The sequence below is a fragment of the Cetorhinus maximus genome, chromosome 19, assembly GCF_964194155.1.
Source record: "Cetorhinus maximus chromosome 19, sCetMax3.hap1.1, whole genome shotgun sequence".
Taxonomy (NCBI): Eukaryota; Metazoa; Chordata; class Chondrichthyes; order Lamniformes; family Cetorhinidae; genus Cetorhinus; species Cetorhinus maximus.
Genome location: NC_135897.1, coordinates 95,521,035 through 95,809,392, shown reverse-complemented (window position 1 = coordinate 95,809,392; position 288,358 = coordinate 95,521,035). Strand labels below are relative to the sequence as shown.

Genomic DNA, 288,358 nt, shown 5'->3' with positions numbered 1-288,358 from the left:
TAAATTGGTAACATCTGTCAAAGATAACTGGTATGGAACATTGAAATTCCAGGGTGGTACAATGGGGACTGCTTTATTGAGGTTGAAACATTGTTGGTGCAGAGAATGTTGCACTTTATTCAGAGTGCTCTGTTCTGATGCTAACCTTGAGTACAGAATGCCTTCAATCACTGGCATCCTTCATCTTGATCACACTTTAATGAAATAAAATCACCAAAAGAGCTGCTGTATAGATGAATCACCTTTCCATGGTTGTTTCTTCCTGTAGGAGTTAACTCTACTTGTAATGTCTGCAAACATTCCCTAATCCAATATCATTACAATGATGGTGAAACCACATGGCTATTAAGTGGTTAGAAGATATGGTATCAACTGAGGGAACATTTGCTGGTTACTCAGCTGCACTCTGAAAGGGAGTTTCACAGTCATCAAAATAACAGAGTTAATCTCTTAAATACCTCCATAATACACACCATCCCTTCCTGACCTGCTCCTAGGTTTCTGAATCCCCCATCCCATTTAATGCTTGACACCCCAGTGATCTCAGCTTTTTTATTTATTTGTTCATGGGATGTGGGTGTCGCTGGCTTGGCCAGCATTTATTGCCCATCCCTAATTGCTCTTGAGCTGGGAGACTTGTTGGGCCATTCCAGAGGGCATTTAAGTGTCATACACGTTACTGTAGATCTGGAGACTTATAGAGGCCAGACCTGGTAAGAGTGGCAGATTTCCTTCATTAAAGGACATTAGTGAACTAGATGGGTTTTTACAACAATCAGCAATGGTTTTCTTTTAATGGTCATCATTAGACTTTTAATGTCCAGATTTTTTTTATTGAATTCGAGTCCCCAGAGCATTACCTGTGTCTCTGGATTACCAGTCCAGTGGCAATACCACGATGCCGCCGCCACCCCCTAAGGCTAGGGGTTTAGTGCGTGGGCCGTCACAAGTGCATTCCCTCAGCCCTGACCCTCCGACAGCATGGTGCTTCCTCAGCCCTGACCCTCCGACAGTGCGGCGCTCCCTCAGCCCTGACCCTCTCCTCCACCCTGAACTGCCCCCCAACAGCAGTGCTGTGCTCCCTTGGCCTTGGTGTGGACCCCCACCCCCAACATTATGGTGCTCTCTTGGTCCTAACCCTCCAGCAGTACTGGAGTGTTAGTCTGGATTACGGGGCTCAGGGCTTAAAAGGTTGATGTTCTGATCTACTGATTTGGAGGTGAGAGCTCTACAACTGAGCCACAGAGCTCATCTTATTGAGACACTGCTCACTGACTGCTCCACCCTGGGCTGCTCAGTGCTCTGGCTGCTATGTGTTGAAGTTGGAGTACATTTCACGATGTCCTGCTTCATGAAAAAAGTATGCAAGATATGACCGTTCATTCCTCTGGCTAAAAACAAAAAAACCGCGGATGCTGGAAATCCAAAACAAAAACAGAAATACCTGGAAAAACTCAGCAGGTCTGGCAGCATCGGCGGAGAAGAACACAGTTAACGTTTCGAGTCCATATGACTCTTCAGCAGAACTTTTTACTTAGTTCTGTTGAAGAGTCATACGGACTCAAAACTTTAACTGTGTTCCTCTCCGCCGATGCTGCCAGACCTGCTGAGTTTTTCCAAATATTTTTATTTTTGTTTTGGATTTCCAGCATCCGCAGTTTTTTGCTTTCCACTTAAGTAAATCTTGGCTCACAGAAGGAGGCCATTCAGCCCAGTGTGCCTGTACTAGCCCTTTGAAAGAGCTATCCAAATAGTTCCACTCTCTCCATTGCCCTGGAACTTTCTCCTATTCAAGTATTTATCCAGTTCTCTTCTTAAAGTTACTTTTGCATCTGCTTCTACCACAGTTGCTGACAGTGAATCCAGATCATCATAACTTGCTGCATAAAGCATTCTTCCTCCCCAACCCACCCATCCTTGACCTCTTGCCAATTACCTTATATCTGTGTCTCCTGGTTACTGACTCTTCTGCCAGTGAAAACCCTTTCAGCATTAATAGGTTTTGAGCAGTCTCCCCGAAACCTTTCCTGCCCTGTGGAAAGCAGAAAGTGAATTTTTTTTATGTAGCTGCTCGGTTTGTACTGGACCACAGATTGTTGTGAATAGGTAAATTTCAGCTTCCTCTCACAGCCCATGCACAATATTAAAAGGATAGGAGTACAGTGTGTCTCTCAGGCTACATTTTGACAGATTAATTACAGCAGTAAATCTGTCATTCATCTGTGCAGGGGAACACCTGTGAGTCACGTCTCTTGTTGGAAATGTTTCTGGATGTTTGCAGTGGAGTGCAGAACCTCCAATGGAAGACATCCTAAATAGGTGGCAGGATCTGACCGAGTGTTATGTTTTCAGTCACTCGGAGTCCAATGGATAAAATGCTGCCAGGTACATACAGGAGCAGCTCAGTGGGAAAAAAAACTGGACATTACTGAGAACTTTAAATCAAACTGTACTGTTGCATTTGTGACAATTTAAGTAAATATTGGCACCCCTGTTATTGCATTGGATAAAAGATCCCATCAGACATTCATTATGGTTTCTTAACTTTCAGCAAAAGAGCACTAATAATAGAATGTGCAAATGGTCAGCTCGGACCACTGGAAAGCTGGGAATAGTAGCATTTCATCCTGACTGAGAAAACTGGAGTCTGGTATACTGTCCCTCACTGGGTTAGGTGGGTGTGAGTCCAGGACACTGTCCCACACTGGGTTAGGTGGGTAAGTGTCCAGTACACTGTTCCTCACTGGGTTAGGTGGGTAAGAGCCCAGTACACTGTCCCACACTGGGTTAGGTGGGTATGAGTCCAGTACACTGTCTCACACTGGGCTAGGCGGGTAATGGTCTGGTGCACAGCTTCACACTGGATAAGCATCCAGTACGTTGTCCCTCACTGGTTTAGGTGACTGAGAGTCCCATGCACTGTCTCACACTGGGTTCAGTGGATAAGTTTCCCGTACACTGTCCCTTACTGGGTTAGGTGGGTAGAAATCTATTGCACTGTCCCTCACTGGATTAGGCAGATGAGGGTCCGGTACACTGTCACTCACTGGGTTAGGCAGCACTTTCTAAACCCACAACCGTGACCATCTAAAAGTACAAGGGCTGTAGGCACATGGGAACACCACCACCAAGTTCCCCTCCAAGTCACTCACCATCCTGACTTGGAAATATATCGCTGTTCCTTAACTGTCACTGGGTCAAAATCCTGGAACTCCCTCCCTAACAGCACTGTGGGTGTACCTACACCACATGGACTGCAGCGGTTCAAGAAGGCAGCTCACCACCACCTTCTCGAGGTCAACTAGGGATGGGCAGTAAATGCCGGCCCAGCCAGCGACGCCCACATCCTGTAATTGAATAAAAGAGAGTCCAGTTCACTGTCCCTCACTGGGTTAGGTAGGTAAAAATTTGATGTTCCTTACTGGATGGATGTGAGCCCTGGCCCCTGAATTAATGTACCTCATAGAGGGCTAGGTGAGGTAGAGAGGTGCTGGGTTTGATTTCTTGTCTCTGCTGAGTTGGCTGATCAGATGCAGAATACTAGTAGTGCTGACTTCACTACCCTTGAGCTAGGGTGGGGTGATTCACCATTCTATTACCTTCAATTAAACTCCTTTAATTGAAGGGAATCTTGCACAAGCTTTGCCAGTGGCTTAGTCCATCAGCGTTTGGCCCAGTATGATACTGAAGCTATACAGGTCAGAAGGATCCAGCTTCCATAGTGGGCTTCGCTAATATTGCATATCCTGATCTTTGTCTAGGCAACTGCTGGCAAATGCAGGGTACCTGAGCATTCAGTCTATCAGGAGAGAATGGTTATGTCACAATTGTTGCACACCTGGAACAATACACATTTTGCTTTCCATATCTAAGGTTTGACATACCTGCCTTGGAGGCGATAAAGTGAAGATTCAGTATATAGATGGCATGAGAGGCAGAGTAAATTGGGCCTGTATTGTCTGGAGTTTAGCAGAATATGAGGTGATCTCATTGAAACATGAGAGATTCTGAAGCAGTTTGACAGGGTAGACACTGAAAGGTTGTTACCCCTGGCTAGGGAATCTAGAACACGGGGACACAGTCTCAGGGTAGGAGGACATCATTTAGGACTGAGATGAGGAAAAAATTCTTCACTCAAAAGATAGTGAACCTTTGGTATTTTCTGTCCCAGAGGATTGTGGATGCTCCATCTTTGAGTATATTTAAGGCTGAGATTGACACGTTTTTGATCTCTCAGGGAATCGAGGGATATGGGGGAGTGGACAGGAAAATAGAGTTATGGCAGATGATCAGCCATGATTGTATTGAATGGGGCAGTGTCGTCTCAGCAGGTTATGTGACCTACTCCTGTTCCTATATCTTGTGTTCCTACGTAAACAAATGGGGCAAGAGGTTCCAGCACCAGCTTTAAGCTACAGGGCTGCATAAAGCAGCTCCTAGCAATTAACCCTCTTTATACTGTGTCTGCTGTTTGCTGCCCCCCTCCCAACTCCGTTTTGTTAAGACTACAGCTGAACTGGATTATTTCCAAGTGTATCAAATGGAATGTAGATTTCTATTTGTACCAGAGAGTAACTGATTCTGGGATCTTGCTGTGTGTAAAGTTAACTGCCAAGTTTGCCTGCCTTACAGTTACATCTTAATTAATTGTTTTAGAACCTCTTTGAGATGTTTCTGGGGCACAGAGTAGGATGTTATTAAAGACAGGCCTGTATTTATCTCAACCTTTTATCATTGGACTTTGCTGAGTAAGTTGGAAATTGTAACCCACTTGTCTTTACCCTTCACTCACATTTCCAGTAGGCTTTAACCAACCTTACAGATGGCTTCCTGTCTTCAGAAGCAGATTATTTAAATTCACACAGTGGTTGGGAACTCCCCATTTCAATGTTAATCTCTTAACATTTCCATCAAGTTAATACGTACATTATACTGATCCCGTTCAGTGCATTATCACCAAAGTTCTGTTGATGCTTCTCTCTTTTTGAATTGTCCAGACCCACCTCTGTCGACTCTTTATTTTGCACAGGCTTTTTGCTTATGTGTGCAATTTTCTGGTCTGTTTGGTGTCCTTGGGAGTTGCATTCCCCGTCAACAACCCCACCACTGCTGATTTCCCTCAGCACATGGCAACTGCTAGACAAAGCTTTGAATGACAGCGACCCTAGATGTTTGTTGAGCCACTTCCTGTGGATTGCATATTGTAATCGGCTGTGAAGCAGACAGTATGTATTTGTCAGTTAGTTAAACAATACCAAAATCACACCATTATTAGACTGATTTTATTTTTGGACAACGTGTTTATTTCTGACATTACAAAGGAATGCTTCAGTAAGAGAAAGCCGGCCATGAGTCCTTCCCACCAGTGTACTGAAACAGTTTTGATGAGGTTCTTCAGAAACCTGTATGAGATAGACACGATAATGGTTTTCTAAAGGGTGCAGCAGCACAATGTTTTCAAATGCCATTTTTATTGCTGTACTTCTGATTTTGCAACCATTGTGCAGTGACTCACTGCATGCAAAACACTCATCTTCAACTCATTGTGGTGTCAGCTTCCTGTCTGAGAGTCATCTTGAAAATCCAAGAGCCTGGAGTTTTTAAAACATTTATTTTGAGGAACTTATCTTATATTTTCCCTCTGTACCACTTGCCGAGCCCAAATCTCTGCTAATACCAACAGCTATTTGAGAACTATAGGTGTGCAGGGACTTGAATAACTTAGCCTTTACCCTGCTTCCCTTTTCCCTCTATTCCATTCTGTTTGCCTGTACCCCAATATCATAACTGAGTTGAAAGATTTACCAGTTGAGTGGGGGGGTGGGGGGGTGTGGGTGGCGAAGAGGGGTTCATCCTCCTTACTCCATCGTTCAGCCCTCCATTGACCTCTGCACCATATTATCTTCTGTCCTGTACAATCTAGCTCCTGTTTTCGATTTTGGAATCAGTGTTGCTGCCAGATCCACACATGAGTAGTGAATGAGTTTGAATTCGAGCTGGAAGAGGACCACAGTTAGGGTGTAATTATATAGGCTGCAGAGCTGGGGCCTGATTCTCAAACTCTGGAAATTTGCAGTGCCTGAAGATGAGAACCGTTTATCATGCTAATTGTGCGTAGGAAACCAGTGCAATTCAATAAAAATGAATTGACAGGGGGAATAGTGGTGAAATATAAAGAAATCCTTCCCAAGATATTAATATGTTAAACATTTTAGAAAAAAATGATGCAGGGAAGGGGTTAACCTATGCATATAGATAAGTTTCAGTTGAGGGGATTGTTGGTTTAAGTGACCTCACATTGTTGCAGGTCTTCTCCTTTTTTACCTGGCTGTGTGGCAATTGCTATACACATGTATATTGCTCCTTAATTGTGCCCCTGTCTACTTTGCAGCTCTAACAAGGTTTACAATAAGGATCTTGAGAGCAAGCTTTGGTAAATGTACGAAGTGTCTGGAGTAGGGTAGAGAGCAAAGGTCAGTGTGCTGTTATTGTTGTGTCAATTAGCTAGTCGATTGTACAGAGGCGGGAGGTGAGGCGGGAAGGCACACTGCTACAAACTGGGCAGCTGTGATTCTGCAAATTCACAACTTGCTCTGATCTTCTCTACTTATTTTCTAATCTCTCTTCTCCCATTGACGCCCCCCCCCCGCTGCCCCAGTTAAAGTAATAGAAAGGCAGTGTAATATCCTAAAACCAACTTGTCACTAAGTGAGAGGTAAGTTTCCAGGTATGTTCTGAGCTACAGATTGCTTCATATTCATGAAAAGAAAGAGAAAGTTTAGGAAAGGTAGGAAGTAAGAAATATAATTGTAGGGGAGAGGCTGACATGTAGATTAGCTGCTGGAGGATTCAATTGGTGTTGAGTTTAAAAGTTTCAGGTGGAACTTTGGGAAAGATTGGCTGGCAGCTGGTGTGGAGATCCCACCCCTTTGCACTTACCTGTTCAGCGAGGTCTGGATATAAGAGAATCTGCTTTTAAAAAAACAGACACACACACACTCAATCTGAGGTAAAACTCCCACCAAAAACATAGCATAAACCTGGAGCCAGGAGACGGGACAGCAGTGCTCATCAACATTGCTGCAAACATGCTGTACTTAGAGAATGCAGCACAGTCACAGTACAGTGAGGTAAGTGAATCAGAAACTCTGCGAAGCTCACACCCACTTCTACAGGTTCTGTTCAAATTGGATCCCAGTATGATTTGTTCAATCGTTAGTCAGGTGTATGTCAGGGGCAGCTGGATATACAGTTTCCAAATGTAATCATATTAATTAAATTTTCAAACCTTCAAACGATTATGTAGTAATATTTGTATAACTCAATTTGGTTAAGGGCTGCTTTTCTGTATTAAATCTCAGCTGGCACTGTCATTTGTGACATCTTAAATCACATCCAAGTTCAAAATGAGCTTTTGTTAAGGATGGCAACTTTACAAAATGTTATTAAAGCATTTATTGAATTATCTCTATCAAACTGCTGAGATAGCTGACAGAATTTGCTGAAGTTTTGAAGTGTTGTGATTGTAATGGGGGTTGACATTAAAAATCTTAAACTTTAGAGATTCTATCTAGCCTTTGGATATTGGGCAGTGAAAAACTTGACCTTTCTATTTATGTTGGAAACTATCAATTTCTGGGAGCTATTATTGTCTGAAGAGAGTTTTGTTTAAGTACCTTTTTATTTTGTGATGGCAAGTGATGAGGGACAGTGGATAAGAATCAGTGTGCTCTGCAATATGTCATAGTTTTCCAAACTGCACTGTCAATAACTCACTGACTTGTACAAACTGATATAGATAAAGTATGGATTGAGTCTTGCAAATTCTTTGAGGTTGATTGAAAGCATTCACTAAGTTTGGTCATAAGTGTGACAAGACAGACAAGCAAGAAGTCTCCTATTTAGAGGGTAAAGAAACTTTTTAAGAGTGTGGGTTAACCTTTTTTTAATGTAGGACTCACCTTAGGTAAAAATTCTGCTGTTTTGAAAGAGTGTCGCTCAGTAATAAACTCTGCTCTTTGACTGAAACAAAAAAATGCCAAACCCCAAATCTGTGTAATCAGCCTAGGATGTGAATTCAGCTGCCAACAGATCGGAGTCTCAGTATGACAAATTCAGGTCCTTGGAACGTGACTTAAAACTCAGACACTTCTTATTTTATCTAGTTTTTTTGGCAGGTTGGGAGCTGAGGGAAAGGAGTAGGCAAGGGCACAAACCTTCAGAACTGGAATTCTCTGATATAAATCTGCACCATCCACTTCTGCAAACTTCCAGTCCCCTAACCTGCTTTTGTCAAGCTCTGCCCGTCTTTCTCATTCTCTTCAAACGCTCAAACTTTGGATTTGGATTGTCAAATCTGTACAAGACTTTTTAAAGGAATGATCCAAATTTTTCTATGGCTGTTTACCAGAAACTATTTACCAGAACACTCAAATGTAGCTGTTTGCTCAATGGAAGATAACTGCCTGAAATGTATGATGTTTAAAGGTGACAGAATGAACACTTGTTGAGGTTAATAGTAACATCTCTACAATGCACACACATCACAAATTTTCAAAAACGAATGAAGAATCCTTGAGTTAAGCAGTGATTTGTGGATCCCTATATTTTCCTAATTTCCTAATCCCACCTTGTAACATACAAAGCTTGCGAATATAGTCTACTGACAATTCAATGTTGTTAACATGCTTACTGAATTATTAATTATCATTTAAATTAAGTAATGCAAATAACACAACAAAATGGGAATCTGATGCTAAAAAAATCATGGATTTTTTTAGATATGATAACTGTTTATGTAATAAAAATAATGCAGAACCCCTATATTACTAAAAGCGTTACTATGCAAGGAAAACTTTCTAACAGGATCTCATGTATCCCTATAACTAACCTTAACAGCGCATAAGATGTAAAGTAGTTTTTTCCAAATACCATAAATCGTCTGAAGCTTGGGAAAGATTTCTCAGCTAAACTTGAGCTAGCAATGTGATCTGACAAGAAAATGTCAAATCAGCAATTATTAATTTAACAAAATACTATCACAAGAATTTACAGGCAGCTGTTTGACGTAGGAGCACATTTTGAAAGGGTCCTCCAGTATTGCAGAGATTCAGCGTCTGAATGGCATTTTGCTGTGGCTGAGACCCAGATCTTATTTTTACTCCATTTTGCATAAAATCAGATTTATCATTTTCAGATTTTTATGAAAAGATAACCTAAATGTAAAAGAGTTAATGATTTACTCATCCTTGATGGGACGCAGATTGTTTAGTATTTTATGAATACATTGTTCCAGTCTGTGTGAACTGAGTGAGACAAGCAAGAAACCTCTACAAACTGGAACACTTTGGAGAAACCGCTTCAATCAGCTTAAATAGCAGTTGTGCTGCATCATTAGATGTAAAGCCTAGTTCTGAAACTTGCAGACAGCAGTAAATGCAACATATAATCACCCGCTGGTGGAATGTCAGCGAACACTACTTCACCAGTGATTCCCCCAAACTATTGTGCATTTTGCGGGGAGTCGTCTACTGCATGGATTGAGTCTTCCATCAAACCAGAACCTGGGTGCTCCGGAGTACCCTGAATTTCCACCACATCAGTAGCTACAAACTATTTTGATCACCAACTCAGCGAGGTTTTGAGTATTTTACCTAATTGCAGTGTTCAATCAGGCTAAAGAGAACAAAGTTAAAACCTTCACTGTTGTTGCATGTTGCTGTCCTTTAATGTTGATCAAAGAACTGTCATAGCCAAGAGAAGTAATTTATGGGGGTTAAAAATTCCTCATCTGTCCACTGTCTCTTGACAGTTCTCCCGGGAATGTAATGGAAAACTTGTCAGTCCTATTGACATTTCTGATTTCAGAACTGGGTAAAACTAGGTCCTTCTACATACTTCACTTGTCAATCTAGTCATAGTGAGTGAGCCTGCATTATTAATAAAAAAAACAGTAAATGCTGGAAATGCTCAGCAGATCTGGCAGCAAAAATGAAGAGAGGAACAAAGCTAAATGGTGGAGTTTAATGTTCTGCCCTGTGGCAAGTTCGGAGGCGGGGGGCATTTAATTGGATGGCAGGGTCGCAGGTAGGAACCCTGTTGCCTCCCTGCTGCGAACAGGTTAAGCTTGTGAGGGCAAGGCCTGTGAACGATCTTCCTGTCCTGTCAATTGAGGCTCTAGGTGGGCAATTAATGCCTGTTTAAAGGCTTCATTCTGCCACCATTGGTATTCAGTCAGCAGTGGTCGACGCAGTTACCATGCAGAGAACCCAAAAAACAAATATGTGGCAGTGATGCTTGCTGGCTTCCCAATGGGATGGGGGCTGTGGGGGAGGTCCCACATTCAAAGGCACTCTGCCTGATCGAGGAATCTGACATTGGAAAAGGGATCCCAGCTTGGGGCCACTTCCCTGTCCTTGCTACAAAACCCCATCTTGTGCCTTAGTTCACCTATGAACTGAGTCCCTCAGTAATCCTGGGCCTCTGGTGGGTGCATTGCCAGCAGCCATCACCAATCCCCAATGGCACTGCCTGCAATTTACAGCTGCCAGCCTCTGGTTGGCCAGCAGCTCTCGGTTGGTTGGGGGAGTGGGGGGAGAGAGTTCCGCCCCTGGGGTTCATGATCATGGGGAAAGCCCACCACTGGCTACTTAAGGGCCTGAGAGGCACTTAATTAAACAGACCTTCCCAAAAGGTGGAGCCTTCGGCCTCCCACCCCATGACCCATGTTGACTCAATTAAAAACCATCAAATGTTTCAGGTCAGTGACCTGTGTTATTGATGGCTGAGTTACATAAAGTTAGTCATTTTTAAATTTGCTTTTAATATTGATGGTATTAAGGGGAAATGATGGCACAGTGGTAATTTTTTTTATTCATTCACGGGGTGTGGTCTTCGCTGGCTGGCCCAGCATTTATTGCCCATCCCTAGTTGCCTTTGAGAAGGTGCTGGTGAGATACCCTCTTGAACCGCTGCATGTGCTGTAGGTACATCCACAGCACTGTTAGGAAGGGAGTTCCAGGATTTTGACCCAGTGACAGTGAAGGAACGGTGATATATTTCCAAGTCAGGATGGTGAGTGACTTGGAGGGGAAATTCCAGGTGGTGGTGTTCCCATCTATCTGCTGCCCTTGTCCTTCTAGATGGTAGTGGTCATGGGCATCACATGTTGGCCAGAACAGGTGGACAAGTAATCCAAAGGCCCAGGTGATTGCTCTAGGGACATGAATTCAATTTTTTTTTAGGAACTTCCTAACAGCACCATGGGTGTACCTACACCACGTGGACTGCAGCGGTTCAAGAAGGCAGCTCACCACCATCTTCTCAAGGGTGATTAGGGATGGGCAATAAATGCTGGCCTAGCCAGCAACACCCATATCTCATGAATGAATAAAAGAAAATCCCTCCATGGCAGCTGGTGGAATTTAAATTCAATTACTAAATCTGGAATCGAAAGCTGGTCTCAGTAATGGTGACCATGACAACTACTATCAATTGTTGCAAAAACCTATCTGGTTCACTAATGTCCTTTAGGGAAGGAAATCTGCTGATCTTACCTGGCCTGGCCTACATGTGACTCCACAGAAATGTGGTTGACTCTGAAATGGCCTGTAAACCACTCAGTTCAAGGGCAATTAGGGATGGGCAACGAATGCTGGTCTTGCCTGTACTGTCCCCATCCCATGAAAGAATGAAGAAATTGGGGGATAGTGGTGGCGGGGGTGGAGTATGTTATTTCGTGGCTGGATGAGCTGGGGAAAGAGGGCAGCTTGACTCACATTACTCCGGTGCATTTCCCAGTGGTCCATTTGGGGGGCTATTGGGTGAGGCTTAAAGCAGATGGCCTGTCTATGTTCTTTTTGATCAAGGGCTCAGAGCAGCTGGAGAGAGCTAACACTTTATAAATAAGGATAGCTTTTTAATCTTTTGTGAGATCGCTTGATTCTCAGGAGCACTTTGTTTGAGAGGTGTGGCTCCTAAACTCACTTGGATCTTGTAGAGTGTACGTAAAAACTATTAGAGGTGATTTTAATTAAGTTATTGGACAAGACTTTCTGTATGACCTTTTTAAATTGTAAAATAATTAAATATATGGTATAAATTGGAAATTATCGTTGCTGTGTTTTACATTCCAAAGCCCTGATCATAAAGAAGATCTGTTGCTTCGAAAGTTGCTTCGGCCATTGAGGTTTTAATGCTTCCGTCAGGCTAAAATTTTTAAAACGTTTTTCTGGCACTGATCTAACCCTGGGTCTATATCTGCTTCCTCTGGCTCCAAAGTTTGGATACCCCACTGCATGATGCACAAAATCTTTAGTACAAAACAAGACAAGATCTATTAACGTCAGAGCCTAGGACCCCTTGTCTAGATTTGAAATAATTTCTGCTGTTTTTAGTTGGCTTTCGCTGTACCCACCTGAATGGTTTTTTTTTTCAATCTTATAAAAACTTAGCTTTGACACTTTTCTTTGAAAAGTTGTTCTCTTGGTGAAGCAATGTTTCCATTTGTGGTGGTAGTTTTTCCTGTTTAGTGCTGTGACATCCCATTATCAGACTGTACGCTGAAGCATTCTGCCGATGGCGAGTGAAGTTGGCTAGTCAGTTAATGCTATCCTGTTGTGAATGTGAAACAACCAACAGGTTAACATTTCCAGTTGGCCTTGCACAATCTGCTTGGACCTGCGCTTTTTGACTGCACACCCCTGACTCAATATTCCGATTTTTAATGAACCATACAACCTAGAATCTTTCTGGAAAAAGACAGTGTTCATTCTGAGGTTATTGCAAAATGGTTCATCTCGAATGTTTCATTCGGGGATCTGCTCTCTGTTTGAGAGAGAGCTTCTGGCTGATGTTGATAATTGCCTTGATCTGCCTTGTTGCTAGAATTCATTTTTCTAAGTAATTAGTTGGTGTTCCGATCTCAATTTCCTCGCCGCCCTCCCCACCCCAGCCACCACCACCTGAAAAAAAAAACATGGATATTGATCAATTGATTTACAGAAATTATTTAATGGTCTGAAAGACTTGTGCCCCATTAATTCATTTGATCTGTAGTTTTAATTGGGCTGCACGTTTTGTGACTTTTGTTGGTGCTCAAAATATAATGTAACTCACTATGGTGTCGAATTTTCTGGAAAGTTTTGGCGTCCCTGTGACATAAGAACCAGGCTCTGTTTTATAACTAATTATGCTGATTTTATGCTGAAACATTGCAAGCACAAATTTCCTTGATTGTTCACTCTGCTGCTGACTTTTGGTCTGGAAGACTCCACTTAGCTTATTAAAGGAGTTTGGCCCCCAGAATATTAGAGAACACGTGCTACCTGCATTTACTCCAGTTCTAACTGGTTAAAAATTCTCATCCAGCATTTTGGGTACAGCAGGACCTGAAGCAACATTTACTGGTATTTTATATCAAATTTTAAAATGTTTTGAAAAAAAATCCTTACTAAGACCAGTGGTGTGTCTTCTCTCTCAGACTTTATTTCATGTCGCCAGAATTTCTTTACATTAAAATGGGAAAAGTTCCTACAGTTACATTTTCATCAGCATGCTGGTTTGATGGCTTCAAATTTTAAGATGAGGAACAAATGTTAGGAAGGTGGTATGTGCCCTCTCAGCTTTACCTGGGCCCCAACCTTAATGGACCACATAAAACACTATCAGGTCCTGTTCTTGGCTGCTCAAATTACTCCCCATCCCAGGATCATCTTGGAAAGCAAAGATGACCCCAGTTTCTTTTCTCAAACCTTCTTAAGCCCCTTTCCACTCTCACCTCCAAAAGCAAGTATGAAGAATTCATAGGCTTCATTGTCACAAAGATTGTATAGTTACATCTGCCATTAACCTACCTTCCTCTCACCTACTGGCCCAAACTTCCTTTAAGGTTCTCGCATATGCTAACACTGAATTTGTATAATTTAATTCTGAACCCACCCCCCCGCCTTGTGCACTCTTTGGACTCACGTTGTCTACGAGTTCCGCCTTCTGCTCCCTCGACCCTAGTCCCATTAAACTGCTGACCATGCACCCAACTTCCCTTCCTGCTCCCATGTTAACTGATGCATATTGTTAATAGTTCTCTCTCCTCAGAGTGACATTGTGTGACACATTCCAAATCAATGCATATCTTTCCTGGAACTCCACGTTTGAATCCCTCTAATCAGGTTTCTGTCCCCACCACAGTACTGAAACAAATGACATCCTATGTGAGTGTAACAATGGTAAACTATCCCTCCTAGTCCTTCTCAACCTGCCTGCAGCCACACCATCCTCCTCCATCATCGCTCCACTGTTTTTCAGCTAGGTGGGAATGCACTCTCCTGGTTTCATCCTTATCTAGCCAGTCATGGCTAGCGAACCAATACAGTGGCTTCTCCTCTTGCTCTTACATCTGGTGTCCTCCCTGGAGCTATTCTTGACCTCCCTCCTATTTCTTATCTACATGCTGTGCCATTGGGAACATTATCTGAAAATACAGTATCAGTTTCCACTGACATTCAATGATGACACCCAGGTCTACCTCACCACCACATTTTTTGACCCATTCACTGTCTCGAAGTTGTCAGACTGCTTGTCTGATGTTGAGTACTTAATGAGCAGAAATTCGCTCCAACTAAATGTTGGCCGGAATTTTCCAGCCCCTCACGCGGAATCTTCCGGTCCTGCCGATGTGAATGGAGGTTTCAGTGGCTCACCGGCCCCACCAGGGAAGTGATGGGAAATTCCAACCGTTGAACCATAGAATGGTTACAGCAGAGAAGGAGCTCCCATCATGTCCATGTTGGTTCTCTGCAAGAGCAGGTTAGCTAGTCCCATTCCCCCTTCCTTTCTCCTTAGCCCTGCAAATCTTTTCTTTTCAGATAATTATCCAATTCCCATTTGAAACCGATGATTGAATCTGCCTCCACCACACTCGCAGGCGGTGCATTCCAAATCCTAACCACTTGCTGCGTAAAAAAGTTTTTCCTCATGTTGCCTTTGGTTCTTTTGCTAATCGCCTCAAATCAGTGTCCTCTCATTTAAGACCACCAATGTCAACAGTTTCTCCCTATCTACTCTGCCCAGACCGCTCATGATTTTGAACACCTGTATCAAATCTCCTCCCAACCTTCTCTGCTCTAAGGAGAACAACCCAGTTTCTTGAATCTTTCCACATAACTGAAGCCCCTCATCCCTGGAACCATTTTCATGATTTTTTTCTGCACCCTCTCTAGCACCTTCACATTCTTCTTAAAATTTGGTGCCAAAAATTGGACACAATACTACAGTTGAGGCTGGATGAGTGTTTTTTATAGGTTTATCATAACTTCCTTATTTTTGTACTCTGCCTTTGTTTAAAAGCCCAAAATTCCATATGCTTTATTAACTGCTTTCTCAACTGACCCTGTCACCTTCAATGATTTGTGCACATGTACCCAGGTCCTTCTGCTCCTGCACCCACTTTAGAATTGTACCCTTATATTTTATATTGCCTCTATGTACCCTTCCTTTTAAAAAGAATCACGTTACATTTCTCTGTATTAAATTTAATCAGCCACATGCCTGCTCATTCCCTCAGACTTTCTATGTTGTCTTGAAGCTAATCAATATCTTCCTCACAGTTCGCACTACTTCCAAGCTGTGTATCGTTTGCAATTTTTTAAATGGTGCCCTGCAATGCCAAGTCCAGGTTATTAATATAGGTCAAGAAAAGCAATGATACTGCACTGCTGACCCCCAGTGTATACCTTCCTCCAGTCCGCAAAACAACAGTTCATGACTACTGTTTTCTGTCATTCAGCCAACTTTGTATCCATGCTGCCATTGCCCCTTTTATTCCATGGACTTTAATTTCATTAATAAGCCTGTTATATGGCACTTTATCAAATGCCTTTTGAAAGTCAACATACGCCAAATCAACCGCATTACCCTCATAGCCCTCTTTGTTACTTAATCAAAAAACTGAAGCAAGTTAGTTGAATGTGATTTGCCTTGAACAAATCTGTGCAGACTTTCCTTACTTCATCCAAATTGCTCCATGTAAGTGTTAGTTTTATTCCGGATTATCATTTTTAAAAGCTTCCCCACCACTGAGGTTAAACTGTAGTTGCTGGGCTTATCCTTACAACCTTTTTTGAACAAGGTGTTTAACATTTGCAATTCTCCAGTCCTCTGGCACCAATCGTGCACCTAAGGACGATTGGAAGATTATGGCCAATGCTTTCGCAGTTTCCACTCTTACTTCCCTCAGTATTTTCTGCTGCCCTGGTGATTTAACAGCTTTAAGTTCAGCCAACCTTTCTAATGCATTCTTTTTAGCAATTCTTAACCTACCCAATGCCTCAACTACCTCCGCTTTCTCTATGACTTTGGCAGCATTGCCTTCTTTGATAAAGGCAGATGCAAAGTACTTACTCCTCAGCAACGCCTTCTGCCTCCATGTAAATGCCTTTTTTGATCTCTAATTGGCCCCCCCTCTTTTTATAATTTATATGATTGTTGACTTTTAGATTCTCTTTAACTGTCAGTCTCTCCTCAGACTCTCTCTTTGCTTCTCTTATTTTCTTTCTCACTCCTGAACTCTCTACATTCAGCTAGTTCTCATTTGTATTATCAACTTGACATCTGTCTTTTTTGGCTTCACCTTACACTCCATCTCTTTTATCATCCTGGTAGCTCTGACTTATTTTGTCCTATCTTTCCATCTCGTGAGAATGAAGCATGACTGTACCCGAACCACCACCACCACCTTTTTAAAGGCATACTATTATTTCATTACACTTTTTGCCTGTTAATCCTTGATTCCATTTACCTGGGACATTAAATACTTATCCCACTGAAGATTGAAGTAAGGTATTTTTATTCTAGATTACTCCTTTTTCTTTTCCATAACTAACCTAAAACTTATACTATGATCACTGTCTCTTAAATGCCCCCCTACTGTCATTTGATCCACCTGACCCACCCCACTCCCAAGAGCCAGATCCAGCGATTCTACCTTCGTTGTTAGATTAGAGACATACTAATCGAGACAATTCTCCTGTACACAGTTCAAAAACTCTGTTCCCTCTCTGCCCTTTACACTATTACTATCCCTGTATTCCCATTTTCTACTCTCCATAACTTGAGGTCGCCCAAAATGCTACTGCCCACATCCTAACTAGCACCAAGTCCCATTCACCCATCATTCCTGTACCTGCGGGCCAACATTGGCTCCCAGTTATGTAACAACTCGATTTTAAAATTCTCATCTTTGTTTTCAAATCCCTCCATTCCTTCGTCCCTCTCCAGCTCCATAATCTCTTCCAACACTACAACCTGCTGAGATACCTACAGACCCCCAATGCTGGCCTCTTGAACAACCCCAATTTTAATTGCTTTATCGTTGATGGCCATGTTTTCAGCTATGAAAACCCTGAACTCTGCATTCCCACCCTAAATCTAACTGCCTCTGTGCCTCCTTTTAGACGCATCTTAAAACCTACCTCTTTGACCAAGCTTTTGGTCACCTGGCCTTACGTCTCCTAATGTCGTTCAGTGTCAAATTCTGTTTGATGATGCTCCAATGAAGCGCCTTGTCACATTGAAGTGATATAAAAATATAAGTTGTTCTATGTTGATTTCCACACACCATTTTTACTTTCTGGAAATTTCAGCATAAGTTGCCATCAGGCATATTCAGCATGAATATCAGTGTAATTTCAATGTAATTACAATCCAGGAAATTCTGAGCCAATCCATTACACTCTAGAGACTCATTCAGTTTGCTATTTATATCATGAGGCCTCTATAGACATGCTCTAATGAGACAATCACCGTGCTATGGATCACAGGATTTTTAATCATACCGAGTTCTAAATTGAGATTCCTCCAAAAATATAAATCTGCAGTTGTTATGATCCAGTCATTCTATGTAAATCCTCAAAGTGAATGCACAACTCCTAATAGCTTCTATGTAATTAAAAGTAAATTGTAGGAACAGAAAGACCCCCTGTTAAGTCTGCACTGTGTTATTGTGTAAATTCTGCATGCGTGTAGGCTATTGAGATGATAAACTTTTAACTCACTGCAAGGGTATGGAGCAATTCTGTTAACAGACAGCCCTCTCACCTTCACAATTTTGTGACTGGATTACTAATATCTGTCCTCTGGATATTACTCCTTGAATACCTGACAGCAGAATGTATGGTATGAGCACTGATCATTTTCTAACCATACACCTTAAGTGGTTCTGATCTGTCGGGGTTAATGGCTGCTGTTATTTGATGTTTGCTGTTAACTGGATCTAACAAATCTGGATCTTAAAAAAAAAAAGTAAAGCTGGATATGTTGGAAAGGTACACTGTGGGCCAACTGGAAACCCAGAAGCAAAGAGGGGTTCACGTTTGAGGTGGAACTCTTCATTGATAAGCTTTTGAAAATCAGAAATGTTTGATGATTACAAACCCCACATGTGATACCAGTTTATACAAGACATGATTTCAACACTGAAATATACTTTGTATATTACTGAGATGATATCATGACTGAGGAGGGACTGTGAATGGCAGGAGCCAAGAGCGGGAAATGTTGAAGGAACTTCACTAGTTTGTTCAGCAACCTGTGCATCAGATTAGTTTCCCTTAAATTTACATTCAGTATCATTATTTTAATTATCTAATGTGTGGTATGAATAAAAGACTTGATGAGGTGTGGGCTGTGTCCCACCTGTGACATTAACTATGACACTTGACATCTGAGTAACTAGTCTGTTGGTAGCCTCTTAAGTCATCACCCGCAGCTTTGCATCACATATCAATAGTCACTTTCTGATGCTATGACTGTAGCTGGGTGGTTTAGGTGACAGATTCTGTGGTAGAATATTTTTTGTAAACCATGCTTCTACACATGTAAGTGTATCCTCTATCTGATATGTCCTGGAGCAATGTACATCCCTCAACCAACATCACTTAAGAGAAAACATTGTTCATTTGTATCATTTCTGTTCATGAGACCTTGCTGTGTGAAAATTGGCTGTTACAGTTTCCTATATTATAGCAGTGACTACACTTCAAAAGTACTTCATTGGCTGTAAAGCGTTTTAGGCCATCTGAGTTTGAAAGTGGTGTTCTATAAATGCAGATTCTTTTTTCTAGACAATTGGTTTGCTTTTACTCTCGGCCACCTTCAATCTGCCTCTTTGTTCTTGAAAATTGTGTGTTAGGCAGTGTGAGCTGCAGGATTGAGTAAGAAAGTTCTTAGCACCATGAAATGTCCTAAGAACTTGAGCCTCCATTTTCTTTCAGTAAATATAATGGATCCCATATATATAAATAATTGTGCTTTTCTAACTTTTCAAATGTTCAGAAATGCTCTGTACAATCTCAGCTTGACCTTTAGGAGTTATTTTGTTTTTGTAATCCTGGGTGTAAAGGTGTAGAATGATTCATTGGGCAGGTGGTTCAGCAGAAAAATGATCATTATTCAGCCTGAGGCCACCTTGTTCGATACGTTGACTAAGTCTGTTTCATAGGTTGAAATGACTCTAGATGTTCCATTTTATTTCACGCTGTGTTAATACTTTTTTTTGACATTTTACCCAGGAGTGTGCATTTCATAGTACACCAGTGATTGGTGGGATTTGTGTTTCTGTTGACTGCTGCTGTTGTAGTTGTGATGGAAGTGGTACAGGATATGCCAGAGTGATAACTGTTTGTGAGCTGATAAAGCCCTAGAATTGTTTTTGGAAAATTCAAGACAGGCTATTTCAGCAGTGAACTTTAAACACAGCCCAGACAGTGGAACTTGGATTCTGAAAAGAAGAACAAGGGACATCCAAGTGATTAGTCACTGCCAGCCATCGAGAAAAAGTTGAAAATGATCTCTCACATCCCAGAGCTCAGGTTAGGAGAATTAATGGTGCAATGTCATGTTTATTATTGGGTTCACAATTCCAACTAAAGGACTCGAGTGCCCATAAAAACCCTCACTACCATGGATTGGAGACATTTCAGCCCAATTTGTAATGAATGTTGATCTTTTAGTCTCACCTACTTTGGCATTTCATGGGGTTAAAGGAACTCGTTACTTGTGTAAAAATAATTACAAGGAATCAAAGCCAATGAGCCACACACCATTTTCATTATGATGACATGCAACACATGTGAAAGATTCCCATACCATTTGTGTCAATGCACCTTTTGTTTTTGAGATTTGGCAACGTTTTTTGTTATATTGGGTCTCAAATCAAGGTAATTTTGCTCCCTGTCTGGTCTATGCTGTACCTGGAAGTTAATGAAGTAAGCATTAGATGCTCAAATCTGCGCATTCAAACCCTTAAAAAACACAAATCCTGTCGCCAAGATAATGACTATAATCAGTGTAAACCAAAAGTGCTTTTATATATAATTTTTAAAAATTCACCATAATACTAATTTGATTAAACTTGTTAGGCATTGTGATAATCTACTCAGATTACCTGAAATTCTGCTGAAGTATCTAATTGCAACCCACAAAGAGTTAAATTAATGAATATGTCCTTTTTCATTTATATTAAAGACAGTGTCCAGTTGGACTGTGAACCTTGCCTCTGATCAAAAAGCATATACTAGAATCATAGACTATTACACTTTGGTCATCAAATCCTTGCAGGTGTTATTCTCCATCTGAGCCATTTAGTCTAATCCCAGTCACCAGTTAGCTCTTCCTGGACCTCAATATACCACCTAGTGCATGTTGGACCTCCAGTAAAGTACTTCAGGTTGGATTCCCTGACAAGCTCACTTTTATTGCATGAGCTTTACCTGTTCCTCTAGCCATGAAATGGATTAGAATATAGGAACAGAATCTTGTTTCTTGTTGGGATGGTCAGATTAGCACTGAATTGAGAATTCTGATTTTATTTGAGTTAATATCCAGTTGAGTCCAATATTGACTGTGATTGTTCATGGTAAGAATGCACATTTAGAATATCACTTGTCTCACTACAACTACCACTCCAGATGGATTTGAGGGCACCTCGCATCCATCCACCTCATTCAAATGGTTAGTTCATGTGTGAATCCAGACAAATAGATGTTCATCCATTGGCAGTACCAAGGCCAAGTTTGCTCCTGTCCTCCTTCAATCTAAATAAATGTGCACTTAGCGGAGATAGCAATCAGGAGCAAGAGCCCCAGCTGCTGATTTCACACCCACCTCACCCAAACCCCCAAACATACAACTCCTGGGGCAGGATTTTGCCCTTGGCGGGGGTGCTCGGTGGGGACGGGCAGGGACTGTTGACTGCTATCAGCTCCACGCCGCGATTTCATGCGGGCAGGCCAATTATAGCCCACCCTGCATGGATCGCGAGCGCAGTGCTGAGCACTGCCTGTTCAGGCAGGGGAGGAGAGAGAGCCGGTCCTAGTACGCAGTTCCTGCACGCGTGCGAAAGAGCACTTCAGTCTCCCTGAAGCACGGAGCTGCCTCAGGGAGGTCAAAGCGCTTTTATTAAAAATTAATAAAGACAGTAAAAGAATTTAATAAAATGTCCTCTCATGTGACTGTGCCTCATGAGATGGGACATTTTTAATTCCAAAATAAAGTTTTTATTTAATGTTTATTTGCTTTAGGAAACCTCACCCCACTTGTGGATGAGGTTTCCTAAAAAATTTAAAGGCCGCTTGGTCTTTTCGCCTGCCCGCCAACCGTAAGGTTGGATGGGCAGTGTAGAATTGAATTTAATTAGTTTATTAATGGCCTTAATAGGCACGTGCCCACCGAATGAAATATTGCACTATGACGGCAGGACGTACGCCCAACATCATCATGCGTCATTTTACACTCGGGCATGTCGGGCACTCGCCCACATGCCAAGCATAAAATTCTGCCCCTGGTTTCAGAATACATACATTGGGCATGTTCTCACTGAAAAAGAGAGCTTAGAGATTACACAATTGTTTTTAGGACACAAAAAAGACTAGATAATGCTGACCTGTTTCACTCTTTCAACCTGTCCAGAGTAATAGAACCAGAGGGCAAAGTCTGTGTTTCAAGGGGGTAAATTCAAAATTAACCTTTCAGTGAGTGAGTGGTCAAACTATGGTACAAATTCCCCAGGAAAGAATGGGAATAAATAGCGTTGATTTACTCAAAGGCAATGTAGATAGATTTATTTCAGAAAATATTTTGAAATCAAGTGTATGAATAATTGAAGACATGGCACATGGTGAGTGTAGCATGTTTGGAGGAACAGGTATCTTTGGACCTCTGGTTCCTAAAGCTCTTCACTGCTGGACCAGTTGTAGACACATTGTTATGATTTGTCAAAAACTTCATGAATGCTATCATGCAATTATCAGGATGGGTAGAAGGTTTAGAGAAAATTAACATAGAGAGGAGGTACCAGCGGGTTTAGCAGCCTTAAAAGTGGATAAATCCGTAGGCCCAGATGAGATGTATCCCAGGCTGTTGAGGGAGGGAAGGGAAGAGAAGAGATATCAGGGGCCCTGGCAGTAATTTTCAAATCCTTTATGGCCACAGGTGAGGTGCCAGAGGACTGGAGGACTGCTAACGTTGTCCCATTATTAAAAAAGGGAGGAAGGGATAGACCAGGATATTACAGGCCAGCCAGTCTAACCTTGGTGGTGGGGAAGTTACTGGAAAGAATTCTGAAGCACAGAATATATCTACACTTGGAGAGACACTGATTAATCAGGGATAGTCAGCATGGATTTGTTAAGGGAAGGCCGTGTTTGACAAATATTTTGAGGTGGTAAACAGGAGTGTTGATAAGGGTAATGCATTTGATGTGGTCTACATGAACTTTAGCAAGGCTTTTGATAAGGTCCCTCATGGCAGACTGGTCAAGAAAGTAAGAGCCCATGGGATCCAAGGCAAAGTGGCATGTTGGATCCAAAATTGGCTGAGAGGTAGGAAGCAGAGGGTGATGGTAGAGGGATGTTTCTGTGACTGGGAGTCTGTTTCCAATGGGGTTCCGCAGGGCTCAGTGCTGGGGCCCTTGCTGTTTGTGGTGTACATAAATGATTTGGACTTAAATGTAGGAGGTATGATCAAGAAGTTCGCGGATGACACGAAAGTTGGTAGGGTGCCAAATAGGGAGGATAGCTGTAAACTGCAGGAGGATATCAATGGACTCGTCAGGTGGGCAGAGCAGTGGCAAGTGGAATTCAACCCTGAAAAGCGTGAGGTAATGCACTTGGGGAGGGCTAACAAGGCAAGGGATTGCGCTATGAATGGTAGGACCCTGGAAAGCACTGAAGATCAGAGGGACCTTGGTGTGCATACCCACAGATTCCTGAAGGTAGCAGGGCAGGTAGATAAGGTGGTAAAGAAGGCATATGGAATACTTGCCTTTATTAGCCAAGGCATAGAGCACAAGAGCAGGGAGGTTATGCTGGAACTGTATAAAATGCTGGTTAGGCCACAACTGGAGTACTGTGTGCAGTTCTGGTCACCACGTTATAGGAAGGATGTGATTGCACTGGAGAGGATGCAGAGGAGATTTAACTCAACTCCCCTTGATGCCTGGGCTGGAGGGTCTGAGCTATGAGGAAAGATTGGATAGGCTGGGGTTATTTTCCTTGGGCCAGCGAAGGTTGAGAGGGGATCTGATAGAGGTGTATAAGATTATGAGGGATATAGAAGGCACTTTTTCCATTAGTAGAGGGGTCAATAATCAGGGGCATAGATTTAAGGTAAGAAGTAGAAGGCTAAGAGGGGAGTTGAGGAGAAATTATTTCACCCAGAGGGTGGTGGGAGTCAGGAACTCTCTGCCTGAAAGGGTGGTTGAGTCAGAAACTCTCATAACATTTACGAATTATTTAGATATTCACTTGTGTTGCCATAATCTCCAGGGCTTATGGGCCAAGCGCTGGAAAATGGGATCTCCTTCTGTGCTGTAAATGTCTGAGTCTACAAGGTGAGCTTAATGGTCCCAGCCTTCTCTTATCCAGCAATCCCTACGTTCCTAAATTATTAACGCTAATTGTGTTCCCACTGTGATGAGTTAGCTTCTCACAGGGTATCAAGCTTGTGACCTTCCTACCCTGTATAGCTCAATGCCACACCATTTTGAGTTGCCCTTTCAGGTTTTGACAATGAATCTAGCATCAGTCAGTCCCTACACACTGACAGCTTCCTGACTTTTGTGCTGCTTTATAATTTGTTACAGGCAGTGCACATCTCCAGGTTGGTTTTAATCACTGCAGCTGCTACTGTCCCAAGGTAGGGCACTTCTCCCCATGGAACCTTTTGTCTACTAGCTGTAGACTGGCAGGAGTCACTTACTGGCTGCAGGCAGCTCCAAGTGACCACAGAGCCTTAGGGATTAGAGCTTTGACCCAGCCTTTGAATTCTCTTATAACCATGATGTTGAGATCACTTTCTTGTACCAAGTACAATATAATTTGGTTGATGGGTGTGAGAAATTTTAAGATTTGAATCTCTTCAGTAATGCATGACACAATGCACTTGCATTTAGTACATGAGAAGGAAGGTGTGTCACACTATTTAATCACTAAAGTAGTTTTAAAATTGCTGACATGCACATTACGCGTGCCTTTGGAGTTGATGCAAATCAAATCTTCTTTCAAAAAATAGGGCGTTAGTTCAGTGGTGGCTCTTTCTCTCTGGGACCACCAACTGATGGTTTAAAGCCCCACCTGTGGGTAACACTAGCATAGCAATACTGTTAGGCCTATAGACGATCTGGACATGGCTCAATCTCCCTTGTCATGGAACATTATGAAACTTTGCTTGAATTACTCAATAAAAATATTAGTCTGCTTCTGAAGAAAAGTTGTCATTTATTACTTCAGTTGTGGTCTTTATTTGCACTCAGGAAATCCTGACTTTGATTTCCATGTTTCAAGGAATTGCAACATAAAAGAATGAGTAAACCTCACTACGTAAAGGAGATCTGGCATGGAGATATCTGGAAAAGATGAGCCCTTGCCCTCTCCATGTTATTCAGCAAATGTCATGTCATTGTCCATGTCCATGTCATTCATTGCAAAAATTAGAAGAAGGATCTTACATTTACAGAGCATGAATGATTCAAGTCCTGAATGTCCCAAAGCACTTCACAGCCTTGTCTCAAAGATATTAAGGAAAACTCATAGAACTGATGGAGAGAAACTATCTATTTCCTTTTTGCTAGTTGGGGAGTCCAGGACATAGGGAACCAGACCTTTCAGGAGGAATCACTTCAACGCACAAAGGATGGCAAAAGTTTGGAACGCCCTTCTGTAAATGGCAGTTCATGAAGGTCAGTTGCTAATTTTAAAACTGAGATTGATAGACTTTTGATGGCCAAAGATGGCCAGGGATTTGGGCAAAGGTGAATGTTTGGAATTAGCCATGATCTCATTGAATGGCGGAAGAGGCTCAAGGGACCAAATGGCCTTTTCCTGTTGCTTTGTTCCTAAGTGGCAGTTAATTAATTTCATTCCACCTGAACGGATTGCTGATTAGAATTGAATGTGAACTGAGGGAATTTCTCTGGCTTGTGCCAAAGGGTGAATAGCGCTTGAGCACCAACCATAGAATAAATTCTAAGGGATATTTAGTGACAGGGATAATCTACAAAAACCATATATAAATGCTTCATTACAAAGCTGTTCTTACAAATGAACCCAGTCATTAACAGAACTTGCGGTTGCAATCATTGTGAGGTCTGTTCTTTGGACCTCAACCCTTAGCAAATGATTCAAAAAGTACTCTTGACTTTTGAGCATGAGGTTCAGGAGGCTTTTGGTTCACAGTTTTTAAGTGGTCATTTTTCTGTTTTAGCTTTGTATTTGTAATTCTTGTTTCTTTGCCTGGACTGATGCCTGCAGCCAAATGTTGGGGCACGTTGCTGGCTCCCATTTCACCACCAATACTCCATGGGCCAGTTGCCAGTATTCCCCATGTAAAGGATATTTTGGCATCAGCTCCGGTGAAGTAGCCACAAAGTAGTATTCAAACTGTCAGTCACTGTCTCAGAAAATGACGGTTTTCTGAATAAGAGATTTTTTTTTTCTCCAAATTTAGTAAGAGATTTGGTTTAGGATCATGCTAGAAGCCTGGGTACATCTTCCATTTATGTTTGAGAGATTTGATCCTCAAATACTGACTCCATGCCTCCTCCCTCCCCACTAAACAATTAATTGATTTTTAAATATTGTGTCCGTGGACAGCAAGGGGGAGTGTAATCTTATCCTTCTCAGCAGATTTAATAGAATTCCTTGTAGCGCCTGCAGTATATTCCATTAATTGTTTAGCTGTCAGATAACACGTGGCTCTGAAAGCAGTAGCTGTGTTTTAATTAAGGATATGTGCAGCGCCCCCTCCCCTTCTAAAACTGACCCTTAACTTTGAAGAGCCACAACCCATTTAGTACCTCACTGCTGACTCTTCTTGGTAGATGGTACTTTCAAGGCACATTATCATCTTTAGGGCTGTTACTGTTACCTGAAAGTTCACCACCTGCTGAGGTAATGCATAGGCGACAGCTGCACAGACACTTAAAGTTACGATGGCTGTAGACAGATTAATAGCTGTTTGGAGAGTGACTGGAGACAGCAGCCATCTGAGGAATGTGTGCATTGGAATGAACATGATGGTATTAAATGTTTACAGTATCTTGCTGAGATTTATTATGATTTTATTGGGGATTGGCCTAAGGAGTAACTTTATGGAAAACTGCATAATAACTGTGTCAAGTTCAGCTACAGATTCTAGGGATAAAGTAAGTGAGGGTGGTGGAGATGGTATTTGTAAAGAGTGCATCCATGAAGGAAATGGATTTGGTATTGTAGCTTTTTGAAATACATCTACTTCCTGTTCTGAGGCAGAAATCATCACCTTCATCCTGCTAGCTATTTAAAGTCCACATAAGAGATGCCCCTAACATCATTCTTTCTCCTTCCTTAAGCCACTCTATAAAACATTCCTGTTTGACCAAGCTTTTGGTCACCCATCCTATTAAACTCTTCATGGGTCTGTCACGGTGCCAAATATCTTTGATGTTTCTGTGAAGCACCCTTGAAAGTTTTACATTAAAGGCATTATTTAAATGCAAGTTATTGTTGTTTTATCTCATAAACGATGGAAATTTTAGGTAACATCGGCTTCTCTCTCTGTTTACCGTGTATCCTTACTGTGCAGCTGCAGTGTCAATAATAAGCCCATCACTCTTTTGTAGAAATGTGCACGTTTTACTGACGCTTCAGGATATGGTCATAATCTACCCCCACAGTATTGACCGCAGAGCTTGTCACAGTGAAAATGTTCTAGTGTCAGCGCACATTTATGGTTTGCAGGGTTGCATTAATCAGGCAACATTAACTGTGTTAGGACTGCAGTAACCACTGACAAGTTGTATTGGTATTGCTGTAAATGTTGCTAAATGATTGATACATTTTCCCTGCTCTGTTCTACATTCAGTGTCATGAACCTACAGCAGATTCATTCAGTTACTGCGTAAGAAGCGGTCTATGCATGAATTCTGTGCAGGGCATGCAGAACCTGTAGTTTAACAGGTGGAGCACAACCCTGTTCCTTTAAAAGTTTTGAATTGTAGTTGAAAATTGAGCTGGATTTATCTCTATCAGCTTTCAAACCTAAACTCAGAATTTTAGGTATTAATATTGTGTCTTAGTCATATTGAAGCACCTCAATGTTTTGCATTACATTTGGCAGCGCACTGACTGTTACAATGGCTGCAAAGTAGCTATCACTCAGTCTACACTGTTCATAGTAAAGAATCATGAGTGCGTCTCGCATAAATACAAAATGTGAACTAAAAATGATGCTGTTTCAGGAACTTCAGAACAAAGTCTATGTTGACACTTATAGTGCAGTATTGAGGGAGTGCTGCACTATCAGAGGATACTGCTTTTTGCCTGGAACATTAAACAGAGGTCCCTGCTCTCAGGTGGTCTTGAGAGGTCCCATGGCACTAATTTGAAGTAGAGCAGGGGAGTCGTTCCTAAAGTCCCGACCAATATTTATTCCTCAACCAACATCACTAAAACAGATTACCTGACTGTTATTGCATTGCTGTTTATGGGAGCTTGCTGTGTGTAATTTGACTGCAGTAATTTCTGCATTACAACAGTAACTATCCCTCAAAAATACTTCATTGGCTGTAATACACTTGGGAGTATCTGGAGGTTGTGAAAGGTGCTATATAAATGTAAGCCTTTCATTCAGTCATTAACCCTTTTAAATAAGTTAATCACTGTTCAAATAATAAAGGATAATTCCTCATCTTGTATATCTTTCTCACACCTTGTATATCTTTCTCACACCTTGGAGTACACTATCAGCCCCCACTATCAGCATCCTGGGGGTTACCAGTGACCAGAAACTGAACTGAACTGGCAATATAAATACTGTGGCTACAAGAGCAGGGCAGAGGCCAGGAATCCTGTGGTGAGTAACTCACTCCCTGGCTCCCCAAAGCCTGCCCACAAATCAGGAGTGTGATGGAATACTCCCCACTTGCCTGAATGAGTGCAGCTCCAACAACACTCAAGAAGCTTGACACCATCCAGGATAAAGCAGCCCACTTGATTGGCACCCCTTCCACAAACATTCACTCTCACTACCACTGGCACACATTGGCAGCAGTGTGTACCATCTACAAGATGCACTGCAGCAACTCACCAAGTCTCCTTGGGTAGCACCTTCCAAACCCACAACCATCCAGAAGGACAAGGGCAGCAGATAGATGGGAACACCACCACCTGCAAGAACCCATCCAAGCCACTCACCATCCTGACTTGGAAATATATCGCTGTTCCTTCACTGTCGCTGGGTCAAAATCCTGGAACTCCCTCCCTAACAGCACTGTGGGTGTACCCACACCACATGGACTGCAGCGGTTCAAGAAGGCAGCTCACCACCACCTTCACAAGGGCAATTAGGGATGGACAATAAATGCTGGCCTAGTCAGCGATGCCCACATCCCATAAATAAATTTTTTAAACTCATTCTATGACAGTGTATGTATGTAATTCAACTTAGAGTTGAGGTTATTTTTAACAAGAGCTAAGCACAAAGGCACTGACCATGTCCTTTACTTTATAGTGTCCATATTCTCCCTCGCCAACTCTCTCTTTTAGCAACTTCACAGCTGTCTGCAGAGTAATTATCCCAAGCATTGAGAGTTGATAAAGAAGTAGAACTAGAAACTAATGGAGTCCTGATTCTCACTCATTTCCGTGCAAGTAGGACCTTGTATAGAATATATTGTAGGCCAACTAGATCAGCCAACAAATCTTTTGTGACCATCTTGCAGGACAATGATACCAGCAGGAATTATTTTAACTTAGGTTATATAGTTCTAAAACTATAATAAATTTAAGAGTAATGCTAAAAATGAGACAAAAAAATAATTTTATAATCAAGTTTGCAAATTTCTAAAAGTAAAACGTGTATTTCTGGAGAGCCTTTCAGGACCTCCCAAAGGACTTCACAGCCAATGAACTGTTGTCACTGTTGTAATGTAGGAAACACTGGCCAATTTGCACACAGCAAGCTCCCACAGACAGTATTGTGATAATGAGCAGACGTTGGCTGAAGAAATAATATTGGTCAGGGCACTGGGGGAACCTTCCCTGCTGTGTTTCAAAAAAATCAATGGGATCTTCTACATCTACCTGAGACACTAATGGGGCCTCAGGTCATGGAACGTCTCATCTGAAAGTTCACACCTCTGGCAGTGAAGTACTCTCTCAGTATTGCACTGGAGTGTCTAAATAATGTTTCTGGAGTAGAATTTGTTCTACAACTGTGCCATGGACTTCAACCAATCCACTGCTCTAGATGCAGATTTTAAACTGAAAATCTTTTGCAATTTTTTGTGCATCCAATGTAGGCAAGTTAAATAATTATAAATTGGTTCAGATTTATGTGGTGAGCAATTAGTGAGTTGCTTCACACTAACTGCAATGTGCCACTGGCTTATTCTTCCAACTGCCAGTAAACTCCTGGATAGAATCAGCAATCTGCATGGATATACTTCTTTGTTTAGTCATTTCTTTAACACTTAGTGCATCAGTCAATGTTTCTTGTCTGCAGAACTTGCTTGACTACACCAATAGTGTGCTGAACCTATGACGCAAACAGAAAGTCATGGGACAGCACCTTCCAACAAACCCACAACCTCTACCACCTCGAAGCACAAGGGCAGCAGATAAATGGGAACACCACCACCTGCAAGTTTCCCTCCAAATCACGCGCCATCTTGACTTGGAAATATATCGCCGTTCCTTCACTGTCAGTGGGTCAAAATTTTGAAACTCCCTTTCTAACGGTTCTGTGGGTGTACCAACTACACATGGACTGCAGCGGTTCAAGGAGGCAGCTCATCACCCCCTTAAGGGCAGTTAGGGATGGGCAATAAATGCTGGCCTAGCCAGCGACACCCACATCTCGTGAGCGAAAAGTGTTTAACAGTTTCCATTTATATAGCACCTTTAATGTAGGAACACCTTCCAAGGTGCTTCACAAAGGGGCAATCAGACTCAATTGGACACTGAGCCAAAGAAAGAGACATGTGGAGGAATGACTAAAAGCATGGCCAAAGAGATGGGTTTTAAGGAGGGTCTTAAAGATAGATCGAGGGAGAGAAATTTATGGAGGGAATTCCAGAGTGTTGGGTCCAGATGGCTAAAGGTGCAGCCACCAATGGTGGGGCAAAGAGGTATGCAAGAAGCCAGAATTGGAGGAATGCAGAGTTCATTCGGATGTTGGAGGGCTTGGGGAGGTTACAGGGTTAGGGTGGAACAAGGCCATGGTGGAATTTAAACGTGAGATGAGCATTCTTATTTTGTGGGATCAAAAGCCAATGTAAGTCAGTAAGGGGAGGGTTGATGGATGAGTGGAAACTGGTAAGAAATAGGCTACAGACAGGAGAGTTTTGGATGAGCTAACGTTTACAGAGGAGATTGTTGGACTAGTCAGAAAGTCAAATCTGGGGGTGGCAACGGTATGAATGAAGGTTTCAGCAGCAAATAAGCTTAAGGTAGGATGGAGGTGGGCAACATGGATATGGAACTGGGCGATCTGTGTAACAGAGTGGATACAGTATAATAAACTCAGCTCAGGATTGTGAGAATGCTGGACAGCCTGACTCAGCCTGAGACAGGGGCAGAGAGGTAGATGGAATTGGTGCTAACCAAAATTTCAATCCTCTTTATGCTATAGTTATATTTTCACAAAAGAATTCAGTCTACACACTGCAAAAAAAAAATGATTGCATCAAGTTAGGAATTCTTTGTTTAGATTCTCTTATCTATAATTAATTTACACCAAAACTACTGATAGAGGGTGGAATTACAGTATGTGCTTAACTTGTACAAAATCTCTCAAAAGGCCGACTAGTCTTAAATATTATTGAGAAGCATTGTAAAAACCAGGATGTGTGCGCATTCCTGGGAATGCTATGGTTGCACTGAAATAAACCAGTTTATTGGACAGGAATGTGTTCAATGTATATCAATAGTTAGAAAATTTACAATATTGTAGTTCGATCGAGTTGTGAGCTGTGTTGCCAGACGGGTTTCAGCACTGTTGGAGCTTTCATTATCTGACTGACAAATTATCAGGGAAAATGAATTATATCACGGGCTACATAATGAAGTAGCCTATCTCTGTAATTTAATCCTGTAACACAGGATCATTGGGGTTAGTTAAACTGATTTACTGCAGCCCCTGAGATTGCTGTTAGGGGCAGTGCGGGTGCCATGGGGGCGACGCGGGGACGGGAGGGGGGGCGACGCGGGGACGGGAGGGGGGCGACACGGGGACGGGAGGGGGCGACGCAGGGACGGGAGGGATCGACACAGTGGGGGGTGGGTGAGCATTGTGGGAGCATGGGGGGGGGCGGGTGAGCGGGGGGGGCAGGTGGGTGGGGGGTAGGTTGTGGGTGGGGGGGGGGGCTTGTGAGTGTTGGGGTGGGTGGGGGGGGCGGGTGAGTGGGGGGTGGGTTGTGGGTGGGGGGGGTCGGGTGAGTGCTGGGGTGGGTTGTGGGTGGGGGGGGTCGGGTGAGTGCTGGGGTGGGTTGTGGGTGGGGGGGCGGGTGGGTGGGGGGTGGGTTGTGGGTGGGGGGCGGGTGAGTTGGGGGTGGGTTGTGGGTGGGGGGGGGGTCGGGTGAGTGGGGGGTGGGTTGTGGGGGGGGGTCGGGTGAGTGGGGGGTGGGTTGTGGGTGGGGGGGGTCGGGTGAGTGCTGGGGTGGGTTGTGGGTGGGGGGGCGGGTGGGTGGGGGGTGGGTTGTGGGTGGGGGGCGGGTGAGTTGGGGGTGGGTTGTGGGTGGGGGGGTCAGGTGAGTGTTGGGGTGGGTTGTGGGTGGGGGGTGTGGGTGAGCCATGTGCAGTGGGTGTTGGCCTTTGTAATAAGTTATGGTAATGAAACATATTAAGTATCAAATATAAGAATAATTGCAGAGTGTAAATCAAATGTTCAGCTGCAGTGGGATTAAGCTTCTGTCTCCCTGTTTACACTGGCTTGGTTTGCTGTTTGTCAAGCTCTCTGTGCTTTGGCTTTTGGGGTGAGCATGTTCTACATGCTTCAATATAAAGGCTTAACATTCTTTCTACCTGAAGTGTATGACCTGAGCGTGCTGTCCCTTTGCAGATTCTGTTGAGTGACTCTGCTGTTTGGCCCAGATGTGTTGTGTAGAAACCTGGCTGTCGAAAGTGCAAATATGGCAAGAGCTGCTCCTGTTATTATGCCTAACCCCATTGTAGATCATTGGTGTTGTGTAATGTTATTGGACCAGTTATCCAAAGCATGAAATCATAATCCAGAGGACAGAGCTCAAATCCTCACGGCAGAAGTGTAAGAATTTGAAGTTTAGGTAAAAAGTTACTATGAAGTTTTTGACTGTTAAAAACCCAACTGATGTTCCATTTAGGGAAGGAAACCTGCCACCCTTACCCACTCTGGGCCTATATGTGACTCCAATCGCACACTAAAGTGATTGAATCTTAACTTCCCTCTGAAGTGGTCTAGCAAAGCACTCAGCTGCATCAATCCGGCCAGTGAGACTGAGGATCAATAAAAGCACTCATTCTTTTGGAAGCAATACCATCAATAAGGAAACCAGGCATCTGTTGTTGAATGGCATTGTGTCTCCGGTGGTGTGGGGGCTGGGCGGGGGGGTAGTGCGGGGACTGGATGGGGGGGGTGGTGCAGTAGGGTGGTCGGGGATGGGGGTGCTGTCTCTCCTCCTTGGGGCTTGGGTGTGGTATGGTGTTGCAGGAGCAGTGCCCCTCCACTGGGGGAAGGAGGAGACAGCATCTCCCGCTAGGCTTGGGGCAGTGGGGAGAGGACAGGAAGCAGTGTGTCTCCTGCTAGTGGATGTTGGAGGGGAGGGTGGCCTTTGCGTTTACTGCTGTGGGTGAGAACATGAACTGTCTCCCCCTCTGGGCTGAGGAAGGTGGAGGAGTAAAAACAAGCTCTCTTGCTGGGAAGGGGAGGTAAAGGGGATTCAGGATGCAGTGTGTGTCAGGTTGGGGGGCAGCAGGAAGTAGATAGACTGAACCTTGTGTCTCCTGCTGGGGGGTGGGTGGAAGGGAATGGGGTAACAGCATGACTGCGTGAGGTGGGGAGAGCGAGGAAATGTAATGAACACATCCTAATTCAGCATCAGTAAGCTGAGTGTTTATGATCTGAGTAAATGTTGGATTCTGGGCAACATAGTGAATGGATTTGTTTCCTGTATGGTGAAGGGAATATCTTTGGTGGGTGGAATTTTTACTGAGCATTATAACGAGGAACATTAGCAGTAGGTATATATCATTTGATCCTTTAAGAGTGCTTAGCCCTTCAATTAGAACATGGCTGATCTGGACCAGTAGGGGTAATCCTTTCTCAGCAAGCACATAATTAAATATTTTTGGAATTGACACCTATAGGAGTGAAGTTATGATTAGTGCAATTCTTGGGACAGTTGTTTAACACAGTCATCTGTGCAATGCAACGATAAACAGTTCCGTGTAATTTCAAATAGAAATCGTCTCAGGTTGGTCAGTCAATTCCATAAGTAAAAATTGAAGTCCTTTTATTGCTCAGTGATTCAGCAGTGACACATTTAGGTGATTAATTATAAACATTGCAAAAATCTTTCAGCTTTAGTAAAATAGCATGTTGTATGTAACTTGGGCAGTCGTTCAGCCCAAGCAATGTTTGAATTTTGCTGTTGTCAATGTTGCTAATTTTATTTTCATTTCTCTCCCCCTCTCCCCTTCAGCCTCAGTACACTAACCTGGGGCTCCTTAACAGTATGGAGCAGCAGATACAGAATGGATCTTCCTCCACCAGCCCCTATAACAACGATCACACCCCCAACGTTACAGCACCCTCACCGTATGCTCAGCCCAGCTCCACCTTTGAAACCCTCTCTCCATCGCCGGCCATCCCCTCAAACACAGATTACCCGGGTCCACATGGCTTTGACGTTTCGTTCCAACAGTCCAGCACAGCAAAGTCTGCTACATGGACAGTAAGTTACCTCAACCAACATTGACCTTAAAATGCACACTGCTTTCAATGATTATTGAAGAATGTGTTACTGCTGTTGTAGAACGAGACCAGCTGTTCACTTAGTTCTAGTTAATGTGCTAGGCTTTGCCTAAAGAAAACTGTGCAATTCACTTAAAATATAAACAGAGAAGGAAGGGGCAGGGTGTGAGATGGGAAAGAGTGGCAAGGCAGAGAGGGCTGGGTTGGGGTGGAGAGTAGGGGGAGAGGGTGTGTGGGCAGAAAGCAAGGGAACTGGGAGGGCAGAGACTTAGTGAGGAGAAAGAGAACAGGGAGGTGGTGGTTTGGGATAGAGAGCAAGGGTGAGGAGGGTCAGGGAGCAAGGAGCGAGAGGGGCGGGGATGGAGAGCAAGGGAGAGAGGGACGGAGTAAGTGAAGGGGTTAGGCACAGTGGCAAGTGAGGGGTGGGTAAAAGGTGGAGATGGGGAGTTCTCCCTTTCCTTCCTTTGCTTTGAGAGTGGAGGTGTATCTATTCCATCTTGGAAGATTCATCAGCGTTCAAATTTACAAAGCAGTGAGATTTGGCATAATTAGCAGAATAGGCAAACAGAACAATTCAATTCAATATGGGAAAGTGTGAAATATTACATTTTTGCAGAATAGGGATAACGACTCAATAGGAAAAGGATTGTGGAGGAACAGAAAACTAGAGGTTCAAATACATATTCTCAAAGTGAGAGTGCAGGAAGGTAAAGCCATAAAGAAAACAAATTTTGAGCTTGTAATTAGCAGTCTAGAATTCACGATAAAGAAAGAATGATTAATTGTACAAAACTAAAGCAAAATTATGCTGATGCTGGAAATCTGAAATAAGAGCAGAAAATGCTGGCAATACTTAGCAGGTCTGGCAGCATCTATGGAGAGAGAAACAAGAGTTAATATTTCTGGTTGATGATGGATTCTGACCAATTTGTATAAAACTGGGTTAAGCCATAATTTGAGGACTGTGTACATTTATAAAAAGCATTAAAACCATAGAGGCCTGACAAGTGTAGATTCACCAGGGTGATGCCAGGAATGGGAAACTATAGTTATGAGGAGAGACTTGACATACTGGCACTATTCCCACTGGAGCTGAGATGGAAAAGGAGATTTAAGAGGTTTTTTGAAATAATGGAGTGTTTTGATGGTGAATAGGGGAAGATTTTCTCGTGGTTGGGAATCAGTGATGCGGGGGTCAGGGTTAAATATTTGAAAGTACAAAGCCTTAATATATATGTGAGTACTGAAACCTTGTTTTGGGAAAAACTGTTGAATTGAATCACCCTTTCTGCCTTTACTTTGCTTCTTCACTTTATCCATATGATTTCATCCATAGTTGACTCATGTCAAAGAGAATATTTTTCCTTTCAGTGCAGAATCAATGCTTTTTTAAAAATTCATTCATGGGTTGTGGGTGTCGCTGGCTAGGCCATCCCTAATTGCCCAGATTAGTTATGAAGAAAAACTGGAAAAATTGGGGCTTTTTTTCATTAGCACAAAGAAAGTTAAGGGGAATCTTAAATGTAATTTTGAAAGGGTAATCAGTGCTCCCACTGGATGGTGAATAGGTAACAAGGGTGCACAGACTGAGATTCTTACCAGAAGAATGAAGTTGGAAGGAATATTTTCACGGAACGTTGTTATAATATAGAATGCGTTATAACATGGAATGCGTTATCACAAGAGGTTATTGGGCAGATACTGTTAACATCATTTGAAAGGGAATTGGGTGAGGATTTGAAATGGACGACTATAAAAGGGTATAGGAAAAGGCAGGGAAATGAGATAGGGTCGATTGCTCCAGTTGAAGAGCTAGCACCAACACCTGAACAATGGGTTGAGTGATCTATATTTGTGCTGTGATTTTATAAAATACACAGATTGAATTATTCTGATTAATGGGACTGAATGGCACCTTTTATGTATTTTGATTGTTGTTCAGTGGAGAGATTTCCTTTCCTGTGGTTTTTCTGTGTCAGCAGATGATACCTGATAGCTCTTACATTTTCTTACAAGTACTAAAGTTAGAGGACTATGTGATAGATCTATTGATTGGAATGCCTGGTAACACAGCCAAAGATAATTGATTGTGTCAGGACCTGTATGTAGTGTAACAGTGAACAGGAATGCTCTAAAGGAATAGTGTACTCTTTGTATCACAAGTGCATTAGTGCAGGATTTCATTTATTATATGTGGTCAATGTGACTTTGTGGTTAGGGCAGATTAGATGTTATATTTTAACAGGGTAAGGAGGCGTTCTGCTCACTTTTGTTGCCAGTTTTATGGAATTGAAGTTGCTTATGGTGTGGAGTTGGATTACACAAGAGTCAACACCAATAAACTTGCTTCCCACAGGGACCTCTCTTCGAGAGCAGTAATTGAAAAGTCATGAACATAGATTTTGTTTCCTGGTCATTGCGCAGACCAGCATCTGCCTCTGGCAGCCTGTACTTAAACCACATGGCAGCAGGTGGCATAATGTTGACACCATTCGTCCTGCTTACTTGCTGCCACAGTAATCTGGAATCTTGCTGCCGACAGCACCAAGGCCGGGATTTTCCGGCCCCGTCACGGGCGGGACCTGCCATGGGCGAGGTGGCGCCCCAACCAGAAGCCCATTGACTCGCAGCAGGAACGGAAGATCCCGGCGGTGGGTGGGTGCGGAAAATCCCGCCGTATAAGTAAATGCAGCACAGGTTGGCTAAGTCTGATGAACCGATGCTTGTAATGTGCTTTGACCATTAGCAGAGAGATGGGGCGCAGAGAGATGGGGCACAGGGAGGGCAAAATTAAAATAGCTGATGACCTCCATTTTCCCCCTTTCATCTGCTGCTTCGTTCTGGTCTCCTTTGGACACCAATTAATTAAGCAAGATCGGTAAACACAATGCTATGCCAGAGTTGTGTCGAGGGACTAGCCTTTAGGGGGTTGGGTGCTGAGCCCATGCTCAGCGTGGATCCATGCGTCATTGATGGTAAACCAGCTTTCATGGCCCAGGCAGCTGACTGGTTTGTCTGATTTGAGTTTTGTTGCTGTTGCCTTGATGGTGGATTAAACAGAACATAGAGATCTGTTCATATCTGTGCCTCGAAAGATACCGGAATGTGATATTAAATTTCTTGCACGGGCCCTGAAGCTCACGGTTGCTCACCTTTGCAGCCTCAAAGGCAAATAGCTTGGACATGCATTGCACTACCTGACTTCAAGCAGCGACAGTGAGTTACCCCAAGAATGTTTTAAATCTGTGTTGTATTATTGTGCTATGCTGGGTATCATTGGCTCTCCCTCTCCCCTCAGGAAGCCACGAGATCCTAGACTTTACAGTTTTCATTCAAATATTTGATCAGGGAGCAAGATGTAGCATGCAGGAAACATCTGCTACCAGCCCATTCAACATGTGATGAGGCACAAACTTGTTTATGTCCAAAGACCTGTTGTGGCTTGTTTTCCAGATCAAATGGTTTTAAACATGAACCACAAAACCTGTGATTCTATGGATTGCTCAGTATACTGGAATGTGCTTGCATTTTTTTTAAAAAAGCTCTTAAATGGAAATCAGAGCTGGAAATAAATTAAATATATATGACATGAAAAATATAAGTATATTTGTAGATACAATGCAGGGTACATACAGCTGGCATGTGTGAACTTGGAAAAAGAAAATATATGAACGTTTTGAGTGGAGACCTTTGTCAGCATTTGCAGTTTTGGACCTGAACAAGGTTTGATTTAACTGGGTGAATTCTCATAATTCTTGCTTCTGTTTTCTCCAGTGTCCTTTTTAACACGCCATTTGGAAAAACGAACCCAGAAAATAATTAAACCTTAAATTGTTTTTCCAAATAATATCATTTGGGACTCGTAACAGAATCAGTTCAGTTGACCTTAGTTAATTGTACATGTGGAGGTGTGAAAGAAATCCCAGTTTGTGCTACTAACCAGAGACCAAACTGTACACAGTACTCCAGGTTACTCTCACCAAGGCCCTGCAGCTGCAGTAAAACTTGCAGTTCTGAAGAACAGTCTTAGTGGACTCAAAACACTAATTCCATTTCTCTCTCCACAGATCCTGCCAGACCTGCTGAGTATCTCCAGCACTTTGTTTTTATTTCAGATCTTCAGCATCTGTAGTATTTTGCTTTTATATTGATGTAGCAAAGCTTCCCTTTTGAATTCCGTTCCCCTTGCAATAAACGGCAACATTCCATTTGCCTTCAGAAACACTGGCTGTACCTCCTTACCCATGTACCTAACATCTAGAAACAGCAGTGCCTGTAACACTTTGTTGGTTCAAATGGAAATGGCCTTCTCACTGAGCCTTTTTCACACAAAAAGAAGCCTACTTGGGTGAGGAGGTACAGCCAGTGTTTCTGAAGATACTGCAGATGCTGGAAATCTGAAACAAAAACAAAAATCGCTGGAAAAACTCAGCAGGTCTGACGGCACCTGTGGAAAGGAAGACAGAGTTAACGTTTCAAGTCCAAATGACTCTTCATCAGACTCTTCATCTGAAAAAAGATATAATTGCTTTAGAAGCAGTTCAGAGAAGGCTCACTCGACTCATTCCTGAGATGAAGAGCTAACCCTATGCAAAAAGGTTGAACAGGTTAGGCCTGTACCCATTGGAGTTTAGAAGAATGAGAGGTGATCTTATTGAAATACCTGAGAGGACTTGATAGAGTGGAGGGAGACTAAAATGGGGGGGATGCTGTTTAAGAATAAGAGGCCTCCCTTTTAAAATGGCGATTAGGAGAAATTTCTTCTCTAAGGGTCGGTTGGCTGTGGAATTTCATTCCCCAGAAAGCATTGGAGGCTGGGTCATTGAATTTATTCGCAGAGTTAAACGGATTTTTGATGGTCAAGGGAGTCGAGGGTTATGGGGAGCAGTCAGGAAAGTGAAGCTAAGACCACAATCAAATCGGTCATGATCTTTTCAAATGGTAGGGCAAGCTCAAAGGGTTGAATGGCCTACTGCTGCTCCTAAGGCTGATGTCCTGATGTTCCTAAGAAAGTAATGAAGAGTTTGAGACTATTGGAGGTAGGTGGTGGCAGATTAATGTGATCTGCTTGGTTAAAAAAAACTGCAAAATCATTTGTACATTATAAAAGCGTTTCTGATTTTACTGCATCTAGCGCACAGGACAACGTCCATTGATGGAAAATCTGAATGCACAGGTGGGTCTCCTGCCTCTCATGTAAATATAGTCTGCATCATGCTGCAGCCTCGCTCACTTCGCATTCCACTAGCTGTCACAGACTGAGACATTTATGGCCTCCAGTTGCGCAGAAAATACTAAGATACTCGAGGGCCTGCTGGCTGTAGCAGGGTGTAGTCGGACTCGCTCTTTGAAAGCCTTACCTGGCATCAGTGACTGACTTCCTTATGGTGAAACAAGCTCATTACAGAAAATATTGTTTTAAAACTGGAAAATTGAACCTACACTTTGCTGTGTAGGCTGTGATTGAAGAACATGACGCATGTTCCAAAAAAAACTGCACAATGCAATGAAACAGAGTCATCCTCCTTGCTGATGTCTAGAACATTCGATTGTAGCCCTTAACCTTGCCGAAACGAGATGCGCTAGACCTTAGCCTAATATTGCTGAAGCCTGGTGCACCAGGTAAAAGGTAGTAATCTTTCATTTTAAGCTATATCGTTTTGAAGAATACTACAGAAGGAGTTTATTCATCTGTTTGAGCCTGAACCAGACCCAACTACTCCACTAGAACTAGTTATTCTCATCCCACCTTCCTGATCTTGCTCCGCACTCTTCTAATGTTTTCCTTTAAGGGCCCATCTAACAGTTTGGGTGGGGCTTGCAAGGAGTATATCTTGGGGAATTCGGACTATCTAGCCTATAGTTATCTAGCTATATAGTTTCACTGGGCATCAGTAACTGCATAAGGTTTCCCCTTTGACCACCACTCCCCTATCACAGTGCTGGTTCATGGACGGACCCCTCAAATTGCCTTTTTAACAGTAAAATGGTGCATTCCATACCCTGAAACCTCACTGCATTGGCAGAATTTTCTTAAAGTTTACAGTTTGTCACCTCCAATCTGGCATTGTACAGAGCGCACTGTCTTTCAGTGAAACTGGCCTTGATTCGAAGCGCTCAGAGGAAAATTTCCAGCTACAAGCCCTTCCATTTGAAAAGCAATCGGTGAAAAGTGTCTGTTATATCCAGCTTCAATTCCTTTAAAATATCTGAAGCAAATAGATGGCCTTTTCTTTTTGTTTTTGAAACATGTTCTCCTTGATATTTTTTTTTCTACAATCAGCGGAATGTTGTTGTTCTGCAAGGTTAAAAGATGTGTAAATACTGCTTCAGTCAAAGTGATAATTTTTACTTTTTCCCCTTACCTATGCAAAATGGTGCTGTTTTTTCAGACATCAGGCAGGTGTGTGTTTTTTATAGAATGAAAGAAAGGCTCTTTCTACCTGACAGATGAAACAGATTTCAGAATTTGCAGGGGCATGACACTACTTGTAAGCTATGCAAGAGAGGCAAGACCAGAGGCGCCGAAGAGCCTGTTAACGCGTCCATTTGTGTTGCAACTTGCCTGTGTCTATCGCCCACAGCGTGAGTCTGGGTGAGGGAAGCCACCCCTGTTCCAAAAATCTACTTGATCAGACCTGCCCTGGCTGAGAAACTTTGAAGTAAACAGGAAAATTACTCACCGCAGTCATGTGGTTTACTGGAAGATTGTAGCTTTGATAATCCCGTAAACTTTCCAAGAGAAAACATATCTTTGCCCCGAGTGACATTTTCCTATGATTATGAATTGTGCAGCCAAACTGGGATTGTCTTCCACAGGTGGGATTAAGTGGGTTTCTTCAGGTGTGTTTGTTGGTGAGAGGGTGTGGGATCTGATCACTGGACATTACTGCCTTTACAAGATTTCTGTAAACCGTGCCCTTCAAGTTTTGGGAAGCACTCCCATGTTTGGAAGTCCTGAAGAATAAAAATTTATACCTTTTCTTTTAAACCTAGAAGGCTCTCATATTTCTGGTTTGACCAAGGATTAATATCTGGCATTATGCGGCTCAGCTGCAGTGCGGCAATATTCAAATGAGGCTGAGGAACCAGAAATACTGGAGCTACCATTGGCTATTATATGGCTGTTTTCGCTTTAGTGCACCTAAGTTGTTATTTTAAGTATTTAATTAGCCTCTACTTTTCCCATGTCATGTTCTATTTGCCACCCAAGTGGGCAAATGAATCTGTTCCCACGACCTAGCTAAATTCTGCTTTTGTAGTCAATCAATGTGTTAGTCACTGAAGCAGCCTTTTTTAACCTTTGCTTTATCTCACAAGCCTGGAACTTAATTGGTGCCTCCCCAAATAAAATGTCACAGGACCAACAAGCCAGGTCACATGAACCTGGAAGTGTGTAATATTGTTCAGGTGTCAGCCGTGGCTCAGTGCAACACACTCACTTCTGAATCAGAGGGCTGTGGGTTCAAACCCCACCCCAGAGACGTGAGCCCATATTCCAAGGCATGGATTCACAATCCACACCCAGTGCAGTGTTGAGTGAGTGCTGCACCATTCTCTTAACCACCTCCAGCCCTACAATCTTCCCAAATATCTGTGCTCCTTCAATTCTGATTTCTTGCTCATCATCAGTTTTAAATTGTTGCACCATTGGTGGCTATACTTCCAGTCACTGAGGCCCCAGGATCTGGAATTCCCTCCCTAAACCTCTCCACTTCTCCCTCCACCATTTAGAAGTTCCTTAAAACCTATCTGAATAAACTTTGGTTACCTATCCTAATAACTCAATATCTCCTTGTGGAGCTCAGTGTCAATTTTTGTTCACTAATACATCTGTGAAGTGCCTTGGGATGTTAAAGGTACTGTATAAATGCAAGTTGTTGTCGTACTGAGGAAGTGCTGCATTGTTAAAGGTGCCTTTTCCAGATGAGATATCAAACAGAGACCTTTCTCGGGTGGATGTAAAAAAAATCCAATGTATTATTCAAAGAGCAGAGAAGTTCTCCCCAGTCTCCTGGCCAATATTTATCCCTCAATCAACGCCTAAAACAGAATATCTGGTCATTATCACATTGTTGTTTGTGGGAGCTGCCTGTGTGCTGTTTCCTACATTATAACACTTCAATTACACTTTATTGACTGTAAAGCACTTTGGGACATTTTGGGCTCTGGAAAGCCTTATTTGTCCCTGTATTGAAACCACTGATTTATTTCTGTTGGGGGTTTCTGTAACAAATACCAAATTGGCAATGGTAGCTTACAGGTGAGTGGCAAGTTGAAAATCTACCCCATGTCTCCAGAAAAGGTGTAAAGGAAATAATTCTTTCCTTTTATATGGCACCTCATCATACCATTCAAAAACCTCACATTTTAATGATGGTCTAAGTACAGTGATGTATATTGCATCAGAGAACCCAGCTGCTATTCTCCACCATTTGCATCCCACCGGTAGCAGTGAAATGAATAAATAAGCAGTTAATCTGTTTTACTGCTGCTGGTTGAGGGAGAAATGTTGGCCAGGACACTGGGAGAGCTTCCCTGAACTACAGATTGAGGATCTTCGATTAGCATCTTGACAGGAGGATGGCACCTCCCAACAGTGCAGCGCTCCCTCGGCCCTGCTTCTCCAACAGCGCAGTGTTGTCTCGGTACTACGCTGCTGACAATGTGTGTTCCCTCATTACTGCACAGAGTTGTCAGCCTGGATATTTACCTGGGCCTTGCATGGGGCTTGAACCCACAACTTCCTGACTTTGAAGTAAGAGTGCTACCAATGTACAAAGTTGACATTTTCTCAACCATCATCATCAGATGCAGATTATTTGGTCATTCATTGTTGAGGGTCATGTCATGTGCGCATTGCCTGTCACGTTAGCAGTGACTGCATCGTGGTGTGTCACTGTGTACCAGAGGTTAGTGCATTCTGCGTTTTTTCCTTTATTGATGTTAACTGCTGCAAATATCAGACAAATTTACAGCAAATATCAGACAAATTTACAGCAAATAACAGGACTGTGCAGATAGATCGAGTGTGTGGAACCATTCTATTTGTATACTATTGAGGCAGCGAGTTTGCAAGATCTAGCTGCTAGTCACCCAGTGAGTAATCTACTTCTAAAACAACATCTGCAACCATTTGTGCATGTCCAGGATCGGACTCAGTTCAGACTCATCCATCAGTGCAGCTGGAGACTCGGTGATCACTGTAGAGAATTGCAGTGGCAGTACTTGTGTTTTCTGTTGAGCCATGGAGCACGAGATAGTTTCAGCACTTCCATTAGGATGCTTTTTGACATTCAGAAACCAAAGTGTCAGGCCAAGGCCCACTGAAGTGTTAGTCTTGATTTTTGTGCTCAAGCCCTGGAAACAAAGGGTAATGGTCGATGGATGGCCTTGCGAATGGAAAGTTGTCTCAAGTGGTGTTCCACAGGGCTCGGTGTTGGGACCCTTGCTGTTTGAGTTATATATTAACGATTTGGACGTCAATGTGGGGGGGGGCAGGACGTGAACGTGGGGGGCACGATTGGGAAATTTGGAGATAACACAAAGATTGGCCGAGTAGTGGATAGTGTAGAGGATAGACATAATCTCCAAAATGATATGGATGGGTTGGTGGAGTGGGCGGTAAAGTGGCAGATGGATTTTAACATAGAGAATGTGAGGTCATACATTTAGGGAGGTCAAACAGTTACGGGGATTACACAATAAATGGGAATATACTAAGAGGGGTAGATGAAGTGAGAGATCTTGGCGTACAAGTACACAAGTCCCTGAAGGCAGCAGTTCAATTAGACAAGGTTGAAAAGAAGACATATGGAATGCTGTCCTTCATTGGCAGAGGTATAGAATATAAAAGTAAGAATATAATGTTGGAATTGTATAAAACACTGGTGAGGCCACAACTGGAGTATTGTGTGCAGCTCTGGTCACCACATTACAGGAAGGACATAATAGCACTGGAGAGAGCGCAGAGGAGGTTTACAAGAATGTTGCCAGGGTTAGAAAAGTGTAGCTACGAGGAGAGATTGGATAGGTTGGGGTTATTTTCCTTCGAACAAAGAAGGCTGAGAGGTGACTTGATTGAGGTGTACAAAATTATGAGGGGAATAGATAGAGTGGACGGGATAAAATTGCTTCCCTTGGTGGAGAATTCTAGAACCAGGGACATAGATTCAAGATAAGTGGCAGAAGGTGTAGGGGGGAACATGAGGAAGAGGTTTTTTACGCAGAGGGTAGTGGGTGTCTGGAATTTGCTGTCCAAGTTGGTGGTAGAGGCAGAAATTCTAAACTCTTTTGAAAGGTACCTGGATCTGCACCTTAAGTGCTGTAGACTGCAGAGCTATGGGCCGAGTGCAGGAAGGTGGGATTAGAAAGGGCACCTGGGTGTCCTCGGGCTGGCATGGACAAGATGGGCCGAATGGCCTCCTTCTGTGCTGTCACTTTTCTATGGTTCTATGGGAGAGCAACACTGGTATCAGGAAGGGGGAGATGAGAAAGTGAGCACAAAGTTTACAGGTAGCAACTTTAATGTGTTGAAAAAGATTAGGCAACTTCATTGATTTAAAAACTAGCTCCAAAAGCTGATTCTTAGCCAATGAAATGGGCCTCATTGTGAAGGATGATCTCATTGTGTCTGTGTTATGATTAATTCAGTGCTTGACATGTTTCTCTGTTGTCTGGCTGTCAACCATTAGGCATTCTCATCGACAGCTTCAGATAATTCACCTAGCCACGTTGCTGATTGAAAGAAAGAATTTGCATTTATATTCTGCTTTTTATGTCATCCGGGTACCCCAAGGGGATTTACAGCCAATTATTCAGTATAGCCGCTGTTATAGCAGCAGACATGGTGTCCAATTTGCACACAGCAAGACCCCACAAACAACGAGATAAAGAAATAAAAACAGAAATTTCACAAGACTCAGCAGTTTATGGTAGCAACTATAGAGAGAGAAACAGAGTTAAGATTTCAGGTCTGTGACCGTTCATAAATGAGCAATTGATTTGTTTTTAGTGATGTTGGCCAGGACACTGAGAGAACCACCCCATTCTTAGAATGTAGAGTGGGATCTTTCACATCATACAAACATGCAAATTTTGTTTAACATCTCTTTTGAAAGATGAAACAGCGAAATTGTTGTTCCTCAATGCCTTTGGTGATATTAGAGTCAAACAGATCTGCAAGTTTGATCCCTAGTTTGTGCTGAATTAACTCTTCTCAGCCATGTTGTAATAGTGATGCTACTAATGGCACTGTCTCAGGCTAGAGGGGGAAATGATCAGCTCGGATTCCTCTTCCAGCTCAGTATCTAGTGACAGCTACTGGGAAGTATGTTTGGGATTCAAGTGAGGACAGGAGTAGGCTCAACTGTGACTTGACCCACTGTCAAGTACCTTGAGGAAACAATACCAAGGTTCCCAAATGTATAATGGTTGCAGATGAGATACCAGGCATTGGAAATCAAACTCCAGGAAGAGCCAAGATGCTCCCAGAATGGGTACAGCACAGAATGAGTCTATTCGGCCCACCGAGTCTCTGTTGACACTTTGTAAAACCCATTTAGCTCGTCCCACTTCCCTGCCCTATTGCCATAGGCCTGCCAATTCTTTTCTCTTCCATTACTTATTCAATCCCCCATTTGAAGGCCTCAAGTAAATTTGCCTCCACCACACTCTCAGGCAGTGCTTTCCAGAACCTAACCATTAGCTGCGTAAAAAAGGTTTTCCTCATGCCGCCTTTTTGTCAATCAGCTTTAATCGGTGTTCTCTGCTTCTCAATCCTTCTGCCAATGGGAACAGTGGGCAGGATTTCCCAGCCTCACCTGCCGCAGGAATTGTCATGGGCGGGGCGGAAAATTTGATGTACCAGCAAAAGGTCCGTTGACTTGGGGCAGGAAATCCTGCACAGTTTCCCTCCATCTACTTTGTCCAGTTCCATGATTTTAAACACTTCTATCAAATCTCCTCTCAACCATCTCTCCTAGAAGCAGAACAACTCCAACTTCTCCAATCTAGCTACATAACTGAACTCCCTGGAATCATTCTCATAAATCTTTTCTGCACCGCCTTTAAAGTCTTTACATTCCTCCTGACGTGCACTATCCATTTGGGTTGAAGGCAAACTAGTGTTTTATAACTCAGGAGGAAATTGACAAAGCAAAGTCTAAGCAGCTGTTGCTGCTATTCAACTCCTACAATGGAGCTGGAGTCCATAAACAAACTAACTCTTTGAATCATGGCATTTCAATCGTCAGTTGCTGTTGGTAAATTGGTCCACAGTCAGCTGGTGAATTTTTCTTGTATTCCTGTTGGAGTTGGGAGAGAATTCATACTCATTCCCTGACACCACCTCATGGACAGTGTCTACACTACATTATTACAGACAGGTGTTTTCCTAGAGGATTGAAAACATTTATACATATACAATTTCTAAGTTAAATATTGATATAAAAGTGTGAACAAAATTATGACAACCAAAAGTGTGCCAGCAGCAGGCTTTTGATAGTACAAGCAAATGATGAATGATCTTTTGTGTGGTGAGCATAGGGACTGGTAGCCAATGTAGTCTTCAGATTTAATGAAGTTACAGGGTGAGCTATTGACCAAGGGATGTGCACATTATTAAGTTCCTATTTTAAAAGTCATATCTTTATTTTAATATATTTCTGTTATAAATTCTTCCGATCATGTTTATAATGAAAAATGCCAATGTAAATTTATCACACTGTAATTACACTCCCATTCCAGTAGAGGTGCCACAGGCCTTTACTTTCATAAGGCACCTTATGTACCATATCAGACTCAGAGCTGATTTATGCATTACTATTTTGCTGCTCCAATTGCCTATTTTCTTTGACACTTATGAACATGACCTTCTACTTAACCCAAATCATTTTTCTACTGCCCCATCTATACCTGTAACGTAGTTTACTGACTTATTGTGAAAACTTTTCAAAACTAACTTTTGTTTCCTTAACTTCCCCACTTAAGAAACTACACTGCTTCTTTCTATAGCGAGATTACTTTTTACTTTTTTCACTTCACATTTTAAAATCTAACTTTCATTGTTACATTAGACATTAATGTGTTTACCCAGGTAGTGAATTTTATTATCACCTATAGTTACCAGGCCTCCTCCTGTCTGGTCTTGCTTACAAAGTAAAGCATTGACATGCTTCATAATGAATCAAGGATTAACCTGAAACCAACGCTTTCAGATATCTAACTAAATGCTTAACTAGTCCTTTATGTGTAAACTTGTTGGTTTGAGACCCATTCTGTGACAGGAGTGGTCATCTCAAACATTTAAGAAACCTTTAATATTGGCAAATATAACTTTGCACCCTAACTACTATTAAGGATATTGTGCAGATTAAAGAAAAAAATTCACGTTAGAAGTTTTTTTTTTAGAAAAACGGAATTAAATTTTTCCACATGGAACATCCTGCAGATTACTTCCTCAGTTCAACTGATAGCCATTCATTTCTAGAATAACCAGGCAAGCCTGTGAATGAAAGCTTGGCAATTGTCAAATTCCAATCTGCTTTTCTCAGTCAGTCTGGTCCAGATTCTACAATTTCAGTATCAGTGAGAAGTGAAACCCTTTGTCACTAACTCTGCAGGAGCAATGCAAGTGCAGTCTTTCAGATTCCTACAGGATCTGACAAAACCATATGATGACTTTTCACAATGATTTTTCACGTTTGCGGTATTCAGAGATTCTGTATAAAGAGTAGTTAACCCAGGGTTGTTAGTAAATCCAAGAGTTCAATCTGGCTGTAATGCTCAGCATTGTCACCATCTGTTTAGGCTGGACTGAAATGTGTTCATTTTGAAAAATAGTATCAGGCTTTGTAATTATGAAATTCACTTATTGCTGGGAAAGTTCGCCTTCTCACAGTTTTGATTCCGAGCAGTGCCTGCATAAATGGGAATTTCCAGAGTTTTGATGAGCATTGAAAATTAAACTCCAGATAAAATCTGAAATCAAAGCGGGAGTGGCAATGTTATGGGTGGGTGGATCTGTTCATCAAATGCTGGCAGGCAGGCCAATTATTTCCAGAATTTAAAATCTTGGCAGGTAACCATGGTTATGTTGACTAAATTTGGTTAGTGATGAAGAAGGCAGCAGCCATTTGGTTCACAGACTTTACGGTTTCTATAAATTTCCACGTTTATAGCTGTAAATGGGAGCAGAAATTCTCCTCATTACTTAACCGGTGCAGCTGAAAACAGCTGCCTAGAAATTCCTATCAATTTTATTGCTATCATGCTTACCTGTTAAAAGGGCAGAGTTATAAGGACAGGTCGGAGAAACCCAGACATCTCAGCCTTAGTAGGTGCTGACTGACAGAACTGACTACAGGTATATAAAATAGTACATGGAATGGGAAAGGATAATCTGGACCACAACTTCAAAGTAAACCAAGTAGACACGGTCAAAGTGGGAATAGGAATTCAGGACAGATGTCTGCAAGTTCTTTGCACAGAGTGATTAACATGGGAGAATGGAGGGAAAACCCTGGAATCATTGAAGAAACAGCTGGATGTTGCAAAGCGGAGGGATTGTCAGACCTGTCTAGATAGATGAACTAGGGTTAGCCAGATTGTCTTCCTTATCTGTGTTTAACTTGTGATGGGGGGCTTTTTTTTTTAAACAGAACCCCTTTTCACCAACATAAAAAACATCAGTGTTCCAGCATTTCATCAGAATAAGCGCTTAAACTATTCTCAGGATAGAATGGTGATGGCTAATTCTTTGGAGGTACTGATACCTATCTTGCTTTGTGCCCCCACTATGTCAGCCAATTTATTTCACTTGGGAAGATGAGGTGCTGTTCCTCCAGTTTGCGTTGAGCTTCACCGAAGCATCGCAGCAGGCCAGGCTCAACGCAAACTGGAGGAACAGCACCTCATCTTCCGATTAGGCACTTTGCAGCCTTCTGGATTTAACATTGAGTTCAACAACTTCAGATCATGAACTCTCTCCTCCATCCCCACCCCTTTTCCGATCCCACTTTTTCCAATAATTTATATATTTTTTATATATTTTTTTTTATACATTTTTCTTTTCCCACCTATTTCTATTATTTTTAAATGTATTTCCATTCATTGTTTTAACTCCACCTTTTAGCCCATTTCGATCCCTTCCCCCTACCCCACCCCCACTAGGACTATCTGTCACTTGCTTGTCCTGTTTTCTACCCTTAATGTCACCGTTAGCACATTCCACAGCTAATATCAGCACCGTCAACACCCCTTTGTCCTTTTGTCTATGACATCTTTGGCAATCTCTTCTTTGCCTCCACCTATCACTGGCCCTCTATTCAGCTCTACCTGTCCCACCCCCTCAACCAGCTTATATTTCATCTCATTTCTATTTTTCCTTAGTTCTGTTGAAGAGTCATACGGACTCGAAACGTTAACTGTGTTCCTCTCCGCGGATGCTGTCAGACCTGCTGAGTTTTTCCAGCTTTTTTTTTTTGTTTCAGATTTCCAGCATCCACAGTATTTTGCTTTTATTTCACTTGGGATCTGGTTGTTCGTGTTTACATTCCCAAACTAATCCAAAGAATCTGAATTCTCCATGGCAGTTTGAGAATTTGAATTCTGCATACTGTAGATCGCAGTGTCTTTGAAGCCTCCAAAGGTTTTCCAAAAATGGGGGTCAACTTATACACCGGACATAAAATATGAACCATCAGTGTGGGTGGTCACCATTTTGAAATGTGAAAGAAAACATAACACTGGTCATTCGTATTAAATTAATGGAAATAGACATTTTGTAGTACAGAACTTGAGTATTGCTGGAAAAAAGATTTTTTTTGTCGAAGCTTTTCGTCTTGCTGAGCGCAGGGCAATTCACAAGAATACCAAATGTAAAGAGAACAACAATTTATACTGCATGAGAAGAAAGTGCTGATTGATTGGCAAATGAACTCTGATTAGTAAAGGCGTTGCCATGGAGAATGTACCAGTTGATGGTAACTGACGATTAACTGCCAAGCATTGTTAGGGCATTTAGGAATGGGCAATAAATGCTGGCCAAGCCAGCGATGCCCACGTCCCGTGAATGGATTTTAAAAAACCAGGCAGCTTAACTCTGGTCAAAACATTGCCCTGAGGAATGAGGCAGCAAATGGCTGTCACCTACTTCTGTTTAGCTGAAACAGGCACAATGTATGTCCATGTTCTTTCTGTCTGCAAAGAGCAGGGCCCTATGTATTAATATATGTAGCTTCCATTACACACACACGCACCACCTTGCAAGCCTGACTGACAAGTCTTAAATTGGTTGTCAGCGTAATTCTTAGCACATTGAGGATTGTTTAGCAAATGTTGTCCTATCATAGAATAACACATCTAATGTTGGACCATGCTTTTTGAGTTTTGCAAGCACAGACTGGTTGGGTACGGTCTGTACCTTGCCCATTGTGAACAGCGGAAGGGACGTGCCATTTGATACTATCCGCTGGCCTTTGTGATGTATGGCCTACATAATTAGCATCACACTGGCACTGAAATTCATCTGCCATTTGTGTGAAAGGCAGAACCTCTTTTTGGCTTGATGACAGAATCTTATTAGTGGCTATTGCTACTTCATAGTAGCAGCTTGCTTCACCTGTTGTTCAAATTTTTGAGATACCTTACCCTTCCAGAGTAATCTAAGGTAGACTGGCATTTTTCAGAGCCGAACAATGCTTGGCAGTTAACTGTCAGTCACCATCAACTAGTATATTCTCCATGGCAATGCCTCTACTAGTCTTGAGTCCACTTGCCAACCAATCAGCACTCTCTTCTAATACAGTATAAATTGTTGTTCCCTGAACATTTTGTATTCTTGTGAATTGTCCTGATGGGTGCAAGACGAAAAGCTTCGACAAAAGTAAGTCTCTCTTTTCAGCAATACTCAAATTAATGTAGCATGGTTTATTGAATGAACTAATTGTACAAAGATACCTTTAACCACAAAGTTTTTTAAAACCATCAAGTTCATTGTCTTTGGCATCTGCCACAAAGTTTATCAAATTCATTCTAAGTCACTTTGGCTGTGGCATCATTGTAAGGATCCTACTCTGGATCAGATTTGGCATTTTCACTTGAGTCATTCCTCCACAATAAATCATCTTCCTCTCCATCCACTGAATTGGATATTCCACATTTTTGAATGATCTGATGACACTTTGTGCACCAATAGCATCCCACAATTTAATAATGAAGGCGCACAAGCAGGTACATTTCCACTCTGAAGATTTTTCTCCATCAACTATCCACCTATTGCATTTGGCGCATGTATGATCCTTGAATGGCTTGTTGAGACACACATCCAAAGGGTGAACTACATACATGAGACCCCCTGGTATAACTGCAATGTGGGTTTCATTTCTTTGTTTGCACCTCTTGATCTCATCGGCTATATGGGATCTGAGCATGTCCCACACTAATCAGCTACATTCTTTACATAGGCCATCAGAGACACCCATTCCACACATTATCGATACATTGGTTCATTCCATCCTCATCCACCCAACTGTTGTAATGAATGCGCACAAAAACTCCAGCAAACTTGATGTTGGGCATGGTTTTGCATTTGAAAATTACCATCGGCTTTAATTTTGTTCCGTCGGCCATGCAGGCTATTACCACCGTGAGTCTTGTCTCCTCATGTCCTGTAGTTTCCACTAGAACTGTTTTTGAACCTTTTGATTACGCAGTTTGGCTGCTGGGCATATTGAAATTCTTGGGCTCTTCATCTGTGTTGCTGACGTGATATAATGGGTACTCATGCTTTTGCTGCTGTCTGATGATGAATCACTGGAACCTGCCAGTTCTCTTGGTAGTCTCTGAGCAATTCTGGTCTCCTGATGCAACACTACACTTATCATTCCATAAGGCAGCTTTTGATAAGGTCACACAGTAGGTTAGTAAACAAAATTGGAGCACATGGGATTGGCAGTAATATACTGGAATGGATTGAGAATTGGTCAACAGACAGAAAACAGAGAGTAGGAGTAAATGGGTCATTTTCAGGATAGCAGGCTGTGACTAGTGGAGTATTGTAAGGATCAGTGTTTGGGCCACAGCTGTTCACAATCTATATCAATGATTTGGATGTGGGGACCAAATGTAATATTTCCAAATTTGTGGATGACATAAAACTAGAAGGACGCAAGGCAGCTTCAAGGGACTGACAATCCCGTTGTTAGTGGGATTGTCTTATGAGGAGAGGTTGGATAGGCTAAGTGAGTGAGGTTGGATAGGCTAAGTGAGTGAGGTTGGATAGGCTAAGTGAGTGAGGTTGGATAGGCTAAGTGAGTGAGGTTGGATAGGCTAAGTGAGTGAGGTTGGATAAGTGAGATGGAATATAATGTGAATAAGTGTGAAGTTATCTAGTTTAATAGAAAAAAGCAGGAATGCAGAGTATTTCTTTCATGGTGAGAGGTTGGGAAATGTTGATGTCCAAAGGGACCTGGGTGTCCTTGTTCATAAGACATGAAAGCTAACATGCAGGTGCAGCAAGCAATTAGGAAGGTAGATGGTATGTTGGTCTTCATCGCAAGAGGATTTGAGTACAGGAGTAAAGACGTCTTGCTGCAGTCGTGTAGAAACTTGGTCAGACCGCATCTGGGCATTGTGTATAGTTTTGGTCTCCTTACCTAAGGAAGGATACACTTGCCAGAGTGCTAGGGAGGTTCACCAGACTTGTTCCAGGGATGGTGGGACTGTCTTTTGAAGAGAGATTCAGGAAACTAGGCCTGTATTCTCTAGAGTTTCGAAGAACGAGAGGTGATCTCATTGAAACCTACAACATACTTACAGGGCGTGACATATGACTTTGAGCTAGAAAGCAGCTTTGTACATCATTCTTTTTTGCTGGAGGACCCTTTTCTGTTCATCACTCACTAGGCCATGCATGGTCTTTGTGGGCATGTCTTAAACCTCTGCGTTTCATCTTCATAATACAGCTCTTATCGCCTGCTTGATGACGTATCGACTTACAGTATAATGTAAGTAAAACATGGATTTCTGGGATAGAAAAATTGAGACCAACTGCTAATGTGGGTATAGCATTTCATAGCTGAAAAGATGGGGGAGGTCAACTTACACATGGAGGATATGCAAAAGCATGATTTTTGGTGGTAGAAATATGGGGTCAACTTATACGCTGGATTACCACGATCCATGGTAAATAGATATGGAATTAAAAAGCTGGCATCAGTATAAGTGTCCGTGAAGCTGTTGGATTTTTCTAAAATCCCAGCTGGTGCAGTAATGTCCTTTAAGGAGGGAAACTTGCAGTCCTTACCTGCTCTGGCCTATAAGTAACTCCATTCCCACACCAATATATACTCTTAATTGACCCCTGAAGTGGCCACTCAAAACCACGAACAGAAGATTCAAGAAGGAAGCCCAGCACCACTTCCTCAGAGTGACTAGGGTGGGCAGTAATGTTTTTTTTTTAAACTGCTTGAAGTGGGTCGGATGAGATGTTAGTTGTGCATAAATTAAACCCCTTCAGGAAGGCTGTGTCTCTACAGTATGCACTCTGCAAAAGTACAAAGGTCACCGGCTCAATTATATCTGTCGATCTCTTTATCACCCCCTTGCCCTCTCAATGCCCCTATCTCTCACCAGACCCACCCTCTCTCCCTCTGACTGTAACTTTGCCACCACCCCCATCTAGCTGCCTCCTGTATCTCAGCCTGAATCTGTCTCTCTGCCCCCCTGTCTCTCTGCTTGCAGCTCTGTCTCTCTGCTCCTCTGCCCTACTCAGCTCTATGCATCCCACCACCCCACCATCACCGGCCTTTCTGGCCCCCCCATCTCTCTGCTGCAACCTGCCTCACTGTACCCCGCTGTCTTGCTGCCCCGCCTCACTGTTTCGCCGACACTCCCCCTCCCCCTCCTCGGCTGTCTTGCTGCCCCTCTCTGGATCCCCATCTCTCTCTTTCCCTCCGGATCTCCCTCTCTAGATCTTTTCTCTCTCTTTTTTCTCTCTTTTTTTCTCTCTTTCTTCTCTCTCTCTCTCTTTCTCTCCCTCTCTTTCTCTCTCTCTCTCTCTCTCTCTTTCTCCCTCTCTCTTTCTCTCTCACTCTCTCTCTCACTCTTTCTCTCTCACTCTTTCTCTCTCACTCTTTCTCTCTCACTCTCTCTCATTCTTTCTCTCTCATTCTTTCTCTCTCATTCGTTCTCTCTCTTTCTCTCTCACTTTCTTTCTCTCTCTCTCTCTTTCTCTTCTCTCTCTCTTTCCCTCTCCTTCTTTCTCTCTCTTCCTCTCTCTCTCTCTTCCTCTCTCTCTTATTCTCTCCCTCTTTCTTTCTCTCTTTCTTTCTCTCTCTCTTTCTCTCACTCTCTCTCACTCTTTCTCACTCTTTCTCACTTTCTCTCTCACTCTCTCTCTCTCTCTTTTCTTTCCTTCTCTCTCTCTTTCCTTTTCTCTCTCTTTCTTTCTCTCTCTCTCTTCCTCTCTCTCTCTCTTCCTCTCTCTCTTATTCTCTCCCTCTTTCTTTCTCTCTCTTTCTTTCTCTCTCTCTTTCTTTCTCTCTCTCTTTCCTTCTCTCTCTCTCTTCCTCTTTCTCTTCTCTCTCTCTTTCCCTCTCTCTCTTTCTTCCTCTCTCTCGCTTCCTCTCTCTCTCTTATTCTCTCCTTTCTCTCTCTCTCTCTCTCTCTTTGCCTCCCCCCCTCCCCCACCCCTATTCCTCTCCATCTAAACTAAATGACTTGTATTTTGCTGTAGGAAGCATTTGGGTGGCTTCAGCATTCTTCATTAAGTTTGGGAGCGTGGCTGGAACGTGGCCAAAACCTCAGGGTGAGGCATTGCCTGAAGCATGAGGTTTGTAGTGGCTGATGTGCAGTTCTGAACATCCCAGGCAGAGAGAAAAGTGTTAACCCTTTATTACACTGAGTTCCTTTGCTGCATGACAGTGCCTCACGCAAATAAAATTTTATTTGAAAGGATTGACGAGCCCCTTTAAAGTTTTGAAGTTTTTTAAATTTTCTGGAACTATAAGCTTCCCCCCGCCTTACTCAGACACCTCCCCTGCCATCGCCAGCGCACACCCCCTCCCCACCCCCGAGATTTAGCTCAAATAGCTCAGAGAGTGCAAGTCAGGAGGGGGAGAAGGAGTCAGCAGCTGCATTGGTGCTGTGAACCCTGTCATTGGGAGTATTTGAAACCCACCAGTTCTCTCTTCACTGTCTTCACGTGGTGACTTGATGATGTGAGGAGTTTTGTGGGATGGACCATGGATTGCGGTCCCACACCTGGCATAAATTCCCTCCACCCAATGACACAGTGCGATCCCGCATCCCTGCACCCAGTGGAACAGTGCGATCCCGCATCCCTGCACCCAGTGGAACAGTGCGATCCCACATCCCTGCACCCAATGACACGGTGCGATCCCGCATCCCTGCACCCAGTGGAACAGTGCGATCCTGCACCCAATGACACAGTGCGATCCCACATCCCTGCTCTCAATGACACAGTACAATCCCACATCCCTGCACCCAATGCAGCAGTGCAATCCTGCATCTCCCCATCCAACATACAAGCATACGAATTAGGAGCAGGAGTAGGCCACTCAGCCCCTCGAGCCAATAAGTTCATGGCTGATCTGGTTGTGACCTCAACTCCACATTCTTGTTTACTCCCGATAACCTTTCACCCCCTTGGTAATCAAGAATCTATCTAGCTCTGCCTTAAAAATATTCAAAGACTCTCCTTCCACCAGCTTTGAAGAAGAACTCCAAAGACTCATGGCCCTTCGAGAGAGAAAATTTTACCTCATCTCTGTCTTAAATGGGCAACCCCTTATTTTTAAACAGTGACCCCTAGTTCTAGATTCTCCCGCAAGAGGAAACATCCTCTCCACATCCACCCTGTCAAGACCCCTCAGGATCTTATGTTTCAATCAAGTTGCCTCTTACTCTTCTAAACTCCAGTAGATATAAGCCTAACCTGTCCAACCTTTCCTCACAAGACAACCCTCCCAGTCCTGCTATTCATCAGCAAACCTCTTAACTGCTTCCGACACATTTATATCCTTAAATAAGAAGACCAATACTGTACATGGTACTCCAGATGTGGTCTCACCAGTGCCCTGTATAACTGAAGCATAACCTCCCTACTTTTGTATTCAATTCTCCTCGCAATAAACGATAACATTCTATTAGCTTTCCTAATTACCTACTGTACTTGCATACTAACCTCTTGTGATTCATGCACTAGGACACCCAGATCCTTCTGCATCTCAGAGCTCTGCAATCCCCCAAAAGTTAGATAATATGCTTTTTTATTCTTCCTGCCAAAATGGATGATTTCACATTTGCTCACATTATACTCCATTTGCCAGGCCTTTGGCCACTCACTTAACCTATCCATGTCCCTTTGTAGCCTCCTTATGTCATCTTTGCAACTTACTTTCCTATCTATCTTTGTGCCATCAGCAAATTTAGCAACCACACCTTCAGTCCCTTCATCCAAGTCATTTATATACATTGTAAAAAGTTGAGGCCCCAGCTCTGATCCCTGTGGCACACCACTAGTTACATCTTGCCAACCAGAAAATGACCCATTTATGGCTGTGCACTGTTTCCTGCTGCCTAGCCAATCTTCTATCCATGCCAATGTGTTAACCCCTGCACCATGAGCTTTTATTTTACGCAATGATCTTTGATGTGGCACCTTATCAAATGCCTCTGGAAACCTAAGTACACTACATCTATTAGTTCCCCTTTATCCACAGCACATGTCACTTCCTCAAAGAAATTGGTTAAATATAATTTCCCTTTCACTAAACCATGTTGACTCTGCCTGATCACACTGAATTTTTCCAAGTACCCTAATATAACAAATTTAATAATAGCTTTTAGCATTTTCCCTATGGCAGATGTTAACCTAATTGGCCTGTAGTTTCCTGCTTTCTGTGTCCCTATTGAATAAGAGTTACATTTGCTATTTTCCAATCTAATGGAGTCTTCCCTGAATCTAGAGAATTTCGGAAAATTAAAACCAACTATCTCACTAGCCACTTCTTTTAAGACCCTAGGATGAGGTCCATCAGGACCTAGGGGCTTGTCAGCTCACAGCTCCAACAATTTACTCAGTACCACTTCTCTGGTGATTGTAATTGACCCAAGTTCTTCCTTCCCTTCCATTTCCTGATTTACGGCTATTTCTGGGATGTTACTTGTATCCTCTATAGTGAAGACCGATATAAAATACCTGTTCAATTTAGCTGCCATCTCCTTATTTTCCATTGTTAATTCCCCAGACTCACTTTCTATAGGACTAACGCTCACTTTGTTAACATTTTTCTTATTTAAATACCTATAGAAACTTTTGCTATTTGTCTTTACCTTGTACTCTAATTCTTCCCTCCTCATTAATCTTTTAGTCATTCTTTGCTGTTTTTTATATTTTGTCCAATCTTCTGACGCCACCCATCTTTGTAAAATTATACGCTTTTTCTTTAAGTTTGAAACTATCTTTAACTATTTTAGTTAACCACAGATGGTGGATCCTGCCTTTTAGAAGTTTTAGTTCTCATTGGAATGTATCTATTCTGTGTATTCTGAAATATTCCCTTAAATGCCTGCCACTGCATCTCTATTGACCTATCCATACGTCTAATTTGCCAGTTCACTTTAGCTAGGCCTGCTTTCATGCCCTCATAATTGCCCTTACTTAAGTTTAAAATACTAGTCTTGGACCCACTCTTCTCTCCCTCAGACTAAATGTAAAATTCAATCATATTGTGATCGCTGCTGCTTGGGGTTGCCTTCACTATGAGATCATTAATTAATCCCATCAGACCCAGTATAGCCTGAACACTCCTTGGTGCCAGAATGTTCTGTTCTAAGAAACTACACTGAAAACATTGAATGCCTCATCTAGGCTACCTTTGCCCAACTGCTTTTTTCAGCCTATATGTAGATTAAAATCCCCATGATTATAACCATACCTTTCTGACAAACTCCCATTATTTGTTCCTTTGTTCCCTTTTACACCCAGTGGCACAGTGCAATCCTGCATCCAACAGCGCAGTGCAATCCCACATTTCTGCAGCCAATGGAGCAGCGTGACTCTTGGCAACATGAGGAAAAAATGTTTTTATGCAGCGAAGAATTAGGACTGGAAATGTACTTCCTAAGAGTATGGTGGAGGCTAATTCAATCGAGGCATTCAAAAGGAAATTGGATCATCATCTGAAAAGGAAACGTGCAGGATTATGGTGGGGAGAAATGGCACTGGGTGAATTTCTTCTGCAGAGAACCAGCACATATTCAATGGCAGAATGGCCTCCTTCTGTGCTGCTCCCATTGTATTATTATTCTATTATCCTTGCACCCAATGGCACATTGCGATCCTACGTCCCTGCGCCCAATGGCACAGTATGATCCCACATTCCTGCACTCAATGGTACAGTGCAATGATGCCCCTGAACATTTCTTTCCTCAGTATTTCGAATCCATTCTGAGACTTGCTGACACTGTCGTAGCCATCAGTGCCAGGGTAAAGCACTGACGACATCAAACCCATCTGGTTCACTAATGGGAAGGAAATCTGCCGTCCTTGCCTGGTCTGGCCTACATGTGACTCCAGACCCACAGCAATGCGGTTGACTCTTACCTGCCCTCTGAAATGGCCTAGCAAGCCACTTGGTTCAAGGCAATTAGGGATGGGCAACAAATGCTGGCCTTGCCAGCGACGCCCACATCCCAGGAAAGAATACATAAAAACTTATGATAAAAGCAAAATACTGCGGATGCTGGAAATCTGAAACAAAAATAAAAATAGCTGGAAAAACTCAGCAGGTCTGACAGCATCTGCAGAGAGGAACACAGTTAACGTTTCGAGTCTGTATGACTCTTCATCAGAACTAAGGAAATAGAGAAATGAGGTGAAATATAAGCTGGTAGAGGGGGGTGGGACAGGTAGAGCTGGATAGAGGGCTAGTGATAGGTGGAGGCAAAGAAGAGATTGCCAAAGCTGTCATAGACAAAAGGGCAAAGGGATGTTGACGGTGCTGATATTATCTAAGGAATGTGCTAATGGGGACATTAAGGGTAGCAAGTGGCAGATGGCCCTAGTGGGATGGGGTGGGGGGAAGGGATCGAAAAGGTAGTGATAACACAATAGATCGAAATAAATTTAAAAATAGGTGGGAAAAGAAAATTTTTTTTTTAAATTATTGGAAAAAGGGGGATCGGAAAGAGGGTGGGGATGGAGGAGAGAGTTCATGATCTGAAGTTGTTGAGCTCAATATTCAGTCTGGAAGGCTGTAAAGTGCCTAGTCGGAAGATGAGGTGCTGTTCCTCCAGTTTGCGTTGAGCTTCACTGGAACATTGCAGCAAGCCAAGGAAACTTATGACTTGTGTTTAAAAATGGAAATGTAGTTTTGAAAATATTGAATTTGAGTAGCATATTGAAATGCACAGACGTTAATCCCCCCACCACACAACCACCACCCCCCCTCTAATGGTAGAAGATTTTACACCAGAGGGTCCAGCACCCCCCCCCACCCCCCCAATTAATAAATAATCTGAAAACCATTCATGCATCTGAGAGTATGAAGTCTAGTTGCGCTCCAGCTGAAAATTTGTAATGTTTTGCATTGCTGCAGCCACAGTAAAGGAAATGAGCACAAGCTGTTTATGTTTCAATGTGTTTCTGGCTCTTTAAGCAGGACAAAATCTTTTCACAGATTGATTTGCTCCTGAACCTGGATTCTAGCAAAAAGTAGACATCATTCAGACCCCTGCAGTCTGCTTTTGTCAGTGATCAAACCCATTTGAAAATTTCTGCTGTCTGACTTAATTATTATTTCCAATCAGGGATGATGGATTCTGAAAAATTGGGGTTGAAAGTATTAGCAGTTTGAGGTGATCCAGATAGATTCACAAGGATGAACCTGAAGTGAATCCTATTCTGACTGATTCTGTATATCATGGCACGACTAAACATTGGATCATTTACCTTTGGCAAATGTTTCAAAAACCTGAATCCTGGGTTAGCCCTATCCTGGGCTAGTAAAAGGGGTAAAGTGAGACTTTCTAATCTGATTAGCAGCCTCTGTAACTTTGTTTTCCTTGCTGCAGACTATGTGTAAGTGGGATCGTTTTGCTGTGTGCAGCTGTCTGGGAGTGCAGTATTACCAGTGTTTAACAATTCTTGCCCTGCGGGTTTAGAGAATTACTGTGGCATCTGCATTAATTCTTTTGTGGTTGGTTTAATGGACATATCCTGTCGCGTGGATACTGACAAGTTAGCCGTATCCAAGACCCACCTGTCTGATGTCAGCACCTGGGAGTGTCAGAGTGTTGCAGCTTTGAAGTAATTTATCGAGAGACTGACAGCTGGCAGCAGCTGGGAGTTCAGTGGAAAGGAGCTAAATGCTCCGAGGGCGTCAGATCCAACATCAGCACAATTGTCCAGGATTTTTTTTGAGAGAGACACACCTTGACTGGCGGCATATTGCGAAAGAAGGCAGGTGTTAGCTGACAGGAGTTGGCACACATACACATGCGCACAGGGAGAACTTGGAAGGAAATGCATTTTCCAAAGTCAAGAACGATTTTGGGGGAGAGGGCAGTGAAAGTGTGGAGGACTAAATTTGAAATGAATGTTTGAAAATTTAATGAGAAAAAAAAAGTTGTGGGCATAGAGAAATAAATGAATAGCTTTAGAGAAATGTGAATAAGGAAAGAAGAGACTTGAATTTTTTTATATAGTGCCTTTCACAACCTCAGCTTGTCCCAAACTGCATTACAGTCAATGAAGTAATTTGTGAATTATAATCACTGTTGTAATATAAGAAATGTTGCAACCACTTTGTGCACAGCGAGGTCAGAATGACCAGATAATCTGTTTTATGATATTTATTGCAGGATAAATATTGGTCAGGACACTGGGAATAAATCCTCAGTTCTTCTTTGAAATAGTGTGTTGTGATCTTTTATGTCCACCGTAGGAAGCAAAAGAGGGCATCGGTTTAACATCTCACCCAAAAGCCAGCACCTCTGACAGTGCAGCGCTCCCGCAGTACTGCACTGGAGAAGTGTCAGCCTAGATTTTGTGCACAAGTCTTTAGAGTTGGGCTTGAACACATTCATTCAGAAGCAAGAATGCTCACCATTGACCCACAGCTGACAGAGAATTCACCAAACTTGAATCTCCTGCTGGGGTGCAGGTCATTCTCGGGTCAGGAGGTTTCGCTGAGCCCTCAGGCTGGTTCAGTGCTGTACCATCCTGCTGTTCACAGAGGAGCCACATAGGGACAAGCAGAAGAATTTCCACTAATAACCAGTGTCCCAGCCCAGAGAGAGGCTCTGCGTTTCAGGGGCTTCATACCACTAATAAAAATCAGTGATTTTTTTTTTAAATTCAGTTAATGCCATTAATTTCTCCCCTAAAGCACTGGTGTACTTTAAAAAAAATGCTTAAACAAGACTAACCCTGGAGACTTCCCTTCATTTCCTACCTGTCTTGAAATAAAGAGATATGTAACAGTTTATTTTAAGCTTTGACTAAGCAGGATCATTTCCTGGTTATACTAAAGGAACCCCAAATTCCACATACTTTGGCCCGAAATGTCGGTGCTGGCTCACTGAAGGAGCAGTTCATCTAGTGCCACTCTCCTGCCATGTTCCCTTAGCTCTGCACATTCTTCCCTTTCAAATAATAATCCAATTCCCTCTTGTATGCCTCGATTGAACCTCCCTCCACTACACTCTCAGTGCATTCCAGATCCCAACCACTTCCTGTGTGAAAAAGTTTCTCCTTATGTCGCCATTGCTTCTTTTGCCAGTTACCGTAAATCTGTGCCCTTTGGTTCTCGATCCTTTACCACTGGGAACAGGTTCTCCCTATCTACCCTGTCCAGACCCCTCATTGCTTTGAATACTTCTATCAGATCTCATCTCAACCTTCTCTTCTCCAAGGAGAACAGCCCCAACCTCTCCAATCTGTCAAAGTTACTGAAATTCCTCATTCATGGAACGATTTTCGTGAATGTTTTCTGCACTCTATCTAATACCTGCACACTCTTCTCAAAGTGTGGCATCCAGAACTGGACCCAATACTCCAGCTGAGGCCAAACCAGTGTTTAATACAGGCTTTATATAACATCCTTGCTTTTGTACACTATGCCCCTATTTATAAAGCCTAGGATTCTGGTTGCTTTATTAACCACGCTCTCAACCTGAACTGCCACCCCAGTGATTTATGCACATATACACCCAGGTCCCTCTATTCCTGCAACCTCTTTAGAATTGTCCTTTTTATTTTATATTGTCTCTCTGCATTCTTTCTACCAATCCCTACCACTTTGTATTCAACCATGAGTTGGCAGTGACCAGGGCTGTGTGCTTTGTCCTGCCCTGCCCAGTGGGGCACATGGAGGGCTGCAAGTTCTGAATCCATAGCAAGCCATTCATGACACAACCTATGAGAATGTAACCCTGTTAAACCTTGGTGAAGCCTCACCTGTTTATTTCTGTAACCCGCTTAAAGTGTGAGCTTAGATTAAAAGACTGAAGTTGTGCAGACCCTGTGCGTGCGTAATGACACTGGAGGCTGTTCCACTTAATGCTACTTTGTAAGAACTTTTGTCAACTGAACACCACCTAAAGGCATGCACTGATTGCATGATATTGCTCACCTGTTTGTTGAGGTAAAGGCAGATTTACTGTGACAGGGGTCATGCTCTCTTCTGGGTTTATCACTGACTCTCATCTTGCCTTTTAATGCATATTGTATTCTTAACAGTGGGAGACATACTTCTTCCAACACTTTGTTTTAATAAATGTTCTCTACTTTCCTGAGGTGCTGACTTGTAGAATACTTCATCTCATCCTAAATGGCCATTGTTCTGGTACAAGTGTGTCATTGTGTCTGGGCCTATAGGCCAGAACTGAGAAGGTGAATTGTAGCTGCTCCAAATTTTGTTCTTGCCTAATCCCCAAACACACCAACAGTCTAGCAGGGCTCAGTGAGTAAGTAGCAATCAGGAATGCAAACCCGGGCCAGAGCACTTTTGGTACCTCAACAGCCTCAAATGGAACTTGGCATCGTCTTACTCAGTATGAAGCAGCAGCTGGTGTTTACAGCCTTCCAGCCATCAGCATTCACCAAAACCCTCGACTGTCACTAGAAATTCAACTCTTGGATGAAATATTTGTGACTATGACCTATTTTGACAGAGTTTATTAATTATTGTTCTCTTTTTAAATTTATTAAACTTCACCCTGGATATGCATTTTGTTAGAATTAGCCAATAATATAGTAATTTTCATTTTAATGTTTATTATTGTTCATGTTAGCCTAGAGCCTTGTAGATCCTTCCAGCTCAAGCTACAGAACCAATGACTGGCTTTATTTGTTAGGTGAAAGTTCCCTCTGCTGGCCCAGGTGGGTCCTGTGCACTACATCAGCATCTCACTGTACAAGTGAAACACTCCCAGTGAACAGGATTACACCCATATGCTCAGAGAAGGTGAAAGCTTAGAAACAAGCAAAACATAGAGGTAAAACTGAAGAATAGGAATGCAGGCACAGGTGGTGAATCAAGATACCTTAATGGGTTTCAAGGAGGAGCTAGGAAGGTTCTTGTCAACATGTGGCTTGTTAGAAATGCACCCTGAGACTCTGGATAGGAGTGCTTAATGGGCCCAAGGCTTCCTGCCTGAAATTTACTATGTTACCCAGAATCAATGTTATGTTGAGCTTAGTACAGTGAGGTGTTGCCTTGCAATATCTGTGTATTTATTAATAAATATTATAGGGGTGATTTGAGATGATTATATTTACAAATTCAGGATGATTTTGCCTAAAATTGAGTGCCTCCATGTTTCACGCCTCAAGAATGCAATCAGGATGAATGGCAGATGGCCGCCTTAATGAAAATGGTTCTGAATTAAAACCTTGTGTGTTGTCTTGAACTCTCAGGCCAGGATGTTCTACCTGTATACCTATCAGTCCTGCAAATTCCACCCCCCACCACTCTGGGCCCCCCGCTCCCCCCTCCACTTAATTTATTTCAGTGGACTTGAAAAATCGGGCCCAGTCAGTGCATAATTGGAAAACCATAACCGGGCTCGTTTGTGTTTCATAAAGAGTAGTACAGGTTCCAATGAGGCTGTTAGTCCATTTGATCTCAGGTCTTCATAATAATAATCCTACTATCCTTGCAACGTACCCTGGTACTGTACGATGTGAGCTTTCACCTAAATGCACCAGAAAAATGCAATGACCCAAATATGTCAGCACTGCATCATAAACTTCCATCCAAATCACAGCTGCAGGAATTGGTTGTTAGTTTCATGTGCATTTGTCAAGATTCAGTTCATGCGCATTTAAGTATTTACATAAACTTGTGATCTTTTTTAATGTGACTTGCTAATCCATACTAAGATTTTTCACACTTGGTGCCAAATTAAGACTATTTGCTCAAACAAACATAATGATGAGAGAATTGAGAGCTGCTGATATGTCACAGTCAAACTCAGTACTCTGTTTCTGTTGTCTCCACCAGTATTCTCCAGAGCTGAAGAAATTGTACTGTCAGATTGCCAAGACTTGCCCCATCCAGATCAAAGTAATGACACAACCGCCGCAGGGAGCTGTGATCCGGGCCATGCCTGTGTACAAGAAGGCAGAGCATGTCACTGAAGTGGTGAAACGATGCCCAAACCATGAGCTCAGTCGAGAGTTCAATGATGGTAAAGCTAACCTTCTTTAAATATCAGCTTCTTAAAGGGGCAGGGCATTTGGTGGGGGAGGGGTGAGAGTTGATGTTGAGTGGGCTAACATTTCACACTTACCTGGATGTTCTTGAGCTGCAACATTACATGACTTGAGTTGTGTGTTGACTGAATGATGCAAGGCTCTTCAATTCTGTGTCCAAAACACGCGATCACAAAGATCATGCCTTGTTAATGCTGAAATGATTTAGATTTACATATACCGTTTTAGACATATTTTAGAATAAGGTAGAATAAGGCATTCTCTTGTGTAAATACCTGTGTTGCCTGCTTTTAATCCGTAGATTCCCCTACCAAGTGATATACAGACATTGGTCTTGCCCAGAGAGCAACAGCTGGTTAATCACAAAAGTTTCCTACTCTAAGCCTTGTTCAATAGCACTATAAGGCTCAATAGCTCAACAGAATGCTGCCTCAAAATTGAGATAACCAAAAAATGCCTTATGATTTCTCATTAATTTTAACTAATCTTCAAAATGATACTTTTTAATGACACCAAAACTTATTAAACTGTAGTATTGCTGAAAAAAGCCAAACATTGTCAAAGCTTTTCATCTTGCACCCCTCAAGAAAATTCGCAAGAATGCCAAATGCAAAGGGAACAATGTTGTAACACTAGCCTAACACTAGCCTATTTATGTATGTGTAATATGTAAGTGCAAGATACACATAGGGTTGCAGGTCGGCACACTGCTCTGCCAGATGCTGTTACATGGCACGCTGCTTTAATAGAAAAAAAAGTTTAATTTGCAGCACATTCCTCTCTAATAAGTCTCTCACTATCATGTACATCATGCCTAATTTACTGACATAGCAGCTAAGGAATGGAGAAAATGTGATTGTCTTTGATGTTGTAAGTGGATATATCATTCCCTTTTAACTGGAATGTTGTTCCTGTAGGTCAGGTGGCCCCACCCAGCCATCTAATCCGAGTGGAGGGAAGCAGCCACGCACAGTATGTTGAGGACCCGATCACTGGGAGGCAGAGTGTCATGGTGCCCTATGAACCACCTCAGGTAAGATATACCTTTGATCCCTATGTTGCTGGTCAAATTTGAAATGAAGAAATATGCATGTGATCAAAAAATAGTCAGTTGCTGCTCAGAGGCTCCTTATTTCACTGTTGGATTGTGCTACTCACATGGTTACACAATGGGGGTGATTGTTAACATTTAAAGCTGGGCAAATCGAGGGTCTGTTTTAAACTCTGTCCAATAGATAATTCAGCCCCTTTTACTTTCTGCCCAGTGGTAACTCAGCCTGATTTACCCACTGCCCAGATGATCTTTAGTGGGGAAAGAAAATCAATGAGGTATGAATCGGCAGCTTATTCGCTATCACCCATTTCTGACTTGCTGATAAAAGTTAGAATTGTTGCAAACAAGTGTTCAGAGTCACCCTAACAAGTCACTTGTCCTAAATTATGTGGTACCCAGTGAAGCTGCAAAGTACATGAAGTGGCCTCAGTATCAGCAGATTCTTGATGTGATGCATCTTTGTCCATAGGAAGGTCAGTTTAACATCTCCTTCTATTCACCATTTTTTAAACCAGGTCGGCACCGAATTCACCACCATCCTGTACAACTTCATGTGTAACAGCAGCTGCGTTGGGGGAATGAACCGACGGCCCATCCTCATCATCGTTACTCTGGAAAACAGGGAGTAAGTCGCACAGGCTCCTTATGGATTGGAATTTGGATTTGTAGAAACAGACTTTACCAGCTGAGTTTCCTAACCCTGCTGTGACATCCATTGTTTGCTCTAAAGCAGGTGTTTCTCCCACTCAGCTGCATTCTCAGCCCTAGCGGCCGAACGCTGGTCTCTAGTTTGATATCAAACTACAGCTACAGACTGTTTGTTTGGAATGAGAGAACTGTGGGGAAAGAGGGCACCACCCTGTTGCTGCCAGCCAGTTTGAGTAACATTGGCAGACTTGCAGGAGTTGTTCACTTGTCCACCAGGTTACAGGGTGTGACTGGTACAGTTGGGGCCAACAGAGGGGAGGCCTGACTGGCTTCACTAAAATAAAGACAGTGAGAGAGATCGCACAAGTTGTTTATATAATTGTCCTCTGGTTCCGTTAACAGCAAAAGTGTGTATTTGTATAGCACCTTTCTCTCTCGCTATTTAGTGTCATGGGTGGATTGAACTCATGCTGTTGGCATTTTTCTGCACCACATGCCATGTAACCAACTGAGCTAACTGACCCCATAGCATCTTTAAGGTAGTAAAACATGCCATGCCACTTTGCAGGAGCATATCAGACACAAATAAGTCACCAGTATATATAATGAAGGTCGTTCCAACATCTTGGTTTATCTATGCAACAATTGAATCGTGCGTTACTAAGGGTGTTTTATTTTAATGGAATGTGTTAATGTCCCATTCTCTCATGTCCAGCGGGCAGGTTCTAGGACGTCGTTGCTTTGAAGCTCGTATTTGTGCTTGTCCTGGCCGTGATCGTAAGGCAGATGAAGACAGCATACGCAAACAGCAAGTGACTGAAGGGACAAAGGGTGTTGACACCAGCAAACGGCGTAAGTTGCCACTAGGCTCCTTGTAAAGTTGGGCTTTCCAATTTGATTTGTACTGGTAGTTTCCATCACTATTTGTAAGAGGTGGTTGGGCCAATGCAGCAGACGGGTTCCAGAGTCCTATCACCCATTGTTCTGAGGATGTTGCAGAATCCCCACATACTGTATAGACCCGGTATATCCAAGTCACATCAGCCCTCACCAGCTCCACAGAGACCTGTCCACCTTGGTTTATTCTGCGCGGCATAGCTTTGTGCTGCTTCTCTGCACGTTTCCCCTTCTGCACGTCAAGGAGCTGTGACCAGTTATCACACCAGGCAGGACAGGGAAACATGTGAAAGGGCTCTTCTTAGAACGATGGGGTTGGAATGTTATTGTAATTACATGATCTCCACTTAGCAGCTGCCCACGATAGCCAGGCGGCATTTATGGTACTCTGTCCCTCACACCATGTTACACGCTTTGCAGTTTTTCATATTACGCTCCTAAGGACAGTGCTGTCCAATGAAAAATTTGTGAAAAACACCACCAGCCACAGAAGAGGCGACCTCATACTGTGCACAATTCCTCCTTTGCTAGCACTGTTTCTCTGGGGTTCTACCACCCTGCCCCATGTGAAAACTATGACCAGGAATTTCGTTGGAGCTGCTTTGCTTGCCATCTTGTAACCTTGGAGGGCAACAAGATCCCATTTACATGATTGAACAGGGTTTCTGCTACGTCTCCGCCACAGTAATGGTAGGCAAACAGGAGAAGCTCAGAGGGTGATTTTACCACCAGTGCCATCCCAACTGGTGTAAGCAAATGATACTGATGCTGATATTCACGTGTTAGCTCTCAGGTTGTTAATGGAGTTCCTTTGAATGTTTTCCTGCAGTCCGTCATGTGAACCAGGGGATCCAGGTAGCATCGATCACTAGTAAAAAACGACGGCCGGGTGATGAGGAGCTGTTTTATTTACCAGTAGGTTTTCCAATTTTTAATCTAATTTCCCCTCTAGAATTTCTGTCCAAATGATCAATATTGTCTGTATTTCCAGCTTAAGGAAAAGTACTTTTCAGCCAAATGTTTTAAACAATTTCCTGTGAATCTGTATTTATTAATATTCTGAAGTGGGACTGAAGTGTTAATAGTTGCGTTGCAAAGTTTTTTTCCTGGGCCTGGTGTTGGGTTTCTGTGTCTACTATGTCCAACACATTGTGGTACTATTCATTTTTGGTGCTCACTGAAGTTTCAGTACCATGCAGCATGTTTTATTTCTCTCTCTCTCACGCACACATACACGCTCCAAGTATTTTTTTATTGTCCTTGTCTCTTTCTTACAAGGAGATCTGAAAAATATGGGCACATGTCATGAATTTCACCGGGTAGGGAATTTGAGGAAGAGGGAGAGATGAGAGGCCCACAATTTTACATCCATTATTTTCACTACCAAGTTCTCCTGTTGCGATCCTGGTGCATGAAAGTTTCCACAATATACCACCAGAATGCAGTCCATCATCCTTGACATTGAAAATCTGCCACTAACCTGTCCCTTGACACATCTGTTCAATGGTGTCAGTCCTTCCTACCACAGAATTGTTCTGAAACTCTGCTTTCCAACATGTATGACTCTTCCAAATCTTCCCACCCCACTCTTGCTAAATCACCTGTGGTAGAACCTTTACTCTCATACTCACATGTTGTAGAACATTCTCCCTAAACTTCTGCACCTTGTTGCTTCTATCCTCCTTCAATAACCTGCTTAAATCTGAATCAACTGATCAATCCATCAGTCACCGAACCGCACTCAATTTTCCCCCTGAGCCTTTGATATTTTCACAGTGATAAGTGCAACATAAACGCAACTACGTATTGTACCTCCCCTGTACCTGACTTTCACGTTTCTTGATTTTCAGATAAGAGGACGAGAGACTTATGAAGTGTTGCTGAAAATTAAAGAGTCACTGGAGCTGATGCAGTTATTGCCACAGCACACGATTGAGAGCTACAGGCAGCAGCAACAGCATCTGCTGCAGAAACAGTGAGTTAACACATCATCACAACCTCCTCACAGCTATGTAGAGGATAATATCTGACAGCAGGTTACATAGCAGTGAACCATTCGAGACATTCAGCTGCTGTCCAGCCAAAGCTGCAGTCGTATGCCAATCAGCTGAACCCCACAAATCATTAACTGCCTTGAACTCTCTGCCAGTTTTCAGTGTTTGTTTTTATTCTTTCATGGGATGTGGATGCCGTTGGCAAGGCCAGCAATTATTGCCCATCCCTAATTGCCCCTGAGCCGCCGCCTTGAACCGCTGCAGTCCATATGGTGTAGGTGCACTCACAATACTGTTAGGGAGGGAGTTCCAGGATTTGGACCCAGCGACAGTGAAGGAACGACGATATAGTTCCAAGTCAGGATGGCGAGTGACTTGGAAAGGAGCTTGCACAATGTGCTCACTCATTCTATTTCCCCCCCTCAGCAAGTATGATGCAAGACCCCCTGGAATGGGGAGTAACTAATTAGTCATGACCCCACATAGTGGAGAGTAACTAGTCAGGACCCGATAGAAAAGGGAGTAATGAATCAGTACAAATTTTTCCTTAATAACCCAGGTTAGGTCCCTGCATAACATCACTCTGATCTATGAGCTCTGATCTAAGCTTCAGCTTGATCAGACTATACCATGTCAACCTGAAATCCAGTTGATTCCATTCTTGATGTGTAGGAGCATTTCATAGTGGAACAACTGCCCACAGTGATCACACTTCACACTACTAGCTAATGGAGACTAGTTTGATGAAAGTGCCTGGAAGCCTCCTTAAGCCAAATCTAGCTGGAAATAGTTTACACTGCACACTTTTATTTGAACAAAAATGAACAGAGTGACCATTCCTCCTTATTCTTTTTAGAGGGAAGGGAATGTAATTATGAAATAGACTATAAAAGGGGGAAAGAATATGAAATGGAGATGTTGCCTTTCTTAATGCTCAGAAATGTACCCAGCAATAGCAGATTTTCAGCTCCCAAACACCAAGGGATCCTTCACTTTGTAATCGGTGCTGGTTTGGGGAACAACATACAAGGAGAGAGAAGTAATGTCCAATGTGTATGAAAATATTAGTTTGGCCAGTCAGAGCACAATAAGCATTTTGGGGTGCCTTATTATAAAAAGGATATTAAAGCCATTGAGCAGACAGTGCAGATTCACCTGGATGATTTAGAAATGCAGATACACAGAGCCAGTTGGAAAATCCAGCACTCATTCACTTACATTCGCCCTCTTTACCTTTCACCTTTTTCCCATCATATCTTTTGTCAAAAAGCTCTCGAGTTATGCTGTTTTCCTGCAGTTTGTTCCACAAGTTCAGCACCCTCTACATGAAGTAGTAAAATCTGAGCTGTTAGTTTACTCTTCTAAGCTTGAGCCTGTGCCTGGGTTACTGAGTTTGTGGTAGAATGAAGTAATTTAAAAAGATTGGGTTTAATTTTTTAGAATCTTGTAATTGCATTTGTCAAATTCGCATTTATAATATGAAGAAATCCTAAAATGCATTGATGTGCAGCACCATATCTGCAGCCTCAAATATCTATTTCCTTTCGTTTGCTGGTTTAAGTTGTTATTCTCGATGGGCGTTTCTTTGCTTCTTTTGTGCTTTTGTCACTTTTCTTTTGATCTCACCTTCATGATCATGACATTTGATTAGCCTGTCCTTATTCCTTTTAAGTTGCTGTCTGTGACTGGCTCATCTGCTTCCATTGCTTTAATTTGGAAACCTAGTAGAGCTGTTCTTCTCATTTCACTTTCTTTTTGTTGTGGTGGTTGGGTTGGGGGGTCTTTGGTGGTCTATTGCCCAGTATCCTGACCGAGAAGCAAGCTCAGCTATGTGAATGATAAGCAAGCAGAGTTTCACTTCCTGAGGATATATGTGTAACCAGGTTTGCACAGACCAGTCACTAAATGTGACAGTAAAGCAGAAAATGCTCCAAGTACAAGGCAGGTTGGCCAGCATCTGAAATACACGTTGCTACCTAAACTCATCAGTTAACTCACCAGCCTGCTATGTGTTTCCTATTTGCAGTTTATTCCTCCATAAGACTAACCTTGCTCTCAAAGTGAAAACAGTATCATTCTGTGAGGGAAAGATTGGGCACTGAGAGCAGAGCCTCCAGTGCACAGGGCTTCCTCTTGGTATTCACTGGACCAATGTGGCAGTACACAGGCTGGGATCTTTCACTGCTAGTTGCTGAAGAGAGCAGGATGGGGAGTGCCAGAAACGCTAGAGATCAAAAAAATAGGCTGTATTTTTAAAAACAACTTGTATTCACTATTGTTGTGACTTCAATTGAGTTGTTTAGTAGATGTTGAGTTGGTCCTATGTGGTTTAATGGCAGCCCATTCCTCCTTACCCTTCCAGAATACCAGCCATACTGTACCATTTTCCCATTATACCATCTAACTGAGTACAGTAAACTAGACTCAACCACCTTTCCTTTCATTTTAGTCAACATTGCATATCACATCGAACAATCCATCACTTAGAAACATAGAAAATAGGAGCAGGAGTCGGCTTTTCGAGCCTGCTCCACTATTCATTATGATCATGGCTGATCATCCAACTCAATAGCCTGCTCCCACTTTCTCCCCATATCCTTTGATCTCTTTCGCCCCAAGAGCTATATCTAACTCCTTGAAAACATACAATATTTTGGCCTCAACTACTTTCTGTGGTGGTGAATTCCACAGGCTCACCACTCTCTGGGTGAAGAAATTTCTCCTCATCTCAGTCTTAAATGGTCCACGCCGTATCCTCAGACTGTGACCCCTGGTTCTGGACTCTCCCACCATCGGGAACATCCTTCTTGCATCTACCCTGTCTAGTCCTTTTAGAATTTTATAGGTTTTTATGAGATCCCTCTCATTCTCCTGAACTCCAGCGAATATAATCCTAACCAACTCAATCTCTCCTCATATGTCAGTCCCACCATCCCAGGAATCAGTCTGGTAAACCTTCGCTGCACTCCCTCTGTAGCAAGAACATCCTTCCTCAGATAAGGAGACTAAAACTGCACACAATACTCCAGGTGTGGTCTCACCAAGGCCCTGTATAATTGCAGCAAGACATCCTTGCTCCTGTACTTGAATCCTTTCGCTGTGAAGGCCAACATACCATTTGCCTTCTTTACTGCCTGCTGCACCTGCATGCTTACCTTCAGTGACTGGTGTACGAGGACACCCAGGACTCGTTGCACATTCCCCTCTCTCAATTTATAGCCATTCAGATAATAATCTGCCTTCCTGTTTTTGCTACCAAAGTGGATAACCTCACATTTATCCACATTATATTGCATCTGGCATGCATTTGCCCACTCACTCAGCTTGTCCAAATCACACTGAAGCATCTCTGCATCCTCCTCACAGCTCACCCTCCCACCCAGCTTTGTGTCACTTGGTGCAGTGATCTGGTTTGTTAACACAGCAATAAATTCAATTTTACACATAGGTGCCACTATGTGCAGGCATTTAACAGGGATACATTTAATAGAAACTGTTCAACATTCTTTAAAAATTTGTTCTGGTGATGTGCCATGGCCATATCCACATACTTAGCTATTTGAGGTTCCCATCACTTCGGTCCATTTGAAATATTGTGTTATACGAACATATGAATTAGGAGCAGGAGTAGGCTACTCGGCCCCTCGAGCCTGCTTCACCATTCATTAAGATCATGGCTGATCTGATTGTAAACTCAACTCCACATTCCTGCCTACCCCCGATAACCTTTTTGCCCCCTTGTTAATCAAGAATCTATCTGCCTCTGCCTTACAGATATTCAAAGACTCTGCTTCCACCACCTTTTGAGTAAGAGAGTCCCAAAGACTCACAACCCTCTGAGAGAAAAAATTTCTCCTCATCTCTGACTTAAATGAGTGATCCCTTACTTTGAAATAGTGACCCCTGGTTCTAAATTCTCCCACAAGAGGAAACATCCTCTCCACATCCACCCTGTCAAGACCCCTCAGGATCTTAAAGCAGAACTTACTGATACTTGTCGGTATCCAGAGGTTTTGGCTGATGATGGGGCCAGTGTCCCATGATCAGTTTGGAGTGCAAATTAGTTGCCACATTGGCTGCTGAGAAACCTATTGCCAATGATGTGAGCTGTGCTGCACTGGCCAGGTGCTAGTACAATTTTCGGGACTCCGTCTTAACTGGTTTTTAAAACAAAATGTTTCCAAACTCTCAGATTTGTAGTAAGTGATAATGAGTGGCACATGGATATCTCTGGACATCTGAAGGCATAGCAAATAATGTGTGTGCGCGCCATGTTACCAAGATAACAGGTCCCTCTATTTCAGGGACTGTGTACAGGATTTAGGTAAACTGTCACAATCACATTCTTGGCATGCTTAGAATTTTTTGAGGATGTTTCTGTTCTTGGGAAATGGTAATGAGGAGGCCATTCAGCCCCTCGAGCCTGTTCTACCATTCAGCCAGATCATGGCTGATCTGTAGCTCAGCTCCACTTATGTGCCTTTGTTCCATGTTCTTTATTACCCTTACTCAACAGTGATGCACATATCAATACTAGTTTACAGTGGCAGCATTTTCAAAATCTTTATCTTCTATACATTTAAAAGTATTAAATAAAGGGACATTTCCTTATGGGTAATGCAATAGAATCTGCACCCAACAACAGCGACTAGGAATTTTATTGCCTTGTTTTAGTGCCATTGCCCTTAAAGTGTTCAGAACCTGAAATCGAATGGTGTGTCTTGTTTAAAAATCTGCATTCAAGCCCCTTGGTTGTCAGGCTTGCAGTTATAAGGCATACACAAATTAAACCAATACCTGGTGCCCCAATCCCAGAGCCTTTACAGGTAACCATAGTGTAATGATCTTGGCACTTGAGTATTGTCCAAGTGATTCAGTTAACTGCATTTTGTGAGCACAGGACAAGGTGAAACCAGGAATTTGCATGGAGTGATGTCAGTAGTTGAACCAGGTCTCTGAAGCTTAAATCCCCTTCAGGTCCTGCAGCAGTTTCATCTTCTGTTGTGGAGTAGTTTGACAACACCCTTAAAATATGAGCCCAGTGATGCTGAAGCGAGTCTATCCAAATTAATCTGTTCAAAACCACAATCTCTTCTACAGGAAATTGTCATGATCATGAAGATGGGCAAGTCTAAGACTTGGGGTTAAGTCTCTCAATCCTTATTGGTTGTTTTCTTTTCTCTTTCTCTCTCTTTCTCCGGTCCCCCCTCTCCAGTCTGCTCAAGGCCTGCTTTCAAAACGAACACTTGGAGTCAAACAGTGGCAAAAGGCTGTTGATGAAGGAGAAAACGTCCGAATGTGTACAGACTGAGAACACCTTACATAACCTGGGAAAAGGGGGGTGGAGCGAAGAGAGCACAGCTCAAACCTTCCATTATTTATAAAAGGGAATTACCTATGGACTGAGTTGAAGTGGTTTAAAAGGGAAACATATTCCACTTCAAGTGACACAAGAACCTAGTGTTCATTGGATGTGTGAAGAGGCCTACAGTTTCCAAATGCTGCAAGAGGAAATCTTCTGGCATTTACTGGTGTCCTTCAGTTAGCACTTGTTACCGATTTTAGTATTTCACATCTGTTTGTTGCAGGCAGTTTGTAAGCAGCTATTTCTGTTGCACTCCTTCTGATGTGGCATTAAGTTCCATTCCAGTGAGTGCACGGCACACAGTGACTGCTTCCCTAGTACAACATGTATGATAGCAAAGTGGTTATGGTTCTGGATTAGCAAGCCTGAGGTCAAACTCAGTCTGGTAATTTCTGGGCTGGCACTGTACCTGCCCACACCCCAACTCTCACTGTAATGCTCTTGTGGAACTAGGGCTGCACAATGAATGCTACTTTTCCCACATTCTAAAGGAAACCAGTCGTTCAGAAACACAAAACATGGTTACTTCATGTAAAATCTTGATGTGAAAATATTTCCCACTTTAACAAATTGAAATTGTCTGAAATGTGCTTATGACTTTGTGACCATCGCCCATCATGTTTCATTGTGAGGAGGACTATCCACTCGACAGGAGAGATGAACTATTTCAGAAGAACTAATTTAAAATATAACCCCATCACTATATTAACAATCTTACCTCTACATGTGCTTCCTGTGAACTTTTTCCAAAACTTCCTGACCTTGTTTCTGGTAGAGCTGCTGCACTGGTGAAAGGATGGGATTGCTGTTTGACATAGACTGTTTCATTATAAATGTGGACATGGGAATTAATGATATAAATATAAAAGTAGGGGCAGAATGTATAACTGGTCTGTTCCAGTTTTCCATGTACTCCAACCCTGTTTCACCTGAAGACACATCTAGGTCTTGAATCCCTGTGTGCAACTCCACAGCAGGCTGACTAGTTTTCCTTTACAACCCTATACCTATAACACTCATTTTTGAAATTAAATTGTTTCATAACCAATTCCCAAAAAGAACTTTTTCAAATTCTGAATATAATATAATAATGAAGTACAAAGAATATGCGGACTTTGCTTTGTGACATTTAATACTCATTGAAAATGGTAATTGTGTTATAATTGTGTAATCGGCTAACAGGGCACTTCCCCTTCTGTTCAAACATTGCCATTTAGGTGGCATAAGATTGAGAATGGAAAACTTTCAAATAGCTTTAGTAGTTCCCTGTCTGTAAACAAAAACCAAAAGTTGCCTTGTGCAGAAGCACCGACTCAGTAACAGGCCTCCCCCCACACTTTAATTCAGCATCCAGAACAGTTTTACAGGGACAATGGAAAGTGGATGTTTAAATCCCAAAGCCCGCAAGCCTAATTCTTGAGACTTTCTGAACTCGTTGAGAACCACCTCTGGAATTTAGAAGCAGTGAAACCAGTCCCTAAAGCTGCTCTTTCCCTGTGATCAGCGAGGTTTCCATATCTTGCTGCAAAATGTGCTGCAGAGTCCCAAGTGGAACTTATAGAAATCTTTGTGGAAGATTTGGCGATGGGCTGGGGTGGTTGAAATGGTTCCCAGTTGCCGATGTGCAGGTGTAATTTGCACCTGTTTAATTTGGGGTTAAGCTTTAGGAGTCACGTTCTGCATTCCAGAACTCTAAGAGCCGCAGGCCCTGAGCATCTGCAGAATATCATCATTGCAGCCATTCCAACGTTTGGGCTTTTAGTATTGTTCCCCGCCAGTTTTTTAAATCCTTAATTTATACTCACGTCCCATCACTGGGATTTATTCATGTATGAAAAGGGGGTTGTCCTGCTGTAAACACACAGCCTCATTTAAGACCCAAATCTTGCTCATGTAGCCAAAATGTGAAGTATTGATTTATTAACATCTCTCTGCTAATGCGACTGCAGAGATTAAGAGTAGCAAGAGTTTCCTGTTTGTAATCTAATATATAGTAGCATATTGAATGGTTTTATTGTACGGGACATGGTTTCATAGTGATACAAGGCAGGGGTAGACAATTTGCCCATAAACTCCTACTGTTTTACAAAAGAAGAGGATAACGGTAATTCTTGGTGTCACTCACCAGCTCTTAGTTCTTCATTTTAGTCATTGTGTTTCTGATCAAAATTCCTATTTTCTCTCACCCTAGTTATTTTACCTGTTCAGTGACGTGAAAGTTAAATAAAGCATATATTTCTGAAAAATGCAAGTTAGTTATCTAGTTTGGTCAGGAGGAGGGCTCTCCCCAGATTGGCTTACCGTAGCAGCCACTAAGTCAATGTTTCTCATGTATCCCAGCATTAAATTATATTAAGGGATAGGGAAGATGTCTAAGGCATGTTGTGTAAGGAAGATGTTGCAGGAAAACAAGATAACAATGTGTGCACAGTTGGATTTATGAGCAGCTGTGAGGAATCGGTTGGTGCCCATCTTCTGGACGGGAAGGTTTTAAAAGCAGAAGGGAAAACTGCATTCCCAGGTTATTCGTTCTTCCCCTGTGTAGCAGCCTAGTCTGGCAAAATGGTTCCCTGCACTAAATATTCCCAAGTGTGAGCTAGAGTGGGAATTTGAAATCAAGGAATATAAGCGGTAACAATTGATAGGTATAAAGTCCAGTGTGTATGAGGGAGTGCCATTTTGGCATGATCTTTGTTTCATCTCTACTGATTACAGCATCCCTGGTTTAGTATGATGGCCTATATTAATAATGTAACTCTACTCATAGAATCACACACTGGCTATAGTACAGAAGGAGGCTGTTCGGCCCATGTTTGTGCTGGCCCTCTGAAGGAGCAATTCACTTAGTCCCACTCCCCTACCTTCTTCCCATAGCTCTGCACAGTGTTCCTTTTCTGATAATTCAATTCCCTCTTGGATGCCTCAATTGACCCTTTCTCCACCATATACTCTGCATTCCAGATCCCAATCACTCAGTGTGAAAAAGTTTCTCTTCATGTCGCTATTGCTTCTTTTGCCAATTACCTTAAATCTGTCTCCGCTGATTCTCAATCCTTCCACCAATGGGAACAGTTTCTGCCTATCTGCTCTATCCAGACCCTTCATGATTTTGAATACCTCCATCAAATCTCCTCTCCTGTGGAAAGAAAAAGAATGTGTAATGTTTTGCTGTCTAAAGCTACCAGTCTTGTTTGGAATTGATTTCGTCAGGGGAGAATAATAAATGTGGCTTGAAAAGCCAAGCCTGGCATGCGGGAGTAGTGTAGGGCAGGCCAGGTAAGGATGGCAGGCGCTGCTCCCTGAAGGACATGAGTGATCCTGTTCAATTTCTCATAGTCATTGTTTTTTCCCCTCCTGTTGCCAATCCAGAAATGACCAAATTTGCTGGCTGAGGGTTGAACAATCAATCTCCTGATCACTAGTCCAGTACCATGACCACGACACATTGTACCTCGTCTGTAGTTCAAGCTGAGAGAGGAACTAAGTAAATAAACTAGGTCAAAAAAGAAGTGCTCCCTTTCATGAGAAGAGTCTGGAATGATGCCTGCAGAAGAACCTAGACAAATTATAGGGTTCTTGCTCTGTTTTCAGACCTGTTTAGTTATTTAAAATGCAGACCAGAGAAAAACCAAAACTTGAAGAATATAGTATTTTGACATGTATATTGGATTTTTGTCCGAGAATTAAAGAGCATATTAATATGAAGTGACACAGACAAAGAACACCCAAGTGAACCCCATCCACCTTGTGCTTTATAATTCTTCAACAATCTGCTTTTTCTTTGCACAAATTGGTGAGAAATGAATGCTTTTGAACCAAAAGTAGCTGATATTTGCACACTGTTTATAGACAACAGGAGAGAATCTTTCAGGAAATTATTTCATGAACTAAGCATGTATTTTAATGTTTTACCCAGTATTGAAGTATGGGTAGTGTACTGCAGCTATATAACTCAGTCAGATCAAGGACAGATGTATTGTGGTCTTGTTTCGGAGTCTTTCCGGGTAAATTCCTAAGTAATCCTCTATTGCAGTAAGCTTTGAAATCCTGACTATTGAAGTAACCTTCCAATTGTATTGCCATGTTTTAAGTTGGTAATCCCATTCTATTCATATCATGATGCTGAATTTCAGCAATCCTTCTAGAATTATCTAGAATAGAATCCATGATATCGAGTGGATTGCAGTTTGGACCCACAGCATTATTGAACCCATGATATCATCGAGGGGACCAGCTCTGTTTAAACAAAAGAGGGAAACAATAAATATAGGTTGATTCCTCTGAATTTGGGAAGAAACCAGATAATGGGTAAATGCACCGTATGATACTGAGTTATACTGACCCGCATAGACTCGGGTGTATAGTATGATACTGAGTTATACTGACCCGCATAGATTCGGGTGTATAGTATGGTACTGAGTTATACTGACCCGCACAGACATGGGTGTATAGTATGATACTGAGTTATACTGACCCGCACACACCCGGGTGTACACAATATGGTACTGAGTTATACTGACCCACACAGACTCGGGGATACACCGGGTCATACTCAGTATGAGCCATACTGAATCATACTCGCACCATCCAACCTCATGTGAAGAATGGTCACTTGGAATGGGCACCAGTGGAACTGTATCCTAATCTGAATCATTGGTCTCAGGAAAACGGGAGAGGGGTATAATTGGGGAGTTGGGTTTAGGGAAAGTTTGCAGTTAGATTCATGATTTATTTTAAATATGATAACAGTCTAAGAAATTACTGTGTTCTCTGATGATTTCTTAGCATTATCATTTTTCACTCAACCCAGCTAAAGGCACCAGTGGTGAGATCCAAATGTTGAGAACCCCAATGCTGGAATCTGGGACCATATGCAGTGAACTGAGCCACTTGGGCTCAGTCGTGGTTTTTGCCCAATACCTTAAGCAGAGTGGCCAAGTAGTGAGCTACAGAATAGGAAAGATTGTGGTTCCACTTCACGCCAGTTCCACACTGACAACAGATCCTGTCCTGTTATCTGAGACACATTGTGTGATGGGTGACTATATCTATGTCATCATGTGTGATGTGAGGAGACATGAGCTGGCCTTGTGTCAGAGATTCCAATTCTATTGTACATATTTTTTGATTTTATTGCACATTATGCATGAACTGAGACATATGTTACAAAATAATGTTAGTGATGACATCAAGCAGTTGGCTGCACTTTTTATTAGTTTTTAATTTCTCTTTATTTTCCCCTCCCTGATCTAGTCTAACATCTTCCTCTAAAATATACCATTCAGTAACATTTTCCTCATGTTATTGGGAAATCCGCCCATTTTTAATATAAATCATGAGTACTGATCTGTCCCTCTGGCTGTGACCCTGCATAGCTCCTTTGTTCAGCTAGTATTGAGCATTAAGGAATCTTCAGACTGGAACCTCTGTGCAGCATGGTTTTTCAAAGCTTTAGGGAAGACAGCGGGAGTCTGAGATATTTAGTTTGATGTCCGACTCAGACTGGGTCTAACAGGAGAGCAGTAATTCCATGATCCAGATCTTTTAGTTCCCCTCTACTTGTTGATTTATCACTAGGTACTTCTGCACACTCTACATTTTCTGCAGCTGTTATCCCCTGGCTAGTTAATGCTGCTTTTCTGAAGATGGAACAGTGTTCTCAGGAGTGTCTTGATATTTGCAAGGGGTCCCCCGCAGAGAGGTTTGACTCGCACCAATTTAGAGGTGAGCTCATGAAGACTGCATCAAAAGGTGTCTAGTTTTACCCCTTCAGCATTTCAAAAGCACCATGTACAGTGGCTCTTGAGCAGGTTCTGGCCCGATAGCCCTGTCCCAGCTGTCACACTCAGCTGTGTGTGCAGCTCCCCCTTTTGGAGTGAAGGCAAACGGAGCATTGTCCTGGGCAGGGATACACTCCTACTCCCATTGACTGGGCTATAGGATTGGAAGTAAAAATAAAGGGTGTTCACCCACAATTAAAAAAGAATGAACCTAATAAATCTTGCAGTCATCTGCTTGCCTTGTTTCTGAAGTTTCCCATCACCAAAGGTGTGGTACAATTATATGCAGTACTGTTTGCAGAATCTCAGTCATTGCACTGGAAGTCATGTTGTCCCAGAGACTATTTACCTGAACCTCTACATTTGTTATGTGCAATCTTTTTCCTTCCCTTGGCTGGCACAACTATAGAATCAAACCTCTGAAATGTTGTGTCGCCTGGTTGCTGCTGGCCAGATGAGTTCCTCTGTGAAGGTGTTCTGTGTTTTTTTTTAAGCTGGTCTTTTTGACTGTTTTTCAGTATGGGGTAATTGTGTACCTGCTGGATTGATGCTGAAACCTGTACTTGATCTTTTAAATAAATCCGGCAACTGGAGCTTGTGTGAAGTGTTTCTTGGTTGCATTGTTGTAGGGAAGCAGCTGCACAGTCCTCAGTAGCAAATCATTAAATCATTTTATGAGAAGTACAGGATGGGGAACAAGCATTTATCTGAAAAGGAAGCCACTGAACAGTGTCTAAAATGTTTATGTACAAATTTCAGCAGCACAGTTGTGAGGTTGGGCATACCAGAGAGGTTGTTAATCAATAAATTTAGTAAAAGCTGAAATGAAAAAAACACTTATCATGTGTTTATATGCATCTTTCAACCCTCCCGTTGCTGCTGAAGATGTTGACTCATTTCTAGAATGCAATTTCCCAGGCAGTTCATTAGCCACCTGACCATCTGTGACTGTGGCTTTGGGGGCAGGGATATTAGAGCAGAACCTCGTCCTCTCTTCACCAAGAGTCTGCAAGCAACAGGAGTTGCTGGATACCATTCAGGACTAGAAACCCCAGCAGAACTTCTGACTAAGTAAGAAATTTGTGGGTTTGCGCCCCTTTCCATGACTTGCATTCAGCATTTAGAGAGGAAGTGCTGCAATGCTGGAGGTGTCGTCTTTATTGAGAAGTTATATCGAGGTTCCTGTTCAGGTAGCAATCCCATGGCATGCCCATGCTCTTCCTCATTCTGCCCAATGTCCTGAGGCAATATTCATGCCCAACCAACATTATTACTAAAACCAATTAATTTGTCTTTCACCTCAATCCTGTGAGTTTGCAAAATGGTTGTGACATCTGTTGACATCTCAGTAATTTAATGGTATGTAACCGTGTCTGAAACTCTAATAAAATGCAAGACTTCTTTAAATATTTGCAAGCTCAACTTCAACTGTAGCAACTGTTATAAACAAGTAGAGCAGGTGTATTCCAATTCCCATTGGAAAGATGACCTTGGGCTTTGCATTGTCTACACAGCAGTGGGTCAGTCAGGAGCTGCATCGAGCAGTGAATCAGTAGACAGAGACACAACTCAGAATTAGCGCTGGAAGCCTGAAGGGAAGGTTGGAGGAATGGTTTCATTGCAAAGGGCTGTAGAGTGTGGAATCTGTTTTTAACAGGGCCTGTTGAAGTCAAGTCAGTCCTCATATTCAAGGGGGAACCGTACAAATGTGAGGATAAATTTTGAAGGATATGAGGCAGAGCAGTGAAATGGGATTATAGTGAATAGCTCTAAAGAGAGCCAGCACCCGCACAGACACAAAGGGCTGAGTGACACCTCACATTGCTGTGATTTCTCCAATAATGTAACTAGATTTACTGGTATGTTGGTGAATTTGTGTATTAATAACACTTTGGGGAAGTGGTGGGTGTTATTTTAAAATAAGGTCTGCATTTGAACTATTTTGCCATTTCTCTTTTTCAGGCCATCGATGCAATCACAGCAGTCCTTTGGGCCCTCTCCACCTCCAATGAATAAAATGGCCACCATGGGGAACAAATTGCCATCTGTCAGCCAGCTCATCAGCCCACAGCGGAATGCACTCACACAAGCCCCCATGCCAGGAAGTATGGGTAAGAACCTAGGAGACACTTAGAAAGCATGACTTCATCCAATACTTCACTACTCTCTTACCTGGAAAGACTATTCTACATTTTGGGCTCATGCTTATGTGATGGGTGATCCTTCATCTAATCTCTTGCAACCTTTCTTCTTTCTTTCCTCATTAGCAGTACTCCAATCATTGTTTCTTGCTAAGCTGAAAATCCTGCACATCCTCACAGCCCTGAAATCAAAACTTAATGTACCATTTCCTACTCTTAAAACAGTGGAACTTCTTCTCGTTCCTAGTCTTTGCTCCTCACCATAATCTACTCTAAACTAAAGCCCAGGCTTGGTGTAGCCTGAACATCTCCTTTACCCTCCAACCTTAATGCCATAGCCGGTGACCCAGGGATCTTGATAACAAAAGCTAGGGCCAGAGCAACCTGGTTGCTATTTGATTTTCCCCAGGACCAGTTTCTGTCACTGTCACTAATTGTACGAAGAGGAAGTGGAGCAGAGGAGAGATTGGGTAATTGTATCCAGAGGGCTTTATCTAAAAACTGCTTGTCTCGTGCACCTGTCTGGAAAAACTGGGAAATAATTGGATAAGATGGAGAATCAAAGTAACCCCAGCAAATAAATCAACACTCCATCTGTCAGCCATCTTCGTTTTCATATGGTGACTTAGCTAATGTATAATATAAAAAGTTGCAGGAGGTGTGCTGCGCCCCACTTTCTACAAACTCTGCAACATGTGTTAACATGGTAGCTCATGAGTACCAGCCAGGTATCACGAGTGCACTTCCCTCTCATAATGATCCTGCATTCAGTTATCTCCTGGTGGAAAGGAAACGAATTAAATTTGCCCATACCCAGTCCAGGTCACATTTGTTGTATGAGTGCACAGTGTGATGCAGAGGCTGTGGTGGGCTGGATGGGTGGATTATCTTGAACATAAAGCTGCTTGGAAGTGGGATGAAGGATGATTCTGATCAATTCTTTTGCTTCCTCAGTCCCTCAGATGATGAATGTCCCGATGCAGATGAACGGAGACATGAACGGGTTGAGTCCCACGCAGGGATTGCCTTCACCAATGGCATCGACTTCGCACTGCACGCCTCCTCCGCCTTATCCGTCTGACAACAGTATCTCCAGGTCAGAGGTGGTGATTAGATTACTTTCTTTTTAGAACTAGTTTACATAGAGTGGATCTTTGTAGTGCCACAAAGCAATCCTTGCTTGTGATATTCCAAACCATCAATTTGTTTCCCAATTGGATTAATCTCACAGTGAAATCTGAATATAGATTTACTTTTTAACGTGATGAGCTCTAGGTCATCTCCTGAACTGTGAACATCACAAAGACTATGTCTTGGGTTTTCACTGGCCTCAAGCAGCCTTGCATTTACTCTTACAAGAAGCCTATGTTCTGATCTTTCAGGGTATTCAAACCGGAGACCGTACACCAATGCGATCCCTGAGCCCTGATAAACCAGCCCTATTTACACTCACATTTCTTGCCAACTGCATAACCCTGGTTGAATTTTGTGGGACCTGATGTGTTGGAATTGCTGTTCTCAGAATTGTTGCTTTATTGGCGAATGAATCGCAAATCAGCACCCCAAGATATGTTTTCTAACTGGAAATATTTGCGAATTAGTGTATAAACAAAGTATTAAAGTACAAAAAAATCTCTTCCAACCGGAGTCTGCATAGCTCACATCCAACCCACAAAGGCACAAGTTTCACCCCCCGCCCCCACAACCACCACCCACTGCACCCCAGAAGTAAATCTAATCTATGTAATAATTTTTTGATTAATTGCTTTTTATCTGTTTTATTGTCACTTTGTTCCTGTGCCTTTTAAGTTGCAGCCTATTCATAAGAACATAAGAAATAGGAGCAGGAGTAGGCCATTCAGCCCCTCAAGCCTGCTCCACTATTCAATAAGATCATGGCTGATCTGCCCCAGGCCTCAACTCCTCTTTTCGTGCCAGCTCCTCATAGCCCTCATCTCCCTGATATTTCAAAAATCTGTCTACCTCCTCTTTAAATACTTTCAGTGATCTAGCGTTCACAACTCTCTGGAGTAGAGAATTCCAGACATTCAATACCCTCTGAGAGAAGAAATTCCTTCACATCTCAGTTTTAAATGAGTGCCCCCTTATTCTGTAACTATGTCCCCTAGTTCGAGATTCCCCCACTAGTGGAAGCATCTTCTCAACATCTACCCTGTCAAGCCCCCTCAGAATATTGTATGTTCTCATTCTTCTAAACTCTAATGAATAAAGGCCTAACCTGTTCAGCCATTCTTAATAAGCCAACCCCTTCATCCCAGGAATCAGCCTAGTGAATCTCTTTTGAACTGCCTCCAATGCCAGTATATCCTTCCTTAAACACAGGGACCAAAATTGAGAATAGGACTCCAGGTGTGGCCTCACCAACACCCTGTACAGTTGTAACAAGACTTCCCTATTTTTAAACTCCAACCCCCTAACAATACAGGCCAAAATTCCATTTGCCGCCTTAATTATTTGCAGTACCTGCATGCTAACTTTTTGTGTTTCATGCACAAGAACACCCAGATCCCTCTGCGCTGCACTTTTTTGGAGCCTATCTCTCTCCATTTAAATAATAGTCTGCCTTTTGAATTTTTCTACTAAAATACATGACCTCACACTTTCCTACATTAAACTCCATCTGCCAAGCTTTTGCCCACTCACTCAGCCTGTCTCTATATCCCCTTGCAGATTCCTTATGTCCACATCACACCATGCCCTCCCACTTATTTTTGTATTGTCAACGAATTTGGATACATTACACTCTGCTCCCTCCTCCAAGTCATTAATATAGATAGTAAATAATTGAGGCCCTAAGACTGATCCTTGTGGCACTCCACTAGTTACGTCTTTCCAACCTGAATAAGTCCCATTAATCCCGACTCTCTGTCTTCTGTGTGTTAACCAGTCCTCAATCCATGCTAATACATTACTCCCAATACCGTAAGCTCCTATCTTGTGCAATAATTTTTTATGTGGCACCTTATTGAATGCCTCCTGGAAATCCAAATACACTACATGTATTCGTGACTGTAACTCTTAAATATATGAATCTGGACTGAAGAGACCAGCTTCACTGTAAATTAATCCTCTTCAAATTATTCATGTTATGAAAAACTGCTGAGCACTTAAAGGGATGTTGTAAATTTCAACTGTACATGCTATTTCTTTGTGGCAAAGTTTCGAGGGAAGGGTGCAGAACTGATCTACACAGACCAGGAGGTTGCAGAATCCCTGGGCTATGCAGAGTTAACTGATCTTAGCTAAGGCAGTGGTAGGAGTGCTGTAACTGGCCCAATTACTCCTGGACTGTGAGAGGGAAGAATTAACCAGGGGTCCAGCTCCCCATTGCCAAACTGGAACCCCTGCTGAAAATGAGAGTCTGGATCAACTGAAATTCTCCCTGCGGTTGAATAGCCTGCTGCTCTCTCACCTTTGAGTCAGAAGGTCGTGGGTTCAAGCCCCACTCCAGATGCTTGAGCACATAATCCATGCTGGCATGCCCAGTGCAGTACCGAAGGAGTGCTGCATTGTCAGAGGGGTTGTCTTTCAGATGAGATGTTAAACCAGGGCCTTGTCTGCACCCTGATGTAAATGTGCCAAATGTCAGGGCACTATTTTGGAAATGAGTAGCGGATTTCTTCCTAGGGCCAATATTTATCCCTCAATCGACATCACAAAAACAGATTATCTGATCATTATCACAGAGCTGTTTGTGGGAGCTCACTGTACAGAAATTGGCTGCTGCATTCCCCACATTACAACAGTGACTACACCTCAAAAGCCATTGATATGTTGTACAGCTATTTGGGACGCACTGAGTTTGTAAAAGGCAATGTTTAAATGCCAGTCCTCTTAGACACGTGTATAAGAACTTTAAATCTTTTGTGTTTTCTTGCCTTGATAATTTATATAGTCAGTCTATATCTCTTAGTTGCCTGAAAGAGTTGTGATCCTGAGCAGAGTTCAGTGCTGACCATTGCCCCCACCTCTACTTGCAGCTTTCTGACGAGGGCCGGCTGTGCGTCGTGTTTGGAGTATTTCACCACCCAGGGGTTGATGAATATTTACCAGATCGAGCATTTTACCATGGATGTAAGTAGTTTCCCCTCCCAGTTCATTTTTCTGATCTCTCCAGCACTCATCATATCTTCATAGAAACCATCACACTGGTGGAAATACCAAACCGTGCCACATGTGGGTCTGTATGAAGTCCTCAATGCCATAGACTTTGAGTGGAAAAGATAATAACAAATATTTAAGTCAGCTTTAAAAAAAACTTAAGGCATTTATTTCCCTATTCCTGCAACTATTGGATCCCAGTGGGAGGTGAACATCAGGGTAGAAGCAGCATACGGTTTCTAGGGAGCTCCACCCATCTATCCTTTGTTTAAACGAATGGACAGTAACCAGGGGTTGCTGCCTCCCCTCCCTCCCTCCCCCACCCCTCCCTGAGCTGACCCAACAGTCTTTGGAGCAGGAAAATCTGCCCCTGGTAATTTTAGTTTCCTTGGACAAGGTAGAGAATGGTCCATGTTTTTCTTTTGATTTGTTTGATGGTTGAGAGAGTCTCAACCCACTAGCTGTGTGTTTGAGGGGATGTAAACAGAAAATGCTGGAACTACTCAGTATATATTAGAAGGATTAGATATGCAAAAAAGTGGTCAGTGAAATACTGCATACTGGGGCGGAGTTTCCTAACTCCTGGAGTTAAACTCTAGGTGTATGGCGGGTAATGCAGTGGTTATTGTAATGAAGGGGTCTGTATTCAAATCTTACCGTCAAAAATTGTGAAATTGAATTTAATACATTGGGCCAGTTGTGGTGTTAGTAAAGGTGAGATGAAGCTGTCAGATTGTCATGAAAGCTCAACTGATTCACTAATATCTCTTTAAGGAAGGGAGGATAGTCCCAGCCTGTGGTTGTGATCAGGGTGTCCAGGGCTGAGCCATAAATAGCAAAACTCACGATTAAATTCATTAAAAGAATTGGTCATAATTGTTTTTTTTTCCACTATTTCATAGTTGAAGCTTTGCAAAGTTTTCTAAGGGATAGCTAACCAAGTTTGTGCTCCTAATGGACAGTGAGTAATAGATGGAAAATCTCAGACGCACTTAGCTGAATTTCCAGCCTGCACTGTCACCACACAAAGTTCCATTTCAGGAGTGTGAACTGGTAAAATGATTGGTGATTCACTGTCTCTAGGTAACGAAAACCCTCCCTTTTTATATTGTCATTAGGATCTGATCAGCCTTAAGATCCCTGAGCAGTACCGACATGCCATCTGGAAAGGAATATTGGACCACAGGCAGACCCTTGACTTCACAAACCCCCCACAGCTTTTGCGGAACACAAGCAGTGCCTCCACCGCCAGCATGGGCTCCCAGAATGAGACGCGTGGTGAGCGGGTAATTGACGCCGTCCGTTTCACCCTGCGCCAGACCATCTCCTTCCCCCCCCGCGATGATTGGAACGATTTTGGGTTTGACGTGGACGGACGCCGCAGCAAACAGCGGATCAAGGAGGAGGGCGAGTGAAGTGGGCTGGAGGCATGACCACATCAAACCACAAAAGACAATGTTCCAAAAATATCTACTGATGACAACAATACGAGGGGACACTGTCAGAACAAAGCATCTATACTTTGAGTATTTCACTCGTGTTCAAATTGGTTGCACTTACTCAACTTTGTTTTGTGTCTTTATTTTACTATTTTTGTTGTCTTAAGCCCAACTGCCCATTTATGGTAGCTGTATCAAAGCTTATAGGGTGCTTGAGGGGCTATATGGGATTTGTAACTGCCATATTTATGCATCTCTTCCTGTTTAGAGAGGATCATTCTAATCCATGGTATATTTTTTTTGCATTGGATCTGCAATTGCAGAAGGATGTGTGAGAGCGTGAGGAAGTACAGAGCGAGTGAGGAAGGTGAATTGACATGCACCTTTTTGGTGGTGTTATACCTCCTTCCTCACTCTATCCCTAATTATCTTGCACTTCAGAAACAGCACTTGGTATTCCACAGCCTGGGCTGATGTCAGGAGTGGTGAGATGGCACTAGCAGTCACTATGACAGTAGCAACCAGCCTCTGTGAGGAGGACAGTAATTAGTGCCATTGTTTTCTGTTATTAATGGTGGTGACTATGCTAAGCATCAAGTTACCACCACCCAGCCTGGCATATAATTTCAGCTCATGGAAATGGGTCTTTGGACCCTTAATTAATTTAGATTCAGTAAATAGTTTGTCTTTTAAAACATTTGCTACCAAAACTGCCATTTTGTTCCTGGCCACTGGTCACTTATGAGTCCAGGTTGCCGAACTGTGCCTCTGTTCCAAAGAGTGACCCCAGCAAGCACTTGATTTTGACTGAACTTGTATAAGCTCAGTGATCAGGCCAGACAGGGCAATGTGAGTTGACAATGTGACGACCCAACGCCAACATACCCTGGATCACTGAAAACGCTCACCTCTGCTGAATGAATGCAGTTCTCGGTTAGTTCAAGTTGGGGTGTCAACCCTTTCGCTTACAAAGCTGTGATGTATAAGCTCACGAGTACAGCCCTGACTGACAATTGTGTTGTGAGGTTAGCTTCAAATTTAAAAGGGGGGAAAAATGCTTCATGTCAATCGCTGATAACAAATTTTATAATTTTTCAGAATTTTATATTGAGATCCATCTCAACTTTGTGCATTTCATTTGCAGGATGTTGCATGTGTGAAATTGTACTGATCCTGGTGGGGCTGGCCACACTCTGAAGGAACGCTAGATTGGTGTTAGGTTTCAACTACTTCACTGGGGAGCATAGACCACTCCTTCAATTGCATGTGACATTAGCTGGAATCTGGGCCTGAAGCCATTCAAAAGGTTTCTCCCTAATCATGTCCGCAATTGTAAAAGAATTCCATTCTCCTCGGACTTTCCTGTTTTCACTCATGACAATTTTATCCTTGTAAGGAAATTCAAAGCTTTACGTGACAAATTGTATACTGGCTTTGTGATTCAGGTGAGGTGTTTAGAATCTTCATGCTGTGCATCACTTTCACTGCCTCACTGATGATGCCTGTATAAACCATCAATGTATAGAGTTCATATCATGCACAATATGTAAATGGAGGGAAAAGTTCAACCTGGATGGTTAGAGGTTACACTGTTAAATTAAGTGGTCAATAGCTACCCAGTAAACCGCACTAGGAAGTGGCAGCATCATAATTGGGCTTTCTGAGGGCACTGGTAGCCAGACACCCAGTTGGAAGAGCTACAAGTGACTGCCAGTTTTGTACCATTGTCATCCAGTTAAAGCCTACTTTCATTTGGTGGAAGGGGTGGGGGTGGGAGAAGTTAGAGCCGACTGAAGCCACCACTTGTATCATGACTGTTTGCACACTGCAGCATTCTGTTTCTCCACTTGAACCTGGTTCTGGGGTAGCCTGTGCGTTACTGTATGTAAATCCGTTTCACGTATGAGTCCTAGATTTCAACATTTTATTTTATATTCATCTCTTGGTATTTTGCTACAGCGACTGAGGCTGTCCTGCAGGTGAACTCCAAACAGCTTGGTGCTATTGGCTGAGGAGGTTCAGGTTATTGAAATTCCTCTCAAACTGTGAATTAGGGTTTAGCAGCCACAATCAGACAAACAGAGACACTTTTGCTTTTTATCCCTCTTTTTGCTGCCTTCAATTTTATTGCACTTCAAAAGAGTTCTAAAATCTCATAAAATTTTGGCATAATCCGTGTAGAGCGGTTCCTGTTCAGAAACCAATATCTGGTGACTCCTTGAACAAAAACAAAATTACCTGGAAAAACTCAGCAGGTCTGACGGCATCTGTGGAGAGGGATACAGTTAACGTTTCGAGTCCGTATGACCCTTCAGCAGAACTAAGACATTTAGAAATGAGATGAAATATAAGCTGGTAGAAGGGGGTGGGACAGGAGAGTTCGATAGGGGGCCAGTGATAGGTGGAGGCCAGGAAGAGACTGCCAAAGATGTCATAGACAAAAGGACAAAGGGGTGTTGACGGTGGTGATGTTATCTAAGGAATGTGCTAATGGGGACATTAAGGGAAGCAAGCAGGACGAGCAAGGTACAGATGGCCCTCGTGCAGGTGGCCGTCTGCCACTAGCTTGCTTCCCATAATGTCCCCATTAGCACATCCTTTAGATAATATCATCACCGTCAACACCCCTTTGTCCTTTTGTCTATGACATCTTTGGCAGTCTCTTCCTGGCCTCCACCTATAACTGGACTCCTGGCGAGCTCTCCTGTCCCACCCCCTTCTAGCTTATATTTCATCTCATTTCTATATGTCTTAGTTCTGCTGAAGGGTCATACGGACTCGAAACGTCAACTGTATCCTTCTCCGCAGATGCCGTCAGACCTGCTGAACTTTTCCAGGTATTTTTGTTTTTGTTCTAGATTTCCAGCATCCGCAGTATTTTGCTTTTATCTGGTGACTCCTTGCTCAGTTCTGATATCCTCTGCTCCCCCCCCCACCCACTGTGGTCAAACAACCTGCCAGTACTCATACTCTGGGCTCACTCCTGCAGACTGGGCAAGATGTCACAGACCAGTCTGGCTGCTGGAACTGTATGAAATTTGAGAGGAAGTCAGAAAATTAACAAAAGGGAAGAATAGGAAATAATATTTCACACAGGGCAGGGTGTGCAAGTATCTTAGCGTCCCTCAACACTGCCCCACTATGGACTTCGCTGCTCCCTGTCCGATATGATTGCAGAAATAAAGCACTATCAGAAGCACCTGTAGGTTTTCCCATGAATGTATTTGAAATGTATTCTGTGCAATCAGAGAGAAAAAGAACAAAAGTCTCTTCTAAGAACATATTTTTGTGGCTTTGATAGAGTTCAACGTTGTGCAGATATTAAAATGGGTTGTATTAAAATTTTTAACTGGGAGTTTGTCTGTAATGGGATGAGAGAGTAATAAAATAGCCGGTCAGTCTTCATTTCACATTGCTGTATATAAATCATTGGAGCATTTTGTGAATCTTTTTTAGAAATAAATATACATAATGTTTAAGGTGGCATAAATCATTACTATAACTTAGTCAAACTATGTGTGCACCAACACTGGCAGAGCACTGTCACTCAATGATTACAATCTCTGGAGATTGGGCCAAGGCAGAATAAATGCAAGTTTTCATTGTTCAGTGACACATCAGCACTGCCTGGGACAGCAAAGTATGCTTGCAAACAGATAACCTCAAGGCCTGGTGTAAGATGGATATTGACTTTATTTGGAGTGTTTCACAAGATAAACTGTGTTCACAACAGCAGTAATCTGAGAGAAGGGGGCAGCAGACCAGGGCGCTGGCAGATTTGTACTATTTGGAATCAGCACCTATATTTCAATTCAGTGTAAATCTGCTGCCACTGTTGGATTTGATGCACTTTAGAGTTCCTTCTGTATAAAGTACCACCACAGCTCCTTCATTTTCTTGCAGTATTAAGCATCCAATTAAAAATTTCTCAAGAGTTCTGGTTCCCATGAGTGTCATTTGAATTTTCACCTCATTAAACCTTATGTCCTCCACCTGAAACTCACCCATCCTCAACCATAGATGTGGAAAACATTGCAAAATGACCTCCCCAATCGTTTTGGCAAGGTAGAGAGTTTAAAAGCTTTGCATTACCTGGCCTTGGGCTGCTTGGGTTTGACACTGGGTACAAACATGGTAGGGTCTCCTAGTTCACAGTTTAGAGAGAACTCCTCTGCCAATCAACATGAGTATATGTGAAATAGAGAGCTTAGTTTAGACTGGCAGAGGTGCCATTCTTCAGATGAGATTTTAACTCCACTGGGACAGACTGACTTGGTTTTAAAAAGTCCACCACAACATTTGCAAAAAGTGCCTTTCCCAACACGTCACGAGTCATGGTAATGATTATTTTTCAGACTGGTAGACAGTGACATTCCCCAGTGGTCAGTGTTGGGCCCACTGCGCTTTTTGCTATATATACACATGACTTGGATCTTAGAATACAGAGTGAAATTTCAAAATAATGTGTTGCTGCTGCAGCATGTGGGAGCTGCTGGACACCAAGGTGATCCAGAGCAAACACATCTGTAGTAATTGTTTGCAGCTCGAGGAACTTCGGACCCGAGTTAAGGAGCTGGAGCCTGAGCTGCAGACATTGCGTCACATCAGGGAGGGGGAAAGTTACCTGGATACATTGCTTCAGGTGACGGTCACACCCCTCAGATTAGGTCATTCCAATTTGTCCTGTGATCAGGGACAGGAGGGTGTGACTGCAGGTGAAGCAGGTATGGGGACCCAGTGGGTAGCGTTCAAGGAGCCTCTGCCCCTGCAACTGTACAACAGTTACGAGGTTCTTGCAAGCTGTGTGGACAAGAGCCGGGACTGCAGGGAGAATGAGCAAACTGACCGTGATACAGGGAGCCATTCAAGTGTGGGGAAGAAATAGGAACGTAGTAGCAGTGGGGGACAATATAGGGGGATAGATACTACTCTCTGCAGCCGTGAATGAGAATCCCAAAGGCTGTGCTGCCTGCCCAGTGCCAGGGTTAAGGACATCTCCTCAGGGCTGGAGAGGAACTTGGAGTGGGAGGGGAGGGATCCAGTCGTCCATGTTGGTACCAACAACATTGATAGGATTAGAAAGGAGATTCTGCTGAAAGAATTTGAACAGTTAGGAGCTACATTAAAAAGCAGAACCTCCAAGGTAATAATCTCGGAATTACTACCTGAGCCACGGGCAAACTGGCATAGGGTAAATAAAGTCAAGGAGTTAACTCCGTGGCTCAAAGATTGGTGTGGGAGGAACGGGTTTCAGTTCATGGGGCACTGGTACCAGTATTGGGGTAGAAGGGAGCTGTTCCGGTGGGATGAACTGTGCTAGGACCAGTGTCCTGGTGAATCGAATAACTAGGGCTTTGGGAGGGCTTGAAAATAAATAGGGTGGGGGGGAGCTTTCTGGAGGGGGCGGGGTGGGGGTAAGTAGGCTTACAAAGCAAGAAGATATAGCAGCCTTGCAGGGCAGCTATTTAGGTGATGATACCCAGAGTGTGACAGGAAGGGACAGAGTGTACAAACATAAAAAAAAGTATCAAATAGGGTCAAAAGGGGAAAAAATGGAAAAAGGCAAAATTAATGGCTCTTTACTTGAATGCATGTAGTATTCGGAATGAATTAATGGCACAAATAGAGGTTCAGGGGTATGTGACTTTTCGAAAGGACAGGCAGGAAGGAAAGGGTGGTGGGGTAGCTTTGTTAGTACGAGACGGAATCAGTACAATAGCAAAAAATGATCTTGGATCGGAAGATGTAGAATCCATGTGGGTGGAGGTAAGAAATAACAAGGGGAAGAAGACACCGGCGGGAGTAGTCTATAGGCCCCTAACAGTAGCTATACTGTAGGACAGAGAATAACTCAAGATATAATGAGGGCATGTAAAAAAAAGGCAGTAGATTAATCATGGGTTACTTTAATCTTCATGTAGATTGGAAATATCAAATTGGCAGAGGTAGCCACGAGCAAGAATTCATAGAGTGTATTCGTGACAGTTTCCTAGAATAATATGTTGTGGATCCAACCAGGGATCAGGCTATTTTGGATCTGGTAATGTGTAATGAGGCAGCTTTAATAAATGACCTCAGAATAAAAGATCCCCTAGGAAACAGTGACCATAACATGGTGGAATTTAGCATTCAGTTTGAGAATGAGAAACTCGGGTCGGAAACAACTGTGCTAAACTTAAATAAGGGTCATTACAAAGGAATGAGGGCAAGTTAGCCGGAGTGGACTGGGAAAGGAGTTTAGCAGAAAAGATGGTTGATGAGCAATGGCAGATGTTTAAGAAAATAGTTCAAGATTCAACAAAGATATATCCCAGTGAGGAAGGAGGATTCTAGGAAGGGGATATACCAACCATGGTTAACCAAGGAAGTTAAGGATAATATCAAATTGAATGAAAAAACATACAATGTGGCAAAGATTTGTGGTAAGCCAGAGGATTGGGAAAGTTTTAAAAACCAACAAAAGATGACCAAAAATATATTAAAGGGGGAGAAAATAAACTTTGAGAATGAACTAGCAAGTAATGTTAAAACGGACAGTAAGAGCTTCTTTAAATATATAAATAGGAAGAGAGACACCAAAGTGAATATAGGCCCCTTAGAGAATGAGGCTGGGGAAATAATAATGGGGAGCCAGGAAATGGCAGAGGAGTTGAATAAATACTTTGCATCAGTCTTCAGTAGAAGACACTAATAGCATTCCAAAAATATTAAATAATCAAGGGGCAAAAGGAGGGGGGAGGAAATAAATACAATAACTATCAGTAGAGAAAAAGTACTAGGGAAACTAATGGGGCTAAAGGCTAATAAGTCCCCTGGACCTGATGGGTTGCATCCTAGGATATTAACGGAAGTAGCTACACAAATAGTGGATGCACTGGTAGTAATTTTCCAAGAATCCTTAGATTCTGCAAAAGTCCCAAAGGATTGGAAAACTGCCAATGTAACAACACCCTTATTCAAAAAGAGAGGAAGACAAAAACAGGTAACTACAGGCCAGTTAGCTTAACATCCGTCATTGGGAAAATGTTGGAGCCCATTATAAAAGATGTAATAGCAGAGCATTTAGCAATGCATAATATAATCAAGCAGAGTTAGCATGGCTTCATGAAGGGGAAATCATGCCTGACAAATTTATTAGAATTCTTTGAGAAGGTAACAAGCAGGGTAGATAAAGGGGAACCAGTAGATGTAATATATTTGGATTTCCAAAAGGCGTTGGTTAAGGTACCGCACATAAGGCTACTTAAGATAAGAGCCCATGGTGTTGAGTTAGTATATTAGCATGGATAGAGGATTGGCTAACTAATAGAAGACAGAGTTAGAATAAGGGGGGCATTTTCAGGATGGCAGCCTGTTACTCGTGGAATGCCACAGTGATCAGTGCTGGGGCCACAATTATTTACCATATATATTCATTACTTGGATGAGGAAAGTGAATGTACTATCGCCAAGTTTGTGGATGACACAAAAATAGGTGGGAAGGCACGTGGTGAGGATGGCACAGTCTACAGAGCGATATAGACAAGTTAATTGAGTGGAGAAAAACTTGGCAGATGGAATATAATGTAGGAAAATGTGAGGCTATGCACTTTGGCAGGAAAAATAGAGAAGCTGAATATTATTTAAAAGGGAGAAAGACTGCAGAAAGCTACAGCACAGATGGATTTGGGAGTCCTCGTGCATGAATCCCAAAAAGCTAACATACGAGTTCAGCAGACAAGAGTGAAAGCAAATGGAATGGAGTATAAAGATGAGGAAGCCTTGCTAAAACAATACAAAGCACGAGTTAGACCACACCTAGAATATAGTGAACAGTTTTGATCCTCTTATCTAAGGAAAGATATACTGGCATTGGAAGCAGTCCAAAGAAGATTCACTCGTTTGATTCCGGGTATGGAGGGATTTTCTTACGAGAAGAGGTTGAGTAGGTTGTGCCTGTGCTCATTGCAGTTCAGAAGAATGAGAGGTGACTTTAATGAAACACACAAGATTCTTAGGGTGCTTGACAGGATAGATGCTGAGAGGTTGTTTCCCCTTGTGGGAGAGCCTAGGATCAGAGGGCATAATCTCAGAGTAAGAGGTCACCCATTTAAAACAGAGATGAGGAGGAATTTCTTCTCTGATTGTAGTGAATCTGTGAAATTCTTTACCACAGAGGGCTCTAGAGGCTGGGTTGTTAAGTATATTCAAGGCTGAGATAGACAGATTTTTAATCAGTAAGGGAATCAAGGTTTATGGGGAAAAGGCAGGAAAGTGGAGTTAAGGGTTATGAGATCAGTCATGATCTCATTGGCAGAGCAGACTCGATGGGCTGAATGGCCAACTTCTCTTGTGTCTTATGGTCTGAAATTCGCTGATGATACCAAACTTGGAGGAGTGGCAAACAGTATGAAGCGTGTGCAACATAACACAGATAGGCTAGGAGAATGGGCAGACAAGTAGAAAATGGAGAATGTAGAGAAGTGTGAGGTGATGTATTTTGGTAGAAGAGATGAGAGGCAATACAGACTTAATGACACAGTTCTAAAGAGAGTGCAGAGGCAGAGGGACTGGGGGTTTGGTGCATAGATCTTTAAAGGTGGTAGGACATATTTAGTGAATAGTTTGCAAAGCATATGGTGTGTGATTTTAGCTACAAGGTTATGTTGGAGAAGCTGGTGTTGCCCTTGGAGCAAAGGAGATTGAGAGAAAATTTGATAGAGTTGTGAAAGATTTTCACAGGTTTAGATAAGGTAGACAAAGAAAGCTGTCCCATTGGCTGATAGTAGAAGGACTAGTGGACACGGATTTACGGTTTTAGGCAAGAGCTGCAGGGGGAATGTGAGGAAGAACTTTTCACAGCAAATAATAATGACCTGGAACTTGTTGCCTATAAGGGTGGTGGAAGCAGAAATGATCAATAATTTTAAAAGGAAATTAGATGAGCACTTGAAGGAAATAAAGCTGCAGGTTACAGGACTGAGCAGGAGAATGGGACTGACTGGATTACTCCAAGGAAATCCAGCATGGACTCTAGGCTGAATGGTTGCCTGTGCTGAAAATGACTGTTTATTATTTTAATATATGTTGTATGTACATTTAAAATATATTTCACATAGTTGGCTGTTGGACCTTTACACAGATTAACTGTGAATTGAATTGGGGTGACAATGATAAAAGTGCAACATAAATGTGTAACTTTAATGTAGGAAAGTTGTCCAAAGCACTTGAAAGATGCCTAGTCAAAAGAACATGGAAGCTGTAATAAACTTGGAACGCAGGGCTAGTTTCTTGTAAGAAACAGTAAACTTTATTTATAGACTCCTGATGAGGCTACAAGCTTGTTCCAAGACCAAAGCTAAAAATCTCCGCCCCTAAGATTCCCCGCAATGAGGGCTGATTGGTCTGTACAGTCACATGATCCCCATAACAGTAAGAAATGGTTTGTTACAATTACTACATTCCTCCCCCTTTAATTTTGTTTTACCCTCTTATTTACAAACCATCTTAACCCATATTATATACAATTATATACAGTTCATGCCATTATAAATTTAGTCTTTGAGGAGGTTTTCGGATTTGGGTAGAGAGTCGCAACTCTACAAATGGAGGTTCTTCCATTGGATCGACTTGCACAGGAACTGCAGCTTCAGGGACATCCCTAGACACTGGCAGTTCAGAACTATTTACTTCAACAGAGACATCAGGTATGTCTATTCTTTGTCGATCTGGCACCTTGTGTCGAAGTTTTGACTTTGATCTCAGGTGGATTAACTGGTTGATGGAAGGTTTCCCGACTTCTGAGATGATCCATGTGTTTCCCTAACAATCCTGTTTTCCACTTTGATCTGATAAAGGTCCTGTTTCTGAGTCGATTGTACCAGGGACCCATCTCGATCCAGTTACAAAATTTCGTACAAAAACTCTCTCCCCCACCGTAAACTCTCAACCTTTACTGTGAACGTCAAGATTCACTTTCTGACTACTCTGCTTTCTCTCCACCATCTCCTCTAAATTAGGGAATACTTGACTCAATCCCGTACAAAGTCAGTGCTTCATTAACAATTCTGAAGGTGTTAAACCAGTGGCTGCATGAGGAGTTGTGCAATAGCTGAACAGGAATCTTGAAATTTGTGTTTCCAACATTCCCTCTGTCAGCTCATGCATGTTTTAAAGGTTTGTATGGCTCTTTCTGATAACCCATTGGACGGGGGATGATACGGTGCTGTTCAGATGTGTTTAATCCCATTTAGGTTCATGGATCTTTGGAATTCAGTGCTAGTGAAAGCCGGTTGTCTGACACAATAACTTCAGGTAAACCATGAACACTGAAACTCTGGCGCAGTTTTTCAGTGGTTGCAGACAATGTTGGTGACCTCACTTCAAACACGTCCATCCGTTTGGAAAGTGCATCGATAATGACCAGAAACATGGTACCTAGAAATGGACCTACATAGTCTATATGCAGTCCAACTCAGGGTCAACCAGGACACTCCCACAGATGCAGTGGAGCTGAAACGGGCAACTTCTGCTGTTGCTGGCACTGGAGACCGTGTTTCACCATTTTTTCCATATCTCTGTCTATACCTGGCCACCAGATATAACTTTGTGCGAGCATCTTCATTTTTGAAATGTGCACTATGAAATTCTTCCAATAATGGTTCTCTTCCTTGCAAAGGGATAATGACTCTTGCTCCCCATAGCAAGATGCCATCTTGACAACTCAGTTCAGATCTATGTGCAAAGAATTGTTTTAATTCTTCAGAGACTTGTGCATTTGCCCATCCTTGTAATACTTGTTCATGGACCCTTGCTGAAATTAGATACCAATTTGTCCACTTCTTTATCTGCCTCATGCAGACTGGTGAGGAGTCCAGGAAATTTAACACTAATACTACCTCTTGAGGTACTGGAACATGTGTACTACTGTTAGGAAATAGAGGTAGTTTAAGTAAGTTATATTGGTGTTTGTGAGTGCTGGGAAAGCGTTTTAGTTTTAATGTTTAAGTTTGATTTGCATTTCTGTATCTGTATGTTAAGAAAGGTCAAACTGAGGTTTAGTTTCACTTTAAAAGGTGCCTGCATTTCTCATGAGTTTTATGACTCCTAAAGAGAAATTAAACAAACACAACAGTAGAAAACTGGCTGTTGCCTAGCAACAGGGGTCCAGAGAGGCAGGTCCCTCGCACAGACACACACAAAAAAACTGAAGAAACAGTAATTTTAAGTTCAGTTTGAAGCCAAGACCCTAGAGAGACTGGACACAGGGACAGAGAGCTGCAAATTTCCCAAAAGAACCAAAAGGTCCCAAGACCAAAAGACTGAGGCAGAAACCGGGGTAAGACCCAAGCAGTAAGTCCCAAGCAGACCTTTTAATCAAAGGAAGGACAGGAACCTGGAAAAGGTCCTGTTAATGAAGTTAAGAGTGAAAGGCAGAGGGAAAGGCTCCAAGCTTCAGATTTAAGAGAAAAGTGCTGCAGAAAGCACATTTAAAATGAGAAAAGTTTGCAAGAGGCAAGAAGATCCAAAGAGACAACCGATGGTGTGTAATTCTTTGCAATGGGTATGTGAAGCAATGGTGTACTGTTGGCGGCTGAGCTGGTGAGAGACAGTGTGCAGAAGACAACTTGAATTCATGTGGTGACCCAGGGAAGAGGAACATCGGAAGGAGAGCTCAAAACCCTGGAGGTAAACATTTGCGGAAGGCGTCTGAGAGAAAGCATCGGATTGGGAGAAGATTCCAAAACAAGTTCTTCGAGAGTGAAGATTGGAAACCTTCGTGTGAAAGACAGAGTGCAATGAAACCAATTGGCTCACAGTGTGACAAGTGTCTGGGGGGAGTTGAGGAGAGATCCATAGCATCTGGTTCAGGTGACATCTGTCACTTGGTTTCAGAGTGTGGCATGTCTGACCACAGGTGCTTATTGGTACATGGACTGTGTACTTACCATGAACATTAGAGTATAAGATAGCTTTTGTAACTTGTGTTATCCTTACAAAATCTGTATATATCTGTAAAAGATATAGTTGTGGGTGAAGGAGAATTGTAACATAGTTCATTACTCTTTTGTCAGAAGTTCATCAGCTGACTCCTGTGACTCTGTTCAGTAGCTACTCTCCATGTATCTAGACAAACAAATAAAAGTTAGGACCTATCAGCTGGGTTCCACTCTCTGGGATCAAGTTTGTCCAGTGGTAACTTCAGCTGGAGATCATAACAATACCGCCTGGCAAAGGGGGTGCGACTGAGGGCATTTGCATTTGCTATATGCACACCCGGATGGTGGTAAAAGTATACTCATATGCCCATCTTTGTGTTCTAGCTGAGGCTGTCAGTGGGCTTGCCTCTTCTTCACTAAACAATCCTAACTGTGGTTTGTGATCTGACCCTATGGTGAAATGTCAACCGTGCAAATATTGATGGAACTTTTTAACCCAAATATGACAGATAATCCCTCTTTTTCAATTTGCTAGTGTCCTTTCTCAGCTGCAGAAAGGGTTCTGGATACATATCCTGTCAGTCTTTCAGATCCATCCCCCAACTTGTGTGTCAATACCGCTCCCACTCCGAAGGGAGATGCATCACAGTGAGTATCAATTCCTTCGACCGGTCATAGTGCACTAGCAGACACGACACACGGAAAAGCTTCTTGACTCTTGTGAAGGCTTCCTCTTGCTGTGCCTTCCAGGGCCATCTGTGGTTCTTCTTCAATTATAAATGTAAAGGGGCTAACGCTGTTGATAGATTTGGCAAGAAGCGACCATAATAATTTACCATGCCCAAAAAAGACTTGAGCTTGTTAGGAGAGGGCACTTCCTCGATTGCCCTGACTTTCTCCTCTAGTGGGTGGATGCAGCCCTTCGGCATCCACTTAATGACTCAGACATGTAACTTCCTTTGCTTGGAAAGAGCAGTTTTCTTTTTTTAAACAAACGCCAGCCTCCAAAATCTCCAGAACCTCTCCCAGGTTTGCAGCATGTTCTGCCTCTGTGGACCCTCTGATCCAGGTACACTATAACTCGGAGAAGTCCTCATAGTAAGCTTTCCATGGTTCTCCGGAAAATCCCACAGGCCGAGGACACATTGAAGGGTAGGCATGTATATTGATACAGGCCCTTGTGTGTGTTTACGGTGACATAACTTCTTGACGTGTCCAACTCGAGCTGTTGATACACCTGACTCTTGTCCAGTTAAGTGTAGGATCTTCCTCCTGCGAGTTTAGCCTACAGATCTTCAATCTTTGGTATTGGGCATTTGTCTAATTTTGCAGCCTTGTTTACTGTTAATTTATAATCCCCGCAGATGTGAATGGTTTGGTCTGGTTTTAGCCCAGGGACAATGGGTGCTGCCCATTCTGTAAATTGGACTGGCTGTATTGTTCCTAACTTCTCCAGACAACATAGTTCCACATCTACCTTTCCCTTGAGGGTGTAAGGCACAGGTCTTGCCTTAAAAAACCGGGATGTTGCCTCAGGGTCCATGTATATTTCAGCTTGTAGATCTTTGATTTTCCCCCACTCATCTTGGAATACTCTGTCATACTTTTCCAGCAACTCTGGAATTCCTCCAGTCCTGATCTGAAAAAATTCTGACCAGTTCAGTTTGATTTCTTTCAACCAATCACGGCCCAGAAGTCTAGGTCTTAATCCTGTTACAGCAACTACTGGCAGCTGAGCTGTCTGTTGTCTGTATGATACAGGGACAGAGGTGATGCCTTTTACCTGTACTGCTTCTCCAGTATATGTTTTTAACTGGGCAGCAGTTTTCTCCAGACTCAATGGCTGGGTACCTTCTCTAAGGTGTTTAAAGATGTGTTCTCCCAACACTGTGGTCAATGCTGCTGTATCCATCCCCATGACCAGAGGCTTTCCAATTACTTGAAGGGTAACAGTGATTGGTTCAGTTTTCCTGGCCTTCAGATTGTGTAGGGAATAAACATCAGCCTCAGTAACTTCTGGCTCATCTATATTGTGCACTTCATTTAACTTGACCTGATGTCTGAATGGCTGCCTTGATCAAGTTCTGCACTGTTTTGACAACATGCCCTTTTTTGTGGCTCTAGTGGCAATCTGCCTCTTTAAATCTGCCTCTTTAAATCTGCAGATTTTGGGTGCAGGGTTTCCCCCACAACGGGAACACTTTAACTTGTGGATTATTGCCGAGTTGCTTCCGGCATTTCTTTTTGTTTTTCTAGGGGTAGACACCATGTCCCGCTTCACGGTCGCCTCCCTGATCTTCGCGCCACACTCAGCGGCAGGTTCTCACACCCAGCAGCAGGTTCCCACACCCAGCAGCAGGTTCCCACACCCAGCAGCAGGTTCCCACACTCAGCGGCAGGTTCTCACTCCAGCGGCAGGTTCCCACACCCAGCGGCAGGTTCCCACACCCAGCGGCAGGTTCCCACACTCAGCGGCAGGTTCCCACACCCAGCGGCAGGTTCCCACACCCAGCGGCAGGTTCCCACACCCAGCGGCAGGTTCCCACACCCAGCGGCAATTCCCGCCCTAGCTGCACAACAGAGCCATGTTGCACACTCTGCAAAGCCTGCGAATCCCTCTCACACTCTCCATTGCTAACTCTATCTCCATGGTGGGCTTCAGGTCTCTCTCAACTTCTGCAAGCAAACGGCACTGAATGGCATCGTCGTTTATGCTGCAAACCAAATGATCTCGCAACATCTCGTTTAAAGCATCACCGAGATCACAGTGCTCCGTTAACTGATTTAACTTTGTGATGTATGTTGCAATTGACTCACTGGGGCCCTTACAGGAGAGTTAAACTTAAATCTTTGCATGGTCATTGAGGGTTTAGGCTGAAAATGTCCCTTCATGAGGACTAGCCCGGTGTAGGATCTGGAATTTGGCACATTCAGAGTTGTCGAGCTGTGGATTAGGTTATAGGTTTTGCTCCTACAGACACTCAGGAGAATTGCCTTCTGTTCCTCCTCCACTGTTATTTCATTAGCTACAAAGTAGAAACCTAATCGCTCAGTGTATTGTCTCCAGTACTCGGCAGATGAATTGTACAGGTCAATTCTGCCAAAGAGAGGCATTGTTGGTGAGTAGACTTCTTTTCTTTCCAACCTTAAAATATCAGAATACTCTCAGTTGCGAGGCAAGGCACTGCGTCGCTGCCTTTTATCCTCGTCGCCAATTGTAATAAACTTGGAGAGTGAAGGTTGGGTTTCTTGTAAGAAACAGTGAACTTTATTTACAGACTCCAGATGAAGCTACATGCGTGCTCCAAGACCAAGGCTAAAAATCTCTGCCCCTAAGATTCCCTGAGCTTAGGGCTGATTTGTCTATACAGTCACATGATCCCCATAACAGCAAGACATGGTTTAACTTACAATTCCTACAGAAGCTGACTGAAATTAGAAGTTTTTTTTAAGGGTTTTAAAAAAAAAAGAGGTAAAGAGTTAGAAACTATTCAAAATATGGGCCCAACCAGCTGAAAGTGCAACCATCACAGGGCGATAGAGGAGGGAGTGGCACCACAGGGCAGAATTCGCAGAGCTGTTGGCCTGGAAAAGGTTAACATAGTTAGGGGCAAGACCATGAAATGCTTTAAATACAAGGATGAGAAGTTTAAATTTGAGGCATGGATGCACAGGGACCCCGCAATGTGGCCAGTGAGCTCAGGGCACATTAGGTGAATGGAGCTGGTTGCAAGTTGGGAAATGGATTAGCAGAGGTTTGGATGATCTGAAGTTTATGGAGGGTCCTGAGTGGGAAGCAGGCATTGAGAACATTGGTACCTGTAGATTTGATTATTCCAAAAGCATGGATAAGCCTTTCAGTTGCAGATGGGCTGAGGTAAGTTAATTATGGGTGATAATTATGCAGGTAAATGTCGGCAGACTTGCTGATGGTAAGGATAGAAGCTTGGCAGCTCAGCTCAGGATCAAATAGGAGGCTAAGGTTATGAGCTGTCGGGGATTTAAGTGGAGATCCTTCTGGCTGCTCTCAGTTGTGATAAAGCTGACTTGCTGCGGAACAGACTTGTTTTTGAGAGTCCCATAAATCCATTCTTGAGTGTCCCCTCCCAGCTCAACAACCCATTTCTGCCCACGATGCTGTGACTCCTGTCCTGTCAGATGTTGATTGATTTAGTCTAGATAAAGGCAAAATACTGAGGATGCTGGAAATCTGAAACAAAAACAAAAAAATGCTGGAAAAACTCAGCAGCTCTGACAGCGTCTGTGGAGAGAAAGACAGAGTTAACGTTTCGAGTCCGTATGACTCTTTTTCAGAGCCTTGATTTAGCCTGTTTGTTTACATCATTCCCAGCTTCATTTAAACATATGTTGCAACCCCCCCTACCCCCCCAGGTGAAGTTCCCCAAAGTTGCTGACCCAGGTGAGACCCCTCAATGTGTCACCGTCTGGCTGAAACATCCCCAAATTGTTATGCCCCGGGTGAGGAGGGATAAACTGGCTCCCTGTCTTCATTCAGCAGCGCCGCCCATCCCACCCCACCTTACCCACTGTGCTGGCTGCAACAAGATTTAACCTTAAAAAAGATAAAATGATCCCTTTCTCTGATACCTTTTTCCCAGACCCAAAAATCCTGGTTTCAAAGGAGCCAATATGATCAGACTTTCTTGAGTTAAAGGTAAGAGTAAGTTTATTAACTACTAAAGGCAAGAAAGGATAAAACACACGCATATACGGTCATACAGGTTAAAAGTAAGAATATAGCTTGTAAATATATATATATATAAAAAGGTACATGGGACAGTCCTTGACTCGTGGGGAGTAGGGGATTGAGCTTTGCTGGTGCTGTGATTCGAGGTTCCAGTAGTGTTGACTTTGGTAGCGAGGGAGAGAGATCGGGAAACCTGCAAAAGGGTGATTTACAGGGGTACTGGGTGTGGCTGTTACTTTTGAGTCAAACTTCCAGCACTTTCTCAGAACACCCACCAACAGACAGACACCAGGGCAGCTTTTCAGTTCACTTTTAACCCCTTCTTAATATATTCCAAGTGCGAAGTGAATTCACAAACCTGCCTGGGCATTGCTCACAGGATCTCTTGATGAGATCTTTTTTTCATTCATGGGATGTGGGCTTCGCTGGCTGGGCCAGCATTTATTGCCCATCCCTAGTTGCCCTTGAGGTGGTGGTGGTGAGCTGCCTTCTTGAACCGCTGCAGGCCATGTGGTGTAGGTACACCCACAGTGCTGTTAGGGAGGGAGTTCCAGGATTTTGACCCAGTGACAGTGAAGGAACAGCGATATATTTCCAAGTCAGGATGGTGAGTGACTTGGAGGGGAACTTCCAGGTGGTGATGTTCCCATCTATCTGCTGCCTTTGTCCTTCTAGATGGTAGTGGTTGTGGGTTTGGGAGGTGCTGTCGAAGGAGACTTGGTGAATTCCTGCAGTGCATCTTGTAGATGGTACACACTGCTGCTACTGTGCGTCGGTGGTGGAGGGAGTGAACATTTGGGGATGGGGTGCCAATGAGATCATACTCATCTCATCTCCCATTATGTCCCATAGTCTCTACCGGAGGGAGCAATTAGTTCTGGATGTCTTTAGAAGCATCTTGCCTGGTAACAGGGTGGGGTTCCATTATCTCAGGGAGTCACCCGGCTGTGTTCCAGTCAGTGGCTTGTGTGCATTTTAAAAACTCAGGTCTTATTTTTAAAGTCCAGTGCTTCCGGGTGCAGTTTGATGTTTTTTCCTTCATTATCATGATGCATGCAGCCTACTAGATGTGTTAGTTTGCAGGGGTGAGTTACAAAGCTAGTCACCTACAGCTGTGTACAGGAACCATGCTCACTGCTGCTCCAGTGCTAATGTTGTTGAGAAGTTGTTTCCACTAGTGGGGGAATCTGGAACTAGGGCACATAGTTACAGAATAAGGGGACACTCATTTAAAACTGAGATGCGAAGGAATTTCTTCTCTCAGAGGGTAGTGAATGTCTGGAATTCTCTACCCCAGAGAGTTGTGAACGCTAGATCACTGAAAGTATTTAAAGAGGGGGTAGACAGATGTTTGAAATATCGGGGGGTTGAGGCTATGAGGAGCTGGCACGAAAAAGGAGTTGAGGCCTGGGGCAGATCAGCCATGATCTTGTTGAATGGGGGGTAGGCTTGAGGGGCTGAATGGCCTACTCCTGCTCCTATTTCTTACCTTAGGTTCTAAGTAGCAGTTTAATAACAGAAAGAAACTGAGCAAGGAGTCAGCTTTTTGTTCATGTTTAAGTAATCTGATGGTTTAAAATGTTCCCAGACAGTGCAGTAGTTTGGCTGGTGCTTTTATATAATCAGTCTTGCCCCAGTTAGGAACTCTATTGCCTTTGAGTTGGAAGTTTTCAATGTTCAAATCCCATCCTGAGATTTGAGCACAAAAATTGCAGCCTGACATTACAGCGCAGGACAGAGTACACTCCCCTCGCGTCCTGACATTACAGCACAGGCCTGAGTACACTCCCCTCGCATCCTGACATTACAGCACAGGACTGAGTACACTCCCCTCGCATCCTGACATTACAGCGCAGGACTGAGTACACTCCCCTCGTGTCCTGACATTACAGCGCAGGACTGAGTACACTCCCCTCGCATCCTGACATTATAGCGCAGGACTGAGTACACTCCCCTCGCATCCTGACATTACAGGCAGGACTGAGTACACTCCCCTCGCATCCTGACATTACAGCGCAGGACTGAGTACACTCCACTCACATCCTGACATTACAGCGCAGGACTGAGTACACTCCCCTCACATCCTGACATTACAGCGCAGGACTGAGTACACTCCCCTCGCGTCCTGACATTACAGCGCAGGACTGAGTACACTCCCCTCGCATCCTGACATTACAGCGCAGGACTGAGTACACTCCCCTCGCATCCTGATGTTACAGCGCAGGACTGAGTACACTCCCCTCGCGTCCTGACATTACAGCGCAGGACTGAGTACACTCCCCTCACATCCTGACATTACAGCGCAGGACTGAGTACACTCCCCTCACATCCTGACATTACAGTGCAGGACTGAGTACACTCCCCTCGCATCCTGACATTACAGCGCAGGACTGAGTACACTCCCCTCGCATCCTGACATTACAGCGCAGGACTGAGTACACTCCCCTCGCATCCTGACATTACAGCGCAGGACTGAGTACACTCCCCTCGCATCCTGACATTACAGCGCAGGACTGAGTACACTCCCCTCGCGTCCTGACATTACAGCGCAGGACTGAGTACACTCCCCTCGCGTCCTGACATTACAGCGCAGGACTGAGTACACTCCCCCCACATCCTGACATTACAGCGCAGGACTGAGTACACTCCCCTCACATCCTGACATTACAGCGCAGGACTGAGTACACTCCCCTCACATCCTGACATTACAGCGCAGGACTGAGTACACCCACCTCACATCCTGACATTACAGCGCAGGACTGAGTACACTCCCCTCGCATCCTGACATTACAGCGCAGGACTGAGTACACTCCCCTCGCATCCTGACATTACAGCGCAGGACTGAGTACACTCCCCTCGCATCCTGACATTACAGCGCAGGACTGAGTACACTCCCCTCGCATCCTGACATTACAGCGCAGGACTGAGTACACTCCCCTCGCATCCTGACATTACAGCGCAGGACTGAGTACACTCCCCTCGCATCCTGACATTATAGCGCAGGACTGAGTACACTCCCCTCGCGTCCTGACATTACAGCGCAGGACTGAGTACACTCCCCTCGCGTCCTGACATTACAGCGCAGGACTGAGTACACTCCCCTCACATCCTGACATTACAGCGCAGGACTGAGTCACTCCCCTCACATCCTGACATTACAGCGCAGGACTGAGTACACTCCCCTCACATCCTGACATTACAGCGCAGGACTGAGTACACCCCAATGCCCCCATCAATTGTTAGACCACAATGTCTGAAGCCGTGTTTGTTGTGCGGTTGAGTTGGACACAGAGTGCACTGAATTTTAAATTAATTTATTTGCAGGTTCAAGTTTTTTCACCTTTCACAAATTACAGTATTGATAAACTTTAATTCTGTAAAAATGTTTGCATCAAAATATTTAACACAATGAACATATCTCAGCCCCTCCCAGCTACTAAAGTATTTTTGAAAAAAGGCAAAAAGAATGATAATAAGTTGGAGACGGACAAGAAAGTGAATAGATCAAACAGCAGGAGGGAGATTGGTACAGAGGGAGGAAGAGTTGGAGTGATTCAGATGGATAGCAAGAGGAAATAGAGGAAGAGAGTCAATTATACAACATAAACTGCACAGAAGCAGGCCATTCAGCCCAACCAGCTCATGCTGGACTTTTGCTCCACTTGTGTTTCCTCCCATTCTTCCTCATCTAACTCGATTGGCATAACCTTTAACCTGCTATTCAATAACCACAGCCCAATATAACCTTCAACCTACTATTCCTTCCTCTCTCTCAACTTCTTACATGCATCTGTGCTATTTGCCTCAGCCAATCACTGTGGTCGTGAGTTCCAGTATAACTTGTCTACTTTTCAATTCTCTCCTCCCTGGAGACAAACCCCTGTGTTTGGTTTGATTTTTCCCTGGCCTTTATGAATCCTCAGTGCTACAGTCGGGATTTCTGTATTTGTACTCCAGGTCACTTTGACCTCTACCCTATTTAAATTGTTTGCAAATAGATCCTTGTTTTTCTTATCAAAATGTAATACTTCACACTTATATTGAAATCCCATTTGTCAATCATTTGCCAATTGTACAAGCCTATTAATCTCTTACTATTTATTGCAGTCCTCCTCTGTACTGACCATCCATTCACTTTAGTGTCACCACAAATTTGGAAATTGTATTTTTGATCCCAAAGTCTAAATCATTCATATAAATTGGGAATAAGAGTGGTTGGTCCCAGGACAGATCCTTGAGGGCCTCCATTTTTTGCCACTCTGAACAATACAAGGGGACAGAGAGTCACAGTTTCAATTTTCAAGCAAAGTTAGTAAACCGATTTCTGCAAAGTGAGGGTCATGACGTGCAAACATCCAACCATCTTAGGCTCTCTAGATCCGACAATGTCATAGCAGCGTTCTTTCCAAACATAGTTCCTAACTGCATGCTCCGAAGGGAGGTGATGGATAAATACAGCCCCCCACAGAGTACAGGCAACATCAACAAAACCCAGACTTGTGAACTTGCTACAGTGAAAACCCACAATATGGACGAGACTCTGAAGGGAACTCACCAAGCAAAATATGCACACAATTCACAGATTAAATGTACCATTTCTCAAAAATAATTTTCATTAGTATCTACAAAATAATTATTTTATAAATAACTTTTTCTTAACCACAGTATCTTGTATGCTTCCCACGCAGAGTCAACACACAAGTACCCTCAGGAAGTTAAACCACAATTTTTGTACATTATTTTTAAACAGTGAAATCTCTTTAAGATGAAGAGTATCAGTGCTGAAAAATAGAGTTTTTGACTTTAGGCACCCAAGGGCTAGTTTGGTGAACATGGGCTCAGATTGTGCAGAGTCTGTAAATCAGTCTTCCAGTCTCAGACTCAAACACTCCCAGGACGGGTACAGCACGGGGTTAGATACAGAGTAAAGCTCCCTCTACACTGTCCCCATCAAACACTCCCAGGACAGGGACAGCACGGGGTTAGATACAGAGTAAAGGTTCCTTTGCACTGTCCCCATCAAACACTCCCAGGACAGGTACAACACGGGGTTAGATACAGAGTAAAGCTCCCTCTACACTGTCCCCATCAAACCTTCCCAGGACAGGGACAGCACGGGGTTAGATACAGAGTAAAGCTCCCTCTACACTGTCCCCATCAAACACTCCCAGGACAGGTACAGCACGGGGTTAGATACAGAGTAAAGCTCCCTCTGCACTGTCCCCATCAAACACTCCCAGGACAGGTACAGCACAGGGTTAGATACAGAGCAAAGCTCCCTCTGCACTGTCCCCATTAAACACTCCCAGGATTGGTACAGCACGGGGTTAGATACAGAGTAAAGCTCCCTCTGCACTGTCCCCATCAAACACTCCTAGGACAGGTACAGTACAGGGTTAGATACAGAGCAAAGCTCCCTCAGGTTGGTCTGGAGGGACTGAGAGGGTCAGAGTTTGGGTCAGGGTGCTGGGAGGGTCAGCGTTAGAGTTAGGGTTAGGGTCAGGGTGCTGGGAGGGTTAGGGTTGGGGTGCTGGGAGGGTCAGCGTTAGGGTTAGGGTCAGGATGCTGGGAGGGTCAGTGTTAGGGTTAGAGTTAGGGTTAGGGTCAGGGTGCTGGGAGGGTTAGGGTTAGGGTTGGGGTGCTGGGAGGGTTAGGGTTAGGGTTGGGGTGCTGGGAGGGTTAGGGTTGGGTGCTGGGAGGGTCAGGGTTAGGGTTGGGGTGCTGGGAGGGTTAGGGTTGGGGTGCTGGGAGGGTTAGGTTCAGGGTTAGGGATGCTGGGAGGGTTAGGGTCAGGGTTAGGGGTGCTGGGAGGGTCAGCTTTAGGGTTAGAGTTAGGGTTAGGGTTGGGATGCTGGGAGGGTTGGGGTGCTGTGAGGGTCAGAGTTAGGGTTAGGATCGGGGTGCTGGGAGGGTTAGGGTCAGGGTTGGGGTTAGGGGTGCTGGAAGGGTTAGGGTTGGGGTGCTGGGAGGGTTAGGGTCAGGGTAAGGGTTAGGGGTGCTGGGAGGGTTAGGGTTGGGGTGCTGGGAGGGTTAGGGTTGGGGTGCTGGAAGGGTCAGAGTTAGGGTTAGGGTCGGGGTGCTGGGTTAGGGTTAGGGTTAGGGGTGCTGGGAGGGTCAGAGTTAAGGTTAGGGTTAGGGGTGCTGGGAGGGTCAGAGTTAGGGTTAGGGTCGGGGTGCTGGGTTAGGGTTAGGGTTGGGGTGCTGGGAGGGTCAGGGTCAGGGTTAGGGTTGGGGCGCTGGGAGGGTTAGGGTCAGGGTTAGGGTTGGGGTTAGGGTTGGGGCGCTGGGAGGGTTAGGGTCAGGGTTAGGGTTGGGGTTAGGGTTGGGGCGCTGGGAGGGTTAGGGTCAGGGTTAGGGTTAGGGTTAGGGTCGGGGTGCTGGGTTAGGGTTAGGGTTGGGGCGCTGGGAGGGTTAGGGTCAGGGTTGGGGTTAGGGTTGGGGCGCTGGGAGGGTTAGGGTCAGGGTCAGGGTTGGGGTTGGGGTGCTGGGAGGGTCAGAGTTAGGGTCAGGGTTAGGGGTGCTGGGAGGGTCAGGGTTAGGGTTAGGGCTGCGGTGCTGGGAGGGTTAGGATCAGGGTTAGGGTTGGGGTTAGGGTTGGGGCGCTGGGAGGGTTGGGGTTAGGGTTGGGGCACTGGGAGGGTCAGAGTTAGGGTTAGGGCTGCAGTGCTGGGAGGATTAGGGTTGGGGTTAGGGTTGAGGCGCTGGGAGGGTCAGGGTTAGGGTTAGGGGTGCTGGGAGGGTCAGGGTTAGGGTTAGGGTTGGGGTGCTGGGAGGGTTAAGGGTGCTGGGAGGGTTAGGGTTAGGGTTAGGGTCAGGGTCAGGGTCAGGGTTAGGGTTAGGGTTAGGGTTGCGGTGCTGGGAGGGGCACAAAGTCATCTGGAGGCCTGGGTGGATTTGTATTATTCTTTCTTGTTGCTGTTAAACAGGCTTTCTATTGCCCAATGCCTCAATGCTCAACGTCTCTCGAAGAACACCAGTGAAGCAGCTGGATTTTTACACAGATCTAACAGCTTCATACTCAATTTTACCAGCATCGCCTTTTCATTCCCAGATTCTCATGGTGGGATATGAACACTTGTTCTCTGGGTTACTTCTCTAGCAACAGAGCCATTCCACCGCCCTGTGGTAGTTACCAGGCCTGGCTGGGGGTGCACCCCATCAGCCCCAGGGTATTTGGGGGTACACTCTCTAAGTCTCAGGTTATTTGGAATACATCCAGTCAGTCCAAGGTATTTCAGTGCAACCTCTCAGTCGTAGTTGCTTAAATGAAGTGTCTGCTAGTTTTCCCTGAGGGTTACCGTGTGCTAAAATGTAAAGCTCACAGCTGACAATGGAGCCCAGTTCTATATAATTGTGATAAACCCAGAACTCAATCGCTAGCGCAAGGTAATTATCAGCTTCCAACAAAGTTCAAGTTGCAATAAAAAAACTGTTAGAAAGAATCTCTGAACATCTTAAAATTTACAGTTTGTACAGATAATTAGAACATTCTGTAAGGGTTGCTGAGAAGATTAAATAAATATGTTAATGAAGAAATTTTCACAATTCATCCCTTGGGTTGATGGTGAGCCTGTCGTCCAGTCTCTGATCGAGTGATATTAACTCAACAACCTCGTCCGCTTTGATCCTTTCCTGAGGAGGTAAAGAAAGGAAATGACTTTGGATTTACATCAACTCAAGTCAGCGTATTAATATGTTCAGGAAAATCCAGGGGACCCCCCTCAGCTTGTGAACCCGGAGCGGAGGGAAAGGTAAGCTCCTCTCTCAAACCTTCCCCCAGCCTTTGCTGGCTGGAGTGTCACAACTAGACATTCCTTTCACCATCCAACCCTCCCACCTCCCTCTGACTAGACATTCCTTTCACCATCCAACCCTCCCACCTCCCTCTGACTAGACATTCCTTTCACCATCCAACCCTCCCACCTCCCTCTGACTAGACATTCCTTTCACCATCCAACCCTCCCACCTCCCTCTGACTAGACATTCCTTTCACCATCCAACCCTCCCACCTCCCTCTGCCTCCACCACCACATCCTGGAGAGGCAAAAAAAAAAGACAGGAAAACCCAGAATCAATAAACAAAGAAAAATAATCTGGAGAATTTTTCTCTGACCCTATCAGCATCAGACCAACAAGCCTACAAATGCAGAACGGCACCAGAATGGGATCATTGTAATAATCTCTTTGGAAGCTAACTGGAATCGATCACCTGGGACAGAGTGGCTACGAATTTGGACCCGTATCAGCTATCAAAGCGTCAACAGGGGAGGTGGTGGTATTGTCACTGGACATTGGCCATTTGACAGTTGGGAACACAGGTCCTGGCAAGGAGGGGCTTTTCAGCCATCTGGACACAGTGTCCAGTCCATTAAAGTCAGGTCAAAGGCTGGGAATCCTGCAACGAGTAACTCACCTCCTGACTCCCCAAAGCCTGTCCACCATCTACAAGGCACAAGCCAGGAATGTGATGGAATACTCCCCACTTGTCTGGATGAGTGCAGCTCCCACAACACTCAAGAAGCTTGATACCATCCAGGACAAAGCAGCCCACTTGATTGGCACCACATCCACAAACATTCACTCCCTCCACCACCGAGACACGGCAGCAGTGTGTACCATCTACAAGATGCACTGCAGCAACTCACCAAGGCTCCTTCAACAGCATCTTCCAAACCCACGACCACAACCATCTAGAAGGACAAGGGTATCAGATAGATGGGAACACCACCACCTGGATGTTCCCCTCCAAACCACTCACCATCCTGGCTTGGAAATATATCGCTGTTCCTTCACTGTCGCTGGATCAAAATCCTGGAACTCCCTCCCTAACAGCACTGTGGGTGTACCTACACCACATGGACTGCAGCGGTTCAAGAAGGCAGCTCACCACCACCTTCTCAAGGGCAATTAGGGACGGGCAATAAATGCTGGCCCAGCCAGTGAAACCCACATCCCATGAATGAATAAAAAAAAAATGTTTCAGTTAATTTTTCAGGAGGTTTGTCTTTATGATTGTGGATCTGGCTTCAAGAAGAGCACCAGCGTTTGTTCCAGAGGATGTAGCGGAGTCATTACTGATGGAATTTCTCTCGTGTTCTTATGTGTTGCTGATATACAATCCAGGTCTCACTGCAGAACAGGAGTGTGGTGATGACAACTGCTCTGTACACTTGGACATTTGTTGACATTTTAAAAAATTTATTCATGGAATATGGGCTTCGCTGGCTGGGCCAGCATTTATTGCCCATCCCTAATTGCCCTTGAGAAGGTGGTGGTGAGCTGCCTTCTTGAACCGCTGCAGTCCATGTGGTGTAGGTACACCCACAGTGCTGTTAGGGAGGCAGTTCCAGGATTTTGACCCAGTGACAGTGAAGGAACGGTGATATATTTCCAAGTCAGGATGGTGAGTGACTTGGGGGTGAACTTCCAGGTGCTGGTGTTCCCATCTATCTGCTGCTCTTGTCCTTCTAGATGGTAGTGGTCGTGGGTTTGGAAGGTGCTGTCAAAGGAGCCTTGGTGAGTTGCTGCAGTGCATCTTGTAGATGGTACACACTGCTGCTACTGTGCATCGGTGGTGGAGGGAGTGAATGTTTATGGATGTGGTGCCAATCATGTGGGCTGCTTTGATCTGGATGGTGTCAAGCTTCTTGAGTCTTGTTGGAGCTGCACTCATCCAGACAAGTGTGGAGTATTCCATCACACTCCTGACTTGTGCCTTGTAGATGGTGGACAGGCTTTGGAGAGTCAGGAGGTGAGTTACTCGTTGTACGATTCCCAGCCTCTGACCTGCTCTTGTAGCCACAGTATTTATATGGCTAGTCCAGTTCAGTTTCTGGTCAATGGTAACACCCAGGATGTTGATAGTGGGGGATTCAGTGATGATAATGCCATTGAATGTCAAGGGGCGATGGTTGGATTCTCTCTTGTTGGAGATGGTCATTGCCTGACACTTGTGTGGCGCGAATGTTACTTGCTACTTGTCAGCCCAAGCCTGGATATTGTCCAGGTCTTGCTGCATTTGGACATGGGCTGCTTCAGTATCTGAGGAGTTGCGAATGGTGCTGAACATTGTGCAATCATCAACAAACATCCCCACTTCTGACCTTATGATGAAAGGAAGGTCATTGATGAAGCAGCTGAAGATGGTTGGGCTGAGGACACTACCCTGAGGAACTCCTGCAGTGATGTCCTGGAGCTGATATAACTGACCCCCAACAGCCACAACCATCTTCCTTTGTGCTAGGTATGACTCCAGCCAGTGGAGAGTTTTCTCCATGATTCCCATTGACCCCAGTTTTGCTAGGGCTCCTTGATGCCACACTCGGTCAAATGCTGCCTTGATGTCAAGGGCAGTCACTCTCGTCTCACCTTGGGAATTCAGCTCTTCTGCCCATGTTTGAACCAAGGCTGTAATGAGGTCAGGAGCTGAGTGGCCCTGGCGGAACCCAAACTGGGCGTCAGTGGGCAGGTTGTTGCTAAGCAAGTGCCACTTGATAGCACTGTTAATGACCCTTCCATTACTTTACTGATGATGGGGAGTAGACTGATGGGGCGGTAATTGGCCGGGTTGGATTTGTCCTGCTTTTTGTGTACAGGAAATGCCTGGACAATTTTCCACATAGCCGGGTAGATGTTGTGTCTGTACTGGAACAGCTTGGCTAGGGGCGCGGCAAGTTCTGGAGCACAAGTCTCCAGCACTATTGCCAGAATATTGTCAGGGCCCATAGCCTTTGCACTGTCCAGTGCCTTCAGCCGTTTCTTGATATCATGTGAAGTGAATCGAATTGGCTGAAGACTGGCATCTGTGATGCTGGGGACCTCCGGAGGAGGCTGAGATGGATCATCCACTTGGCACTTCTGGCTGAAGATTGTAGCAAATGCTTCAGCCTTATCTTTTGCACTGATGTGCTGGGCTCCTCCATCATTAAGGATGGGGATATTTGTGGAGCCTCTACCTCCGATGAGTTGTTTAATTGTCCACCACCATTCACAACTGGATGTGGCAGGACTGCAGAGCTTAGATCTGATCCGTTGGTTGTGAGATCGCTTAGCTCCGCCTATCACTTGCTGCTTATGCTATTTGCCATGCAAGTAGTCCTGTGTTATAGCTTCACCAGGTTGACACCTCATTTTTAGGTATGCCTGGTGCTGCTCCTGGCATGCCCTCCTACACTCTTCATTGAACCAGGGTTGATCCCCTGGCTTGATGGTAATGGTAGAGTGGGGGATATGCCGGGCCATGAGGTTACAGATTGTGTTCGAGTACAATTCTGCTGCTGCTGATGGCCAAAGAGCCTCATGGATGCCCAGTCTTGAGTTGCTAGATCTGTTGGAAATCTATCCCATTTAGCATGGTGGTAGTGCCACACAACACGATGGAAAGTATCCTCAATGTGAAGGCGGGACTTCATCTCCACAATGACTGTGCGGTGGTCACTCCTACCGATACTGTCATGGACAGATGCATCTGCAGCAGGCAGGTTAGTGAGGATGAGGTCAAGTATGTTTTTCCCTCTTGTTTGTTCCCTCACCACCTGCTGCAGACCCAGTCTAGTAGCTATGTCCTTTAGGACTCGGCCAGCTCGGTCAGTAGTGGTGCTACCGAGCAACTCTTGGTGATGGACATTGAAGTCCCCCACCCATAGTACATTCTGTGCGTTTGACATCCTCAGTGCTTCCTCCAAGTGGTGTTCAACATGGAGGAGCACTGATTCATCAGCTGAGAGGGAGGTGGGGTGCGGTAGGTGGTAATCAGCAGGAGGTTTCCTTGCCCATGTTTGACTTGATGCCGTGAGACTTCATGGGGTCTGGAGTCGATGTTGAGGACTCCCAGGGCAACTCCCTCCCAGCTGTATACCTCTGTGCCGCCACCTCTGCTGGGTCTGTCCGGTTTCATTCTTTGTTGTCAAACACTCACTGCAGGAGTTTGTAGAAGGCTGAGCTGAAGCAGCTGATCTGGTGTTGGATCTCCTCTTCCATCGGCCTTTTGAGAGAGGTGGCTGCCAAGGTGTGGGGAATGCTCAACATATTCCAGAGTCTCTCCTTCAACCTATATGGGAGGTGGAATATTTGGCTGACCAGGTATGGGTTGATCTACGAGTTTTGTTTTGGCAACATTCAGGGACAGATTGAGTCTCTTGTTTACAGAATTGAAGAGATCGAAAGTGACTTGCAAATCTAGTGCAGAGTGGGCAAAGACACTGCAGTAATCCGCAGACACAAAATCAGGTATGTCTATGGTGGTCAGGTTAGTTTTAGCAAAGAGGCAACTGAGGTTAAAGAGTTTTCCATCGAGGCAGTGAGTGATACTGATACTAGAGGGAAGTTGATCTTTGATGAGGTGAATAGCCACTGTCAGGTAGATTGTAAATAGCATGGGGGCTATCACACAGCCTTGCTTGACCCCATTCCGAATTTTGAAGGCGTCTGTTTCAGATCCCCCACTCAAGACAGTTGCAGTCATATCATCATGAAGCCATTGCAGGATTGTGATGAAGTTTCTTGGACATCCAAAATCCACAAAGCACAATCCACAGAGCCTCATGATCCACTGAGTCAAATGCTTTGGTCAGGTCGATGAATGCAATGAGGAGTTCATTGTGTTCTTCTCAACATTTTTCTTGGATTTGTCTGGCAACAAAGACCATGTTGGAGGTTTCTCTGGAAGATCTAAAGCCACAATGTGTCCCTGGGATGATTTCCTCAGCCACAGGAAGTAGGTGATTCGGGAGAATCCGTGTCAGGATTTTCCCTGCAGTGGACAGGAAGGAAATATCTCAATAATTTCCACAGCATAACCCACCTCCCTTCTTGAAGATAGTTACAATTGTCATGTTCTTGAAGTCGGGGGGCGGGGAAGAGGGAGTTATTTTTCCGCCCAAATCCATAGGATGAGTGCATGGAGTCTCGATGGCTGCACAGCCGAATATACCCAGTCCCAGCTCATTGAGAAGAATGAAAACTTTGGTGGGGTACAGGAGACTATTTACTGTCCTGGGTTTGTACCTCCCTCCCCCAATCCCTACATCACACACCAACACAATCAAATATGAAAATTATTTTAAATAAAACAGTCTCTCTCCTGTTGCAGAGACTCACCAACTCTCTGAAGAGCGGATCCAATGTAAACCACAAGGCTACAGCACATCTCTGGCCCTTGGTGACAGCTTTCACTCCATGTGGATTCTCTTCTCCGGATGAGAATCCAACCATTCGACCACACTGCGGCTTCACGGCTGCCTGGAGACGATTTAAAACAATCAGAATGTAAAACACATCAGATAATCATTAAAGAAACACTTCAATAAATATAGCTTTTCCCTTCAACCAGAAACCAGTCCCTTCTGAAAAAGAAAATGCGGGTTTTAACACTCCCAGATTGATTTTTTCCACATATTCTTCCACAGGATGTGGGCATCACTGGCTGGACCAACGTTTATTGCCCGTCCCTAATTTCCCTTGAGAAAGTGGTGGAGAGAGTGAATGTTGGGGGTGGTGGATGTGGTGCCAATCAAGTGGGCTGCTTTGTCCTGGATGGTATCAAGCTTCTTGAGTGTTGTTGGAGTTGCACTCATCCAGGCAAGTGGGGAGTATTCCATCACACTCCTGACTTGTGCCTTGTAGATGGTGGACAGGTTTTGGGGAGTCAGGAGGTGAGTCACTCATCACACGATTCCTAGCCTCTGACCTGCTCTTGTAGCCACAGTATTTATATGGTTAGTCCAGTTTAGTTTCTGGTCAATGGTAACCCCCAGGATGTTGACAGTGGGGAATTCAGTGATGGTGATGCCATTGAACGTCAAGGGGTGATGGATTCTCTCTTGTTGGAGATGGTCATTGCTTGGCACTTGTGTGGGACAAACATTTCATGCCACTTATCAGCCCAAACCCAAATATTGTCCAGGTTTTGGTGCTTATGGACACAAACCATTTCAGTATCTGAGGAATCGTGAGCGGTGCTGATGTCAAGAGGATATAGTAATTCTCAGAGTATTATTGGAATTTATTGTAAAATAGAGAAACAGGTGTGTGTGTGTGTGTTAATTGAATTAGTATGGGTGCTTTGATGTAAGAAGAGAGGTTAGGTTTGAAATGTTAACTAGGTAAACATGGGGAAGTTTTGAAACATAGGTGGCAAGGAAACATTTGTATTTTTAAATAAACCAGTTTGTTTTCAAAGGAGGGAGTGAAATGTGTCACCTAGCCAGGTGAAGTTTAGAACAGTGTGTTTATTTTTCCCAAAGATTACTGGTAAAACCTCGTGCTATGAGAGATTTTTATTATCAGGGAGATAAAGTCCAAAGACATAGTGAAATAATGGGTATTTGCATTCAAAGGGGAAATATGTATAAAGGAGCAAAGGCTGCTTGTAAGAGAAGGCATTTTTAAGATCTTACAAGTGTGTGAAAAAGCCTTCAGCATCTATGCCTCAAGCTGCTGTCTTCAAAGGACTGAAGTTAAGAAAACTCACTTTGAATTCGAGTTGTTCATGTTTTTTTGGCTGGGTGTTTTAAAAATCTATGTTTCTTACTGTTGCCTTAATGAAAGTGTAACTGGGTGTTAGATTGATTAAGGGGATTTAGAAGTTATCATAGTAGTAATTTGTAGATCTATGTATGTATTTAAAAACCATTTCTCTTATTAATAAATGTTTAATTTAGTTTTGTAAAAACCTATAAGACTTGGTGGTCTTATTATTACTGAATTCAATGCATACATTTCAAAATTTATACAAATTGAAAATTAGTTGTTTCAGCTCAGCATTTACCATCTGCTGTGTCATAACACTGAACATTGTGCAATCATCAGGGAACCACCCCACTTCTGACCATATGATGGAGGGAAGGTCATTGATGAAGCAGCTGAAGATGGTTGGGCCTAGGACACTACCCTGAGGAACTCCAGCAGTGATGTCCTGGAGCTGAGATGACTGACCTCCAACAACCACAACCATCTTCCTTTGTGCTAGGTATGACTCCAACCAGTTTCCCCCCAATTCCCATTGATTCAGTTTTATGACCTCAATACTTCCAGGTCAGGCCAAGGATACCTCCACTTATCCTTCAACACCAATGTCCTCAGCCCCAATCACAGAACCCTCTCCAATGGTACAACACAGATTGAGGTCATTCAGTCCATTATACCATGCCAGGAAATGTCATTCCAATCCAACCCAGGTGAGATTGCCAAAGCATTCCCAAACTGGTTTCACTGAAAATTAGGTTCAGGTTGATTCTAAACTTACTTCACTTAGAATCCCTTACCATCAGACAAGGGCAATGTTCATCTCTGTCTGAGTTGGGTATGAAGCAAGGTGCCCGGGTGATCTGCTAAGCATGTCAGGCATCCCTCACCAGTGGCTCAGGGAATGTCCACTTTTGGGTCCATGAGGCATATTTACAAAATCCGAATCCAACAGTGAAGAACTGAATGAAGAAGTGACCAGATGGGCTAAGATCATAATAGACCTTTCGATCCTTCAGAAGGGAGGGAAATTAACAATAAACACGACACATTCCAGATGGTCACATACATTGTACTCACTGTGATTGTCTTAGCATCAATTTCCGTAAAGATAAATTCTCCTCCTTCAAAATCTCCATTCAGATATAAAATGGCACTGGGGACAGAGAATAGAGACAGCATCACTGGGGGGACAGAGGAACAAAGACAAGGTCACTGGAGACAGAGGAACAGAGACAGCATCACTGGGGGAACAGAGAAACAGAGACAAGGACACTGGAGACAGAGGAACAGAGACAGCATCACTGGGGACAGAGAACAGAGACAGCATCACTGGGGGAACAGAGGAACAGAGACAAGGTCACTGGAGACAGAGGAACAGAGACAGCATCACTGGGGACAGAGAACAGAGACAGCATCACTGGGGGGACAGAGAACAGAGACAGCATCACTGGGGGAACAGAGAAACAGAGACAAGGTCACTGGAGACAGAGGAACAGAGACAGCATCACTGAGGACAGAGAACAGAGACAGCATCACTGGGGGGACAGAGGAACAGAGACAAGGTCACTGGAGACAGAGGAACAGAGACAGCATCACTGGGGGATCGAGGAACAGAGAGAATGTCACTGGGGACAAAGGAACAGCAAAGGCATCACTGGGGGACACAGACAGTGTCACTGGGGACACAGACAGTGTCACTGGGGACACAGACAGTGTCACTGGGGGACACAGACAGTGTCACTGGGGGACACAGACAGTGTCACTGGGGGACACAGACAGTGTCACTAGGGGACACAATGTCACTGAGGGATGGAGGAATGGATAGAGTATCACCGTTAATCTGAGTTGAAATCACACCACAGCAGCTGGGGAAATTACATTCATTAATAAATCTGGAATAAAAAGTTGCTCTCTCAGTGATACATTGACAGCTTCCATCTCATAAAATGATGATTTCACTGTGATGGTGACCATGAAACTATCATCAATTGTCGTAAAAACCCATCTGGTTCACTATTGTTAGGGGAGGTGGTGGCACGGTGGTATTGTCACTGGACTAGTTATCCAGGTTAATGCTTTGGGGCCATGGGTTCAAATCCCAGCACGGCAGATGATGAAATTTAAGTTCAATTATAAAAATTTGGAATTGAAAGCTAGTCTCAGGAAGGGTGACCATGGCAACTATCATCAATCATTGTAAAAACCCATCTGGTTCACTAACGCCCTTTAGGGAAGGAAATTTGCCGTCCTTACCTGGTCTGGTATGTGCGTGTGTGACTCCAGACCCACAACAATGTGGTTGACTTAAATGGCCAAGGAAGCCAGTCTCTTATATTCAAGAGGACAGCGTAAGGGCAATTAGGGATGGGTAATAAATGTTGGCCTTGCCAGCGATGCCCACATCCCAAGAACAAACAAAAAAGAATCAGTGCAGGGGATAGGATCAGAGACAATATGACTGGACAGGGTTTGCAGGGAGAATTGAGAATCTCATGTGCTGTACTCTCTCTCTCTCATTCTAGGGAAACTTTTCTCTGTTGAATCCATACCCCGGGGGTGTTTCGTAATGTTGGGTCAGGGTAAGGCGCAGTGAGAATTGCCTCAAATACCGAGTCCACTGTCCTTCATGCAATCTCTCAGTATAGTTCAGACTGGCCTTTGCCACAAAAACCACAAGTGAAGATAGTCAACTACAGGAGACCTCACCTTTATATGGTAAAGGCAGTAATATTTACACAGGTCACATAATCAAACTTCCAGGATTAGCTCCAACCACAGTTGTCAGTATTTCCTGTAATTCCAGTGTGCACACTGTCGACTGGACCTCCCATTACCTGTAATCCCTGTAGGTATAGGCTGGTGGCTCCTTCCAGCACTCATTGGCATCTGGGTCAAGCAGGCAGTTATCAGCATGAATTGGATGGCTCAGGTCATTGCGATTGTCTTGCTGACCTGGAGATAAATCAGAGACATCAGTCCCATCGCAGACACACACTGCAGATCCAAACCTGAATTCTGCTCACTAAACCTCTCTGAACTGTCTACAGCTTCAACCCAACTCCCAGTCTCTCCTGAACCCATTCCCTTCTCACAACTAACTTCCCCCAACCAGAATTAAAAACTCCAAATTCATTCCTAAAATTTGTAGTATTTTCCCAGCAGGTTTATTGATGGTGTAACAAACCCGCTGCCAATGCGGGAATATTGGCAATGCCAGAGAGGCAGGAACATGGTCAATGTGGCAATAATGCTCCTTCACCTGTTACCAGCCTGGTAACCATTTTAAACACCTGATTTAGTGAGGTAACGGTTTAACATTGGCTAGGACTCAGCTTGAATTGTTGTAAGATGCTGTGTGTAGTTCGGTAGGTCTCAGAAAGAGGTTCTGAGCCTTGTACAGTCTAACAATAAATGTTTATTAACTACTCATAACCATATACATATATACAGTATAAGGTCTAAGCTCGGAGCTGTCTCATAGAAACATAGAAAAATAGGAGCAGGAGTGGGCCATTCGGCCCTTCGAGCCTGCTCCGCCATTCAATATGATCATGGCTGATTCTCTATTTCAACACCATACTCCCACTCTCTCCCCATATCCCTAGGTGCCTTTCAAGTCTAGAAATCTATCTTAAATATATTCAGTGACTTGGCCTCCACAGCCTCTGTGGTAGAGAATTCTACAGGTTCACCACCCTCTGAGTGAAGATGCTTCTCCTCATCTCAGTCCTAAAAGGGGTCCTGAGACTGTGACCTCTTGTTCTAGACCCTCCCAGCCAGAGGAAACATCATCCCTGCATCCAGTCTGTCCAGCCCTGTCAGAATTTTGAACGTTTCAGTGAGATCTCCTCTCATTCTTCTAAACTCCAGTGAATACAGGGCCTAGTCAGCCCAATCTCTCCTCATACAACAATCCTGCCATCCCAGGAATCAGTCTGGTGAACATTCACTGCACTCCCTCTATGGCAAGTATATCCTTTCTTAGGTAAGGAGACCAAAACTGCACACAATACTCCAGGTGTGGTCTCACCAAGGGCCTGTACAGCTGCTGTAAGACATCCTTGTTCCTGTACTCAAGTCCTCTCGCAATGAAGGCCAACATACCATTTGCCGCCTTAACTGCTTGCTGTACCTGCATGCTTGCTTTCAGTGATTGGTGTACAAGGACACCCAGGACCCTTTGTACATCAACATTTCCCAATCTATCACCATTTAAATAATACTCTGCCATTCTGCTTTTAGTATTGAAGTGGATAACTTCACACTTATCCACATTATCTGGCATCTGCCATGTATTTGCCCACTCACTCAACCTGTCTAAAGCACCTTGAAGCCTCTTAACATCCTCCTCACCATTCACCGTCCACAAAGTTTTGTGTCATCAGCAAACTTGGAAATATTACATTTGGTTCCCTCATCCAAATCATTGATATATATTGTGAATAGCTGGGACCCAAGCACTGATCCCTGTGGGACCCCACCAGTCACCACCTGCCACTCCGAAAAAGACCCATTTATTCCTACTCTCTGTTTCCTGTCTGCTAACCAATTCTCAATCCATGCCAGTATATTACCCCCAATCCCATGTGCTTTAATTTTACACACTAACCTCTTATGTGGGACTTTATCAAAAGCTTTCTAAAAATCCAAATACACCACATCCACTGGTTCTCCCTTATCTATTCTACTAGTTACATCCTCAAGAAAACTCTAGTGGGTTTGTCAAACATGATTTCCCTTTCATTAATCCATGTTGACTTTGTCTAATCCTGTTGATATTTTCTAAGTGTCCTGTTATCACATCCTTTATAATAAACTCTAGCATTTTCCCTACCACTGATGTTAGGCTAACCGATCTGTGACCCCCTGTTTTTTCCCTCCCTCCTTTTTTAAATAGTGGGGTTACATTTGCCATCCTCCAATCTGCTGGGACTGTTCCAGAATCTACAGAATTTTGGAAGATGGCAAGCAACAGATCCACTATTTCCATGGCTTTTTGTACCCTGGGGTGTAGATTATCAGGCCCTGGGGATTTATCAGTTTCAGTCCCATTAATTTTTCCAGCACTGTTTTTTTAGTATTACTAATTTCCTTTAATTCCTCCTTCTTAGTAGTCCTTTGGTTCCCTAGTATTTCTGGGATGTTATTTGTGTCTTCCTCCGTGAAGACAGAACTAAAGTAGTTGTTTAATTGCTCTGCCATTTCCTTGTTCTCTGTTATAAATTCTGTTTTGGACTGTAAGGGACCTACATTTGTCTTGACTAACCTTTTTCTTCTTACATACTCATAGAAGCTTTTACAGTCCTTTTTTATGTTCCTTGCAAGTTTACTATCATACTCTATTTTTCCCCTCTTAATCAATCTCTTGGTCCTCCATTGCTGAATTCTAAACTGCTCCCAATCCTCAGGCTTGCTCTTTTTTCTAGCAACTTTACATGACTCCTCTTTGGATCTAATGCTATCTTTAATTTCTTTCATTAGCCATGGTTCAGCCACTTTTCCTGTTGTGTTTTTGTGCCAGAAAGGAATATATAATGCATACATGTGTTCCTTAAATATTAGCCATTCTATCATGTCTTCTAATGATAGCCAACTATCTTAGCCAACTCACACCTCATACCTTCGTAGTTTCCTTTGTTTAGATTTAGGACCCTAGTTTTGGATCGGACTACTTCACTTTCCAACCTAATGAAGAATTCTATCATGTTATGGTCACTGTTCCCTAAAGCACCCCATATAACACAATTATTAATTAACCCCTTCCCATTGCACAAAACCAAATCTAGGACAGCCTGTTCCCTAGTTGGTTCCTCGATGTACTGGTCTAAAAAACTATCTCGTACACATTCCAGGAATTAATCTGTCACAGTATTATTGCTAATTTGGTTTGCCCAGTCTATATGTAGATTAAAGTCACCCTGGTCACTGTAGCACTCTTGTTACATGCATCTCTAATTTCCTGTTATATGCTGTCCCCTACCTTATCACTACTGTTTGGAGGCCTATAGACAACTCCCACTAATGTTTTCTGCCCCTTGTTGCTTCTTAGCTCCACCCAGACTGAATCTACATTGAGATTTTCTGAGTAAATATCCTCTCTCACTATCACACTATCACTATCATCCTTAACTAACAGTGCCACTCCAGCTCCTTTTCCTTTTTGCCTGTCTGTCCTAAATATTGAGTACCTGTGGATATTCAGTTCCCAGCCTCGGTCACCCTGCAGCCATGTCTCCATAATCACAATTATATCGTACCCGTTTACATCTATTTGCGCTGTTAATTCATCTACTTTATTGTGAATGCTCCGTGCATTCAGATACAGTGCCTTTCAACTTGTCTTTTTAACATTTTTGCACATTTTGTTTGTACCTTGGCCCTATTTGCTGCTAGCCCTTGTTCCCTCTGCCTTCCACTTTTGCTTTCTACTTTCTCCATGCAATTCTGGGCACCACATTTAGGAAAGATGCCAAGGCTTTGGAGAGGATGCAGAGGAGATTTACTAGAATGGGGCCAGGGATGAGGGACTTCAGTTATATGAACATAGGAATTAGGAGCAGGAGGAGGCCACTCGGCCCCTCGAGCCTGCTCCACCATTTAATAAGATCATGGCTAATCTGATTGTAAACTCAACTCCACATTCCTGCCAACCCCGATAACCTTTCACCCCCTTGCGAATCAAGGATCTATCTAACTCTGTCTCAAAAGTATTCAAATACTCTGCTTCCACCGCCTTTTGAGGAAAAGAGTTCCAAAGACTCACTACATCCTTCCTTAAATAAGGAGACCAATACTATACACAGTACTCCAGATGTGGTCTCACTAGTGCTCTGTACAAACGAAGCATAACCTCCCTACTTTTGTAATCAATTCCCCTCACAATAAATGATAACATTCTATTAGCTTTCCTAATTACTTGCTGTACCTGCATACTAACCTTTTGTGATTCATGCACTAGACACCCAGATCCTTCTGAATCTCAGAGCTCTGCAATCTCTCACCATTTAGGTAATAAACTTCTTTTCTATTCTTCCTGCCCAAGTGGACAATTTCACATTTGCCCACATTATACTCCATTTGCCAGATCTTTGCCCACTCACTTAACCTATCTCTGTCACTTTGTAGCCTCCTTATGTCCTCTTCATAACTTACTCTCCTACCTATCTTTGTGTCATCAGCAAATTTAGCAACCATTCCTTGCTGAAGATTTGATACAGGTGTTCTACATTATGAATGGCTTTTGTAGGTTAAATAAGGTGAATGTGTTTCCAGCGGCAGGAGGATCAGTAACGAGAGGGGCACAGATTCAAGGTGATTGACAAAAGAGAAGACGTGAGGTAGCACAGTGAGTTCCTATGACCTGGAATGGACAGTCTGAAAGGGTGCTGGGAACAGACTGAAATAATAACTTGCAAAATAACAATCGGAAAAATATTTGAAAGGACAAAAGTGAACATAATATTTCCAAGTTCGCAGATGACATAAAGCTATATGGGAATGTGAGTTGTGAGGAAGGTGCAAGGTGACTTCAAGGGGATTTGGACAGGCTTAGTGAGTGGGCAAGAACATGGCAGATGGAATATAATGTGGAAAATGTGAGGTTATCCACTTTGGTAGGAGGAACAGATGCACAGGTATTTCTTAAATGGTAAGAGATTAGAAAGTGTAAATGCTCAAGTGGACCTGGGTGTCCTTGTCAATAAGTCACTGAAAGCTAACATGCAGATGCAGCAAGCGATTAGGAAGGCTAATGGTATGTTAGCCTTTATCACAAGAGGATTTGAGAACAGGAGTAACAAAGTCTTGCTCCAATTGTACAGAAACTTAGTTAGACCGCACCTGGAGTACTGTGTACAGTTTTGGTCCCCTTACCTCAGGAAGGATATTATTGCCATAGAGAGAGTGCAGTGAAGGTTCACCAGACTTGTTCCCGGGATGGCGGGACTGTCCTATGAAGAGAGATTGGGGAAACTGGGCCGGTATTCTCTAGAGTTTTGAAGAATGAGAGGTGATCTCATTGAAATCTACAAAATGCTTAAAGGGATAGACAGGGTAGATGCAGGTAAGATGTTTTCCATGCTTGGGGAGTCTAGAACCAGGGGACACAATTTCAAAATAAAGGGAGAAGCCACTTAGGACCAAGATGAGGAGAAATTTCTTCACTCAGACGGTTGTGAATCTTTGGAATTCTCTACCCCAGAGGCCTGTGGAAGCTCAGTTATTGAGTATGTGTAAAGCAGAGATTGACATATTTCGAAATAACAATGACATAAAGGGATATGGGGATAGTGTGGGGAAAAAAATTGAAGTGGATGATCAGTCATGATCATACTGAATGGTGGAGCAGGCTCGATGGGCTGAATGGCCTCTTCCTGCTCCTATGTTACTGTGGCTAAGGGGAAAAAGTAGTGGGAATGGGATAAATTGGATAACTCTACCAAAGAATTGACAAATCCATGCTGGGATGAATGGCCATCTTGTGTTGTATCAGGATCCAAGATTACCTGTTCATTTTCTAACCTCAAAGGAACACAAGCCTAATTTATGCAACCTGTCCTCACAATAAAAGCCTTTCAACCCAGGTGTAATTCTGTTGAGTCTATGTTGTACTCCCACCAAATCCAATACTTCCTTTATCAGGTGTGGTGTAATTCTTGCAAAATGCTAAGACTAATCCTGACACAGAGAAGTCATTCAGAGGCAATGGCATGCTGCTGAACACAATTCTATACTTCATTCAGAGATTTTTCTGGTGTCCCTCGCACACACAGAATCCTGGGATAGCTGGGCAATGAGGGCATGTAAAACAGACAGTACATGAATCATGGGTGACTTTAATCTTCATATACATTGGAAATATCAAATTGGCAGAGGTAGCCACGAGCAAGAATTCATAGAGTGTATTCAGGATAGTTTCCTAGAACAATATGTTGTGGATCCAACCAGGGATCAGGCTATTTTGGATCTGGTAATGTGTAATGAGGCAGGTTTAATAAATGATCTCAGGGTAAAGGATCCTCTAGGAAACAACGACCATAGTATCATAGAATTTAGCATTCAGTTTGAGAGTGAGAAACTTGGGTCGGAAACAACTGTGCTAAACTTAAATAAGGGAAATTACAAAGGAATGAAGGCAGAGTTGGCTGGAGTGGACTGGGAAAGGAGTTTAGCAGAAAAAATGGTTGATGAACAATGGCAGACGTTTAAAATGTAAAATATATTTATAACTTAAAATAGTTCATGACTCACAACAAAGAAATGTTCTAGTGAGGAAGAAGGGTTCAAGGAAGGGGATAAACTAACCATGGTTAACCAAGGAAGCTACGATCAGTATCAAATTAAAAGAAAAGACATACAATGTGGCAAAGATTATTGGTAAACCAGAGGATTGGGAAAGTTTTAAAAACCAACAAAAGATGACCAAAAAAAGAATAAAGAGAGAGAAAATAAACTTTGAGGGTAAACTAGCAAGAAATATAAAAACAGACAGTAAGAGCTTCTTTAACTATATAAAAAGGAAGAAAGAGACCAAAGTCAACAGAGGCCCCTTAGAGAATGAGGCTGGGGAAATAATAATGGGGAAACCAGGAAATTGCAGAGGAGTTGAATAAATACTTTGCTTCAGTCTTTATGGTAAAAAACACTAATAGCATTCCAATACTAAATAATCAAGGGGAAAAAGAGGGGGAGGAAATAAATGCAATAACAATCACTGGAGAAAAAGTACTAGGGAAACTAATGGGTCTAAAGGCCAATAGGTTCCCTGGACCTGATGGGTTGCATCCTAGGATATTAAAGGAAGTGGCTACAGAGATAGTGGATGCACTGGTAGTAACTTCCCAAGAATACTAAGGTTCCGGAAAAGTCCCAGAGGATTGGAAAACTGCCAATGTAACACCCTTATTCAAAAAAGGGAGGGAGACAAAAAAAACAGGTAACTATAGGCCAGTTAGCTTAACATCTGTCATTGGGAAAATGTTGGAATCTATTATAAAAAATGTAATAGCAGAGCATTTAGAAATACATAATCTAATCAAGCAGAGTCAGCATGGCTTCATGAAGGGGAAATCATGCCTGACAAATTTATTAGAATTCTTTGAGGAGGTAACAAGCAGGATAGATAAAGGCGAACCAGGAGATGTAATATATTGGGATTTCCAAAAGGCGTTCGATAAGGTACCGCACGTAAGGCTATTTAATAAGATCCCACAGTGTTAGGGGTAGTATATTAGCGTGGATAGAGGGCTGGCTAACTATTAGAAGACAGGCAGTTGGGATAAGGGAGGCATTTTCAGGATGGCAACCTGTAACAATTGGAATGCCACAGGGATCATAAGACCATAAGACATAGGAGCAGAAATTAGGCCATTCGGCCCATCGAGTCTGCTCCGCCATTCAATCATGGCTGATGGGTTTCTCAACCCCATTCTCCCGCCTTCTCCCCGTAACCTTTGATCCCCTTACCAATCAAGAACCTATCTATCTCGGTCTTAAATACACTCAATGACCTGGCCTCCACAGCCTTCTGTGGCAATGAGTTCCATAGATTCACCACTCTCTGGCTAAAGAAGTTTCTCCTCATCTCTGTTCTAAAAGGTCTTCCCTTTACTCTGAGGCTGTGCCCTCGGGTCCTAGTCTCTCCTACTAATGGAAACATCTTCCCCACGTCCACTCTATCCAGGCCTTTCAGTATTCTGTAAGTTTCAATCAGATCCCCCCTCATCCTTCTAAACTCCATCGAGTATAGACCCAAAGTCCTCAAACGTTCCTCATATGTTAAGCCTTTCATTCCTGGGATCATTCTCGTGAACCTCCTCTGGACCCTCTCCAGGGCCAGCACATCCTTCCTGAGGTATGAGGCCCAAAATTGCTCACAATACTCTAAATGTGGTCTGACCAGAGTCTTATAAAGCCTCAGCAGCACATCCCTGCTTTTATATTCTAGTCCTCTCAAAATAAATGCCAACATTGCATTTGCCTTCCTAACTACCAACTCAACCTGCAAGTTAACCTTAAGAGAATCCTGGACAAGGACACCCAAGTCCCTTTGCACTCCAGATTTCTGAATTCTCTCCCCATTTAGAAAATAGTCTATGCCTCTATTCTTCCTACCAAAGTGCATAACCTCACACTTCCCCACATTGTATTCCATCTGCCACTTCTTTGCCCATTCTCCTAACCTGTCTAAATCCTTCTGCAGACTCCCCGCCTCCTCAATACTATCTGTCCCTCCACCTATCTTTGTATCATCTGCAAACTTAGCCAGGATGCCCTCAGTTCCTTCATCTAGATCATTAATGTATAAAGTGAAAAGTTGTGGTCCCAACACTGACCCCTGCGGAATTCCACTAGTCACCGGCCGCCATCCTGAGAAGGACCCCCTTATCCCCACTCTCTGCCTCCTGCCAGACAGCCAATCTTCTATCCATGCTAGTACCTTGCCTCTAACACCATGGGCTCTTATCTTACTGAGCAGCCTCCTGTGCGGCACCTTGTCAAAGGCCTTCTGGAAGTCCAAGTAGATAACATCCATTGGCTCTCCTTTGTCTAACCTACTCGTTACCTCCTCAAAGAATTCTAACAGATTTGTCAGGCATGACCTCCCCTTGATGAAACCATGCTGACTTTGCCCTATTTTACCATGCACTTCCAAGTATTCTGAAATCTCATCCTTAATAATGGACTCTAAAATCTTACCAACGACCGAGGTCAGGCTAATCGGCCTGTAATTTCCCGTCTTTTGCCTCACTCCCTTCTTAAACAGGGGGGTTACATTAGCGATTTTCCAGTCCTCTGGGACCCTCACTGACTCCAGTGATTCCTGAAAGATCGCCACTAACGCCTCCACTATCTCTTCAGTAATCTCCTTCAGAACTCTGGGGTGTAATCCATCTGGTCCAGGTGATTTATTCACCTTCAGACCTTTCAGTTTTCCTAGCACCTTTTCCTTGGTAATGGCCACCATACTCACCTCTGCCCCACGACTCTCTTGAACTTTAGGGATGTTACTCCTGTCTTCCACCGTGAAGACTGACGCAAAGTACCTATTCAGTTCCTCCGCCATTTCTTTGTTCCCCACTACTACTTCTCCAGCGTCATTTTCCAGCAGCCCAATGTCCACTTTTGCCTCTCTCTTACCCTTTATATATCTAAAAAAACTCTTGCAATTTTCTTTTATATTACTGGCTAGTTTACCTTCATATTTAATCTTCTCCCTCCTTATTTCTTTTTTAGTTGTCCTCTGTTGGTCTTTGTAGGCTTCCCAATCCCCTGGTTTCCCACTGCTTTTCGCCGCATTGTATGTTTTCTCTTTAGCTTTTATGCTGTCCCTGACTTCCCTTGTCAGCCATGGTTGCCTCGTCCTCCCTTTAGTATGCTTCTTCTTCCTAGGGATGAATTTTTGCTGTATCTCCCAAATTAGTCCCAGAAACTCCTGCCATTGCTGTTCCACTGTCTTTCCTGCTAGGCTCATCTCCCAGTCAATTCTGGCCAGCTCCTCCCTCATGCCTCTGTAGTTGCCTTTATTCAACTGTAATACCGTTACATCTGATTCCAGCTTTTTCCTCTCAAATTGCAGGGTAAATTCTATCATATTATGGTCACTTCCTCCTAAGGGATCCTTCACCTTAAGCTCCCTTATCAAATCTGCCTCATTACACTTCACTAAATCTAGAATTGCCTGTTCACTAGTGGGCTCCACCACAAGCTGCTCCAAAAAGCCATCTCGTAGACATTCCACAAATTCCTTTTCTTGGGATCCAATACCAACCTAATTTTCCCAGTCTACCTACATATTGAAATCCCGATGATCACTGTAACCTTGCCTTTCTTACACACCTTTTCTATCTCCTGGTGTATCTTGTGCCCCACATCCTGACTACTGTTTGGAGGCCTGTACATAACTCCCATTATAGTTTTTTACCTTTGCGGTTCCTCGACTCTACCCACACAGATTCTACATCATCTGACCCTACGTCGTTTCTTGCTATTGATTTAATTTCATTTCTTACTAACAAAGCAACCCCACCCCCTCTGCCAACCTGCCTATCTTTTCGATAGGATGTATATCCTTGGATATTTAGCTCCCAGTCCTGATCCCCTTGCAGCCATGTCTCCGTGATGCCCACCACATCATACCTGCCAATTTCAATCTGTGCCACAAGCTCATTTACCTTATTTCGTATACTGCGTGCATTCAGATACAACACCTTCAGTCCTGTATTTCCCGTCCCCTTTCTCATTGTCGTCCCTTTATCTGATGTGCTTGAAGTTAGATTCCTAGCCCTTTCCAAACACTCTGTCCTATTTTGTGTTCTGGAGACTTTAATAGCCTCTCCTGGGCTCTCCTTTCTTTTCAGTTTTTTCATAATTTTCCATGAAGTTGAATCCACCCCCCCACACACTAACCTGCTGCTTTGTTTCCCATTAGTCATACTTCTTGGAGTTTTACCCTTCCCTTCCCTCCCACTTTCTAGTTTAAAGTCCTGTTGACCACCCTATTTACCCTTTTCACTAGAATATTGATCCCAGATCGGTTCAGGTGGAGACCGTCCCAACGGTACAGATCCCTCCTGTTCCAATACTGATGCCGGTGCCCCACGAAATGGAACACCTCTTTCCCGCACCACTCCTTTAGTTTGCTTCCCTTATTCTCGCGTCCCTATGCCAATTTGCACATGCCTCGGGTAGTAATCCGGAGATTATAACCCTTGAGGACCTGTTCTTTAATTTAGCTCCTAGTTCCTGATAATCCCCAAACAGGTCCTCTTTCCTAGTCTTACCTATGATATTTGTCCCGACATGGACCACAACAACTGGATCCTCCTCCTCCCTCTCCAATATCCTTTCAAGCCGGTCAGAGGTGTCTCTCGCCCTGGCACCGGGCAGGCAACATACCATGTGGGACTCTCGATCCTGCTTACAAAGGAAGCTATCAATTCCCCTAATTATAGAATCCCCTACAACTACCACTTGTCTTTTTGCTCCCCCCTCTTGAATGGCCTCCTGTGCCACGGTGCCGTGGTCAGCTGGCTCATCCTCCCTACAGCCCTGTTCCTCATCCACACAGGGAGCAAGTACCTCATACCTGTTGGACAAGGTCAAGAGCTGAGGCTCCTCTGTCCCTGAACACAGGATCCCTCTACCTGCCTCATTTGCAGTCACACCCTGCTGCTCCTGACCACTGACCGAACTTGAGGTACTTAATCTACTGGGTGTGACCACCTCCTGATACAAAGCGTCCAGGTAACTCTCCCCCTCCCAGATGTGCCGCAGCGTCCGGAGCTCGGACTCCAGCTCATCATTTCTGAGCCGGAGTTCCTCCAGCAACCAACACTTGCTGTAGATGTGGTCACTGCTGCTCGCAATGGGATCTGCCAGCTCCCACATCATACAGCTACAGCACATCACCTGCCCAGCCATCTCCACTTAGATAATTCATTTATTAATTAGCTTTGCAGAGTGTTTTTTTACAAATCAGTGCTAAGGCCTCAATTATTTATAGTAAATATTAATGACTTAGATGAGAGAAGTGAATGTACTATTGCCAAATTTGCAGATGATACAAAAATAGGTAGGAAGGCAAGTGGTGAGGATGACACAAAGAGTCTACAGAGGAATATACATTGCCACATCTTTGTCCTGGACAAAGCAGTTCGCTTGATTGGCACCACATCCACAAACATTCACCCCCTCCACCACCGTAGCACAGTAGCAGCAGTGTGTGTACCATCTACAAGATGCACCGCAGCAACTCCCCACGGCTCCTTAGACAGCACCTTCCAAATCCACAACCACTACCATCTAGAAGGACAAGGGCAGCAGATAGATGGGAACACCACCACCGTGAAGTTCCCTTCAAAGCCACTCACCATCCTGACTTGGAAATATATCACCGTTCCTTCACTGTCACTGGGTCAAAATCCTGGAACTCCCTCCCTAACAGCACTGTGGGTGTACCTACACCACATGGACTGCAGCGGTTCAAGAAGGCAGCTCACCACCACCTTCTCAAGGGCAATTAGGGATGGGCAATAAATGCTGGCCCAGCCAGTGAAGCCCACACCCCGTGAATGAATCAAAAAAATATATATAGGCAGGTTAAGTGAGTTGCCAAAAAGTGACAGATGGAATATAATGTGAGAAAATGCGAGGTTATGCACTTTGGTAGGAAGAATAGAGGAGCTGAATATTATTTAAATGGAGAAAGGCTGCAGAAAGCTGCAGCACAGAGGGATTTGGGGGTCCTTGTGCATGAATCCCAAAAAGCTAACAGACCAGTTCAGCAGGTAATAGGGAAGGCAAATGGAATGTTGGCCTTTATTTCAAAGGGAATGGAGTATAAAATAGTGAAGTCTTGCTAAAATTATACAAGGCACTAGTTAATCCACACCTAGAATACAGTGAACAGTGTTGGTCCCTTATCTAAGGAAAGATATACTGGCATTGGAGGCAGTCCAGAGAAGGTTCACTGGGTTGATCCCGGGTGTGGAGGGATTTTCTCATGAGGAGAGGTTGAGTAGGTTGGGCCTGTACTCATTGGAGTTTAGAAGAATGAGAGGTGACCTTATTGAAACATATAAGATTCTTAGGGGTCTTGACAGGGTAGATGCTGAGAGGTTGTTTCCCCTTGTGGGGGAGTCTAGGAGCAGAGGGCATAATCTCAGAGTAAGGGGTCACCCAGTTAAAACAGAGATGAGGAGGAATTTCTTCTCTCAGAGGGTAGTTAATCTGTGGAATTCTTTACCACAGAGGGCTGTAGAGGCTGGGTCATTAAGTATATTCAAGGCTGAGATGGACAGATTTTTAATCAGAGGGGGAATTGAGGGTTATGGGGAAAAGGCAGGAAAGTGGAGTTGAGGATTATTAGATCAGCCATGATCTCATTGTTTGGTGGAGCTTAGTTGATGGGCCGAATGGCCTATTTCTGCTCCTATGTCTTATGGTCCTATGGGTGCAGCAGTCAGTAAAGGATCGCTGATTGCCTCGAGTGCACGGGTGGTTCTTCCTGGGAGAGCACCAAGTGCTCTGACTACAGACAGCCACATGGAGGTGCTCTAGGTGCTCTGAGAGTGTGGGATAGGCTGCCCAGTTCTGCACCCAGCAATATGGAGAATGAAAACAAAATACTGCAGCTGCCGAAGATCTGAAATAAAAACAGAAAGTGCTAGAAAAAAAGTCATATGGACTCGAAACATTTGCTCCATTTCTCTCTCCACAGATGCTGCCAGACCTGCTGAGTTTTTCCAACACTTTCTGTTTTTATTTAATATAAAGAATGTTACTGCAAAGGAGGCCATTCTGTCCACTGAAACCGTGCTGGCTCTTTGAACGAGCTATCCGATTAGTCCCAATCCCTCATTCTTTTCCCCATAGACCTGTGAATTTTTCCCCTTCTAATATTTATCCAATTTCCTTTTGAAAATTCCTATTGAATCTGTTTCCACCACCCTCTCCGGCAGCATGTTCCAGATCACAACAACTCACCGTGTTAAAAACATTCTCCTCATCTCCCCCTCTGGTCTTCACCTTAAATCTGCATCCCTCTGGTTACCGACCCTCCTGCCATTGGAATCAGGTTATCCTCATTTACACAATGAAAAGCCCTCATGATTTTAAACCTCTTTATTCAACCTCCCGTTAACCGTCTCTGGTTTAGGGTGAATAATCCCAGTTTTTCACACTCCCATTCACTCAGACAATCAATCGATACGTTGACCCACATTGTACAATCACAATTCTACACCCCAGGTTCCCACTACACCCAAGCTTCATCTTAGACAATTACTTTGTCTCAATGTCCTTCACTCAATCTTTAAACACTTGTCTGTACTATTCAGCCTCTGCAGAAAGGGTCTCACCTTCGATAGCGGTTCTACACACCAGGTGAGTGTATGAGAAGTATAGCGTAGAGTTCAACATGAAATAGGACTGGATGATTTTCCGCGCCTTCTCACTGACATCGTAGAATAGCCTGGCTCTGTGCAATGGGATCCGCCCTTCGTAACCATACTGAAAAAGAGGAGTGGAATCGTTAGGGTTTGGAGAGGCAGGACTCACTGAGTAGATGATCATTGACTTGCAGGAGTAGACCATCGCTATCCAACAGCTTCTTCCCTTCCCTCAAAGGATAGTTGGATTACCATTGGTCTCGATTAGGGAGGCAGGGAAACAGCCAGACTCCCCCAGCTGCGAATTGAGACTCTGTGAGCTGGACTGGAAGTGGTGGCGTGCAGTGTGGACCGGAGGGTGAGATGTATTTGCCCCCATGGCTGACACTCACTGTCCATACTCACGCAGGTGAGGTAGCCAATGGCCGTAGAGTCAATGTCCTTGGGATGGGACAGAGGTAACAGGGGAAGGAGCTCAGCTGCCAATTGCCAGCCAAATATGCAGGCAAAGCAGAATAGTGCCCGTGTAAAAAGTGCATGAGGCTACTCCAGGGTTGTGGCTCTTTCAGATCTTCCTGTTCCTACTGTAGGAGCCTCCAACAATCGCCCTTTCCCAGAGGAGTGACTAAGATCAGGAATATAAAAGTAAACGTGGGTGTGAAGCACAGCATCTCTGTAATTTTTACTGAATTGATCTCTGTATGTGGGTATCACTGGTAATGTGGGCATCTATTCTCCAGCCCCAATTGCCCCATGAGAAGGTCCTGCTGGATCTTCTTGAGCTACACCCACAGTGCTGTTAGGGAGGGAGTTCCAGGGTTCTGACCCAGCGACAGTGAAGGAACAGCGATATATTTCCAAGTCAGGATGGTGAGTGACTTGGAGGGGAACTTCCAGGTGGTGGTGTTCCCCTCTTTATGCTGCCCTTGTCCTTCTAGGCGGTAGTGGTCGTGGGTTTGGAAGGTGCTGCTGAAGAAACCTAATTCTGGGCAGTCCATAATATTCGCTCACCATTAGGGCTTTATATACAGTCGCTCCTTCAAAACGTTCATTAGGCGTGTGTGGTGACATCTTCCCTCTGTAGCCGTCACCTGCCATGGCAATGGACTGAAAAACATGAGGCATTGGTCAGAAATAAAGGAAGACTCCAAGCGGTAAGGGCACATGGGAAAGGCCAACCAGCCAATGGAACACTTACACTGGCCAACTGGTAGAGCTCGCCACACTCCTGTGCCGTGATGACATCATCGAGGAGTACTCGCTGGCTCCCATTCAGCTGCTGCGAGTCATGGACAAGTTTCACCCGGTCATAGAGTAAGGGTCCACCTGGAGAGAGGGGCAGAGCTCAGAGTGAGACCAGGAAACGGGCTACATTCAGCATCTGAACAGCCTGTCAGCCACCCCCAGTGCAGCCAACCCTGCGGACACCAATGGGACTTACCTCACCTGGGGCTGAGAGATAGAAAGTCAGAAGGTGGGGTGGGTGGGATTGAGGGATGGGGTAAAAGGTGAATTTGTGGAATTGAGAGATAGGGGGAGGAAGGGGGTAGATGGGGATTGAGGAATGGGCAGGAGAGGGTGGGTGGGGTTGATCTATGACAAAGGGGCAAATCTGCTTAGTGTCTAAAACCTGCAAATGAAGCCAAGTCCAGTTTGTTGAAAGGGATTCCTCTGTCAGTTTCTTAAACATTCTCCCAAACCAATAGACACTCGTCACTGAAATCCCCCTTCTCCTACCTTCTTGTAGCTCTTGCTCACCTTTCTTCCCTGTCATTTGCTTCTGGCTCATCATCACCTCCAGTTGCTTCACAGCTTCCTCCTGACCTGGGAATCGCCTGTCAGTGGAAACAGACCCGGGTTAGGCTTCTAATCGCACCGTCCCCGCCCATCAACCTGAAGCAGCTCCTCAGTTACAATAAACTCAGCTCTACGCCTCACATGGTGGATAAATTACACTTGTCCTCAGGACCACAGCAATCCATTCAGATAGAGATTTGTTCTTCAGGAGACAGGGACTGCTTTAACTGTTGTTACATGGTTTATTTATGTTTTTATTTATGTTTTAATGTGGTAAGAATATCCCAAGGTTCTTCACCAGAGAGTAATCAGACAAAATGTGACACCCACAAGCATAAGGACACATTAGGACAGGTGACAAGGCAGATTTTAAGGAGTGTCTTAAAGGAAGAGAGGTAGAGAGGTTCAGGGAGGGAATTCCAGAGCTTAGGACCCATGCGGCTGGATGAACGACACCAATGGCAGAGCAAAGAAAATTGGGAATATGCAGAAGGCCAGAATTGGGGGACTGCAGAGATTCCAGAGGGTTGGAGGAGGTTACAGAGATAGGGAGAGATGACACCATGGAGGGGATTTGAAAACAAGAGTGAGAATTTTAAAACTGAGTTCCTGCTGGACTGGGATCCAATGTAGAGGCTGACAAGCAAACGGGATTGTGTTTGTCAGTAAGAAGAAAGCTATCTTTGTAATAAATAAAAACAACTTGCATTGAATCAACTGCTCATGGGATTTTGACGAATTCAGTGTATAAATCTATGCAGATAGTACAAGATGGAGAAAGCAAAGAAAAAGCACAAACAGAAAGCAGCAAGACATCAAAGAGGTTATAGACGTCACAGGCGTCACAGGCATCACCAGCCGAACTCTGGTGCCACATTCTAAAAAGCTGAAAAGATGCAACTTGGAATTGTGGGAGATGTCTGTGATGTCTGTAAGGCCTGTGACCTCTTTGATGTCTTGCTGCTTTCTGTTTGTGCTTTATCTTTGCTTTCTCAATCTTCTACAATCTGCATTTCCATCCATTAAACCATCTCCATAAAATGTAGCAGTTATGACGATATCTTTAAAAAACAATTTTCAGGCAACAGAGGTAATTCCCCACCTGACAGAATTACTTTCATCTTCTGCCTTTGCCGCAGAAACAGTCCAGTTAATCTGCAAACACAAGTCACAAATCTCCAGTTAATTCTTAATCACAAGAAACAGCGATTCACATTTAAATCAATATTCAATATGTCAGATATTAAACCTTAAAATCAACACCTTTCCACCAGTTTTGCACCTGCATAAAACAGCACCTTTCACAGATAAAGAGGTGAAAAACAACATGTGAATTCTATCCTTACGCTCGGCAAAGTGAGCTGAGAATGGAAAGATTACACTTTAGCAGTCTCACTCTCCCAGGACAGGTACAGCACGGGGTTAGATACAGAGTAAAGCTCCCCTCTACACTGTCCCCATCAAACACTCCCAGGACAGGTACAGCACGGGGTTAGATACAGAGTAAAGCTCCCTCTACACCGTCCCCATCAAACACTCCCAGGACAGGTACAGCACGGGGTTAGATACAGAGTAAAGCTCCCTCTACACTGTCCCCATTAAACACACCCAGGACAGGTACAGCACGGGGTTAGATACAGAGTAAAGCTCCCTCTACACTGTCCCCATCAAACACTCCCAGGACAGGTACAGCACGGGGTTAGATACAGAGTAAAGCTCCCTCTACACTGTCCCCATCAAACACTCCCAGGACAGGTACAGCACGGGGTTAGATACAGAGTAAAGCTCCCTCTACACCGTCCCCATCAAACACTCCCAGGACAGGTACAGCACGGGGTTAGATACAGAGTAAAGCTCCCTCTACACTGTCCCCATCAAACACTCCCAGGACAGGTACAGCACGGGGTTAGATACAGAGTAAAGCTCCCTCTACACCGTCCCCATCAAACACTCCCAGGACAGGTACAGCACGGGGTTAGATACAGAGTAAAGCTCCCTCTACACTGTCCCCATCAAACACTCCCAGGGCAGGTACAGCACGGGGTTAGATACAGAGTAAAGCTCCCTCTACACTGTCCCCATCAAACACTCCCAGGACAGGTACAGCACGGGGTTAGATACAGAGTAAAGCTCCCTCTACACTGTCCCCATCAAACACTCCCAGGACAGGTACAGCACGGGGTTAGATACAGAGTAAAGCTCCCTCTACACCGTCCCCATCAAACACTCCCAGGACAGGTACAGCACGGGGTTAGATACAGAGTAAAGCTCCCTCTACACTGTCCCCATCAAACACTCCCAGGACAGGTACAGCACGGGGTTAGATACAGAGTAAAGCTCCCTCTACACTGTCCCCATCAAACACTCCCAGGACAGGTACAGCACGGGGTTAGATACAGAGTAAAGCTCCCTCTACACTGTCCCCATCAAACACTCCCAGGACAGGTACAGCACGGGGTTAGATACAGAGTAAAGTTCCCTCTACACTGTCCCCATCAAACACTCCCAGGACAGGTACAGCACGGGGTTAGATACAGAGTAAAGTTCCCTCTACACTGTCCCCATCAAACACTCCCAGGACAGGTACAGCACGGGGTTAGATACAGAGTAAAGCTCCCTCTACACCGTCCCCATCAAACACTCCCAGGACAGGTACAGCACGGGGTTAGATACAGAGTAAAGCTCCCTCTACACCGTCCCCATCAAACACTCCCAGGACAGGTACAGCACGGGGTTAGATACAGAGTAAAGCTCCCTCTACACTGTCCCCATCAAACACTCCCAGGACAGGTACAGCACGGGGTTAGATACAGAGTAAAGCTCCCTCTACACCGTCCCCATCAAACACTCCCAGGACACCAACACAGGTCTCAAAGTATCTGACATGATAGTTACATGGACTGGGTTCTCTTACACACTGAGTGCAGTCAGGGAGATGCCCTGTAAATAAAGCCCTGTCAGATTTGTGAGGCTGGCAAAGAAGGAGGATTCTATCAGCACTGGGTGCTGTTCTCCGTGATCATGGCTGATACTCAGGTCCCCTTGTCCAGTTTGGAACAGATCATTTACTCCATCTGTACTGATCAACGACCAGCTTTCTCCAGAGTTAACCTGTACTGAGCTCTTCATACTGACCCCCTGCCCAAGTCACCAACAAACTCAGCCTATTCAGCAACATCCCTGTCCACAGCCACTTGCTGCTGTGGGATGGTTACTAAAGGGTTGGGGAATGGGTCAAGACAGGAGCAGGTGGCTGGGGGTCCAAGCGGAGGAGGGACCAGCAGCGAGTATCACATCACTCGAGGCATTGTATCAGCTCCTCACTCCCTCCTCCATCGATCAGGGTGCTCAGCCCATTGATCAGAGCAATGTCCCCCTCAAACATTTCTCCTTGCACAAGTCCAGATCGTCTCAATGCTCCACAGTTTTACATGTCTCCTGCAGCTGTGTTTGTATATCCCGATCGGGACAATGTGAGAGAGCAGAGGCCTGGGCACTGCTGCCTCAGTTACTACTCAGCTGGGCCCATTGCTGGGAGCTGGTCACTGGGAGGGAGAGATCTCTGATGTCAAATACTCATTGGATTGAACTCATAACATGTTTGAGTCTGTCAGACAGGGACTGATAGGAATGAAGGCATCAAGTGATTCTCATACCAGGAAAGGAAGCAGGAATTAGCTAGAACTTCAATCCTACTCAAGCTCAGAAGCCAGGCCTGCAGAGAATGGCCTCACATCGATATTGGCTCGATAGTCAGCAGTTTTGGCAAGGCTTGACCCCACCATGGCTTGACCCCACCATGGCTTGACCACAGCTGCTGCGGACTCCCATTGAACCAAATAATTCTCAATGTTCCTGAAGATTCTGAAACATTGCATTTCTAAACCAGCACCACAGGATGGCAGCAACATCCAGGGAATAGCAAAATATAAAAGGAGAGACAAGTGACAGAAAGAAAATCCTTTCTGTATTAGACACTCAGAACTAAAAACCCCCAGGACAGGTACAGCACGGGGTTAGATACAGAGTAAAGCTCCCTCTACACCGTCCCCATCAAACACTCCCAGGGCAGGTACAGCACGGGGTTAGATACAGAGTAAAGCTCCCTCTACACTGTCCCCATCAAACACTCCCAGGGCAGGTACAGCACGGGGTTAGATACAGAGTAAAGCTCCCTCTACACTGTCCCCATCAAACACTCCCAGGGCAGGTACAGCACGGGGTTAGATACAGAGTAAAGCTCCCTCTACACCGTCCCCATCAAACACTCCCAGGGCAGGTACAGCATGGGGTTAGATACAGAGTAAAGCTCCCTCTACACTGTCCCCATCAAACACTCCCAGGACAGGTACAGCACGGGGTTAGATACAGAGTAAATTTAACCTTCACATAGATCGGCTTAATCAAATTAGCAAAGTTAGCCTTGAGGACAAGCTGATGGAGTGTATTTGAACAATACATTCTGGAACCAACCAGGGAACAAGCTATTTTAGACCTGGTAATGTGCAATGAGACAGGATTAATTAATTACCTCTTAGTAAAGGATCCTCTAAGGAAGAGTGATCATAACATGAAGGAATTTCACATTCAGTTTGTGGGTGAGAAACCTGGGTCTGAAACTTCTGCCTTAAACTTAAATAAAGGCAATTATGAAAGTAGGAAGGAAGACAGAGTTGGCTCCAATGAAATACATTAAAAGGTTAGACAGTAGAGAAGCAGTGGCGGACATTTAAGGAGATATTTCTTCACTCTCAACAAAGATATATTCCATTGAGAAAGAAAGACTTTACAAGAAGGATGCACTAGCTGTGGCTAACAAAGGAAGGATGGTATCAAATTGAAAGAAGAGCCATACATTGCTGCAAAGTGGTAGGCCAGAGGGTTGGGAAAATATTAGAAACCAGCAAAGGATAACTTAAAAAAAATAGAGGGAGAAATTGGAGTATTGAAGAAAACTAGCAAGAAATATAAAAACAGAAGGAGTTCCTACAAATATTGTTGAAAAAAGAAACATGTTGTTTGAAACTCTTGGTCTTACACTCATCAGGACAGACAGGCGAATACCAAATACCAAATTTCAAAGGGAGCAACAATTTATACTGCACAAGAAAAGGGGCTGATTGCATTCTCCAGGCCAATGCCTAAGCTAACTAGAGCTGACTTACCAACCAATCAGCACCCTGTTCTCACGGTGTGTAATTTGTTGTTCCCTTTGAAATTTGGTATTCTTGCATCTGTCCTGATGAGTGGAAGAGAAAAAGCTTCGACAATATGACTCTTTTCACAGTCTGTGCTACCAACCAACTAGATCAGCAAATATATAAAAAGGGAACAAGCTGCTAAAGTAAGTGCTGGTCACTTAGAGGGTGAGACTGGGGGATTAATAATGGGAAACAACAGAGACTTTGAACAAGTATTGTGTATCTATCTTCACACTAGAAGACAGAAAAAGCATCCTGAGAATAGAAAACCAAGGGGCTAAAGGGAGGGAGGCTCTTTAAACAACAATGTTCAGTAGAGAAAAAGTACTGAGAAGATGAATAAGGCTAAAGACTGAAAAAGGCAATGAAAGTTTTTTGAGGATGGAACAAGCCTGGTGGATAAAGGGGAACCAGTTGACGTATTTGGACTTCCAAATGGCCTTCGATAAGGTGCCACATATAAAGTTACGACACAAGATGGGAGCTCCTGGCATTGGAGGTGATGTATTCGCAGGGAGAGAGGGTCAGCTAACTAACAGGAGACAGAGTTAGGGTAAATGGGTTATTTTCAGGATGGCAAACTGTAACTATGTACATTCGGCTGATTCCTGGGATAAAGGGGTTGTCTTATGAGGATAGGCTGGGTCTCTACTCACTGGAGTTTAGAAGAATGAGAGGCAATCTTACTGAAAGATGTGAAATTCTGAGGGGGCTTGAGGGTGGACCCTGAGATGATGTTTCCCTCGAGGTGGGCGGGTGGATATCTAGAACTAGGGGGCACAGTTTCAAAATAAGGGGTCGCCATTTTAAGGCGGAAATGAGGGAGAATTTCTTCTTTCAGAGGGTCGTTAATCTTTGAAGTTCTCTTCCTCAGAGAGCAGTGGAGGCTGGGTCATTGAATAGATTCAAGGCTGAGTTAGACAGGTTTTTAATTGACAAGGGAGTCAAGGGTTATGGGGGGGGGGCACAGGCAGGAAAGTGGAGTTAAAGCCATTATCAGATCAGCCATGATCTTATTGAATGGCAGAACAGGTTTGAGGGGCCGAATGGCCTACTCCTGCTCCTATTTTTATGTACTACATTCTAAAGTTCCCACTACATTGCTCCATCAAACACTCAGACATCCCTCATCTTTCTCTGACAGCGATGGTGAGGTGAGCTGGGCTTGGGGGGTAAGTTTATCGGGATTTTCTTTGGTGGCGATGAAATGTGAGGCTCTTCCATACAATGAATGTTTTCATTCCCCCCACCCCACCCCCAGCCTCATAGTCAATTACCTTCTCCCACTTAAACGGCCAACACTGAACCAGGATTACAGCAACGAGACACAGGAGGGTCTGTGCCTGTTAAAAGTGACATCAGGAAATCATAGGTCAGAGGTGAATACATTATTCACCTCCCACAACCAGCTGCCGGTCAGCTTCAGGGTAAAGCACTTACTGGATCCAAGTACAGGAATCCCAGCTCATCACTGACAAGTTGAAGAACCTCCTTCTCCAGCTCATAGCGCTTCATGAACCAAACAAGATCCTAAAAATAACAGACAGAGGAAGATTGTTAATCTACTTCCAAAATTACCCCAACCCAATACTCGGGACCAGTTGCTTCAGTCGTTAACATTCTATTTCCTCCTAGTCAGAAGGTCATGGGTTCAAGCCCCACTCCAGAGAATTAAGCACATAATCCAGGCTGACATTTCTGGTGCAGTGCTGCAGGAGTGCTGCACTGTCAGAGGGTCAGTACTGAGGGAGTGCAGCACTGTCAGAGGGTCAGTACTGAGGGAGTGCAGCACTGTCGGGGGGTCAGTACTGAGGGAGTGCTGCACTGTCAGAGGGTCAGTACTGAGGGAGTGCTGCACTGTCAGAGGGTCAGTACTGAGGGAGTGCAGCACTGTCGGAGGGTCAGTACTGAGGGAGCGCTGCACTGTCAGAGGGTCAGTACTGAGGGAGTGCTGCACTGTCAGAGGGTCAGTACTGAGGGAGTGCTGCACTGTCAGAGGGTCAGTACTGAGGGAGTGCTGCACTGTCAGAGGGTCAGTACTGAGGGAGTGCAGCACTGTCGGAGGGTCAGTACTGAGGGAGTGCTGCACTGTCAGAGGGTCAGTACTGAGGGAGTGCAGCACTGTCAGAGGGTCAGTACTGAGGGAGTGCTGCACTGTCAGAGGGTCAGTACTGAGGGAGTGCTGCACTGTCAGAGGATCAGTACTGAGGGAGTGCTGCACTGTCAGAGGGTCAGTACTGAGGGAGTGCTGCACTGTCAGAGGGTCAGTACTGAGGGAGTGCTGCACTGTCAGAGGGTCAGTACTGAGGGAGTGCTGCACTGTCAGAGGGTCAGTACTGAGGGAGTGCTGCACTGTCAGAGGGTCAGTACTGAGGGAGTGCTGCACTGTCAGAGGGTCAGTACTGAGGGAGCGCCACACTGTCAGTGGGTCAGTACTGAGGGAGTGCGGCACTGTCGGGGGGTCAGTACTGAGTGAGTGCTGCACTGTCGGAGGGTCAGTACTGAGGGAGTGCAGCACTGTCGGAGGGTCAGTACTGAGGGAGTGCCGCACTGTCGGGGGGTCAGTACTGAGTGAGTGCTGCACTGTCGGGGGGTCAGTACTGAGGGAGTGCGGCACTGTCAGAGGGTCAGTACTGAGGGAGTGCTGCACTGTCGGAGGGTCAGTACTGAGGGAGTGCTGCACTGTCGGAGGGTCAGTACTGAGGGAGTGCTGCACTGTCGGAGGGTCAGTACTGAGGTAGTGCTGCACTGTCAGAGGGTCAGTACTGAGGGAGTGCTGCACTGTCAGAGGGTCAGTACTGAGGGAGTGCTGCACTGTCAGAGGGTCAGTACTGAGGGAGTGCTGCACTGTCAGAGGGTCAGTACTGAGGGAGTGCGGCACTGTCGGGGGGTCAGTACTGAGGGAGTGCGGCACTGTCAGAGGGTCAGTACTGAGGGAGTGCTGCACTGTCAGAGGGTCAGTACTGAGGGAGTGCTGCACTGTTAGAGGGTCAGTACTGAGGGAGTGCTGCACTGTCGGAGGGTCAGTACTGAGGTAGTGCGGCACTGTCAGAGGGTCAGTACTGAGGGAGTGCTGCACTGTCAGAGGGTCAGTACTGAGGGAGTGCTGCACTGTCAGAGGGTCATTACTGAGGGAGTGCTGCACTGTCAGAGGGTCATTACTGAGGGAGTGCTGCACTGTCAGAGGGTCAGCACTGAGGGAGTGCTGCACTGTCAGAGGGTCAGTACTGAGGGAGTGCTGCACTGTCGGAGGGTCAGTACTGAGGGAGTGCTGTACTGTCAGAGGGTCATTACTGAGGGAGCGCTGCACTGTCGGAGGGTCAGTACTGAGGGAGTGCTGCACTGTCGGAGGGTCATTACTGAGGGAGTGCTGCACTGTCAGAGGGTCAGTACTGAGGGAGTGCTGCACTGTCAGAGGGTCATTACTAAGGGAGTGCGGCACTGCTGGAGGGTCAGTACTGAGGGAGTGCGGCATGGTCGGTGGGTCAGTACTGAGGGAGTGCAGCACTGTCAGAGGGTCAGTACTGAGGGAGTGCAGCACTGTCAGAGGGTCAGTACTGAGGGAGTGCGGCACTGCTGGAGGGTCAGTACTGAGGGAGTGCGGCACTGCCGGAGGGTCAGTACTGAGGGAGTGCTGCACTGTCAGAGGATCAGTACTGAGGGAGTGCTGCACTGTCAGAGGGTCAGTACTGAGGGAGTGATGCACTGTCAGAAGGTCAGTACTGAGGGAGTGCGGCACTGTCGGAGGGTCAGTACTGAGGGAGTGCTGCACTGTCAGGGGATCAGTACTGAGGGAGTGCTGCACTGTTGGAGTGTCAGTACTGAGAGTGCTGCACTGTCGGAGGGTCAGTACTGAGGGAGTGCTGCACTGTCAGAGGGTCATTACTGAGGGAGTGCTGCACTGTCAGAGGGTCAGTACTGAGGGAGTGCTGCACTGTCGGAGGGTCAGTACTGAGGGAGTGCTGCACTGTCAGAGGGTCAGTACTGAGGGAGTGCTGCACTGTCAGAGGGTCAGTACTGAGGGAGTGCTGCACTGTTGGAGGGTCAGTACTGAGGGAGTGCAGCACTGTCGGAGGGTCAGTACTGAGGGAGTGCTGCACTGTCAGAGGGTCAGTACTGAGGGAGTGCAGCACTGTCAGAGGGTCAGTACTGAGGGAGTGCTGCACTGTCAGAGGGTCAGTACTGAGGGAGTGCTGCACTGTCAGAGGATCAGTACTGAGGGAGTGCTGCACTGTCAGAGGGTCAGTACTGAGGGAGTGCTGCACTGTCAGAGGGTCAGTACTGAGGGAGTGCTGCACTGTCAGAGGGTCAGTACTGAGGGAGTGCTGCACTGTCAGAGGGTCAGTACTGAGGGAGTGCTGCACTGTCAGAGGGTCAGTACTGAGGGAGTGCTGCACTGTCAGAGGGTCAGTACTGAGGGAGCGCCACACTGTCAGTGGGTCAGTACTGAGGGAGTGCGGCACTGTCGGGGGGTCAGTACTGAGTGAGTGCTGCACCGTCGGAGGGTCAGTACTGAGGGAGTGCAGCACTGTCGGAGGGTCAGTACTGAGGGAGTGCCGCACTGTCGGGGGGTCAGTACTGAGTGAGTGCTGCACTGTCGGGGGGTCAGTACTGAGGGAGTGCAGCACTGTCAGAGGGTCAGTACTGAGGGAGTGCTGCACTGTCGGAGGGTCAGTACTGAGGGAGTGCTGCACTGTCGGAGGGTCAGTACTGAGGGAGTGCTGCACTGTCGGAGGGTCAGTACTGAGGTAGTGCTGCACTGTCAGAGGGTCAGTACTGAGGGAGTGCTGCACTGTCAGAGGGTCAGTACTGAGGGAGTGCTGCACTGTCAGAGGGTCAGTACTGAGGGAGTGCTGCACTGTCAGAGGGTCAGTACTGAGGGAGTGCGGCACTGTCGGGGGGTCAGTACTGAGGGAGTGCGGCACTGTCAGAGGGTCAGTACTGAGGGAGTGCTGCACTGTCAGAGGGTCAGTACTGAGGGAGTGCTGCACTGTTAGAGGGTCAGTACTGAGGGAGTGCTGCACTGTCGGAGGGTCAGTACTGAGGTAGTGCTGCACTGTCAGAGGGTCAGTACTGAGGGAGTGCTGCACTGTCAGAGGGTCAGTACTGAGGGAGTGCTGCACTGTCAGAAGGTCATTACTGAGGGAGTGCTGCACTGTCAGAGGGTCATTACTGAGGGAGTGCTGCACTGTCAGAGGGTCAGCACTGAGGGAGTGCGGCACTGTCAGAGGGTCAGTACTGAGGGAGTGCTGCACTGTCGGAGGGTCAGTACTGAGGGAGTGCTGTACTGTCAGAGGGTCATTACTGAGGGAGCGCTGCACTGTCGGAGGGTCAGTACTGAGGGAGTGCTGCACTGTCGGAGGGTCATTACTGAGGGAGTGCTGCACTGTCAGAGGGTCAGTACTGAGGGAGTGCTGCACTGTCAGAGGGTCATTACTGAGGGAGTGCGGCACTGCTGGAGGGTCAGTACTGAGGGAGTGCGGCATGGTCGGAGGGTCAGTACTGAGGGAGTGCAGCACTGTCAGAGGGTCAGTACTGAGGGAGTGCAGCACTGTCAGAGGGTCAGTACTGAGGGAGTGCGGCACTGCTGGAGGGTCAGTACTGACGGAGTGCGGCACTGCCGGAGGGTCAGTACTGAGGGAGTGCTGCACTGTCAGAGGATCAGTACTGAGGGAGTGCTGCACTGTCAGAGGGTCAGTACTGAGGGAGTGCTGCACTGTCAGAGGGTCAGTACTGAGGGAGTGATGCACTGTCAGAAGGTCAGTACTGAGGGAGTGCGGCACTGTCGGAGGGTCAGTACTGAGGGAGTGCTGCACTGTCAGGGGATCAGTACTGAGGGAGTGCTGCACTGTCGGAGTGTCAGTACTGAGAGTGCTGCACTGTCGGAGGGTCAGTACTGAGGGAGTGCTGCACTGTCAGAGGGTCATTACTGAGGGAGTGCTGCACTGTCAGAGGGTCAGTACTGAGGGAGTGCTGCACTGTCGGAGGGTCAGTACTGAGGGAGTGCTGCACTGTCAGAGGGTCAGTACTGAGGGAGTGCTGCACTGTCAGAGGGTCAGTACTGAGGGAGTGCTGCACTGTTGGAGGGTCAGTACTGAGGGAGTGCTGCACTGTCGGAGGGTCAGTACTGAGGGAGTGCTGCACTGTCAGCGGGTCAGTACTGAGGGAGTGCTGCACTGTCAGAGAGTCATTACTGAGGGAGTGCGGCACTGCTGGAGGGTCAGTACTGAGGGAGTGCAGCACTGCCGGAGGGTCAGTATTGAGGGAGTGCGGCACTGCTGGAGGGTCAGTACTGAGGGAGTGCAGCACTGCCGGATGGTCAGTACTGAGGGAGTGCTGCACTGTCAAAGGGTCAGTACTGAGGGAGTGCTGCACTGTCAGAGGGTCAGTACTGAGGGAGCGCTGCACTGTCAGGGGATCAGTACTGAGGGAGTGCTGCACTGATGGAGGGTCATTACTGAGAGTGCTGCACTGTCGGAGGGTCAGTACTGAGGGAGCGCTGCACTGTCAGAGAATCAGTACTGAGGGAGCACTGCACTGTCAGAGGGTCAGTACTGAGGGAGCGCTGCACTGTCAGGGGATCAGTACTGAGGGAGTGCTGCACTGATGGAGGGTCAGTACTGAGGGAATGTTGCACTGATGGAGGGTCAGTACTGAGAGTGCACTGCACTGTTAGAGGGTCTGTACTGAGGGAGCACTGATCTTTGAACAGATCCTGGTGTTGAAGCAGTTCTCTGAGAATAGAACAGAGACTTTGTTACTGTGTGTTATATAGTTGGAAAGGACAGAACACTGAAGAGTGTCGTCCTGGGGTGACAGCATGGCCCCTGGAGGGAGATACTCGGCCCCAGGGTAACAGTGCAAAAACGGACAACGCCTGGGGGCTGTAAATAATCAGAAAGCTGAGACAAGTCTCCCTTGAGCTGTCATCCCCCACACTGATAATAACTCACTTGGCGAGGGGTAATTTTGTTTGTATCCACTTGCCCCTCCAACACACTCTGGTAGTATTCCTGGTTCTCTAACATGTCTTCATCTGTTGGCCGGATCAGTAAATAGGATTTTGAGGCTTCCAACGCTTTCGCATAATTATCAACTGCGGAAACAAGACAGATGAAGTGAGGGAGAGAGAAAGAGAGGGGAAGGAAGGGAAAGAGAGGGAAAGGGAGAGAGAGAGAGAGCAGGGAGGGAAGGAGAGCAGTCCATTAAAACAATTCCCAGAGTTATGATCCCTGCAGGCACTGATAACTTTGTAAGAAATCCCTACGACGCTAACAGGAAGAAAACTGCTGGACAAGATTTCACCTCTTAAAACTTCAACTGTAACCAACCAACAGAAATCAACATAATTCTGCGTAGTGTACAGAACTGTGCACAGTTTTAGTCTCCTTATTTAAGAAATGATATAAATTCGTTAGAAGCAGTTCAGAGAAAGTTCACTCAACTGATTCCTGGGATTGTGTGATGGGGGAGAGGGGGTTATCTTATGAGGAAAGGATGGACAGACTGGGTTTGTATCCATTGGAGTTTAGAAGGATGAGAGATGATCTTATTGAAACATATAAGATCCTGAGGGGAATGGACAGGGTGGATGTTGAGAGGATGTTTCCCCTTGTGAGAGACTAGAAGTAGACAACACACTTTAAAAATAAGGGGTCTCCCATTTAAGAAGGAGATGAAGAGAAGTTTTTTTTCTCGCAGAGAGTGGTGAATCTTTGGAACCCTCTTCCCCAGAGAGCGGTGGATACAGGGCCATTGAATATTTTTAAGGCAGGGGTGGACTGACCTCCCATGTTAGTCAAGAATCTAAGGTTATCGGAGGCAGGTAGGAGGTTACGATCAGTTCAGCCTTGATCTTATTGAATGGCAGAGCAGGCTTGAGGGGCCGAGTGGCCTTCTCCAGTTCCTAATTCAGATGTTCGTATAATTTAAACATTAATCAACAGCTGAACAATATCACAAATAAAAAGGTAAATTTCACCCTAAATAGTCGATGAAACAAAGATGTGCTTCAGGTAGTTACAAGCATTCACATTACTCCCCACACAAGCTCAATGTGTTCCAGCTTTCATTTTGTTAGATCTCTCACTTCCCATCCAATTGTTTTGGCCCTTGAGTCACATTGACCAGCAGCCATATTCAGTCTGAAGTTCCTGGACACAGCTACCACCAACAAGGCACATGTCTACGAACCCTCTCTCACTCGGGTCATGGCAACCCTGATGGCACAGAATCTCCAGAGATTCTTTAGCATCATCTCTGATCCTTTAAACAGCCTGGTGGGTTCTGGTATCACTTCAACAGCAGCAATGGGCACTGTCTAAACCACAATCCCTCTCTCTTTCTCTCTTCAGTGTTCTGTCCTTTCCAGCTATATAACACACATACTAACACTGTCTCAATGTCTCTGCTCTATTCTTAGAGACCTGCTTCAACACCAGGATCTGTTTGAAGAGAACCAAACAGAAAACTCTTCCATTCAGAGAGAGCCTTGCTTGTTCCTTCTTTGCACAAATTCTCAGTGTGTTCTGAACTGCCTGCCACAAAATTAACCTCACTGCAGTTAGCATTCTATTTACCCTTTGCTTCTTAGCTGCTCATCTCCATGGCAACCTCAGATCACATGAGCATTTCTTGGAATCTAATGATGTCACAATCAGGAAACCAATTTACCCTCTTTCAGAACACTCCCCAGTTCACCCTGGTCCTAGAGGGAACTTGCCACAAAAAAGAAAATATAGGTATATCCCAAAGCACAGCTTTTCACAAAGCTCAGGGGTCAACACAACAGGAGCACTTTCAGTACTCTGGCCAGTTCCACACATCTGGAACCTCCTGTAGGAAGATAAGTTTATAAAGTGCAGGTGGGACCCCTGAACTCTAAATGATTAATAATTGCACATATTATTTTAAAACACTCATACCTGGGCTATGGGAGCCACTGACAAGCCCGGTATTCATTGTCCATTGCTGGCTTCCCCGAGATGATAGTGCTGGCATGTCCTTCTTGAACCTCGGGTAGTGTTTTGATACAAGTGAGTGGACACCCAGAGAGCAGATAAGATTAATCCACACGGGTGTGGGACTGGAGTTACATACTGGCACATACCAGGTAAGAACAACAGAGGGACCCTGCACCCCAAGGCAGGGCATCAGGGGAAGGGCCCAGTAAAAATCCCTAACGTAGATTAATAATTAGTTATTTGTCTAATTGCTGTCTGTGGCATTTCGCTGTGGGGAGAATACTAAACTAATTAATCGTAACGGAAACACATTGTGCCTACACAAGGTCCAAGGCTCTATAGAAATGTAAGTATCCGTTGAAAGGAGTTACTGGGCCTTCAGGGAGTTTAGCTTCTTGGAGATTATTGTCCAACTGCCTGGCTTTAGGATCTGCGGTAAATAGAATCTGTGCTATTAGCCAATCAACAAAGATCTGGATCCTAAATCTGGGACAGGCGACTGAAAGGTTTAATTGTAGCTAATACATAACCATCTTAATAAATACATTTTCAAAAGTTAAGCCACTTTGAGAAAAAAATACACTTGATCTCAAGCCCGAACCCAGTCCTTGTGTAGTTGCTTGATAACAGGTTAGCAGTGTAAATAAACATTCACTCCCTCCACCACTGATGCACAGTAGCAGCAGTGTGTACCATCCCCTTAGACAGCACCTTCCAAACCTGTGACATCTAGAAGGACAAGGGCAGCAGATAGATGGGAACACCACCACCTGGAAGCTCCCCTCCAACTCACTCACCATCCTGACTTGGAAATATATCACCGTTCCTTCACTGTCACTGGGTCAAAATCCTGGAACTCCCTCCCTAACAGCACTGTGGGTGTACCTACACTACATGGGCTGCAGCGGTTCAAGAAGGCAGCTCACCACCACCTTCTCAAGGGCAATTAGTGATGGGCAATAAATGCTGGCCTAGTCAGTGATGCCCACATCCCTTGAAAGAATAAATGTTAAAATGGAGCTCACCCTTGAAGTAGGAATACTGTAGGAAGTCATAATGCATGGGCAGGTAGTTCTCGATGGGAGAGAGTCTCCCAGCACGCGTTGCCAGCTCTCTCACACAGTCGTGTTCACACTGAAGGACCTGGATGTAGTGATCTGAGTGGGAAAGAGTCACATGACAAAATGATAAGGCACAGTTTGGAAACATCGTACTGCTCCCAGACCTGGAGAGAGCTTTTCAACTCCTCAAACCTGCTGCTCCATTAGATATAGGAAATAGTCTGAATTCTGATACACTGTCCCTCACTCACCTCCAATGTTTCTTCCTTATTTTGTCAATCCCACTCTAACCCTCTTCTTTACTTTCCACCCCTGTTTCCCCTAATTTCCGAATCTCTTTGTCTTCCTCTTTTTCTTCCTGCATCCCCTATGTGTTAAAGTTCAGACCCATCACACTCTATTCTACTCCAACTGATTCAGGTGTTAGCCATGGACCAGTGGGTCACACTCTCATCTCTGAGTCAGTAGGTTGTGAGTTCAAATCCCCATTCTGGAGACTTGAGCCTGTAATCTAGACCGACGCTAAGTAACTAAGGGGGTGCCAGAGGTACCACTTTTCAATAGAAATGAGGCTTCATCTCAGGGGGAATGTAAAAAATCCCAGAGCACTAGTCAGAGAGGACGAGGCTTTCATCTTTCCACCATCGGACTCCTCACCTCCCTCAGCTGTCCCTTCCTACACTCCAAGAATACCAACACTTGATAGCAACTCCCACACTCACCGTTCAGCTCTCCCCAGCCTGTTTGGTGACCTGTGCTGAAGGACAGTGAGAAAGTGGATGAAGGAAAGAGACTGGCAGAAAGAAAATTAAAAACATGACTCTGAACAGTTTAAATTGATCCTCTGTTTAATTTTGATTTTTGCGTAATGGTTGTTAAGATTCAAGTCAATTCTGATGTTAGATCCTCCCAACACTAGGGGGCTATCTCCAACATTCAGCTATCATTGCCAATATGCAAAAGACCCAGATAGAAACCTTATGTGAAGTGAAAATAGCATCGGGGAGATAGTAAACAGCTGTACTTAGAGGGATTGTTTTATGAATGAGCTGGAATAGTTGACTCAATAAATGGTCACTCATGCCAGATTCACACGCAGCACCATCACACAATGGTATTCCCTTGGGCTCAGGGCTTAGAAATAACAGAGCAAAGTATTTAGACATTTTTTTGTCTAAATAAGCAGTTGGCTAAACTTCATACATAAAACTAGCAAATCTCTGAACTCATTGCTGGCACAACCCAGTCCAGTTTGTTTGGGGCTTCAACTGTGTGGTTGAGGCATTTCCACATTCTTCAGTTATGAGAAACGTGATCTCTCTGCAGGCTGACCCAGACCCAGTTGGACGAGACACTATCAGGCACCTGCTCTTTAATCTTGCCCAGTGGTCAAGAAAAGCTCTGGTCCACCCAACATCTCCCGAGTCCATTGTAGGCCTGAAACAGCTGGTGCTGAAACTGGCAGAATAACACTCGGCTCATCCACACTGTAGAAATTCAGGCCACGTATAGATTATTGTTTTGTCACATTAGTCCTCCTAGAGTGTGTCACTTTGCACTTTTCTACAAAGAGCTCCATCTGTCATGCTTCTGCTCATTTCACCAACTCGTCTGTGCCAACCAGACGCCTAGAACTATCCTCATTCCAGAGAAAGGAAGAGAAGGAAGGGAGAACAGGGGGAAAGAAGATGATTCTCAGGAGAGATGGAGAATGATCGCTCAGAGCAGAGGGGAGAAATTAAAACGTGACGGTGACCTCAGAAGGAGGTGGGACATTGGGTGAGTATGGATGCCCCGAGTGGAAGGGAATTTCCTCTGCGCTAATCCTCTTCTGATCTACATGCAGAAGCAGGATGGATCCATTTTACAAAACAGCTGGCAGCAAACATGGGTTAAGACTTTTCAGGTGAGACAACATTAAGCTATAGTAAGTTTGGGGTAATGGAGCAGTGAGCTGAAACTAATTGGATCAGATAGTTTGAGGTATTGATAAGAGGACCATATGATCACATTAGTTGGGTTACTGACTATTTGATCACAGCATAAGGACTATTGATCAAAGGGAAATGGAGCAGATGAGTGAGATTATGATGTTCACACAATCCACAAACAAGTTCACTTATTAACTAAACAAAAACCAGAATTCTGTTGATGCTAGAAATCCAAAATAAAAACAGGAAATGTTGGAAATATTCATCAGGTCAGACAGTGTCTCTAGAGAGAGAAACAAGAGTTAACGTTTCAGGTCGATGATCTTTCACCAGAACTGGGAAAAGTTAGAGATGTAATAGGTTATTAATTAAGTCAGTTTTACATGTGAGTGAAGAGGGCAAGATGATGGTGGTAGTGAAGTTGCTGAATGTGGGCCACAGTCTAGCAGGAAGAGACAGGAAATATAAACTGGATGAAAAGAGATCACTTGTCCAGGAGGCAGAAGGAAGAACACCAGAGTGAGACAGGAGTTACATCCCGACCTGGAGCATGTCAGGGTGTTTTATTCATTCCATTGTACCACAGCTAAAGTACAGTATTTATTTTACAGATTCTATGTTAACAAAGTCACCACATAACTGATGAGGAGCCTCCTTTCAACGTCTACACTGACGCGTGAAGCCAGTGACAGGACCAAGCAAACCTGGGTCATAAGACCATAAGAAGAAGAAGCAGAAGTAGGCCATTCGGTCCATCGAGCCTGCTCCGCCGTTCAATGAGATCATGGCTGATCTGATAATCCACAATTTCACTTTCCTGCTTTTTCCCCATACCCCTTGATTCCCTTACTGATTAAAAATCTGTCTAACTCAGCCTTGAATATACTTTAATGACCCAACCTCTACAGCCCTCTGCGGTAAAGAATTCCACAGATTCACAGCCCTCAGAGACGAAATTCCTCCTCATCTCTCTTAAATGGGCGCCCCCTTACTCTGAGATTATGCCCCCTGATCCTAGCCTGCAGTCACTTGTGCCACAAGATGGACACTGTGCTCCCACTCAACATCACCTTTAGAATGAACCTCAAACCCAACCACAGAATCCCGTCCGCCCCCCACCATCTCCACCCCCATTCCCCCCTCTCACCTTGTGTCCTTATAGGCTGAGAGTGCACAGTTTAGCTGGAGTGGGGAGGGCGGATATTTCAGATATTCTCACACTATTGCAGTGTTTATGAGTCCGATGTTCAGTTGCCAGTAGAATCGGGAACAAAGACGGGGGCGATTTGAAAATCACGTTTCCCAGAGGGTGATGGAGCACTGAAAATGGTTGGGCCAAGGACACTACCCTGAGGAACTCCTGCAGTGATGTCCTGGAGCTGAGATGACTGACCTCCAACAACCACAACCATCTTCCTTTGTGCTAGGTATGACTCCAACCAGCGGAGAGTTTTCCCCCTGATCCGCATTGACTCCAGTTTTGCTAGGGCTCCTTGATGCCACACTCGGTCAAATGCTGCCTTGATGTCAAGGGCAGTCACTCTCACCTCACCTCGGGAGTTCAGCTCTTTTGTCCATGTTTGAACCAAGGTGTAATGAGGTCAGGAGCTGAGTGGCCCTGGCAGAACCCAAACTGGGCATCAGTGAGCGGGTTATTGCTAAGAAGGTGCTGCTTGATAGCACTGTTGGTGACCCCTTCCATTACTTTACTGATGATTGGGAGTAGAATTAATCACATTTTAATGGCACAGAAGGAGGCCATTCAGCCCATCATGTCTGCACCTGCTCTTCAAATGAGCATTATGACCTAGTGCCATTGCCCTGCCTTTTCCCCATACCCCTACACATTGTTTCTATTCAAATAATCATCTAATGCCCTCTTACATGCCTCGATTGAACCTGCCTCCACCACACTTCCAGGCAGTGCATTCCAGACCCAAACCACTTGTTGTGTGAAAAAGTTTCCCCTCACATCACACTTGCTTCTTTTGTAAATCACTTTAAATCTGTGCCCTCTTGTTCTTGACCCTTTTATGAGTGGGAACAGCTTCTCCCTATCTACTCTGTCCAGCCCCCTCATGATTTTGAACATCTCTATCAAATCTCCTTTTAGCCTTCTTCTCTCCAAGGAGAACAGTCCCAACCTCTCCAATCTATCCTCATAGCTGAAGTTTCTCATCCCTGGAACCATTCTTGTAAACCTCTCCTGCACTCTCTCCAATGTGTTCACATCTTTCCTACAATGTGGCACCCAGAACTGTACACAATACTCCAGCTGAGGTCTAATGAGTGTCTTATATAAATTCAGCATAACCTCCCTGCTCTTGTACTCTATCCTATTAATAAAGCCCAGGATACTATATGCTTTATTAACTGCTCTCTCCACCTGTCCTGCCACCTTCAATGATCAATGCACATATACACCCAGGTCTTTCTGCTCCTGCACCCCCTTCAACATTTCACCCCTTATTTTATATTGTCTGTCCATGTTCTTCCTACCAAAATGCATCATCTCACACTTCTCCACATTGAACTTCATCTGCTACCTATCTGCCCACCCCACCAACTTGTCTATGTCCTCTTGAAGTTCTATCCCTTCCTCCTCACAGTTTACAATTCTCCGTAGCTTCGTATCATCCACAGACTTTGAAATTGTCCCCTGCTCACCAAGATCTAGATCATTAATATATATCAGGAAAAGCAAGGGACCCAATACTGACCCCTGGGGAACTCCACTACAAACCTTCCTCCAGCCTGAAAAATATCCATTGACCATTACTCTCTGCTTTCTATTTTTCAGCCAAATTGGTATCCACGTTGCTACTGTCCCTTTTATTCCAGGAGCAATAACTTTTCTCACAAGTCTGTTGTGTGGCACTGTATCAAATGCCTTTTGAAAGTCCATGTAGACCACATCAACAGCGTTACCCTCATCGACCTTTTCTGTTACCTCTTCAAAAAGCTCCAGCAAGTTAGTTAAACACTATTTCCCCTTTAGAAACCCATGGCTCTTCCTTATCAACCCATATTTTTCCAAGTGACTGCAAATTCTATCCCAAATAATTGTTTCTAGAATCTTGCCCACCTCTGAAGCTAAACTGACTGGTCTGTAATTGCTGGGCTTATCCTTACAATCTTTTTTGAACAAGGGTGTAATGTTTGCAATTCTAGTCCTCTGGCACCACCCCTGAGTCTAGGGAAGACTGAAAGATTATGGCCAGTGCCCCTGTGATTTCTATTTTCACTTCCTTCAATATCCTTGGATGTATCTTGTCCAGTCCCAGTGCCTTGTCAACTTTAAGTACCAGCAGTCTATTCAACACTTCCTCCTTATCAATTTTGAACCCTTCTAGTGACAGAGTTTTCTCATCTGTCACCATGGCCTGGGTAGCATCTACTTCCTTGGTGAAGACGGATGCAAAGTATTCATTTAATACCTCAGCCATGGCCCCTTCATCCATGTGTAAATTCACTTTTAGGTCCCTAATCGGCCCTACTCCTCCTTTTACCACCCTTTTCCTATTTATATGCCTACAGCAGACTTTGAGATTCCCCTTTACGTTGGCTGTCAGTCTTTTCTCATAATCCCTCTTCGCTTCCCCAATATGCTTTATCATTTCCCCTCTGAACCTTCTGTATTCCTGATGAGTCGGTAATTGGCCAGGTTGGATTTGTCCTCCTTTTTGTGTACAGGACATACCTGGGCAATTTTCCACACAGCCGGGTAGATGCCAGTGTTGTTCTGTACTGGAACAGCTTGGCAAGTTCTGGAGCACAGGTCTTTAGTACTATTGCTGGAATATTGTCAGGGCCCATAGCCTTTGCAGTATCCAGTGCCTTCAGCTGTTTCTTGATATCACATGGGGTGAATCGAATTGGCTGAGGACTGGCATCTGTGATGCTGGGGACCTCAAGAGGAGGCTGAGATGGATCATCCACTCAGCACTTCTGGCTGAACATTGTTGCAAATGTAGCCTTATCTTTTGTACTGCTGTGCTGGGCTCCTCCATCATTGAGGATGGGGATATTTGTGGAGCCTCCTCCTCCAGTGAGTTGTTTAATTGTCCACCACCATTCACAACTGGATGTGGCAGGACTGCAGAGCTTAGATCTGATCCGTTTGTTGTGGGATTGCTTAGCTGTCTATCACTTGCTGCTTATGCTGTTTGGCACACAAGTAGCCCTGTGTTATAGCTTCACCAGGTTGACACCTCATTTTTCGATGTGCCTGGTGCTGCTCCTGGCATGCCCTCCTGCACTCTTCATTGAACCAGGGTTTGATCCCCTGGCTTGATGATAATGGTAGAGTGGGGGATATGCTGGGCCATGAGGTTACAGATTGTGTTCGAGTACAATTCTGCTGCTGCTGATGGCCCACAGCGCCTCATGGATGCCCAGTCTTGAGTTACTAGAAGAAAAACAGAAAATGCTGGAAAAGCTCAGCAGGTCTGACAGCATCTGTGGAGAGAGAAACAGAGTTAAGGTTCTGAGTCTGTATGACTCTTCTTCAGAGTTAAAGAGAAGTAAAAATCTGATGACATTTATACTGTTTAAGGAGGGTGGAGTGGGTGAAGCTGGATAAAAGGCCAGAGATAGGTGGAGGCAAAGGAGAGATTGACAAAGATGTCATGAACAAAAAGACAAAGGGGTGTTAATGATACTGATACTGACTAAAGGAGGTGCTGATGGTGGCATTAAGGTCAGAAAGCAGAATGTGATAATAGCAGGACAAGGGTAAGCACTCTGGAAAGAACAACATGAACAAGTGACAGATGGTCCTTGTGGGGGTGGGGTGGGGGGAGGGGATGGTGGTGGGGAAAAAAGATTGAAAATAGGATAAAACAATGAATAAAAATGAATTTAAATAAAAATAAGTGAATAAAAAATAAAAATTTAAAAATTAAGAAATTAAAATGAATATTGAAAAGGGGGATCGGAAAGGGGCTGAGGATGGAGGAGAGAGTTTATGGTCTGAAGTTGTTGAACTCAATATTCAGTCCGGAAGGCTGTAAAGTGCCTAGTCGGAAGATGAGGTGCTGTTCCTCCAGTTTGCGTTGGGTTTCACTGGAACATTGCAGCAGGCCAAGGACGGACATGTGGGCATGAGAGCAGGGTGGAGTGTTGAAATGGCAAGCGACAGGGAGGTCTGGGTCATTCTTGTGGACAGACCGAAGGTGTTCTGCAAAGCGGTCACCCAGTCTGCGTTTGGTCTCTCCAATGTAGAGGAAACCGCATTGGGAGCAGCGAATGTAGTAGACTAAATTGGAGGAGGTGTAAGTGAAATGCTGCTTCACCTGAAAGGAGTGTTTGGGCCCTTGGATGGTGAGGAGGTGAAGGGACAGGTGTTGCACCTTCTGCGATTGCAGTGAAGAGTCATATGGATTCGAAACGTTAACTCTATTTTTTTTCTCTCCACAGACGCTGTCAGAGCTGCTGAGTCTTTCCAGCATTTTCTGTTTTTGTTTCAGATTTCCAGCATCCGCAGTATTTTGCTTTTATTTGAGTTGCTAGATCTGTTTGAAATCTATCCCATTTAGCACAGTGGTAGACCCACACAACATGATGGAGGGTATCCTCAATGTGAAGATGGGACTTTGTCTCCACAATGACTGTGCGGTGGTCACTCCTACCGATACTGTCATGGACAGATGCATCTGCGGCAGGCAGGTTGGTGAGGATGAGGTCAAGTATATTTTTCCCTCTTGTTGGTTCCCTCACCACCTGCCGCAGACCCAGTCTAGCAGCTATGTCCTTTAGGACTCGGCCAGCTCGGTCAGTAGTGGTGTTACTGAGCCACTCTTAGTGATGCACATTGAAGTCCCCCACCCAGAGTACATTCTGCACCTTTGCCACCCTCAGTGCTTCTTCCATGTGGTGTTCAACATGGAGGGGCACTGATTCATCAGCTGAGGTGGGGTGCAGTATGTGGTAATCAGCAGGAGGTTTCCTTGCCCATGTTTGACCTGATGCTATGAGACTTCATTGGGTCCGGAGTCGATGTTGAGGACTCCCAGGGCAAACTCCCTCCCGACTGTATACCACTGTGCCTCCACCTCTGCTGGGTCTGTCCTGCTGATTTATTAATTGAATTTAAATTCCACCAGCTTCCATAGTGAGATTTGAACCCTAGTTCCCAGAGTAATAACCAGTGACATTACCACTAAGCCACAACCTAACCCAGTGTTATACAGTAACAGAACTGACCCACCAGTACTGTACCCCAGTGTTATACAGTGACAGACCCGTCCCCACCAGTACTGTACCCCAGTGTTATACAGTAACAGACCTGACCCCACCAGTACTGTACCCCAGTGTTATACAGTGACAGACCTGTCCCCACCAGTACTCTACCCCAGTGTTATACAGTGACAGACCTGACCCCACCAGTACTGTACCCCAGTGTTATACAGTGACAGACCTGTCCCCACCAGTACTGTACCCCAGTGTTATACAGTGACAGACCTGTCCCCACCAGTACTGTACCCCAGTGTTATACAGTGACAGACCTGTCCCCACCAGTACTGTACCCCAGTGTTATACAGTAACAGACCTGACCCCACCAGTACTGTACCCCAGTGTTATACAGTAACAGACCTGTCCCCACCAGTACTGTACCCCAGTGTTATACAGTGACAGACCTGTCCCCACCAGTACTGTACTCCAGTGTTATACAGTAACAGACCTGTCCCCACCAGTGCTGTACATTCAGTATCTCTTACCTGCTATGAGTTCATAAAGGTGAGAGCTCTTTGCTGGGTAAGTATTAGCTTCAAACTGTTGTGGTCCTTGACAAAAGGCACGACACTCTGTCTCGGCCAGCCAGTACTGACTTAGTGCCTCTTCAAATGAATCAATGGCAGAGGGATATTGTTCTTCATCATAATGTTTCAAGCCAGTGCTAAAGGCCTCCTGGGAATAAAAGAGGAATGAATGAGAGTTCAGACAGCGACATTATATTAAAAAATTCAAAACCTCCAAAAACAACAAAAAGCTGTTAAATGAAATGTTTTTTAATATATTTGTAGAATATCCCAAGTTGCTGTGAGAGGTGTGGATGAGACACTGTAGAGATTCCACAATCAATTGGCTTTTAGATTTCTGAAGGCTTGATCAAACTGGTATGGGACTGGAGACACATATAAATTCAGGCCACAAAAGGTGAGGAGATTTGCAGATGACACAAAGATTGGCCGGGTGGTTATCAGTGAGGTTGAGTGTCTTGGGCTACAGGAAGATATAGACAGGATGGTCAAATGGGCAGATAAATGGCAGATGGAATTTAATCCTGAAAAATGTGAGGTGATACACTTTGGAAGGAGTAATTTGACAAGGATGTATTCGATGAACGGCATGGCACTAGGAAGTTCTGAGGAACAAAGGGACCTTGGCGTGTGTGTCCATAGATCTCTGAAGGCAGAGGGGCATGTTAATGGGGTGGTGAAAAAGGCATATGGGACACTGGCCTTTATCAATCGAGGCATAGATTACAAAAGTAGGGAGATCATGTTGGAGTTGTATAGAACCTTGGTGAGGCCACAGTTGGAGTACTGTGTGCAGTTCTGGTCGCCACATTATAGGAAGGATGTGATTGCACTGGAGGGGGTGCAGAGGAGATTCACCAGGATATTGCCTGGGATGAAACATTTAAGTTGAGAAGAGAGGTTGGGTAGACTTGGGTTGTTTTCATTGGAGCAGAGAAGACTGAGGGGCGACCTGATCGAGGTATACAAGATTATGAGGGGCATGGACAGGGTGGATAGGGAGCAGCTGTTCCCCTTAGTTGAAGGGTCAGTCACGAGGGGACATAAGTTCAAGGTGAGGGGCAGGAGGTTTAGGGGGGATGTGAGGAAAAACTTTTTTACCCAGAGGGTGGTGACGGTCTGGAATGCGCTGCCTGGGAGGGTGGTGGAGGCGGGTTGCCTCACATCCTTTAAAAAGTACCTGGATGAGCACTTGGCACGTCATAACATTCAAGGCTTTGGGCCAAGTGCTGGTAAATGGGATTAGGTAGGTAGGTCAGGTGATTCTCACGTGTCGGTGCAGACTCGATGGGCCGAAGGGCCTCTTCTGCTCTGTGTGATTCTGTGATTCTTAAATCAGTAAGGTTTTTATCACAATCAGACAGCTTCATGTTCACTTTTACTGACGTACAATGTCAGTGTCTATCAGCGTTATACAGTGACAGACCTGTCCTCATCAGTACTATACCCCAGTGTTATACAGTGACAGACCTGTCCCCACCAGTACTGTACCCCAGTGTTATACAGTGACAGACCTGTCCCCACCAGTACTGTACCCCAGTGTTATACAGTGACAGACCTGTCCCCACCAGTACTGTACCCCAGTGTTATACAGTGACAGACCTGTCCCCACCAGTACTGTACCCCAGTGTTATACAGTGACAGACCTGTCCCCACCAGTACTGTACCCCAGTGTTATACAGTGACAGACCTGTCCCCACCTGTACTGTACCCCAGTGTTATACAGTGACAGACCTGTCCCCATCAGTACTGTACCCCAGTGCTATACAGTGACAGACCCGTCCCCATCAGTACTGTACCCCAGTGTTATACAGTGACAGACCTGTCCCCACCAGTACTGTACCCCAGTGTTATACAGTGACAGACCTGTCCCCATCAGTACTGTACCCCAGTGTTACACACTGTTAGACCTGTACTCCCCAGTACTGTAGCCCGTTACTATATTCTCCCCACAGCCCAGTTTGAAAAATATTATCAATAATTGACCGACTGGCTGTTTTTCAAATATTAACGGGAGAGTATATCCTGCCCGGCAATGCCTTTCCCCGAAATCCCAGTGCCATCGCTGGCAACTCCACCGCATCTTCTTACCATATATGGTCTCATCTCCCGATCAATGAAGTGAGATTCCTTCACCCCCTCCATCTGTTTGTAACGTTCCAGACTCTCTCTCATCTCCATATGCTCGGGATTGGCCAGGAAGAATGTGTGAGCAGCCTCAGCGGCTTTATCCAATTCATCCAGCTGCAAGCAAACAACACACACCAGCTGTGTTAGCAAAGGCTCCGTGTCAGTTTATTGATGAGATCACATTCATCTTGATATATTGTATTAAAATACCTTTCACCCACATATTTCTGAGCCCTTTTCTCAACGTATCTTCCTTGTCTCCGTTTGGAATTAAAGCCTGTTAAGTGATTCTGTAATTGAACCTCACCCCCCAACGCAGGGACAGCAGAGATAAGGACCCAGCCCCATTCACCCCACCCGCCTCCCCCCTGTTCACTGACCAGAATGGACTCCAGGTCCACCAATGGCACACGGAACATCAGAATTTGTAGCAGGAGTAAACTAATCGGCCCCTCGAGCATCCTCTGTCATTCAATTAGATCATGGTTAATTTTATTTAGTAGTTCACAGTCACTGCTTCACTGGAGTTCAGTACTGGTGGGGACAGGTCTGTCACTGTGTAACACTGGGGTACAGTACTGGTGTGGACAGGTCTGTCTCTGTATAACACTGGGGTACAGTACTGGTGGGGACAGGTCTGTCACGGTATAACACTGGGGTACAGTACTGGTGGGGACAGGTCTGTCTCTGTATAACACTGGGGTACAGTACTGGTGGGGACGGGTCTGTCACTGTATAACACTGGGGTACAGTACTGGTGGGGACAGGTCTGTCACTGTATAACACTGGGGTACAGTACTGGTGTGGACAGGTCTGTCTCTGTATAACACTGGGGTACAGTACTGGTGGGGACGGGTCTGTCACTGTATAACACTGGGGTACAGTACTGGTGGGGACAGGTCTGTCACTGTATAACACTGGGGCACAGTGCTGGTGGGGACGGGTCTGTCACTGTATAACACTGGGGTACAGTACTGGTGGGGACAGGTCTGTCTCTGTATAACACTGGGGTACAGTACTGGTGGGGACGGGTCTGTCACTGTATAACACTGGGGTACAGTACTGGTGGGGACAGGTCTGTCACTGTATAACACTGGGGCACAGTGCTGGTGGGGACGGGTCTGTCACTGTATAACACTGGGGTACAGTACTGGTGGGGACAGGTCTGTCTCTGTATAACACTGGGGTACAGTACTGGTGGGGACAGGTCTGTCACTGTATAACACTGGGGTATAGTACTGGTGGGGACAGGTCTGTGACTGTATAACACTGGGGTACAGTACTGGTGGGGACAGGTCTGTCACTGTATAACACTGGGGTACAGTACTGGTGGGGACGGGTCTGTCACTGTATAACACTGGGGTACAGTACTGGTGGGGACAGGTCTGTCACTGTATAACACTGGGGTACAGTACTGGTGGGGACAGGTCTGTGACTGTATAACACTGGGGTACAGTACTGGTGGGGACAGGTCTGTCTCTGTATAACACTGGGGTACAGTACTGGTGGGGACGGGTCTGTCACTGTATAACACTGGGGTACAGTACTGGTGGGGACAGGTCTGTCACTGTATAACACTGGGGTACAGTACTGGTGGGGACAGGTCTGTCACTGTATAACACTGGGGTACAGTACTGGTGGGGACAGGTCTGTCTCTGTATAACACTGGGGTACAGTACTGGTGGGGACGGGTCTGTCACTGTATAACACTGGGGTACAGTACTGGTGGGGACAGGTCTGTCACTGTATAACACTGGGGTACAGTACTGGGGGAAGTTAATGATCTGCCACTACCTCAACTCCGAATCAGAGTCGGGGCACGAGCTCAATGCAGAAAACGGAGAAATAAATTCCGACCAGGACCCTCTGTCACAGAGCGAGCGGGGTGGTGAGCAACAGCTGCTTGTTTTATTAAATAATTCACTTATTCACTGCTGAAATTCACTTGATGGTAGTTTCTATTCTAGATCTATTTATAATCCTACCATTGCCTTTGGTTAGCTTTTTATGCTCCATTTTTCACAGGTCTGTTTCTGAATAGTTTTCTAGGTCAGTGACTCATTCCCTCAGTGTTTTAGGATTTTGTGTGAAATGTCTTGGTGATCAGGTCCTCAGTGGCTTGGAGCTGAGTGACTGACTGACTGTCATGGGAGACCATTGGAGATGCATGAACAGTGCATCCTGTTCTCTGTGGGAACTCCAGGATGGATAGCCATGAGCACAGGAAGTGCTGGCCGTTGTTTGTGGTCATGCTCCAAATTTTCGAGCTGCTGCAGTAATTCCGGGAGTTTGAAGGTTTCCTTTAACGTTCGTCTTAGGAAGTCGTCACCCCGGAGGTGCAGAAGGTGTTTGGATGGGCGAAGACAAGGCAGAGTGGGAGGAAGTGCTGGAATCTGGTTGACCAGCGTTCAGTTTTATCCACCGAATAGGGGGAATGCAGTAAGTATTAGACCCCCCCAGTAAACAGCGGAAAAGGGAAGAGTAGAAACGTGGTCGACATTGGGAATCCAACAGCCAATTACATAGACAGACATTTCAAATTTCAGACCAGTGTGATTCAAAATGGATGAAAGTTATTGGCAAACCCGGTGCAGGACGTCCCATCCACGGGTGGACAGGCTGCACCTGGACCAAGCTGGGGGTGGTGCTCTTGTTTAAAGGTTAATTGATGCTGTCATGAAGGATTTCAACTAGTTTGGCCAGAGAGGGGAACTAGAAAATAGCAGAGAACAGTGGAAATTAGGCCAGAGGGCACAAAGATATAAACAGCAGTAAAATTAAAACTACTCCAAAAAACATTGCCCGGGCCAGATTGGAGTGAAGAGCAGCAACAAAAGCAGCATTAAATTCTCCGGAAGCAAATACACGTAGCGTAACTAATAAGGTTACTGAGCTGCAGGCACTCATTACCACATGGGATTATGATGTGGTTACATTTACAGAGCCATGGGTCAAACCAGCTCGGGAACGGTTCCTAATATTCAGGAATGATAGAGAAGGAAAGAGAAGAGATGGTCTGGCAGTATTGGTTAAGGATTATTTTACGGTTCTAAACAGTGACGATATAAGAGTTGGCTCTCAGACCCAATCTATTTGAGGAACAGGGGAGGCAGGGGAGCTGCACATTTTTGGGATTTTTTTTAATATAAAGTTCTAAATACTAAGAAGGAGATGGATCTGCAAATTTGTCAGCAGGTTTCAAAGGTGTATAACAAAAGCCCAGCAGTAACATGAAGAGACTGTAATTACTCGAAGAAGCCTGGGAGGGACATAGTCCTGACGAGAGGAGTTTCTGATATGTGTACGGGAGAACGTTCTCGATTAATATGTCTCGAGTCCAGTAGGAAGGAGTCAGTGTTGGATCTGGTTCTGGGAAATGAAGTAGAGCAAGTGGAATGTTACAGTAGGAGATCATCTAGCACTACTCATAAAATAAATCAGCTTCAAGCAGGTTTGGAAAAGGACCAGAAAATATCAAAGATAAAAATGCTCAACTGGGGAAGATCTAATTCGAATGATTTAAGTCAGGAGGTAACACAGGGAGATTAGAAAGGGTGATTTCGGGGTAAAGCAGGAACAGGGGCATATTTTGTCCGATTACGCGTCTCTGAGACACCGTGAGACTGCGCTAAAGATGCTATACAAAGGCAAGTTATTGTTGCTGTGTTTGAACACCAGGGCCAGGATATTCACGATAGCGAGAGAGGGCAGGCCCCACACGCTGAACGTAAGATGACGTGTGGTGAAGTCGGGCGTGCGTCCTGACATCACCGCGCGTTGTTCAGGTCTTTCATTCAGCAGGCCCCACGCCCGCCGATCTGTCAAAGGCCTGTTCAGGCCATTAAAAACCCAATTAACGTAATTATCCACATTGCCTGTCCAACCTTCGGGCTGTCGGGCAGGCGAAGAGCCCAAGAGGCCTTGGTGTTTTTCAGGAAACTTCATCACGGGGGCAGGGTGAAGATTCCTGAAGGTTTTATTAAATAAATAAATTATTTATTCACATTTTGTAAACATGTCCCAGTTCACATGGCACTGTCACACGAGAAGACGGGTCTAGATAATTTTTACTTTTCTTTATTAAAATATTTCAATATGAACTCAATCCCCCTGAAGCAGCTCCGTGCCACAGGGAGAATTCGGCATTCTTTCAGGTGAAAGAGTGCAGGACCCAACTCTCCATCCTCCCGCCCCCTCCCCAGACGCACAGCTAGGGCGCTACCGGCCGTGAGTCATGCTGGCTGGGCCTTAACCGGCTCACCCACGTAAAATGGCGGCACAGAGCCGATTGTGGGCGGCGATCAGCTCTGTGCCTGACCAGCCCAGCCGACAGGGAGAATATTCGCCCCCAAGACACATTCTTCAAAATATTAAAGTGCCTTTTAGTTGAAAATAAAAGAATAAACTCGACGCATGGAAGAATGAACTTGCATTCATATAGAGCCTTTAACATCAAGACATCCGAAAGTGTTGCGCAGTCAATGAGATACTTTGGAGTACCATCGCTAGTGAAACGTTAAACGCAGACACTGGCTTATGTACGGGAGGTCCCACAAACAACGCTGTGATAATGACTGGATAAGTAATATTGTTGCCTTTGGTTGAGGGGGTAAACCTCCTGTTGTTCTTTGAATTGTGCCATGGGGTCTTTTACATCCATGAGGGGGCAGGTGGAGCTTCAGTTTAACAATTCAACGGCCCCTCCAACAGTGTGTCACTCCCTCAGTAATGCACCCTAGTATCAGCCTAGATTGTGCACTTATATCTCTGAGTCGCATTTCAACCCATCACCTTCTGACTCAGGGGAGAGTGTCCTACTCCCTGAGCCAAGGCTGACACAAGGTTAAGCTTGGGTAGATGTGGCAAATTAAGGGGCAGATTCAAGGCAGGAGATCATAATAGTAATATGGGAAATGAGGGTCATAGAATATTGAGAAGGGACAGAGAGATAAAACCTAAGAATACATCAATAGTCAAGACTAGATATTACAAAGATAACAAAAAGACAAAACTAAAGGCTCTGTATTTGAATGTGTGAAGCATTCATAACAAAGCAAATGAACTGATAGCGCACATTGAAGTAAATAACTCTGATTTGATAGCCATTATGGAGATGTGGCTGCAGGATGACAAGGATTGGGTGGAGGGGTAGCACTGTTAATCAAAGATGGCCTTGGTGCAATAGAGATGATCTTGGTTCAGGAGATCAGGATGTAGAATTGGTTTGGGTGGAGAAGAGGGATAGGGAAAGAAGTCACTAGTGGGAGTGGTCTGCAGGCCCCCTAACAGTAACCACAGTGGAGGGCAATATATACAAGAAGAAATATTGGGTGTTTGTGATAAAGGGACGGCAATAATCAAAGTTGATTTTAATCTACATATAAACTGGAAAAATCAGATTGGCAGTAGTAGCCTGGATGAGGAGTTCATAGAATGTTTTCGAGATAGTTTTTTTACAGCAGCACGTTCTGGAACCAGCCAGAGAGCAGGTTATATTAGAATTTGTGTTGTGTAATGTGACAAGTATAGTTAATGACCTCAGAGTGAAGGCACCCTTAGGTAGCAGCCACCACAATATGATTGAATTTTACATCCAGTTTGAAAGGGAGAAGAGTGGGTCTAAGACTAATATTTTAACCTTAAATAAAAGCAGCAATGTGGGCATGAAAGCTGAAGTGAACTGGGATACTAGGCTAGAGGACAGATCAATGAAGAAGCAATGGTCGACATTCAAGGGGATATTTCAAAATACTCAGAATAAGTTATTCCCACTATAAAGAAAAAAATCACAGTAGAGGACGCACCGTCTGTGGTTAGCTAAAGAAGTTAAGGAAAGCATCAAACTTAATGAAAAAGCAGATAAACTGCTCAAAGGTGAGTGACAGGTCGGGTGATTGGTCAGAATACAAAGGATGGCAGAGAATGACTGAAAGGTTAATCAGCAGAACCTAAAGGTGCGGGCATCAGTTTTTTGTTTAAAACCAGTGATGAAAGTCAACCAAATACTCCAAGGATAAAGTGGGAAAAGAGGTAAAGAAGGTGAATTATCTGTAAAACTGAAAGTGTGATGAAAAAGTGATCAGGGAGTTGCTCACTGGGCAGAGGAATAAAAAGCTAAATGATGAGAACGAGTCCTTTTAAACTAGAGCGAGGGAATGGGAGTTAGAAAAGATCTCTGATGATGGAAGAGATCCTGCTTGTATTGAGTGAGATGATTGACAGGCCTGACAAAGTTCTTCAGTGATGTCCAGGGACTGACCGTGAGGACTGGTCTTCACCAGGACCGCTCCCATTTTTGGTTTAAGGAAGCTGGGGTCCACGGCTAATCCAGGTTGCCGTGCATGGGGACAGCCTTAGGCAGTGGCCACTGGAAAGTTATTCAACTGTGGAGGCATCAGAGCCAAGCCATGGTCTCTCCTCACCCAGACAAACCACAATTTTTAGCAAGAGTCTTTGGATAGGGTTAACCGGACAGGACCCCGGACAATTTCCCCTCCGTCTACTGCTCAGCCAAAGTGGTCGGACACTCAGGTGTGTTCCTGAGCAGAAAGCAGGGATCAACTCTCCCTGGTCAGCACCACACTGGGCTGTACCTTTTAATCCAACCGGGCATTGGGTAATGAGGAATTCTTAAAATAAATGCAATTATTCTCTTTGACTACAGAAAAACACTAAGAAAGTAAACATTTGCATTTGTAAAGTACCTATCATCACCTCAGAACATCCCAAAGTATTTACAGCCAATGACGTGCTTTGAAAGTGTCGCCACTGTTGTAATGTTACAAACGCAGTAGCCAATTTGTACACAGCAAGATCCCACACACAGCAATGAGATAAAGGACCAGGGAATTGCTTTTTTCAGTGATGTTGATTGAGTGATAAATATGGTCCCAGGAGACCAGAGAGAAGTCCCCTGCTCTTCTCCCAGCCACTGGATCATTTACATCCACCTGAGAAGGCAAATGAAGCCTCAGTTTAACTTCAAATCCTAAAGGGGCACCTCCAACAGGGCAGCTCCCTCTCGGTACTGACCCCCCGACAGGGCAGCTCCCTCTCGGTACTGACCCCCCGACAGGGCAGTGCCCTCTCGATACTGACCCTCCAACAGGGCAGCTCCCTCTCGGTACTGACCCCCCGACAGGGCAGTGCCCTCTTGGTACTGACCCCCTGACAGGGCAGCTCTCTCTCGCTATTGACCCTCTGACAGGGCAGCTCCCTCTCGGTACTGACCCCCCGACAGGGCAGCTCCCCCTCAGTACTGACCCCCAGTCAGGGCAGCTCCCCCTCAGTACTGACCCCCAGTCAGGGCAGCTCTCTCTCGGTACTGACCCCCCGACAGGGCAGCTCCCCCTCGGTACTGACCCTCTGACAGGGCAGCACCCCCTGGGCTCTAAACTGGGAGGGTCAGACCGAACTGTGCTCAAGTCCTTGAAGCCACTACTCTGTGTCTCCGAAGTGAGTGTGAGGCAGTGGGCCACAGCTGACATTCATTACCAGGGGAGAAATTCTGGGCACGCACTCGTACTATTTACTGCTGGAGAGGTGAGCTGGGATTTTCTAGCCTGTGGGTTTGGACAGTAAGACACAGATACTTCGCCAGCTGGCCCTACACCACAGGGAAAGATCAAAAATCCTTGGTAAACACATCAGCACCGTAAAACCCACCAAACCCTTCACAATTTAAAAAAAAACACACAGATCCTTTGCTTTAATTTAATCTGATTTCACTCGTTGATTTTTATTGAATTGATTTTTAAGACGTGGATATCACTTTGCAATTCCAGCATTTTATAACCCAGTTGCCCTGTGAAGATGATGGTGGGCCTCATGTTTGAGCCGCTGAGAGATTTATTGGCCCACTTCAGAGAGCAGTTAAAAGTTAACTGCGTGAGTGTGGGTCTGGAGTCACGTACAGACACAGGCTCAGTAGCAATGGCAGATTCTCTTCCCTCAAGGGCACCGGTGAATCAGTTGGGTTTTTACAACAATCAGGCAGCTTCATCGTCACTTTTACTGATCCCAGATTTTCCTCCAGATCTTTTATTTTGACGAAAATGAAGTCGAATTCTCAAATTGTCCTGGGGGAAAGTTCAGTTTACGATCTCGGGATTATTAGTCCAGCAACATAACTGCTACACTATCAAAATTAATGGAGAAAATACTGCAAAGTTTAAATTGCAGCGAGAAATTGAAGAACAAGATCCCGTGTTTTAAGTACAGCCCTTAACTACCTCGTAAGATTCTCCTCCGCTCCCGGCACAGAGCCCCGCGATCATTTCCAAGTTACTCTGTGTTGTCCAGCTGGGTGGGACCACTCTCATCTGGTTCAACTCTAAACGTCATCTTTGACTGCTTCCTATTTCTCATCCACAGGCTGCACATTGTCAGCATCATCCAAAAACACAGCATCAGTTTTCACAGGTAAGTCAACGACACACAACTCAAACCCCCACCGCCACCTCTCTCAGCCCCTTCACCATCTCGAAAGTGTAGAACTGGTCACCTAGTCGGTGATGACAAGAGATTTCCTCCAATGAAACACTGGGAAGACCAAAGTCGCTGGCCTGGTTTTCTGAGCCTGGCTCTTTGAAAGCGACTCCTGAAAAATAGCCCAGGAGGTTCTGAGTTTTGTTCCGGGGGTTGTGGGGTGTAATGGGGGAGTTAGGCCCACAGCACACGGAAACAGGAAGAGGCAGCACAGGGGCTGGTGTGTGTGTGAGGCCAGACTCAGTGACCTTGCACTTTAGAAACAGCCTCCTGGCCCTCACGTTCGACACAGGGTCCCTGGCTTATTGCCTCATTGCTGCCCGTGGGGTTTGCTGTGTATGGATTGCCTGTCCCGCCGCCTACATTACAGTGAATATACTTCAAAAGGATTTGGTCAATCCTGCTCTGGGACTTCCTGAGCAGAAAAAAGTCTCAGGTTCGTTCTTCTTTCCATCAATTCTAGAAGTACCTTTTCCAAATTTGACCCTTTGTCCAGTTTTCCGACTCCCGCAGTTTAATTAAAAATGATATTCAGGAGGAACTGGATCAGCTGTGAAGATTTTTAACAGTCATTTCTCAGAGGGGGCAAAGCAGGCAGGGTCAGTTCGAGATGGCGGGTGGAAGATAAAGCTCCCAATCCCAGAATAGCTGGTTCATTGCTGAGATGCGATGGAGCTGCCATTGTGTCTGGAGGGGCCATGTCTGTAATGAGCCGGCCTGAGTTATTTACTGCCCCCTGGGGGAGACGGAGGCAACTGTCATCCCTGCTCCACCATTCACTACGATCAGGGCTGATCCTCAGCTTCAACTCCACTTTCCCGCCCCACACCCCAAACCCCTTAATTCCCTGAGAGACCAAAAATCTGTGCATCCCAGCCTTAAATATATTCAACAATGCAGCATCTGCAGCCCTCTGGGGTGGAGAATTGCAAAGATTCACAACCCTTTGAATGAAAAAATTTCTCCACACCTCAGTCCTAAATGATCAGCCCCTTACCCTGAGATTGAGACCCCAGCGGGAACAGTCTCTCAGCATCCACCCTATACAGTTTCACACACTACAAGATTGGTCTTATTAGCAACTTTGTAAATAGGGCCCGAGGCATTTGCTCATCATGCAAACTTGATGCTGAAATAGGGGCATCAAAGGCACCCATAAGACCATAAGACATAGGAGCAGAAATTAGGCCATTCGGTCCATCGAGTCTGCTCCGCCATTCAATCATGGCTGATAAGTTTCTCAACCCCATTCTCCCGCCCTGCAGAGTAATGGATACACTGATCAGATGATTTCATGCTGTATATCACAAACTCAAGAACAGGCCCAAGGCCATCACTTTCAGCCCTGAAAAGTGCCCAGTCTACCTCAGGTTACCCTGGAAGGACAAAGTATCTCAAAACATTCAAGCAACAGGTGTGTGAAACTGTAAGAATCCCAGCGCGTATATTGACCAGTGAAGATAGGCTTGCGATAGACCGTGGTAGAGAACCCCCTGGCAGATTTCTCAACTAGTACGTCAAGGAAAGGGAGTTCATCTGACTGCCACATTTCAAAGGTGAATTTGAGCACAGGATGGAGTCCAGTAAGACATGCAAGGAAATTATTAACATGCAGCTGCAGATTTAAATATAGCAAATGTATCATCCACATATCGGAAATATGCGAGGAGTAGGAGGTTGGGTGTCATTCCATCGGGGACACGTTTCTCATGGAACACAACAAAGATGTTTGTGAGAGCTGAGCCTAGAGGGGATTCCATGGCAACACCATCAATGTGTGCATACAATGATGTCATTAAAACTAAACTCAACTGAGTTGCTGAGTTCATAAGTTCAATGAATAGTGATTCATGCAATGGTGGCAGGTCTAGATCACTGTGATATAGTGCTGCAACACAAATATCAATGGCTTCCTTAAGTGGAACATTGGTGAATAAGCTAGCAATGTCAAATGGGCACATGGACACAGCGTTGCTATCGATATGCAAGCTCTGTATGACCTTCAAGTATGAAGGAATCATTCACCATGTATGTGGAAAACTTGCTCAAAACTGGTTGTAACATGTGCAGACAGAAAGAACATCTACACACATTAAGCCTGTTTCAGCTAAACAAAATAAATGACAGCCATTCGCTGGTTCATTCCTCAGGGCAATGCCTTGCCCAATCAGAGTCAAGCTGCCTGGTTTAAATTTCAAACAATGTTTGGCCATTAACTGTCAGTTACACCAACTGGTGCATCCTCCATGGTAAAGTCCCTACCAATCAGAGTTCATTTTCCGACCAATCAGCACTCTCTTCTCATACAGTATAAAAATTGTTGTTCCCTTTACATTCGGTATTCTTGAGAATTGTCCTGTTGAGTGCAACACGAAAAGCTTCTACAAAAAATGTCTTTTTTTTTCAGTAACCTTAAAATAATTTAAAAAAGAAGCAAAAAAGTGACGAGGAGAAATTTTTTTACATGGTTAAGGTCTGGAATGCTCTGCCTGAGAGTGTGGCAGATGAAGGTTCAATTGAAGCATTCAGAAGAATTAGACCATTACCTGCAAAGGAAGAATGTGCAGAGTTCCTGGGAGAAAGCAGAGCCATGCTACTAGGTGAGTTGCTGGCTCAGTGAGCTGTTGCAGACATGATGGGCTGAATGGCCTCCTTCTGTGCTGTAATAATTCTGTGACTCTCTGAATTCGGGTTAAGTAGTGGGGCTCTAGTGCAGGTCAGTGACGAGTGAGCTGGGGAGGGTATAAGGCAGCTAAATCTTTACCAATCATTGAATCATGGAATGATACAGCACAGAATCTTCCAGCCCATTGAGCCCCTGCTGCTTCTTTTAAAGAGTTAACTCCTTTTCTCTATCTCCCTTCCAAGTATTTTCCCTTGACGTGTTTATTCAGTTCCCTTTGAAGGTCACTTGTCATGAAAATATAATAACTTTGATGATATTATTGTGATTTATTGTAAAGCTAGGTTAATAGTGGGGTTTGGATGTTTCTCTGTGTGTAGGTGTGTCTGGGTGTGTGGGATGTAACTGAGTTGCAGGCAGCTGGTCTGGAGCTTTTGAGTCATCAAAAGAAGCTAAGTTTGAAATGCTAAATACGTAAACATGGCTGAAGTTTTGGAGTGTGATGCCTGAGGACCATTTGCATTTTTAGATAAACCAGTGTCGTTTGAATTTCAAAGAGGCGATGGGATGTTACACCCAGCCATAAGAAGTTAAGTCAAATAATGGGCAGAATCTTCTGCCTGTCAGGTGGGCTGATCCGGGAGCGGGCATGGGCAGGTACGGAGTCGATCGCCACCCGTGATTGGCTGCGCGCCGCCATTTTACGTGGGCGGGCCAATTAAGACCCGCCCAGCGTGACAGGCGCCCGGTAGCCCTCGGCGCTCCCTGTGCGGGCGGGGGGGAGGAGGGAGAGTTGGGGGCCTGTGCTGTTTCACGCATGCGCGCGAAAGAGCGCAGAAACCTCCCTGAGGCACGGCGCTGTCTCAGAGAGATAAGGTACTTTTAAAGTTTGTAAAAAAGGAAAGGTAAAATTATTCAGACATGTCCCGTCATGTGACAATGTCACGAGCTGGGACATGTTTATGAAGTGTCAAAATTTTAAAAATTCATTTAATAAAACCCTCATGAAACCTCATCTCGCCCGTGGATGAGGTTTCATGCAAAATGCTTACGGTTGGACGGGCAGCCCCTGTCAATTTGGTTTAGTAGTTTATTAGTGGCCTTAACAAGCCTTTGACAGTTTGGCAGCCAGCTCCGGTGCGCGCCCGCCGAACGGAAGATCGGAATGATGCGCGAAGACGTTGGGACGCACGCCCGATTGTCACCGTGCGTCATTTTACACGTCAGCGAGTGGGGCCCATCCCCACATACCGACAAGGAAATTCTGCCCAGTGTGTTTATTTTTCCTAAAGATTACTGATAATATGAATAGTATGAAAGGTTAATTTTATGGAAAAAGTAAAGTTGCAAAGACATATTGGAACAATGGAGTTTACATTAAAAGGGGAGACACCTGTAGAAAGGAGATGAGGTTATGTGTAAGAAGAAGGAATTCTAAAATCTAACAAGTGTGAAAAGCCTCCAGTCTCTGGGCATCAAACTGCTGCCTCCAGGAACTGAAGCGAAGAGAATTCATTAGGAATCTCCCTGTCCAGGGTATTGTGTACTTTGCTTGGGTCTGGTGAAATGTATTTGTTTAACTGTTGCCTTAACGGAGGTGTAACTGAGAGTCAGATTAATTAGGGGATTTAGGAGTTATTATAGTCGTAATTTGTAGATCTACATATGTGCTTAAAATCTTTTCTATTAATATATGTTTAATTTAGTTTTGTAAAAAAACCTCTCAAGCTTGGCGGTCTTATTATAACTGAATTAAAGGCATCTCGAAATAAAATACAGATTACAAACAGTTGTGGCAGCTGTTTCAAGTTTCCCTCTGGGATTTGAGCAGCTCAGCATTTACCATCCACTGCGTCATAACACACTATTAGATCTGTTTCCACCACACTTTCAAGAAGCACAGTCCGAATCACAGCTCACTGCAGAAAAATAACTCTCCTCATCTACCGTCTGGTTCTTTTGCCAATTAATGCAAATCTGTGTTCCTCTGGTTATTGGCCCTCCTGCCCCTAGAAACAGTCTCTCCTTATTTACTCTAGTGAAGCTCTTCATGGTATCGAACTGCTCTATTGAATCTCCCATTAAACCAAAGAGCATTGCTCTCCCCATGAGGAATAGACAGAGAACCAGAGAAATGGTCACTGCAAGAGAAGACCTATCCTTCCTCCTGCCTGCATGCAGTAGCATATTCACTGTTTGCTTTTCATAGAAACCATTGAACCTACAGGAACACCATTAGGTAATTCCTGAGGAATTTAGTCAGCCCAGAGTCTAACAGCTCAATGGAAAATATTTCACAATCAACATTCCATTGCTGCCAGATTCCCTCCACCAAAAGGTGAGATTAACCCCTTCCAATCCATGCCATCCGCAGATGCCTAACTCATGCCCTTGTTTGTATCAACTCTTCCTGGAATGTTCAATCTGAACACAACCCATTCAAATCAAAGGTGAGGGAGGAGAGGACATGACTTAAAATGGGTCAGAATGAGCAGTCTGCAACACAATATCAATTTTAATGCTCTACATTCCTATTAATGCATTAATCTGCCCATGTTCTGAGCTGTATTAAGTCCCACCAATCACCTGCCCTCTCTTTCTCTCAACTCAATCAACTGAAAACACTTGTCCTTTGTTTCAGCTCCCACCATGAACTCCCCTTCCATCTCCTCCCTTACCCGACCATCATCTCACTCTCAGCTTCTGAGCTTTTACCACTCCCCGTGATGGTCAACCAAGACACTATGAAGGTCAGCGAGGACTGGAATAAGGGCTAAATGGAACAGTGTGTCATCCATGGTCACGTTTTCTCTCCTGAGTCAGACGGTTGTGGGTTCAAACCCCACTCTAGAGGTTTGAGTGCATATTCCAGACTGACACTCCAGGGCTGTACAGAGGGAGTGATGCAGTTGGAGGTGTCATCTCTGGGATGAGACATTAAAGCAAGACCCTGACTGCCATCTGGATGTGAAAAAGGAAATCCCGTGGCACTATTCAGATAGCAGAGTATTCTCTGCTTCAAAATCTTTCAGCAAGTGCAACTATTTACAGGTCCTGACCCCACTCGTATCAGAGGCACATCCTGCTTTGTGATCTTACACTGAATTGGACATTTAGAGGTAGCAGGTGGCAGGCAGCAGACAGACACAGAGGCACTGACCAGAGGGGCCCTCAGGAGCAATGGCCAGCAGCCCCACTGGGAACAGCTCAGGCAGGCGGAGAGTGAGAGGGCTGCACAAGCTGGAGATATTCATCCTTCCAATTGTGGCCAGAACCTTCCCAGGACCAGGTGCAGAGGGGGAAGAGCTGCAAAGCCTGGAGACATGCTCTTTACAGTCTATCAGAAAGACCCTGGGCCAGTGCTCTGACTTCCCTCCATGATGCTGCCTTGTCCCAGGCTCCTGGCACAGTGGGGGACCCAGGAAAAACTGCCAGAACATTGGAAAACATCAACTGACCACCTGCCGTCACCGGGGTGGGAGCCATTGCCACTTGGAGATTGCCTCCAAGAAACATTGGGAACAAGTCAGGGAGCTGGTGGGACACAGAATTCCAAACCTCCATGCCCCTGCCTCTGAACGCATCACAACAGGGGCTGGACCAATGCCCATAGCACAGGGAGCTCTCAGGAGCCAGTGCCCACAGCACCCAGAACTCTCAGGAGCCAGTGCCTACAGCACCCAGAACTCTCAGGAGCCAGTGCCCACAGCACCCAGAACTCTCAGGAGCCAGTGCCTACAGGGGCCAGTGGCTCCCCAGCTCCCAGGAAAGGTTATTAATCTGAAACGTTAACTCTGTTTCTCTCTCCACAGATGCTGCCAGACCTGCAGAGTATTTCCAATCTTTGTTGCTCATATTACCTCAGGAATCAGTGCCTAGAGACTAAAGCACATGGGTATAGAAAAGGTCAGAGATCAAGGTCAGTGTAACAATGATAAAGATAGGGTAAAGGTCAGTTCTTGTCCAAGTTCAGAGACAGGGCGAGAGAGTAAAGTCCAGACACCTCAGAATGAGGTTTCTCCCAAACTCACTTCTGTATTAAATTATTAAGATATTAAAGAGACAGTTGTAACTTGTGTACATAATTGGTGAAGGACGGGAAAAGACAGACGTGCATTTATGTAGGGCCCTTCTCAATCTCAGGCAGTCCCGACAGTGTCCAATTCTGGGCACCACACTTTAGGATAGTTGTCAAGGCCCTGGAGAGGGTGTCGAGGAGATTTCCCAGAATGAGGGAGCTCAGTTAATGTGGAGAGACTGGAGAAGCTGGGATTGAATCCTGAGAGCAGAGAAGGTTAAGGTGAGGTTTAATAGAGGTGTTCAAAATCATGACGGGTTTAGAAACAGCAGGAGAGGAGAAACTGTTTCTCCGCAAAGTGGGTCAGTAACAAAAGGTCACTGTTATAAAATAATTGGCAGAAGAACTTGAGGGGAAATGAGGAGAGAAAAAGAATTGCAATTGGACAGTATGACCTGAAACAGTGGTGGAATTAGATATTGCTTTTCCAAAAGCTATAGGATGGACGTGATGGACTGAAGTGGGCCATGCCCCATGTGCAGCAAGATGTGGACAACATTCAGGCTTGGGCAGACCAATGATAAATAATAATCATGCCACACAAGTGCCAGGCAATGACCATCTCCAACAAGAGAGAATCCAACCATCGCCCCTTGACATTCAATGGCATTACCATCACTGAATCCCCCACTATCAACACCCTGGGAATTACCATTGACCAGAAACTGAACTGGACTAGCCACATAAATACTGTGGCTACAAGAGCAGGTCAGAGGCTAGGAATCCTGCAATGAGTAACTCAGCTCCTGACTCCCCAAAGCCTGTCCACCAGTTGGCACAAGTTGGGAGAGGTGGGGGAGGCGATGGCAGAGTGGTATTGTCACTGATTAGTAATCCAGAACCCCAGGGTAACGCTCTGGGGACCAGGGTTTGAATCCCACTGGCAGATGGCGAACTACGATTTACATAAAAATCTGGAATTAAAAGTCTGATGATGACCATGAAACCATCGCCGATTGTCATAAAAACCCATCTGGTTCACTAATGTCCTTTAGGGAAGGAAATCTGCCATCCTTACCTGGTCTGGCCTAAATGTGACTCCAGACCCACAGCAATGTGGTTGACTCTTAAATGCCCTCTGAAGAAGGGCAATTAGGGATGAGCAATAAATGCTGACCCAGCCAGTGACTGACCCCACATCCCATGAACTAAAAAAAAGTCAGAGTGTGAAGGAACACTCTCCACATCTGCATCAGTGCAACAAGACTCAAGAAGCTCGACACCATCCAGGACAAAGCAGCCCACATGATTGGCACCACATCCACAAACATTCACTCCCTCCACCACTGACGCACAGTAGCAGCAGTGTGTGTACCAGATGCAATGTAGGAACTCATCAAGGCTCCTTCAACAGCACTTTTGAAACCAGTGACCACTACCATCTAGAAGGACAAGGGCAGCAGATAGATGGGAACACCACCACCTGGAAGTTCCCCTCCAAGTCACTCACCATCCTGACTTGGAAATATATCACCGTTCCTTCACTGTCACTGGGTCAAAATCCTGGAACTCCCTACTTATTTCAATATTTGTTCATGGGATGTGGGCGTTGCTGGCTGGGTCAGCATTTATTGTCCATCCCTAAATGCCCTTGAGAAGGTGGTGGTGAGCTGCCTTCTTGAACCGCTGCAGTCCATGTGGTGTAGGTACACCCACAGTGCTGTTAGGGAAGGAGTTCCATGATTTTGGCTCAGCGACAGTGAAGGAACGGTGATATATTTCCAAGTCAGGAAATATCCAGTGCCTTCAGCCATTTCTCTATATCACGTGGAGTGAATCGAATTGGCTGAAGACTGGTATCTGTGATGCTGGGGACCTCTGGAGGAGGCCAAGATGGATTATCCACTCAGCACTTCTGACTGAAGATTGTAGCAAATTCTTCAGCCTTATCTTTTGCACTGCGCTCCTCCATCATTGAGGATGGGGATATTTGTGGAGCCTCCTCCTCCAGTGATTTGTTTAATTGTCCACCACCATTCACGACTGGATATGGCAGGACTGCAGAGTTTAGATCTGATCCGTTGGTTGTGGGATTGCTTAGCTCTGTCTATCACTTGCTGCTTATGCTGTTTGGCACACAAGTAGTCCTGTGTTATAGCTTCACCAGGTTGACACCTCATTTTTAGGTATGCCTGGTGCTGCTCCTGGCATGCCCTCCTGCACTCTTCATTGAACCAGGGTTGATCCCCTGGCTTGATGATAATGGTAGAGTGGGGGATATGCTGGGTCATGAGGTTACAGATTGTGTTCGAGTACAATTCTGCTGCTGCTGATGGCCCCCAGCACTTCATGGATGCCCAGTCTTGAGTTGCTAGATCTGTTCAAAATCTATCCCATTAGCACGGTGGTAGTGCCACACAACACGATGGAGGGTATCCTCAATGTGAAGATGTGACTTTGTCTCCACAGGGACTGTGCGGTGGTCACTCCCACCGATACTGTCATGGACAGATACATCTGCGGCAGGCAGGTTGGTGAGGATGAGGTCAAGTATGATTTTCCCTCTTGTTGGTTCCCTCAACACATTGAAGTCCCCCACCCAGAGTGCATTTAGCGCCCTTGCCCCACCTCAGTGCTTCCTCCAAATGGCGTTCAACATGGAGGGGCACTGATTCATCAGCTGAGGGAGGGCGTTATGTGGTAATCAGCAGGAGGTTTCCTTGCCCATGTTTGACCTGATGCCATGAGACTTCATGGGATCTGGAGTCGATGTTGAGGACTCCCAGGGCAACTCCCCCCCGACTGTATACCACTGTGCCGCCACCTCTGCTGGGTCTGTCCTGCTGGTGGGACAGGACATAGTTAGGACTTCCTATCAGCACTGTGGGTGTACCTACACCACATGGACTGCAGCGGTTCAAGAAGGCGGCTCACCACCACCTTCTCAAGGGCAATTAGGGATGGGTAATAAATGCTGGCCCAGCCATCAGTGCCCACATCCCATAAAAGAATCAAAAAAATGTTGCTGAAGAGGACTAATTGGCAGGGTTATGGAGAAAAGGCTGGAATGAATATTACATTTTATGGGTCTTTCAAAGGTACACAGGCCTAATGGCCTTCTTGTGCCCTGTCCGATTCCAGGAATGAATGCCCACAGGAGTCAGTTCCCCTGGTGTAACCCCCCCCCAACAAACCAGTTCCCCTGGCACACCCCATCCCCATTGAACCAGTTCCCCTGGCACCCCCCCCAACAAACCAGTTCCCCTGGCACCCCCCCCCAACAAACCAGTTCCCCTGGCACCCCCCCCCAACAAACCAGTTCCCCTGGCACACCCCCCCCCAACAAACCAGTTCCCCTGGCACACCCCATCCCCAACAAACCAGTTCCCCTGGCACCCCCCCCCAACAAACCAGTTCCCCTGGCACACCCCATCCCCAACAAACCAGTTCCCCTGGCACCCCCCCCCAACAAACCAGTTCCCCTGGCACCCCCCCCCCAACAAACCAGTTCCCCTGGCACACCCCCCCCCAACAAACCAGTTCCCCTGGCACCCCCCCCCAACAAACCAGTTCCCCTGGCACACCCCCCCCCAACAAACCAGTTCCCCTGGCACCCCCCCCCAACAAACCAGTTCCCCTGGCACACCCCCCCCCAACAAACCAGTTCCCCTGGCACCCCCCCAACAAACCAGTTCCCCTGGCACACCCCCCCAACAAACCAGTTCCCCTGGCACACCCCCCCACCCACCTTGAACCAGGAATTAATGACAATTTTCTTTTAAAAATGAGCTGTTGTTGAGAAGTCTCTTTTTCCAACAACCACAATGATGGAGGGATTTTGCTGGAGGGATTTTGCTGGAGGGATTCTGTCGGAGGGATTCTGTCGGAGGGATTCTGTCGGAGGGATTCTGTCGGAGGGATTCTGTCGGAGGGATTCTGTCGGAGGGATTCTGTCGGAGGGATTCTGTCGGAGGGATTCTGTCGGAGGGATTCTGTCGGAGGGATTTTGTTGGGACACGGAATGCGGGGCAGATTTAACAGAGTTGCTATTTGTCAATGTTTAAATTCTGGGCTGCACAAGACAACTGGCAATTGGAAAGCTTTTATTTTATTCTAATTCTGGCCAATGCTCTTGAGGTTTGTGTGCCCTGTTCTATAGAAATATATCCGACTGTGGCCTCAGTGAGACTGTAGGAATGCACACAATGTAAGCACATTTCTACACATTGGCTGCTCACTGGACCAAAGGGTTCAGGAATGTTTTTGTAGGTAATTTTAGAAACTTTAGATGAAAGGGCAGAGAGCAGGTTAAGAGTTTCCAGGGCAGTTTTTCCAATAGGCCTCAAACGTATTCAAGTGATGCCAATTCTAGGTCAAAGCTGTGAATACAACACCTGGCAAACAATTGGGTTTAACTGTGAGTTGGGAAATGTGTAGCTTACCCAAGTATTACAGAAGCAGAGAGATAAGAACAGTCTGTTACTCATTTCACTTGGGGCTGGAGCTCCCATCTTCCACCCTCCATGTCTTCAGCTTATCTAAGATTCTGTCGGCAGAATCTTAACTCTCACCATGTCCTCTTCAGCTATCCCCCACCGCGATCACTGACTAACCTCAGCTTCTGATCTGGCAGTGCCTCGATTTTAAAATTCTGCTTATGGCCTTGTCCTGTCCTCATCACTCTAACCTCCTCCAGTCCTCTCCTCATCACTCTAACCTCCTCCAGTCCTCTCCTCATCACTCTAACCTCCTCCAGTCCTCTCCTCATCACTCTAACCTCCTCCAGTCCTCTCCTCATCGCTCTAACCTCCTCCAGTCCTCTCCTCATCACTCTAACCTCCTCCAGTCCTCTCATCACTCTAAACTCCTCCAGTCCTCTCCTCATCACTCTAACCTCTTCCAGTTCTCTCCTCATCACTCTAACCTCTTCCAGTTCTCTCCTCATCACTCTAACCTCCTCCAGTCCTCTCATCACTCTAACCTCCTCCAGTCCTCTCGTCATCACTCTATCCTCCTCCAATCCTCTCCTCATCACTCTAACCTACTCCAGTCCTCTCCTCATCACTCTAACCTCCTCCAGTCCTCTCCACATCACTCTAACCTCCTCCAGTCCTCTCATCACTCTAACCTCCTCCAGTCCTCTCCTCATCGCTCTAACCTTCTCCAGTCCTGTCCTCATCGCTCTAACCTCCTCCAGTCCTCTCCTCATCGCTCTAACCTCCTCCAGTCCTCTCCACATCACTCTAACCTCCTCCAGTCCTTTCATCACTCTCACCTCCTCCAGTCCTCTCCTCATCGCTCTATCCTCCTCCAGTTCTCACCTCATCACTCTAATCTCCTCCAGTCCTCTCATCGCTCTAACCTCCTCCAGTCCTCTCATCACTCTAAACTCCTCCAGTCCTATCATCACTCTAACCTCCTCCAGTCCTCTCCTCATCACTCTAACCTCCTCCAGTCCTCTCATCGCTCTAACCTCCTCCAGTCCTCTCCTCATCGCTCTATCCTCCTCCAGTTCTCACCTCATCACTCTAACCTCCTCCAGTCCTCTCCTCATCGCTCTATCCTCCTCCAGTTCTCGCCTCATCACTCTAACCTCCTCCAGTCCTCTCCTCATCGCTCTAACCTCCTCCAGTCCTCTCCACATCACTCTAACCTCCTCCAGTCCTCTCATCACTCTAACCTCCTCCAGTCCTCTCCTCATCGCTCTAACCTTCTCCAGTCCTGTCCTCATCGCTCTAACCTCCTCCAGTCCTCTCCTCATCGCTCTAACCTCCTCCAGTCCTCTCCACATCACTCTAACCTCCTCCAGTCCTTTCATCACTCTCACCTCCTCCAGTCCTCTCCTCATCGCTCTATCCTCCTCCAGTTCTCACCTCATCACTCTAATCTCCTCCAGTCCTCTCATCACTCTAAACTCCTCCAGTCCTATCATCACTCAAACCTCCTCCAGTCCTCTCCTCATCACTCTAACCTCCTCCAGTCCTCTCATCGCTCTAACCTCCTCCAGTCCTCTCCTCATCGCTCTATCCTCCTCCAGTTCTCACCTCATCACTCTAACCTCCTCCAGTCCTCTCCTCATCGCTCTATCCTCCTCCAGTTCTCGCCTCATCACTCTAACCTCCTCCAGTCCTCTCCTCATCGCTCTAACCTCCTCCAGTCCTCTCATCACTCTAAACTCCTCCAGTCCTATCATCACTCTAACCTCCTCCAGTCCTCTCCTCATCACTCTAACCTCCTCCAGTTCTCTCATCACTCTAACCTCCTCCAGTCCTCTCATCACTCTAACCTCCTCCAGTTCTCTCATCACTCTAACCTCCTCCAGTCCTGTCCTCATCACTCTAACCTCCTCCAGTCCTCTCCTCATCACTCTAACCTCCTCCAGTCCTCTCCTCATCACTCTAACCTCCTCCAGTCCTCTCCTCATTGCTCTAACCTCCTCCAGTCCTCTCCACATCACTCTAACCTCCTCCAGTCCTCTCATCACTCTAACCTCCTCCAGTCCTCTCATCACTCTAACCTCTTCCAGTCCTCTCCTCATCACTCTATCCTCCAGTCCTCTCATCACTCTAACCTCCTCCAGTCCTCTCCTCATCACTCTAACCTCCTCCAGTCCTCTCCTCATCGCTCTAACCTCCCCCAGTCCCACAACCAATGATCCCTCACAGCTGAACGATGGCTGTGCAGCAATCATAATGCCCAATGCAGGAAACAAATAGGCCACGCACAGCGAATAGAATTTAGAGGGAACATTAGCAACAACCCTCCGAAAATCTACACCCTCCAATTCTGGCCTCTTGCAAACTGGTTTTATTTGCTACATCATTGGCAGCCGTACCTTTAGCTGCCTAAATCCTACCTCGTTCTCTCTTGTACCACCCCCCTCCCCCCCTCCCCTGACTTTAAGATGGTCCTTAAGGCCGATTCCTTTGAACAAACTTTGGTTACCTAATATTTCATGTGGTCCGGTGTCAAGTATTATCAGGTAATGTTCCTGAGGAGCACTTTGGGACATGTTACTACCTTAAAGTTGCCTAATAAATGCTCGCTGCTTTAGGAAATGGAAGAAAAATTCTCTTCAATTTGGACAGGGCCAAACTTGGGTAATTTTGACACCATCTCCCAGTCCCATGATCTCTACCACTGAGAAGCACCAGAGCAGCAATATCATCGAAACTGCATCACAACAGTATTCCTCCAGGTCATAGCACATCCACATTTGGACATATATCACCGTTCCTTCACCATTGCTTGTGTGTTACAGATCACTCAAAGGCAGAGTTGCTATAGCAACATGCATGTTGCAGTCTGAGGCTATGAACAGTGATGTCCTTCACCATTACTAGGTCAACATCCTGGAAGTCTCTAACCAACACCATTGTGGATGTACCTTCACCACAGGGACTGCACTGATACAAGGAGAGGGTTCAGCAACAATTTCTCAGACCAATCAATCCTGCCTGGCCACAGTGTCTATATCTCCAGAGCACTACAAGCCTCGAATTAACATGATCTCCGGTTGCAGCAATTGGTCCATTTTTTTTTCTGTCGGATCCAGATCAGAAACCTCTGAGGGACAGGGATGAGGTCACAATCTCAATTCAGGTCTCAAGTTTGACAAGTGCAGAGAGAGAACTGTAACTTGGATCAAACCCTCCTCTTCTGACCGGGACCCTACTCACTGCCAAAGCAGCCAGCAATTCTCCCAAAACATGCTTCCTTCACCAGGATTATTGCAGGAATTCTCAAAAAGAAAATCAGACAGCACGATCCGGTCTGCGTACCTGCTCTGATTTTATAAACAGCTTCACCTCGTCCCCTAACAAAATAGTGATAATCATTCAAAGATAAGGACAGAGAGACGTGTCACTGCAATTGGTCACAGCAATCCTGGACTAGGAAAGTCCAGCTTTCCCACTCTGGGTCCTTGTCTAGGTATCGCAGTTGCTAGTGAACCTGGAGTAGAATTGGTGGTGACAGTTTCATTGGTGAAGAATGGCCTGGGGAGGAGAAGGTAAAGCTGGTGGTGCTCCTAGAATAGGGGGTGTGCAAGAAGCCAGGATTGGGGGTGCCAAGGTAGAATTTGGGACTGAAAGAGGTTACAGAGATAGGGAGGGAGCAAGGCCTCGGGGGGGGGCGGGGGATTCGAAAACAAGGATGAAAATTCTAAATCTGGGACATTCCAGGGCCCGGAACCATTGTCGGTCAGCGAGAACGGGGGTGATGGGCGAATGGGATTTGGTGCAAGTGTGGATAAGGGCAGCAAAGTTCTGGGTGAGCACAAGTTGATGGAGGATTGAAGACGGGAGGCTGAGCAGGGTAGCATTAGAATAGTCAAGTTACAGGGTGAGGGTTCCGGCAGCAGATGAGCTGAGGCAGAGGCAGAGATGGGCAATATTGCAGAGGTGGGAGCAGGCAGTTTTGGGGATCAGGGGATGACATGGGGGTCAGAAACTCAAGTTCAGGGTCAAATAACACCGAGGTTGCGAACAGTCTGGTTCAATCTTAGGCAGTGGCTAGAAGACAATGGCTTTGATTCGTATTTAAATGCTAGAAATGTTTACTCATTAAATACCAGATGTTGAACAAACAACCTAAATACTTGAGGAAAATCTCACATGATTTTAAGCCGGTTCTGAATCCGTTAACTGTGCTCCTTCCGCACATGCTGCCAGACCTGCTGAGTTTTTCCGGGTACTTTTGTTTTTGTTTTCTAAATCTTCCTTAGTGGAATCAGAAGTAACACTTCACCCTCCCCCACAGTCAGCCTGGGATAAACAGGCATGGAATTGTCATCAGCCACATCACTTCCCCCTCACTCCAGGGGTCCTGACCCAGCCCCAAGACCTGAAGCTCAATCTTTATCCACAGAAATCAATTAATTACATCCCCCAGGCTCAGGCTGTCAAAGCCATTTCTCATCCATTGTCGAGGTTCAGCTAAGGTCAGACACCAACATGTGTTACATCCATCGTAGATAATTCTCACCATGCAACACGCTGGGGGTTCTCTCTCCACCTCGTAACCCTGCCTGGCTTTCTCACTAATGTGTTCTACAGGTCTCGCTGAAACAGATACATTAGTTGACACTCCACTCCGGGCCTGAATTTGCTACTTCCAATTTTCCCTCCTTTCCCTTTCCTTATTGGGATACCAGGGTTACCAGGTGGACGCAGCCCACTCTTCACTACGAAGATGAAAGCAAAATACTGCAGCTGCTGGAAATTTGAATTAAAATCAGAAAGTGCTGGGAAAATAAACTCAGCAGGTCTGGCAGCATCTGTGGAGAGAGAAACAGAGTTAATGTTTCGAGGCTGCATGACTCTGAAGAAGGAGCATACTGATCGACCGTAGCAAACCAGCCACTGGCCAAGTGGCTGGTACTCAGCGCAAACTGGAAACTAAAGTCTTGGTCCTGGAGATATTCCTGGGCCCAGGATGATAATAAGTGGATGAGGAGGGGGTTCAGGTGGGTGCACATTTCTGGGCGATGCCCCAGGTATGGTTGCTTCAAGATCCCCCAAAATTAAAGTCCCTACAACACTCTAATCAAATAAAAAGGCCAATGATGTCAGTTTACTTCATTAAAATTGTATGGCGCACAGGAGCTGGATTAAGTGCTCGTGCACTTAGCTGCTGGAAGATGAACTGCAGGCTAATGTCTGCTCACCCCGACACCACCCCCACCCCCAGCAGTGTAAATGTGTGGCTCAGGCCTGCACTTGTTCTGTAAAACTGCAAACGCAGACCAGGATCAAAGAGCTTGGACCATCACTTGCACTGATTCAGAACATAAAGGGCACAAAAAAATGTCAATTTCTCAATATTTGCAGCACGAAGGGATTGTCATTGCATGAACATTGGGGCCTTGCCTGGTAATTCGGTGAAGTAATAGCAGACACAGCGTTAGGAGGACATTCAGCCCCACAATTAGATCATGACTGAGCTCCGCCCTGTTTATGCATCTTTCATCCATATCTATAGATACATTTAGCCAAATTAAAATCTTACCAATCTCAGTGTTGAAGGCTCCAACTGATCGCCAGTGTGTATGGGGGAGCAAGTTCCAGATTTCCACCACCCTTTGTGCGAAACGTTCTCCATGATTTCGCTCCTGAACAGTCCAGGTTTGATTTTAAAATTTCGCCCCCTTGTTCTCGATTCCCCTCCCACAGGAAATGGTTTCTCCCTCTCTACCCAATAGAATTCCTTTATCCTGTCCCACCAGCAGGACAGACCCAGCAGAGGTGGCGGCACAGTGGTATACAGTCGGGAGGGAGTTGCCCTGGGAGTCCTCAACATCGACTCCGGATCCCATGAAGTCTCATGGCATCAGGTCAAACATGGGCAAGGAAACCTCCTGCTGATTACCACGTACCGCCCTCCCTCAGCTGATGAATCAGCGCTCCTCCATGTTGAACATCACTTGGAGGAAGCACTGAGGGTGGCAAGGGCACAGAATGTACTCTGGGTGGGGGACTTCAATGTCCATCACCAAGAGTGGCTCGGTAGCACCACTACTGACCGAGCTGGCTGAGTCTTAAAGGACAAAGCTGCTAGACTGGGTCTGCGGCAGGTGGTGAGGGAACCAACAAGAGGAAAAAACATACTTGACCTCATCCTCACCAACCTGCCTGCCGCAGATGCATCTGTCCATGACAGTATCGGTGGGAGTGACCACCACACAGTCATTGTAGAAACAAAGACCCACCTTCACATTGAGGATACCCTCCATCGTGTTGTGTGGCAACACGATGTGCTGGGCTCCTCCATCATTGAGGATGGGGATATTTGTGGCGTCTCCTCCTCCAGTGAGTTGTTTAATTGCCCACCACCATTCACGACTGGATGTGGCAGGACTGCAGAGCTTAGATTTGATCCATTGGTTGTGGGATTGCTTAGCTCTACCACTGTGCTAAATGGGATAGATTTTGAACAGATCTACCAACTCAACACTGGGCATACATGAGGCTCTGTGGGCCATCAGCAGCAGCAGAATTGTACTCGAACACAATCTGTAACCTCATGGCCCGGCATATCCCCCACTCTACCATTACCATCAAGCCAGGGGATCAACCCTGGTTCAATGAAGAGTGCAGGAGGACATGCCAGGAGCAGCACCAGGCATAGCTAAAAATGAGGTGTCAACCTGGTGAAGCTATAACACAGGACTACTTGCAAAACAGCATAAGCAGCAAGTGATAGACAGAGCTAAGCGATCCCACAACCAACGGATCAAATCTAAGCTCTGCAGTCCTGCCACATCCAATCGTGAATGGTGCTGGACAATTAAACAACTCATTGGATGAGGAGGCTCCACAAATATCCCCATCCTCAATGATGGAGGAGCCCAGCACATCAGTGCAAAAGATAAGGCTGAAGCATTTGCAACAATCTTTAGCCAGAAGTGCCGAGTGGATGATCCATCTCAGCCTCCTCCAGAGGTCCCCAGCATCACAGATGCCAGTCTTCAGCCAATTTGATTCACTCCACATGATATCAAGAAACAGCTGAAGGCACTGGATACTGCAAAGGCTATGGGCCCTGACAATATTCCGGCAATAGTGCTGAAGACTTGTGCTCCAGAACTTGTCGCACTCCTAGCCAAGCTGTTCCAAGTCAGCTAAAACACTGGCATCTACCTGGCTATGTGGAAAATTGCCCAGGTATGTCCTGTACACAAAAAGTAGGACAAATACAACCCGGCCAATTACCGCCCCATCAGTCTACTCTCCATCATCAGTAAAGTAATGGAAGGGGTCATCAACAGTGCTATCAAGCGGCACTTGCTTAGCAATAACCTGCTCACTGATGCCCAGTTTGGGTTCCGCCAGGGCCACTCAGCTCCTGACTTCATTACAGCCTTGGTTCAAACATGGACAAAAGAGCTGAACTCCCGAGGTGAGGTGAGAGTGACTGCCCTTGACATCAAGGCAGCATTTGACCGAGTGTGGCATCAAGGAGCCCTAGCAAAACTGGGGTCAATGGGAATCGGGGGAAAACTCTCCACTGGTTGGAGTCATACCCAGCACAAAGGAAGATGGTTGTGGTTGTTGGAGGTCAGTCATCTCAGCTCCAGGACATCACTGCAGGAGTTCCTCAGGGTAGTGTCCTCAGCCCAACCATCTTCAGCTGCTTCATCAGTGACTTTCCTTCCATCATAAGTTCAGAAGTGGGGATGTTCGCTGATGATTGCACAATGTTCAGCACCATTCGCAACTCCTCAGATACTGAAGCAGCCCCTGTCCAAATGCAGCAAGACCTGGACAATATCCAGCTTGGGCTGACAAGTGGCAAGTAACATTCGCACCACACAAGTGTCAGGCAATGACTATCTCCAACAAGACAGAATCTTGACCTTGACATTCAATGGCATTACCATCACTGAATCCCCCACTATCAACATCCTGGGTGTTACCATTGACCAGAAACTGAACTGGACTAGCCATATAAATACTGTGGCTACAAGAGCAGGTCAAAGGCTGGGAATCGTGTGATGAGTAACTCACCTCCTGACTCTCCAAAGCCTGTCCACCATCTACAAGACACAAGTCAGGAATGTGATGGAATACTCCCCACTTGCCTGGATGAGTGCAGCTCCTACAACACTGAAGATGCTGGACACTGTCCAGGACAAAGCAGCCCACTTCATTGTCTCTACATCCACAAACATTCTCTCCCTCCGACGCACAGTAGCAGCAGTGTGTACCATCTACAAGATGCATTGCAGGAACTCACCAGGGCTCCTTAGACAGCACCTTCCAAACCCACAACCACTACCACCTAGAAGGACAAGGGCAGCAGATAGATGGGAACATCACCACCTGGAGGTTCCCCTCCAAGTCACGCACTGTCCTGACTTGGAAATATATCGCCGTTCCTTCCCTGTCACTGGGACAAAATCCTGGAACTCCCTCCCTAACAGCACTGTGGATGTACCTACACCACACGGACTGCAGCGGTTCAAGAAGGCAGCTCACCACCACCTTCTCAAGGGCAACTAGGGATGGGCAATAAATGCTGGCCCAGCCAGTGAATGAAAAAAAAAAGAATTCCTTTATCATTTTAAAACACCTTGATTGGATCACCTGTCAAATTTTTAAAACTCAAGAGAATTAAACCCTGGCATCATCTGGGGAATCTGTGCTGGAACCCCCTGAGCTAATAAAATCTTTTTTTATTCATTCATCAGATGTGGGTGTCAGTGACTCAGCCAGTATTTAGTGCCCATCCCAAATTGCCCTTGTTCAGAGGGCATTTCAGAGGCAACTATATTGCTGTGGGTCTGGAGTAAGGAGGGTAGATTTCCTTCCTTCTACAGACATTAGCGAACTAGATGGGTTTTTAATAACAATCAGCAATGGTTTCATGGTCATCATTGGACTTTTAATTCTAAATTTTTTATTAGACTCAAATTCCACCATCTACCATAGTGGGATTCGAACCCAGGACCCCAGAGCATTACCCCTGGGTTTCCAGATTACCAGGCCAGTGCCGATACCACTACACCACCGCCTCCCTGGAGCAGCGTCCAGACTGAACACAGTTACTCCAAATGGAATGTGACCAAGACTCTGGACATCACTTTTTCATTTCTGCACTCCAAACTCCTTCAGGTAAAAGTCAATGTTCCGCTCACCTTTCTGATTTTTTTTGGACCTGTGTATTAGGTTTTAATAATGTGTGTACACGAACACCTAAATCCCTTAGCTCCCTCACAGCTCCTGGTCTCTCACCATCAATAATAAATTTAGACGTGTCTTCAATGAGTCCAAAGGGGATGACCTCACATTTGCCCACATTGAATTCCACATTTAGCAAGAGATACATTAAACAGCAAAGTCAAGGTGGATCAGAGAGAGAGAGCAGCACATTGAGATGTCTTTGCCCACACTCTCCATTGTAGATGGGGGTAGACTTGGAGTTTGGTGAGAGATTGAGTTTTAAATGTTAATTTTGTTCTGAAATTTTGCTCTTAAAATCTAATCTAGTCTGTAATTAGCAGTAACTGGAGAGTAAGGAGGCTAAGTTCTTTCTTTCTTGCAGTTTAGACAGGGTAAACTCACTCTCAGCCATAGGAGCTGGGTAGTTAATTAACTAACTGGGTGAATCCAGTTACTGTAGCCCCAGTTCAGTTTATTATAAATTCAGGGTTCTTTAGTGCAGCCAAGGCAAACTGAGTGCAGCTGAGATAACAGGGTGAAGACTTGGACTTCAGTGAGAGGAGGAGTTCAGGGAAGGAGGTGTTTGTTTCCTTTTTCCATCTTTCTCACCGCATAGGAATTGGTTCTGGCTCCACTACAGGGCAAGGAGCCAACGGTTTGGTGAGCATCTGGTAAGTGGGTAAGTTCGATTCTATCCCTAAGGTTTAAAATAATACATAAATCTACAGAATAGATACATTCCAACGAGAAAGAAAAATTCCAAGGGGAGGACCCACCATCTTTGGTTAACTAAAAAAGTTAAAGACAGTATCAAACTTAAAGTAAAAGCATATAATTATGCAAAGATGGTCAGAAGATTGGACAGAATATAAAGAACAGCAAAGAATGACAAAGATTAATAAGGAGGGAAAAATTAGGGTATGAGAGAAAGCTAGCTAGTAATATAAAGATGGATAGTAAGAGTTTCTATAGATATTTAAATAAGAAAAGAGTTAACAAAGTGAGTGTCAGTCCTATAGAAATGTGTCTAGGGAATTGAGAATGGAAATTAGGGAGATGGTGGATGAATGAAACATATTTTGCTTTGGTCTTCACTATAGAGGACGCAAGTAACATCCCAGAAATAGCTGTAAATCAGGAAATGGAAGGGAGAGCAGAACGTGGGAAATTTACAATCACCAGGGAAGTGGTACTGAGCAAAGAGGAAAATCATGTTTAACCAGTTTATTGGAGTTCTTTCAAGGAGTCACATGTGCTGTGGACAAAGGGGAACCAGTGGATTTGAGCACAGGTTCAGTGAAGCCTTGCTTCAATTGTATAGAAGCTTGGTTAGAACGCACCTGGAGTACTGTGTGCAGTTTTGGTCCCCTACCTCAGAAAAGATATTATTGCCATAGAGAGAGTGCAGTGAAGGTTCACCAGACTTGTTCCAGAGATGGCGGGACTCTCTCATGAAGACAGATTGGGGAAACTGGGCCTGTATTCTCTAGAGTTTCAAAGAATGAGAGGTGATCCCATTGAAACCCACAAAATGCTTAAAGGAATAGACAGGGTAGATGCAGGTAAGATGTTTCCCCTGGTTGGGGAGTCTAGAACCAGGAGACACAATTTCAAAATAAGGGGGAAGTCACTTAGGACCGAGATGAGGAGAAATTTCTTCACTCAGAGGGTTGTGAATCTTTGGAATTCTCTACCCCAGAGGCTGTGGAAGCTCAGTCATTGAGTATGTTTAAGGTAGAGATTGACAGATTTCTGATTAACAATAACGTAAAGGGTTATGGGGATAGTGTGGGTAAAAGGCATTGAAGTGTTCAATCAGCCACAGTTGCATTGAATAGCAAAGCAGGCTTGATGGGCTGAATGGCCTTCTCCTGTTTCTATGCTCCTATGTACTGTACTTAAATTTCCAGAAGGCATTAGATAAAGTGCCACATCAAAGGTTATTGCAGAAAATAAAAGCCCATGGTGTAAGGGGTAACATACATACTGGCATGGATAGAAGATTGGCTAGCTAACAGGAAGCAGGGAATTGGCATAAATGGATCTTTTTCTGGTTGACAGCAGTGATAAATGGTGTGCCACAAGGATTAGCGCTAGGGCCTCAACTTATTACAATTTATAAAAATGACGCGGATGAGGAGACCAAAGCAATGGTGGCTCAATTTGCTGGTGACACAAAGATAGGCAGGAAAGTAAATAGTGAAGGGGACATAAGGAGGCTAGAAAGTTACAGAGATAGGTTAAGTGAGTGGGCAAAGATCTGGCAAATAGAGTATAATGTGGGCAAATGTGAAATTGTCCATTTTGGCAGGAAGAATAAAAAAGCTTATTACCTAAATGGTGAGAGATTGCAGAGCTCTGAGATTCAGAGGGATCTGGGTGTCCTAGTGCAAGAATCACAAAAGGTTAGTATGCAGGTACAGCAGGTAATTAGGAAAATTAGGAGACCACATCTGGAGTATTGTGTACAGTATTGGTCACCTTAGTTAAGGAAAGATGTAAATGCATTAGAAACAGTTCAGAGAAGGTTTAGTAGACTAATACCAGGAAATGGTGGGTTGTCTTATGAGGAAAGGCTGGACAGGCTAGGCTTGTATTCACTGGAGTTTAGAAGAGTAAGAGGCGATTTAATTGAAGCCTTTAAGATCCTGAGGGGTCTTGATAGGGTGGATGTGGAGAGGATGTTTCCTCTTGTGGGAGGATCTAGAATGAGGGGTCACTGTTTAAAAATAAGGGGTCACTCATTTAAGACAGAGATGAGGAGAAATATTTTCTCTCAGAGGGTTGAGAGTCTTTGGAACTCTCTTCCTCAAAAGGCAGTGGAAGCAGAGTCTGAATATTTTTACGGCCGAGCTAGATAGATTCTTGATTAACAAGGGGGTGAAAGGTTATCGGGGTTAGGCGGGAATGTGGGGTTGAGATTACATTCAAATCAGCCATGATCTTATTGAATGGCGGAGCAGGCTTGAGGAGGCCAAGTGACCTATTCCTGCCCCTGGTTCATACGTATGTTTGTACATACGTTTGTACGATAACACAGGTTCCACCAAAGAAGCTCGGCACATAAAAGCGTGTGTTATGTAGAGTTCTGATAGTTGGCACTCCCATCATGGCTACTCCAACATACTTCAGATTCTTAACATTCAGGCACTCCTGCACTGTGCCATCACTGGAAAAATGTCCTTGTGATATTTTTGGCCAACGTCACATCAGAAGAGAGTGAGTGTGAGACTTTAAAACGTACCGCAGAGCGGAGACCACAGCAGGTTCCAAGCGGAGGACGTACACCCCAAGTTCCTGATAAATAGGATCATTGAAAAAAATAACAGGCACAGGTCCCACTGCTGTTCAAATTGATATTTTATGTACTCAGTGTAATGTACTGAAACCAGTTTCCTCTACAGGAACTCGCAAATCAACAAACAGCATCTCAGTCATTCCATTCACTGTTCGAACATTTTCTCTTACATAGCCCAGAGTTTTTGTGCTAAATTAATAACTGCTGTTTGCCCACTTGCAAATGAGTAATGAATGACACTTCAGAGAATGGGATCAAAAACCCCCCTTGAACAAAGTGGGTCAGTGCCAGACAATGGTTGCAGTGGGTACCAGTGATACAGGGCTGGCAAAAGGTGAGTGTGATTCCAGCCAAAAACGATTACCTGTCTACGCCTGAGTAAAATAGTAAGAGACCTTTGATTAAATTTCCAAATCATTTGGCTGTTTTGTCTGCCTAACCTGCGCGATATTTGAAAGGAACCATTATTGACCGGAAGGTTCTGGAATTCTAATTCACTTCTCACAAGTGTGAAGATGGAAAGCTTTCAGACTGTGTGTAACAGCCGACTATAATGCCTGGGGAATTCGATCAGGATGCTGAAAGCAGAAAGATGAATTTATTTCCACTGTCTGCAGGAAATTAGATATTTGGTACCAACACCCTGTCTCCTGGCCTTCTGCTGATGTTCAAGCTCCAGGGGATGCAGGAATTCTCTGATGTCTCTTTCAACATACTTTACATCAGTCTTCACAGGAGAAGTCACTAATAGCATTCCAAAAATACTAAATAATCAAGAGGCAAAAGAGGGGGAGGAAATAAATACAATAACTATCACTGGAGAAAAAGTACTAGGGAAACTAATGGGGCTAAAGGCTGATAAGTCCCCTGGACCTGATGGGTTGCATCCTAGGATATTAAAGGAAATAGCTACAGAGATAGTGGATGCACTGGTAGTAATCTTCCAAGAATCCTTAGATTCTGGAAAAGTCCCAGAGGATTAGAAAACTGCTAATATATTCATTGATGTCCTTTAGGGAGGGAGACAAAAAACAGGTAACTATAGGCCAGTTAGCTTAATATCTGTCATGGGGAAAATGTTAGAGTTTATTATAAAGGAAGTCATAGCAGAGCATTTAGAATTACATAATCTAATCAAACAGAGTCAGCATGGCTTCATGAAGGGGAAATCATGCCTGACAAGTTTTTAGAATTCTTTGTAGATACAATACATTTGGATTTCCAAAAGGTGTTTGATAACAATTTTTTTATTCATGGGATGTAGACATCACTGGCTAGGCCAGCCTTTATTGCCCATTCCTAATTGCCCTTGTTCAGGGGGCATTTTTAAGAGTCAACCACATTGCTGTGGTCCTGGAGTCACATGTAGGCTAGGTAAGGCCAGCAGATTTCCTTCCTCTAAAGGGCATCAATGAACCAGATGGATTTTTTATGACAATCAACAATGGTTTCATGGTCACCATCAGACTTTTAATTCCAGATGTTTATTCAATTCAAATTCCACCATCTGCCGTGGTGGGATTCGAACCCAGATCCCCAGAGCATTACGTTGGATTACCAGGCCAGTCACAATACCACTACACCATTGCCTCCCGCTAAGGCAACTTAATAAGATAAGAACCCATGGTGTTGGGGGTAGTTTATTAGCATGGATAGAGGACTGGCTAACTAATAGAAGACAGAGTGTTGGAATATGGGGGGCGTTTTCGGGTTGGCAACCTGTAACTAGAGGAGTGCCACAGGGATCAGTGTTGGGGCCACAATTATTTACAATATATATTAATGACTTGGATGAGGGAAGTGAATATACTTTCACCAAGTTTGCGGATGACATAAAAATAGGTGGGAAGGCAAGTGGTGAGGATGACACAAGGAGTCTACAGAGGGATATAGACAGGTTAAGTGAGTGGGCAAAATTGTGACAGATGGAATATAATGTGGGAAAATGTGAGGTTATGCACTTTGGCAGGAAGAATAGAGGAGCTGAATATTATTTAAATGGAGAAAGACTGCAGAAGGCTGCAGCACAGAGGGATTTGGGGGTCCTCGTGCACGAATCCGAAAAAGCTAACACACAAGTTCAACAGGTAATAGGGAAGGCAGATGGAATGTTGGCCTTTATTTCAAAGGGAATGGAGTATAAAAATAGGGAAGTCTTGCTAAAACTATACAAGGCACGAGTTAGACCACACCTAGAATACTGTGAACAGTTTTGGTCCCCTTATCTAAGGACATTGGAAGCAGTCCAGAGAAGGTTCACTAGGTTGACTCCGGGTATGGAGGGATTTTCTTATGAGGAGAGGTTGAGTAGGTTGGGCCTGTACTCATTGGAGTTCAGAGGAATAAGGGGTGACCTTATTGAAACGTATAAGATTCTTAGAGGACTTGACAGGGTAGATGCTGAGAGGTTGTTTCCTCTTGTGGGAGAGTCTAGGACCAGAGGGCATAATCTCAGAGTAAGGAGTTGCCCATTTAAGACAGAGATGAGGAGGAATTTCTTCTCTCAGAGGGTTGTTAATGTGTGGAATTCTTTACTCGCAGAGGGCTGTAGAGGCTGGGTTGTTAAGTATATTCAAGACAGAGATAGACAGATTTTTAATTAGTAAGGGAATCAAGGGTTATGGGGAAAAGGCAGGAAAGTGGAATTGAGGATTATCAGATCAGCTATGATCTCACTGACTGGTGGAACTGATTCGATGGGCCGAATGGCCTACTTCTGCTCCTACATCTTATGGTTTTAAGGTCTAACTAATTCTGGGATTTTCAACCGTGAGCTCCATTCTTGAAGTAATCCAGGTGCAACCTGGATCAGGAAGTCATGCTGAAATATCTCTAGAGATCGAGCCAATAAGGGTGGGTACCTTAGATCAGCACCAAACCTGGGAAGGTGAGGATCTGTGAGAAGTCTAAAGGCTTTTTTTACAGGGAGTATTTATACTCTGGTCACCAGTGAGGAAACGTTTAAGCCGTGCAATTGAATGTTTTGGATTTTGGAATATGATCCTCGATGATGAAGTGTTCACACCTGATTAGGTTTATCACTGTTCACAGGTACAGCCACTGCACCCTTTCCTACACCCTCTGAACCTCAAGCATTTCAGCATAGAGTGGATGAAATGAAAAGGCATTGACTGGGGAAAAGGAGCACTACTGGAACATTAGAGGAGGGTTTTTTAGGCTATAGCCCTAGGTATCGGGTATATAAAGCACCTTTACTTTAAAAAAAATGTCCAATCATCTCCAGTTTGTTCAGACTAAATGGTTGGCTCTCAGGAGAGAGACAGGATGCGCTGTTTCCCATTCACCCAGCCTGTCATTCTGATAACTGCCCTGCACAGAGAGTCTCCACAACAGAGCATCTGTTCTCGGTGTAGTTATCTCACTGAGACAGACAGTGGCAGGTCAGGGGCCCAGGAAAGGATGTATACACAGAGTCTCTCCAGCTTCAATCTGTCATGTCCTTTTCTCACAGATCATCCTGGGGTCATCAGTAAAGATTCTGTGTAGACCCAGTCAGGCTCATCAACATTCCTCCAGTGTTTCACTAGTGCCCTGGTTTGGATGCCAATTTACAATGTCATGAAACTGACATCTTTTTCACAATATTTTTCTAGTTTATTGTAAAGTAGTTTTAAGGGGTGTAAACATAGCTGGTTCTGTCTGTGTGATTTAATTCCATTTGGAGTCAAGCAGACTGTAAGCTTGAAATCATCAATAGAAGCTCGGTGCTAATGAATAAACATGGGAGTATGTAAGGTGTGAAGTGAATTTGCATTTTTAGATAAATGATGGGATATTTTGATTTCAAAGGGATCTTAGTCTGTTTACAACTACCCAGATAAGCAAGGTTGAGGAATGTGTTTATTTTTCCCAAAGGTTACTGACAATACATAGTGGCAACATGAACATTTTTATATTATGAGGAAGGTACATTTTCAAAGATATATGGAACAATAGAATTTACATATTAAAGAGAGAGAAACATATGTAAAGGAGAATGAAAGACTGTGTGTTAGAAGGCCATCTAAGATCTAACAGGAGTGTGTGAAATAGCCTTAATGAAGCCTCCAGCATTTGTGCATAGGTCTGCTATCCAACGAAACTGAAGCTGGAGAAAAGCCATGTGAAATTCCACTGTCCAGGGTATTGTGTTAATTTGCTGAGTTTGCTTTAAATCTAAAATCTATTGTGGACCGTTGCCTTAAAGGGTGTGTATCTGGGGGTCAGGTTAATTAGGAATTTTATGAGTTATCATAGTAGTAATTGTATTCTTATGTATGTGCTCGACACCTTTTATTTTATTAGTAAATATTTTAATTTGATTTGTTAAAAATCTCTAAAGGTCTTGGTGGACTTATTACTTTTGAATTCAGTGCACACATCTTGTAATAAATACAAATTGGACCAAGTTTCCCTCGTGGATTTGGTCTGCCTGTGACACATCGTCTGCCACATCAGAACAACAAGCATCATGTTGGACTATTTCTGTATCATGCAGTTTGACTTTAAAACCCTATTCACGTTCTCCCAGTTCTACTGGTGTTTGCTGTTTTATTTTTAATTCATTCATGGCATGGGGGTGTCGCTGGCTGGGCCAGCATTTATTGCCCACCCCTAATTGCCCTTGAGGAGGTGGTGCAGCAACATGGTTAGTGAGAGTTTGGAGTTATCTCCATCAGTTGCAGAAAGGAACAAGAGAAGGTGAAGTCTGATCCCACTCCTGCCTCCATTCCACTCTGGGATTGGCCGAGCAGCATCTTTCCAAACACTGTTTTAAAAATCTGACTGAACCCTTTCCCCCGAGCGGAACTAGATAGTGAGGTTGTGAAATGCCTGGTAATAGTTAAAGCAGAGGCCATGGCAACACTTAAGAATAAGTTAGGTAGGGTGACTGAAGGGAATAAAAGGATCTGAGGGCAGGGCAGCACATGGGATTAGCGTACCCCTCCTGTGGGGCATGGAGTGGTGGGTCCAATGGCCCATTTCTGTGTTGTGATCTTTACATAATTTTAAAAATCTGGTATTTCATTTAACAAACTTGTTGACACAGACTATGTCTATCAAAATCCTATTTCTACAGCATCTTCCATGACTTCTGGGAATCCCAGTGCGCTGCACAGCTGATGGATACAATTACTGTTTAATGAAGCGATGCACAATTTCTAAAGGAACCACCAACATAGCACTCCGGTCCCTGGGACGGCTGCTTATAATGGTGTTTAGCTAGCAACAAGCTTCTGTCTCTAAAGCATTCCAGAAAGTTTACATGCACAGATAATCAGGGGTCACCAGCGATGGAAATATTGGCACTTTACTTGTGGAATTTACAGGAAAGGGTTTGGTGTGGGATGGTATGCATACACACTTTGTCATACAGACATGTCAGCTAACATCGCAGCTAACTGCAGAGTGTGACTGCGCCTCCATGTGAGAAACAAAAATCAAGTACTGGCTAGTCCGCTAATAAAGGTTCAGGGTGTGTTTGTTTTAATTCTTTCACAGGATGTGGGCGTTGCTGGCTGGGCCAGCATTTATAGCCCATTCCTGATCGCCCTGAGAAGGTGATTGGGAACTGCCTTCTTGAACCGCTACACTCCGTGGTGGTGTAGGTATGGAAGAGCAGACAGCTGTTCTATGTGGAAGTTACAACACAGAAACCAGCCATTCGGTTCAGCGAGTCTGTGTCACATTTACCATCAATGTGATCCCCAGTCCCTCTGTGTCGCTCTCCATCAGCTGTCACTAACTCCATGTTGTTTAACTGAAACCATTCGAGAATGGCCCCATCACCTTGTGATTGTTAGGCCCGATCTCGTTGAATGGTGGATTAGGCTCAAAGGGCCAAATAGCCTGCTCCACTCTTGTGGCTTATATTCGACACACCATTGACTCGAGAGAGAGGGGGCAAACATGCAAATCCTTTGCAATTATCACGATACTGTTATTGTAACTGCTTCAAGGATAAAAATAGAGCCCTATGGGTCAAAACACAAGCTCTAGTCTGTTTTTGTGTTGTCTGGGACTGGAATTCTACATGAACTGAGAACTCCTGCAAAGGATAGAACTGATTTATAATATTTTGCAAACCCACTGTGTGCGTGTGCTGAACAATCGGTCTAGTGTGGCTGTAAATTAACCCAAATTTTCCACCGCTATCCCTGCTCCATCCACTCTGAGCATTTCCTTCACAAAAACATCACCAGATTCAATGAAACGTGATTTTTTTAAAAAAGCAGTCAGACTCACACAGGTCACAATGAAAGGTCAGGTTATTGGAAGCAGCAATGGTACAAAGCATGTCTTGTTACTCTACAAAGCTTGTCGATTGAAAAGGAAGCCACTGCCCTCAGATCCAATCGAGGTGACTGGGGAGCTGGGTTAGTGAGTCTGCTTTACCTCACTCAGCACTTTGAACAGCACCTGGGCAATGGGCTCGGTGTGGGGATACTTAAAGCCAAAGATCAGTCTCCCCCTTTATGGTTCAATATGGTGAGCGCCGGGTATGGTGGTGAGCTGGAGTCAGGTCCGGCCTCTGCTCCAGGCTGAGTTAATGATCTCCGCCCAGTCAACTAGAGTCACTCTATTCAACCTCAGCACCCCAAACTCACCCCAGCTTTGTCAATGATTGCTATCCAGTGATATTATAAAAAATGAACCCGTGACAACTGTGAGGGAGAGTAATGTGTTGGAAGGTTGAATAACCCGAGCTGTCTAAAGAGTGACAACTCGTTCCTGGAAATTCTGGATGTAAAAGCAGTGTACCTCGGAGAGACTTGGTAATTTAAACACCTCCCCTTTCTCACAAGGCACCTGCATTATTCATCAAGCTGAGCTGAAACTGTAAATTAACAAACTACAAATCACAAAGCGCCCAGAACTATTAGAATAGAGAGAGATAAGCAAGAGATAAAAACAAAAAAACTAAAAAACAAAAAACTACTGCGGATGCTGGAAATCCAAAACAAAAACAGAATTACCTGGAAAAACTCAGCAGGTCTGGAGGGTCTGCCAGACCTGCTGAATTTTTCCAGGTAATTCTGAGATAAGCAAGAGATTGAGTTTGGACAAGTGAGTGGAACGAGCTCCCCGACTCAACAGCAAGCGCAACATCTGGGCCAAGATTTTTCCCTCGCGGGGGTGGGTGGGGGTGGGGGCAGGCGGGCGGGGGTGGTTGTGAAGCTGACCACTGCCCGCGATCGGGGCTGGACCGCGATTTCACACTGGCAGGCCCAGCATGAAAGGTGCACAGCAGCGCTCAGCGCCCAGCGCCCAGCGCCGCCCATGTGTGTGGGCGGTGGTGAGGAGGGCAAGAGGACAAGTTCGCACATGCACACGGGTGTGCACTGGAAAAGCTCCCTAAGGCACAGAGGAGCCTCGGGGAGATGACGAGTTTTGACAATTAAAAATAAAGATTTCTGAAATGTTCCCTCGTGTCCCCTCGTGTGACTCACATGGAGCAGGGACAACACGTCTAACACAGACATCAGGATGAAACTTTAAAGAACATTTTTCATGACGGATCGAAACCTCATCCCGCCCGTGGATGGAGCTTTCTCAAAGAATGCAAAGGCCGCTTGGCCTTTTCGCCTGCCCACCGACCGTGAGGCTGGACGGGCAGTGGAAAATTTAAATCAGTGACATTGTTAATGGCCTGAACAGGCCTTTCGACTGTCGGCGGGAGGGCCGCTGGTTCTGGTGTGCGCTCGCCGACCGAAATATGGCGCGAGTTTGTGATGACGTCAGGACACAGATCGATCTGAGCCATTGGAGCAAAAAATAAAACATCAGATTAGGACCAGCAAGTGAAGGTCACGAGTTCACATCACATCATGGCAGCTGTGGGCTGGTACTGGAAAAATAACCAGGACAGCTCCTGGATCATCAGAAAAACCCAACCGGTCCTTCAGGGAAAGCGAGGTGGGGGCATCCCTTCCCTATCGGGGCTACATGTGATTCCAGTCCCACACCCCCGTGGGTGACTCTGAACGCCCTCAGGGAAACTATCAATGGGCAATAACTGCAGCCTTGCCAATATCACCCATATCCCATGTGTGAATGTGAGCAACATCACATAATGTTGGAACTCACTCAAAGGGAAGATCCAGGTTCTATGGTTAATGATTTAACCCCTCCCCCACTTAAATCAATACTGTTGACTTTTCAGAATCCTCCGCAAAGCTCTGAAATCACCGTGAATAGAAAAATAAAAGCCAGAAAATGTTTTAATGGTCATTAAGAGGATCAACCCAGGCTGATCTTCTCCCCTCCTAAAGGTTGGCATTGCCATGTTCAAGCGCTTCAGTGCAGGATGGAGAGTTCACTGTACCACCAGAGGAGCAGGACTGAGGGAGTACTGCACTGTTGGAGGTGCCTGTCTGCCCTCAGGTTGATATAAAAAATCTCATGGTGCTACTTAAAGAAGAGTAAGGGATTTCTCCCCAGTATCTGGGCCAATACTTACCCTCAATCAATAATCACTAAAAACACAGATTATCTGGTTTTTACTGTGTTGTTGTTTGTGGGATCTTGCTGTGCATAATTTGGCTGCTGTGTTTTCCACAAGACAACAGCGGCAACACTTCAAAAATACTTCATTGGCTGGAAAGTGCTTTGGGCTCTGTTGAGGTCATGAAATGCACTAAATACCAATCCTTTCATAGTTATTTCTTTGTTAATAACTTTTGAATTAAAGTGTTTATTGTTCTAGAACTTTGCATCCCCGAGGGGCTAATTAATCTAAACCACTTCTCAGGAATTCAAACCGACCAATTACTTTTTGAGATTTTCAAACCGATTCTCTAATTTGAACAGGACGGCTCTTTCCCATCAGGAAACACACTTTCTGAATGTTAATTATTCAAATCATTCAAATTTATTGACAGATGGAACTAGTCACACAGAACCGGTGAAGGCTGAAGTATTCCCCTTTCTGAGCCTCGAACTGATGAAGTTTGGAACTTTATACTAGAATGGGAATGATACCCACTCTACTAGCTGAGGAGACAACATCAAACCAGAACAGAGCAGTAAGAGTTCACGCTGTCACAACAGCCAATTAGACAAAAATGGAAAGCATCTTTTCCACATCACTCCCATGGAAGGATCTGCTCAGTGACCTTTAGAATGAGATCCAGCAACACCGCAGAATGCTGTCTAATACTTAGAGCTATATAGACAGAAACTCTCGATATTCCATGGCCTTGGACTGCAGTCAGGCTTTTTCCTGTCGGACACTCTCCAGTTTAATCTCCTGCGCTGCTGGCTTCAGTTTGCCAGTGAATAAAAGCCCAGCTGTTTTGAATTCCGAGCTCTCCTCTTTTCCTCACTTGGCTGTTTCCTACACAGTCTGTAGATGAAGAGCCTTGACCAGATGCACACAGCAGTTGGCTCAGAGAGCCCAGGAAATACTAAACGTTAAACAACAACGAAACAATTCAGAACCATAAAGTAACCTTAAAGTGCTCTAAAGTCAAGAGAAGTGGGTGGCATACAGGACATTGAATCATTTACAGCAATCTGGGGAGACGCTGGCATAGTGGTAATGTCACTGGACTAGTAATCCAAAATCCTTATGCCCTGGGCACATAGGTTCAAATCCCACCCTGGTGACCATGAAACTATCACTGATTTCATAAAAACCCACCTTGTTCACTAATGCCCCTTAGGGAAGGAAATCTGCCGTCCTTACCTGGTCTGGCCCACATGTGACTCCGGACCCACAGAATTGTGGTTGACTCTTAACTGCTCTCTGAAATGATGTGGCAAGCCACTCAGTTCAAGGGCAATTAGGGATGGGCAACAAATGCTGGCCTTGCCAGTGACACCCACATCCCATGAATGAAGAAAGAGAGAAAACTTCCTCCCCATCACTCCTGAAGGTGCAAACTTTCTGCTGGGGACAGTTTCAGATCATTCGAGCGTCCCCAACATTTCACCAAAGTGACCATTCTTCTTGTGTGAACCAGGGTAGTGAGTGAGACATTGGCTATTTCATTACAGCTTGACCAAATAGTGTAACTCTACATGGTGATGCAGTCCAAAACATAAACACTAGTCCTTTTAGTTTTAAAACCTTGACTTGCATCCCATGATGTGAAAACATCTATAAAGCATTTTAGCTGGTGCTCTCGCCCTGCCAACATTAAAACTCGTTATAATTCAGTGGGTAACACTCTGATCCTGTTCATGGCTTCAATTCCCACGTCAGAGTCTTGGTGCCAGATTTAAAGCGGAATCGGGAAACCAGATGAATTCCGAGTCCCAACCTCACACCTCAACACCGTTGCTCTCCTGATGCTATTTGTAAATTCAAATGGCGTAATTGGCCAGGAGGTGAGCTCAACACCAATTAGAGACGCTGAGCTTCTTCAGGAGGCAGGAGCTGCCTGTCTGGTGCCAGCAGCAAAGACAGATGGGCAGCCATGTTGGAGCCTGTCTTTGACTCGCTGCTTAGAGCAGGGCAGGTCCTCAGAGGGCCAGCAGTATTAATGAGGCTAGAAAGAACCATGCAGGAGAAATGAAGGCCCATTGCTCACACTGATGCAGGCAGATCCCAGAAAAAAACAAGTAAAAAGAGGTAAAGTTTAACTGCCCTGTTATGACCATAGCCGGTGTTAATTGCTGCACAAACCAAATCCCAGAGGGAAACTTGGCTTACAGGCCATAAGCTTTTTTTTGTATTCTGAAAACAAGAAGACGATGTATTGATCGCAGCAGTAAAAAGTCCAGTAACACTTTTGGGTATTTAAAAATTAAAAGTGGTTACATTTGCTACTTTCCAGTCTGCAGGAACCTTTCCAGAATCTATAGAATTTTGAAAGATAAACCATCAATGCATCCACTATTTCGCTAGCCACCTCCTTCAACACAAAAACAAAAATAAAAATACCTGGAAAAACTCAGCAGGTCTGACAGCATCTGCGGAGAGGAACACAGTTAACGTTTCGAGTCCGTATGACTCTTCAACAGAACTAAGGAAAAATAGAAAAGAAGTGAAATATAAGCTGGTTTAAGGGGGGCGGGACAGGTAGAGCTGGATAAAGGGCCAGTGATAGGTGGAGATAACCAAAAGATGTCATAGACAAAAGGACAAAGAAGTGTTGATGGTGGTGATATTATCTAAGGAATGTGCTAATTAAGGGTAGAAAGCAGGACGAGCAAGGTACAGATAGCCCTAGTCGGGGTGGGGTGGGGGGAAGGGATCGAAATAGGCTAAAAGGTAGAGATAAAACAATGAATGGAAATACATTTTAAAATAATGGAAATAGGTGGGAAAAGAAAAATCTATATAAATTATTGGAAAAAAGGGGGATCGGAAAGGGGGTGGGAATGGAGGAGAGAGTTCATGATCTAAAATTGTTGAACTCAATATTCAGTCCGGAAGGCTGTAAAGTGCCTAGTCGGAAGATGAGGTGCTGTTCCTCCAGTTTGCGTTGAGCTTCACTGGAACAATGCAGCAGGCCAAGGACGGACATGTGGGTATGAGAGCAGGGTGGAGTGTTGAAATGGCAAGCGACAGGGAGGTCTGGGTCATGCTTGCGGACAGACCGAAGGCGTTCTGCAAAACGGTCACACAGCCTGCGTTTGGTCTCTCCAATGTAGAGGAAATCGCATTGGGAGCAGCGAATGCAGTCGACTAAATTGAGGGAAGTGCAAGTGAAATGCTGCTTCACTTGAAAGGAGTGTTTGGGCCCTTGGACGGTGAGGAGAGGGGAAGTAAAGGGGCAGGTGTTGCACCTTCTACGGTTGCATGGGAAGGTGCTGTGGGAGGGGGTTGAGGTGTAGGGGGTGATGAAGGAGTGGACCAGGGTGTTCCGGAGGGAACGATCCCTGCGGAATGCTGCCGGCGGGGGTGAAGGGAAGATGTGTTTGGTGGTGGCATCATGCTGGAGTTGGCGGAAATGGCGGAGGATGATCCTTTGAATGCAGAGGCTGGTGGGGTGATAAGTGAGGACAAGGGGGACCCTATCATGTTTCTGGGAGGGAGAGGAAGGTGTGAGGGCAGATGCGCGGGAGATGGGCCGGACACGGTTGAGGGCCCTGTCAACCATCGTGGGTGGAAAACCTCCTTCAACACTCTGGGATGTAGTTCATTTGGTCCAGGGGATTTATCAACCTTCAATCCAATTAATTTTCAAATTTATTAATGCTAATTTCTTTCAGTTCCTCAGTTTCACTAGTCCCTTGTTTCCTTAGTATTTCTGGGAGAGTTCCTGTATCTACCTCCTTGAAAAGTATTTGTTTAGTTTCTCTGACATTTCCCCATTCTCCATTATAAATTTTCCTGTCTCTACCTGTAATGGGTGCACATCTCTCCTGGCTAATCTTTTCCTTTTTACATTCCTAAAGGAGCTTTTATGTTTCCCGCTGGTTTGCATTCTTATTCTCTTTTCCCTTTGTCAGTTTCTTAATACATTAAGTTGCTGGGTGAACCATTTCAACCATTCCTCCTGGAATTAATCAGGGTTCTTCCTGATATCTTTGCTAAATGTATTTTTCACCAATATAAATGCACATGCACTGTCCGACACGTTCAGGTTGAGTAGGGGTCTGTGACCTGGTCGCAAGTGTCTCTCAACTCAAGGCATTGCTGAAAATGTACAGTGGCAGATTCTTCCCCAAGTAGGGGAAGACGTGACCCAGACTTGGCTAAGACTTGGTTCAGGAAAGCAATGGAAAATTTCTGAGCCAGAAGCTTAACTGTCCAGGGAGCTTGGATGTGTCCAACTACCCACTTTGCTACAGCAGTAATTTGAGTCAATTGGCTTATAAACTACAGCTCAAGTAAGTCAAGTACCAGAGTCAGTAGGAAGGGAGTAGAAAATGCAGAGGCTCAGCAGAAACCAGGAGCGAGACTGTGCAAACACAGGTATTTCATTAGGACTGACAGTTCAAGTAGGCACACCCATTGAGAAATACAATAACATTATAGAGACATTAACATACATACAAATTTACAAAATAGGAGCAGGAGTAGGCCATTCGGCCCCTCGAGCCTGCTCTGCCATTTAATAAGATCATGGCTGATCTGTTTGTGTTTCGAGATCCACATTCCCATCTGCCCCCGATCACCTTTGATTCCCTTGCCTGACAAGAATCTGCTTAAAAATAGTCAATAACTCCACTTCCACCATCTTCTGAGGCAGAGAGTTCCAAAATCGCACAACCCTCAGAGAGAAAAAATTTCTCCTCATCTCTGTCCTAAAAGGGTGACCCCTAATTTTAAAACAGTGCCCCCTAGTTCTGGACTCACCCACAAGATCCTTTCCACATCCACCATGTCAAGGCCGTTCAGGATCTTGTATACTTCAATCATATCACCCCTCACTCTTCTAAACTCCAGTGGAAACAAGCCCAGCTTGTACAACCTTTCCTCATAAGACAACCCACTCATTCCAGGTATCAATCTAGTAAACCTCCTCTGAACCGCCTCCAATGCATTTACATCCTTCCTTAAATGAGACCATCAAAACGGCACACAGTATTCGAGGTGTGGTCTCACCAATACCCTTGATAATTGAAGCATAACATCCTTACTTTTATATTCAATTCCTCTCATGATAAAGGTGGAAGGGTAGCATTGTTGACCAAGGATGGCATTTGTTGCAGTAGTTAGAGATGACCTTGGTTCAGGAGATCAGGATGTAGAATCGGTTTGGGTGAAGATGAGGAATAGCAGAGGAAAAAAGTCATTAGTGGGAGCTGTCTACAGGCCCCCTAACCACAGTGTAGGACAAAGTATTCAAGAGAAAATATTGTGTGCTTATGACAAAGGGACGGCAATAATCAGGGGTGATTTTAATCTACACATAAACTGGAAAAATCAGATAGGCAGTTGTAACCTGGATGAGGAGTTCTTAGAATGTTTTTGAGATAGTTTCTTTGAGCAGCACATTCTGGAACCAACCAGAGAGCAGGTTATATTAGACTTGATATTGTTTAATATGACAGGATTAATGACCTCAGAGTAAAGACACCCCTAGGTCTGAGCAACTACAATATGATTGAATTGTACATCCAATTTGAAAGGGAGAAGAGTGAGTCTAAGTCTAGTATCTTAAACTTAAATAAGGGCAACTATGGGGGGATGAAAGCTGAGCTAACTGAAGTGACCTGGGAAACTAGGCTAGAGGACAGGTCAATAGAGAAGCAGTGGTGTATATTTAAGGGGATATTTCACAGTATTCAGAATAAGTACATTCCTACTATAAAGAAAAATTTTGAGGGGAAGACCCATCATCCAAGGTTTACAAAGGAAGTTAAGGAAAGCATCAAACTTAAGGAAAAAGCATATAACTCTGCAAAGATGAGTGGCAGGACAGATGATTGGATAGAATATAAAGCTGCTCAAAGAAACTATCTCAAAAGCATTCTAAGAACTCCTCATCCAGGCTACAACTGCCTATCTGATTTTTCCAGTTTATGTGTAGATTAAAATCACCCCTGATTATTGTCGTCCCTTTGTCATAAGCACACAATATTTTCTCTTGAATACTTTGTCCTACACCATGGTTACTGTTAGGGGCCTGTAGACCGCTCACGCTAATGACTTTTTTCCTCTGCTATTCCTCATCGCCACCCAAACCGATTCTACATCCTGATCTCCTGAAGCAAGGTCATCTCTAACTACTGCACCAAATGCCATCCTTGGTCAACAATGACTAAAAGGTTAATCAGGAGAAAGAAATTAGAGTATGAGAGGAAGCTAGTTAGAAATGTAAAAATGGATAGCAGAAGTTCCTACAGGTATTTAAAAAGGAAAAGAGTAAGTAAAGTGAGTGTTGGTTCTCTAGAGAGTGTCAATGGGAAGTTAATAGTAGATAAAAAGGAAATGGCGGAAGAGATGAACAAATATTTTGCTTCTGTGTTCACTATAGAGGATACAAAAAATGTTCCAGTAATAGCTGCAAATCAGGAGGTGAACGGGAGAGAGGAACTTGGTGAAATTGAAATCACTAGGGGAATGGTGCTGAGCAAATTGATGGAGCTGCGGCTGGTAAGTCTCCCGGTCCCAGTGGACTACATCCTAGGGTCTTAAAAGAGGCGGCTAATGAGGTAGTCAATGCGATAGTGTTAATTTTCCAAAATTCCCTAGATTCTGGAAAGGTTCTATCAGATTGGAAAGTAGCAAATGTAACCCCTCTATTCAAGAAGGGAGGGAGGTAGAAAACAGGAAACTATAGGCCAGTTAGCTTGATGTCTGTCATGGGGAAGTTATTAGAATCGATCATTAAGGAGGTTATAGCTGGGCGCTTAGAAGAGCTGAAGGCAATCGGGAAGAGTGAGCATGGTTTTGTGAAAGTCATGTTTAATCAATTTATTGGAGTTTTTTGAATGCGCAGTGGATAAAGGGGAACCTGTAGACATACTTTACTTGGATTTCCAGAAGGCATTTGATAAGGTGCCACATCAAAGATTATTATGGAAAATAAAAGCACATGGTGTAGGGGGTAACATATTAGCCTGGATAGAAGATTGGCTGGCCGGCAGAAAGCAGAGAGTATGCATAAATGAGTCTTTTTCTAATTGGCAGGATGTGATGAGTGGAGTCCCACAGGGGTCTGTACTGGGGCCTCAACTTTTTACAATTTACATCAATGACTTAGCTGAGGGGAGTGAAGACATTGTAGCTAAATTTGCAGATGACACAAAGATAGCTAAGAAAGTATGTTGTGAAGAGGACATGAGGAAATTGCAGATGGATAGAGATAGGTTGAGTGAGTGGTCAAAGATCTGGCAAATGGAGTTTAAGGTGGGAAAATGTGAAGTTGTTCACTTTGGCAGGCAGACCAAGAAAGCAGAGTATTACTTAAATGGAGAATGGCTGCATAATTCTGAGGTGCAGAGGGATCTCGGTGTTCTAATACTTGAGTATCAAAAAGTTAGTATGCAGGTACAGCAAGTAATTAAGAAGTCTAATGGAATGTTATCCATTATTACGAGAGGGATTGAACATAAAAGTAAGGATGTTATGCTTCAGTTATACAGGGCATTGATGAGACCACATCTCGAATACTGTGTGCAGTTTTGGTCTCCTTATTTGAGGAAGGATGTAAATGCATTCAAGACGGTTCACAGGAGGTTTACTAGATTGATACCTGGAATGAGTGGGTTGTCTTATGAGGAAAGGTTGGACAGACTGGGCTTGTTTCCACTGGAATTTAGAAGAGTGAGGGGTGATTTGATTGAAGTCTACAAGATCCTGAACGGCCTTGAGAAGGTGGATGTGGAAAGGATGTTTCCTCTTGTGGGTGAGTCCAGAACTAGGGGGCACTGTTTTAAAATTAGGGATCACCCTTTTAGGACAGAGATGAGGAGAATTTTTTTCTCTCAGAGGGTTCTGGAACTTTGGACCACTCGCCTCAGAAGGTGGTGGAGGCGGAGTCACTGAATATTTTTAAGGCAGAGGTAGATAGATTTTTGTTAGGCAAGAGAATCAAAGGTTATCGGGTTTAGGTGGGAATGTGGAAATCGAAACACAAGATCAGCCATGATCTTATTGAATGGCAGAGCAGGCTCGAGGGACCGAATGGTCTACTCCTGTTCCTATTTCTTATGTTCTTATAGCTTTCCATTAGCCTTCTTAATCACTTGCTCTACCTGCATACTAACTTTTTGTGATCATGCGCTAGACCACCCAGATCCCTCTGCATCTCGGAATTCTACAGTCGTTTCTCTGTTTAAGTAATATTCTACTTTTTTATTCTTCCTGCCAAAGTGAACAGCTTCATATTTTCCCACATTATACTCCATCTGCCAGATTTACCTATTTATATCTGTCTGCAACCTCATGTCCTCTTCACAACATGGTTACCCACCAATCTTTGTGTCTTCTGCAAAGTTAGCCACCATGCCTTCACTCCCCTCGTCTTAAGGCATTGATATAAATTGTAAAAAGTTGAGGCCCCAGCACAGACCCCTGCGGGACTAAGTTTACAAACGCTGCTGAGATCCTCACCACCATCGACTGTGCCGATCAGGCCAGTATTGATAGGAAGATATTGCTGCTGGTTTATGTTACATTCTAGAGCCTGGATTAACCATTATAGATTCCTGAGCTACAGGGTTAAGTCAGCCAGTCCCAATTAATTCTCACTCAGATTCCACAGAATGAACATGAAACAGAGCAGCGTGGAACTTATGGGTCATTGACAATACCAATCAGAAGAAATTTGTAAAAAAAAAATTGGAGTTTGAGACTCCACATTCCGTGGGAAGTGACCCTTGCAAGACTCAATTATCACTCATGCTGAAGGAAATAAATGCATTACAAATGGGAATATTCAAACAATAAGATCGACATTAAATTCCTTTGATAAACCTGGTGCTGTTGACTTCAAAATGCCAAATAGTTCAGCCAACAGTAAACGTTCACTGAACAGCCAATGCAAACTCCAAGTAAATGGGCTGATATCATATGAAGACATCAGGAACTTCCCACCCACAACCCCCCACCCTCCAGCCTCACCATCTAGCAAGCAGTTCTTTAGGATAATAAAAATCCTAATCATTATGCACAGTTTGCATTTATATAGTGCATTTAGCAGAGGAAAAACAGCCCATGGCAACTCATGGAAGCATGAATCACAAGGGAGGAAATAATCAGTGGTCAAAAGGTAGGTTAGAGGTGAGTTTTAAGGGGTTCTGGAGGTGGAGAGGTATAGAGGGTGAATTCCAGAGTGTAGGTTATAGACAGCTGAAGGCAAGGCAGCCAATGGTGGGAAGAAGGGAGAGGAGATGGATAAGAGTTCAGAGTGAACAGCATTCAGTGAGTGCAGAAAATATCATTGAAAAGTTAAAGGGATAGAGACAAGCGAAGGGACAGAGAGAAAAATACTTTCAAATTGAGAAATTGGGCTCTGAAGCCAAAGTGAGCACAGGGTTGCTGAGCAAGTGGCACTTTGTGCATGTTAGGATAGAGGTTGCAGAGTTCTGAATAAGTTTAGTTCTGAATAAGTTGAGATTTTCAGATGCAGGACAGTGGGGAGTTGACGAGGAGAACATGACAGTGGTTCATTCAGAAGGGGACAAAGGTTGAAAGTTTCAGCAGCAAACACGTTGGAGAAGATACAGGCAACACTACAGAGTCAGTTGTCTTTGAGATGGAGAGGCTGTGAGCTCAGAAACTCAGCTTAGATACTGTGAATAGTCCAGTCTGCAGAGACTGTGTCCAGGCTGGGACCCGGAGTCAGATTTTAATGGCTTTGGTCTTCCCAATGTTTAAATTGGAAGAAATCACAGCTCATCCAAGAATACATGTGGGGTGAACAGTCTGGCTACTAGAATGTGACTCACCAACACATTCTCTGAGCAACAAACATCAACCTCACCAGTGACCCACACATCCAGCAAATGGAGCAATCCCTGTCCATACGCAGCAAGACCTGGACAACATTGGATTAATTAGTGTCAAGTAACGTTTGCATAATCCAAATGCAAGGAAATGACCATCTTCAACAAGAGAGAATCAAACCATCTCCCCTTGACATTCAATGGCATCACCATCACTGAATCCCCCATTATCAATATCCTGGGGGGTTACCATTGACCAGAAACTGAACTGGACTAGCCATATAAATACTGTGGCTACAAGAGCAGGTCAGAGGCTAGGAATCTTGTGGCAAGTAACTCACCTCCTGACTCCCCAAAGCCTGTCCACCATCTCAAGGCACAAGTCAGAAATGTGATGGAATACTCCCCACTTGCCTGGATGAGTGCAGCTCCAACACTCAAGAAGCTTGACACCATCCAGGACAAAGCAGCCCGCTTGATTGGCACCCAATCCACAAACATTCACTCCCTCCACCACTGACACACAGTAGCAGCAGTGTGTGTACCATCTACAAGATGTACTGCAGAAACACCTTCCAAACCCATGACCACTACCCTTTAGGAGGACAAAGGCAACAGACAGATGGGAATACCAACACCTGGAGGTTCCCCTCCAAGTCACTCACCATCCTGACTTGGAAATATATCACCGTTCCTTCACTGTCACTGGGTCAAAATCCTGGAACTCCCTCCCTAACAGCACTGTGGGTGTACCTACACCACATGGACTGCAGCGGTTCAAGAAGACAGCTCACCACCACCTTCTCAAGGGCAATTAGGCATGTGCAATAAATACTGGTCTAACCAGAGAACCTGCATTTCATGAAAGAATAATAAATTAAGCAAAAATGGCTATAATTGAGGTATTGGAGAGGGCCCAGTGACTCCAACATGAGTTGGCACCTCATTAGCAGCAAGGCAGGACATAGGAGTACAAACCAGGGTACTTAGCTCATACCTGAGGCCTCCTGAAACAGTAAAGACACTGATTGGACTACAGCAAACTTCTCCTCACTGATGAAGTTCACCCACCCATGTGTCTACCTAAATCATCCTGTTTGAGTTTGAAATGGTGCTTTGTCTGGACACAGCAAGTTTCCATTCCATGATGTCATACACATTCCAGAGTCACATGACGCCCTGTTTCTCCCTTTGACTGTTCCACAGCCTCGGGTCATTAACTGTTTGTTAGCATCTGGCACAAGATGATTCAAATCAGAGGGGTTGATGCTGGAATTGCTGAGTGCTGAGTGGGGGTGGGTGGGTGGGTGGTGGGGGAGTGTGTAAGATATCCATGAGTGGCACAAACATCTGCACTCTAACCATAGGAATGGCTGCAACTTACACAGCTGCACCCCTCTCTCCCGCTCACTGGACACAAGTGTAACAGCTTTTTACAAAGTTAACTCAGCATCGAGAGATTATTCTATTCCTGTTCACTCTTGGGGCGTGGCTATCACTGGCACTTATTGCCCTTCTCTAAATGCCTCGAGCAGATGGTGGTAGGACCCTGTTCTTAAACCTCTGGTCATGGTTGTGCTTTAACTGAGTGCCTTGTTAAGCCACTTCAGGAGGAGAGTTAAAAGTCAACCACATTGGAGTTGAACTGGAGTCACGTATAGATTGAGACAGGTTCTGGATGGTAAATTTCCTTCCCTAAGGGGCATTAATACACTGGCCGTGTTTGTTTAATGTCAGGGAGAGTTATGATCACCAGTCCTGATGCCAGCCCTTTATTTCCAGATTTATTTCTTTAAGCTGAATTCTCAAAGCTGGATGGTGGGGTCTGAACTCACCACCTGTGAATTATTAGTCCAGCGGGGTTGAATTTTTACTGCCATGATGCTATTTTAATATGCAAAGCCCTTAATTGGGCTCTAGGTGAGCTGGGTGCCCCATTAGTGGCGCCAGGCGCTGCCCGCAGCTGGGAGCTGGCTCCACTCCGGAGTGTAATACTCAAAGGCAGGCGGCAGTTATTGGTTTGCTGTTGAGTTGTAGATTAACAGGCGGGAGAGCAGAGGGTCAGTGTCCTCACGGTGCAGACAAATGGGCAAACAGTCAATGACCAACTTCTAGAACAGCTCTGCTGACGCAAAGCCTCCGCCTGAGTTTGAATCCTCATCCCCGGGCTCACACCCAGGCTCACACCCCCCTCCCCGTGCTCACATCCCCCTCCCCACCACCCCCTCCCTGTGCTCACCCCCAGACTCGCCCCCCCCTCAGTTTGAATGATGCTTTTTTCCCAGCGCTGTGAGCAACAGCACGATCTGGTTCCCCACAGTGCTCCTGACAGCTGGGCACCAACATGCCCCAGGCCGGTCACTTCCCCAATTAGCGGCTTTGAGAATCTCCTCCTCACGCTCCCCAGGCCATTAACAAGCTCTTCAATCAGCTTAATGACCACTTCACGGGAGGGCAGCGAGTTCCCAGCTCCTCCATCTGTCGCTCGCTCTGAAACTTCCAGCACATCCCAGAGACGTTAGCACACGTACCCTCGAGGGAGGGGGCTGTTTACAAAGTGTGCTCACCCCCCGGGCTCACCCCCCACCCGGGGCTCTCTCCCCCCCCCCCCCCCCCCCCCCCCCCCCACACACACACACACCAGGCTCACACCCCCCGGGCTCACACCCACTCCACGTGCTCACACCCCGGGCTCACCCCCCTTCCCACCTGCTCACACCTGGGCTCACACCCCCCCTCCACATGCTCACACCCAGGCTCGCCCCCCGGGCTCACACCCCCGGGCTCACCCCCACTCCACGTGCTCACACCCAGGCTCACCCCCGGGCTCACCCCACTTCCCACCTGCTCACACCCAGACTCGCCCCCCGCCCCCAACATGCTCGTACCCTGGCGACCCCCACATGCGATTGAAAATCTAGCCTCAGGTCTTCGGAATGCACATCCAGTAGTATAACTCCCACCTCTGTTATGGATTGCAGATGTCTGAGCTTCAACAGTGAGGGTGTTGTCATAATAGTCAGAACTAAGCGATCCCACAACCAATGGATCAGGATCTAAGCTCTGCTGTCCTGGCTCATTCAGTTGTGAACATTAAAAAACCAACTGGAGAAGGACGAGGCTCCCCAGACATCCCCATCCTCAATGGTGGGGGAGCTGAGCACATCAGTGGGGAGGCAGTGGGTTAGCGGTATTGTCACTGGACTAGTATTCCAGAAACCTAGACCAATGCTCACACCCTGGCTCAACCCCATGTGCTTATACCCAGCAGATGGTGAAATTTGAATTCAATCAAAATGTGGAATGTGAGGGTCCATGAAACCATTGCCGGTTGTCAGAAAAACCCAACTGGGTCACCAATGCCCTTTAGGGCAGAAAATCTGCCCTCCTCACCCGGTCTGGGCTACATGCATCTCCAGGTTCACACCAATGTGGTTGACTCTTAAATACCCTCAGAACAAGGGCAGTTAGGGATGGGCAATAAATGCTGGCCTGGTCAGTGGGGCCCACATCCCATGAACAAATTTTTAAAAAATCAGTACAAAAGATAAGGCTGAAGCATTTGCTACAATCTTCAGCCAGAAGTGCCGAGTGGATGATCCATCTCAGCCTCCTCCAGAGGTCCCCAGCATCACAGATACCAGTCTTCAGCCAATTTGATTCACTGCACGTGATGTCAAGAAACAGCTGAAGGCACTGGATACTGCAAAGGCTATGGGCCCTGACAATATTCTGGCAATAGTGCTGAAGACTTGTACTCCTGAACTAGCCGCACCCCTAGCCAAGCCGTTCCAGTACAGCTACAACACTGGCATCTATGTTCTGTCCACAGAAAGCCAGACAATTAAAAAAAACATTCAACCACAGTGGTCCTCATATGTTGCATTTTCAAAAAACAGGCCACTGAATGGGCAGGGTGCAGAGTTAATTCCTCCTCCTACCCCTCAGCCATCGTTTTGACCACTGCGTTTATATAGCACCTTTAGTAAAACACCCCAAGGTGCATAATTAAATTAAAAAAGCAAATTGACACCAAGCCAATGAAGGAGACTTTAGAACAAGAGACCAAAGGAGTGTTCAAAGAGGTGGACTTTAAACAGAACCTTACGGGAAAGGGGTGCAGAAGTTTAGAGCCTAAGCAGATATTAGGCGAGGTCACTAGTGATGGCACAAAAGCAGCGAGAGATGTGAGCGACAATTCTCTTCAGGGATGGATAGAGAGCACAAAAGACGAGTAGCCATTTTAAAAAAAACTCTTTTGTGGCCAGGTAACGTGAGGCAGCAAAAAAAATAAATCTAACAGTTCAGTCTTCCAGCTCTAGGACGTGCTTACTTGCATCAGTGAAAGGCAGCTTTCAGATTCCCTACATCGCACAGCCTCTTCATCTGAGGAGGTCACCATACCAACAACTCTCTGTCCACAGACTTCATCCGGACTGCGACCTGAATGCCTGCGGTAGGTTTAAGACCTACTCCAGGACTCGAACACGTAATCTAGGTTGACACCCCGAGTACTTTGGAAAAAATAATCAGAGTTTGGAGCGATGCCTGGGTAAGCTGCCAGTTCCATTTTTAGCCACTAAACCATCACACATCAGAGTACCTGGTTATGCATAAAGAAGTGGGAAATGTTTGAGAGATGTGAGCCGACGTGAGATGAATGCAAGCCTTTCTTATTTTACTTGTGGAAGAAATGTTCAAACAAGCTCCAAGCCCACACTGGTTAACTCATCGCTCAAGTTAACATTTGATGCCTTCATACGCAAGGGCCATTCACAGAACTTGTGTTTATAAAGCACCTTTAGTTTAACAAATATCCCAAGGTGCTTCACAGATGATATATGGCCAATTGGCATTCAGCTAGGGAGAGAAAGAGAGAGAGTGAAAGAGACAGAGAGAAAGAGAGAGAGAGAGAGAGAGAGAAAGAGAGAGATAGAAAGAGAGGAAGAGAGCGAAAGAAAGAGAAAGAGAGATAGAGAGTGAGAGAGGGAGAGAAAGAGAGAGGGAGAGAGAGAGAGAGATTGAAAGAGAGAGAGAGAAAGAGACAGAGAAAGAGTGGAAGAGAGAGAGGAAGAAAAAGAGAGAGTGAAAGAGAGAAAGCGAGAGAGAGATGGAAAGAAAGAGAGGGAGAAAGAGAGAGAGAGAGGGTGAAAGAGAGAGTGAAAGAGACAGAGAGAGAAAGAGACAGAGGGAGAAAGAGAGAGAAAGAGAAAGAGAGAGAGAAAGAGAGGGAAAGAGAGAGAAAGAGGCAGAGAGAGAAAGAGGCAGAGAGAGAGAGAGAAAGAGAAAGAGAGAGAGAGAGAAAGAGGCAGAGAGAGAAAGAAAGAGAAATGGAGTTGATCTTCAGACAACTTTTCTTAGTGGAAACATTTGACTTTATTTACAAGATAGCAGTAACAACTACACGTGTTTGTCAGACCCCTTAACTAAGAAGTACTCTCCTCTGTAGAGGTTCCCCACGCTGCTAACACATTGGTTTACACAGATCAGGTGATCTTACAGCACAGGCTTATTCTTAAAACTACAGCCCAACATTTCCCAAAACTATAATTGCTACATTCCTCTCCTTTTAACTTTTCTGTACATTTTATATTTACAAGGATATTTATCTCATGACATTACAATATTACAGGTCATGAAATTATAAGTTCAGTCTTTCAGGTGGTTTCCTGATCCATGTGGAACGTCGCAGCTCCACAACTTCCGATTCTTTGACAGGAACCACATTCTCTGGAACCGCATTAACATCAGGTACCTCATTAGGCACAGGCAGTTCAGTGTCTCCCACTCTGACAGAGACATTGGGCATGTCTGTCCTTGGTTGAGCAACTGCAACAGGAACCACAGGTTCAGCAATGGTTACAGGTGGAACATCATTTTGTTGGAGTACTTCTCTTTTTCTTAAATGATCCACATGCTTATGGCTGATCCGGTCCTCCATTTCCACATGGTACAACAATGGTCCGGTCAATTCCCTAACAAATTGGAAGAGTGTAAGAGCTGTTTTACTTTCATGAATGCTTCTTTTTGGGGTGCTTCCCAAAACCAACACTGGTTTTTATTAGCAGTGAATGTAGAGGGGTCAGAGCTGTGAATAAATTTGGTAGAAATCGCCCATAATAATTTATCATGCCTAAAAATGATTTAAGTTCAGAGGTGTTCTTGGGTGTAAGTGCCTCTCCTATTGCTTTAACCTTCTCTTCAACTGAGTGTAATCCTTGGGCATCTACCCGGTGGCCCAAATAAGTGACTTCATTTGCCTGAAAAGTGCATTTTTCCTTTTTTAGGCACACTCCAGCTTCTAAAAATCATTTCAGAACTTCCTCTAGATTAACCAAGTGTTCCTTTTCTGTGAATCCAGTTATCAGTACATCGTCCAGGTAGACTACAACCTGAGGTAGTCCCTGCAGTAAGCTCTCCATTGTCCTCTGAAAATGGCACAGGCCGAGGAAACACCGAAGGGCGGGCGTGGGCACTGATATAACCCTTTGTGGGTGTTTATGGTCACAAATTCCTGGGAGGCATCATCCAGCTCCAGTTGTTGATATGCGTGACTCATGGTGCGCTTTGTATCCATTGTCCCTCCTGCTAGTTTGGCATAAAGGTCTTCAATCTTGCGAATAGGGTACCTGTCCAGTTTGGCTGCTCTGTTGACTGTTAGTTTATAATCCCCACAGATCCGGATGGTCTGGTCTGGTTTAAGGACAGGGACACCCAGCCTCTCTAACTGGTACAACTCAGCGTCAACCTTCTCTCTCAGGGCGTATGGCACTGGTCTTGTTTTCAAGAAGCGAGGAGTTGCTTCTGGGTCCATGTAAATCCTGGCCCCTTGGCCTTGGATTTTTCCCAGTTCATCCTTGAAGATGGTGTCATTTTTTTTCAGCAGCTCTGGTAGTCCACATGCTCGCAACCGGAAGATTTCAGACCAGTTTAATTTAATATCTTTTAAACAATCACACCCTAAAAGGCTTGGACCTTCACTTTCTCCCACCCTCACTGGTAGCTGTGTCGATTGGTGTTTATAATGAACAGTTGCTTTGGTGATACCTTTTTCTTGGATTTCTTTGCCTGTGCACATTTTCAACTTAGAAGATGTTTGTTCCAAATTTAATTGTTGATCACCTTTATTTAAACACCTGAAATAATGTTCTCCTGTTACAGTGGTCGAAGCACCTGTGTCTACTTTCGTTTTTAATGGTTTACCATTCACTTGCACTGTAACAAATATTGGCTCCGTCTTCTCAACGTTCATGTTGAATAATGAATAAATGTCAGAATTGGTTGTTTCCGGCTCTTCTACACTTTTGTCTTCATTGGAGTTCGATTGTTGTTTGGGAACCTGTTTAAATCTCGCTTTGCACTGTCTAATTATGTGTCCACCTCTGTGACAAAAATAACATTCTACTTTTTTAAATTGCCAATCGCTAGAAGACTGATTGTTTCCACATGGATGAAAGTTATTTTTCGATTTAGTTGCTAAGCTGTTTCCTCTCACTTTTCGGCGAACGGGGTCTGTTTCCCACTTTGTGGATTTTCACGCCACTTTCAGCTGAGTGTTCCTACCCAAATAGGAGAACCGCACTATTTTGCAACCCTTGAATTGCTTGTGAATCCTTCACAGTGCCTCCCATCACTAGCGCTATTTCTAACGCTTTCTTAAAATCAAGATTCACTCCAGCCAGCAATCTTCGCTGAATAGTGTCTTCCTGCACGCCACATCCCTGAGACACCATTCATGGCTTCACCAAAATCACAATATTCCGTTCGTTGTTTTAATTTTGCCAAGTGGTTGGAATTGTCTCTCCGAGGGCTCTATTCCATGAATTGAACCTGAACCTTTGCACTGTGACTGAGGGCTTGGGTTGAAAATGTCCGTTAAAGAGCTCAACTAATTCACTGAAAGTCTTCAAATCTGGGGCCATCGGACTTCAAATTAAAACTGTAGGTCTTGATCCCACAAATACTCAGAAGAATTGCTCTCCTCTTTTCCTTCCCCGTGATTTCATCGGCTTGAAAGTAGAACGCAAGACGTTCTATATATTGAGACCAATCGTCTGTAGCTGGCTCAAATGATCGATTCTGCCAAACTGTGGCATTTCGGATGAGTATATCTTCTTTTGTTTTTAATGAACTTAGATACTCGTTGGGCAAGGTACAGCACCAAATCTGATTTATCTTACAGCACAGGCTTATTCTTAAAGCTACAGTTCAACATTTTCCAAGGCTATAATTGCTACAGAAAGAGAGAGAAAGCGAGAGAAAGAGAGAGAGACAGAGAAAAAGAGAGAGAGAGAGAGAGAGGGTGGGAGAAAGAGGAAGAGAGAGAGAAAGAGAGCGAGAGGGAGAGAGAGAAAGAAAGAAAGAGAAAAAGAGAGGAAGAGAGAGAGAGAAAAAGGAGAGGGAGAGATCAGAAGCTAGGTCAAATAAGGGGGGGGAAGGTGGTGGGGGCGGCACAGTGGCATTGTCACTGGACTAGAAACCCCGAGACCCAGGGTAATTCTCTGGAGACCTGGGTTCAAATCCCACCATGGCAGCTGGTGGAATTTGAATTCAATAAAAATCAGTTGTTAAAAACCCATCTGGTTCACCAATGCCCTTTAGGGAAAGGTATCTGCTGTCCTGGACTCACAATGTAGTTGACTTTAAAATGCACTCTGCACAAGGGCAATTAGTGATGGGAAATGAATGCTAACCTAGCTACATCCCATGGATAAATAAAAGTAGCAGGGCTTGCCTTCTCAAAGGTTTTGTCTGTGGGATGAAATATATAGAACGCCTTGCATTCTACTTTCAAGCCAACGAAATCACGGGGAAGGAAAAGAGGAGAGCAATTCTCCTGAGTATTTGTGGGATCAAGACCTACAGTTTAACTCGAAGGTGTGTCACAACACACAATGACTCCCTTCCTCCTTCTAGGAAGTGAAATCATAGAAAATAGTATAGCACAGAATGGAAACCATTCAGCCCATCAAGTCTCTGCCAAGAGACTTTAAAAAAAGAGCAATCCAGTTTTTCCTCCTAGCCCGGAAATGCTTTCTCCTTAAGGACGCTGCAGATTCCCGATTGAAGCCTTGGTTTGCATCACCCCATTGGACAGTGCATTCCAAATCCCAACCACTTGTTGCATAAAGTGCTTTTCCTCCTGTCATCTCTGGTTCTTTTGCCAATCATCTTATATTTGTGTCCTCTGGTTATCAACCCTTCAGCCAATGGAAACAGTTTCTCTTCATTTACTCCATCTAAACCCTTCATGATTTTGAACACCTCCAACAAATCTCCTCTCAACCTTCTCTACTCTAAGGAGAACAACCCAGCTTCTCCAGTCCATACAAATAATCTCTCATCCCTGGAGCCATTCTAGTAAATCGCTTCTATATCCTTCCCAAAGCCTTCACATCCTTCCGAATGTATGGTGCCACAGACTTGGGCAATAATCCAAACTGGGGCCAAACGAAGGTTTTATACGTTATAAAATATTATATAAAGGCCACAGAACAGAGATTAACTCTGTTTCTCCCTCCACAGATGCAGCCAAACCTGCTGAATATTTTCACAACGTTACATTTTTTTTTCAGATTTCCAGCACCTCAGTATTTTGGATTGAGACTTGGTTAGTAGACAGGAAACAGACAGTAGGAATAAATGGGTCTTTTTCGGAGTGGCAGACAGTGACTAGTGGGGTACCGCAGGGATCAGTGCTTGGGCCCCAGCTATTCACAATATATATCAATGATTTGGATGAAGGAACCAAGTGTAATATTTTGGTTCCAATGTCATGTTTGCTGGTAACACAAAACTTGGTGGGAATGTGAGGGTTAGGAGGGTGTTAAGAGGCTTCAAGGTGATTTAGACAGGTTGAGTGAGTGGGCAAATACAAGGCGGATGCAGTATAATGTGGATAAGTGTGAAGTTATCCACTTCAGTAGAAAAAACAGAATGACAGATTATTACTTAAATGGTGATAGATTGGGAAATGTTGATATTCAAAGGGACCTGGGTGTCCTTGTACACCAATCACTGAAAGCAAGCATGCAGGTGCAGCAAGCAGTTAAGAAGGCAAATGGTATGTTGGCCTTCATTGCGAGAGGACTTGAGTACAGGAGCAAGGATGTCTTACTGCAGCTGTACAAGGCCTTGGTGAGACCACACCTGGAGTATTGTGTGCAGTTTTGGTCTCCTTACTTAAGAAAGGATATACTTGCCATAGAGGGAGTGCAGCAAAGGTTCACCAGACTGATCCCTGGGATGGCAGGATTGTTGTATGAGGAGAGATTGGGCTGACTAGGCCCTGTATTCACTGGAGTTTAGAAGAATGAGAGGAGATCTCATTGAAACGTATAAAATTCTGACAGGGATGGACAGACTGGATGCAGGGATGATGTTTCCTCTGGTTGTGGGATCTAGAACAAGGGGTCACAGTCTCAGGATGCGGGGTAGACCATTTAGGACTGAGATGAGGAGAAACTTCTTCACTCAGAGGGTGGTGAACCTGTGGAATTCTCTACCACAGAGGTTGTGGAGGCCAAGTCACTGAATATATTTCAGAAGGAAATAGATGGATTTCTGGACTCTAAAGGGGTAAGGGGAGGGAGCGGGAATATGGTGTTGAGATAGAGGGTCAGCCATGATCATACTGAATGGCAGAGCAGGCTCAAAGGGCTGAATGGCCTACTCCTGCCCCTATTTTCTATGTTTCTATGTTTTGCTTCTGCATTAGGGTTTTGTATATGTTTAGCATAACTTTAGCATAAAATATGGGGTCCTGGTTTTCACAAATTGATTTTTTAATCAGTCCAGTCACCTTCAAAGATCTGTGCACAAACAGGCCTAGGTCTCTATGTTCTTTACGATTGCACTATTTAGCTTGCCTGGATCCTCTTGAGGACTATTGCTATATTTCTATTCAGTACACCTCATGTTTCATGCATCTTGAAAATCTCAAAATTGGGTCCTGCACTCCCAAGTCCAAGTCATTACTATATAACCAAAACAGCAGTCCCTAGAAACCAGGGAACCCCACTATTTATAGAATTATAGAATGATTACAGCACAGAAGGAGGCCATTCAACCTGCCGATGTCCATAGTGGATCTCTGCAAGAACAATACACCTTTATTTTTCATTCATTTTGTGGTGTGGGCATCGTTGGCTGGACCAGCATTTATTGCCCATCCCTAACTGCCCTTGAGAAGGTGGCAGTGAGCTGCCTTCTTGAGCCGCTGCAGCCCATGTGGTGTAGGTACACCCACAGTGCTGTTAGGGAGGGAATTCCAAGATTTTGACCCAGCGACAGTGAAGGAATGGTGATATATTTCCAAGTCAGGATGGTGAGTGACTTGGAGGGGGACTTGCAAGTGGTGGTGTTCCCATGTGTCTGCTGCCCTTGTCCTTCTAGATGGTAGTGGTCATGGGGTTGGGAAGGTGCTGGCTGAGGAACCTTGGTGAATTCCTGCAGTGCATCTTGTAGATGGTACACACACTGCTGCTACTGTGCGTCAGTGGTGCAGGGAGTGAATGTTTGTGGATGTGGTGCCAATCAAGCAGCTGCTTTGTCCTGGATGGTGTCAAGCTTCTTGAGTGTTATGGGAGCTGCACTCATCCAGGCAAGTGGAGAGTATTCCATCACATTCCTGACTTGTGCCTTGGAGATGGTGGACAGGCTTTAGGGAGTCAGGAGGTGAGTTATTCATCACAGGATTCCTAGCCTCTGACCTGCTCAGTATTTATATGGCTAATCCAGTTCAGTTTCTGGTCAATGGTAACCCCTAGGATGTTGATAGTGGGGATTTAGTGATGGTAACACCATTCAATGCCAAGGGGCGATGATTAGATTCTCTCTTGTTGGAGATGATCATTGCCTGACAAATGTTACTTGCCACTTGTCAGCCCAACCTAGTGCCACTCCCCTGCCTTCTCCCCAGAGCCCTGCACATTTTTCCTTTTCAAATAATGATCCAATACTCCCTTGAATGTCTCAATTGACCCTTTCTCCACCATACACTCTGCATTCCAGATCCCAATCACTCAGTGTGAAAAAGTTTCTCTTCATGTCGCCATTGCTTCTTTTGCCAATTACCTTAAATCTGTGTCCACTGATTCTCAAACCTTCCACCAATGGGAACAGTTTCTCCCTATCTGCTCTATCCAGACACCTCGTAATTTTGAATCCCTTTATCACACCTTCTCTCAACCTTCTCTAAGGAGAACAGTCCCAACTTCTCCAACCTAGTTACATTAAACTATTAGGAATCTACATTCAAAGTGATTTCAAATAAATTACCAAGAATGTGAAATGCTTAAGGAAGTGAATGGAAGACTTCACATGCTGCATCCTCTCAAGCATTACAACATATCTCAAATGGACCCTCTCACTGAGTTTAAACAGTTATATAAGTTACCTTCCTTTCATCCAAAAAAAACAGCCACTGACCACAACTCTCCATTTTCCATCCCTTAGCCAATTTTGTGTCCATGTTGCTATTGCCCTTTTTATCCCAAAGGCTTCAGGTTTGCTAACAAGTTAGATATGTGGCACTTCATCAGGCAGGGTAACAGCTGGATAATGGTTATGTTACTGGACTAGTAGCCCAGAGACAGGGGGTGGAATCTTCTAGAATGATGGGGCCATTTTCAGGTTGGAAACCCAATATTTTAATGGGCAGGCTCTTTAACTCAGCCAAGGCATTGGCATCCCCCCCACCACCCCCCACCTGCCCTCTGGGTTGCCTGACCAATTAGGGAAAGCAGGCAGGACGTCAAAGGGAGAATTTATGATTAAAGGGGCCATGGCATAGGTTACAAAGTGTCACCAACACTTGGATTTTTGAGGCTCCAGGAACCACAGGAATGGAAAGGATACCTGGTACAGCTGCTCCCCAGGTCTCTCACTCTTAGAGGGAGATCCTGCAGCAGGATCTGGGGGGAGCTGTAGTGAGTGGAGGACCAGAAGGAAGAGGACGACATTGCCAGTCATGCAGATGTGGATGGAAGTGGCCAAGGAAGTCAGCAGCAGAAGTGTGGTCCCTTGAATACAAAAGCAAAATACTGCAGATGCTGGAAATATGAAATAAAAACAGAGCTTGGTGTTCACTTTTGTTCAATTGCACTTCTGTGAGGTCACTTTGTTTTTTTCTAGGTCGAGGTGCCATACAAATGCAGGAAACTCACTGAGCTGACATATATTAGAAAAGCCCAATAGTCCAGCCCTAACGAAAACCCATCTGAATCTCTCTCACAGGGCACAGGGTTTCTCCAACAGAAACAGAAAATACTGGGAAAAACCCAGCAGGTCTAACAGCATCTGTGGCGAGAGAACCAGAGTTAAGGTTTCAAGTCTGAAGAAGAGTCATACGGACTCGAAACGTTAACTCTGTTTCTCTCTCTACAGATGCTGCCAGACCTGCTGAGTTTTTCCAGCATTTTCTGTTTCTGTTTCAGATGTCCAGCATCTGCAGTATTTTACTTTTATCACAGGATTTCTCAAACTGATTTTTTAAATAAAAACATGCAGGATTAACAATTGCTGCCTGTTTTCTAAATGGACAGATAGTCCTGTTAGAACATGTTGGCCCAGGAATTTAAATGCCTCTTCCAACAATTACATAGAATTTTGTATGAACTTGGTAAAACCTCAAACTACCAAAAGTTCCAGGTATCTGAAATTCATATAAACACAGGGAATGTAAATGAGAGATAAGGTACTTTGAATTTATTCTGATTAGAAGCTTGACTTGCTTAGGAATATAGGAGTTTCTGGACAAGAAATGATCAAAGTCCTTCTATTTCACCTTCTCGCACCATCACATGATACAGCAATAATGGGGCTGTTGCTTAATCTCAGCAATCAATCTCTTACCAACTGGTCTACGGCAAAGCCAGGCATGAGGTGAGGCAAGTGGCACACTGCTTTGGGAGGTCCAAAGTCACTTGTTCCATGCAAGTATGCTATATTCAACATCTGTCATGCCTTAGATTGCTCCTAATATGTATCCCCAAATACAAGTTTCTGAAAGAGATCTATTGATTTGCATTGGAATGAATCAACACAAACTGCTCCCGCTGCCTCCAGGAATGGAGTCACATATAGGCCAGGCAAGGTAAGGCTAGAATGTGTCCTTCTCCAAAGGATATTAGTGAACCACGGGGTGTGGTACAGGCAACAGATGGGAGGAGTGGGTGAGAACTTGTGTACTAACTATGCTTTACGCGGACAACAGTGTGTCACTCAGTATGTCCCTCATTGCAATGAGCTAATATCGGATAGGGAGACATTAGACCAAATACTTAGACATTTATAACAAATTTAAAGGTAGCAAAATGCATCAAAGTGTTTAACAAGAACAAGGTGGATAAAAACATTTGACATTAATTGACATTGAGCCACTAAAGGAGAAATTAGGAAAGACAGACATAAGCTTAACCCAACAGGTAAGCTGTAAGAAGCATCTTAAGGAAGAGGTAGAGAGGTGAAGAGGTTTAGGGAGGTAATTCCAGAATTAATGGCCAAAGCAGCTGAAAGCACAGCCATAGTGGAGTGATTGAAATCAGGATTCACAAGAGACCAGAACTGGAGGAGTGCAGAGATTTCAAAGTGGGCCTGCGGGAGGCTATAGGTAGTGAGAGGAGTGAGAGGAGAGACGAGAGGCCACGGAGGGATTTGAAAACAAGGATGAGGGTTTTAAAATAAGGGCTTGTCAGAGAAGGAAGCCAGTGAAAGTCAGCAAGTGCAGGGGTGATGGGTGAATGAGTTTTAGAGAAAGTTAAGATACGGCAACAGAGTTTGGAAGAGCAGAAGTTTCCATAGGGTGGAAAATGGTGCCAACCAGGAAAACATTGGAACAGCCAAGTCTCGAGGTGATGTAGGCATGAAGGACAGTTTCAGCAGCAGGTGAGCAGAAGTGGGGTGTGGAGGTGAACAACGCTGTGGAGGTGAACATCGCTGTGGAGGTGGAAGTAAGCAGTCTTGGTGACAGTGCAGATGTGTGATTGGAAACTCAACTCAGTCAAATTTAACACCAATGCTGCAAATGGTTTTGCTCAGTTGAAGACAGGATGGAAACAGTGGACAAGGGATGTAGTTTGTGGCAGAGAATGTTATGACCCCAGCTGAGGTTACCCCTGGAAGAGCCTGATCCTAGTGGAACCCAGCTTGATAGATCCTAACTGTTATTTGTTTGTTTAGATAGGTGGAGAGTAACTACTGCTTAGAGTGACAGGAGTCAGCTGATGACTTTTTAACAAAAGAATAAAACATTTATTTAACAAGAAAAGATTACCTATATTACAATATTCCTTCACCCTCAACTGTACCTATACAAATACGTACAGATTTGTAAGGATAACACAAGTTACAAAAGGCGTCTTATACTCTAATGTTCACAGTAAGTACACAGTCCATGTAAACCTATGACACCCTGTGGTCAGACACACCACACTCTGAAACCAAGTGACAGATGCCACCTCAACCTGATGCTATGGATCTCTCCTCAACTCCCCCCAAACGCTTGTCACACCGTGAGCCAACCAGTCTCAGTGAATTCCGTTCTTCACACGAGGGATTCCAATCTCCACTCTCCAAGAACTCGCCCTGGAATCTTCTCCCAAACTGACGCTTTCTCTCAGACACCTTCCACAAGGGTTCACCTCCAGGATTTCAAACTCTCCTTCTAATGTTCCTCTTCCCTGGGTCACTACCTGCATCCAAGCTTTCTTCCACACACTCTCACCAACTCAGCCATCTACAGTACACCACTGCTTCACATGCCCATAGCAAAGAGTTACAGACCTTCAGCTGCCTCTTTGAACCTGCTTACCTCTTGCAAGTTGCTCTCGCTTTAAATCTGCTTTGTGCAGCTTTTGTCTCCTTAAATCTGAAGCTTGTAGCCTTTCTCTCTGCCCCTCACTCTTAACTTCATTAACAGGATCTTTTCCAGGTTCCTGTCCTTCCTTTTGACTAGAAGGTCTTCTTGGGATTTTCTCCTCTTCCACTTCCCTGGATTTTTGAGGTTTTCCTTAGCTTGGGACTTCTATCTGTGCCCTTTGCTCCAGTCTCTCCTGGCAGCAGCTTTCAAAAACCGAACTCCACAGCTTCCAAATCAAAACTGCTGTTTCTCTTCTGTGTGTCTGTGGGAGGGACCAGTCTCTCTGGGCTCCTGTTGCTAGGCAACAGCCCAATTCTTCTACCCTTGTGTTTGCTTCAGTCATAAACTCTCATTAGAAGTGTCAGCTAAAAACTCATTCCTGACACCTACAAATACCAATATGACTCACTTAGCCGGTCTCTATTTCCTAACAAGATGAAAGGCAATGGCTGGGATTCTCCCACTCCACTGTGACAGGACCCACCATGGGGGTGTGGGGCCCACCCAAAAGTCCACTGAATTTCGGTAGGACCGGTCAATCCTGGAGGTGGGCGGAGCTGGAAAATCCCGTCCAATGGCTGCAGTTGGAAGAAATTTCTGCTCATCCAACATTGGATGTTGAACAAGCTGTGTGTCAAACCAGAGACAGCGGAGGGGCCCAAGGTGGTGATATAGAACTGAGTGTTAGCAAACACAGGGAGCCTGAGGCTTTCAGGCAATATCGCTGAGGTCCAGCATTTAGCTGAGAAACAGAAGGGAGCCAAGAACAGATCCTTGGGGAAGTCCATTGACATTAAAGATCCTGTAGCACTCTAAAAGACTGAAGTTCTCTTGGTGCTCTGCCCAATATTTCTCCCTCAACTACAAAAAAAAGCAGATTAACTGATTATTCATCTTTCTCCTGTTGTTGTGCACGACATTGTTGCTGTCTTTCCCGATGTAACAACAGGTTCTGAGTTTCCTGGCCATCGTTCTTTGGGAGATTGAAGGAAGATATAGGATGTTCTCGGCATTATTTAAAACCCTTCGTCATTTGCTGGGGATGGTTTCAGAATCACTTGGATGAGCAGAATCTTAATGTTTCGAGTCCGCTTGACTCTTCTCCAGAGCTCTGAATTTGCACGTGGCTCAGGTGATAATCTGGAGATTATTACCTGTCAGGTTCTGCGTCTTAATTTGGTACCTAGCTCCTCATACTGACTATGCAGAACCTCTTTCCTAGTTCTACCTATGTCTTTGATACCTACACGGACAATGCAACTGGATCCTCCCCCTCCCACTGCAAGTTCCTCCCTGAGCAGATGTCCAGAGCCCTGGCTCCGGGCAGGCAACACAGTCGCCCGGACTCTCACTCTTTGCTGCAGAGAACAGTGTCAATCCCCCTCACTATACTGTCCCCTACTACCACTACAATCCTGTTTATTCCCCCCCGTTTGACCAGCTTCCTGTACCACAGGGCCATGGCCAACAGCTCATCCACCTTGCAGACTTCGCTCTCATCCACACAGGTTGTGAGCACCTCAAACCTGTTTGACACTTGCAAAGTCTGAGGCTCCTCCCCCACTGTCTGCTCGGTCCCATTACCTGCCTCACTGACAGTCACATCCTCCTGTTCATCACTGCTGACCTAAACAGACGCCCCTATTCTAAGAGGTATAACCATCTCTGGAATAAAGTGTCTGGGTATTTCTTCCCCTCCCTTGTACTGTGCAGTGTCTGCTGTATTCTGAGCTTAGTAGGTTGAATGGTGATTTAATCAAGGTGATTAAAATGATTAAAGGATTCGATAGATAAACTATTTTCTCAAACAAAATCCAGAACAAAGGGACAATCCCTTAGAACCAGGCCGTTCGGGAGTGAAGTCAGGAAGCACTTGTCCACACAAAGAATTGTGAAAATCTGGAACTCTCTCCACCAAAAAGCTGTGGATCATTAAAACTTTTTAAGACTGAGATTAGTAGATTTTTGTTGGGTGAGGGTATTAAGGGCAATTGCAGAAAAAATGAAAATGGAGATACAAACCCGCTATGGTCTAATTGAACAGTACATAAGGCTCAGAGGATTGAATGGCCTCCTCCCGTTCCTATCTCAGTGAGGTATTAAGAACAGAGCTGTGTCGGGACACCAACAGCTTTGAATTTCCATTAGCAACTTGGATTCAGATGTTCAACATGCAAATTGGTCAAATATGCAGAAAATGCCAAACCAGGAATAGCAAATGAATCACAAGAGGGAGCTCAGGGACTACAAGCAAGAGTGAGCCAGTAATCCATGGGTTCAAATCTCACCACAAGAGACGATGAAATTTAAATTTCATAAATCTGGAATATAAAACTCATCATGAAACTATCATCAATTGTCATATAAACCCATGTGGATCCCCGATGTCTTTTAGGGAAGGAAATCTGCCGTCCTTACTCAGTTTGGCCTACATGTGACTCCAGGCCCACGTGCCCTCCGTGATGGCCTAACAAGCCACTCAGTTCAAGGGCAATTAGGGATGGGCAACAAGTGCTGCCTTCACCAGCGACACCCACATCCCATGAAACAATTTTTAAAAGTTGTGCGCAGATTTTTTTTTATTCAATCATGGGATGTAGGCATCCCTGGCTCGGCCAGCATTTATTGCCCATCCCTAATTGTCCTTGTTCAGAGGGCATTTAAGAGTCAACCACATTGCTGTGGGTCTGGAGTCACATGTAGGCCAGAGCAGGTAAGGACGGCAGATTTCCTTCCCTGAAGGATATTAGTGAAAAGATGGGTTTTTACAACAATCGATAACAGTTTCATGGTCATCATTTGACTTTTAATTCCAGGTTTTTTATTGGATTCAAATCCACCATCTGCCAGCGTCTGAGGTAATGTCCGGACCTTGTTAACTCTGTTTCTCTCTCCACAAGGCACTGCCAGACCTGCTGACTATTCCCAGTATTTTCTGATTTTATTTATTAAAGAGATCAAGGAGTGTTGGTTGGTTTGACATTCCGTTGATCCAATTGCAAAGTGTAGAGACTACAGGGCTGCACGGCCAAACACTCAAGGTACAACTAGAATCGACTTTAATTACACACAGCGACAGAAATTGTAAATAACCACAGCATTGCATGCGAAAACAGTAAACACCTCATCATTGTAACCAGCACTACTAAACCAAACTTCAGGAAACTGCCCAAATATTTCGATTTCGAAGCTCCACTAAATGACTAGCAGCCCCTGTACAAAAACAAAGATCTAGTGTTTGTGGAGACACAATAGTCTTGTGGGATCACACATTAGCAATTAGATCTGAATTTCCTGTTCACTCAATGCTAATGACACCCACACTTTTGACAGAACTTTCACTCCTTCAGAAGGAGCCTCGTACATTATAACATCCGATGCCCCGTAACCTGGGCACTGTTCAATGTGAGAATCCCCCTGAAATCAGGGATTTTACATTTGGCAACAAGTATTCCAGTTTCCCACTGGTGAGGAACGAGGTCATCCTGGATGCCTCACAGCTGGGCAGCAGAAGCTGCTGTAGTGCCCGAAGCCACACCAGCCACTGAAACAAAACAGCAAAAACAGCAATGCTCCAGCAGACTACCAGGGAAATCTTTGTTATTTTAAATTAATTTTTAAGTTTCCCAAGGTGAGCAATAAAGCATATTCCTCATCAGCCAACAACAGCATCAAACACTCCCAGGACAGGTACAACACGGGGTTAGGTACAGAGTAAAGCTCCCTCTACACTGTCCCCATCAAACACTCCCAGGACAGGTACAACACGGGGTTAGATACAGAGTAAAGCTCCCTCTACACTGTCCCCATCAAACACTCCCAGGGCAGGTACAGCACAGGGTTAGATACAGAGTAAAGCTCCCTCTACACTGTCCCCATCAAACACTCCCAGGACAGGTACAGCACGGGGTTAGATACAGAGTAAAGTTCCCTCCACACCACACCATCCCCATCAAACACTCCCAGGACAGGTACAGCATGGGGTTAGATACAGAGTAAACCCCCTCTACGCTGTCCCCATCAAACACTCCCAGGACAGATACCGCACAGGGTTAGATACAGAGTAAAGCTCCCTCTACACTGTCCCCATCAAACACTCCCAGGACAGGTACAGCATGGGGTCAGATACAGAGTAAAGCTCCCTCTACGTTGTCCCCATCAAACACTCCCAGGACAGGTACAGCATGGGGTTAGATACAGAGTAAAGCTCCCTCTACACTGTCCCCATCAAACACTCCCAGGACAGGTACAGCACGGGGTTAGATACAGAGTAAAGCTCCCTCTACACTGTCCCCATCAAACACTCCCAGGACAGGTACAGCACGGGGTTAGATACAGAGTAAAGCTCCCTCTACACTATCCCCATCAAACATTCCCAGGACAGGTACAGCACGAGGTTAGATACAGAGTAAAGCTCCCTCTACACTGTCCCCATCAAACACTCCCAGGACAGGTACAGCATGGGGTTAGATACAGAGTAAACCCCCTCTACGCTGTCCCCATCAAACACTCCCAGGACAGATACCGCACAGGGTTAGATACAGAGTAAAGCTCCCTCTACACTGTCCCCATCAAACACTCCCAGGACAGGTACAGCATGGGGTTAGATACAGAGTAAAGCTCCCTCTACGTTGTCCCCATCAAACACTCCCAGGACAGGTACAGCATGGGGTTAGATACAGAGTAAAGCTCCCTCTACACTGTCCCCATTAAACACTCCCAGGACAGGTACAGCACGGGGTTAGATACAGAGTAAAGCTCCCTCTACACTGTCCCCATCAAACACTCCCAGGACAGGTACAGCACGGGGTTAGATACAGAGTAAAGCTCCCTCTACACTATCCCCATCAAACATTCCCAGGACAGGTACAGCACGAGGTTAGATACAGAGTAAAGCTCCCTCTACACTGTCCCCATTAAACACTCCCAGGGCAGGTACAGCACGGGGTTAGATACAGAGTAAAGCTCCCTCTACACTGTCCCCATCGAACACTCCCAGGACAGGTACAGCACGGGGTTAGATACAGAGTAAAGCTCCCTCTACACTGTCCCCATCAAACACTCCCAGGACAGGTACAGCACGGGGTTAGATACAGAGTAAAGCTCCCTCTACACTGTCCCCATCAAACACTCCCAGGACAGGTACAGCACGGGGTTAGATACAGAGTAAAGCTCCCTCTACACCGTCCCCATCAAACACTCCCAGGACAGGTACAGGGTTAGACACAGAGTGAAGAACAAGGACAAGATTTGAAATTTGAGGAACCAGAGGTCAATGTAGGTCAGCAAGGACAGGGGTGATAAGTACTTGATGTGGGATAGGATACAGGCAGAAGAGTTTTAGATGAGCTGAAATTTAAAAGAGGGTGGGAGAGCAGCTAGAACACTTTGCTGGAATCAAGTGTGTGTCATAATAGACTGAGGACAGTACTGGGCTTGGCTGGAGTTACTCAGCGTCTATATTTACGTAGAGTGAGCGTGATACCACAGACAGCCTAATATCCTTGGAAAGATATAGCAGTAAAAGTCACACCTTTAAGAGAGGGGGAGATGGTGGTTGTTGTAGGGTAGCCAAGTTGCCTATTTGTAATAGAGTTGATCTGCAGATACTACTTGGGTGGAAACATGAAGTTTATTTACAATATACTCAGCAGCAACTACACGTCTGCTTTCAACTCCAACTCTATCTCTACACTGACTATGCGATAGCTTGCGCTACTCTCCTATTGGTACTACAGATCATGTGATCTTTCCTAACCAGTATTATTCTTAAAGGTACATTACACACTAAATAAAACCATAATTACTACATTCCTCCCCCTTTAACTCAGCTATACCTATTATATTTACAAGTACATATTTTTCAAGACAATAAAATATTTACGCTGGGTTGGGAATTTACAAGTTCAGTCATTCAGGTGGTTTTCTGATACATGTGGAATGTCTCAGCTCCACAACTCCAGATTCTTTGTCAGGAACCTCCTATTCCGGAGTTGCCTGATCATCAGTTGCTTCGATGGGCACTCGCAGTTCTGTATCCTCAACTCTTACAGGAACACCAGAAGTGTCAGTCCTGGGTTGAGTATCCTCAACAGGAAACGCAGACCTGGTCATGGTCACTGGTGGAACCAAATCTCGGTGATTTGTCTCTCTTCCATGGTCCACATGTCTCTGTATGATCCGGCCTTCCACCTCCACGTGGTAAGATAGAGGTCCAGTCACCACATTCATTTCACCCAGTAACCACTTTAGTCCTTCCCCGAAGTTCTTCACACATACCAACTCTCCCACGGTAAATTTCCTCTCGCGACTATGCCAGTCGTGTCTAGCTTTCTGACTTCCCTGACTCCTTTCCACCTTCCCCTGTAAATTCAGCATTATTAAGCTCAATCTCACCCCAAGACAGCATTTCAACAATAATTCTGCAAGGGATTACACTATGAACGGTAGGACCCTGGAAAGTACTGAAGATCAGAGGGACCTTGGTGTGCATATCCACTGATCCCTGAAGGTAGCAGGGCAGGTAGATATGGTGGTTAAGAAGGCATGTGGGATAATTGCCTTTATTAGCTGAGGTGTAGAATACAAGAGCAGGGAGGCTATGTTGGAATTGTATAAAACACTGGTTAGGCCACAACAGGTGTATTGCGCGCAGTTCTGGTCACCACATTATAGGAAGGATGTGATTGCACTGGAGAGGGTGCAGAGGAGATTTACCAGGATGCTACCTGGGCTGGAGGGTCTGAGCTATGAGGAAAGATTGGATAGGCTGGGGTTGTTTTCCTTGGAACAATGAAGGTTGAGAGGGGACCTGATAGAGGCATATAAGATTATGAGGGGCTTAGATAGATGGATAGGAAGGCACTTCTTCCATTAGTAGACGGGTCAATAACCAGGGGACATAGCCTCTACCTCTTACCTTAAATCTAAGAGGGGAATTGAGAAGAAATCTTTTCACCCAGAGGGTGGTGGGAGTCTGGAACTTACTGCCTGAAAGGGTGGTTGAGTCAGAAACTCTCGTAACATTTAAGAAGTATTTAGACATTCACTTGTGTTGCCATAGCCTCCAGGGCTATGGGCTAAGAGCTGGAAAATGGGACTAGTGTAGTCAGATCTTTGTTGTCCAGCGTGGGCTCGATGGGCTGAATGGCCTCCTTCTGTGCTGTAGACATCTATGAGTCTATGAGTGACACGTGTTGTTGTGTGAGGGGTGATCCTCTAATGAAAAACAAAGCGTGTTAGCTTGGTTGCCAAGGAATTGCCAGTTAGCTTTTTCATACCTGTCTTGAATGTTTGAACTGCCCTTTCGGCCAGTCTGTTTGAGGGAGTGTGGGTACGATGCAGTTTTCACATGAGTGATACCGCTGAGGCTGATACATCGGTGAAACTCAGCGCTCGTAAATGCCGTGCCATTATCAGAAACGACTACATCTGGCAGCCCGTGAATGGCAAAACTTTGATGTAGTTTTTCAATTGTAGCTGACAAGTTGGTGACTTCACCTCATATACATCCATCCATTTTGATTGGGCATTGACAATGAGCAGAAATATTGTTCCCAGGAAAGGTCCAATGTAGTAAATGTGTAACCGTACCCAGGGTCTACCTGGCCACTCCCATGGGTGTAATGGAGCTGTCACTGGCAACTTTTGCAGTTTCTGACATTGCACACACTGCTTTACTAAACTCTCTATTTCACCATCCACCCCTGGCCACCATAGGTAGCTGCGTGCTATGGTCTTCATTCAGGAAATTCCTGGTTAGACACTGTGTAGTTCAATTAAAAGTTGCTCCCTTCCCTTTGGAGGAACTATCACTCGTGCTCCCCACAATAAGATGCCATCCTGGCTGGTTATTTCATGTCTTCCGTTGAAATATGGTTTCATTTCATCAGATACGGGCTCCTGTGACCAACAACATAGCACTTGTTCTTGTACCTGAGATGGGACTGGGTCCCGACTTGTCCAGTCTCTGACCTGTCGAGCACATACTGGCGAGAATTAAGGCCCATCGTTGTATTCTTGCTGAAGCTATGGATGGTTTGGCCTTGTCCTCACTAAACAATCCCAGCAATGGTTTGTGGCCTGAAATGATTGTAAAATGGTGGCTGTGTATGTAGTGGTGAAATTTCTTGACACCAAAGATGGTGGACAGGCCTTTTTCTATCTGCGAATATCCCTTTTCCGCTGTGGTGAGTGTTCTTGATATGTAATCTATTGGCCGTTCCCTGCCATCGTCCATCCGATGAGAGAGCACTGCTCCCACTCCATAGGGAATGCGTCACATGTCAGCACCAATTCCTCTGTCTGGTTATAATGCACTAATAGTTTGGACGAGTGCAACAATTATTTCACCTTTATGAAAGCCTCTTTCTGGGGCCCCTCCCAAGACCAATGTTGGTTTTTTTTGAGTAGAGAATGCAGGGGGGGGCAGCACTGTAGACAAATTGGGTAAGAACTGCCCATAATAGTTGATCATTCCTAGGAATGATTTGAGCTCTGAGACGTTCTTTGGCGCAGGTGCTTCTCTTATGGCTCTCACTTTCTCCTTAACCAGAGGGTTTAAGGACGGGGACTATAGGTGCTGCCCATTCTGAGAACTGAACAGGTTGTATAACGCCCAGTTTCTCTAGTCTGTTCATTTCAATGTCGGCTGTTTCTCACAGGGCGTATGGCACCGGTGGTCTCACCTTCATGAAGCGAGGGGTTGCTTCAGGATCCACGTGAATCTTAGCCTGCAGGGCCTGGATTTTCCCCAGTTCATCCTTAAAGACAGTGGTGTACTTTCTAAGTAGATCTGGGAGCCCAGTTGCTCTCAACTGGAAAATTTCAGCCCATTCTAACTTAATCTCCTTGAACCAATTTTGTCCCAGGAGGCTTGACCCTTCACCTGCTACCACCATCAAGGGTAGGTTCAATGATTGGCTTCTATAATGGACAGTTACTCTGCTTATGTCTTTCACTTGAATGTCTTCACCTGTATATGTTTATATCTTGGTTGCTCTTTCTTCTAAACTTAACTGATGTTCACCATTATTCAAATATCTGAAGGTTTCTTCCCTGTGATGACTCACTGGGGATAGTGCACTGAGAAATCGAGCCCCACTGCTCCCCAAGACGTGACAAATGTGGAAAAGTTTGACCCAGTCACCTAATGGTTTAGTTTAGGTACACACGCACAGGCGCACACGTGCACAGGCGCACACACACAAAATCCATGTTTAAAGGTGGGATAAAACAGTTCAATAGCACCAATTCCGGAGTACAGGAGTCGATTTTGATTGATATCTTCCGAATTCCTTTCAGCTCTTTGTTGATGACACAAGGTGGTCTTCCAGCACTTTCAGTCTTTAGTGCACTGGATAAGCACTTGTCTTTCAATGTCTCTAACAGTGATTTGCCCCTTTGTCTCTGGACAGGGGTTTTGAGAGCGAGAGCGAGAACGAGTGAGAGAGTTATAGAGATATGAGGAGAAAAAACCAGCTAGCTATTATTGTGGAATTACTGGAATCTTACACACACAGGAGAGAGAGGTTTTAGGTCTTTTTCTTTTCAGTTTAGGAGCTATTCTGCTGCACTGCTCTCACACAAACCCTGGTCACCTGGTCAGGAGCCAATTAAAGCATTGTTACCAGGCAGTTCCCCATGTTTCATCAGCTGCTTCAAATTTGCCACGTATCCTGCAATTGTCTCACCCAGAGTTCTATTTCATGAATTAAACCTGAATCTCTGCATCGTGGTGAGGGCTTTGGTTGAAAGTGACCTTTCACGAGATCCACCAGTTCATCAAAATTCTTCAATTTTGGGGCACTGGGTGTCATCAAACTTCGAATAAGATTGTAGGTTTTACTCCCACAAGTACTCAAGAGGATCGGTTGCCTCTTCCTTCCTCTTCGCTTGAAAAAAGAATGAGAGGCAATCTATGTATTGAGACCAATCATCTGTAGCTGGTTCAAACGGATCAATTTTCCCAAATTGTGGCATTTTGAGATGGGATAACTTATTCAATTCTAAAAGAGCTTGCTACTTACAATCACTGGGCGAGATAGTGCCGATTTCTTTCTAACTTGATTTCTTTTGTTTAATCCTGTTTTATCCTCATCGCCAGTTAGTTGTACGGTGACCAAGTTGTGCCATTAATGATAGAGTTGATCAGCAAACGCTTCTATACTCATCAGCAACAACACGGGTGCTCTATCTCTACACTGACTCTGAGGTAGCCCACGCTACTCCCCTACTGGTTACTAAAAATCATGTGATCTTGCCTAACAATTACCACAGTGATGTAACGGTAATATTACTGGGCCAGTAATTAGAAGCTCCAGGCTAATGCTATGGGAACACAGGTTCAAATCCCACCACGGCATCTGGTAGTGGGATTTAAATTCATTAATTGATCAAAAAAACCGGGAATGAAAGCTAATCTCAGTTTCAAGGTCACTATTACTATCACCACCTGTTGTAAAAACCCATCTGGTTCAACAAATATCCTTTAGGGATGGAACTCTGCTCTCCTTACCCAGTCGGGCCTACATGTGACTCCAGATCCAGACAATGTGATTGACTCTTAACTGCCCTCAAAAGGCCCATTAGGCAGTAAATTCTTGTATTGCCAGTGACGCCCTCATCCCACAAAAGAATAAATTAAAGAGGAAAAAAGTGTTCAGGATCAAGAACCTCCATCTTTCTGTACCAATGTCTCACGCAGGCTTTTTCTATAATGAACCACTGCCAAAAAGAAACCTGATTGTCTGAAAGGATTTATAAACATTAATTCAGTGCTATATTTCAGCCTGCAGTGTGAAAAATGGACTTGGACAGGATAATCAGGTTGGCTGCCAGAAAGCTTTGCATGAAAATGGATCTGCTCCTGTGCTTGATTGCGGTAGATTGAGATTGCAGCTGCCAAGAGAATTTACCCTCCAATTAAAGGAGACAAGGTTGTACTGGAATGAGGCACCTAACTATTGTATCGGGGGGTTTCTATTTTCCCGTTTATCCAAGCCCCAGGATCCTCCCTCCCTCTGAAAAGATTTGCTGTGGGATGTTTGGAAGCTGGCATTGGAACTCTGTCTTACCCAGTTCAAAGTGAAATGGTTTTCCTCCCTTTCTCAGCTGTCCACGTGCAGACGCCTCCAGATAGCCCCAGCAGAGCTGTCAACCCTCCAGGACTGGCCTGGAGTCTCCTGGAATTGGAACTGTAATGGCCTAGTTATTGCGGCAAGCAAACACCCAAGAGAAACCTTTTTTGGAGGCATTAAAAAGTGTTTCTTTCATTTTCTTTAAACATTTTTATTTATTAGAGACTGGGGTGGGGGGGGCGGGGTGCGGGAAGGAAGGCTATTTGACTGAGGGTCAAGAATCATCCAGTCAGGTAATCAGTCTGTTGGCTTTCCAATGGCATCGTGAGGATGGACATGTGGATTGACGAATGAAGGCAAGAGGCCAGCGTTGGCCGGGGTAACAAGAGGGCTGAGATTACTAAATGAGAATGTTACACTGTGAATGGCTGCAGGGTTTTGCTATCAACTGATATCTGTGCATCTTTCCTTAAAGGGATTGCTGGATAGTGATCACGAAAAAGGGACCTTTGCTCCTCAAACCAGCATGTGCTCCAGTTGCAGTTCATCATCATTCCTTGTCAACGTGGGATTACAGGATTAACACTTGGAAAAGGGCTCTTTACTGTGCCAGAGTAGAGTACTGGACCCTGTTGCCAGTGGAATTGGAGCCTCTCTATTAGAGTTGAATAATAACACCTGGTAAACCCATTCAACTCACTGTGAGCAAAAGCAGCTGATAGACTCAATTGCTTTTTCCCAGACAGAAGTTCTCTAATAGGCGACAGACAGCAGAAGCTAAAGATATTTGATACCTTCCCCCTCACTTCCCCCACTTCCTGAAATGATATTTAAGTTTATTTTCTATTTATTTATGGGAATGTGGGGCTTCGCTGGCTGGGCCCAGCATTTATTGCCCATCCCTAATTGCCCTTGAGAAGCTGGTGATGAGCCACTGCAATTAAATTATTCAATTTGAATCATGAAACGGGATTTCATTGAGCATCACCTGTCATCTGATATCTATACGCAAAAGTTAATTTTTTTCTAAATACGGACATTCAAACCCCATTGTATATATATGGGGTCCTTGAACCGCTGCAGTCCATGTGGTGTAGGTACACCCACAGTGCTGTTAGGGAGGGAGCTCCAGGATCTTGACCCAGCGACAGTGAAGGAATGGTAATATATTTCCAAGTCAGGATGACGAGTGGCTTGGAGGGGAACTTGCCGGTGGTGCTGTTCCCATGCATCCAATCCCTCGTCTTTCTAGGTGGTAGGGGTCATGGGTTTGGAAGGTGCTGTCTAAGGAGCCTTGGTGAGTTTCTGCAGTTTATTTTGTAGAAGGTAGAGGTGTGGAAGGTGGCTGGAGGGGTGGGTTGCACAGACCCAGGTCAGGCCAGCAGTCAGGAGCCTGTGGTATCCTTCAGCCACCCAAACGTGTTGCTGGGTTGATAATGGAACGAAATGGGAATGAAATCCCAGGCATCCCCACTCCAAACCTCAACCCACTGACTGGCTGGAACGTGCATGAGCGGAGATCGGATTCGGACAGGCTGAATGTCCTGGCGGTAAGGGTGCCACTGTCAGTGAATCCAGAACCGTGTCCAGAGTTAAAGGAAAAGCCAGAGAATGAGGGTTTAACTCAAACGCAGGCATTACATACATTGTGCAAAGTGTTAACAATTCTGGCTTCAGACAGACAATCTGGGCAATAGAAACTAAAAGAGGAAATACCAGAGTATTTGCACATCAGTATTTCCAATACTGTTGTTTTAATACATTTTCTAGAATATTAACCCTTTCACTGGTTTATATAACAGTAAAATGTCAGCGGATTTTTCATATTTCCATCACACAGACTTCCTGCTGCCTCAGAACCTGATGCTGAAACCTGGCCCTGTTTTCTGTTCCAAAGCAAATTTTACCTTTTGTTTTATATCTTAGCCCAACTGACAAAACTAATCCTCTCCTGCCCTAAAAATCTGCCCCAAAACTACAGCCCGGAGAATCTGCCCCAAAACTACTGCCCGGAGAATCTGCCCCAAAACTACTGCCCGGAGAATCTGCCCCAAAACTACTGCCCGGAGAATCTGCCCCAAAACTACTGCCCGGAGAATCTGCCCCAAAACTACTGCCCGGAGAATCTGCCCCAAAACTACTGCCCGGAGAATCTGCCCCAAAACTACTGCCCGGAGAATCTGCCCCAAAACTACTGCCCGGAGAATCTGCCCCAAAACTACTGCCCGGAGAATCTGCCCCAAAACTACTGCCCGGAGAATCTGCCCCAAAACTACTGCCCGGAGAATCTGCCCCAAAACTACTGCCCGGAGAATCTGCCCCAAAACTACTGCCCGGAGAATCTGCCCCAAAACTACTGCCCGGAGAATCTGCCCCAAAACTACTGCCCGGAGAATCTGCCCCAAAACTACTGCCCGGAGAATCTGCCCCAAAACTACTGCCCGGAGAATCTGCCCCAAAACTACTGCCCGGAGAATCTGCCCCAAAACTACTGCCCGGAGAATCTGCCCCAAAACTACTGCCCGGAGAATCTGCCCCAAAACTACTGCCCGGAGAATCGCCTGAAAAAAGGATATAAGCAAAATACTGCGGATCCCGTAAATCTGAAATAAAATCTCGGCCGGTCTGGCAGCATCGGTGGACAGAGAAACAGGGTTCACGTTTCAAGTCCGTATGACGCTCCTTCAGAAAAAGAATCCTTTATTACATTCAAACTCTACAGAACAGAACACAGAACTTTTAAACATTAATGAAGGAATCTGGTCAGGTAGATATAGAGAAGATATTCCCACTAGTGGGAGAGAGCTAAAAACTAAAGGGACACAGACTGTAAGATTAAATCCAATCGGAAATTCAGGAGGAACTTCTTTACCCAAGGTGGGGAGAATGTGGAATTCCCTATCACAGGGAGCAGCTGAGGTGAGTGGCATTGACACGTTTAAGGAGAAGCTGGTTAAGTGCATGGAGGCAGAAACATATGCCGGTTAGATTAGATGAAGTAGGATAGGAGGAGGAGGAGGAAGTTCATGGAATGAAAATACTGAATATCCTGTGCAGAAAATGCCTGTAACTCTAGGTAATGAAGTTAAGGTGCATGTAGACTGGTTCCAAATGAACTAACCAGTCTAGGCTTCCATTGGGTCTTGGCTCAAAAAGTTCACCAGAGTCCCTTGAACTTTGGCCTCTTGTGCTTACCTCCCTATCCAGCCAACCATCAATGGCTGTACCTTCGGCTGCCTAGGTGCCACATTCTGGAATTTTCTCCTTAAACCTGTTCCACCACACGCGCTTTGTAGACCCTCTTTCAAACCCAGCTCTTTGACCAAGTTGTAGGTCTCTCCTCTTCCTTCCTGTGAAGGGTCTTGGTGTATTTTACGAAGTTCAATCTGCTATACAAATGCAAGTTGTTGATTTCATCATTTGGTTGGATGTCCATTTTCTTTGACCAAGCCCCTTGGAAGATATGTTTTCCCCCAGGTGCAAGTAGCTGATTTGAGCAGATAGAGCATTGGCTCCAACAAGGACAAGAGTCTCAGCTGAGACAACTCGTCAAATGTAGTATTAATCTTTCCAGCCAGGGGAGAGGGAGCTTTACCCATCACTCCTCCCCTTGAGCCATTTTGTGTTAGATGATTTCACTCAGGACAGCAAAGCTGTGAAACAACTGATTACACACATCGGGATTAGGGAGAGGAAGGAGAAAATTGAAGAAACAGCTGCTGATTGCATCAGCTCAAGAGTCAGGCCTCAGCTGGAGAATCGTGGCAAATTCTGGGCACTGCACTTTAGGAAGGATGTCAAGGCCTTGGAGAGGGTGCAGAGGGGATTTACCAGAATGATTCCAGGGATGAGGGACTTCAGTTAATGTGGAGAGACTGGAGGAGCTGGGATTGTTCTCGGAGCAGAGAAGGTTAAGGGGCGGTTTAATAGAAGGTTTCAAAATTATAAAGGACTTTGATAGAGTCAATAAGGAAAAAGATTTTTCATGACAAGAGAGTAGGTAACCAGAGGACACAGACTGAAAAAAATTAGTTGCTAAAAGAACCTGGGGAGGTGAGAATTAATTTCCCTTCAACAGCACCTTCCAAACCCGTGACCTCTACCATCTAGAAGGACAAGGGCAGCAGATAGATGGGAACACCACCACCTGGAAGTTCCCCTCCAAGTCACTCATCATCCTGACTTGGAAATATATCACCGTTATATACAGGGTGTTTATAAAGTTATTGTGCAACATTTTAACATTCAATTTGCAAGTCATATGTTGTGAGCCATTATGAGGTGTGTTAAGACTAGTCAACCCCATTTCACACGGTGTCCTTCAAAAATATGCAGGTAGGGAAGGGATTCCACGAATGTGTTCACCACCTTGCAGTTTTCCTGTCTGTTAACATGAATGGAAGTTGAAGGAGGCAAGAAAAAAATTGCCTAGTGAACATCAGAGGAAGAGAAAATCCTTGTCATAACATTCAGGCCTGGACTCAGATTCAAATACCCAAAGGGAAAGGTTAGCATCTTGCCCCTAATAGGGCAAAAGTAGCTAGTGACATCTAGTGGAGATGATTGCTCACACTTTGAGACATTCAGCCAATGGGTCAAGCATCACTGCACAAGATTTGGAAGATAGGGAGATGCTGGAGGTTCACCTGATGGGGTGGGATTGGCTGCTCATTTTATCACCCGAGGTCAGTTTACTTTCTTTCTCCTCAAGAAAAGGGAAAGATTGGCGGGGGGCAAATATGATATCCTTGTTCAAGAAAGGGTACAAGGTCACTCCAGTAACTACCAGCTGGTCAGTTTAACGTCAGTGGTGGACAAGGATTTAGAAACAATTATCAGGGGAAAATCAAAGAATCAACAGGCACTTGGAGGGGTTTGAGCTGATTAAGGAGAGCCCACATAGAATTATAAAAGGCAAATTGTGCTCAGCTAATCCAATAGAGTTTTTTTTGATGAAATAAGAGATAGTTAATGAAGAGAACGCAGCGGATCTTGTCCATATGGAACTCTCTTCCACAAAAGGCGGTGGGAGCAGAGTCTTTTAATATTATTAAGTCAGAGGTAGATCGATTCTTGATAAGCAAGGGGGTGAAAGGTTATCGGGGTTAGACGAGAATGTGGAGCTGAAGTTACAATCAGATCAGCCATGATTTTATTGAATGGCACAGCAGGCTCGAGGGGCCGAGTGGCCCACTCCTGCTCCTAATTCGTATCTGTGTAGGGAGTATAAGAAAGCATCTGATGGATTATAAGAAAGCGTCTGACAAAGTACCACATAAAAGGCTGGTCAACAAAACTGATTGGGAAGGTTAGTGTCAGTGGTACGAGCGTGTAATTGTGATATGACAGTTTTATAAGGTTGACTGCTACAAAGCACATTTGCAAAAAAAAGACTTAAGAAAACTTATTTTAGAAAAGGGATGTGTGGACAACAACTTGACACCTTTCTGTGTTGGTTCCAAAACTTTATCAAACTGCTTATCCCAAAGAAGGATCACAAGAGACATTATTCAATGAATGCTCCACAAGTGTAAATGAGATCCTTCCATGTGCTGGCCTTCTTTCAGAACAAAGACAATTAACTGATAAGGACCTAAATGAAAAGCTAAAAGAGAACTCCAGGTGGGAGAAAGGCTGCTTGAATGGCCAATACAGAAGCATGATTCGTCAGTTTAGGTTTCATATTATACAAAAAGGCTGGAAGCTGCCTAAAGAAGAAAACCCATCTTGAACATCATGAGACGCACATCTCAAAACAGACACAGCTTCTCAAACAGAGAGACGGGGGAAGGTTTCCAGGAACAGCTGTTGGACAGCTGTACTGAAGGCAAGCTACCATTAGCCACTACCTCAGTAATGTAAAAGTGAAAACAGGAGCCGCCGCTCACTTCCAGGACCTGTTCTGCTTGTTGATTACACCTGCAAAGGCAAACCCCAACTCTTCAGCTACAGAAGCCATTGCAGCTGCTAAACCAAACCTTAACTTTCAACCCCTTCACTGCAGAAAGAAGGAATTCAAGCAATTGGGCCACAACAATATCCAAGAGGCTGATTTAAAATCGCATCGTTAAGGATTTCTTTGTCTTGTCTGCATTTTAATTTTTATATCTGTATTTGAGTTAATATCAGTTTTACCCAAGTAACTTTCGGCAGTAGTTTTGTAATAAAAAAAACTTTGTCTGCTTTTTAAAAAAAAATTGAACCACTCAAATTAAAGGGGGCTACATACGCACAGAAATGTTTGGCTCACAGGCTACTTTAAGGAAACACCTTTTACATGGTGGGGACAGTCAGATTGAATAAGGTCAGAAACTGCGAATCATGGTAAGTGGTTGTTATTCAGACTGGAGGGTGGTAGACAATGGTGTGCCCAAGGGTTAGTGCTAGACTACTTTTTTCTTTAAATATAAAAGTCACTTGGATATTGGAATATGGAGTAAAATTTCAAAATTTGCTGAAGATACCAAACTCACAGGAGTGGCAAACAGTGAGGGTGATAGCATTCAACAGAAACAGGACATAGGTAGCCTAGCAAGCGATAAGTGGAATTTAATGCAGAGAAGTTTGAGGTGATGGATTAGGGAGATGCAATATAGATCCACTGGCACAGTTCTGAAGGGACAGAGGGACCTGGGTATGCGTCGATCTTTGAAGGTGACAGGACATATCGAGAGTGGTTAGCAAAGCATATGGGGTTCTGGGACTTCAAGAGTAAAGGCATTGAACAGAGAAGCAGGGAGGCTATCCTGAACTTCTGGGCCACATCCAGTCTAGTTCTGGTCACCAAGGCGATTGAGGGGAGATTTGATAGAGGTGTACAAGATCCTGACAGGTTTCGATAAGGTAGACAAAAAAAAACTTTTCCCATTGGCTGATGGCACAAGGACTAGAGGGGCACAGATTTAAGGTTTTGGATAAGAGATAGGTAGGGAGGAGGAAAGGGAGAAATGTGAGGAAGAATGTCCTCACACAGTGCGTGGTAATAACCTGGGCCTCACCATGAGGGTAGAGGAAGCAAAAATGAGCAATGATTTCAAGAGAAATTTGGATAAGCACTTGAGGGAAATAAACCTATAGGGCTACTGGGATAGAGCAGAGGGATGGGACTGACTGAATCACAATACACAGGGATGGCATGGACTTAACAGGCCGAATGGCCTCCTTCTGCACTGTAAATGACTGACAGTAGGGGAGGAGTTCCAGTTTCGGGGTCGAAGAGAGTAGGGGATGGAGCAATGAGTCTTAATTTCAGCAGCGAGGACACAGAGAGGAGGAAAAGTGTGTAAGTAGTTCAGAAGGAACAAGAGAGGACAATAGAAGAGTCCATGCAGACCCAGGTTTGTGAGCAGCGTGTTTTAATTCACAAACCTGCGAACAGCAGCAGTCCTTCAGTGCAGTAAACAAGGAGTCGGTTAATGAGTTCCACATTTGCTTCCACTCTTTCAAGTTGTTTAAGATTTCTTTTCACCGTTCTTGGCAGAGCGGGAAGGTAGTTTTGTGTAACCCAGATATGTCTCAGCTCATTTCAACCTTGCAATCTATAACCATGATTTACAGGTTAAGAAAATTAACTACTGACATTTATGGGAAATAGTCATTTGGATGATGATCATCAGCTGTAGTGGTGGAGATTTGTGTCGGCCTAGGTAACACTCTCACCTCACAGACTGAAGGGCTTGGGTTTAAGCCCCACTCCAAGGGCGAGAATGAATGTTACTCTGTCAAGGTGCCATCTTTCAACAGAAACGATCAACTGAAGCCCCATCTGCCCTCACGTGGCATAATCAGAGAGCAGGGGAGTCCCCCTGATCAATACTTATTTCTCAATCTACACCTAAAACACATGATCATTTATTTCATTGCCATTTGTGGGAGCTTGCTGTGCACAAGTTGGCTGTTGTGTTCTCCACAGTGACTGCACTTCAAAAGTAGGCAGAGATCACAGGAATCATTCCGAGGAAAAGAACGACCATTTATCCAAGACTCAAGTCAGCAACATGATGGAAAACTCACCACATAAATACTGTGGCTACAAGAGCAGGTCAAAGACTAGGAATCCTGCAGTAAGTAACTCACCTCCTGACGCCCCCCAAAGCCTGTCCACCATCTACAAGGAACAAGTCAGGAGTGCGATGAATACTCCCCACTTGCCTGGATGAGTGCAGCTCCCACAACACTCAAGAAGCTTAACACCATCTAGGACAAAGCTGTCCACTTGATTGGCACCACATCCACAAACATTCACTCCCTCCACCACCCGACGCACAGTAGCAGCAGTGTGTGTACCATCTACAAGATGCATTGCAGGAATTCACCAAGGTTCCTTAGACAGCACCTTCCAAACCCACAACCACCACCATCTAGAAGGACAAGGGCAGCAGATAGATGGGAACACCACCACCTGGAAGTTCCCCTCCAAGTCACTCACCATCCTGACTTGGAAATATATCACCGTTCCTTCACTGTCGCTGGGTCAAAATCCTAGAACTCCCTCCCTAACAGCACTGTGGGTGTACCTACACCACACGGACTGCAGCGGTTCAAGAAGGCAGCTCACCACCACCTTCTCAAGGGCAATTAGGGATGGGCAATAAATGTTGGGCCTAGCCAGTGATGCCCACATCCCGGGAAAATTAAAAAAAAACAATGTACCTGGATTGGTGCCGCTGCAACACTAAAGAAGCAAAACGCGATCCAGGACAGTGTCGCTTGCGTGATCAGTGCCCCTGCCCTGGGCTCAGCATTGAGCCCACCCACACTGGCACCCTGTGTATAATCTTCAGGGTTTTTTTAAATTGGTTATTCTGACCTGCTCTTGTAGCCACAGTATTTATATGGCTAGTCCAATTCAGTTCCTGGTCAATTGTAACCCCCAGGGTGTTGATAGTGGGGGATTCAGTGATGGTAATGCCATTGAATGTCAAAAGGTGATGATTAGATTCTCTCTTGTTGGAGATGGTCATTGCCTGACACTTGTGTGGTGCGAATGTTACTTGCCACTTGTCAGCCCAAGCCTGGATATTGTCCAGGTCTTGCTGCATTTGGACATGGACTGCTTCAGTATCTGAGGAGTCATGAATGGTGCTGAACATTGTGCAATCATCAGCAAAATCCCCACTTCTGACCTTATGATGGAAGGTCAATGATGAAGCAGCAACTCTCACTGCAACAATTTAAAAAGGTCACTTTAATTGCATATCCCTCCTCATGGGAACACAATCACCTCCAAGTCACACACCACCCTGAGTCAGACCTGGGTTACCCCAGACGCTCATCAATATCAAACCCCAGTCAGCACACCCACTGCAGTGGTACAAGGGGGAAGCTGATCACCACTTTCCCAGGGATGGGCAATAAATGGCCTTATCGGCAGCCCAAGAACAAATTGTTTTATTATCTCACTGGATGACGTCTAGAAGGACGGGTCTTCTACATGGATCATTATACCCTTCAGCATGCAATTTGGTACGGCATTAAAATAAACAAACACGGAATGGTGTGCCAGTCCCTCACTGCTTTTGTTTCCAGTACCTCTAGAATATCACATATAACAAAAGCAATGAGAGAGGGAGAGAGAGACACAGACAGGCAGGCGGACAGAGAGAGAGAGAGAGAGAGGGATCTGGCAGGAGAAACCAACAAATGTGCTACGTCCCATCAGAGAGCCACCTAGTGGGTAGCTAACAAAGTGCAAGTACCATTTCTCCCAATGACCTCCATCTACCAATGGCATTCGGCTTCATGCCTTCAGCCCATGGATACTTAAATGGAAACTTTCCTTCTAAACTTCAGTTCAACCATCACTGAATGCTTGGAGCCAACCCAGCTTCCTTTGCTGTAACATTCCCTGGCTGATACTACAGGGGCAGAAATTTAAATATAAGCAGCATCGGCCGGGAACTGCAGTGGCCCTTTAAAGAGAATGGCCCTTTAAAAGGAAGGAGTCTGAAGAACAGGTGACAGTGCAGCTGGAGAACGGTGACAGTCAGGACAGTGAGGATTCGGAGGTTGGCTTTTCCTGAAATATACACTTCCATCTTCATAGGGAATCCAGGATTTTGAGAAGTTTCATGGAGTGGTATTTTGGGGGTCATCTGGTAAAAGATATCGACTTAGATCATTTTTGAAATGTTAAATATGTACACGAGGCTGGGATAGTTGGAAACAGAGGGAGCCAGAGGCAGACATCAAACTTATACAGCATCTTTCATCACATCAGGATGTCCCAAAGCGTTCGGCACTGTGCCTAAAGAACGGCCACTGCTGGAAAGTAGTTAGTGGTTTAGCATTCCTTCACGAATGTTTCTCTTAAGGTGTGTGAACGCTTGGCCGCACAGCAAGCTGAAATCTACCAAATATTGAAATAAATAGACACGCACAGCAACAAGTTGGAACAGGGAGGAAGGCAGAGAAAACTCCAACTGCAAACTACAGGCAGCTTCAGGAAAACACGCAGCTGGGATTTATTTCATTCACGGGATGTGGGCGTCACTGGCTGGGTCAGCATTTATTGCCCATCCCTAATTGCCCCTTGAGAAGGTGGTGGTGAGCTGCCTTCTTGAACCGCTGCAGTCCATGTGGTGTAGGTACTCCCACAGTGCTGTTAGGGAGGGAGTTCCAGGATTTTGACCCAGCGACAGTGAAGGAACGGTGATATATTTCCAAATCAGGATGGTGAGTGACTTGGAGGGGAACTTCCAGGTGCTGATGTTCCCATCTATCTGCTGCCCTTGTCCTTCTAGGTGATAGAGGTTGAGGGTTTGGAAGGTGCTGTCTAAGTAGCCTTGGTGAGTTCCTGCAGTGCATCTTGTAGATGGTACACACTGCTGCTACTGTGCGTCAGTGGTGGAGGGAGTGAATGTTTGTGGATGTGGTGCCAATCAAGTGGGCTGCTTTGTTCTGGATGGTGTTGAGCTTCTTGAGTGTTGTGGGAGCTGCACTCATCCAGGCAAGTGGGGAATATTCCTTCACACTCCTGACTTATGCCTTGTAGATGATGGACAGGCTTTGGGGAGTCAGGAGGTGAGTTACTCACTGCAAGATTCCCAGCCTCTGACCTGCTCTTCACAAAATCACAACGGCACAGAAGGAGGGACCTGCTCTCCAAATGAGTATTATGACCTTGTGCCATTACCCTGCCTTTTCCCCGTACCCCTGCACATGATTATTTGAATAAAAACAATCTAATGCTCGCTTGAATGCCTCGATTGAACCTGCCTCCAATACACTTCCGGGCAGTGCATTCCAGACCCGAACCACTCGCTGTTCAAAAAAGTTTTTTCTCACATCACATTTGTAGCCACAGTATTTATATGGCTAGTCCAGTTCAGTTTCTGGTCATTGGTAACTCCCAGGATGTTAATAGTGGGGGATTCAGTGATGGTAATGCCATTGAATGTCAAGGAGTGCTGGTTAGGTTCTCTCTTGTTGGAGATGGTCATTGCCTGACACTTGTGTGGTGCGAATGTTACTTGCCACTTGTCAGCCCAAGCCTGGATATTGTCCAGGTCTTGCTGCATTTGGACATGGACTGCTTCAGTATCTGAGGAGGCGCGAATGGTGCTGAACATTGTGCAATCATCAGCGAACATCCCCACTTCTGACCTTATGATGGAAGGAAGGTCATTGATGAAGCAGCTGAAGATGGTTGGGCCGAGGACACTACTCTGAGGAACTCCTGCAGTGATGTCCTGGAACTGAGATGATTGATCTCCAACAACCACAACCATCTTCCTTTGTGCTGGGTATGACTCCAACCAGCATAGGGTTTTCCCCCTGATTCCCATTGACTCCAGTTTTGCTAGGGCTCCTTGATGCCACACTCAGTCAAGTGATGCCTTGATGTCAAGGGAAGTCACTCTCACCTCACCTCGGGAGTTCAGCTCTTTTGTCCATGTTTGGACCAAAGCTGTAATGAGGTCAGGAGCTGAGTGGCCCTGGCGGAACCCAAACTGAGCATCAGTGAGCAGGTTATTGCTGAGCAAGTGCCGCTTGATAGCACTGTTGATGACCCCTTCCATCACTTTACTGGTGATCGAGAGTAGACTGATGCGGCGGTAATTGGCCGGGTTGGATTTGTCCTGCTTTTTGTGTACAGGAAATGCCTGGACAATTTTCCACATAGCCGGGTAGATGCCAGTGTTGTAGCTGTACTGGAACAGCTTGGCTAGGGGCGTGGCAAGTTCTGGAGCACAAGTCTTCATTACTATTGCCAGAATATTGTCAGGGCCGATAGCCTTTGCAGTATCCAGTGCCTTCAGCCGTTTCTTGATATCACGTGGAGTGAATCAAATTGGCTGTAGACTGGCACCTGTGATGCTGGGGACTTCCGGAGGAGGCTGAGATGGATCATCCACTCGGAACTTCTGGCTGAAGATTGTTGCAAATACTTTAGCCTTATCTTTTGCACTGATGTGCTGGGCTCCTCCATCATTGAGGATGGGGATATTTGTGGCGCCTCCTCCTAGTGAGTTGTTTAATTGTCCACCACCATTCACGACTGGATGTGGCAGGACTGCAGAGCTTAGATCTGATCTGTTGGTTGTGGGATCGCTTAGCTCTGTCTATCACTTGCTGCTTATGCTGTTTGGCATGCAAGTAGTCCTGTGTTATAGCTTCACCAGGTTGACACCTCATTTTTAGTCATGCCTGGTGCTGCTCCTGGCATGCCCTCCTGCACTCTTCATTGAACCAGGGTTAATCCCCTGGCTTGATGGTAATGGTAGAGTGGGGGATATGCTGGGCTATGAGGTTACAGATTGTGGTTGAGTACAATTCTGATGCTGCTGATGGCCCACAGATCTGTTTGAAATCTATCCCATTTAGCACGGTGGTAGTGCCACACAACACGATGGAGGGTATCCTCAATGTGAAGATGTGACTTTGTCTCCACAAGGACAGTGCGGTGGTCACTCCCACTAATACTGTCATGGACAGATACATCTGCGGCAGGCAGGTTGGTGAGGATGAGGTCAAGTATGTTTTTCCCTCTTGTTGGTTCTCTCACCACCTGCCGCAGACCCAGTCTAGCAGCTATGTCATTTAGGACTCGGCCAGCTCGGTCAGTAGTGGTGCTACCGAGCAACTCTTAGTGATGGACATTGAAGTCCCCCCACCCAGAGTACATTCTGCACCCTTGCCACCCTCAGTGCTTCCTCCAAGTGGTGTTCAACATGGAGGAGCACTGATCCATCAGCTGAGGGAGGGCGGTACGTGGTAATCAGCAGGAGGTTTCCTTGCCCATCTTTGACCTGGTGCCTTGAGACTTCATGGGGTCTGGAGTTGATGTTGAGGATTCCCAGGGCAACTCCCTCCCGACTGTATACCACTGTGCCCCCACCTCTGCCGGGTCTGTCCTGCCGGTGGGACAGGACATACCCAGGGATGGTGATGGTGGTGTCTGGGACATTGTCTGTAAGGTATGATTCTGTGAGGATGACTATGTCAGGCTGTTGCTTGACTAGCCTGTGAGACAGCTCTCCCAATTTTGGCACTAGCCCCCAGATATTAGTAAGGAGGGTAGACATAGCTGAGTTTGCAGTCATCATTTCCGGTGCCTAGGTCGATGCTGGGTGGTCCATCTGGTTTCATTCCTTTTTATTGACTTTGTTTCAGTTTGATACAACTGCTAGACTGTTTCAGAGGGTATTGGAGAGTCATTCACATTTGTGGAGTCACGTGTGGGCCGGACGAGGTCAGGATGAAAGATTTCCTTCCCTAAAGGACATTCATAAGGCAGATGGATTTTTATGACAATTTACATTGGTTTCATGGTCATCATCAAATTTTTAATTCCAGATTTTTATTGAATTCAAATTTCAGTGTCTGTCATGGCTGGATTCAAACCCCAGGCCTCTGGATTGCTAGTCCAGTGATAAAACCACTCCGCCAACTGGGAGAGCAGTGAGCGTGAGATAAAGGGAAACTGAGTGGAGGAGTGGTGAATATCACAAAGCCGATGGAAAGTGATGGAACTTGCAGAGCATCTGGTCGCCAACCACGGACTAGAGCAGAGCCAGAACGCTGGCCATTCGGCAATGACACAAGGAATGATTGGAGAGCTGCTTCCGAGGCCACAACTCCCCAGCTTGATGCAGTTAGGCTGGCAGAACAACTCAACATGTGGCTGTCTGTTATCAACTTCATTAGACATGTGCAGCACAATCCAGTTGCTAGGCCATTTATTTTTTTTAATAACTGTGTAAACTTTACTGTACCAGCCTCTGGGGAGGTGCAGTGACCAGGCTTACCCGGGCAATGGGTTGCACCAGCTGGAAAGGCCTCGAGAGGCACCTGGACCTGCAGAGGACGAGTTGGTGACCTGGAGGCTGCCAGTCACCATCGTCAACAGCAGCACTGGCACCAGGGTTAAAGGCTAAGAGAGTAAACATGACAAGAAATCCAGAGTGGAGTCCCATTAAGTGGTTGAAGATCCTTTCAAGCAAACACCTTCCAACAACTCATACAACTGACTCGGCCCCAGATGTTAAGGTGTTCACCTTTCCTCTGGATATCGGCCTATAGGGTCAGGGGGGGTGCTGGGTTTGGATCCGCACCTCCTGAAACCATTCCAATGTTTTGTAGCAAACCAAACGGAGACTTCAATTCATCCTTACTCATCTGCGAGGAAACAAACACGGGAGATAGAATTTACAGGTTAGAAATCAGGTTCAACTGGCAAAGACCAAGAACACCACAGATAGTCACCAACTGTGGATGGATTGTCGTGTCCTATTGGTCAGTCACTGCCTGCCTCAAACTGCGCAGCCCCCAGCCACTGAAGTACTGACCCACCAACATCTGCTTTTCTTGGTGCATGTGGGAGGGTAAGAGGTTTTTATCTCAACAACAGCACAGAACAAGTACCGAAGAGCCAAGAGGAGAAATGTTCCTGTTTGGAAGGCGGGACGTCAGGACTGTGTCCCCCGGCACGAACAGTAACCCATGCTCCACAGCAAGTGTACAATTTTGATGTCAACATGGCTGCTCTATATGTGAGGCTAAGCGCACCATTCCAGTGGCATGGTAAGAATGTGGAAGACCACTGGCAACGCGGTGCAGGCTTCACAATTAGCAACTGGCTGACGCAGTCAATTGAGTGACCAGCAGCAACTCCAAAGTGCCTCATCTCTCTGCATCTATCTGATGATGGAGGCACTGTCAACATCATCTGTATTTATGCACCAATTTTAAGTGCCCATGTCACAGCCAAAGGTCAATTCTATGGCTCTCTACATGACTTTCTGAAGCGCATTCCAAATGGTGCAAAGTTATTCACCAGCGGCGATTTCAATGTGCGCATTTGATTGGACAGAGATTTATGGTCAACATGTCTTGGTCATGATTTATGGCAACTGTTTCTTGAGCTTCATGCCCAAACATCACCAACACTTTTTCAGGGAAAACATCACAAGGTATTGTGGAATCATCCAAGATCTGGCCATTGGCACCAACTTGGCCTGATTATCATGAGGAGGTGCAACCTGCCCAGTGTTCTCCATACATACACCATAGACGCAGATTACCACATGCACCACGCTAGTCAGCAGCAGAGTGAGGTTCAACCCCAAAACGTTTCACAGCTCCAAACACAATGGCCTGCTATGGATTAACATCCCTGATACAAGAAATGATGCCAAGTACTACCCACTCACATTGAGTGAAGAAATCACTCACATGCCAAAGGGTTATGAATTGTTGAAATTCTCTGCCCCAGGAGCTTGTGGATACTCCATTGTTGAATATATTTTAGCTTTGGTCTCTCAGGGAATCAAGGGATATGAGGAGTGGGCAGGAAAGGGGAGTTGAAGCCCAAGATCAGCCATGGTCATATTGAATGGCGGGGCAGGCTGGACAGGCTGTGTGGCCTACTCCGATGGTCTTGGTACAATGGAGTGTATTGCTAGGCCCAGCTCAACACAGCTGAGAGTTAACCCCGTTGCTGTGCAACTGGGGTCAAATATAGGTCCAGACTGGGGAAGGACAACAAGTTTTATTCACTAATATCTCTTTAGGGAAGCAGTTAGCTACTTCTGGACAATCCAGTTGCATCATTGGTCATTTTCACTGAGACCAGTTTTTTAAATATTAAACTGAAATCAAATTTGAAAACTCTGGTAGCAAAATGTGCATTTATTCTGACTTCCCAGTGCAGTAACCCCCCCCAGTGCCTTCTCTTTCATGGGATGTGGGTGTCACTGGCAAGGCCAGCATTTGTTGCCCATCCCTAATTGCCCTCAGACTGTCTGGCTTGCTTGGCCATTTCAGAGGGTAGTTAAGAGTCAATCGCACTGCTGGGGTCTGGAGTCACATGTAGGCCAGACCAGGGAAGGACTTCTGCCAACCTTTCCTGAAGGACATTGAGTGAACGAGATGGGTTTTTAACTACAATTGATAGTTGCCGTGGTCACTATTACTGAGACTAGCTTTATATTCTTTTATTGACTGAATTTAAATTCCACTAGCGGTCCTAGTGGGATTTGAACTCATGTCCCCAGAGCATTACCCTGGGCTGCTCGGTTACTAGTCCAGTGAACTTGCCACTACGTCACCAGCTCCCATTTTACTGCTTGGAAAATACAAAAGACACAGGCAGATTGTCAGCACTCAACATGGGTGCTTTTAACTTCCAGGGAAAGTGGAACCCCTTTGCAGCTCTTCCTCTCCCTGAAAATAAATGGGTTGGAATGTTTAATTCAAAACAAAGTTTTGAGGAAATTTGACACACCAGGGAGCAAGGTCGCCTGCAAATGAACCTGGGATTTTCAGGTTGCCTTTACTGTAGAGGAGCCTCTCCCCCCACTCCCTCTCTCTGCAGATACTGTATACATTAGGAGAGTCGCCTAAGCATTTCACCAGCTCACTATTAGAAAGCAGTTAATAACCTTCAGAAATCTACATTTTAGAAGCTGAGCTCAACAAACTGGGCCAGAAAAACTCAAGTTAGCTTTTAAGCTACTTTTTAAAAAAAAAAATCCATAGACAGACCCAACACCCCCCTCATATTGCCTGGGTCTCAAACATGAGCTTGGATTTTGGCCAGAGCCAGTCACATGTGATAGTTCATCCACAGGGGGTTAGTGAAGCTTGCCGGAAAACAGTGCTAAATAAAAATATCATTAACCCCTTCAGGGCAGGTTTGGCTGCCTGGAGAATGTCAGGGCAGAATGACCCCACTGTGCATGGGCCATTCAACAGGTTAAAGCAGATAATGGGTGACCAATCAATGTCAAGGAGACAGGGGTGGGGGTGTAAAACAGCCAGAAAATCTAATAATGCTCATTTCCTCCCCACACCCCGCCCGCACCCCCTGGATTTTCTCCAGTTTGACATCTCTGGCAACATTCATTGACATGGAGAACAAGAGGAGAGTGGGGTAACATTTCCACTCAAGGCAGTGGGTTCAGAGCAGACAGGGAGTGATGACAAACATACAGCAGCCTCTTTCCTTCATAAATCTTTCAAGGCTGAACAAAGCACTCAAGTGAGCTGACCTCACTCACTCAGCCACAGGAGTGTGGTTAAACACAGCCCCAGACAACAACGCTGCATGGCAAACGTTGCATGAATCATTCATCGCAGGGATAAACTTGATCCGCAACAAACTGTCATTCACTGTTCCACATTTCCCAGGAATCACAATCCTCCAGCACTAGGAGGCCATTCAGCCCATCGGGCCTGGCCTGGCTCTTTGAAAGGGCTATCCAATTAATCCCCTGGCGGCATTCCGCAGGGATCGTTCCCTCCGGGACACCTTGGTCTACTCCTCCATCACCCCCTACACCTCAACCCCCTCCCACGGCACCTTCCCATGCAACCGCAGAAGGTGCAACACCTGCCCCTACTTCCCCTCTCCTCACCGTCCAAGGGCCCAAACACTCCTTTCAAGTGAAGCAGCATTTCACTTGCACTTTCCTCAATTTAGTCGACTGCATTCGCTGCTCCCAATGCGGTTTCCTCTACATTGGAGAGACCAAATGCAGACTGGGTGACCGCTTTGCGGAACACCTTCGGTCTGTCCGCAAGCATGACCCAGACCTCCCTGTCGCTTGCCATTTCAACACCCCACCCTGCTCTCATGCCCACATGTCCGTCCTTGGCCTGCTGCAATGTTCCAGTGAAGCTCAACGCAAACTGGAGGAACAGCACCTCATCTTCCGACTAGGCACTTTACAGCCTTCCGGACTGAATATTGAGTTCAACATTTTAGATCATGAACTCTCTCCTCCATCCCCACCCACTTTCCGATCCCCCTTTTTCCCCCCAATAATTTATATAGATTTTTCTTTTCCCACCTATTTCCATCCATTGTTTTATCTCTACCTTTTAGCCTATTTCGATTCCTTCACCCTACCCCACCCCCACTAGAGCTATCTGTACCTTACTTGTCCTGCTTTCTACCCTTAATTAGCACGTTCCTTAGATAATATCACCACCGTCAACACCTCTTTGTCCTTTTGTCTTTGATATCTTTTGGTTACCTCCACCTATCACTGGCTCTACCTGTCCCACCCCCCCTTAAACCAGCTTATATTTCACCTCTCTTCTATTTTTCCTTAGTTCTGTTGAAGGGTCATTCAGACTCGAAACGTTAACTGTGTTCCTCCCCGCAGATGCTGTCAGACCTGCTGAGTTTTTCCAGGTATTTTTGTTTTTGTTTTGGATTTCCAGCATCCGCAGTTTTTTGCTTTTACCCAATTAATCCCATTCCCTTGCTGTTTCCTATAGTCCTGTAATTTTTTTCCTTTAAGTACTTCTCCCATTCCCTTTTGAAAGTTACTGTTAAATCTGCTTTCACTGCCCTTTCAGACAGTGCCTTCCAGATCATTATAACTCACTGTATAAAAAATATATTTCTTCTGATTCTTTTGGCAAATATCTTAAATCTGTCCCCTCTGGTTACTGACCCTCCGGCCACTTGAAACTGTGTTTTTATTTATTCCATTAAAACTCCTCAGTTATATATCTCCCCTCGACTCTCTCAAGTCCTTGATCGTACATAGCTGATCCCGGTCACAACCGGTCCCCGGTCCCAGGCCGGACCCCGGTCCCAGGCCGGACCCCAGTCCCAGGCCGGACCCCGGTCCCAGGCCGGACCCCGGTCCCAGGCCATAACAGACAACTTTTCAAAAACACGCTGAAGCAGATTACAGGAACAGGAGGCCATTCAGCCTTTTCAGCCTGTTCTACCATTCTATGAACATCATGGCTGACTTGCACCTCAACTCCATTTACTGCCTTTGCTCCATAACCTTTGATCTCAGTCTTTAAAATATCAAGCACCCACAGGTGTCTGGGGCAGGAAGAGAACTCCAGACCACGCCATGTGCGAAGGGGTCCAGATTTCACACCCGAACAGCCTGGCACTAATTCTGGAGCCAGACTCCTCCACAAGAAGATGGAGTTTCCTTTCCTGTCTCCCTACCAACTCCTTTAATAATCTTATTTCAAATCAGGTCAACCCGCAACCCTCTAACTCAGAGGAACGTAAGTCAGGTCTGTACAACATGTCCTCATCATTGAGCCCTCCAAATCCCAGTATCATTCTGCTGAATCTGCATTTTTATCCTTCCACAGGATGTGGGTGTCGCTGCCTGGACCAGCGTTTATTGCCCATCCCTAATTGCCCTGGAGGTGGTGGTGAGCTGCCTTCTTGAACTGTTGCAGCCCATGTGGTGTATATTGCGCCCCCTTGAAGGCCAAGATGTCCTTCGAGGTTTGACCCATCTCCATGGCTTCACTTCTTGCCCTTAGGTAAACATTCTATTAACCTTAACACAGAAGCAAAATACTGCAAATGTTGGAAACCTGAAATGAAAACATTCATATAAATACTGGAAATACTCAGCAGGTCAGACAGCCTCTGTGGTGAGGAAAAACAGAGTTGACGTTTCAGGCCACATCTTAAACATTAACTCATTTACCTATCCACAGAGGCTGGTAGATCCACTGAGTATTTCCAGCATTTTTTTGTTCTTATTCCAATAGCCTTTCTGTTACTTTTTGCAATGCACTAGAAGATGGTTAGAGTTAATGCAATCAAACCTTCACAAGATGGGCAGGGTGAATAGATCAAAGCAAAAATAAAACAAAAAAAAATGCTGCATGCTGGGCAGAGACTATCCTTTAAAAGCAACCAGCAAGTGTAAACCCAAAGCGAATGGACACTCTGCTGGTCCAATCGGATGAATTTACAATTCCTGCCCAGTTATAAATCATGAAGTAATTCTGATCCAGGCAGAGGAGTGGGAATATTCCTAGCTTCCAGCTATGGCATGGATGAACTCCCAATCGGACTAGTTCACATTTCAAGGCACTGCAATCCTCAGGAGAATGCCAGAGTGAGGATCCCAAGCACTTTGGAGCTTCTTGGGAGTTTTTGAGAGAAAGCCCAATGTCTTCTAAGATATTTTATATGATGAAGCACGGAGATCTCGCTCCAAAAATATTAGGAACACTCAGCTCTTCGTGTAGAGAGAGAAGAGAGAGAGATTGCTGTCCTGATCTTGGAACTGTTTAATAACACTATCAACAACCCAGGCTAAAAAGGTAAAACTCAGAACCTTAACGACACAGGAGGCCATTCGGCCCATCATGTCTGCACCTGCTCTCCAAATGAGCATTATAACCTCGTGCCATTGCCCTGTCTTTTCCCTGTACCCCTGCACATTGTTTCTATTTTAATAACCATCCAATGCCCTCTTGAATGCCTCGATTGAACCTGTCTCCACCACAATTCCAGGCAGCGCATTCCAGACCCGAACCACTCATTATGTGAAGATGTTTTTTCTCACGATACACTTGCTTATTTTGCAAATAATTTAAAATCTGTGCCCTCTCGTTCCCGATCCATTGATGAGTGGGAACAGCTTCTCTCTATCTACTCTGTCCAACCCCCTCATGATTTTGAACATCTCTATTAAATCTCCTCTCAGCCTTCTCCGCTTCAAGGAGGAGAACAGTCCCAAACTCTCCAATCTTTCCTCATAGCTGAAGTTTCTCATCCCTGGAACTATTCTTGTAAACCTCTTCTGCACTCTCTCCAATGTGTTCACATCCTTCCTATAGTGTGGCGCCCAGAACTGTGCACAATACTCCAGCTGAGGTCTAACGAGCGTCTTATATAAATTCAGCATAACCTCCCTGCCCTTGTACTCTATGCCCCTATTAATAAAGCCCAGGATACTATATGCTTTATTAACTGCTCTCTCCACTTGTCCTGCCACCTTCAATGATCTATGTTCATATACACCCAGGTCCCTCTGCTCCTGCACCCCCTTCAAAATTTCACCCCTTATTTTATATTGTCTCTCCGTGTTCTTCCTACCAAAATGCATCACCTCACACTTCTCCACATTGAACTCCATCTGCCACCTACCTGCCCACCCCACCAACTTGTCTATGTCCTCTTGAAATTCTACACGGTGCTCCTCACAGTCTCATCTCCTGGCTTCTAAACCAATGATGTGGATTGTTCCTAAATCTGTGAGACAGTGACTGTGGGACAGGGACTCAGAATCACTTTGATTAAAAAGGTCCAGATGGGACACACTTCATTATGTAAAACTGACATTGAAATAAAGGCAGGAGTTTGGCTCTGTTGCTCTGGATTGTGTTCCCAAACAAATTCACAGTGAGGAGATGTTTTAATGAACAGGGTTCCTGCACAACCTCTGCTCAGGTTAGTGAGACTGAGCGTTACCTGCTCACAAACCTAGGCCTTCACTGTACAAATGGCATCTAGTTGTGCATCAACAGCTACGTCACGATTTTAAAATCAACCTCTCAGGATCCAGCAATAGAACTGCAGAATATAAATATTAAACATGCAGAAGATAAATAATAAACAAAGCAGATTGCTTCAAAACAAAAACAGAATTACCTGGAAAAACTCAGCAGGTCTGGCAGCATCGGCAGAGAAGAAAAGGGTTGACGTTTCGAGTCCTCACGACCCTTCAACAGAACTTCAACCGATTGCTTCAATGATTTTTGAAATCTATTCCTTACCTGTCCTGGGAATGTTTGATGGGGTCAGTGTAGCGGGAGCTTTACTCTGTATCTAACCCCGTGCTGTATCTGTCCTGGGAGTGTTTGATGGGGACAGTGGAGAGGGAGCTTTACTCTGTATCTAACCCCGTGCTGTACCTGTCCTGGGAGTGTTTGATGGGGACAGTGTAGAGGGAGCTTTACTCTGTATCTAACCCCGTTCTGTACCTGCCCTGGGAGTGTTTGATGGGGACGTCTGCTACTTGATGAACACAAAAAGCAGCTGAACCAGTGCTGGTACCACAGGCAGTGCCGGCCACTTGGAGAGGAAACATTACTCAGAAGTAACCAAAGCCACTAACAAGGCTAATCATCATCATACAGAAGCCAACCTGTGTCACCATCAATCCTCCAGTCAGGCAGAGCCTCAGGGTGACCTCTCCTTGGAATGACAGCATCTCGGACAGTGCTGCACTGGGTTGACACTCGGGATTTGGTGCTGAAGTCTCAGATGGATTTGAAGCACAGCTTTCTGACAGGAGCGCTATCACTACACTCAGAATGAAACAGAGAACACACATCACAGGAAGTGAAAATAAAATTGATAAAATGGTGTTTGTTAATGTTACTATGTTCGCAAACGATCCCAGTGGGAACCAGGCTGTCGCAGACTAACTTCACCTCAGACTCTGGGTGGGGCCAAGTAAAAACACAGACATCTCCCAAGTGTTTATTCAGAACTTGTGCAGATTGAGTCCGACTGTTCTAGAAAGGGAGGGTATGAACTCAGTCAGTGGATGTACAAAAACCACAGGACCAGCCGACAGGACAAACCAATTCCAATTCAGAACAGACTGGCTGTTTGTATGCTGCAGGGCAGAGGTCTGTTGAGTCCCAGGGAAGGGTGTTCCTACCGTGCAGGGAGATTTAAAAGTGAAAAGGGATTACTAGACCCAACAAGCCCAAGAACCTTTTTGTTCAATTAACTCTAATAGCTGCACGCTACATCCCACGATCCATTCTCCCTCTCCCTCCAGGACCACTTCTGCTTCCTGACCTCATTTGCTCAAATTAATGGTCTCCCTCGGCAACTCCCCCCACAACTCATGAGAAGTCCTCCATCCCATTCTCTCAGTTCCTTCGCCTCCGTCGCATCTGTTCTGATGATGCCACTTTCAAAAACAGTTCCTCTGACATGTCCTCCTTCTTCCTTAACCGAGGTTTTCCATCCACGGTCGTTGACAGGGCCCTCAACCGTGTCCGGCCCATATCCCGCGCATCCTCCCTCACACCTTCTCCTCCTTCCCAGAAATATGATAGGGTCCCCCTTGTCCTCACTTATCACCCCACCAGCCTCCGCATTCAAAGGATCATCCTCCGCCATTTCTGCCAACTCCAGCATGATGCCACCACCAAACACATCTTCCCTTCACCCCCCCCACCGCCCCGGCGGCATTCTGTAGGGACAATTCCCTCCAGGACACCCTGGTCTACTCCTCCATCACCCCCTACACCTCAACCCCCTCCCACGGCACCTTCCCATGCAACCGCAGAAGGTGCAACACCTGCCCCTTTACTCCCCCTCTCCTCACCGTCCAAGGGCCCAAACACTCCTTTCAAGTGAAGCAGCATTTCACTTGCACTTCCCTCAATTTAGTCTACTGCATTCGCTGCTCCCAATGCGGTTTCCTCTACATTGGAGAGACCAAACGCAGACTGGGTGACCGCTTTGCGGAGCACCTTCGGTCTGTCCGCAAGCAGGACCCAGACCTCCCTGTCGCTTGCCATTTTAACACTCCACCCTGCTCTCTTGCCCACATGTCCATCCTTGGCCTGCTGCATTGTTCCAGTGAAGCTCAACGCAAACTGGAGGAACAGCACCTCATCTTCCGACTAGGGACTTGAAAAGTTAACTGTGTTCCTCTCCGCCGATGCTGCCAGACCTGCTGAGTTTTCCCAGCTATTTTTATTTTTGTTTTGGATTTCCAGCATCCGCAGTTTTTTGCTTTTATTGCATTGTTTTATCCCTACCTTGTAGCCTATATCGATCTTTCTTCCCACACCATCTCCTCCCCCCACTAGAGCCATCTGCCACTTGCTCATCCTGCTTTCTACTCTTAATGTCACCATTAGCACCTCCTTTAGCCAGTATCACCACCATCAACACCCCTTCCACCTTTTGTTTATGACATCTTTTGCAATCTCTCCTTTGCCTCCACCTATCGCCGGCCCTCTATCCAGTTCCACCTGTCCAACCCCCCTTAAACAGCTTATATTTCACCACATTTCTATTTCTCTTTAGTTCTGAAGAAGAGTCATACAGACTCGAAACGTTAACTCTGTCTCTCCACAGATGCTGTCAGACCTGCTGAGTTTTTCCAGCAATTTTTGTTTCAGATTTTCAGCATCCGCAGTATTTAGCTTTTATCACTCATGAGAAGGTTCTGCTCAGTCTCCTTTCTGACTGTTACATGCTTTTAGCAAACTGTTAACTTCATTTCCCAACAGCTTTAACCAAACTTTGGGAGGACTAAGCTCCCTCAATTCCTTACTTAAATACACAATCCTTCAGCACAATGAGCTTCTATTTTGCAAGAATGGAGATGATAAACATTGGTAGAGTTTATTAATGAAGCCGATGAGAGGTCAGTACACGGGCATTCCCTTTCCGTTAGGATGTCCAAGGCTGGGACAGGGAGTGAAGAGCCCACAGTAGAAGTTTAGCTAAATTAGGGTTAGCTACTATAGAATCATACAGAAGGAGGCCATTCGGCCCATTCTTTTCTTTATTCTTTCATGGGATGCAAGCATCACTGGCTAGGCCAGCATTTGTTGCCCATCCCTAATTGCCCTTAAACTGACCTTGCGAGGTCATTTCAGAGGGCATTTTAAGAGTCAACCACATTGCTGTGGGTCTGGGGTCTTATGTAGGCCAGACCGGGTAAGGACAGCAGATTTCCTTCCCTGAAGGACATTAGTGAACCAGATGGGTTTTTACGACAATTGATGATAGTTGTCATGGACACCATTACTGAGACTAGCTTTTTTGTTTTAAGTATTCCAGATTTATTAACTGAATTCAAATTCTACAAGCTGTCATGGTGGGATTTGAACCCATGTCCCCCAGGGAATTAGCCCAGGTCTCTGGATTACAAGCCCAGTGATATTACCAGTATGCCACCGTCTTCCCATTTTGACCCCTGGAGCTTAGTTATGAGTCTATTACGCAGTATCTTACCATAGGCCTTTCAAAAATCCAACATCTTACATGTATTACATTAGCCTTGTCTGCTCTTTAATACTTCATAGAATCTAAATAATGAGAGTACACCAAGGAGGCCCTTCAGCCCATCATGCTTGAACCAGGTCTCTGAAAGAGTTATCCAATCATTCACACTCCCCCACTCTTTCCCTTGCAACATTCTCCCATTCAAGTACTTATCCAACTCCCTTTAGAAAGTCATTTTTGCCTCTTCTTGCAGCACTGTTAAGTAGTACATTCCCAATCATAACAATTCACCCTGAAAGGTTAACTAATTTCTGTTTTGGCTATGGAAACAGGTTTATTAGTCACTGCATCAAAATGTCAGAAGAAGAACAATTTCAGCTTGTCTACTCTCACCTATTTACTGAAAACCCCAAAAGCCTGACATCATTCTGGAAAACCTTGTCCACACCCTGGCCCTTCCTCAAGTGCCCAGGATTAAACACGATCTCTCCAGCTCAGGCCTAACCAGTGATTTATACAGACTTTGCATAACTTTCTGCCTTTTTATTTTATGCCCCTATTTCTAAAGCCCATTAATTATATTTTTTGGAAAGATTAAAAGAAAATTTTGGAAAGGGAATGATCTCAACTGGTCCTGTCACAATCAAAAACTTGTGTGCTCCATTATTACATATTTTCATTACCCACACACAAGAATATTCAGAAGCAGCTTTAGCAGTTTGGCCAGAGTTTTATATTTCTCTCCCAAAAGACTGCAGGTCAGTTGGAGCTTTCAGTGAGTTTGGTAGATTTTTGCTGTGTGAGAGAATTTGAATTGAGATATGGAACAAGCACAGATGGAGTTGAGGTACAGATGATCGACCATGGCCTAACCTGAAGACAGAACAGGCTTGAGGGGCTGAGTGGCCTCCTCCTGTTTCTGTGCAGATTTACAGTATCTATTGCTGATCTCCCTGAAGGGAAACCAGAAGCCTTATTCAAACTGTTGCCCAATGATTTATATTAGGATGCTCAAACGATAGACACAGATTATTTTCATTGGCAAGTTATTGAAGAGGGAAAAGGACACATTCAAGATAAGAACCGGATACACAAAAGGGACAAATTAAAGGCAATTTTTGTCCCACAATGGTTGAAATGTGGGCTATTTTGCCACTATACATATGCTGAACCAATTAGAAAACTCAACAAAAGACATTGAACAATGACAGAAGAATGCAGCAGCCTCTATGGTGAGCTAGAAAACAGGCCATTGTGCTAAAGTTAGGCCCCTTGAGACAGATTTTACAAAGCGGACATGAATGGACTTTTCTTCAGCTAAATTAGTGTTTGTGTGCCTCACCCTTCCCACCAGCAGAATTTCTTAATTATCCCCTTGGTCCAAACGAAAAACAATTGTTTTCTCCTGTTACCTAACATCACAAACCCTTGGCACAGGAGAGCATCAACACTGAAAATGCTGCATAAGCAAGAGATAAACCAACACCAAAATGAAGTTACAAAACGAGGTGGATATTTGGCAGGTCACGGCTTATCCCTTTGGCACATTAGCTCATACACAGGAAGACTTTAGAAAAACCTTTCTGGGAGACCGATCACAAAAGTCAACATGAGTAAAGTCTCCAGGATATTAATATCCAGGAATGGACTATTCAACCAGATCAACCATAGCCTAGGAAGTGCCAAGCTGCCTGTGTCCACTATACTGCACTAAACTCACTCAGTGTTTACACCTCAAATTTTTTTCAGGAAGAAGCCAGAATCTTAAAAAAAAAAAGTCTTATGCAAGGGGCTCAAATTTCCTTTTTAAACTGGCAGTGGGAGGGTTAATACATTTGAAGAACGTGCACAGAACACATGTGCACACATGGATGGTAACCAAATACAGAAGTGTACACGCACACATGCACGCTCCTAGTCTAGGGGATACCCATTTATTCAGAAAGTATTTTCACTCCTGGGGACAAATTACAGCCGGAAAGCTACGTGCAGCAGGTCACACCCACGCAACACACACAAATACAATCATTCATTTTGTGTGACTTCCTCAGGGGGTGTTGGGGAAACAGAAGGTTTAACCAAATCCTGACACACAAAAAAAACACTGGACCTTTTGACTGTTTGTTAATGTGAAGCCAGGATGCTATCGTTGGAGGCTGTTCACCAAATGAGCCAGTTGGAGCAGGCAGGGGCCACTCTACACGCCTGACGTGCTAATGGTTCCATCTTCGGATGGTCGGACAAATCCCAGTGCTGTCCGCCCCTTGTTTCTTTCTTTCTGCTGTTTAACCACAAAATGTGCTGGCAGATTACTGGCTTGTGTTGCAGGCTGACACAGGGAAGTCAGTGAGTGAGTTACATACAGGTGCCCTCAGTCCAGGGCCTGGCTTCCAATCCAAACCAGTCCGCTGGGATTAAAAAAAAGGAAGTAAAATCAGCAAAGACAGACCCCATATCGAGACCAGCCCCACACTGGCGTTCAGTCTCAAACTTGAACTGTGGTCATGGATGGGAATTTATAAGCTGAGCAAATTCTAGATCTATTTTTATATACAAAACAGTGGCCTTAAATAAACCAGGTCCGAGGGAGAAGAGTTCACCCCAATTTCCACACCCCGACCAACAGCTCCACCATTGCAAAGAGGGAAATTTACCCATTGACTATTCTCAGGTTTAGTGAACACAGAGTTCAGTGGCTCTGTTCTAGAAATTTCTAATAGATGCCTATAGCCACAGATTAATATCCAAAAAAACTCTAATTAACTATTACCATCGTGGTTAGAGTTCAGAAGACGGGAAGCGAGTTTGGGCCTTGTGGTGCGGAGTGATAACCAGCCCATTGCAGCATCTGAAACTCCGAAAAACCAGGCTAACCACCTTTCATACCTCAGGAGGTCAAAAAGTGCTTTACAGACAATGAGGTACTTTTACAGTTGCTCCTGTCATATAGGAATTGCTAATTTGAGTACAGTAGCTGCAAAATAGTGAAATGCAATGTTTTAAGATCTATCTGAAAGGGCAGACAGGCTTTGGTTTAACATCTTACCCACAAGTTTGCGCCCTCAGTATTGCACTGGGAGTGTCCGCCTACATTGTGCTAAAGTTTCTGGAGCTCCCTCCCTAACAGCACTGTGGGTGTACCTACACCACAGGGACTGCAGCGGTTGAAGAAGGCAGCTCACCACCACCTTCTCAAGGGCAACTAGCAATAAATGCTGGCCCAGCCAGCGAAGCCCACATCCCGTGAATGCATAAAAAAAAACATAAGGCATAGGAGCAGGAGTAGGCCATTCAGCCCCTCGAGCCTGCTCTGCCATTCAATAAGATCATGGCTGATCTGACATGGCCTTAACTTCACTTTCCCATTTGCCCCCCCCGCACCCGCTCCCCACCCTGCCCCATAAACCTTGACTCCTTGTTGAGCAAGAATCTGTCTAACTCAGCCTTGAACCTCCATCTGAAATGAGAGACCCCTTATTTTTAAACTGTGTCCCCTAGTACTAGATTCTCTCACAAAGGGAAACATCCTCTCAGCATCTCCCCTGTCAAGTCCCCTCAGGGTCTGATGAGATCACCTCTCATTCTTCTCAACTCCAGTGAGTATCTGCCCAACCATCCCTTCCCACTCCTTGGAGTAGGACTTGTACCTGGAACCTAGCACACACTGAAGCACAGCGAACAACTAATTCATTTGTAACGTAGATTGCATTTCCAGGAATTAGGTGCTATATTGTTCCACATACGTGGAACTCAAGACAGTGCGGTGAGGATAAACTTGACAACGTCATATTCTTAAACAGTTAACAAGAAAACTCGATCTCTGATGGTTCAGGAGGAGAGAATCAATAACAGACGAGTTTATCTTTGAGGAGTGGCACAGCTCGGTCAAGTCTGTCTATTAAACACACAGCCAGAATGTACCAGGCATTTTCTATTCCAGGTACAATCTGATCAGAACTGGAGCCAGTGCTTCAGGCACCCAGCCATTACCTCCTCAGGCTTAACCTGATCCTCAACTCTTACAATTAATCTATTGCATTTTCAGATTGAAGTTACCTTTCATGTTACATGATGTCTTGCGGTGTCCATCGTAAGACACAATTCCCTAGTAAGGGAGATCTCAACCAGGAAAGTCCAGTTTAACAGTGACCATGTCAAACCTGTTCTCAGAGCTGATCGATGCTGGGATTGGAGATAGTGACCAAAATCATCAGCAATGATATCCTCCCCCTCAAACCAGGAGGAGAATTTAAAAAATGGTTTGAGCATCTGATAGATTCCCCCAAATTGGCAAGGATTTTAAACAAACACATTTCAAAATGTTTCATGATCATAATAAGAAATTTAAGGCACCCTGTTGTAGCCAGGACACCAGAGAAGGACTGAAGGAATGTAATCGCTATATCTTTACAAAAAATGGGAGGAGAAGGATAAACCTAGCAGTTACAGGCCAATCAGTTTAACCTCCGTGTGGTGGGGAAGCTTCTAGAAACAAAATAATCCAGGAGAAAGTTTAACAATAAAGGAAAGCCAGGGCAGAATTGTTCAGGCAAATGGTGTTTATTGACGAGGTACCAGAGAGGGTAGGATGAAGCAGCCCGTGTCCATAAGCAGCAAGACCTGGACAACATTCAGACTTGAGCTGATAAGTGGCAAGTAGCATTTGTGCCACATAAGTGCCGGGCAATGACCATCTTCAATAAGAGAGAATCTAACCATCGCTCCTTGATGTTCAATGGTATTACCATCACTGAATCCCCCACTCAACAACCTAGGGGTTACCATTGACCAGAAACTGAACTGGACTAGCCATATAAATACTGTGGCTACAAGAGCAGGTCAGAGGCTAGGAATCCTGTGGAGAGTAACTCAGCTCCCGACTCCCCAAAGCCAGTTCACCATCTACAAGGCACAAGTCAGTGTGATGGAATATTCCCCACTTGCCTGGATGAGTGCAGCTCCTACATCACTCAAGAAGCTCAACACCATCCAGGACAAAGCAGCCACTTGATTGACACCACATCCACAAACATTCACTCCCTCCACCACTGACACACAGTAGCAGCAGTGTGTACCATCTACAAGATGCACTGCAGGAATTCACCAAGGCTCCTTCGACAGCACCTTCCAAACCCACGACCACTACCACCTAAAAGGACAAGGGCAGCAGATATATGGGAACACCACCACCTGGATGTTCCCCTCCAAGCCACTCACCATCCTGACTTGGAAATATATCGCCGTTCCTTCACTGTCACTGGGTCAAAATCCTGGAACTCCCTCCCTAACAGCACTGTGGATGTACCTACACCACATGGACTGCAGCGGTTCAAGAAGGCAGCTCACCACCACCTTCTCAAGGGCAACTAGGGATGGGCAATAAATGTTGGCCCAGCCAGCGAAGCCCACATCCCGTGAAAGAATAAATTAAAATATATAGTTGATGTTGTCTATATGGACTTTCGAAAGGGGTTTAATAAAGTCTCACATACTAGGCTTGTTAGCAAAATTGATGATCGTGAAATAAAAAAGGACAACAGCAGTATGGAAACAAAAGAAGCTTCTCCGAATTCTGCCTGAAGGCAGATCCTAGGCAATTGCCAAACCACAACAAAGTGCCGGGAGTTTTTACTGCTGGGCAGGGAGAGGAGACAGGTCCCAAGTCTATGTCAGCCACGATAGGCATTGTCACCGGTGCTGTTGGTGTTGATCTGATCCACACGCTAGCCACCTAGCCAACTGAGCTAACGGAACCCCCAAAAACCTGGTTAAGGTGATAGAAAATGGAGTTGTGGTGTTTTTCAGACTAGAGCGGGGATTAATACAGTGAAGTTCTCCAGGGATCAGTGCTGGGACCATTGCTGTTTTTGATTTACATTAATAACTTGAACTGGGGGATACAGGCCTCAATTTTGAAAATTGAAGCAAAGCAAGGAGGACAATGAAGGACTTCAAGAGGACACACAGGCTAATGGAATGGGCAGGCATTTGGCTGGAAAATCTGAGGTGATACATTTTGGTCAGAAAAATTAGGAGAAATAAGAATGTTAAATGATACAATTTTAAATGTAAAAATGGAGAGACCTGGGGTGATGCTGGTGTACAAATATTTGAAGGACAGGTTTTTAAAAAATTTGTTCAAGGGATGTGGGCATCACTGGCTAAAGCAACCCTAATTGCCCTTGTTCAGAGGGCAGTTAAGAGTCAACCACATTGCTGTGGGCCTGGAGTCACATGTAGGCCAGACCGGGTAAGGATGGTAGATTTCCTTCCCTAAAGGACATTAGTGAATCAGATGGGTTTTTGTAACAATCAACAATGGTTTCGTGGTCATCATTAGACTTTTCATTCCAGATTTTTTTAAAATTCAAATTTCACCATTTGCCATGTTGGGATTCGAGCCTGGGTCCCAGAGCATTACCCTGAGCCTCTGGAATACCAGTCCAGTAACAATACCACTATGCCATTGCCTCCCCAAAGCAGGTCATTAAGCATATAGGATCGCGGGCTTTATAAATAGGCCTGGATTTTCACCGAATCATGGAAACTCCACCCCTTTTCCAAAATAACGCCAGGACCCTGTGTCCAAAAGTCCCACCCCCATTCCCGACAGATCCTATTTTCGCTGCTTGGGGAAATTGGGCAGAGTGTGATTCACACATGGGGAAAATCCAGAACCCAGCAAGGCCATTTAAATAAAGTGCTGAATTCAAACAGACCTGATTTTCACTGAAATGAGGGCCTTATCCCACAGTGATTTATGATTTTTACGACTGATGTTTGTAGAGGGTGGATAAGGTCTGTGGAGCCGTCATTCTGCCAAGTTATTGAAATCATACCCTTTAAATTTAAAAAGAAATCCTATTGTGTCTCCATGCTTACACATTCAATAGCTGTTTGTTGACATAACCCAAAGGGCTATCATTATAGCACGATTACTGCGTAACTACTTCCACAACCTATCATTATCACAGTGGGGGGCTATAAGTTCACATTTTGACAGCTCCAAGGGTTTATTGAGGAATTAGTTGTCTTTGACATTGGGCTATGAATACAAATACTTGTTTTTAATAAAGGGATTAAGTACTGAGGAGATTTAAATGTATTGAATAGGCTATTATCAATGAAAGTGTTTTTTTTTAAAGTATATAATAGACATTTAGGACAGAATCTTGCCCTTGGATGGGGGGCGGGCAGCCGACCCCCACCACTGAAACGGGGCCCGCCGCCATTTTGAGTGGGTGGGCCAATTAAGGCCCCGCCCAGCAGCCTGCCCGACGGGAAGCGCTATGCACTCCCTGTCCGGGCGGGGGGGGGGGGGGGGGGGGGAATCCCCAGCTGTCAAAGTGCGCAGTGTTCCCTGAGGCAAAGTCCTGTCTCAGGGAGACCAGCGACAGTCCGAAAAACTTTAAAAATAGAAACATTAAAAAATTAACTTGTTCCCCTCATGTGACAATGTCACACAAGATGGGACACGTTAATAAAGAACACATAAAATTTATTAATTTTTTACAATATGGACATGAAACTTCATCCTGCCAGTGGATGAAGTTTCATGAATAACCTGGAGCCCGCTGGGGCTCCTGGCCTGTCCACCAGCCTTAAGGTTGGACGGGCAGGTCTTTAATTACTCTAATTACCCTGTCAATGGCCTCAATTGGCCATTGGCAGGTCAGCGGGTGGACAGCTGATTTCACTGTCCGCCCGCCTTCCTAAAGATTTAAAGTGACCGGGATGATGTCGGGGGTTCCTCCCAAAGTCATCCCGCATCATTTTCCCCTCGGCGAGCGGGCCCCGCCCCCAAATCACTGAGGGGAAAATCCTGGCATTAGAATTTTATTTCATCTCAGCATGACTCCTAAAGTCTGCCTATGGTGAATACTGGATGAGTTGGCACAGAGGTTGTAAGGGCCAAGGGTGATGGGTGGTGTTGGGGGTTCATGTGTCAACATGAGTTGGCACTAAGTCAGCATAGGAGTTACATGGGGCAGGGCCATGGAAATGAGTGGGGGCATAGGTTTAGATGGAGGTTATGAGGGGCTATGGGTGGGGGAACTGATTGCCATGAGTTGGCATGGATGGGCATAGGGAGTGGGTGCGATGTGTGAAGTTTAAAGGGCTTAATATTCAAACACACAACTGTGACAAAGCCCCAGAGCACTGAGATGGGGCTGGTAAACAACCCAACCTGGCACTCAACAGCCCAGGCGGAATGAAGATCCTATTCTTCGGGGCACCATAGCCCCCAGAGGTGCGTGTGGTGAGCCAGGAAATTTTCTGGTTCTGCACGTCTGCCTTGGGAGCAAGAATCCAGTCTGACGAGGTGACGAATGCAGGTTCAGTACCGGGTTCAGCAGGAAATTCGATCGATATATGTGAAGGATTCACCAGCTGCCGGGATATGGGGAAAGAGTGGGGATGTAGGGATAACTGGATTGCTATCACAGATATAATAGATCGAATGGCCTCTTTGTGCTGGACAATTCGATTATTCTAATCCTTGATCAAACAATATCTGGAATACCAAAACAAAGACAAAAATAGCTGGAAAAACTCAGCAGGTCTGACAGCATCTGCGGAGAGGAGCACAGTTACCGTTTCGAGTCCGAATGACTCTTGAACAGAATTCGAGTCATTCGGACTGTCAACTGTGCTCCTCTCCGCAGATACTGTCAGACCTGCTGAGTTTTTCCAGCTATTTTTCTCTTTGTTTTGGATTTCCAGCATCCGTAGTTTTTTGCTATTTTCTGGAATACTCTGTTCAGCTCCGGGCTGCACACGTCAACAATTAATACTGTTTTCATATCTTCAGAGCCTTCCCTTGGAGAACAATATGAAATGATCAATCACTTGGAAAGGCTGGGAAATGAACCCTCCCCAATTCTGCTCGCTGATTGAGGGTGGGGAGTTAGTCCTGTACAGCACGAGGGTTGGTGAACTCCCAACAGGCCAGACAATGGTGTGGGCTGGTGGGATTTGGGGGGAAGCCCACACTTCCGAGTATCCAACCAGATGTCAATCTGGAATTCTGATTTCCATTCATTAGGGCTGTCCTGGTTTCAATCGTGGAATCTCCCGACTCAGCTCAGTGGTAGCATTCTGCCCCGAAGAGCTCCATCCAAAATGTCCACCTGGGAGTGACACATGACAGGATCCCAAACTCTGCTCCGTGTTCTCAATCACACACAGTCCCACTCTGGCCTGTGCTCACTGATCCACACCAGCTCCCACTCCAGCAATGTCTTGATTTTAAAACTCTCATCAGTGATTTCTAATTCCTTCACTGTTTCACCCCCTCCACATCTCTGTAACCATCAGCCCCACAACCTTCATATCTCTGTAACCATCAGCCCCACAACCTCCACATCTCTGTAACCATCAGCCCCACAACCTCCACATCTCTGTAACCATCAGCCCCACAACCTTCACATCTCTGTAACCATCAGCCCCACAACCTTCACATCTCTGCAACCATCAGCCCCACAACCTTCACATCTCTGCTCGCCTCTCATTCTGGATTCTCGCACATTTTCGTGGTCTAAAGTTCAAGAACTCCCTCCCTAAACTTTTCTTCCTGTAAGACACTCTATAAAACTTAGCTCTTTGACTAAACTTTTAATCACCTTTCCCAGTATTTCATGCGGCTCAGTTTTATTTTATTTTATTTGCCAACTCTCCTGTGAAATTCCTTAGGACGTGTTATCATATCGATGCAAGTTATTGTTGTGATCGCACCATGATTCAAACACAGCCATCTAATCAGGAGTCACATCTGATCATTCCGAACCTGGTCTGCCACAAGTGTGTCACCAGATGCTGTCCATGCCCCCAGCTAAATACTTCAGTGGTGTTGAGGTAAGAACTGGGGCTACGCAAGTGACAGTGAGCTTCACTAGGGTACCAGCAGCACCCCACCCTACCTCCTTCAGGGGCACTCTGCCAAGCCTCTGGGGTAACTGAGCATATACACCCCATCCTCCCCCCACCATATTGAAAATATATCGTAGTGAGAGCTATCAGCAGAGTCTTCAGACTTGCTGATCAAGACGACAGATACAATTGTGAACCATTTAGTCTTTGTCCTCTGGCCTTTATAAAGTTGTATTACATAGAGACACCCAAGGGCTCCAAAGCTTCTCACTGGCAGCAAAGGCCAATGTTGTTCAATCATTTCACTTTGTTGCTCAGGAGTTATTTGATCTTTCTACTCTATGAGATGAATGATAAAATAGAATCCAATTACACCTCGTGTATGAAATAATTATATTGAATAATATCATGCACTCAGACAGGAGAAAGTCTTCTACTGAATGGAAAAGATCTTGTGCAGTTTAAGTAATCTTCACAACACAGGACATTCCAAAGCACTTTGCAGCAATGACCTACTCTTGAAGTGTGGTCACTGCAGTGAAACGGGCAGCTCCGATTTCTTTCCGGTAAAAAAATCCAGTAAACCACGAAGCTTGCCGGCTCTCAGCAACTGTAAGGTTGTTTTGAAAAGACCATTAACGGTCAGTTAAAGTGTCAGTTGCTGAGAGCAGGAACTGACAGTGGATCAGTGATTGGAGGATCAACAGACATGGGAAAGACAGAGCTGCTCCTCCAATCACTGCTCCAGTCTCTCCCATGCTGGATATATGCAAGCTCTTCCTTCTGTTCTTTGATTTCTGGTGATTGGGGTGATTTGTTTGCCAAACTGGTTTCCCAGTGGCTTTGTGTGGTGCTGTCCGTTCCTCTCTCCCTCATGCTGTTTGCTAGACAGCCTTTGCAGACCAAGGAACTTCATTTTATGTATGAAAAAGAAATGGACAAGTTATAACGTATGAAAGGTCTGCAGGTGTGAAAACCTTGTTGAGGGCCTTCTTTTGAAGCCCTCATGTTACCTGTCCTTGAAGTTGCTCAGACCTGTTGACTACAATCTATTGGGGAAACCAATGATACAAGACTGTTCACTCAGTGCTCAAGTCATCATCGCTCTAACTCCTCCAATTACGGGCTCCCTCCGTCCTGCTCTTGCCATCCCCCAGGGGCAGACAATCTATGATTGGAGGAGCAGCAAGAGCAAGAGAGAGAGAGAGAGAGAGGGAACCTGTGATTGGAGGAGCTGGGGCAGTTAATCTGGCCATTCCTGCTGGCGACCATACAGGAGACTTGCAGCTGCACTGAATGATTAATGACAGCATTTTCTGTCTGGCCTCCCAGAAGGATAAGAACAGCAGGGAATCTCCTCTAGTAATGAGGTTGCAGCACACCTGACCCGGCCGTCATCTGGGTCTGCAGCACGAGTCACTCCCAGGGAACCGGGACTTCTCTTCTAATCATACCGAGTTATCTCGAGCGAGTTGAGCGAGTGCCATGTCCGGAGAGCATGTCAGGGGAGCGAGGAGGAAGCAGCCAGTGACTGGGACTGACCCCTGTCCTGCTCCAATCCCTCCCTCTCTCCCTCACTTCCACAGCTCTCCAACATTAAACAATGTGATCTGCAGAATGGAAACAGTTTATCTTTTCTGTAGAAAACAGGTAATCAAAATATAGAACAAAACCTGAAAGGTTTTCTTGCAATTTGAGTTACAAGTGTTGAATCTTTCCCCCAAATTTGAATTTGACTGTGGACTGAATGCACAGTCTCATTGCACCATATGTACACAGTGACAATGTGCAAAACATGTTAACGAGGAACTCACCAAAAATCACTGTTACCGTCTGCATAGTGTTATAAATAATGATGGGATCTTTTCCTATCAAATTAGCAATACCACATGACACTTAAAATAAAATGGGTACTCTCGAGTTTAACAGTCACAGTGCGATCACCGATAGGACACACACAAACTTTACACTGCATTATATCATTGCTGCGCTGAACAGGAATGACCTATGCTGCTTATATAATCGAATACCAACAATGGGCATTATCATTTTACTAGGACCTTTCTGTGATTATTTGGTAAATATTGAAAGAGGAAAAATAACATGCACGATTGGGGGGGGGGGTGGGGGGGGAAAGAGACGATAAGGGGCCCTGGAACAGGAGAATCACCATGGCTCATAGTTTCTCTCCCTGGCTCTGCCCCCACCATCACCTGGGTCACAACGCCCACCCAGTCCCTGGGGTAACAGTGCTCAGTCAGCATGTGGAAAGATCATTTTATCCAATAAGAGAAAATAGCTCAGTACAGAGACTCTCTGCCCAGACACAGACTGTGACAGTCCCTCCCGCTCGGTACAGTGTCTCTCTGCCCAGACACAGACTGTGACAGTCCCTCCAGCTCGGTAGTGTCTCTCTGCCCAGACACAGACTGTGGCAGTCCCTCCAGCTCAGTACAGTGTCTCTCTGCCCAGACACAGTCTGTGACAGTCCCTCCAGCTCGGTAGTGTCTCTCTGCCCAGACACAGACTGTGACAGTCCCTCCAGCTCGGTACAGTGTCTCTCTGCCCAGACACAGTCTGTGACAGTCCCTCCAGCTCGGTACAGTGTCTCTCTGCCCAGACACAGACTGTGACAGTCCCTCCAGCTCAGTACAGTGTCTCTCTGCCCAGACAGACTGTGACAGTCCCTCCAGCTCGGTACAGAGACTCTCTGCCCAGACACACTCTGTGACAGTCCCTCCAGCTCAGTACAGTGTCTCTCTGCCCAGACAGACTGTGACAGTCCCTCCAGCTCAGTACAGTGTCTCTCTGCCCAGACAGACTGTGACAGTACCTCCAGCTCAGTACAGTGTCTCTCTGCCCAGACACAGACTGTGACAGTCCCTCCAGCTCAGTACAGTGTCTCTCTGCCCAGACAGACTGTGACAGTCCCTCCAGCTCGGTACAGTGTCTCTCTGCCCAGACACAGACTGTGACAGTCTCTCCAGCTCAGTACAGTGTCTCTCTGCCCAGACAGACTGTGACAGTCCCTCCAGCTCAGTACAGTGTCTCTCTGCCCAGACACAGATTGTGACATTCTCTCTAACCCTATCTTCCTATAATTATAGCCAGGTTAAAAGTAGAAACTGAAAAATAAAACTGCTCTAAACACATGGAGGAAGTTCAGAAATAGATAATTGTAAAGCAAGCAGAACTTAAATACAGGTCACGAACTTCACCCATTTCACAAATTCCTAACTCTGGGAGAGAGCAATCCCAGCTGGAAAGTTTGATCCTTTCTGAAATGGTGCACAGTTCTCCACTAGCACAGTCCTAAACAATACCAGTTACCTTATAATAGGCCAACTGTAAGTAGTTGTAGACGATCCGCCTCTGGAACTCATGTGCAACCTCCTCACTGACCCTGTACATGGAAGCTGGACCCATTCTCAGTGATTCACACTCCTGGATACAATGGGCTCTCCTCAGGATCACTGCAAAGAAGGTTAGATTGGGCTCGGCTGCTTCCTGGAACTGGTATTCCTTCTCACACTGCAGCCGGCACTGGATTTTAATGTTCCTCTGCTGTGTGTAGCTGCGAGTCGCCTCTTCCATGTAGTAAATAACACCTTGCCAGTCATTTCTGTAATACGCCTGGATGCCTTCCTCATACAGCAGGTCAAAAGGTTTCAAGGTTTCCTGACTGTCCAGGGAGCAGCATAAACAGACAGAGAGAATGATCAGGAATATTCCAATCATTGCTTCTCCCCCACTCACCCTCACTCCATAAACTGCTTCTGATTCTGTGCAGCTTGTTAAATATACCACCGAGCCCAAACCAAATCAACTCCGAGAAATGGATGCAATTCAGGCCAGTGAATCATTTCCAGATGGTAGCTGTTCAGTGCTCCCAGGCAGGAATCCCTGCATTGCATCCCCGGCTGGGAATTTCATTATCAGAAGAATCGCTTTCTAAAACACTGAGAAAATGTGACAGAGCCACACGTCAAGGGAAGGGGGAAAAATCATGTGGGGGTCGGGGTGGGAAGCTCAGGTCAATGGGGAAGTGTTTTTAAGAAGCTTTTCGCTGTGAATGAGCCCCAGTCACTGATAGATAGTGAGGGGATGGGGAATGTGGATATGGAGCTGGGGGGTGCAGCCCAGAATCATCAGAATCAGAGTGAAAACAACACCAGGGTTTTTTTTTGCAGGGGAGGGGGCTTATTTAGAATTTCTTTAAATGTAAAACAGGCACCAATTTCTTTTTCAATTCAAATGTGTTTTCTCCAGTATCTGATGGCGATTTAGAGTCTAGAAATTTAACCGCACAGTGTCTGTTTTTCAAATACTAAACCTCCCAAACCTTTAACCTGGCAGACAGGAATGATCCAATAACTGTGAGCTGGGGGTATATCGCCAGCCCTATTGGTGTAGGCAAAAAAATGTGTCCAGATCCCACACCTAAACACATCCATAGAACCATAGAACACTACAGCACAGAAATCAGGCCATTCGGCCCTTCTAGTCTGTGCCGAAATATTATTCCGCTGGTCCCATTGACCTGCACCTAGTCCATAACCCTCCAAACCTCTCCCATCCATGTACCTATCTAATTTATTCTTAAAACTTAAGAGTGAGCCCGCATTTACCACGTCAGATGGTAGCTCGTTCCACACTCTCACCACTCTCTGAGTGAAGAAGTTCCCCCTAATGTTCCCCCTAAACCTTTCCCCTTTCACCCTAAAGCCATGTCCTCTCATGTTTATTTCTCCTAATCTAAGTGGAAAGAGCCTACTCGCATTTACTCTGTCTATACCCCTCACAATTTTGTAAACTTCTATCAAATCTCCCCTCATTCTTCTATGCTCCAAGAAATAAAGTCCTAACCTGTTTAATCTTTCCCTGTAACTCAACTCCTTAAAACCCGGCAACATCCTAGTAAATCTTCTCTGCACTCTCTCAATCTTACTGATATCCTTCCTGTAGTTAGGCGACCAGAACTGCACACAATACTCCAAAGTTGGCCTCACCAAACTCCATGGACTACTCCCTCAACCATCATGGCCTTAACAACCATACCCCACCCCCAAACACTGCCATTAGGCCCTTTCCATTCCACTGACCACTACAATGACTTTGATGAAGAGATGGAGAGCAATGTATCTAAGTTTGTAGATGATACAAAGCTAGGTGGGAAGGTAAGCTGTGGGGAGGTGTTATGACATGGCAGATGATGTGTGCCAGGTGGATCAAATCCATGAGGGCAACTTGGTCACCCGGTCACAATTGTTTTGCAATTTGTATTTTATTTCGAGAAGCATGCCCTGAATTCAGAAGTAATAAGGCGATCACGCCTTCAGAGGTGTTTAGAAAACTAATTTAAACATTTATTAACAAAAGAAAAGATTTCAAGCACATACATAGGTCTACAAATTACTATTGTAATAACTCCTAAAATCCCTAATCAATCTGGCTTCCAGTTACACCCATGTTAAGGCAATAGTAAAAAACAAATAGATTTAAACAGATCCAGGTGAAGTTACACAATGCCATAGACAGCAGAATTCAGAGTGAATTTTCTCAGCTTCAGTTCCTGTAGACAGCAACATGATGCACAGAGACTGGAGGCTTTTCACATTTGTGTTAGACCTTAGAATGCCCTCTCCTCTTACACATAACCTTCTCTCCTTTATACATGTTTCTCCCTTTTTAATGCGAATTCCATTGTTCCCATATATTTTTGCAACTTTACTTTTCTCATAATATAAATCTTTCATAGTACTAATTTTATCAGTAACCTTTGGGAAAAATAAACACACTGTTTGGCTTAGTTTCTTCTGACTAGGTATAACATCTTACCATTTCTTGGAAATTCAAACTACCCTAATTTATCTATAAATGCAAATTTACCTCACACCTCATATTCTAAAACTTCAGCCATGTTTACATATTTAGCATTTCAAACCTAGTTTCTTGTTGATGACTCAAAGCCTCCAGACCAGCTGTTTCCAATTCAATTACATCCCACACACACACACATACACAAACTATCCAAATCCCACTATTAACCTACCTTTACAATAAATCACGATAATATGATGAGAATTATTTATTTTCATGAGAGGAGGACACAGAGACGCTGCGAAGTGATATAGACAGGTTAGGTGAGTGGGAAACAAGGTGACAGATGCAGCATAATGTAGGGAAGTGTGAAGTTATTCACTTTGGTCATAAGAATAGAAAAGCAGAATATGTTTTAAAAGGTGAGAAACTTGTAAGTATTGATGTTCAAAGAGACTTGGGTGTGCTTGTACAAGGAATGCAGGAAGTTAGCATGCTGATGCAGCAAGCAATTAGGAAGGCAAATGGCGTGTTGGTCTTTATTGTAAGGGGATTGGAGTACAAGAATGAAGAAATCTTGCTACAGTTGCACAGGGTTTTGGTGAGACCACATCTGGAATACTGTCTGCAAGTTTTGGTCTCCACATTTAAGAAAGAATATACTTGCATAGGAGGTGGTACAGCGAAGATTCACTAGATTGGTCCCTGGGGTGAGGGGGTTGTCCTGTGATGAGAGGTTGAGTAAATTGGGCTAATTCTTCTAAACTCCAGAGAACATGAGAGATGGTCTCATTGAAACCTACAAAATTCTGAAGGGGTTTCATAGGGTGGACGCTGAGAGATTGTTCCCACTGGTCGGGGAATCTAAAACTCGGGGGCTCAGTCTCAGGGTAAGGGGCTGATCATTTAGGACGGAGATGAAGAGAAATTTCTTCATTCAAAGGGTTGTGAATCTTTCGAATTCTCTACCCCAGAGGGTTATGGATGCTCCGTCGGTGAATATATTTAAGGCTGGGATAGACAGGTTTTTGGTTTCTTGGGGAATTAAGGGATATGGGGAGTGGGCAGGAAAGTGGGGTTGAAGCCCAGGATCAGCCATGATTGTGCTGAATGGCAGAGTGAGCTCGATGGGCTGTGTGGTCCACACCTGCTCCTATTTCTCATGTTCTTAGGTACTCACACCTCATAGCCACTGCTACCTCCCAATTAAAGCCACTGTTTCCCTTTCTACCTGATTTCCCCACCTCAACGAATTACGTGAGGGTCATTGCTGATGTCATATCAGATCCGATCTTCAGCTCCTCTTCAGTGGTGGGCAGTAGCTGGGAACACGTGTGAGCCTCCTGCAGGTAACTGATTCAATAAGAATGAAGCCTCAAGGCTAATATCACAGACTCAGATCAATATCACAGATTCCTCGGAGCAATGTCACAGACTTCTCTGTGACTGGTGAGAGTGACTGCCCTTGACATCAAGGCAGCATTTGACCGAGTGTGGCATCAAGGAGCCCTAGCAAAACTGGAGTCAAAGGGAATCAGGGGGAAAACTTCCTGCTGGTTGGAGTCATACCTAGCACAAAGGAAGATGGTTGTGGTTGTTGGAGGTCAGTCATCTCAGCTCCAGGACATCACTGCAGGAGTTCCTCAGGGTAATGTCCTCGGCCCAACCATCTTTAGCTGCTTCAGCAATGACCTTCCTTCCATCATAAGGTCAGAAGTGGGGATGTTCGCTGATGATTGCACAATGTTCAGCACCATTCGCGACTCCTCAGATACTGAAGCAGTCCATGTCCAAATGCAGGAACACCTGGACAATATCCAGGCTTGGGCTGATAAGTGGCAAGTAACATTTGCACCACACAAGTGCCAGGCAATGACCATCTCCAACAAGAGAGAATCTAACCATCGCCCCTTGATATTCAATGGCATTACCATCACTGAATCCCCCAGTATCAACATCCTGGGGGTTACCATTGACCAGAAACTGAACTAGACGAGCCATATAAATACTGTGGCTACAAGAGCAGGTCAGAGGCTGGGAAACCTGCAGCAAATAACTCACCTCCTGACTCCCCCAAAGCCTGTCCACCATCTCAAGGCACAGGTGAGGAATGTGATGGAATACTCTCCACTTTCCTGGATGAGTGCAGCTCCCACAACACTCAAGAAGCTCGACACCATCCAGGACAAAGCAACTGGCTTGACTGGCACCCCATCCACAAACATTCACTCCCTCCACCACAGTAGCAAGAGTGTGTACTATCTAAAAGATGCACTGCAGGAACTCACCAAGGCTCCTTAGACAGCACCTTCCAAACCCACAACTGCTGCCACCTAGAAGGACAAGGGCAGCAGATAGATGGGAGCACCATCACCTGGAATTTCCCCTCCAAGCCACTCACCATCCTGACTTGGAAATATATCTCCGTTCCTTCACTGTCGCTGGGTCAGAATCCTGGAACTCCCTCCCTAACAGCACTGTGGGTGTACCTACACCACATGGACTGCAGCGGTTCAAGAAGGCAGCTCACCACCACCTTCTCAAGGGCAATTAGGGATGGGCAATAAATGCTGGCCCAGCCAGCGAAGCCCACATTCCTTGAATGAATATTTTAAAAATCATAGACTTCTCGGACCAATATTGCAGGCCTCTGAGGCCTATCTATTCAGGCACTTGGCTTGTTTCCAACGCGCTCATTTATGAACAATGCTCAAATTGCTAGACCTGGTTATCTGAGGATTTAATTAACTTTCATTATCAACAACTAATCAATCCAATATAGAATTCAGGAGAAACCTCTTTATCTAGAGGGTGGTGAAAAGGTGAAACTCAGTACCACAGGGAGTTGTTGAAGTGAATGGTATGGATATATTTAAGGGGAATGTCGATAAACACGCAGGGGAGAAGGGAATAGGAGCACATGTTGCTAGGGTGAGGTGAAGTAGGATAGGAGTAGAATCCTGTGAGGCATAAGCACCATCTTAACCAGTTGGGTCCAATGGCCTGTTTGTATTCTGTAGGTTCTATGTAATCCTGGGATATAATAGTGCAGTGATTATCTCATTTGTAATTCAGAAAACAAGAGCCCAAATCTCACTATGGAAACTTGAGGAGTCGAATTCTGCTTTTGAAAACCTGGAAATAAAAAGCTGGGTCTCAGTAAAAGTGACCATGAAACTATTAGATTGTGGTGAAAAACCCAAATGCTTGATTATTCTCCTTGGGGAAGGAAACTTGCCATCCTTCCCCATTCTGGGTTATATGTGACTCCAGCCACACACCAACATTGATGACTCTGAATTGCTCTCTCTCAGCAAATTTGGCTATTTCAAATCCACCACGTAGTTCAAGGTGAAGGCTCACTTTCCCTGGGCATCTAGAGATGGGCAATAAATGCCAGTGATGCCCACATCCTGAATACTCACATGCAGGCAATGGTGCCCCCCTCCTACCCCCACCCCCAGCCTGATGGAGACCAGCCCCTCCTTCTGTCAGTTTTGTATTTGCCAAAAGGTTGCAGCTTCAGATGTTATCACTAGTGGTTACTTCTCTTCCAAGGAAGAATGCGCAATTGTAAATCACCTTATCACAGTCTCAGAACATCTCAAAGCACATTATGGCCCGTTAATTACGACTGTTTCTGTATATGCCAATTTTTACCCAGCAAGTTCGCACAAACATTAATGATCAGTTAATCTGTTATTTGTGATATTGGTTAAAGTTTCCCTCTGCTTCACTCTTGGTCATGTACAGTTGGACAGATGCCCTTTGTTGTCCTGCTCCTTATCCAAATGCCTCTTCCTTTTATGTGAGTCTAGAGTCAGCAAGCTATTTGACCATGGGGGACGTGCCTGTTCACTTGACCCTGTTACACACGCTCTTTCTGACAGGAGGGCTAATGACCAGGAGAGGGAGCCTTGGCTCATTTTCCTCTATCCATGCTCATGGTGTTATAGCTTCAAACAGTCGACCATCCAGGACAGTTAAACTCTCACCACAATAAGGACAATTTTAGTCTGTAAAACCCGGTACCTCCTGGGTACCTCAGGCTCAAATCTCATCATCCTGCAGAGACTGTACTGGTCTCTGGGTGGGGGGTGGGAGGGTGGTGGAAAGCGGGAATGTTTTTTACTTGGTCGTGTGTGTGTGTATGTGTGTGTGTGTGTGTGTATGTGTGTGTATGTTTATGTGTGTGTATGTGTGTGTATGTGTGTGTGTGTATGTGTGTGTGTGTATGTGTGTGTATGTGTGTATGTGTGTGTATGTGTGTGTGTGTATGTGTGTGTGTGTATGTGTGTGTGTGTGTGTGTATGTGTGTGTGTATGTGTGTGTGTGTGTGTATGTGTGTGTATGTGTATGTGTGTATGTGTGTGTGTGTGTATGTGTGTGTGTGTATGTGTGTGTATGTGTATGTGTGTGTGTGTATATGTATGTGTGTGTATGTGTGTGTATGTGTATGTGTGTGTATGTGTGTGTATTTGTATGTGTGTGTGTGTGTGTGTGTGTGTGTGTATGTGTATGTGTGTGTATGTGTATCTGTGTGTGTGTGTATGTGTATGTGTGTGTATGTGTATGTGTGTGTGTGTATGTGTGTGTGTGTATGTGTGTATGTGTATGTGTGTGTATGTGTGTGTGTGTGTGTATGTGTGTGTGTGTGTGTGTGTGTGTCTGTATGTGTGTGTGTGTATGTGTGTGTGTATGTATGTGTGTGTGTGTGTGTGTCTGTATGTGTATGTGTGTGTGTGTGTGTGTCTGTATGTGTATGTGTGTGTGTGTGTGTATGTGTGTGTGTGTGTGTGTATGTGTGTGTGTGTAAGGTCCCATTTATTGTCCATCCACTTGTATTTCGATAGCACCTTTCTCCACCTCAAGGTTAACCAAAGCTTCCTTATAGTCAATGGGATACTGCTGAAGTGTTGTAAAGACCCACACCAGCCAATCTGCACACAGTGAGGACCCACAAACAGAATTGCAGAATCTTTACAGTGCAGAAAGAGGCCATTCAGCCCATTGAGTCTGCATTGACTCTCTGAAAGTGCTTTCTACCTAGTCCCGCTTCCCTGCCTTATCCCTGTAACCTTGCACATTCTCTCTTTTCAGGTAACAATCCAAATTCCCTTTTGAATATCTCGATCAAACCTGCCCCTACCACCCTTTCAGGAAGTTTGTTCCAGACTCCAACCACTCCCTGGGTGAAAAAAATTTTCCTCACATCATATTTACTCCTTTTGCCAATTATTTTGAATCTGTGCCCTTTAGTTCTTGATGCTCTCTTGAGTGGGAACAGTTTCTCACTATTTACCCCATCCTTACCCCTCAGGATCTTGAATACCTCCATCAAGTCTCCTCTCAGTCTTCTTATCTTCAAGGAAAAGAGTCTCATACTCTCTGATCTATCCTCATAGTACAGTTTTTTATCCCTGGAATCATTCTTGTGAATCTCCTCTGTATTCTCTCCAATGCCTTCACATCCTTTCTCAAGTATCGTGCCCAGAACTGGATGCAGTACTCCACATGAGAGCTAACCAGTGTCTTATACAAGTTCAACATGACCTCCCTACTCAATGCCCCTATTAATAAAGCCTGAGATACTAATTGCTTTATTAACTGATCTCTCAACCTGCCCTGCCATCAAGTTTGTCCACCATTAT

At 44.9% G+C, this 288,358-nt stretch overlaps 2 protein-coding genes across 4 annotated transcripts; one reads left to right on the top strand and one right to left on the bottom strand.

The window, feature by feature from the left end:
- Window positions 1–6,971: 6,971 nt before the first annotated feature.
- tp63 (tumor protein p63) lies at window positions 6,972–91,002 on the top strand. 3 transcript variants are annotated; one of them, XM_078564407.1, is made up of 13 exons: window positions 6,972–7,130; window positions 25,124–25,231; window positions 34,208–34,459; window positions 65,013–65,199; window positions 66,142–66,257; window positions 66,794–66,903; window positions 67,642–67,778; window positions 68,653–68,738; window positions 69,674–69,798; window positions 82,925–83,073; window positions 84,058–84,199; window positions 87,105–87,198; window positions 88,344–91,002. In XM_078564407.1, the coding sequence occupies exons 1-13, from the start codon at window positions 7,089–7,091 to the stop codon at window positions 88,638–88,640; spliced, it is 1,845 nt and encodes a 614-aa protein (XP_078420533.1). In that variant the 5' UTR covers window positions 6,972–7,088; the 3' UTR covers window positions 88,641–91,002. The 3 variants fall into 3 exon arrangements, with proteins under 3 accessions (XP_078420533.1, XP_078420536.1, XP_078420534.1); XM_078564410.1 differs by having other exon boundaries at window positions 84,058–84,206; window positions 88,344–88,484; XM_078564408.1 differs by lacking the exon at window positions 25,124–25,231 and having other exon boundaries at window positions 6,974–7,130.
- Window positions 91,003–112,680: 21,678 nt separating this feature from the next.
- Window positions 112,681–280,664, bottom strand: p3h2 (prolyl 3-hydroxylase 2). The gene is made up of 15 exons (XM_078564406.1): window positions 280,218–280,664; window positions 164,451–164,603; window positions 162,318–162,507; window positions 153,632–153,763; window positions 150,597–150,739; window positions 145,084–145,173; window positions 139,545–139,597; window positions 138,383–138,480; window positions 137,844–137,971; window positions 137,657–137,752; window positions 136,616–136,766; window positions 122,591–122,708; window positions 120,834–120,909; window positions 118,389–118,529; window positions 112,681–112,922 (listed from the first exon to the last, which is right to left on the bottom strand). Exons 1-15 carry the CDS (start codon window positions 280,623–280,625, stop codon window positions 112,830–112,832), a joined length of 2,070 nt encoding a protein of 689 aa, XP_078420532.1. The 5' UTR covers window positions 280,626–280,664; the 3' UTR covers window positions 112,681–112,829.
- Between the last annotated feature and the right edge of the window lie 7,694 nt (window positions 280,665–288,358).

Coding starts and splice junctions, on each gene's coding strand:
- p3h2 (XM_078564406.1), bottom strand. CDS start 280,625: ATGATTGGAATATTCCTGATCATTCTCTCTGTCTGTTTATGCTGCTCC. Junction 137,972..138,382: donor TGAGCAAGAGCTACAAGAAG/GTAGGAGAAGGG, acceptor CCCTCTCTCCAG/GTGGACCCTTACTCTATGAC. Junction 137,753..137,843: donor AGCTCTACCAGTTGGCCAGT/GTAAGTGTTCCA, acceptor CATGTTTTTCAG/TCCATTGCCATGGCAGGTGA.
- tp63 (XM_078564407.1), top strand. CDS start 7,089: ATGCTGTACTTAGAGAATGCAGCACAGTCACAGTACAGTGAG. Junction 34,460..65,012: donor CAAAGTCTGCTACATGGACA/GTAAGTTACCTC, acceptor TGTCTCCACCAG/TATTCTCCAGAGCTGAAGAA. Junction 83,074..84,057: donor CCCCATGCCAGGAAGTATGG/GTAAGAACCTAG, acceptor TTGCTTCCTCAG/TCCCTCAGATGATGAATGTC.